This window comes from Hemitrygon akajei, chromosome 7 (assembly GCF_048418815.1).
Source record: "Hemitrygon akajei chromosome 7, sHemAka1.3, whole genome shotgun sequence".
Lineage (NCBI taxonomy): Eukaryota > Metazoa > Chordata > Chondrichthyes > Myliobatiformes > Dasyatidae > Hemitrygon > Hemitrygon akajei.
Window position 1 is genome coordinate 4,314,805 of NC_133130.1, and position 243,793 is coordinate 4,558,597.

Genomic DNA, 243,793 nt, shown 5'->3' on the forward strand with positions numbered 1-243,793 from the left:
GAATGGGTTGGGGCAGGGTGCGTTGGGGTGAAGGGAACGTGTTTGGGTGAGGGGAATGATTTGGGGCTGAGGTAATGGGTTGGGGGAATGTGTTGGACTGAGGGGAATGGATTGAGCCAGGATGTGCTCCATTGCAGGTGAGGGTAATGAGGGTGAAGGTGATCAGTAGAGGTGAGGGTAATGGTAATGTAGGGGTGATGGAATGGGTTGCGGTGGGGTGATGGGGGCTGTTGGGTGTATTCTGAAGCCAGTGTGAGTGAGGACAGCAGCGAGGTGAGCTCTCTAGTGTAGTAATGTTCTGTATTTTCCTGCAGGCCCCTGATGAGGAGACTCTCACCAGCCTCTCCCAAATGCTGACCGAGGCTGCAGTTGTTCATAAACTGTGGATTGAACAGCCAGAGAACACTGCCACTTGTCTGGCCCTGAAACCCTACCCAAAGGAACAGGTCCAGAAGCTGCTAAAGAAACTAAAGCTGCTGAAATGACCATGGAGGAGAGATCAATATACTCTGTCTCATCATAGCTCCCTCGGTGCCTTGTGAAACTGACTGTACTTCTGATAATAAGCATCACTTCAGGAACTTGGGTTTTCCAAGTAGATGTATATCAAGGGAGAATCATTTTCTTGCAGGCGTTCATAGTAAATATTCTGAAGAACCATAGAATAAATGAAAGACCGCGCACAAAGACAAACAACCAATATAAGAATGTAGAAACGAATAAACCAAATAATGATGAATAAATAATTATTAAACATTGAGAACAAGTCCTTGAAATTGAGTCCATAGATGCTGATGTTTGCTGCCAAGATGGTCTATGGCCGAGTGCGGGAGAGAACCTCCATACTCCACCTTCCTCACTAGTCACCCTCAGAGGAGATCAAGTATCATAATCTCGTTTTGGTTTTTCTAAGAGGTTTCAAACGTATCTGATAAAGACAATGGTAGTCTTGGCTTGCATGGACTTCACCAAGGCTTTTGGCATAGAATCAGAATCAGATTTAATATTCATTGTGAAGTTTGTTGTTTTGCAGCAGCAGAACATTGCACTACATAATGAAACACTAACTTCCAACAGGAAATTGTATGTAATTTTGAACAGCGGCCGTGAGAGTAAGAAGACGTAGCTCACTCAGGTTCGCTGATATGAGGTCACAAGGCATCAACTCATAGCAGTTCAACATTTTGAACAGCAGTCTTTATTGAGGTAGACAGTGTTAGCTCTTCAAGGCTTCAGCCAGGAGAGTGAAAGCAAAAAAGCTGAAGGTAGATTTTTTTTTCAGTTTATTTATTGCTTCCTTCTTTATATTTTCTCGGAACAGTAGGGGTGCCCGGCAGGATAGTGGAATCCTCCTCTTGTGGGATAAGACCATAAGATATAGGAGCAGAATTAGGCCATTTCTGTAGCTTCTCTATGTCCTCAAAACTACCTGCCCCTCTTCCTATTGTATCCTCCACAAACTTGGACACAAAGCCATCAATTACTTCATCCAAATCACTGACGTATAACACCACTAATCACTGATAGCCAACCAGAAAAGGCTCCCTTTATTCCCACTCTTTGCCTCCTGCCAACCAACCACTGATTTATCCATGCTAGTATTGTTCCTGTATAACCATGTGTCCTCAACTTGTTTAGCAGCTTCTTGTATGGCACCTTGTCAAAAGCCTTCTGAAATTACCTTAAGGAAACCATGCTGACTATGGCCTATTTTGTCGTGTGCCTCCAATTACATCAAAACCACATCCTTCACAATTGACTGAATGTTTTCCCAGCCACTGAGCTCAAAGGTCCTAAGCTGGACCAGATGGACTACATCCCAGAATCCTGAGAGAGGTTGCTGTCGAGGTAACAGATGCAATGGTTATGATCTTTCAAAAATCACTTGATTCTAGAATGGTCCTGGAGGACTGGAAATTGCAAATGTCTCTGCACTCTTTTTAAAAAAAGGAGGAAGACAAAAGACAGGAAATGATAGGCCAGTTAGCCTAATGTCAGTGGTTGGGAAAGTGTTGGGAGTCTATTATTAAGGATGAGGTTTTGAGGTACTTGGAGACTTAAGGATATTGCCTGGAATGGGGAGCATGCCTTCTGAGAATAGATTGAGTGAACTCAGCCATTTCTCCTTGGAGCAGCAGAGAATGAGAGGTGACCTGACAGAGGTGTATAAGATGATGAGAGGCATTGATCGCGTGGATAGTCAGAGGTTTTTTCCCAGGGCTGAAATTGCTGACATAAGAGGGCATAGTTTTTGATGGTTTTGTGGCAAAGTTTGTGGATGATACGAAGATAGATGGAGCAATTAGTAGTGGTGTGGAAGGATTGCAATTGCAGCAGGACTTAGACAAATTGGAAGAATGGGCAAAAACAATTAACATTATCATACATTTCCAGTGTGGGGAAGTGTATGATAATGTATTTTGGCAAAATGAACAATAGTACAGACTATTATCAAAATGAGGAGAAAATTCCAACATCAGAGGTGCAGATGGACTTTGCAGTCCTTGTTGAGGACTCTCAGAAGGTTAATTTACATGTTGAGTCTGTGGTAAAGAAGGCAAATGTAATGGTGGCATTTATTTCAAGGGAATAGTAAATAAAAACCAGAAGATAAGGCTGAAACTTCATAAGATACTAGTCAGACTGCACTGGGTATTGTCAACAGTTTGGGTCCCATATTTCAGAAAGGATGTATTGTCATTGGAGAGAGTCTAGAGGAGGTTCACAAAGATGATTCTGGGAATGAAGGAGTTAATTTATGAGGCGCATTTGGCAGCTTTGGGCCTGTACTCAGTGGAATTTAGAATAATGTGGGGGGGATCTCATTGAAACCTACGGAATGTTGAAAGGACTAGATAGGGTGGATGTGGAGATGTTTCCTCTGTTGGGGGTATCCACAACTAGAGGGCACAGGCTCAAAATTGAGGGGCACCCCTTTAGAACAGGGGTAAAGAGGAATTTTTTTTAGCCAGAGATTAGTGAATCTGTGATATGCTGTGCCGGAGACCACGGTGGAGGCCAAGTCCGTGGGTATATTTAAAGTGGAAGTTGATCGTTCCCTGATCAGTCAGAAGGCAAGTGTATGAGGTTGAGTGGGATCCTGGATCAGTCATGACAGAATGGCTGGCTGAATGGCCTAATTCTGCTCCTATGTCTTATTGTCTATAATTTTCTTTCTTCGACCTTTCCTCCCTTCTTGAAGAGCAGAGTGATACTTGCAATTTAATATTCCTCCAGAACCATTCTAGAGTCTCATAAGTCTTGAAAACTGGGAGAAGAAAGAAGATACTTGTAGCTGACCTGCTAATTTACCCAAGTTGTGTTAATGGGAAGATAGTCGGTAACGGCATTCCTGCTGCCTGTGGTTGGTAAGGGTTCCAGTTATAATTCAGCTGGGAAGGAGCCCAGGCCAAGGGTGGGGAACGGATTTGCAGATCTTAGGGCCCAAGAACAGTGCTAGGGTGGGCAAGAGGGACGCATGGACGTGGAGGAAGGCACTGATAAAGAGTCTTGCCTAGACCCTTTTCGAGTCCTCAGCAGCTGCTGACTCGCTTCCTTCTCTGACTTCTGAATATTAACACACATCTGAGTGTTGAGCTTCAACACCTCCGCCTGCACTTTCTCCAGTTTTTGCCTCAGCTCCTCACCCATCGTCTCTTGGTCACTCCGCTCCCTCAGGGAACCCTTTATCTGCTGTCTGAGGATCTTGATCTGCATCAGCAGCTCATTGCACCTTATGTCCACTGGAGCGTCTCTGGTATCTGTGACTTCGGTGACGGCATTGGGAGTGCCTCCTCCTTATTGAGACACTGGATTTCCTTCTCCTGTCACTCCCACTGCTTGATCAGAGGCATCAGCTTCTCTCTCCCTCTCCCTCCCCAGTCCTTCCAGAGGTTAACATGGTAGACTTGGGACCTTTTGCCCCTCTCCAGATGGGAGGCTTTATGCTGAGTCTTTATAATACACTGGTGAGGCCTCACCTTGAGTATTGTGAATAGTTTTGGGGCCCCTCATCTTAGAAAGGATGTGTTGGCATTGGAGAGGGTCCAGAGGAGGTTCACAAGGATGGTTCCAGGAATGAAAGGGTTATCTTATGAGGAATGTTTGATGGCTCTCGGTCAGTACTCACTGGATTTCAGGAGGATAAGGAGGGATCTCATTGAAATCTTTCAACTGTTGAAAGGCCTGGGCAGAGTAGATTTGGAAAGGATGTTTCCCATGGTGGGAGAGTCTAGGACAAAGGGCACAGCCTCAGGATAGAGGGATGCCCTTTCAAAACAGATGTGGAGAAATTTCTTTAGCCGAAGGGTGGTGGCCAAAGCAGCTGTGGAGGCCAAGTTGTTGAGTGTGTTTAAGGCAGAGATTTATAGGTTCTTGATTGGACATGGCATCAAAGGTTATGGAAAGAAAGTCAGCCATGATTGAATGAGCAGACTCGATGGCCAGACAGCCTAATTCTGCTCCTATGTCTTATGGTCTTCATACATCACAAGGCATGAAAACTTTGCAGTGCCATCAGATTCAGCTTTTTGTAAAACGTCAGGCAAATCCCGCCCAGTGACCATATCTCTTGGCAAGAGGCTAACCACTCGCACCTGCAAAAGAAAGACCTGATCATCAAAGCCAAGGATAAGCTCACACATTCAGCAGGGAAAACCAACAGTCTCTTAACCAGGGTCATTGTCCAATAGTACCTGAATAGCTTTTCCATTTACTTCCACAGAAAGTTCATTTTCTCAAATTTCAAAGTGATTGTATTTTTATCACTGTTCCTAAGGGTTCCTTGACCTTAAGCTCTCTTTTCCTCCGGATCATTGCAATCCAGCACAGCCGATCCCCCAGCGGGCTCAACAACAAGCTGTTCTAAAAAGCCATCCTGTAAACCTGCTACAAATTCTCTCTCTTGAAGTCCAGTACTGGCCTGGTTTTCCCAATCCACTTTCACGTTAAAATCCCCAACGATTATCATGACATTGCCCTTCTGACACACCTTTTCTATCTCTTGCTGTAGTTTGTAATCCACATCCTGGCTGCTGTTTGGAGGCCTGTATACAACTGCCATTAGGGTCCTTTTACCCTTACCATTTCTTAACTCAACCCATAGAGACTCTACACCTTCCAATCCTATGTCATCCCTTTCTAATGACTTATTATTTCTTATACACAGGGCCACACCATCCCTCTGCCGACTAACCTATCTTTACGATACACCATATATCCTTGGACATTCTGCTCCCAATGGCAGCCAGCTTTTAGTCAAGTTTCAGAGATGGCCACAACGTTGTACTTGCCAATCTGTAGCTGAAGTTAAGATCGTCCACTTTATTCCTTATGCTGCATTCAAATATAACACTTTCAGTCCAGTATTGTTTGCTTTCTGATTGAACTGCACTACACCTCTATTGCCCTGTAACTCATGCCACTGGCTGTGATTCAACCTCATCTCCTGCCTGTCTTTTCTATCATCTCTGTTGCATACTATCTTTGATTTATTTCTGTTTTCCCCTTCCACAGCCCTATCACTCTGGGTCCCATCCCCCCAACAAATTTGTTTAAACCCTCCTAACAGCTCTATTAAACCTGCCTGCTGGGATATTGGACCCCTTTGGGTTCAGGTGTAACCCATCCATTTTGTACAGGTTGTACCTACCCCAAAAGTATTGTGCTGGAGGATTGGCGTATTGCTCATGTGGTTCCATTGTTTAAAAAGGGTTCTAGAAGTAAGCCTGGCAATTATAGACCTGTTAGTTTGCCATCAGTGGTGGGTAAATTAATGGAAAGTATTCTTAGAGATAATATTTATAATTATCTGGATAGACAGGATCTGATTAGGAGTAGCCAGCATGGATTTGTGCGTGGAAGGTCATGTTTGACAAACCTTATTGAATTTTTTGAAGAAGTTACGAGGAATGTTGACGAGGGTAAGGCAGTGGATGTAGTCTATATGGACTTCAGCAAGGCCTTTGACAAAGTTCCACATGGAAGGTTAGTTAAGAAGGTTCAGTCGTTAGGTATTAATGCTGGAGTAATAAAATGGATTCAACAGTGGCTAGATGGGAGATGCCAGAGAGTAGTGGTGGATAATTGTTTATCGGGATGGAGGCCGGTGACTAACGGGGTGCCTCAGGGATCTGTTTTGGGCCCAATGTTGTTTGTAATATACATAAATGATCTGGATGATGGGGTGGTAAATTGGATTAGTAAGTATGCTGATGATACTAAGGTAGGAGGTGTTGTGGATAATGAAGTGGGTTTTCAAAGCTTGCAGGGAGATTTATGCCGGTTAGAAGAATGGGCTGAACGTTGGCAGATGGAGTTTAATGCTGAGAAGTGTGAGGTTCTACATTTTGGCAGGAATAATCCAAATAGAACATACAGGGTAAATGGTAGGGCATTGAGGAATGCAGTGGAACAGAGAGATCTAGGAATAACAGTGCATAGTTCCCTGAAGGTGGAGTCTCATGTAGATAGGGTGGTGAAGAAGGCTTTTGGAACGCTGGCCTTTATAAATCAGAGCATTAAGTACAGAAGTTGGGATGTAATGTTAAAATTGTACAAGGCATTGGTAAGGCCAAATTTGGAATATTGTGTACAGTTCTGGTCACCGAATTATAGGAAAGATATCAATAAATTAGAGAGAGTGCAGAGACGATTTACTAGGATGTTACCTGGGTTTCAGCACTTAAGTTACAGAGAAAGGTTGAACAAGTTAGGTCTCTATTCATTGGAGCTTAGAAGGTTGAGGGGGGATTTGATCGAGGTATTTAAAATGTTGAGAGGGATAGATAGAGTTGACGTGAATAGCCTGTTTCCATTGACAGTAGGGGAGATTCAAACGAGAGGACATGATTTGAGAGTTAGGGGGCAAAAGTTTAAGGGAAACACGAGGGGGTATTTCTTTACTCAGAGAGTGATAGCTGTGTGGAATGAGCTTCCTGTAGAAGTAGTAGAGGCCAGTTCAGTTGTGTCATTTAAGGTAAAATTGGATAGGTATATGGACAGGAAAGGAGTGGAGGGTTATGGGCTGAGTGCGGGTAGGTGGGACTAGGTGAGATTAAGAGTTCGGCACGGACTAGGAGGGCCGGAATGGCCTGTTTCTGTGCTGTGATTGTTATTATTATATGTTAAAAGAGGCCCCAATGATCCAGGAACCCGAAGCCCTGCCCCCTTCACCAGTCTCTCAGCCAGGCATTAATATGCATGATCATGTTGTTCTTGCACTTGTTAGCACGTGGCACAGACAGCAATCCTGAGATTACTACCCTGGAGGTCCTGCTTTTCAGCTTCCTACCCAATTCCCTGAAATCTCTCTTCCGGACCTCTTCCCTTTTTCTACCTATGTTTCTACCAACGTGTACCAAGACTTCTGCCCCTTCAGAATACTCTGCACCCGACCCGAGGTATCCCATACCCTGGCACCTGGGAGGCAACACTCCATGCGGTATCTCTATCAGGCTGACAGAACCTCCTGTCTGTTCCCCTATGACTACCACGTTCCTCATCTCCCTCTTTCCCTTCTGCACCATGGAACCAGGCTCAGTGCCAGAGAACCGATTGTTGTGGTTGTCCTCTGTCAGGTCATCCCCCTCAACCGCATCCAAAACAAGATAACGATTACCGAGGGAGATGACCACAGGGGTGCTCTCTACTATCTGAGCTCTTTCCTTTCCTTCCCTGACAGTCACCCACTTGTCTAACTCCTGCAGCCTCAGGGTGACTAACTCCCAGTAGCTCCTATCTATCTCCTGCTCATTTTCCCTAATAAGCTGCAGGTCATCAAGCCGCAGCTCCAGATCTCTAACATGGTCTCTCAGGGGTTGCATCTCAGTGCACCTGGTGCAGACCCAACAATGGTTCTGGGGTTGAGAGGGTAAACAGCTTCAAGTTCTTCAGCATCCACATCAACGAGGACCTCATGTGGTCTGTACACACCAGCTGTTTGGTAAAAAAGGCAAAACAGCACCTCTTTCACCTCAGATGGTTGAGGAAGTTTGGTGTAGGCCCCCAAATCCTAAGAACTTTCTATAGGGGCACAATTGAGAGTATCCTGACTGGCTGCATCACTGCCTGGTATGGGAACTGTACCTCCCATAATCACAAGACTCAGCAGAGAGTGATGCAGACAGCCCAGCGCATCTGCAGTTGTGAACTTCCCATGATTCAGGACATTTACAAGGACAGGTGTGTAAAAAGGGCCCGTAGGATCATTGGGGACCCAAGCCATCCTAAAGCCAAGGAAAGAGCATATAAGGTAGCAAAACTAAGTGGAAAGTTGGATGGCTGGGAAATTTTAAAATCCATATAACAATTACAGCACGGAAACAGGCCATCTCGGCCCTTTAAGTCCGTGCCGAACAATTACTCTCACCAAGTCCCACTGACCTGCACTCAGCCCATAACCCTCCATTCCTTTCCTGTCCATATACCTATCTAATTTTACTTTATATAACAACAGTGAACCTGCCTCTACCACTTCTACTGGAAGCTCATTCCACACAGTTATCACTCTCTGAGTAAATGTAGAACATAGAATAGTACAGCACATTACAGGCCCTTTGGCCCATAATGTTGTGCTGACCCTCAAACCCTGCCTCCCATATAACTCCCCATCTTAAATTGCTCTATATACCTGTCTAGTAGTCTCTTACACTTCACTAGTGTATCTGCCTCCACCACTGACCCAGGCAGTGCATTCCACGCACCAACCACTCTCTGAGTGAAAAACCTTCCTCTAATATCCCCTTTGAACTTCCCTCCCCTTACATTAAAGCCATGTCCTCTTGTACTGAGCAGTGGTGCCCTGGGGAAGAGGCGCTGGCTGTCCACTCTGTCTATTCCTCTTAATATCTTGTACACCTCTATCATGTCTCCTCTCATCCTCCTCCTCTCCAAAGAGTAAAGCCCGAGCTCCCTTAATCTTTGATCATAACCCATACTCTCTAAACCAGGCAGCATCCTGGCAAATCTCCTCTGTACCCTTTCCAATGCTTCCACATCTTTCCTATAGTGAGGCGACCAGAACTGGACACAGTACACAGTGTGGCCTAACCAGAGTTTTATAGAGCTGGATCATTATATCGCGACTCTTAAACTCTATCCCTCGACTTATGAAAGCTAACACTCCATAAGCTTTCTTAACTACCCTATCTACCTGTGAGGCAACTTTCAGGGATCTGTGGACATGTACCCCCAGATCCCTCTGCTCCTCCACACTACCAAGTATCCTGCTATTTACTTTGTACTGCTATGAACCCCGTAACTGGGTCACTTACCAGCAAAGATAGAGAGGTCCGTTGAAGCCTGATGATACTATTTTAACAGTATTTATTGGTAAAAATACACAAAAATAATATCAATGCAAATATACAGATAATATACATCGTCAATACTAAATCTAAAAGTGTGGGTATAATAATAATCAATAAGAAATAAGCTCTATCGTTGTCTAGGGGATAAATGTATTGTCCGATGGAATATAAAAGTCACTCAGTTCATGCAGGCTGCAGCCTTGGTTGGAGTCGAGAGAGAGATTTTTAGAAACTTGCCGGCTTTCCTTTTTATGATTTCGATCCGTCGGGAGTCCCGTTGGTGTGGCTGTTCACTTGTGGCCTCTCCTTTAGCTAAAGCCGTTCTTCCGTGGTGAGGCCGCCAACCCAGGCAAGGGAAGGACGCACATGAGACCCCCACCAGCTGTCGCTATTAAACCGCTGTCATGGGATTTCTAGCGTTTCTCCTGGTGCGTCTAAAGGGGTTGTTCCCCAGACCCTCTTTTATCCTTACTCACGGAGTCTCAGATGTCAGTCAGGTTGGGATGATGCAATCCCTCAACCAGCCCACTCTGGTCATCCCCTGAGGGGCTTCAATGAATAGTACAGTACTCAATACACAATTCCGTCTCCAAGAGACAATAGCCATTATCAGGGGTTTTTGTTTCGCTGAGGCCAGGACACATTCCAAACCTTGAGGATTCTGTGTGTCTCTCTCTCTCATTTCCTGGGTCTCAGACCCAAATTAATAGCGATCTTGTGATTCTCAAGAAGGAGGGGGCTACTTTGTACCCTTCGGCCCCTCAGAGTTGTGGCACATTCGTAACACCCCCTTCCTTCAAAGATTTTTACCATCGGTAAAAATGAATTAATACAGAGTCTTACAGGATTTTAGGATCTAACACAATACAAAAGAGTTTTTTTTCACTACAGAGTAATACAGTTATACATTCAATTCAGCATCTAAACAGCGATTACATTGTCACTTCCTTTAATTTCTTAACATCTTGTACCTTAATAAATTCTTGTAGCATCAGACTTCAATTTAATAACCACCTATTTTTATTCCTTTTCTTCAGCAAACAAAACTAAAGAGTTGTGATCTTAGCCTACGTGTATATTACAAAAGTTCCTGCAAATACTAATCTTTATGTTACTTTCAAACTTAACAGTCAATCTTCCATGGGGGTTGTCTTTATTATTCACATGCTTTGTCGAAATCCCTTAAAACCAGATCCTGTTATTTAAAATGGCATCCCGTCAACCCTTGCCCCGTTTCCAGTTAACTCCCACGTGGTTAACTTGTATACTAGTGTGGAACAGGCTTTCGCATGCTCCTTTCATAGGAGTTATTTTATCCACAATGCGTTCCAAACTTAGACCATTTTCCGAATTTCCACACAATTCTTTAATTTTAAGCAAGTTGCTAGTTTTCTCTTCAGGACCCTTCATGCTATTAGTTTTCAGTTTAAACTCTTGGTCCAAACAGCATTTCAAATTCTGCCTCTTCACAGCACACTCTTGAATAACAATAGTGTGTGGGGCACCTTTACATTCCAAATCAACCTGTAATTGATTCGCAGGCACCATGTTACCAAGCCATTGTCTCTGTAGCCTGGTGGCTGCTTCTGACATCAATCCAGACTTTAAATTTTCTTCATTCAATTTAGGAACTACACTTTTCCTTTTTCCTTCAATAATAATATTCACCTCACCACCTTTTATCTCCTCACTAACTTTTAATACACCTTCGAACACAAACAACTGGGAATTCTCACTTCCCACTATTACCAAGGTTAACCCTTTCTTCACTGAACCAAGTCCATCTGACCCACAAGGACTGCATTCCTTTTTAACTGAATCAAATACCTCAGACTTTTTCTGAGTTTCATTACTAGGTTCAGTACCACGAGCGTCCACATCTTGAACACACTCAAACGGGACATCTGCCTCTTCCAGGCTTTCAATACCCGTACCCTTTTCAAATTCTAAATTCCCCTGATCCTCCCAGTTACTCTCTGGGCAACTCCCTTCTGGAGTAAACTCAACCCCGCGGGCTGAAACAACCTCATCTGCCAACCCAGCAGACTTCTTCAAGGTAATGGCATCCTTTTCATCTAGGACTGCCCTCATTTCATTATCGGGAACACCTTTAGAATTTTCAACTTCTTCAAACAGTCCTGTCAAACCAGACAGATCATCCATGTCCAACCCTGGACCTTTTAACAGCCTTATCTGTTTCTCATCTTTAATTCATGCCTCTATAAATTTCCTCCTGGCTAAGGGAAGGTCTACCTCCTCTCCCTTACTCTCTTTCACTTTCCTATTCTCCGTTTTACCACCCTCTAAACCCTCTTGGTACAGGGTCAGTAAAAACGTCTCAGCCAAATCGATACTGGCCGGATTTAAACCGGTCTCGTTCTCAGCTGCCTTTCTCGACATGCTGCGAGTGATCGCGCATGCGGGATAGACCTTGGAATCTAGGGGCGGGACCTCAACACTTACAGGCTGGCTCGTCAGCTCCATGGCCGACCAAACGTCACCACCAGCTAAATCGTTACCCAGAAGGATGTCTACGTCAGTTCTCGGGAATTCTGATCGCACCCCTATTTCAACTGGTCCAGATACCAGCTAACAATTTATAATGATCCTATGTAAGGGCACCGCTTCTGTCCCTTTTCCTATTCCTCTCAAAGCCACCTCTCCAGTCTTGCAGACAAAATCCAGTACCTTACTGCTAATCAATGACAGCTCAGCTCCCGTGTCTCTCCAGATCCGCACTGGAACTGGTGTGTCTCCCTCTCTCACAGACACGGTTCCTTCTGAAATACATTTCTCAGACCCTTCTCGTACTCTGTCTACCTGGGGCTCTCTTGTCGATTTGCTGATCACTACAGCACATCCTATAGGGACTGCTGCTTTCCATTTTCCTGTCTCCTTCCTCGGAGCAAGGCACTTAGATACAATATGACCCACCTTTCCACAATTAAAACAGGTCAAGCCAGGACCTCTCCTGCCATCTTGCCTTTCCTCCTCAATTTTACCGCTAGCTCCTGGCGGGATCTCTGCCTCAGTCAGCGGGCTTTCTCTACCATTCCCACGGTCTCTCTGGTAACTTTTTTTCAAGGAAATCTTTGTCTTGTGGGTTAGGGCATATTCATCTGCGAACCTAGCAAATTCGGAGATGGACTTATTCGGCTTCTCATTCAAATACATCCGGATATCATCCGAAACACAACCTTTAAATTCCTCAATCAGAATTAACTCCCTGAGATGCCAAAAATCTTCTTCCACTATTTCTGCTGCACACCAACAATCCAAGAGCAGACCCTTCTCATAGGCAAACTCGGTATACGTCTGATTCCACCCTTTCTTTAAATTTCTGAACTTTTGTCTATAGGCCTCAGGTACCAATTCGTAGGTCCGAAGAATGGCCTCCTTTACTTTCTCATAATTCTCCGACTCTTCCTCCTCCATGGACAACGCCGCATATGCCCATTGTGCCTTCCCTTTTAACACACTTTGTAACAACGCCACCCATTGCTCTTTGGGCCACTTCTGACTCACTGCCACCTTTTCAAAATGCAAGAAATAACTATCAACATCCGTCTCCTCGAACGGAGGTACTAACCTAAACTCCCGACTAACATTAAACCGCTCCTCTCGGTTGGACCCTTGAGCTCTTCGCTCTTGCCTTAACTTCTCCATGTCCAAGTCATGTTGCCTCTGTTTCTCTTTCTCCTCATACTCCCTTTCCTTCTCGGCTCTCTCCTTCTCTTTTTCAGCTGCTTCCAGCTGTTTTAACTTAATTTCATGCTCCCGCTGCTTCTCAGCTCTATCCTGCTCTTTTTCAGCTCTTTCCTTCTCCCTTTTCACCTCTAACTCCTTTAGATGGAGCTCATGCTCCCTCTTCCTCTGTTCCACATCCAGCCTCAATTTCTCCAACTCTAACTGAGCCGTCCCACTAGCTGGTGCCTTTTCAGGGATATTTTTCAATACCTCAGCAGAAAATACATTCTTCACAATATAATACTGAGTTATGGCCCTCCGCACCTCCCGCTTTTTCATTGACAACTTCACCTCTGCAAGGTTTAGTCGTTTCGCAATATTTATCAAGTCCGACTTTGTGGCTGCCTCTAGCGCCTCCAGAGTCGGGTTTTCTATAAATTCATCCACATCCATCTTTGCTGGTTTCCCGTCTGGTTACCCATGCAACCAGATCCAAGTTTGGACTTAAAAGCCCGATTCACTGGCCCTCCAATTTGGTATCAAATCTCAAGACGAGGCCCCACTTTGTTACGAACCCCGTAACTGGGTCACTTACCAGCAAAGATAGAGAGGTCCGTTGAAGCCTGATGATACTATTTTTAACAGTATTTATTGGTAAAAATACACAAAAATAATATCAATGCAAATATACAGATAATATACGTCGTCAATACTAAATCTAAAAGTGCGGGTATAATAATAATCAATAAGAAATAAGCTCTATCATTGTCTAGGGGATAAATGTATTGTCCGATGGAAATATAAAAGTCACTCAGTTCATGCAGGCTGCAGCCTTGGTTGGAGTCGAGAGAGAGATTTTTAGAAACTTGCTGGCTTTCCTTTTCATGATTTCGATCCGTCGGGAGTCCCGTTGGTGTGGCCGTTCACTTGTGGCCTCTCCTTTAGCTAAAGCCATTCTTCCGTGGTGAGGCCGCCAACCTGGGCAAGGGAAGGACGCACACGAGCCCCCCACCAGCTGTCGCTATTAAACCACTGTCACGGGATTTCTAGCGTTTCTCCTGGTGTGTCTAAAGGGGTTGTTCCCCAGACCCTCTTTTATCCTTACTCACGGGGTCTCAGATGTCAATCAGGTTGGGATGATGCAATCCCTCAACCAGCCCACTCTGGTCGTCCCCTGAGGGCTTCAATGAATAGTACAGTACTCAATACACAATTCCGTCTCCAAGAGACAATAGCCGTTATCAGGGGTTTTTGTTTCACTGAGGCCAGGACACATTCCAAACCTTGAGGATTCTGCGTGTCTCTCTCTCATTTCCTGGGTCCCAGACCCGAATTAATAGCGATCTTACGATTCTCAAAAAGGAGGGGGCAACTTTGTACCCTTCGGCCCCTCAGAGTTGTGGCACATTCGTAACAGTACTTGGCCTTGAAGTTTGTCCTTCCAAAGTGTACCACCTCACACTTCTCCAGGTTGAACTCCATCTGCCACTTCTCAGCCCACTTCTGCTTCCTATCAATGTCTCTCTACAATCTTCGACAATCCTCTACATTATCTACAACACCACCAACCTTTGTGTTGTCTTGCCAACCCATCCTTCTACCCCCACATCCAGGTCATTAATAAAAATCACAAAAAGTAGAGGTCCCAGAACAGATCCTTGCGGGACACCACTAGTCACAACCCTTCAGTCTGAATGTACTCCCTCCACCATGACCCTCTGCCTTCTGCAGACAAGCCAATTCTGAATCCACCTGGCCAAACTTCCCTGGATCCCATGCCTTCTGACTTTCTGAATAAGCCTACCATGTGGAACCTTGTCAAATGCCTTACTAAAATCCATGTAGATCACATCCACTGCACTACCCTCATCTATAGGCCTGGTCACCTCCTCAAAGAACTCTATCAGGCTTGTTAGACACGATCTGCCCTTCACAAAGCCATGCTGACTGTCCCTGATCAGACAATGATTCTCTAAATACCCATAGATCCTGTCTCTAAGAATCTTTTCCAACAGCTTTCCTACCACAGACGTAAGGCACACTGATCTATAATTATCCGGACTATCCCTACTACCTTTTTTGAACAAGAGGACAACATTCGCCTCCCTCCAATTTCTGGTACCATTCCCATGGACAACGAGGACATAAAGATCCTAGCCAGAGGTTCAGCAATCTCTTCCCTTGCCTCATGGAGCAGCCTGGGGAATATTCCATCAGTCCCCAGGGACTTAACCGTCCTAATGTATTTTAGCAACTCCAACACCTCCTCTCCCTTAATATCAACATGCTCCAGAACATCAACCTCAATCATATTGTCCTCATCATCATCAAGTTCCCTCTCAGTGGTGAATACCGAAGAGAAGTATTCATTGAGGACCTCGCTCACTTCCACAGTCTCCAGACATATCTTCCCATCTTTATCTCTAATTCACTCCTGTCATCCTTTTGTTCTTCACATAATTGAAGAATGCCTTGGGGTTTTCCTTTACCCTACTCTCCAAGGCCTTCTCATGCCACCTTCTTGCTCTTCTCAGCCCCTTCTTAAGCTTCTTTCTTGCTACCCTATATTCCTCAATAGACCCATCTGATCCTTGCTTCCTAAACCTCATGTATGCTGCCTTCTTCCACCTGACTAGATTTTCCACCTCACTTGCCACCCATGGTTCCTTCAACCTACCATTCTTTATCTTCCTCACCGGGACAAATTTATCCCTAACATCCTGAAAGAGATCCTTAAACAATGACCAAATGTCCATAGTACATTTCCCTGCAAAAACATCATCCCAATTCACACCCGCAAGTTCTAGCCTAATAGCCTCATAATTTACCCCTCCCCAATTAAAAATTTTCCTGTCCTCTCTGATTCTATCCTTTTCCATGATAATGCTAAAGGCCAGGGAGCAGTGGTCACTGTCCCCCAGATGCTCACCCACTGTGAGATCGGTGACCTGACCCGGATCTAGTATGGCATTTCCCCTCGTTGGCTTGTCAACATACTGTGACAGGAATCCGTCCTGGACACACTTAACAAACTCTGCTCCATCCAAACCCTTGGAACTAATCAGGTGCCAATCAATATTAGGGAAGTTAAAGTCACCCATGATAACAACCCTGTTATTTTTGCACCTTTCCAAAATCTGCCTCCCATTCTGCTCCTCGGTATCTCTGCTGCTACCAGGGGACCTATAGAATACCCCCAATAGAGTAACTGCTCCCTTCCTGTTCCTGATTTCCACCCATACTGACTCAAAAGGGGATCCTGCTACATTACCCACCCTTTCTGCAGCTGTAATAGTATCCCTGACCAGTAATGCCACCCCTCCTCCCCTCCCCCCCCCCCCCCACTCTATCCCTTTTAAAGCACTGAAATCCAAGAATATTGAGAATCCATTCCTGCCCTGGTGCCAGCCAAGTCTCTGTAATGGCCACTACATCATAATCCCATGTATGTATCCAAGCTCTCAGTTCATTACCTTTGTTCCTGATGCTTCTTGCTTTGTACACACACTTTAGCCCTTCTACCTTACTACCTTTACACCCTTTATTCTGCTTCTCTTTCCTCAAAGCCTCTTTATATGTTCGATTTGGCTTTACTCCATGAACTTCTTTCACTGTTCTATCGCTCGGGGTCCCATCCCCCTTGCAAATTAGTTTAAAGCCTCCCGAACTATGCTAGCAAACCTACCTGTGAGGATATTGCTCCCCCTCGAGTTCAGGTGCAACCCAAAAAGAAGTTCCCCTTTGTGTTACCCCTAAACTTTTGCCCCCTAAGTCTCAAATCATGTCCTCTTGTTTGAATCTCCCCTACTCTCAATGGAAAAAGCCTATCCACGGCAACTCTATCTATCCCCCTCATAATTTTAAATACTTCTATCAAGTCCTCCCTCAACCTTCTTGCTCCAAAGAATAAAGACCTAACTTATTCAACCTTTCTCTGTAACTTAGGTGCTGGAATCCAGGTAACATTCTAGTACATCTTCTCTGTACTCTCTCTATTTTATTGATATCTCTTCTGTAATTCTGTGACCAGAACTGTACAGAATACTCCAAATTTGGCCTCACCAATGCCTTGTACAATTTTAACATTACATCCCAACTCCTATACTCAATGCTCTGATTTATAAAGGCCAGCATACCAAAAGCTTTCTTCACCACCTTATCCACATGAGATTCCACCTTCACAGAACTATGCACCATTATTCCTAGATCACTCTGGTCTACTACATTCTTCACTGCTCTACCATTTACCATGTATGTCCTATTTTGATTAGTCCCACCAAAATGTAACACCTGACACTTATCAGCATTAAACTCCATCTGCCATCGTTCAGCCCACTCTTCTAACTGGCCTAAATCTCTCTGCAAGCTTTGAAAACCTACTTCATTATCCACAACGCCACCTATCTTAGTATCATCTGCATACTTACTAATCTAATTTACCACCCCATCATCCAGATCATTAATGTATATGACAAACAACATCGGACCCAGTACAGATCCCTGAGGCACACCACTAGTCACCGGCCTCCAAACTGACAAACCGTTATCCACCACTACTCTCTGGCATCTCCCATCCAGCCACTGTTGAATCCATTTTACTACTTCAATATTAATACCTAACGATTGAACCTTCCTAACTAACTTTCCGTGTGGAACCTTGTCAAAGACCTTACTGAAGTCCATATAGACAACATCCACTGCTTTACCCTCGTCAACTTTCCTCGTAACCTCTTCAAAAAATTCAATACGATTTGTCAAACATGACCTTCCATGCACAAATCCATGTTGACTGTTCCTAATCAGACCCTGTCTATCCAGAGAATTATATATACCATCTCAAAGAATACTTTCCATTAATTTACGCACCACTGACGTCAAACTTACAGGCCTATAATTGCTAGGTTTACTCTTCGAACCCTTTTTAAACAATGGAACAACAGTACGCCAATTCTCCGGCACCATCCCCGTTTCTAATGACCATATAACCATATAACAATTACAGCACAGAAACAGGCCATCTCGGCCCTTCTAGTCCGTGCCGATGCTTACACTCACCTAGTCCCACTGGCTCGTACTCAGCCCAAAACCCTCCATTCCTTTCCTATCCATATACCTATCTAATTTTACTTTAAATGACAATACCGTACCTGCCTCTACCACTTCTACTGGAAGCTCATTCCACTCAGCTACCACTCTCTGAGTAAAGAAATTCCCCCTTGTGTTACCCTTAAACTTTTGCCCCCTATCTCTCAACTCATGTCCTCTTGTTTGAATCTCCCCTACTCTCAATGGAAAAAGCCACGTCAACTCGATCTATCCCCCTCATTATTTTAAATACCCTATCAAGTTCCCCCTCAACCTTCTACGCTCCAAAGAATAAAGACCTAACTTGTTCAACCTTTCCCTGTAACTTAGGTGCTGTCTGACATTTGAAATATTTCTGTCAGAGCCCCTGCTATTTCTACACTAACTTCCCTCAAGGTCCTAAGAAAATCCTGTCAAGATCGGGAGATTTATCCACTTTTATATTCCTCAAAAGCACCAGTACTTCCTCTTCTTTAATCATCATAGTTTCCATAACTACCCTACTTGTTTCCCTTACCTTACACAATTTAATATCCTTCTCCTTAGTGAATACCAAAGAAAAGAAATTGTTGAAATCTCCCCCCATCTCTTTTGGCTCCACACATAGCTGTCCACTCTGATTCTCTGAGGGACCAATTTTATCCCTCACTATCCTTTTGCTATTAATATAACTGTAGAAACCCTTTGGACTTATTTTCACCTTACTTGCCAAAGCAACCTTGTATCTTCTTTTGGCTTTTCTAATTTCTTTCTTAAGATTCCTTTTACATTCTTTATACTCATCGAGCACTTCATTTACTCCATGCTGCCTATATTTATTGTAGATATCTCTCTTTTTCTGAACCAAGTTTCCAAGATCCTTTGAAAACCATGGCTTTCTCAAACTTGTAACCTTTCCTTTCAACCTAACAGGAACACAAAGATTCTGTACCCTCAAAATTTCACCTTTAAATGACCTCCATTTCTCTCACATGGTGGATTGGATAGTGGACTACTTGACAGATAGACCTCAGTATGTGCGGTTGGGAGACTGTAGGTCTGACACGGTGGTCAGCAGCACAGGGGCGCCGCAGGGAACCGTACTCTCTCCGGTCCTGTTCACCCTGTACACATCAGACTTCCAATATAACTCGGAGTCCTGCCATGTGCAGAAGTTCGCTGATGACACGGCCATAGTGGGGTGTGTCAGGAATGGACAGGAGGAGGAGTATAGGAAACTGATACAGGACTTTGTGATATGGTGCAACTCAAACTACCTGCGTCTCAATATCACCAAGACCAAGGAGATGGTGGTGGACTTTAGGAGATCTAGGCCTCCTATGGAGCCAGTGATCATTAATGGAGAATGTGTGGAGCAGGTTAAGACCTACAAGTATCTGGGAGTACAGTTAGACGAGAAGCTAGACTGGACTGCCAACACAGATGCCTTGTGCAGGAAGGCACAGAGTCGACTGTACTTCCTAAGAAGGTTGGCGTCATTCAATGTCTGTAGTGAGATGCTGAAGATGTTCTATAGGTCAGTTGTGGAGAGCGCCCTCTTCTTTGTGGTGGCGTGTTGGGGAGGAAGCATTAAGAAGAGGGACGCCTCACGTCTTAATAAGCTGGTAAGGAAGGCGGGCTCTGTTGTGGGCAAAGTACTGGAGAGTTTAACATCGGTAGCTGAGCGAAGGGCGCTGAGTAGGCTACGGTCAATTATGGATAACTCTGAACATCCTCTACATAGCACCATCCAGAGACAGAGAAGCAGTTTCAGCGACAGGTTACTATCGATGCAATGCTCCTCAGACAGGATGAAGAGGTCAATACTCCCCAATGCCATTAGGCTTTACAATTCTACCGCCAGGACTTAAGAACTTTTTTAAAAGCTATTATTAATGCTTTTTGAGATAGTGATTTAGATGCATATCATATTTTTTACTGAGTTAAGTATTGTATGTAATTAGTTTTGCTACAACAAGTGTATGGGACATTGGAAAAAAGTTGAATTTCCCCATGGGGATGAATAAAGTATCTATCTATCTATCTATCTATCTATCTATCTATCTATCTATCTATCTATCTATTTCATGCTTCCCATAAAACAAATTGTCCCAAATCACTCCTTCTAAATCCTTTCGCATCTCCTCAAAGTTAGCCTTTCTCCAATCAAAAATCTCAACCCTGTGTCCAGTCCTATCCTTCTCCATAATTATATTGAAACTAATGGCATTGTGATCACTGGACCCGAAGTGCTCCCCAACACGTACCTCCGTCACCTGACCTATCTCATTCCCTAACAGGAGATCCAACAGTGCTCGTTCTTTAGTTGGTACCTCTATGTATTATCCAACAAAAGGCAACTAAGAAACATTAGAGGAAAGATACTGGCATGGATAGAGGAATGGCTGACAGGCTGGAGACAGCGAGTGGGAATAAAAGGGCTTCTGGTTGGCTGCCAGTGACTAGTGGTGTTCTCGGGGTCAGTACTGGGACTTCGACTCTTCTCATTGTTGTCAGTGACTTAGGTAATGGAATTGATGGCTCTGTGGCAAAGTTTGTGGATGATACAAAGATAAGTGGAAGGGTAGGTAGTGCTGAGGAAGCAATGCGATTGCAGCAGAGGTTAAACAAATTGGATGGGCAACCCTTTTAAACAGAGGTAAGGAGAAATTTTTTTTGCTAGAGCGTGGTGAATCTGAGCTGCAGTGGAGGCCAAGTCCATGGGTATATTTAAGGCAGAAGTTGATTGTTTCCTGATCAGTCAGGGCATCAAAGGATATGGTGGGAAAGTAGGTGTATGGGGTTGTGTGGATTCTGGGATCAATCATGATGGAATAACCTTATTCTTCTCCTATGTCATATGGTCTTATGGTCTCTCTCTATCTCTCAGTGTCTGTCTCTCTCTCTATCACTCTGTCTCTGTGTCTCACTGCCTGTGTGTCTCTGTCTCACTGTGTCTGTCTGTCTTTCTCTCTCTCTCTCTCTCTCTCTCTCTCTCTATATATATATATATATATATATATAGAGAGAGAGAGAGAGAGAGAGAGAGAGAGATATGCAGTGGCATGCAAAAGTTTGGGCACCCCGGTCAAAATTTCTGTTAATGTGAATAATAAGTGAGTAGAAGATGTACTGATCTCCAAAAGTCATAAAGTTAAAGATGAAACATTCTTCTCAACATTTTAAGCAAGATTACTGTATTATTTTTGTTTTGTACAATTTTAGAGTGAACAAAAGGAAAGGAACACAATGCAAAATTTTGGACACCCCAAGATAACCCCATGCCCTCAGATAACTTTTACCAAGGTCTCAGACCTTAAATACCTTGTTAGGGCTATGGCTTGTTCACAGTCATCATTAGGAAAGGCCAGGTGATGCAAATTTCAAAGCTTTATAAATACCCTGACTCCTCAAACCTTGTTCCAACAATCAGCAGCCATGGGCTCCTCTAAGCAGCTGCCCAGCACTCTGAAAATTAAAATAAATGATGCCCACAAAGCAGGAGAAGGCTATAAGAAGATATAAGAGTATTTTCAGGTAGCTGTTTCCTCAGTTTGTAATGTAATTAAGAAATGGTAGTTAACAGGAACAGTTGAGGTCTGGAAGACCAAGAGAACTTTCTGAGAGAACTGCTCATAGGATTGCTAGAAAGGCAAATCAAAACTCCCGTATGACTGCAAAAGACCTTCAGGAAGGTTTAGCAGACTCTGGAGTGATGGTGCACTGCTCTACTGTACAGCGACACATGCACAAATATGACCTTCATGGAAGAGTCATCGGAAGAAAAGCTTTCCTGCGTCCACACCACAAAATTCAGTGTCAAAAGTTTGCAAAGGAACATTTAAACAAGCCTGATGCATTTTGGAAACAAGTCCTGTGGACTGATGAAGTTAAAATAGGACTTTTTGGCCGCAATGAGCAAAGGTGTTTGGAGAAAAAAGGGTGCAGAATTTCATGAAAAGAACACCTCTCCAACTGTTAAGCATGGGGGTGGATCGATCATGCTTTGGGCTTGTGTTGCAGCCAGTGGCATGGGGAACATTTCACTGGTAGAGGGAAGAATGAATTCAATTAAATACCAACAAATTCTGGGAGCAAACCTCACACCGTCTGTGAAAAAAAAAAGCTGAAGATGAAAAGAAGATGGCTTCTACAACAGGATAATGTTCCTAAACACTCCTCAAATTCCATCATGGACTACCTCAAGAGGTGCAAGCTGAAGGTTTTCCCATGGCCCTCACAGTCCCTGACCTAAACATCATCGAAAATCTGTGGATAGACCTCAAAAGAGCAGTGCATGCAAGACGGCCCAAGAATCTCACAGAACTAGAAGCCTTTTGCAAGGAAGAATGGGCGAAAATCCCCCAAAAAAGAATTGAAAGACTCTTAGCTGGCTACAGAAAGCATTCACAAGCTGTGATGCTTCCCAAAGGGGGTGTTACTAAGTACTGACCTTGCAGGGTGCCCAAACTTTTGCTTCGGGCCATTTTTCTTTATTGTTATTTTGAAACTGTAGGAAATTAAAAAAAATCTTGCTTAAAGTATTAAAGAAATGTATCTTCTTTAACCTTATGCCTTTTGGAAATCAGGTCGTTTTTTATTCGCTTAGCTATTCACAGCAACAGAAATTTTGACCAGGAGTGCCCAAACTTTTGCGTGCCACTGTATCAGTGTTTGTGTACCTAAGTGAGTGTCTCTCTATCTCTCGATGTCTGTCAGTCTATCTGAGTGAGTGTGTATCTGTGTCTCTTTGTCTCTGTGTGTCTCTCCCACCCCCATCCTCGCGCTCTAATTGCGAGCGCATTGTTTACCGTCTCCATGGAAACGCCGTCCCGTCGGCTGTTGCATGGAAACGGAAGGAGGGAACAGCTGATCGGAGGGTTTAGGGCGACGGCAGTTGCTGCTGCGGGACCATGTCGTGTTACCCAGTGCGGGGGCTGCCTCTGCTGCCGGGGAACTCTGTCCGTGACCCCACGGTGAGAAGGGGTTGGACACGGTGGGGATGAGGGTAAAGAGGGAGGGTGGAGGAGCGGGTGAGTGAAACGGGGAGGGAGAGTGTGGGGCTGCGGGTTGAGGGGGAGGCCGGGGCCGATGGGAAGGGGACGGGGGTGTAGAGGGTTGAGGAGGGAAGATTGAGATTAAAGTTGAGGAAGGTTGGGTCTGGGAGAGGGGTAGGGAAGAGGAGGAGGTTGAGAGGATGTTTGAGGGGGAGAATAGGGTTAGAGATTAAAGTTGAGTTGGGATGGGTCTGGGGGGTGGAGGGGAGGGGGCAGGAGCTAAAGCTGAGAGTTGGGGCTGGAAGTCGAGCCCAGCATTGACTGGTGGAGAGACCACCCTTACAGCCCTCCGCACCTGATCACCTTGAGGACAACCTCCTTTGGATACCTGGCCTACCCCCTGTGTCTATTCAACTACAGCACACAGAACACTTGCCCTCCTGTCGCTATTACAATGGATTCGGAATCAGGTTTAATATCTCTGGCTACAGTATGTTGCGAAATTTGTTTTACAGCAGCATGAAGATTCGTTCAGCCAGATTTAGGAACAGCTTCTTTCCAACTGTGATAAGACTGCTGAACAGATCCTGACCCGGATCTGGGCCTGACTTACACTACCTTACTTTCCCTTTTCTATTTTCTAATTATGATTTATAATTTAAATTTTCATTATATTTACTTTGATTTGTACTTCAAGGAGCACCAGGTGCAGAAACAAATATCACTGATGATTGTACGCTCTAGTATCAATTGTTTGGTAAATAAGTACAGTGCAGTACATAATAACAAAAAGCTACATTACAATGAAATAAGTTTTCAAAATGTAAAATTAGTGCAGAAAGAAAGAAAGTAGGGAGGTAGTATCCATTCAGAAATCTGATAGAGGTGGGGAAGGAACTGTGAAGGTGTGTCTTCATGCTACTTGTTCCTTAATGGTAGTAATGAGAAGAGGGCGTGCCCTTAGTGGATGACAGGTTGGGAGCATTTTCCCTGGAGCAAAGAAGGTGAGGGGTAACCTTCTAGAGATTCACAAGGGGCAGGGTTGACTTCCAGCGGACTGGAACACTTCAGCATATAGACATTAAGAAAGATGATGTATTGGAGCTTTTGGAAAGCATCAAATTGGATGAATCACCGGGACCGGATGAGATATACCCCAGGCTACTGTGGGAAGTGAGGGAGGAGATTGCTGAGCCAAGATCTTTGTGTCATCAATAGGGATGGGAAAAGTACTAGAGGACTGGAGGGTTACAAATGTTGTTCCCTTGTTGAAGAAAGAGAGTAGAAATAACCCAGGAAATTATAGACCAGTGAGTCTGACTTCACTAGTGGGCAGTTGTTGGAGAAGATCAGACAGGAGAGGGAAGGGCAAGAAGCAGGTACTAGAGAGTACCCCAGTGGCTGTTCCCCTTAACAATAAGTACTCCAGTTTGAGTACTGTTGGGGGGGACAGCCTACCTGGGAGAAGCAACAGTGGTCGCGCCTCTAGCACAGAGTCTGGCCTTATGACTCAGAAGGGTAGGGAAAGGAAGAGGATGGCAGCAGTGATAGCGGACTCTGTAGTTAGGGGGTCCGATAAGCGATTCTGTGGTCGCAGGAAAAAAATGCAGATGGTAGTTTGCCTCCCAGGTACCAAGGTCTGAGACGTTTCTGATCATGTCCATGATATCTTGAAGTGGGAAGGTGAACAGCCAAAGGTCGTGGTACACCAATGACATAGGCAGGAAAAGGGAGGAGGTCCTGAAAACAGACTACAAGGAGTTAGGAAAGAAGTTGAGAAGCAGGACCTCAAAGGTAGTAATCTCGGGATTACTGTCTGTGCCATGTGACAGTGAGTATAGGAATAGAATGAGGTGGAGGATAAATGCATGGCTGAGGGATTGGAGCATGGGCAGGGATTCAGATTTCAGGATCATTGGGACCTCTACTGGGGCAGGTGTGACCTGTACAAAAAGGATGGGTTGCACTTGAATCCCAGGGGTACCAATATCCTAGGAGGAAGGTTTATTAAGGCTATTGGGAACAGTTTAAACTAGAATTGCTGGGGGGTGGGAACCGAACTGAAATGACAGAGGAAAGGGAGGTTGGCTCACAAATAGAGAAATTTTGGAGACAGTGCGAAATGGAGGTTAGGCAGGTGATAGAGGAGGGATACGCCTGGTTTGAGATGTGCCTATTTTAATGTGAGGAGTATCATGAATAAAGCGAATGAGCTTAGAGCATGGATTAGTGATTGGAGCTATGATGTTGTGGCCATTACAGAGACTTGGATGGTGCAGGGTAGGAACAGCTCCTTCAAGTACCAGGCTTTAGATGTTTCAGAGAGGACAGGGATGGAGGAAAAAGAGGTGGGGGCGAGGCACTGTTGATCAGAGATAGTGTCATGGCTGCAGAAAAGGAGGAAGTCATGGAAGGATTGTCTATGGAGTCTTTGTGGGTGGAAGCTAGAAGCAGGAAGGAGTTAATAACTCTACTGGGTGTTTTTTATAGACCACCCAATAGGAACAGACACATCGAGGAGCAGATAGGGAGACAGGTTTCTGGAAAGGAGTAATAAAAACAGGGTTGTTGTGGTGGGAGATTTTAATTTCCCAAATATCAATTGGCATCTCCCTAGAGTGAGGGGTTTAGATGGGGTGGAGTTTGTTAGGTGTGTTCAGGAAGGTTTTTTGACACAATATGTATTATAGACCAGTGTGTCTTACTTTGGTGGTTGATAAGTCGATGGAGAAGATCCTGAGAGACAGGATTTATGAACATTTGGAGAGGCATAACGTGATTAGGAATAGTCAGCATGGCTTTGTCAAAGGCAGGTCGTGCCTTATGAACCTGACTGAATTTTTTGAGGATATGACTAAGCACATTGATGAAGGTAGAGCCGTAGATGTAGTGTATATGGATTTTAGCAAGCCATTTGATAAGTTACCCCATGTAAGGCTTATTGAGAAAGTAAGGAGGCATGGGATCCAAGGAGCATTGCTTTGTGGATCCAGAACTGGCTTGCCTGCAGAAGGCAAAGGGTGGTTGTAGACGGGTCATATTCTGCATGGAGGCCGGTCACAGTAGTGTGCCTCAGGGATCTGTTATGGGACCCCTACTCTTTGTGATTTTTGTAAATGACCTGGATGAGGAAGTGGAGGGATGGGTTAGTAAATTTGCTGATGACACAAAGGTTGAGGGTGTTGTGGATAGTGTGGAGGGCTGTCAGAGGTTACAATGGGACATTGATAGGATGCAAAACTGGGCTGAGAAGTGGCAGATGGAGTTCAACACAGATAAGTGTGAGGTGGTTCATTTTGGTAGGTCAAATATGATGGCAGATTTAGTATTAATGGTAAGACTCTTGGCAGTGTGGAGCATCAGAGGTGCTACACAGGTTGACTCTGTGGTTAAGAAGGCATATGGTGCATTGATTGGCCTTCATCAATTGTGGGATTGAGTTTAGGAGCCAAGAGGTAATGTTACAGCTATATGGGACCCTGGTCAGACCCCACTTGGAGTATTGTGCTCAGTTCCGGTCACCACACTACAGGAAGGACATGGGTACTATAGAGAAAATGCAGAGGAGATTTACAAAGATGTTGCCTGGATTGGAGGGTGTACTTTATGAGAACAGGTTGCGCAAACTCTGCCTTTTTTCCTTGGAGTGATGGAGGATGAGAGGTGACCTAAGATGATGAGGGCATTGATTATGTGGATAGTCAGAGGCTTCTTCCCAGGGCTGGAATGACCAAATGAGAGGGCACAGTTTTAAGGTGCTTGGAAGTAGTACCAAGGGGATGTCAGGGGTAAGTTTTTCACACAGAGAGTGGTGGGTGACTGGAATACACTGTCAGCCGTGGTGGTGGAAGCAGATACAATAGAGTTTTTTAAGAGTCTCTTAGATAGGGACATGGAGCTTAGAAAAATAGAGAGCTATGCGCTAGGAAAATTCTAGACAATTTTTTGAGTAGATTACATGGTTGGCACAACATTGTGGGCTGAAGGGCCTGTAATGTGCTGTTAATGTCTATGTTCCATGGTCTTTGTTCTATGACTCATATCCAGACTGTGGGCTTCTCAAGTTGAACTGCACATCTTTTGAAATGCCCTTTATTACTTAACACAGAAGAACATTCAGCCCTAGACCTGACCAACAGAGGGCCAAACTGCCGAGAATACATACCCCTCAGATCTCCTTCCTCTCAACTTGAAATGACTGTATGCCCTCTCATTTATGCCCCCTATCCATGCTATCTGTGCCCCTTTTCATCTCAACTTCCTCAGGTCACGTCCCCCCAGCCACCTTTACCTTGGGGAAAATGTCTAGCCAGTTTAACTCTCTCCAAAACTGAATTCTCTGCTCTTCAAGACTGCTTTGAGCACACTGATTGGCACATGTTCAGGGAGGCTGCAACCGATGGCGATTCCACCAACTTAGAGGAGTACACAGCATCAGTGACCAGCTACATCAGCAAGTGCATCAATGACGTCACTGAGTCCAAGACCACACGTGCTAACCAGAAGCCATGGATGACCGCGGAGGTGCGTGCGCTGTTGAGAACCCATGACTCCGCCTTCAGAGCAGGCAACAAGGCAGCCCTAACAACAGCGAGGGCCAAACTGTCCTGGGCCATCAGAGGGGCAAAGCGTGCACACACCCAGCAAATCCACAGCCACTTCCAGGACAGCGGCGACACGCGGCGCATATGGAAGGGCATTCAGGACATCACCAACTACAGGGCAACATCACCTGACTGTGCAGGGAATGCCTCCCTCCCAGATGTACTGAATAACTTCTACGCTCATTTTGAGGCGGATAATGACGTGGCAGCGAGGAAGTTCACCCCTCCTCCAAATGACCATGTGTTGTGTCTTAACGTGGCCGATGTGAGAAGAACCATGTGCAGAGTCAACTCATGGAAGGCTGCTGGACCAGACAATTTTCCTGGTAGAGTGCTCAGAGGATGTGCAGACCAGCTAGCATATGTTCTCACTGACATCTTCAACATCTCCCTGAGCAACACCACCATTCCAATGTGCTTCAAGGCCGCCACCTTTGTCCCCGTGCCGAAGAAATCTTCAGTGTCCTGCCTCAATGACTACTGACCTGTTGCACTCACATCCATCATCATGAAGTGTTTCGAGAGGCTCGTCATGAGGCACATCAAGACCCTGCTGCCCCCCTCACTGGACCCCCTACAGTTCACGTACCATCTCAACCGCTCAACAGATGACGCCATTGCCATCACCCTCCACCTGGCCCTAACTCACCTGGACAAAAAAGACATATACATTCGAATGCTGTTCATAGACTTCAGTTCAGCATTGAACACAATCATCCCTCAGAAACCGATTGGAAAGCTGAGCCTACTGGGCCTGAACACCTCCCTCTGCAACTGGATTCTAGACTTGCTGACTGGGAGACCTCAGTCAGTCTGGATAGGGAGCAGCATCTCCAACACCATCATACTGAGCACAGGGGCCCCCCCAGGGCTGTGTGCTCAGTCCACTGCTGTTCACTCTGCTGACCCACGACTGTGCTGCAACACACAGCTCGAACCATATCATCAAGTTCGCCGATGACACGACCGTGGTGGGTCTCATCAGCAAGAACGACGAGTCAGCTTACAGAGAGGAGGTGCAGCGGCTAACGAACTGGTGCAGAGCCAACAACCTGTCTCTTAATGTGAACAAAAGTGATGGTTGTTGACTTCAGGAGGGCACGGAGCGACCACTCTCCGCTGAACATTGACGGCTCCTCAGTAGAGATTGTTAAGAGCACCAAATTTCTTGGTGTTCATCTGGCAGAGAATCTCACCTGGTCCCTCAACACCAGCTCCATAGCCAAGAAAACCCAGCAGCATCTCTACTTTCTGCGAAGGCTGAGAAAAGTTCATCTCCCAACCCCTCATCCTCATCACATTCTACAGGGGTTGTATTGAAAGCATCCTGAGCAGCTGCATCACTGCCTGGTTCGGAAATTGCACCATCTCGGATTGCAAGACCCTGCAGCGGATAGTGAGGTCAGCTGAGATCATCAGGGTCTCTCTTCCCGCCATTTTGGACATTTACACTACACGCTGTATCTGCACGGCAAACAGCATTATGAAGGACCCCATGCACCCCTCATACAATCTCTTCTCCCTCCTGCCATCTGGGAAAAGGCACCGGAGCATTCGGGCTCTCACGACCAGACTATGTAACAGTTTCTTCCCCCAAGCTATCAGACTCCTCAATACCCAGAGTCTGGACTGACACCAACTTACTGCCCTCTACTGTGCCTATTGTCTTGTTTATTATTTATTGTAATGACTGCACTGTTTTATGCACTTTATGCAGTCCTAGGTAGGTCTGTAGTCTTGTGTAGTTTTTTTTCTGTGTTGTTTTCACGTAGTTCAGTGTAGTTTTTGTACTGTTTCATGTAGCACCATGGTCTTGGAAAAAGGTTGTCTCGTTTTTACTGTGTACTGTACCAGCAGTCATGGTCAAAATGGCAATAAAAAGTGACTTGACTTGACTTGACTTGAATTTCTCCAGGACACACAGCACCCATGGAGAATCTCCTCTGCACACTCTCTGTTTGTAACCACATCCTTCGTGTAGGATGGTGATTAGGACAGTGCAGATTCCCATGGCTGCCATGCACCACTTCCTGCACCTTGGACACGAAACTACAATCTTCACAGCATATTTCAATGAGAACAAAACTGATTCTGACTGTAATTTCTGCCCCTAATTATAAAGCCCACTAACACGAGGTCTCTCTCAATCTGTCCTCCAGTCTCTCAGTCTGTCCCCCATCCTCCCTCACTCCCTCATCCTCCCTCACTCCCCTGTACCCCCCTCACTCCCTCGATCCTCCGTCCCCCCTCACTCTCTCGGTCTGTGCCCCCTCACTCTCCACTTAATCCTTGTGAGGACCACTGTGTTCTTGTCAGCTTTCTCCAACAGCTTTCCTGGGAAGAGTCTGGGAAGTAGCTCTGGGGATATTGTATCCTGTTCAGCCACTGGGATTGGGATTAAGGTCAGGCCGTCTCTCCTCTCCCACCTCCCTCTCTGTGAGAACAACAGCCCAGGTCATAGGGGAATTGCATCTGCAACTGCGAGTATGGAAGAAGAGGACAGCAGTGTGCAGGCGAATGGAGGGATGGGGTGAGGGGATTGGGCTGCTGTCATGCTGTGACTGTCTCACCACCTCTCTCGTCACAGCAGTGGAAATTCCACCGCTCACAGACTTTCACCTACCGCAATGGAATTGCTCTGCCGCTTGTGCCCAAAGTGGGAATCGGCGGGAAGCCCATACCTGTGAATAAGGTGTCCCAGTCGGATGAGGATGAACTGGCAAACAGGAAGCCCACCCTGACCTACGGACAGAGTCGGGCAGCCCCTCTGTCCGACTTCATCCCCGCGCATGTGGCCTTCGACAAGCAGGTGAGCCGGAGCTGCCTCCCCTTTCAGCTCCTCCCCCTGAACCCTTCTCCCTCCCTCCTCTACAGCCCGGCCTCTAGCCCCATACAGTGCCCTTTCTCCCCTCCTCCCCCTCCATGACCCACCTACCCACAGACTGAGCTAAGTGTAGAGGGAGATCCACAGCAGCAAGATGAACAGTTCAGTGAGTTTTACGAAGAACATGTGCAACGAAAGGCAAGAATAATGAATGTCAGGCCAACAGGGGCTGCTAACTAAAACTTCTAACGTAAAGTATAACTCTGTCACTGCAGCTCAGAAGTACTAAATTAATACCAAATAATATGGTTCCTTTGTAGTGTCAAGCTGAATTGTAAGCTTCTTTCCCGGAATGTGGACTGAGGTAGTCACTGCAGTGTTTCTGTGAAGGCTCAACAAGTCTGAAATGAGAGGAAGGGAGTTAAATACAACCACAGTGAGACACTAACTGGCTGGAATATGCAGTCATGAGCATGATTGCTGATCATGTTCAGCTGCTGCCTGCACAGGCACAGAGTCTCTCGCACTCACTCCAACCCCACCAGCACCCTGTCCCTGCTCGCCTCTCCTCCCCACCAGCACCCTGCCCCCTCCCCTTCCCTCTCCTCCCCACCAGCACCCTGTCCCCCTTCCACTCTCCTCCCCACCCTGTCCCCCTTCCCTCCCCACCAGCACTCTGTCCCCATCTACTCCCCACCAGCACCCTGTCCCCCCTCCCCTCCCCACAAGCACCCTGTCCCTGCTCGCCTCCCCTTCTTCCCCGCCAGCACCTTGTCCCCCTCCCCTCCCCTCCCCACCAGCACCCTGTCCCCCTCCCCTCTCCTCCCCACCAGCACCCTGTCCCCCCTTTCTTCTCCCCACCAGCACCCTGTCCCTGCTCGCCTCCCCTTCTTCCCCGCCAGCACCTTGTCCCCCCCTCCCCTCCCCACAAGCACCCTGTCCCCCTCTCCTCCCCACCAGCACCCTGTCCCCCCTCTACTCCCCACCAGCACCCTGTCCCCCCTTTCTTCTCCCCACAAGCACCCTGTCCCTGCTCGCCTCCCCTTCTTCCCCGCCAGCACCTTGTCCCCCCTCCCCTCCCCACAAGCACCCTGTCCCCCTCTCCTCCCCACCAGCACCCTGTCCCCCCTCTCTTCTCCCCACCAGCACCCTGTCCCTGCTCGCCTCCCCTTCTTCCCCGCCAGCACCTTGTCCCCCTCCCCTCCCCACCCCACAAGCACCCTGTCCCCCTTCCCTCCTCACCAGCACTCTGTCCCCCCTCTACTCCCCACCAGCACCCTGTACCCCCTCTCCTCCCCACCAGCACCCTGTCCCCCCTCTCTTCTCCCCACCAGCACCCTGTCCCCTCCCCTCTACTCCCCACCAGCACCCTGTACCCCCTCTCCTCCCCACCAGCACCCTGTCCCCCTTCCCTCCTCACCAGCACCCTGTCCCCCCTCTCCTCTCCCCACCAGCACCCTGTCCCTGCTTGCCTCCCCTCCCCTCCCCACAAGCACCCTGTCCCCCTCCCCTCCCCACCAGCACCCTGTCCCTGCTTGCCTCCCCTCCCCTCCCCACAAGCACCCTGTCCCCCTCCCCTCCCCACCAGCACCCTGTCCCCCCTCTCCTCTCCCCACCAGCACCCTGTCCCTGCTTGCTTCCCCTCCCCTCCCCACAAGCACCCTGTACCCCCTCTCCTCCCCACCAGCACCCTGTCCCCCCCAACTCCCCACAAGCACCCTGTCCCCCTCCCCTCTGCTCCCCACCAGCACACTGTCCCCCTCCCCTCCCCTTCCCTCCCCTCCCCACCAGCACCTTGTCCCCCTCCCCTCCCCACCAGCACCCTGTCCCCCCTTTCTTCTCCCCACCAGCACCCTGTCCCTGCTCGCCTCCCCTTCTTCCCCGCCAGCACCTTGTCCCCCCTCCCCTCCCCTCCCCACAAGCACCCTGTCCCCCTCCCCTCTGCTCCCCACCAGCACCCTGTTCCCCTTCCCTCCCCACCAGCACCCTCTACCCCTCCCCTCTACACCCCACCAGCACTCTGTCCCCCTCCCCTCTTCTCCCCACCAGCACCCTGTCCCCTCCCCTCTACACCCCACCAGCACTCTGTCCCCCTCCCCTCTTCTCCCCACCAGCACCCTGTCCCCTCCCCTCTACACCCCACCAGCACTCTGTCCCCTCCCCTCTTCTCCCCACCAGCACCCTGTCCCCTCCCCTCTCCTCCCCACCAGCACCCTGTCCCCCCTCTACTCCCCACCAGCACCCTGTCCCCTCCCCTCTCCTCCCCACCAGCACCCTGTCCCCCTCTACTCCCCACCAGCACCCTGTCCCCCTCCCCTCTCCTCCCCACCAGCACCCTGTCCCCCCTCTACTCCCCACCAGCACACTGTCCCCTCCCCTCTCCTCCCCACCAGCACCCTGTCCCCCCTCTACTCCCCACCAGCACCCTGTCCCCCTCCCCTCTCCTCCCCACCAGCACCCTGTCCCCCCCCTACTCCCCACCAGCACCCTGTCCCCCCTCTACTCCCCACCAGCACCCTGTACCCCCTCTCCTCCCCACCAGCACCCTGTTCCCCCTCTACTCCCCACCAGCACCCTGTCCCCTCCCCTCTCCTCCCCACCAGCACTCTGTCCCCCTCCCTTCTCCCCACCAGCACCCTGTCCCCCCTCTACTCCCCACCAGCACCCTGTACCCCCTCTCCTCCCCACCAGCACCCTGTCCCCCCCTCTACTCCCCACCAGCACCCTGTCCCCCATCTACTCCCCACCAGCACACTGTACCCCCTCTCCTCCCCACTAGCACCCTGTCCCCCTCCCCTCTCCTCCCCACTAGCACCCTGTTCCCCCTCCACTCCCCACCAGCACCCTGTCCCTGCTCGCCTCCCCTCTCGTCCCCACCAGCACCCTGTTCCCCTTCCCTCCCCACCAGCACCCTCTACCCCTCCCCTCTACTCCCCACCAGCACCCTGTCCCCCCTCTACTCCCCACCAGCACCCTGTCCCCCTCCCCTCTCCTCCCCACCAGCACCCTGTTCCCCTCTACTCCCCACCAGCACCCTGTACCCCCTCTCCTCCCCACCAGCACCCTGTCCCCCTCCCCTCTCCTCCCCACCAGCACTCTGTCCCCCCTCTACTCCCCACCAGCACACTGTCTCCTCCCCTCTCCTCCCCACCAGCACCCTGTCCCCCCTCTACTCCCCACCAGCATCCTGTCCCCCTCCCCTCTCCTCCCCACCAGCACCCTGTACCCCCTCTCCTCCCCACCAGCACCCTGTCCCCCCTCTACTCCCCACCAGCACCCTGTCCCCTCCCCTCTCCTCCCCACCAGCACCCTGTACCCCCTCTACTCCCCACCAGCACCTTGTCCCCCTCCCCACCCGGTCTTCTCCTCCGCACTGACCATGGTGCCTTCCTTGCAGGTGCTGAGCTTCGATGGCTATTTCAAGGAGACGGTGCGGGAGTCAGCAGATGAGCATTTCCGGGTGCGGCGCATCGTTTTGTACTACTACCTGGAGGATGACAGCATCGCCATCTATGAGCCGCGGGTGGATAACTCAGGGCTGCCCCAGGGCAAACTCATCAGCCGGCAGCGGCTGCCCAAAGATGACCAGGGCCACACTTGGCATTGGAAGGACCTCAATGTGGCCATGGACTTGGTGGCCTACGGTCGGCGTTATCGTCTCACTGGATGCGACAAGTTCACCTGTGTGGGTGCCACCTTGTCCGAGGGTCACGGTGTAACTCTGAATGTATTTCCTCCCTTTAATGAGGAGGTTCTCAACCATGATCTCAGGAATGAAAGGGTTAACATATGAGGCATATTTGACGTCTCCTGGCTGGTACTCACTGGAGTTTAGAACAATGAGGGGGATTTCATTGAAACCAATCCAATATTGGAAGGCCTCGACTAAGAGGATGTGGAGTGGATGTTTCCTACTGTGGGGGGAGTCTAGGACCAGAGGACACAGCCTCAGAATAGAGGGACATCCCTTTAGAACAAAGGGGAGCAGGTATTTCTTTAGCTCCTTGACCCTAGGTGAGAGAGGGGGAGAAGGAGAGGGAGATATCAGCCAGGGTTCCTGCTCACCATCACTGAACAGTGACCTTTGTCTATTGAAGGCCTGGGATGGCAACAGGCTTTGGCCTGGGCCCTGGTGTGGAGAGGGATGTGTTTCATTCAGTGCGTGTTTTCTCCACGGTTCCAGCGCTGACCTTTGGGGTGTCTCTGTCTCTCCAGGATTTCATGGTCAGCCATGGCATCGTCCCCAATTGTCCAGAGATTATGCCAACGGACTCCTACACAGAGAATCGTAAACCTCCAGCTCGGCAGTTCATCACCCCATCCGACTTTGACAAGCTAAAGCAATTCCTGACCTACGATCGCAAGGTTAGTATTGAGGCACCAGTCATACATTGGCCCTGTGATTGAGACCCATTGGTGACCGCTCTGTGATTGAAACCACAGTGACCGCTCTGTGATTGAAACCACAGTGACCACTCTGTGATTACAATCAGATAGTGACCATTCTGTAAGTGTGATCCACACAGTGACCCTCTGTAATTGAGACCAGACAGTGACCCTCTGTGAATGAAACCACAGTGACCGCTTTATCATTGAGACCAGACAATGACCCTCTGTGATCGAGACCAGACAGTGACCGCTCTGTCATTGAGACCAGACAGTGATGCTCTGTCATTGAGACCAGACAGTGATGCTCTGTCATTGAGACCACAGTGACCGCTCTGTCATTGAAACCAGACAGTGACCCTCTGTGATCGAGACCAGTCAGTGACCCTCTGTGATCGAGACCAGTCAGTGACCCTCTGTGATCGAGACCAGACAGTGACCGCTCTGTCATCGAGACCAGACAGTGACCCTCTGTGATCGAGACCAGACAGTGACCCTCTGTGATCGAGACCAGACAGTGACCGCTCTGTCATCGAGACCAGACAGTGACCGCGCTGTGATTGACACCAGACAGTGACCCTCTGTGATCGAGACCAGACAGTGACCCTCTGTGAATGAAACCAGACAGTGACCCTCTGTGATCGAGACCAGACAGTGACCCTCTGTGATCGAGACCAGACGGTGACCGCTCTGTGATCGAGACCAGACGGTGACCGCTCTGTGATCGAGACCAGACGGTGTCCCTCTGTGATCGAGACCAGACGGTGTCCCTCTGTGATCGAGACCAGACGGTGACCACTCTGTGATCGAGACCAGACGGTGAACGCTCTGTGATCGAGACCAGACGGTGACCCTCTGTGATCGAGACCAGACGGTGACCCTCTGTGATCGAGACCAGACGGTGACCCTCTGTGATTGAGACCAGACAGCGAACGCTCTGTGATCGAGACCAGACAGTGACCCTCTGTGATCGAGACCAGACAGTGACTCTCTGTGATCGAGACCAGACAGTGACTTCTCTGTGATCGAGACCAGACAGTGACCCTCTGTGATCGAGACCAGACAGTGACCCTCTGTGATCGAGACCAGTCAGTGACCCTCTGTGATCGAGACCAGACAGTGACCGCTCTGTCATTGAGACCAGACAGTGACTTCTCTGTGATCGAGACCAGACAGTGACCCTCTGTGATCGAGACCAGACAGTGACCGCTCTGTCATTGAGACCAGACAGTGATGCTCTGTCATTGAAACCACAGTGACCGCTCTGTCATTGAGACCAGACAGTGACCGCTCTGTCATTGAGACCAGACAGTGACCCTCTGTGATCGAGACCAGTCAGTGACCCTCTGTGATCGAGACCAGACAGTGACCGCTCTGTGGTCGAGACCAGACAGTGACCCTCTGTGATCGAGACCAGACAGTGACCGTTCTGTCATCGAGACCAGACAGTGACCCTCTGTGATTGAGACCAGACAGTGACCGCGCTGTGATTGACACCAGACAGTGACCCTCTGTGATCGAGACCAGTCAGTGACCCTCTGTGATCGAGACCAGACAGTGACCGCTCTGTGGTCGAGACCAGACAGTGACCCTCTGTGATCGAGACCAGACAGTGACCGTTCTGTCATCGAGACCAGACAGTGACCCTCTGTGATTGAGACCAGACAGTGACCACGCTGTGATTGACACCAGACAGTGACCCTCTGTGATCGAGACCAGTCGGTGACCCTCTGTGATCGAGACCAGACGGTGACCGCTCTGTCATCGAGACCAGACGGTGACCCTCTGTGATTGAGACCAGACAGTGACCGCGCTGTGATCGAGACCAGACAGTGACCCTCTGTGATCGAGACCAGACAGTGACCCTCTGTGAATGAAACCAGACAGTGACCCTCTGTGATTGAGACCAGACAGTGACAGCTCTGTCATTGAGACCACACAGTGACCCTCTGTGATCGAGACCAGACAGTGACCCTCTGTGATTGAGACCAGACGGTGACCGCGCTGTGATCGAGACCAGACAGTGACCCTCTGTGAATGAAACCACAGTGACCGCTTTATAATTGAGACCAGACAATGACCCTCTGTGATCGAGACCAGACAGTGACCGCTCTGTCATTGAGACCAGACAGTGACGCTCTGGAATTGAGACCAGACAGTGACTGCTCTGTAATTGAGACCAGACAGTGACCCTCTGTAATTGAGACCAGACAGTGACCCTCTGTGATTACAATCAGGTAGTGACCTTTCTGTGAATGCAGAACAGTGAACACTCTGTAACTGACACCAGAAGCTGACCACTGTGTAATATGACCATTTGCTGACTACTCTGTAATTGAGACCGGACACTGACCATTCTGTAGCTGACACCAGACAGCTACTGCTCTGTAAATGTAGGTGAGACGGTGACCACTCCGCCAATGCAGACCAGACGGTGACCACTCCGCCAATGCAGACCAGATTGTGACTGATCTGTAAATTGTGACCAGACTGTGATGCTCTGTAATTGAGACCACAATCCTGCACAAGGACTCCCAAGACTCTTTGCACCTCCATTTTTGTATTCTCTCCATTTAGAAAACAGTCAACCCTTTCATCTCTTTTACAAAAGTGCATGACCATAAACTTCCTGACACTGTATTCCATTTGCCACTTCTTTACCCACTCGCCTAATCTGTTTAAGTCTTTTTGTAGCCTTTCTACTTCGTCAAAACTACCTACCCCTTCCACCTATCTTGGTATTATCTACGGACTTTGCAACAAAGCCATCAATTCCATCACCAAATTACTGACATATAACATAAAAAGAATCAGTTCCAACACAGACCTCTGTGGAACACCACTGTCACTGGCAGCCAGCTAGAAAAGGCTCCCTTTATTTCCACTTGCTGCCTCCTGCCAGTCAGCCACTGCTTTATCCCTGCTGGAATCTTTCTTGTAATTCCATGGGCTTTTTCCTTGTTAAGCAGCCTCATGTGTGGCACACTGTCAAAGGCCTTCTGAAAATTCAAGTACACAACATCAACTGATTCTCCTTTGTCTATCCTGCGTATTGTATCTTCAAAGAATTCCAACAGATTTGTCAGGCAAGAGGAAGCCATGTTGTCTATGAACTATTTTATCATGTGTCTCTAAGTACCCTGAGACCTCATCCTTAATAATAGACTCCAGCATCTTCCCAACCACTGAGGGCAGACTAACTGCCCTATAGTTTCCATTCCTCTGCCTTTCCTTTCTTTAAAAGTGGAGCTATATTTGCAATTTTCCAGTCTTCCAGAACCATTTCAGAATTTAGTGATTCTTGAAAGATGCCTAGACAATCTCTTCAGCCACCTCTTTCAGAAACCTGGGGTGTACACCATCTGGTCCAGGTCACTTACATACCTCCACACTTTTCAGTTTCCCAAGAACCTTCTCTCTAGTAATGGTAATATAATATGCTTCATGACGTCTGACACCTGGAACTTCTGCTATACTACTAGTGATTTCTACAGTGAAGACTGATGCAAAATACTTATTCAGTTCATCCACCATTTGCTTGTCCCCCATTAACACCTATCCAGCATCATTTTCCAGTGGTCTGATATCCACTGTCACCTCACTTTTATACTTTATGTATCTGAGGAAACTTTTGGTATCCTCTTGGATATTATTGGCTAGCTTACTTTTGTATTCCATCTTTACCTTCTTAATCACTTTTTAGTTGCCTTCTGTTGGTTTTTAAAAGCTTTCCAATCCTCTAACTTCCCACTAGTTTTTGCTCCAGTATATGCCCTCTCTTTGGCTCTCAATGTGGCTTTGATCTCTCATTAGCCACAGTCATGTCCTCTTTCCTTCTGAATACTGCTCCTCTATGGGTTCATGTATCCTGTGCCTTGCGAATTGGTTCCAGAAATTTCAACTATTGTTGCTCTGCATATAGGCAAAAGGCAGGTAATTTTTGACCAGTGAGTTTAACATCTGTAGTTGGGAAAAATTCTTGAAGCTATCATTAAAGAAGAAATAGCGAGACATCTGGAAAGAAATGGATCCATCAGGCAGACACAGCACGGATTCAGCAAAGGCAGGTCCTGTTTGACAAACTTCTTTGAGGATATAATGAGCACAGTGGATAGAGGGGAACAGATGGACCTTATTTACTTGGATTTCCAGAAGGCGTTCGATCAGCTGCCACATTATCGATTTATCCACAAGATAAGGATGCATAGAGTTAGGGGTGTTGTATTAGCATCGATGGAGGATTGGTTAACTAATAGAAAGCAGAGACTTGGGATACATGGGTGTTTCTCTGGTTGGCAATCTGTGGTGAGTGGGGTACTGCAGGGGTCAGTGTTGGTCCTGCAACTGTTCACAATACACATTAACAATCTGGAAGAAGATACTGAGTGTAGTGTATCTAAGTTTGCTGATGACACAAAATTGAGTGGAAAAGCAAATTGTGCAGAGGATACAGGAAGTCTGCAGAGAGCTAGATGGGTTAAGTGAGTGGGCAAGGGTCTGGCAGGTGGAATACAATGTTGGTAAATTTGAAGTTATCCACTTTGGAAGGAAAAATGGAAGATCGGATGATTATTTAAATGGTAAAAGATTGTAGCATGCTGTTGTGCAGAAGGTTTGGTGTGCTTGTGCATGAATCACAAAAGGTTGGTTTGCAGGTGCAGCAGCTTATCAAGAAGGCCAATGAAATGTTGGCCTTCATTGCTCGAGGGATTGAATTTAACAGCAGGGAGGTAATGCTGCAACTGCACAGGGTACTGGTGAGGCTGCACCTGGAGTACTGTGTGCAGTTCTGGTCTTACTTGAGGAAGGATATACTGGTTTTGGAGGCGGTGCAGAGGAGGTTCACCCAGTTGATTCAAGAGGTGACGGGATTAATCTATGAGGAGCGATTAAGTTGCTTGGGACTGTATTCACTGGAATTCTAAAGAATGAGAGCAGATCTTATAAAATTATGAAAGGGATAGATAAGATAGAGATGGGAAAGTTGTTTCCATTGGTAGGTAAGACTAGATTTGGGGGAGTAAATTTAAGACGGAGATGAGGAAAAAATGTTTTTCCAAAAGAGTGGTGTTTTGGAATTCTCTGCCCAATGAAGCAGAGGAGGCCACCTCAGTAAATATATTTAAGACAAGGTGGATAGATTTTTGCATAGTAGGGGTCCTGTTCACCCTGTACACATCAGACTTCCAATATAACTCGGAGTCCTGCCATGTGCAGAAGTTTGCTGATGACACGGCCATAGTGGGGTGTGTCAGGAATGGACAGGAGGAGGAGTATAGGAAACTGATACAGGACTTTGTGATATGGTGCAACTCAAACTACCTGCGTCTCAATATCACCAAGACCAAGGAGATGGTGGTGGACTTTAGGAGATCTGGGCCTCATATGGAGCCAGTGATCATTAATGGAGAATGTGTGGAGCAGGTTAAGACCTACAAGTATCTGGGAGTACAGTTAGACGAGAAGCTAGACTGGACTGCCAACACAGATGCCTTGTGCAGGAAGGCACAGAGTCGACTGTACTTCCTAAGAAGGTTGGCGTCATTCAATGTCTGTAGTGAGATGCTGAAGATGTTCTATAGGTCAGTTGTGGAGAGCGCCCTCTTCTTTGTGGTGGCATGTTGGGGAGGAAGCATTAAGAAGAGGGACGCCTCACGTCTTAATAAGCTGGTAAGGAAGGCGGGCTCTGTTGTGGGCAAAGTACTGGAGAGTTTAACATCGGTAGCTGAGCGAAGGACGCTGAGTAGGCTACGGTCAATTATGGATAACTCTGAACATCCTCTACATAGCACCATCCAGAGACAGAGAAGCAGTTTCAGTGACAGGTTACTATCGATGCAATGCTCCTCAGACAGGATGAAGAGGTCAATACTCCCCAATGCCATTAGGCTTTACAATTCTACCGCCAGGACTTAAGAACTTTTTAAAAGCTATTATTAATGCTTTTTGAGATAGTGATTTAGATGCATATCATATTCTTTACTGAGTTAAGTATTGTATGTAATTAGTTTTGCTTTATTAGTTATGGGACATTGGAAAAAAGTTGAATTTCCCCATGGGGATGAATAAAGTATCTATCTATCTATTAAGGGTTATGGGGAAAGGCAGTTAGGGTTACTCCAGCTCCTATTTCTTATGTCAACTCTGCTAGTGATCTTTTCTGGTCAATTCTGGTCATCTCTTCTCTCATGACTCTGTAATTCCCTTTACTCCACTGCAATACTGATACATCTGGCTTTAGCTTCTCCTCAAATTTCAGGAATCCCAAAATGGTTCTTTGCACAACACCAAATCCAGAATAGTTGATCCTCTAGTGGGCTCAACCATGAACTGCTCTAAAAAGCCATCTTGTAGGCACTCTAGAAATCCCCCCTCCTGGAATCCAGCACCGACCTGATTTTCTGAATCTACCTTCAGATTGAAATCCTCCATAACTAGGGTAATATTGCCCTTTTGGCATGCATTTTCTATCTCTCATTGTAATTTGTAGGCCACATCCTTACTACTGTATAGATAGATAGATAGAATAGTACAGCACATTACAGGCCCTTCGGCCCACAATGTTGTGCCGACCCTCAAACCCTGCCTCCCATATAACCACCCACCTTAAATTCCTCCATATACCTGTCTAGTAGTCTCTTAAACTTCACTAGTGTATCTGCCTCCAGCACTGACTCAGGCAGTGCATTCCATGCATCAACCACTCTACAGGGTCTGTATACAAATCCCATCAGGATTTTTTTACCCTTGCAGTTCCTTTGTTTTATCCACAATGATTCAACACTTGCCGACCCTATGACACCTCTTTCTAATGATTTGATTTCAATTTTTTACCAACACGGCAACGCCACCCCCTCTGCCTTCCTGCCTATCCTTTCAATACAATGTGTATCCTTGGACATTAAGCTCCCAGCTATAATCTTCTTTTGGCCATGATTCATTCCGTGATGCCTACAACATATAACCAACCATATAACAATTACAGCACTGAAACAGGCCATCTCGGCCCTTCTAGTCCATGCCGAACACTTACTCTTACCTAGTCCCACTGACCTGCACTCAGCCCATAACCCTCCATTCCTTTCCTGTCCATATACCTATCTAATTTTTTTGCTTTAAATGACAATACCGAACCTGCCTCTACCACTTCTACTGGAAGCTCATTCCACACAGCTACCACTCTCTGAGAAAAGAAATTCCCCCTCATGTTACCCTTAAACTTTGCCCACTAAGTCTCAACTCATGTCCTCTTGTTTGAATCTCCCCTACTCTCAATGGAAAAAGCCTATCCACGTCAACTCTATCTATCCCTATCCCCCTCATAATTTTAAATACCTTTATCAAGTCCCTCCTCAACCTTCTATGCTCCAGAGAATAAAGACCTAACTTGTTCAATCTTTCCCTGTAACTCAGGTGCTGAAACCCAGGTAACATTCTAGTAAATCTTCTCTGTACTCTCTCTATTTTGTTGACATCTTTCCTATAATTCAGTGACCAGAACTGTACACAATACTCCAAATTCAGCCTTACCAATGCCTTGTACAATTTTAATATTACATCCCAACTCCTATACTCAATGCTCTGACTTATAAAGTCCAACATACCAAAAGCTTTCTTCACCACCCTATCCACATGAGATTCCACCTACAGGGAATTAAGCACCATTATTCCTAGATCACTCTGTTCTACTGCATTCTTCAATGCCCTACCATTTACCATGTATGTCCTATCTGGATTATTCCTACCAAAATGTAGCACCTCACACTTATCAGCATTAAACTCTATCTGCCATCACTCAGCCCATTCTTCTAACTGGCCTAAATCTCTCTGCAAGCTTAGTATCACCTACCTTAGTATCATCTGCATACTTACTAATCCAATTTACCACCCCATCATCCAGATCATTAATGTACTTTGTATATGACAAACAACATTGGACCCAGTACAGATCCCAAAGGCACACCACTGGTCACTGGCCTCCAACCTGACAAACAGTTATCCACCACTACTCTCTGGCATCTCCCATCCAGCCACTGTTGAATCCATCTTACTACTTCAATATTAATACCTTTAGAACCTAACCCTTTGATTGCTCTGTTTGGTTTCTTGGGTGAGACAGATATACGCTTGAGTTTGACTAAATGTCGAATATTATCTTTTGCTTCTCTCCTGGCTAGACGTCTAATTCTTCTTAGATGGAGAGATGTTGCCCCACCCACACATGCTGAATGGCTTAACGATATCATGTCCTATTTACACCTTGAAAAAATTCATTATTCTATTCTTAATTCGGATATAAAGTTTCATAAGTTCCGGGAACCTTTTATTGAGTTCTTTCATAACTTTCCTTTTAATTAAGTTTTTTTTTCAGTCCCTTGCTTTCAGCTTTTTTTTGGTAGTAGGCATTATTATCTTCTGTTTTCAATTGTATTTACAGTTTTGGGGGTTTCAATGTTCTGATTTATATTTTCTATATTTTGTTTTGGTTGGTCTGGAGTTTTTTGTGGGGTTGGGGGTGGACACTAACTTTACATGACTTCAACTTGGGTGCTTTTTCAATTATTTTATTTTGTATTATATTACTATTGTATGTTTATCTTGCACTGTACTAATTTCCTATTTTGTTTTTGGGGTTTTTTTTGTTTGTAGTGTTGTAGAAAAATGCATTAAAAAATCAATAAAAAAATATTAATACCTAACGATTAAACCTTCCTAACTAACCTTCCGTGCTGAACCTTGTCAAAGGCCTTAGTGAAATCCATATAGACAACATCCACTGCTTTACCCTTGTCAACTTTCCTCGTGACTTCTTCAAAAAATTCAATAAGATTTGTCAAACATGCCCTTCCACGCACAGATCCATGTTGATTGTTCCTAATCAGACCCTGTCTATCCAGATAATTATAAATACCATCTCTAAGAATAGTTTCCATTAATTTACCCACCACTGAAGTCAAACTGACAGGTCTATAATTGCTAGGTTTACTCTTAGAACCCTTTTTAAATAATGGAACCACATGAGCAATATGCTAATCCTCCAGCACCATCCCCATTTCAAATGACATTTGAAATATTTCCGTCTTGGCTCCTGCTATTTCTACATTATCCTCCCTCAAGGTCCTAGGGAATATCCTGTCAGGAACCGGAGATTTATCCACTTTTATATTCCTTAAAAGTGTCAGTACTTCCTCCTCTTTAATCGTCATAGTTTCCATAACTTCCCTACTTGTTTCCCTTACCTTACACAATTCAATATCCTTCTCCTTAGTGAATACCGAAGAAAAGAAATTGTTCAAAATCTCCCCCATCTCTTTCGGCTCCACACATAGCTGTCCACTCTGATTCTCTAAGGGACCAATTTTATCCCTCACTATCCTTTTGCTATTAATATAACTATAGAAACCCTTTGGTTTTATTTTCACCTTACTTGCCAAAGCAACCTTGTATCTTCTTTTAGCTTTTCTAATTTCTTTCTTAAGATTCCTTTTACATTCTTTATATTCATCGAGCACTTCATTTACTCCATGCTGCCTATATTTATTGTAGATATCTCTCTTTTTCCGAACCAAGTTTCCAAGATCCTTTGAAAACCATGGCTCTCTCAAACTTTTAACCTTTCCTTTCAACCTAACAGGAACACAAAGATTCTGTATCCTCAAAATTTCATCTTTAAATGACCTCCATTTCTCTATTACATCCTTCCCATAAAACAAATTGTCCCAATCCACTCCTTCTAAATACTTTCACATCTCCTTAAAGTTAGCCTTTCTCCAATCAAAAATCTCAACCCTGGGTCCAGTCCTCTCCTTCTCCATAATTATATTGAAACTAATGGCATTGTGATCACTGGACCCGAAGTGCTCCCCAACACATACCTCCGTCACCTGACCTATCGCATTCCCTAACAGAAGATCCAACACTGCCCCTTCTCTAGTTGGTACCTCTATGTATTGCTGCAAAAAACTATCCTGCACACATTTTACAAACTCCAAACCATCCATCCCTTTTACAGTATGGGCTTCCCAGTCTATGTGTGGAAAATTAAAATCTCCCACAATCACAACCCTGTGCTTACTACAAATATCTGCCATCTCCTTGCAAATTTGCTCCTCCGATTCTCACTCCCCATTAGGTGGTCTATAATATACCCCTATAAGTGTTACTACACCTTTCCCATTCCTCAATTCCACCCAAATAGTCTCCCTAGACGAGCCCTCTAATCTATCCTGCCAGAGCACTGCTGTAATATTTTCTCTGACAAGCAACGCAACACCTCCCCCTCTTGTCCCTCCGATTCTATCACACCTGAAGCAACGAAATCCAGGAATATTTAGTTGCCAATCACTCCTCTCCTGCAACCATGTTTCACTGTTACGTTCCCCAGTAACCGGGTGACTTACCAGCAAAGATAGATAGGTCCGCTGAAGCCTGGTGCTACTATTTTCAAACGTTTTTATTTATAAAGGGGCACAAACGTATGGTTACTACAAAACATTCAGATCATATACATCGTCAAAACTCAATCTAAAGTACAGGTGTAGTAATAATCAATCAAAAATGAGTTCTATCGTTGTCTAGGGGATACTGAGTCCAATTGGATATAAGAGTCACTCAAAGTCTGCAGGCTCCCCCGTTTCGGGAACCGCTGGCGTTTCACGTGTTGGAGAGAGAGAAAAGGAACACTTGCCCGTCGTCCTTGCGAAGCAAATCCCTGCTGTTAGTTAAAGCTGTTTTTCCTTTTGGGTCCAGCCACAGACTCCCGATCCAGAATCTAACGCACGTGGTTTCCTTCAGAATGGCTTCCCGTCCCGACGGGAAGCACTTTCGTATCTTCTTCGTGTGTCTCCTTGGTGCGTCTGAGGCCCCGCCTCGGCAGCCCACCTTTTATCTGGACTGGCAGGGTTGTAGATGTCAATCAGGGTGGGGGTGAGGCAATCTTTCCCCCATCACCCATCTCACATTGCCCTTAGGGTTTGCACGTAGTCCAATTCCTTATTCCACAAAGGTGTCTCCCAAGACAATGGCTATGTCCAAGGCTTTTGTCTTGCTGAGCGGCCAGCCCACATTCCAAACCGTAAGGCTCTCTCTCTCTTGCGATTCTCACAAAGGAGGGGGCTGAGGTCATGACTAATAGCTACAACATCATATTTCCAGTTATCAATCCATGCTCTAAGCTCATCCACCTTTCTTACAATGCTCCTAGCATTAAAATAAATGCATTTAAGAAATTCTCCACCTCTTCCTCTTTGTTTATCTCTAACAGTACAAAGAACTTTACTGTCTTTTTCTTCCTTCTTCCATACATCTGTTCCCTACACTCTGGTTCCCCTCCCCCCTCATATCTAGTTTAAATCCACTGGACCCTCTCTAGCAAACCTACCATCATTTACAATTTTCCAGTCTTCCAGGCTGACAACAGCACATTGTGTTGACGTTTAATGTAAACAACACATTTCACTGTACTTTTTGATTTACATGTGACAAATAAAGCTAATCTTCCTTGTACTCAAGGGATTCCCGAACCCTGCCTCCTTTTATCTGACCAGGGCCTCAGTATCCGTTGGCAGCCAGAGTTTACATATCCTGAGAACTTTGCCCTTCACTCCAATGGGAATGGGAATATTCCATGCTGTGTGCGTCTGTCAGCTGCAGGGATATGGGGGCAGTGCAGGTAATCAGGAGACTAGGAGGCTTACTGGGAGATGGACCAGGAGGCGGACCGAGGGACAGACCAGGAGATACACTGGGAGATGGACTGACAGGCAGACTGGGAGATCAACCAAGAGACACAGCAGATCAGGAGACACTCTGGGTGACGGACTGGGAGGCTGACCAGGAGACAGACTGGGAAACCCACCTAGAATCCGACCAGTCGACACACCGGGTGACAGGTCGGGTGATACACTGGGAGACAGATGAGAAGACACACCGGGTGACAGGCCGGGTGATACACTGGGAGACAGATGAGAAGACACACCGGGTGACAGGCCGGGTGATACACTGGGAGACAGATGAGAAGACACACCGGGTGACAGGCCGGGTGATACACTGGGAGACTGATGAGAAGACACACCGGGTGACAGGCCGGGTGATACACTGGGAGACTGATCGGGAAATCCACAAAGAATCAGATCAATAGGCACACTGGGTGATACACTGGGTGGAGGACCAAGAGACAGACTGGAGACACCATGGAAACTGATCTGGGGGACACACAGGGAGGCAGAGGGGAAGATTCATTAGCAGATGGACCAGGAGATTCACCAGGAGACGGATTGGGAGATAGCACAGCAGACAGATCAGGGGATTCACCAGGTGGGACCAGAAGATACACCAGGAGATAGATTGGGAAGAAGACAAGAACGTAGACCAGGACACTCAACAGGAGATGGACCGGATGATGGATTGATCGACAGACTGAGTGGTGGTTTCAGAGGCAGGATGGTTGGTCAACTGTGATGTGGACAGAAAGGCAGATCTAGATGTAACACACACAAAATGCTGGAGGAACTCATCAGACCACTCAGCATCTATGGACAAAAGTACAGTTAACATTTTGGGCTGAAACATCAACTGTACATTACTCTGCCTGGCCTGCTGTGTTCCATCAGCATTTTGTGTGTGCTGCTTGGATTTCCAGCATCTGCAGATTTTCTCTTGTTTCAGATCATGATGGGAACCCAAAAGTGGACTGGGGGGTAGAGTGGGGATGTTAAGCCGGAGATAGATCAGGAAAGGGAAAGACCACAACAACATTTAATGTCAGCAAGACTAAAGAGCTGATTCTTGATTGCCCATTGTGGGATCAGAGGTGGAGAGGGTCAGTTGCTTTAAATTCCTCAGTGTAATCATTCCAGAGGATCTTCCCAGGGATGACACATAAGCAATTACAAAGAAAGCATGACAGCACCTCCACTTAGAAGTTTGTGAAGATCAACGTGTCATCTAAAACTTTGACAAACTTCTTTTGGATGTGTGGTGAGTACATAGACTGGTTGTATTATGGCCTGGTATGGAAACACCAATCCCCTTGAACAGAAAAATAGTGGATATGGCCCAGAATATCATAGTCAAGCCCTCCTAACCATTGAGCACAGGCTTATGAAAGGCAGTCGTAGGAAGGCAAGATCTATCATCAGGAAACCCAACCACCCAGGACATGCTCTCTTATCACCTCTGCCGTCAGGAAAAAGATACAGGAGCCTCAGGACTCACAGCACCATGTTCAGGAACAGTTATTACCCCTCAGTCATCAGGCTCCTGATTACCCTCACTCACCCCATTCCATCACTAAACTGTTTCCACAAACTATGGGTCCACTTTCAAGGGTTCTTCATCTCATGTTCTCCATATTTATTATTGTTCTTTTTCTATTTTTATATTTGCACACTTTGTTGTCTTCTGCAAATTTGTGTTTGCATTTTGGGTGGACTCTTTCATTGATTCGATTGATAGATAGATAGATAGATACTTTATTCATCCCCATGGGGAAATTCAACTTTTTTCCAATGTCCCATACACTTGTTGTAGCAAAACTAATTACATACAATACTTAACTCAGTAAAAAATATGATATGCATCTAAATCACTATCTCAAAAAGCATTAATAATAGCTTTTAAAAAGTTCTTAAGTCCTGGCGGTAGAATTGTAAAGCCTAATGGCATTGGGGAGTATTGACCTCTTCATCCTGTCTGAGGAGCATTGCATCGATAGTAACCTGTCGCTGAAACTGCTTCTCTGTCTCTGGATGGTGCTATGTAGAGGATGTTCAGAGTTATCCATAATTGACCGTAGCCTACTCAGCGCCCTTCGCTCAGCTACCGATGTTAAACTCTCCAGTACTTTGCCCACAACAGAGCCCGCCTTCCTTACCAGCTTATTAAGACGTGAGGCGTCCCTCTTCTTAATGCTTCCTCCCCAACATGCCACCACAAAGAAGAGGGCGCTCTCCACAACTGACCTATAGAACATCTTCAGCATCTCACTACAGACATTGAATGACGCCAACCTTCTAAGGAAGTACAGTCGACTCTGTGCCTTCCTGCACAAGGCATCTGTGTTGGCTGATTTGTAGTTACAGTGAATGCCTGCAGGAAAATGCATCTCAGGGTTGTATATGGTAACGTACATGTACTTCAGTGAACATTTGCTTCTGTGAACCTCCCATGACAGGTGCTGCGTTATTTTGCTTACTGGGATGACCAAGAGAACACGGCTGGGGAATGCCACCATTACGTCATCCATTACTTCCTTGCTGATGGGACCGTGGAGATTCGGGAGGTTTATGAGAAGAATGATGGCCGAGAACCCTTTCCCATGCTGGTGGGAAGGAAGCGATTGCCCAAGACACTGCAACAGTCCCACGGTGAGGAGCTTTCCAGGCACACATACACCCAACATCGACCGGCCCACAGAATATAACTACTCCCAAGCTAACTATCACTGGGGGAACGGTCCCTACACTCGCTGACCCACATCAAGGGATGGGAACCACACACAGAAATCCTAGTGTGGGACAATCCCACACACACACACACACACACGCACACACCTTTTCTCTGGGAGACATTCCCACACAAAAATTGACCCTCACTGCAGAACAGACCCACAGACACACACCGACCCCTCACTGGGGAACGGACCTACAGACACACACTGACCCTCACTGAGGAATGGTCCCCACACACACACACTGACCCTCACTGGGGGATGGTCCCACACACACACCGACCCCTCACTGGGTACGGACCTACAGACACACACTGACCCTCACTGAGGGATGGTCCCCACACACACACACTGACCCTCACTGGGGGATGGTCCCACACACACACTGACCCTCACTGGGGATGGTCTCCCACAATCTGACCTGTACTGGAGACAGGTCTCTCACACACTGTCTCTCACTAAGGGACAGTCGCATTCTGCATGAGTCCCATGACATGGCCATCCTCCCCACAACCTCTTGTTCCCCATCTCGGGCTATCCTTACCCTTGACGTGGTGATCCTCTCCCCTGAAGGCAGCTTCCCCTCCATTTCGATGGAATTGGCAGAAGAGGAGGTGAAGGAGTGGTTCGGTCCCAGGGATTTTGTGGTCGGTCAGCCTGTCACTATCCTTGGGCGCCAATTCTTCATCTACGACTGTGACGAGTTCACCAGGGAATATTATCAGCAGAACGTGCGTGGAGTTGACCTTCACCCTGTCGATGTGACCAAGCAACCACCTACCTCCGAAGACAAGGTCTCCATGGGGGAGGGGACATGGGGGAAGGGGGCAGGTGAGGAAGTGGGGGGAGTGGAAGAAGCAGATAGGGGAGAGTGTGGCAGAATGAGAGGGGAGAGAAGTACTGGGACAGGTTTGGAGCATGTGGGGGAGGGTTTGGGAAGAGGGTTATGAAGGGAGGGGGTGTGTGGAGAGTGGGGATCAGAGTGAGTGGGCAGTGATGTAGACACATCGGTGACAGGATGGAAGGTGAGGGTGAGTGAGGGAGATGGAGGTGTGTGGAGAGGGGATGAGGGTGGGTGGGGAGTGGTGTTGGCAGGGTAGAAACAGAGGAAGTGGCATGTAAGCTCTGGTTCTCTGTTACCCTCAGTGGATTCCTCCCTACAATGGGTTTGGTTCGCTGGAGGATTCGGTGCAGAACTGCCTATCACTGATCCCCAAGGTGCCTAAGAGAGATCTCATCAAACTGCTGGAGAAGGACAAGATTGTCCTCCGCTACGAAGCCAAAATGGTAACTATGTGGGGTTGAGATAAGGCCATCTGTGGGATTGTGGGACAGCAGTGGTGTATTTCTGTGGGATGGGTGAGGATTTGGAAGTTGAAGGTCTCACGCCGTCTGTGGTGCATGTCAATATTTGGTGGGATAGTCACTGAGAAGTTCACCCCAGTGCTGAAGCTGAATCTGAGGAACGAAGAATGGAGTTGAGACGATGGAGTGGCTGAGTAGTCTGATGGACCAAATGGCCTGATTCTGCTCCTATGTCCAATGGTCTTATGGTCATCTACTCCAGTGAGTTGTCACTGGACTGGATGGTGGTGTGACCCTTGGGCTCGGCTAGTGGCTCATTCTAGGGAAAGACAGCCTTTGGCTCAGCTAAACCTGAGAAATCTCATTTGGGTGGATGCTGCGTGATAGTTCCCATTACAAATCAGTACCATGAAATAACAAACAGTACACAATATGCAATTAAACGATTGAGCTTTATAATTCTTCATTTGACTATAAGGTTGGTAAAGAAACAAAATAAAAGGGCACATTACATTAGCAGTGAAACATAACAGAGAGGCCACAACATTAGCAATGAAACCTTACAGCATGTTACAGTGGTTTGAGAGGTGAGGAACTGCCCTGAGGACAGGTAGACAGCAGATGTGGACACAAACTGCTGGAGGAACCCAGCTGAATGAGCAGGATCTGTGGAGACACTCCATGAAAGATTAACATTGTAATGCAGTGAAGTGGGGTAGAAGCTTATTGTTTTCATGGACCTCAGCAGAGACCGTAGGAGTGGGGAGGTTACACTGGAATTGTCCTGTTCCTGATGGACAACAGTGAGGGGTGGATCCAAAATCAGAATCATGTTTAATATCACCAACATATGTGGCTGCAGTACAATGCAAAGTGCAATAAAAATTATATGCAACTAAGTACATGGTTGTAATTCACTCTCCCTTCAGCCTGATGACAAAAGGGAAGGGGCTGTTTCTTCTTTGATGGTTGCAATGAGAAGAGGGCATGTCCAGGGTAATGGGGCCACCTTTTGAAGATGTCCTCAATGCTGGGGAGGCTGGTGCCCGTGATAGAGCTGGCTGAATTTACAACTTTCATTAGTTCTGCTCATCTCGTTATAGTCATACAAAAGTACAGCACAGAAACAGGCCCTTCAGCCTATCTAGTCCATGCTGAAAACATTTAAGCTGCCTCCTCCCATTGACCAGCACCAGGGCCACAGCCCTCCATACCCCCATCATCCATGTACCGATCCAAACTTTGCTTAAAAGTTGAAATAGAGCTCACATGCACACTTGAGCTGGCAGATCGTTCCACACTCACAATACCCTCTGAGTGAAGTTTCCCCACATATTCCCTTTAGACCATAAAATAGAGGAGCAGAAGTAGGCCATTCAGCCCATCAAGTCTGTACCGACATTCAATCATGACTGGAAGAATTGGATCGGCCCATGATTGAATGGTGAAATATACTCAATGGGCCAAATGGCCTACATCTGCTCCTATATCTTATGGCCTTATGGATCTATTTCTTCCAGTCATCCCCACTTCCCTGCCTTCTCCCCATACCCCTTGATGCCCTGGGTAATCAAGAATCTATCTATCTCTGCTTTAAATGCACCCAGTGACTTGGCCTCCACAGCTGCTCATGACAACAAATTCTACAGATTAACCATCCTCTGACTAAAGTAATTTCTCCGCATCTCTGTTCTAAATGGACGTCCTTCAATCCTGAAGTCGTGCCCTTCTTGTCCTAGACTCCCCTACCATGGGAAATAACTTTGCCGTATCTAATCTTATCAAGCCTTTTAACACTCGGAATGTTTCTATGAGATCCTCCCTCATTCTCCTGAACTCCAGGGAATACAGCCCAAGAGATGCCAGACATTCCTCATATGGTAATCCTTTCATTCCTGGAATGATTCTTATGAATCTTCTCTGAACCCACTCCAATGTCAGTATATCCTTTCTAAAATAAGGAGCCAAAACTGCACACAATACTCCCGTGTGGTCTCATGAGTGCCTTATAGAGCCTCAACATCAAATCCCTGCTCTTATATTCAATACCTCTAGAAATGAATGCCAACATTGCATTCGCCGTCTTCACCACCGACTCAACCTGGAGGTTAACCTTTAGTGTATCTTGCACAAGGACTCCCAAAGCCCTTTGCATCTCTGCATTTTGAATTCTCTCCCCATCTAAATAGTCTGCAATCACGAGGAAATCTGAAGATGCTGGAAATTCAAGCAACAACACACACAAAATGCTGGTGGAACACAGCAGGCCAGGCAGCATCTATAGGAGAAGCACTGTCGACGTTTCGGGCCGAGACTCTTCGTCAGGACTAACCGAGAAGAAAGATAGTAAGAGATTTGAAAGTAGTGGGGGGAGGGAGAAATGCGAAATGATAGGAGAAGACCGGAGGGGGTAGGATGAAGCTAAGAGCTGGAAAGGTGATTGGCGAAAGTGATACAGAGCTGGAGAAGGGAAAGGATCATGGGACGAGAGGCCTCGGGAGAAAGAAAGGGGGGGGGGGGGGGGGGAAGCACCAGAGGGAGATGGAGAATAGGCAAATAACTAAATATGTCATGGATAGACATGGCCTCCTCTACTGTCAAGATGAAGCCACACTCAGGTTGGAGGAACAACACCTTATATACCAGCTGGGTAGCCTCCAACCTGATAGCATGAACATTGACTTCTCTAACTTCCGTTAATGCCCCTCCTCCCCTTCTTACCCCATCCCTGACATATTTAGTTGTTTGCCTGTTCTCTATCTCCCTCTGGTGTTTCCCCCCCACTTTCTTTCTCCCGAGGCCTCCCGTCCCATGATCCTTTCCCTTCTCCAGCTCTGTATCACTTTCGCCAATCACCTTTCTAGCTCTTAGCTTCATCCCACCCCCTCCGGTCTTCTATCATTTCGCATTTCCCCCTCCCCCTACTACTTTCAAATCTCTTACTATCTTTCTTCTCGGTTAGTCCTGACGAAGAGTCTCGGCCCGAAACGTCGACAGTGCTTCTCCTATAGATGCTGCCTGGCCTGCTGTGTTCCACCAGCATTTTGTGTAAATAGTCTGCACATTTATTTCTTCCACCAAAGTGCATGGCCATACACTTTACAACATTGTATTTCATTTGTCACTTCTTTGCCCATTCTCCTAAACTATCTGAGTCTCTGTGCAGGCTCTCTGTATCCTCAACTCTACCCGCTCCTCCACCTATCTTTGAATCATTGGCAAATTTAGCCACAAATCCATTAATACCGTAGTCCAAATCATTGACATACATTGTAAAAAGCAGCGGTCCCAACACCGACCCCTGTGGAACTCCACTGGTAACCGGCAGCCAGCCAGAATAGGATCCCTTTATTCCCACTCTCTGTTTTCTGCTGATCAACCAGTGCTCCACCCACGCTCGTAACTTCCCTGTAATTCCACGGGCTCCATCTTGCTAAATAGCCTCATGTGCGGCACCTTTTCTAAGGCCTTCCAAGTACCCCACGTCGACTGCATCTCCTTTGTCTACCCTGCTTGTAATTTCTTCAAAAAATTGCAGTAGGTTAATCAGATAGGACTTCCCTTTCAGGAAACCATGCTGGCTTTGGCCTACCTTGTCATGTGCCTCCAAGTACTCCATAATCTCATCCCTAACAATCGATTCCAACAACTTCCCAACCACTGATGTCAGGCTAGCAGGTCTATAGTTTCCTTTCTGCTGCCTCCCACCCTTCTTAAATAGCGGAGTAACATTTGCAAATTTCCAGTCATCCGGTACAATGCCAGAATCCTTTGATTCTTGAAAGATCATTGTTAATGCCTCCACAATCTCTTCAGCTACTTCCTTCAGAACCCGAGGGTGCATTCCATCAGGTCCAGGAGATTTATCCACCCTCAGACCATTAAGCTTCTTGAGCACCTTCACATTCATAATTTTCACTGCACCTGCTTCTCTTCCCTGACACTCTTGAATGTCTGGTCTACTACAGATATCTTCCACTGTGAAGAGAGATGCAAAATACACATTCAGTTCCTCTGCCAGCTGTGCATCTCTCATTACAATATCTCCAGTGTCATTTTCTATTGGTCCTATATCTACCCTCAACTCTTTTATCCTTTATATACTTATAAAAGCTTTTAGTATCTTCTTTGATATTAGTCGCCAGCTTTCTTTCATAATTCATCTTTGCCTTCCTAATGATCATCTTAGTTTCCTTCTGCAAGTTTTTAAAAACTTCCCAATCCTCTATCTTCCCAGTAGCTTTGTCTTCCTTGTATACCCTCTCTTTTGCTTTTACTTAGGCTCTGATTTCACTTGTGAGCCACAGTGGTGTCCTTCTTACATTCAAAAATTTCTTATTTGGAATATATCTGTCTTGTATTTCCCTCATTTTTTGCAGAAACTGCAGCCATTTCTGCTCTGCTGTCCTTCCTGCTAGTGTCCCTTTCCAGTGAACCTTGGTCAGTTCCCCTCTCATGCCATTGTAATTCCCTTTATTCCACTGAAATACGACACATTGGATTTATTTTTTCCCTCTCAAATTTCAAAGTGAACTTAATCATATTGTGGTCACTGTTCCCTAAGGGTTCCTTAACCTTTAGCTCTTATCACCCCCGGATCATTGCACAACATCCAGTCCAGCACAGCTGATTCCCTGGCGGGCTCAATGACAAGCTGTTCTAAAAAGCCATCCCTTAGACATTCTATAAATTCTCTCTCTTGAGGTCCAGTACTGGCCTGGTTTTCCCAATCCAGTTTCATGTTAAAATCCCCAACGATTATCATGACATTGCCCTTCTGACACGCCTTTTCTATCTCCTGCTGTAATTTATAATCGGCATCCTGGCTGCTGTTTGGAGGCCTCTATACAACTGTCATTAGGGTCCTTTTATGTTTGCCATTTCAACCTATAGAGAGTCTTCCCCTTAAACCTTTCACCTATCACTCTTATCTCATGACCTCTGTGGTCCCACCCAACCTCAGTGGAAAAGGCCTATTTGCATTCATGCCTTCTATACCCCTCATAATTTTGTATACCTCTATCAAATCTCCTCTCAATCTTCTACATTCGAAGAAATAAAGTCCTAACCTAATTGGTCTTTCATATAATTTGGGTGCTTCAGACCTGGCTACATCCTTGTAAATATTCTCTGCACTTTTTCAACCTTATTCACGTCTTTCCTCTAAGTTGGTGATCAAAACTGCACACCGTACTCCAAATTAGGCATCACCAATATAACTTCAATATGATATCCCATCTCCTGTACTCAATACATTGATTCATGAAAGCCAATGTGCCAAAAACTTTCTTTATGACCCCATCTATCTGTGACACCACTTTCAATGAATTTTCGATATGTTCCCAGATCCTTCTGTTGTACCACATTCCTGGGGGCCGTACCATTCTCTGTATAAGACCTACCCTGATTAGTCCTACCGAAGTGCAAAACCTCACACTTGTCTGCATTAGTTCTGAGTAGGTACATTCCAATGAGACATGGAAAGGATGGTAGGGTGCAAGATCCGTGGTGCACAAAGGCTGTTGTAAATCTAGTTAAGAGGAAAAGAAGAGCTTATGAGAGGTTCAAAAACTAGGTAATGATAGAGATCTAGTAGACTATAAGGCCAGCAGGAAGGAGCTTAAGAATGAAATTAGGAGAGCCAGAAGGGGCCATGAGAAGGCATTGGCGGACAGGATTAAGGAAAACCCCAAGGCATTCTATAAGTATGTGAAGAGCAAGCGGATAAGATGTGAGAGAATAGGACCTATCAAGAGTGATAGTGGAAAACTGTGTATGGAAACGGAGGAAATAGCGGAGGTACTTAATGAATACCTTGCTTCAGTATTCACTAGTGAAAATGACCTTAGCAATTGTGGGGATGACTTACAGTGGACAGAAATGCTTGAGCATATAGACACTAAGGAAGAGGATATGCTGGAGCTTTTGAAAAGCATTAACTAAGTTATGTTGCTGAGTCCGGACGAGATATACCCCAGGCTACCTTGGGAAGTGAGGGAGGTGGCTTAGTTTTACAGACAGATGTGGTCTGGGCTGGTGGGTGGTGTAGTTTTACAGAGAGACGTGGTCTGGGCTGGTGGGTGGTGTAGTTTTACAGAGAGACATGGACTGGAAGTTTTCAGAAGTTTTCTGATGACTCTGCCATAGTTGGATGCATCAGCAAGGGAGGTGAGGCTAAGTACAGGGCTACGGTGGGAAACTTAGTCACATGGTGCGAGCAGAATCATCTGCAGCTTAATGTGAAAAAGACTGAGGAGCTGGTGGTGGACCTGAGGAGGGCTAAGGCACCGGTCAGCCCTGTTTCCATCCAAGGGGTCAGTATGGACATGGTGGAGGATTACAAATACCTGGGGATATGAATGGACAATAAACTGGACTGGTCAAAGAACACTGAGGCTGTCTACAAGAAGGGTCAGAGCCGTCTCTATTTCCTGAGGAGACTGAGGTCCTTTAACATCTGCCGGACGATGCTGAGGATGCTCTATGAGGCTGTGGTGGCCAGTGCTATCATGTTTGCTGTTGTGTGCTGGGGCAGCAGGCTGAGGGTAGCAGACACCAACAGAATCAGCAAACCCATTCGTAAGGCCAGTGATGTTGTGGGGGTGGAACTGGACTCTCTGATGGTGGTGTCTGAAAAGAGGATTCTGTCCAAGTTGCATGCCATCTTGGACAATGACTCCCATCCACTCCATAATGTACTGGTTAGGCACAGGAGTACATTCAGCCAGAGACTCATTCCACCGAGCTGTAACACTGAGCGTCATAGGAAGTCATTCCTACCTGTGGCCATCAAACTTTACAACTCCTCCCTCGGAGTGTCAGACACCCTGAGCCAATAGGCTGGTCCTGGACTTATTTCCACTTGGCATGATTAACTTATTATTTAATTATTTATGGTTTTATATTGCTATATTTCTTTACTATTCTTGGTTGGTGTGGCTGTAACGAAACCCAATTTCCCTCGGGATCAATAAAGTATGTCCGTCTGGACTTGGTGTAGCTTTACAGAGAGACCTGGTCTGGACGTGGTGTAGCTTTACGGAGAGACTTGGACTGGTCTGGACGTGGTGTAGTTTTACAGAGAGACGTGGTCTGGTCTGGACGTGGTGTAGCTTTACGGAGAGATGTGGTCTGGTCTGGACGTGGTGTAGTTTTACAGAGAGACTTGGTCTGGTCTGGACGTGGTGTAGCTTTACGGAGAGACTTGGTCTGGTCTGGACGCGGACTGGTCTGGACGTGGTGTAGTTTTACAGAGAGACGTTGTCTGGTCTAGACGTGGTGTAGCTTTACAGAGAGACCTGGTCTGGACGTGGTGTAGTTTTACAGAGAGATGTGGTCTGGTCTGGATGTGGTGTAGCTTTACAGAGAGACGTGGTCTGGTCTGGACGTGGTGTAGTTTTACAGAGAGACGTGGTCTGGTCTGGACGTGGTGTAGCTTTACAGAGAGACGTGGTCTGGTCTGGACGTGGTGTAGTTTTACAGAGAGACGTTGTCTGGTCTGGACGTGGTGTAGCTTTACAGAGAGACGTGGTCTGGTCTGGACGTGGTGTAGTTTTACAGAGAGACGTGGTCTGGTCTGGACGTGGTGTAGCTTTACAGAGAGGCGTGGTCTGGTCTGGACGTGGTGTAGTTTTACAGAGAGACGTTGTCTGGTCTGGACGTGGTGTAGCTTTACAGAGAGACGTGGTCTGGTCTGGACGTGGTGTAGTTTTACAGAGAGACGTGGTCTGGTCTGGACGTGGTGTAGCTTTACAGAGAGACGTGATCTGGTCTGGACGTGGTGTAGCTTTACAGAGAGACGTGATCTGGTCTGGACGTGGTGTAGTTTTACAGAGAGACGTGGTCTGGTCTGGACGTGGTGTAGTTTTACAGAGAGACGTGGTCTGGTCTGGACGTCGTGTAGTTTTACAGAGAGACTTGGTCTGGTCTGGACGTGGTGTAGCTTTACAGAGAGACGTGGTCTGGTCTGGACGTGGTGTAGTTTTACAGAGAGACGTGGTCTGGTCTGGATGTGGTGTAGTTTTACAGAGAGACGTGGTCTGGTCTGGACGTGGTGTAGTTTTACAGAGAGCGGTGGTCTGGTCTGGATGTGGTGTAGCTTTATGGATTGACTTGGTCTGGTCTGGACGTGGTGTAGTTTTACAGAGAGACGTTGTCTGGTCTAGACGTGGTGTAGTTTTACAGAGAGACGTGGTCTGGTCTGGACGTGGTGTAGCTTTACGGAGAGACGTGGTCTGGTCTGGACGTGGTGTAGTTTTACAGAGAGACATGGTCTGGTGGGTGGTGAAGCTTTATGGAGACGTGGTCTGGTCTGGACGTGGTGTAGTTTTACAGAGAGACGTGGTCTGGTCTGGACGTGGTGTAGTTTTACAGAGAGATGTGGTCTGGTCTGGACGTGGTGTAGTTTTACAGAGAGACGTGGTCTGGTCTGGACGTGGTGTAGTTTTACAGAGAGACGTGGTCTGGTCTGGACGTGGTGTAGTTTTACAGAGAGACGTGGTCTGGTCTGGACGTGGTGTAGTTTTACAGAGAGACGTGGTCTGGTCTGGACGTGGTGTAGTTTTACAGAGAGACGTGGTCTGGTCTGGACGTGGTGTAGTTTTACAGAGAGACATGGTCTGGTGGGTGGTGATGCTTTATGGAGACAAGGTCTGGTCTGGACATGGTGTAGCTTTACAGAGAGACGTGGTCTGGGCTGGTGGGTGGTGTAGCTTTACAGAGAAATGTGGTCTGGGCTGGTGGGTGGTGTAGCTTTACAGAGAGACGTGGTCTGGTCTGGACGTGGTGTAGTTTTACAGAGAGACATGGTCTGGTGGGTGGTGAAGCTTTATGGAGACGTGGTCTGGTCTGGATGTGGTGTAGCTTTACAGAGAGACGTGGTCTGGTCTGGACGTGGTGTAGCTTTACAGAGAAATGTGGTCTGGGCTGATGGGTGGTGTAGCTTTACAGAGAGACGTTGACTGGGCTGGTTTGTGTTCATGAATAAGGGTTGAATTGGAAAATAACCAGAGGCCAAGGTGAGGCAAACTGCAGAGCAGGAATGTGCATTTCCCCCTCTGTGGTGCCAGGACTTCAGTCAAATGAATTGGACGAGTACTTATCAAAATTTTTCTTCAATGTTGAAGTTGAATCTGTGTCCACCAGTTGTGTTGGCAGCTTGTTCCACACTCTCACCATCATCTGAGTGAAGCTTCCTCATGCTTTCCTTTAACCTTTCAACCTTAATCCATAGCCTCTCATCAAACCTCAACAGAAAAAGCCTGATTTTATTTACCCTAACTACACCCATTTATAACCTTGCATACCTGTATTAAATCTCTCCTTATTCTCCTGAGCTCTAAGAAATAAAATCCTAACCTATTCAACCTGTAACAACAACTTTCTGTGCTAGTCTCCTCCAAGATCCAAGGGGACATCTTGTGAGACCCTGGGGATTTATCCAGCCTAATTCACTTCAAGACAGTACACATTTCCTCTTCCATAATCTGGATACAGTTCATCACCTCACTATTCTTTTGCCTCAGTTCTATAGTCCATGTCTGTCTCCCAAGTTGATGCAGATGCAGGAAAGATATTCCGCCACTGGGGAGAAAGGGTATTCAAAACTGCCCAATGCATCATTAGCACCAGCCTACTCACCATCAAGGACATGCATACAGAAAGCAGCTGGAAAAGGGTTAGTAATATCAGGCAGGATCCCACCCACCTTACTCATGGACTGTTGTCCCACTCCCATCATACAGCCATAGAGTCATAGCAAGGTACAGCACAAACAGCCCATCTAGTCCATCAGGGAGGAGGGTACAGTCTTCAGGCCAGAACCACCATACTCAAAAATAGTTCCTAAGGCTGACCAACCCCTCCACCCACTAACTCACCCCTCAACACTCCCAACCACCACTACTTTATCATTTCCTGTCAGTCACCTTACACACAGTGCCTAGCATTACTTGATAGGCATACAATTAATCTATGTTTGTAAGCTATTGTATTCATTTATATTTATTGTGTTTTTTATTATAAAGTTAGACCAGATGCAGAATTAGCCCATTTGGCCCATCAAGTCTGCTTTGCCATTCAACCATGAGTGATACCTTGCCCCCCCCCCCCCCAGCCCCAATCCCTGGCCTTCTTACTGTAACCTTTAATGCTGTGTCCAATCAAGAACCTACCTGCCTTAAATACACCCAACGACCTGGTCTCTAAAGCTGCCTGTGGTAATAAATTCCACAAATTCACCATCCTCTGGCGAAAGAAATTTCTCTACATCTGTTTTATATGGACGTCTTCTTTTATATGGCTGTGCCCTCTTGTCCTAGACTTCCCCCAGTATGGAAAACATCCTTTCCACATCAACTCTGTCTAAGCCTTTCAACATTCGAAAGGTTTCAATGAGATTCTTCCCCCTAAATCCTTCTAAATTCCAGCGAATACAGACTCAGAGCTATCAGACGTTCCTCGTATGATAACCCTTTCATTTTCGGAATCATCCTTGTGAACCTCATCTGAACCCTCTCCAATGCCAGCACATCTTTTCTAAGATGAGGGGCCCAGAACTGTTCACAATACTCAAGGTGAGGCCTCAGCAGTGCCTTATAAAGCCTCAGCATCACATCCTTTCTCTTGTATTCAAGACCTCTTGAAATGAATGCTGACATGGCATTTGCCTTCCTCACCACCGACTCAACCTGCAAGTTAACCTTCAGGGTGTTCTGCACAAGGACTCCCAAGTCCCTTTACATCTCAGATTCCTGGATTTTCTGCCTGTTTCGAAAATAGTCCGCACATTTCTTTCTACTTCCAAAGTTTATGACCATGCATTTTCCAATATGGTATTTCAATATTACTGGATTAGGTATTGTGTAATGAACTGGAGGTGATTAGAGAGATTGAGGTGAAGGAACCCTTAGGAGGCAGTGATCACAACATGATTGAGTTCACTGTAAAATTTGAGAAAGAGAAGCCGAAATCCGTTGTGTTGGTATTTCAGTGGAGTAAAGGAAATTACAGTGGCATGAGACAGGAACTGGCCAAGGTTGACTGGAAAGGGACACCAGCAGGAAGGATAGCAGAGCAGCAGTGGCTGGAGTTTATGCAAGAAGTGAGGAAGGTGCAAGACAGATATATTCCAAAAAAGAAGAAATTTTCAAATGGAAAAAGGATGCAACCGTGGCTGACAAGAGAAGTCAAAGCCAAAGTAAAAGCAAAGGAGAGGCCATACAATTACGGGAAAGTTACATACGTGGATAGAGTGTTGGCTGATTGGCAGGAAACGAGAGAGTGGGAATAAAGGGATCCCATTCTGTTTGGCTGCCAGTTATCAGTGGTGTTCCACAAGGTCAGTGTTGGGGCCACTTCTTTTTACGTTGTATATCAGCAATCTGGATTATGGAATAGATGGCTTTGTGGCTAAGTTTGCTGATGATACAAAGATAGGTGGAGGGGCCGGTAGTGCTGAGGAAACAGAGTTTGCAGAGAGACTTGGATAGATTGGGGGAATGGGCAAAGAAGTGGCAAATGAATTACAATGTTGGAAGGCATATGGTCATACACTTCGGTAGAAGAAATAAACGGGCAGACTATTATTTAAATGGGGAGAGAATTCAAAGTTCTGAGATGCAACAGGACTTGGGAGTCCTCATGCAAGATACCCTTAAGGTTAACCTCCAGGTTGAGTCAGTGGTGAAGAAGGCGAATGTAATGTTGGTATTCATTTCTAGAGGAATAGAGTATAGGAGCAGGGATGTGATGTTGAGGCTTTATAAAGGCACTGGTAAGACCTCACTTGGAGTACTGTGTTCAGTTTTGGGTTCCTTATTTAAGGAAGGATGTGCTGACATTGGAGAGGGTTCAGAGCAGATTCACTAGAATGATTCCGGGAATGAGAGGGTTAACATATGAAGAACGTTTGACCGCTCTTGGACTGTACTCCTTGGAGTTTAGAAGAATGAGGGGGGACCTCATAGAAACATTTTGAATGTTGAAAGGCACGGACAGAGTGGATGTGGCACAGTTGTTTCCCATGGTGGGGGAGTCTAGTACGAGAGGGCATGACCTAAGGATTGAAGAGCACCCATTCAGAACAGAGATGCGAAGAAATTTTTTTAGCCAGAGGGTGATGAATCTGTGGAATTTGTTGCCACAGGTGGCAATGGAGGCCAAGTCATTGGGTGTATTTAAGGCAGAGATTGATAGGTATCTGAGTAGCCAGGGCATCAAAGGTTATGGTGAGAAGACAGGGGAGTGGGACTAAATGGGAGAATGGATCAGTTCATGATAAAATGGCGGAGCAGACTCGATGGGCCGAATGGCCAACTTCTGCTCCTTTGTCTTATGGTCTTATTTGCCACTTTCTTGCTCATTCTCCTAATCTGTCCAAGTCCTTCTGCATCCTACCTGTTTCCTCAACACTACCTGCCCCTCCACCAATCTTCATATCATCTACAAACTTGGCAACAAAGCCATCTATTCCATCATCTATATCATTTATATACAGCATAAAAAGTAGTCCCTACACCGACCCCTGCAGAACACCACTAGTCACTGGCACCCAACCAGAAAAGGATCCTTTTATTCTCAATCACTGCCTCCTACCAATCAGCCAATGCTCTAACTATGTTAGTATCTTTCTTATAATACCATGGGCTCTTAACTTGGTAAGCAGCCTTATGTGTTGCACCTTGTCAAAAGCCTACTGAAAGTCCAAATTTACAACATCTGTGCATGGAGACCAGGTTGTTGGGTGTATTTAAGGCAGAGATTGAAAGGTTCTTGATTGGACGTGGCATCAAAGGTTATGGGGAGAAGGCCAGGACCTGGGGTTGAGGAGGAGATTTTAAAAAATTTATCAGCTATGATTGAATGGTGGAGCAGACTCAATGGGCCAGATGGCCTAATTCTGGTCCTATGTCTTATGGTCGAACGTTACAACTGGCCCTTGTCCAATGCAGAATCTCAACCTGAGGACTAGACCTATGTTACTCCATAACTATCTTGAAACTATTGAAATTATGATTACTAGATGCAAAGCATTCCCCTACACACACTTCTGTCAGCTGTCCTCTCTCATTCTCAAAGCAGAGATCTAGTATTACACTTTCTGTAGTTGGGACTTCTAATTCAGAAAACCTTCCTGAACACAAACTCTGTCCTTTTACAGTATGGGAGTCCCAGTCAACACGTAAATGTTAATGTGCGATTTATTAAATTTGCCTCTGTACTAAATCCAAAACAGCCTTTACCTGGTTAAGAAAGGTAAATACAATGTTAGCATATATTTTGAGAGGGATAGAATATAAAAGCAAAGATGTAACGCTGAGGCATTGGTCAGACTGCACGGGGTATTATGAGCAGTTTTGGGCCCCTTATCTAAGGAAGGAAGTGCTGACATTCAGGAGGATCCAGGGGAGGTTCACAAGAATGATTCCAGAAATGAAAGGCTTGTATGCAGAGTATTTGATGGCTCTGGGTCTGTAATCACTGGAGTTTAGAAGAATGAGGAGGGATCTCATTGAAACCTATTGAATATCAAAAGGCCCAGATAGAGTGGATATGGTGAGAATGTTTCCTATAATGAGGAAGTCTTGGTCCAGAGGGCATCTGATTTACATGGACATCCTTTAGAACAGAGATGAGTGTTTGTTTAGCCAGAGGATGGTGAATCTGTGGAATTCCTTGCCACAGGTGGCTGTAGAGGCAAAGTCATTAGGTATATCTAAAGTGGAGGTTGATGGGTTCTTGATTAGTCAGGGCATCACAGGTTAAGAGGGAGAAGGCAAGAGAATGGGGCTGAGATGATAATAAATCAGCCATGATGAAATGGCAGTGCAGACTCGATGGGCTGAATGGCTTAATTCTGCTCCTATGTCTTGTAGTCTATAAATGACTCCCACCAGCATCTCCATTCCCTTTAATCTCCCCTCACATGCCCGTGGCATCTTGAGCCCCAGTCATTTCTCACATCTGCACTTGTTTCAGCTTGCTTGATCATGCCACGGCATCAATGTCTTCTTTCTGAGTCAGAAATCCCCAGAGCACAACTTTGATCCACCTACAACTCTCTGTAATGCTTCATATCATACCCTCTCACCTCTGTCTTAGAATGGTGATTGTATATAAAACCAGAGGCACTATGGACATTGCTTTTCAGTAGTTGCAGTCTTTAAACCTCGCTGGATCTGGCTGTCAATTTTTACAGGAATCTGGGTAACTATCTGAAGAATTTTAGATGAGAGTGGGAAGACACCCAGCTGAATGGGTTGGTGCGGAGTTAATGGGCCAAATGGCCTCTTCCCATTCTGCTGTGGGGCCTGAATGAGGGTGGAGGTTACCTGAAGATTAGAAGCAAAAGATGGGAGCTTGGTGATGAGTACTCTACTTCCCCCCCCCCCCCCCCCAGGAGTCGAGGTACCCAGAGGACAATGCCCGAAGGTTCATCCTCAGCTTCCATGTGGCCACAGACACCATCAGCATCTTCGAACCACCACTCCGCAACTCTGGCAGAACCGGTGGAAAGATCCTGTCGAAGATCAGGATTCCCAAACCAGGGAGCAATGTGGAAAAGCCTGAATTCTACACAGCCAGAGACCTGGCCATCTGTTCAGTTGTGGAAGGTACAATTGAGAGGCATGTGGAAGAATGGCTGGAGGGTGTGGGGAGGATGATGGTAGCTGGGTGACTGTCAGGAGAGGAAAAGGGAATACACAGCAGTACAAAGTACCCCTTGTTTCCCTCAACAGCTATACAGCTGTGGGAATGACTGACCGAAGGAAGCCACACAACTAGGTGTCTGTGACTCAGCAGGGAAGAGGGGAGGAGTGCAATAGTGATCAGGGATTCCACATATAGAGAAGACACAAGCTTCTGTAGATGTGAAAGATTCTGTAAATGTGTATGTTGCCTCCCAGGTGAAAGGAATATCTCAGATTGGGTCTAGAGGGGGCGATTCAGCAGACAAAGTCGTGGTGCACACCGGTGCCAACAACATTGGTAGGAAAAGGGATGAGGTCCTGGAAAAGAGAATATAGGGAGCAAGGTAGAAAGCTGACAAGCAGGACCTCCTGAGTGGTAATCTCTGGATTGCGGCCTGTGCCACGTGCAGTGAGGGTAAGAGAATAGAATGAATGGGCTTACCAGGGATCGTAAATCAGACATGATAGAATGGATGCGTCAAACTCTGCCTCTGTTTCTCACGGTCCTCAGGGCCAAGGTAACACACGGAAGAGAGAAAAGTGTGAACAGTGACAGAGTTTGCAAAATGGTAGGTGGAGAGGTGACAGAGGGGTGTAAATGGTGGGATCTGATAGGAGAATAATAGGAGGTGGGTAGATATCAAGAGGGAGTGGAGTGTTCCCCTCAGACTAAAGGTAGAGTTGGTATGGGAGGAAACTGGGAGGGGGGAGAAGTAAAAAGAGGGGAGAGGGTAAAGGATGGGGATGGGAGATTAGGAGGTCTGTTACCTAGTCTGAGAATTCAGTATTGATGAAGTGCAGACACCAGAGTCCATGCCAGGACTGATCAGTGTTAAAGTAAATGGAACTCGAAGCTATGTGGGGCAGGGTGGACCAGGGTTGAACACCTGCATGCTGGCGTGAGTAAAGGTGTGGTCGAAGAGAGTGGAGATCAGGAAATGGCAGCATCAGTCACTGTTCGGGAGGGATCTCAGACGGTCACTGTACAGTCTCAGGAGGGATATCAGTCAGTCACTGTACGGTCCCAGGATGGGGGTTATCAGATAGATAGATAGATAGATACTTTATTCATCCCCATGGGGAAATTCAACTTTTTTTTTCCAATGTCCCATACACTTGTTGTAGCACAACTAATTACATACAATACTTAGCTCAGTAAAAAAATATGATATGCATCTAAATCACTATTTCAAAAAGCATTAATAATAGCTTTTAAAAAGTTCTTAAGTCCTGGCGGTAGAATTGTAAAGCCTAATGGCATTGGGGAGTATTGACCTCTTCATCCTGTCTGAGGAGCATTACATCGATAGTAACCTGTCGCTGAAACTGCTTCTCTGTCTCTGGATGGTGCTATGTAGAGGATGTTCAGAGTTATCCATAATTGACCGTAGCCTACTCAGCGTCCTTCGCTCAGCTACCGATGTTAAACTCTCCAGTACTTTGCCCACGACAGAGCCCGCCTTCCTTACCAGCTTATTAAGACGTGAGGCGTCCCTCTTCTTAATGCTTCCTCCCCAACACGCCACCACAAAGAGGGCGCTCTCCACAACTGACCTATAGAACATCTTCAGCATCTCACTACAGACATTGAATGACGCCAACCTTCTAAGGAAGTACAGTCGACTCTGTGCCTTCCTGCACAAGGCATCTGTGTTGGCAGTCCAGTCTAGCTTCTCGTCTAACTGTACTCCCAGATACTTGTAGGTCTTAACCTGCTCCACACATTCTCCATTAATGATCACTGGCTCCATATGAGGCCTAGATCTCCTAAAGTCCACCACCATCTCCTTGGTCTTGGTGATATTGAGACGCAGGTAGTTTGTGTTGCACCATATCACAAAGTCCTGTATCAGTTTCCTATACTCCTCCTCCTGTCCATTCCTGACACACCCCACTATGGCCGTGTCATCAGCGAACTTCTGCACATGGCAGGGCTCCGAGTTATATTGGAAGTCTGATGTGTACAGGATGAACAGGACCGGAGAGAGTACGGTTCCCTGCGGCGCTCCTGTGCTGCTGACCACCGTGTCAGACCTACAGTCTCCCAACCGCACATACTGAGGTCTATCTGTCAAGTAGTCCACTATCCAATCCACCATGTGAGAGTCTACTCCCATCTCCGTTAGTTTGTGCCTTAAGATCTTGGGCTGGATGGTGTTAAAGGCACTAGAGAAGTCAGATGGTCATTGTACGGTCTCGGGAGGGTGTTTACTGGACAGTGACTGTATGGTCCTTTGAGGGAAGGTGGTGGGGTTAACTGTTCTGTCTTGGGAGGGGTGTTATCAGAATGCCACTGTATTGTCCTAGGATCCATTCCTCATCTCCAGCTGAAGTACTTTTTATTTCAGTCATTGGCTACCGCTTTATCATCACGGATGCCGATGAGTTTGTCTACAAATATTTGGAAGAACATGCTGCTGAGTTTCCAAGCGAGACGCTCGAGTCATTTCGCCAGAAGGCACGGGAGAGGGTTGGCCGAGCAGCAATGGAGCAAAAAGCTGGGTTAGTTCTCTCATTGCCCCCTTTCCCTGCAGACGAGGGTCAGTCCTCTTGGAACTCCCTGGCGAGTCCACACGACGCACAGCCTGCCCATCTATACTCGAGCTGGTGAACAGGCAGAGCTGGCTTTCTGCTTTCTCCACGGCCTGTCTGTCTCACAGACACAGAGCAGAGTGTGACACGGTTTCAGACAGCTCATCGGGCTTGAGGCACACTCACGTTTACAACTCTCTTTCTTTCAGCTCTGCAATGACCAACGACTCAGAGTCAACGCCAGCCATTCCAGTTGTTGATGAATGCTCACCAGTACCTCTGGAATGCAAGCAGCTACCCGAGACCGCAACACTGGGAAATGGGTTCCAGAGAGATGTCTGTGATCCTCAGCAGAGAGATATCCATGTGCCCAGCTACCAGGGAGAAATTGGTGCACCTTTAGACACAGGAATCATTGGTGTTCCTCAGCCAATTAATGTCAGTGCAAGCAAGTATCAGGACAAGATTCAAAGACCACTGTGTAGCCCTCAGCAGGGAGATCCCAATCTTTCCCAGAACCAGAACAGTACCCACACACCTCTGAACCAGACCATCACCTGCTCTCCAAAACTCCAGGGCTGTACCCCAACCTCTCAGTATCAGGAGGAGATCTGTGCCCTACAGAAGGGAGATATCCATACTACAGAAAACCATAACGTTAGCCGCCATCCCCAAGTCCAGGGCTGTAGCCCAACCCCTCAGCATCAGCGTGGCGACTGCAGCCCATACACCAGCCCAGCAGGGACCTGCTGACACCCAAACTAACAGTTGTTGAAGAGTGTTGTGAGATGAGAAAATATTGCAGTGTATTATGGAATAAAGTGATGTAATGAACACCTCCCAAGGCTCTCTTCCTCTCCGTAAAGCTCAGTAATCTGCCGGGTGGAGAAACAAGCCCACCCCCCCCCCCCTCCCCGCAAACCTCCTCTAGTAACAACAGGGCCTGTGGTGGGAACTAGAAGTGTACTGAAACAGGCCTTTTGGCCCATCTTTGGCGGATGAACTGAATAAGTATTTTGCATCAGTCTTCACTGTGGAAGATGCTAGTAGTATGGCAGAAGTTCCAGGTGTTAGGCGTCATGATGTGTATGAAGTTACTAAAGAGGTGGCTGAAGAGATTGTGGAGGCATTAGTAATGATCTTTCAAGAATCACTAGATCCTGAATGGTTCTGGAAGACTGGAAAATTGCAAATGTCACTCCTCTCCTCAAGGGAGAGAGGCAGAAGAAAGGAAACAATTGGTTAGTTAGTCTTCCCTCAATGGTTGGTAAGATATTAGAGTTGATTATTAAGTCCTTAAGACATTTGGCCCATTGAGTCTGCTCTGCTATTCAATCATGGCTGATACTTTTTTCCCCTCCTCAGTCCCACTCCCTGGCCTTCTCTCTGTAATCTTTGATGCCGCATACAATCAAGAACATATCAATCTTTGCCTTAAATACACCCAATGATCTGGCCTCCACAGCTGCCTGTGGCAATAAATTCCACAAATTCATCATACTCTGGCTCAAGAAAATTCTCCACATCACTGCTTTAAATGGGCGCCCCTCTATCCTGAGGCTGTGCCCGCTTATCCTAGACTCCCCCACCACGGGAAACATCGTTTCCAACATTTACTTGGTCTAGGCCTTTAAACATTCAAAAGGTTTCAATGAGATTATCCCTTATTCTTCTAAATTCCAGCAAGTACAGACCCAGAGCCATCAACCTTCCTCATATGATAACCCTTTCATTTCTGGAATCATCCTTGTGAACCTCCTCTGGACCCTCTCCAATGCCAGCACATCTTTTCTAAGATGAGGGGCACAAAACTGCACACAATACTCGAGGTGTGACCTCGTCAGTGCCTTATAAAGCCTCAGCATCGCATCTCTGCTCTGTATTCTAGACCTCTTGAAATGAATGCTAACATTGCATTTGCCTTCCTCAGCATGGAAGTTAACTTTCACGGTGTTGTGCACCAGGACTCCCAAGTCCCTCTGCATCTCAGATTTTTGGATTTTCTCCCCATTTAGAAAATAGTTCACACATTTATTTCTACTACAAAAGTGCCTGACTGTGCATTTTCCAATGTTATATTTCTCATTTGCCACTTTCTTGCCCATTCTTCCAATCTAAGTCCTTCTGCAGCCTACCCATTTCCTCAACAATACCTGCCCCTCCATCAATCTCCGTATCATCAGCAATTAGCAACAAAGGCATCTATTCCATTATTTAAATCACTGATACACAGCATAAAAAGTGTCCCTGCAGAACACCACTAGTCACTGGCAGCCAACCAGAAAAGGATCCTTTTATTCCCACTCGCTGCCTCCTACCAACCAGCCAATGCTCTAACCATGTCAGTAACTTTCCTGTCCTACCATGGGCTCTTAACTTGGTAAGCAGCCTCATGTGTGGCACCTTGTCAAAGGCCTTCTGAAAGGCCAAATATACAACATCCACTGCATTCCCTTTATCTATCCTACTTGTATTCTCAAAGGTCACTAAGGTCAGTCTAATTGGTCTATAGTTTCCATTCTGCTGCCTTCCTTTCTTAAATAGTGGAGTGAGTTCCTCCAGCATTTTGTGTGTGTTGCTCGAATTTCCAGCATCCACAAATTTTCTTGTTTGTGGCTCCCTCCTAAGGGTTCTTTTACTTTAAGCTCCCTAATCCATTCCAGTTCATTACAGAACACCCAATCCAATATAGTTGATCCCCAAGTTAGCTCAACAACAAACTGATTTAAAAAGCCATCTTCTAGGCATTCAACAAACTCTCTTGAGATACGAAACAAACTTGATTTTCCCGATCAACCTGCACGTTGAAATCTCCCATCACTATCATAAAAGTGTCCTCATTAAGGATGAAGTCTCAGGGTACTTGGAGGCACATGATAAAATAGGCCGTAGTCAGCATGGTTTCCTCAAGGGAAAATCTTGCCTAATAAATCTGTTGGAATTCTTTGAAGATATAACAAACAGGATAGACAAAGGAGAATCAGTTGATGTTGTGTACTTGGAATTTCAGAAGGCATTTGATAAAGTGCCATACGAGGCTGCTTTACAATCTATGAGCCCAAGGTATTACAGGAAAGATTCTAGCATGATTGACTGGCAGGATGCAAAGAATGGGAATAAAGGGAGCATTTTCTGGTTGTCTGCCAGTGACTAGTGTTCCACAGTGATCTGTGTTGGGACTTACACCTTTTACATTATACAGTGCCTATAAAAAGTATTACCCCACCCCCTCAGAGGTTTTCATGTTTTACTGTTTTACAACAATATGTTCTTGTAAAAGACACTTGGATAGGTACATGGAGCTTAGAAAAATAGAGGACTAACCCTAGGTAATCTCTAAAGTAAGTACATGTTCGGCACAGCATTGTGGGCCGAAGGACCTGTATTGAGCTGTAGGTTTTCTATGTTTTCTAACACTGAAGCACAGTGGATTTAATTTGGCATTTTTGATACTGATCAACGGAAAAAGACACTTTCATGTCAAAGTGAAAACCAGATCTCTACAAAGTCATCTAAATTAATTACAAATATAAAACACAAAATAATGGATTGCTTAAGTATTCACCACCCCCTTCTTAATATGACACACCAAATCAGCACTGATGCAGACAGTTGGTTTTAGAAGTCACATAATTAGTTAAATGGAGATCACTGTGTGCAGTCAAGGTGTTTCAATTGATTGTAGTAAAAATACACCTGTATCTGGAAGGTCCAACTGCTGGTGAGTCAGTATCCTGGCAAAAACTACACCATGAAGGCAAAAGAGCTGAAAGGTAATGTTACAGCTGTATAGGACCCTGGTCAGACCCCACTTGGAGTACTGTGCTCAGTTCTGGTCGCCTCACTATAGGAAGGATGTGGAAACCATAGAAAGGGTGCAGAAGAGATTTACAAGGATTTTGCCTGGATTGGGGAGCTTGCCTTATGAGAAGAGGTTGAGTGAACTCGGCCTTTTCTCCTTGGAGCGGCGGAAGGTGAGAGGTGACCTGATAGAGGTGTATAAGATGATGAGAGGATTTGATCGTGTGGATAGTCAGAGGGTTTTCCCCCAGGGCTGGAATGGCGAGCACAAGAGGGCACAGTTTTAAGTTGCTTGGAAGTAGGTACAGAGGAGATGTCAGGGGTAAACATGAGGAAATCTGCAGATGCTGGAAATTCAAACAACAACACACACAAAATGCGAAGGGTCTCGGCCCGAAACGTCGACAGTGCTTCTCCCTATAGATGCTGCCTGGCCTGCTGTGTTCCACCAGCATTTTGTGTGAGATGTCAGGGGTAAGTTGTTTTTATTTACGCAGAGTGGTGAGTGCGTGGAATGGGCTGTCAGCGACGGTGGTGGAGGCGGATATGATAGGGTCTTTTAAGAGACTCCTGGACAGGTATATGGAGCTCAGAAAAATAGATGGCTATGGATAACCCTAGGTAATTTTTAAGGTAAGGACATGTTGGCACAGCATTGTGAGCTGAAAGGCCTGTATGGTGCTTGCTGTAGGTTTTCTAAGTATCTATCCGCACCCGCTCCCGTACTGTCAGAACTGAGAGGCATATGTCACTATCCACACCCCCTCCCGCAGTAATAACTGACCAACTCACATCAATATACGCACCCTCCTGTACAGTCAGAACAGACTGACTTCACTATCCACACACCCACCTGTACAGTCAAAACCAAGAGACTCACGTCACTATCCACATCCATGCCATACAGTCAGAACTGAGGGACTCACGTCACTATCCACACCCCCTCTCGTACAGTCAGAAAGGAAACTCACCTCACCATCCACATCCCCTCCCATACAGTCAGAATCAAGATTCATTTCACTAACCACACCCCTCCAGTACAGTCAGAACTGAGAGACTCACGACACTATCCACACCCCCTCCAGTACAGTCAGAACTGAGAGACTCGCCTCACTATCCACACACCCTCCAGTACAGTCAGAACTGAGAGACTCACAACACTATCCACACACCCTCCAGTACAGTCAGAACTGAGAGACTCACAACACTATCCACACACCCTCCAGTACAGTCAGAACTGAAAGACTCACGACACTATCAACACACCCCCTGTACAGTCTGAACTCACATTACTATCAATACCAACTCCCGTACAGACAGAACTGAGATTCATGTCACAATCCACAGCCCTTCCCATACAGACAAAACTGAGAGACTCACATTACCATCTACACCCACTCCTGCAGTCAGAACAAACTCACCTCATTATCCACACACCCTCCCTCCCGTACAGTCAACACCGACAGTCGTTATCCACAACCCTTCCTTTACAGTAATAAATGAGACTCATGTCACTACCCACATCCCCTCCTGTACAGTCTGAACTAAGTCTCATGTCACTACCCATGACCGCTGTAGTCACAACTCACAGATTCATATCACTATCCACACCCACTCCCGTACAGTCAGAAATGAGAGACTCACCGCACTATCAACATACCCCTCTCTTACAGCTAGAACAGAGAGACTCACTTCACCAACACTTAATGTCATGTTGCTCTTTTACTAAGTTGTATCACAGTTCAGCTGGTCCCAATTCCCACAGTCACCTCTCAGCGATGCTCCTGCAGGTGGGGCTTTTGAAACAGAGGGTTCCCCACTGGAGCCAGGTGCACAACAGCCCGACCCTCCCTCCAGTATCTCCTTTTGTGTAATCTCAGGTTTGGTGACCATTCGACCCAAGACTCTGAGACAAGCCCCTCACGTCACCATCGGTACTACAGGCAGACTCTGCACTCCTCAGCAGGGGCAAGTGCAGACGTCCAGAGATGCACACACGCTTGCATTGACAGGCACAATCACAGACACAATCGTGCATGTATGCACATGCATGCACTAATGCATGCCTGCTCACACATTTGTGCACAGCCTCTGGAGCCCCAAGGTGGGAGAGAGTTCAGACAGGGCTCTTTATGCTGCCTGTGGTACGTGGTGAGGGAGGCGCCAGATGGGATGGGGAGGTGAGACACTGTAGGCTAGGGACTGCTTCGGGTTTGGATGGTGGGGAGCACAGTGCTGTCGGATCAGCCACTTGGTGAGTCCACACATTGATCCGGCGAGTCAGGAGCAGCGGAGTTTGCGAGTTCGAGGGGAAACTCCGTTTTCAGATTTGATCAAGCCGTTCTCGTGGTAACCTGTGGGGAATAGAGAGGCAGTGCAGAGGCAAAGGAGAAGAAGAGAGAGAAAGAGGGGAGGGAGGGAGGGAGGGAGAGAAAGAGGAGGGAGGGAGAGAGAGAAAGAGGAGGGAGGGAGAGAGAGAGAAAGAGGGGTGGGGAGAGAGAGAAAGGGAGGGGGAGAGAGAAAGAGGGAAGGGAGGGAGAAAGAGGGGAGGGAGGGAGAAAGAGGGGAGGGAGGGAGGGAGAGAAAGAGGGGAGGGAGGGAGAGAGAGAAAGAGGGGAGGGGGAGAGAGAGAAAGAGGGGTGAGGGAGAAAGAGAAAGAGGAGAGGGAGGGAGAAAGAGGAGTGGGGGAGAGAGAGAAAGAGGGGTGAGGGAGAAAGAGAAAGAGGAGAGGGAGGGAGAAAGAGGAGTGGGGGAGAGAGAGAAAGAGGAGTGGGGGAGAGAGAGAAAGGGAGGGGAGAGAGAGAGAAAGAGGAGGGAGGGAGAGAGAGAAAGGAGGGAGGGAGAGAGAGAAAGAGGAGGGAGGGAGAGAGAAAGAGGAGGGAGGGAGAGAGAAAGAGGGGAGGGGGAGAGAGAGAAAGAGGAGGGAGGGAGAGAGAAAGAGGGGAGGGGAGAGAAAGAGGAGGGGGAGAGAGAGAAAGAGGGGAGGGAGGGAGAAAGAGGGGAAGGAGAGAGAGAAACGGATGGTGAGGGTGCAGGAGAGGGCGAGGAGGAGGGGTGGGACAGGGGGAGGGAGAGGGAAAGGGGACAGTAGAGCTGTTACTGAGGTGGCAGCCAAGATCCTGACAACCCCCTGCAGATGCCTTCAGCCCAACACCCTTCTGAGCCCAAACCTATCCATCACAAACAGGCCCCCTCATCCAAGTCTACCTCCCACCCATGTGGCATCACAGCCCCCTCCCACGCCCGGTAGCCCACCACTCCTCACTGACCTGCATCCCTGCGCTGGCCCCTGGGCCGGGGCCCGGGTACTGCGCCCCTCCTGCGTGCTGCCTGCTCCAGTTGGGACTCCCGGCAGCGACGCAGCTGAAAGTTGATGAAACGCCACATCATCCACCCCTGGGGGAGGCAGGCAGCCAGAAGAATGGTGAGTCTGGGGAGAAGGGCAAATACACATCACCGGTTAACACCAAACAGCCCCTCACTGCCCCTCCCCCCAGAACAGTGAGCAAGGGTGGGTGTGGGGAGGCCTACGGTCAACGCCAGATACACCAACAGCCCCCCAGCAGGGCAGCTGGTTGCAATGACATTTGAACAACAGCTGCATTAATATTGACTGTAAGACATGAGAAGTAGAGCATTCGCTCCATCAAGTCTCTCCACCATTCCATCATGGCTGATTTATTATCCTTCTCAGCCCCATTCCCCTGCCTTCTCCCCACAACCCTTGATAAATTGACTAAACAAGAACCCATCAACCTGCGCTTTAAATAGACCCAAAGACTTGTCCTCCACAGCCACCTATAGCAATCAATTCCACCCCTCTTGCTAAAGAAATTCCTCCTCATCTCCATTCGGAATAGACACCCCTCTATTCTGAGGCTGTGCCCGCTGGTTCTTGACTTCCCCCACCACAGGAAACATCCTCTCCACGTCTGTTGAGGCCTTTCAACATTTAATAGGTTTCAGTGAGATCCCCTTCACTGTTATGAACTCTAGTGAGTACGCGCCCAGAACCTTCAAACGCTCCTCACATGTTAACCCTTTCAATCCTGACATTATTCTCATGAACTTCCTCTGGACTCTCTTCAATGCCAGCAAATCTTTTTCTAGATAAGAGGCCCAAAACCTCAAACAATACTCCACATGCAGTCTGGCCATAAAACCTGAGATGGAATTAACACAGCTGGCCACACTGGCTGGAATGAATGGCTTCTGTTCCCGTGCAATGTCTGGGAGAAGTGGAAGTGGGTTGGTTATGAGTGACGACCTTCTGAGGTTCTGCTACAAAACCAAGAGGAGGATTCAAAGCAGGGCAAAGGGACTGGATACTCAGTGCCTATAAAAAGTATTCACCTCCCCCCTTGAAAGTTTTTATATTGTTTGACAACATTGAATCACAGTGGATTTAATTTGGCTTTATTTGACACTGATCAACAGAAGGACTCTTCCGTGTCAAAGTGCAAACAGATCTCTACAAAATGATCTAAATTAATCACAAATATAAAACACAAAATAATTGATTGCCCAAGTATTCACTGACTTCACGACAGTATTTAGTCAATGCACCTTTGGCAGCAATTACAGCCTTGAGTCTGTGTGGACAGGAACACAACTAGTCACCGACCTCCATGCAGAGTACGAACCATCTACAACCATCCTTTGCCTTCTGTGGTCACACCAATTCTGGATCCCTTGGATCCCATGCCTCATTATTTTCTGAATGAGCCTTGCATGGGGAACTTATCAAACGCCTTTCTGAAATCAATATACACTATATCCACAGCTCTACCTTCATCAATGTTTTTTTTACATCCTCAAAGAATTCAATCAGGCTCATAAGGCATGACCTGCCCTTGACAAAGCCATGCTGACTATCCCTAATCAGATTATGCATCTCCAAATGCTCATAAATCTCATCTCCCAGGACCTTCTCCAACAATCTGGTCTATAATTTGGTCTACGATTTCTTGGGGTATCTCTACTCCCTTTCTTGAACATGGGAACAACATTTGCAACCTTGCAATCCTCCAGTACTTCTCCCGTCCCTATCGATGATACAAAAATCATCAAAGGCTCAGCAATCTCCTCCCTCGATTCTCACAGTAGCCTGGGGTATATCTCATCCAGTCCCAGCAACTTAGCTAACTTAATACCTTTCAATAGCTCCAGCACATTCTCTTTCTTAACGTCTGTTTGCTCAAATGTTTCAGTCTGCTGTGAGTCATCCCCACAGTTGCCAAGGTCCTTTTCCCTGGTGAATACTGAAGCAGAGTATTCATTAAGTACCTCTGCTACCTCATCCAGCTCCACGGGCGTATTTCCATTATCATACCCAATTGGTCCTACTTTCACATGGCTCATCTTCTTGCTCTTCACGTACTTGTAGAATGCTTTGGGGTTTTCCTTAATCCTGCTCGTCAAGGGCGTCTCATGGCCCCTTCTAGCTCTCCTAATTTCCTTCTTAAGCTCTTTCCTGGCACTGTTGTAATTTTCTAGAGCTCTAACAATACCTAGTTTCTTGAACGTCTCATAAGCTTTTCTTTTCTTCTTAACTAGATTTTCTACATCCTTTGTACACCGTGGTTCTCATACTCTACACCATCCTTTCCCTGCCTCAATGGAACCTACTTATGCAGAAATGCTGTGCATTTATAACCATATCACAATTACAGCATGGAAACAGGCCATCTCAGCCCTTCCAGTCCATGCCGAACGTTTACTCTCACCTAGTCCCACTGACCCGCACTCAGCCCATAACCTTTCATTCCTTTCCTGTCCATATACCTATCCAATTTTACTTTAAATGACAATACCGAACCTGCCTCTACCACTTCTACTGGAAGCTCATTCCACACAGCTACCACTCTCTGAGTAAAGAAATTCCCCCTTGTGTTACCCTTAAACTTTTGCCCCCTAACTCTCATCTCATGTTCTCTTGTTTGAATCTCCCCTACTCTCAATGGAAAAAGCCTATCCACGTCAACTCTATCTATCCCCCTCATAATTTTAAATACCTCTATCAAGTCCCCCCTCAATCTTCTATGCTCCAAAGAATAAAGACCTAACTTGTTCAATCTTTCCCTGTAACTTAGGTGCTGAAACCCAGGTAACATTCTAGTAAATCTTCTCTGTACTCTCTCTATTTTGTTGACATCTTTCCTATAATACGGTGACCAGAACTGTACACAATTCTCAGGAATGTTTTCCCTGAGAACATCTGCTCCCAAGTTTCTGCCTAATAGCATCATATTTCCCCCTACTTCAATTAAATGTTTTCCCAAATTGTCTGCTCCTGTCCCTCTCCAGCACTATGGTGAAGGAGACAGATTGTGATTACTATCTCCAAAATGCTCTCCCACTGAGAGATCTGACACCTGACCAGGTTCATTTCCCAATACCAGTTCAAGTACAGTCTCTCCTCTTATTGGCTTATCTACGTATTGTACCAGGAAACCTTCCTGAACACACCTAACAAACTACACCCTCTAAGGAGATGCCAGTCAATATTAGGAAAGTCAAAATCACCCAGCATGACAACCCTATTATTACTGCACTGTCCAGAAATGCCTCCCTATCTGCTCCTTGATGTCTCTGTTCCAATTGGGGGGGGGGGGGGGGGGTCTATAAAAACATCCAGTAGAGTTATTGACCCCTTCTTCTTTCTGACTTCCGCCCACAATGATTCAGTAGACAATCCCTCCATTACGTCCTCCTTTCTGCAGCTGTAACACTATCCCTGATCAGCAGTGCCACTCCCCACCTCTTTTGCCTCCCTCCCTGTCCCTTTTGAAACATCTAAAGCCCGGAACACTCAGCAGCCATTCCTGACCCTGAGACATCCAAGTCTCTGTAATGGCCGCAATGTCATAGTTCCACATATCGATCCATGGTCTAGTTCATCCACCTTGTTTTGATACTCCTTGCATTAAAATAGACACATCTCAAACCATCTGGCTGAGTGCATCTTTGCTCTAACATCTGCCTATACTTCCTCTCAAACCCCTACAAGCTGTCTCTACTTGTGCACCAACTGCTCCATCCTCTGCCTCTTCACTTCGGTCCCCACCCCTTGCAAATCTAGTTTAAACCCTCCCCGACAGCTTTAGCAAACTTCCCTCCCAGGATATTGGTTCTCCTCCAGTTCAGGTGCAACCCACTTGTACAGGACACCCTTTCCCCAGAAAAGGTTCCAATGATCCAAGAACTTGAAACCCCTGCCCCATACACCATCTCCCTCAGCCACTCATTCATCTGCACTATCTTCTTGTTCTGACCTTTCCTAGATTGTTGCACTGGGAGTAATCCAGAGATTACCTCCTTGGAGGTCCTGCTCTCCAGCCTCCTTCCTAACTTACTGTGTAGGACCTCTACTCCTCTCCTGCCTCTGTAATTGCTACCAATATGTACCACAACCTTGGGCTGCTCTCCATCTCCTTCGAAAATATTCTGCAACCACTCAGAGACATCCTGGACCCCAGCACCTGGGAGGCTGCTATCTCTTTTGCTGCCGCAGAATTTCCAATCTGTTCCCCTAACCGTCGAGTACCCTGTGACTACTGCTCCACCTGACTTCACCCTACCTTCTGAGGCTCAGAGCCAACCACAGTGTTCTTGCTCTGGTTGCTGCTGCCTTGCCCAGATAAGTGATCCCCCTCATCAGTACCCAGAGGGGTATGTATACCTGTTGCTGTGGGAAATGACCACAGGGAGACCCTGCACTGACTTCCTTCTCCCTTTTCCTCTCTCGGTGTTCACCATTCTATTCCTGGAATTCTGCACTCACAGTGTAACCACCTGCTCAACAGTTGTATCTATGAATTGATCTGCCTCCTGTAGGATTCCCACATCCTACAGGAGGAGAATTGCACTGCCATATCTGCCATCCTGCCTGCACTGTACAATGGGCAACCTAAACCAAGTCAGCAATAACGAGAGGAAAAACTAACCCTTCTAACCTGTTTCTTTGGCCTCAGCCTCTTGACTCAAAGCCTGACGTTCACCACTGGCCTACTCCCAACCAAGGCCACCAGGCTTGTCTCTTCTGTATTTTTATTTACTTCGAAGTAAATAGGAGTATCTGCTATTAGCACCGATTGGGCCTCCGGAATGTCTGAATGCCTGCAAAGCTCGCCTTTTATACAAGCTTCACCAACCTGCCAGTAACCTCATATCAATGCCTTGTTGAAAATGAATTTCAAACTTGTATATCGTAACATAAATGTACTTTGATAATAAATTTACTTTCAACTTTGAATGGCTGCCAGATGTTCTGGGGGTTAGATGTTTCAAAAGAGGTGGGAAGTGGCATTACTAATCAGCTACAGAAAGGGAGGTGTCATCCACTTAGTCAGTGTGGAAGGAATTTAGAAATAGGAATGGAGCTATTTGTTTATAGACCCCCCCCCCCCCCCACCCACTAAGACACAACGTGCAGATCCAGAGGCAGATTTTGGGAAAGTGCATAAGTAACAGGCATGCTGACTTTCAACAGTCAGGGCTTTGAGTACAGCGGTTGGGATGTTATGTTGCAATTGTGAAAAATAACAGTGAGGCTGCATTTGCAATATTGTGTTTAGTTTTGCCACCCTGATACAGGAAAGATAGTGTGAAATTTGAAAGAGTGTAGAAGAGATTTAGAACAGGAACAATGCCCCTCAGCCTATGATGATGAGCCCAGCTAATAAAAATGACACCTAATTACATTCAGGCAGAAGGGATTCGTGTATCTGTGACCCTCCATTTTCATGTACCTATCTAACAGCCGCTTGAATGCCGTTTACATTGATTTAAACCATCAATCATAGAAGAAGAATTAGGCCACTTGGCCCATCGAGTGTTTTCTGCCATCCCATCATGGCTGATTTATTATCCCTCTCAACCCCATTCTCCTGCCTTCTCCCCATAGCCTTTGATGCCCTGCTTAATCAAGGACCTATCAACCTTTGCTTTAAATATTCCCAATGAGTTGGCTTCCACAGGCATCTGTGTCAATAAATTCCACGCTCACCTTGTGTCGAAAGAATTTCATCCTCAGCTGGCACTCCATAAACAGTTATGGAGAGAAGGTGACCAGTTAGGGCAGTGAGTGCATAAAATCATCAGCAGTATAGACAGGGTGAATGCACAGTCTTATTTCCACATTTAAGATAAGAGAGGATAGATTTACACTATTACAGGTTGCCAGGTACGATGTTGTGGCCATCAATGAATCTTGGCTGAAGGATGGTTGTAGTTGGGAGCTGAATGTCCAAAGTTACACATTGTATCGGAGGGATAGGAAGGCAGGCAGAGGGGTTTGTGTGGCCCTACTGGTAAAGAATGGCATCAAATCACTAGAAAGATGTGCATTGGATCGGAAGATGGTGAATCCTTGGGGGATGAGTTAAGAAACTACAAAAGTGAAAGGACGTTGATGGGAGTTATATACAGGCCTCCCAACAGTGGCTGGGAGATGGACCACAGGTTACAACAGGAAATAGAAAAGGCAAGTCAAAAGGGCAATGCTATCGTAGTCATGGGAGATTTCAAAGTGCAAGTTAATTCGGAAAATCAGGTTGGTAATGGATCTCAAGAGAGTGAGTTTGTTGCATGTCTAAGAGATGGCATTTTAGAGCAGTTTGTCATCGAGTCTACTAGGGGATCAGCCATACTGGATTGGGTGTAATGTAGTGAACCAGAGGTGATGAGGGAGCTTAAGATAAAAGAACCCTTGGGAAACAGTGATCACAATATGATTTGAGTTCCAACTTTTAATTTGATAGGGAGAAAGTAAAGTCTGATGTAGCAGTATTTCAGTGGAATGAGGGAAGTTACAGTGGTATGAGAGAGGAGTTGGCCAAAGTAAATTGGAAGGAGCTGCTAGCGGGGATGTCAGCAGAGCAGCAATGGCGTGTGTTTCTGGGAAAAATGAGGAAGGTGCAGGGCACACGTATTCCAAAAAAAAAAGAAATACTCAAATGGTAAAATAGTACAACCATGGCTGACAAGGGAAGTCAAAGCTATTGTAAAAGCAAAAGAAAGGGCATACAACAACCAAAAATTAGTGTGAAGATAGAGGACTGGGAAGTTTTTAAAAACCTACAGAGAGCAAACCAAAAGAATCATTAGAAGGGAAAAGATGAAATATCAAAGCAAGCTAGCAAATATAGTCCATGATATCCTGAAGTGGGAAGGTGAACAGCCAAAGGTCGTGGTACATATTGGTACCAACAACATGGGTAAGAAAAGGGAGAAGGTCCTGAAAATGGACTACAGGGAGTTAGGAAGGAAGTTGAGAAGCAGGACCTCAAAGGTAGTAATCTCAGGATTACTGCCTGTGCCACGTGACAGTGAGTATAGGAATAGAATGAGGTGGAGGATAAATGCATGGCTGAGGGGACAGGGATTCAGACTTCTGGATCATTGGGATGTCTTTTGGGGCAGGTGTGACCTGCACAAAAATTACAGTTGCTGCTGAATCTGAGAGAGACCAATATCCTGGCAGGAAGGTTTGCTAAGGCTATCAGGGAGAGTTTAAACTAGAATTGCTGGCAGGGTGGGAACCAAACTGAAGAGACTGAGGAAGGGGCAGTTCGCTCACAAATAGGGAAAGCTTGGAGACAGTCTAAGAGGGAGGATAGGCAGGTGATAGAGAAGGGGAGCACTCAGACTGATAGCTTGAGATGTGTCTATTTTAATGCAAGAAGCATCATGAACAAAGTGGATGAGCTTAGGGTGTGGATCAGTACTTGGAGCTATGATGTTGTGGCCATTACAGAGACTTGGATGGCTCAGGGGCAAGAATGATTACTTCAAGTGCCAGGCTTTAGATGTTTCAGAAAGGACAGGGAGGGAGACAAAAGAGGTGGGGGCGTGGCACTGTTGATCAGAGATCAGTGTCATGGCTGCAGAAAAGGAGGAAGTCATGGAGGGATTGTCTATGGAATCTCTGTGGGCGGAAATTAGGAACAGGAAGTGGTCAATAACTCTACTGGGTGTTTTTTATAGACTACCCAATAGTAACAGGGACATCGAGGAGCGGATAGGGAGACAGATTCTGGAAAGGTGTAATAATAACAGGGTTGTGGTGGTGGAAAATTTTAATTTCCCAAATACTGATTGTCATCTCCCTGGAGCAAGGGATTCAGATGGGGTGGAGCTTTAAGATGTGATCAGAAAGGTTTCCTGATACAATATGTAGATAGGTCTATAAGAACAGAGGCTGTACTTGATCTCATATTGGGAAATGAACCTGGCCAGGTGTCAGGTCTCTCAGTGGAAGAGCATTTTGGAGATCGTGATCACAATTCTATCTCCATTACCATAGCATTGGAGAGGGATGGAACAGACAAGTTAGGAAAGTGTTTAATTGGAGTAAGGGGAAATATGAAGCTATTGGGCAGGAACTTGGAAGCATAAATTGGGAACAGATGTTCTCAGGGAAATGTACGGAAGAAATGTGGCAAATGTTCAGGGGATATTTGTGTGGACTTCTGCATGGGTACGTTCCAACGAGACAGGGAAAGGATGGTAGGGTCCAGGGAGCACGGTGTAAAAAAGGTTGTTGAAAATCTAGTCAAGAAGAAAGGAAAAGCTTACGAAAGGTTCAAAAAACTAGATAATGATAGAGATCTAGAAAACTATAAGGCTAGCAGGAAGGAGCTTAAGAATGAAATTAGGAGAACCAGAAGGGGTCATGAGAAGGCCTTGGGAAGCAGGATTAAGTACAACCCCAAGGCATTCTACAAGTATGTGAAGAGCAAGAGGATAAGACGTCAGAGAATACGACCAATCAAGTGTGACAGTGGAAAAGCGTGTATGGAACTGGAGGAGATAGTGGAGGTACTTAATGAATACTTTGCTTCAGTATTCACACGAAAAAGGATATTGGCGATTGTAGGGATGACTTACAGCGGACTGAAAAGCTTGAGCATGTAGATATTAAGAAAGAGGATGTGCTGGAGCTTCTGGAAAGCATCAATTTCGATAAGTCACCAGGACTGGACAGGATGTACCCCAAGCTACTGTGGGAAGCAAGCGAGGAGATTGCTGAGCCCCTGCAATGATCAATGAGGACAGGAGAGGTTCCAGAAGATTGGATGTGTGGATGTTGTTCCCTTATTCAATAAAGGGAGTACAGATACTCCAGGAAATTATAGACCAGTGAGTCTTACTTCAGTGGTTGGTAAATTGATGGAGAAGATGCTGAGAGGCAGGATTTATGAACATTTGGAGAGGCATAATATGATTAGGAATAGTCTGCATGGCTTTGTCAAGGGCAATGCCTTATGAGCCTGATTGAATTTTTTGAAGATATGACTAGACACGTTGGTGAAGGTAGAGCAGTATATATGGATTTCAGTAAACCAGTAAGGCATTTGATAAGGAACCCAATGCAAGGCTTATTGAGAAATTAAGGAGGCATGGGACCCAAGGGGACATTGCTTTGTGGATCCATAATTGGCTTGTCCACAGAAGGCAAAGAGTGGTTGTAGATGGGTCATATTCTGCATGGAGGTTGGTGACCAGTGGTGTGCCTCAGGGATCTATTCTGGGACCCTTACTCTTCGTGATTTTTCTAAATGATCTGGCTGAGAATGTGGAGGGATGGGTTTGTAAATTTGCTGATGACACAAAGGTTGGGGGTGTGGTGGATAGTGTGGAAGGCTGTCAGAGGTTACAGTGGGACATCGAAAGGATGCAAAACTGGGCTGAGATGGGAAAAATGGAGTTCAACACAGATAAGTGTGAGGTGGTTCATTTTGGTAGATCAAATATGATGGCAGAATATAGTATTAATGGCAAGACTCTTGGCAGTGTGGAGGATCAGAGGGATCTTGGAGTCCAAGTCCATAGGACGGATACTCAAAGGTGCTATGTAAGTTGACTCTGTGGTTAAGAAGGCATACAGTGTATTGACCTTCATCAACCGTGGGACTGAGTTTAAGAACCGAGAGCTATTGTTACAGCTATATAGGACCCTGGTCAGACCCCACTTGGAGTACTGTGCTCAGTTCTGGTTGCCTCACTATAGGAAGGATGTGGAAACCATAGAAAGGGTGCAGAGGAGATTTACAAGGATGTTGCCTGGATTGGGAAGCATGACTTACGAGAATAGGTTGAGTGAACATGGCCTTTTCTCCTTGAAGTGAAGGAGGATAAGAGGTGACCTGATAGAGGTGTACAAGACGATGAGAGGCATTGATCATGTGGATAGTCAGAGGCTTTTCCCAGGGCTGAAATGGCTAACACAAGAGGGCACAGTTTTAAGGTGCTTGGAAGCAGGTACAGAGGATATGTCAGGGGTAGGTGTTTTTTTTTAAAAACGCAGAGAGTGATTAGTGCGTGGAATGGGCTGTCGGCAATAGTGGTGGAGGCGGATATAATAGAGTCTTTTACGGGACTCCTGGATAGGTACATGGAGCTTAGAAAAAATAGTGGGCTATGGGTAACCCTAGGCAATTTCTAAAGTGAGTATGTGTTTGGCACAGCATTGTGGGCCGAAGGGTCTGTATTGTGCTGTAGGTTTTCTGTTTCTAAATAATATCAAAGTGGATAGTAAAAGTTTTTTCAAGTATGTAAAAAATAAAAGAGAGATGAGAGTGGATATAGGACTGCTAGAAAATGAGGCGGGAGAAATAATATGGGGGACAAGGAGGATGATGATGAACTAAATGAGTATTTTACATCAGTCTTCACTGTGGAAGACACTAGCAGTGTGCCTGATATTGTCATGTGTGAAGGAAGAGAAGTGGGTGCAGTTACTATTACAAGGGAGAAGGTGCTTAAAAAGCTGAAAGACCTAAAGGTACATAAGTCACCCGGACCAGATGAACTGCACCCTAGGGTTCTGAAAGAGGTAGTAACGTTAGAGATTGTGGATGCAATAGTAAAGATCTTTCAAAAATCATTAAACTCTGGCACGATGCCAGAGGACTGGAAAGTTGCAAATGTCACTCCATTCTTTAAGAAAGGAGGAAGGAAATTATAAACTAGTAAGCTTGACCTCAGTGGTTGGGAAGAAGTCAATTGTTAAGGATGAGGTGATGGATTACTTGGAGACACAGGACAAGATAGTACAAAGTCAGCATGGTTTCCTCAAGGGAAAATCCTGCCTGACAAACTTGTTGGAATTGAGGAGATTACCAGTAGGATAGACAAAGGAGATGCAGTGGATGTTGTGTATTTGGACTTTCAGGCGGCCTTTGACAAGGTGCCACACATGAGGCTGCTTATCAAGTTAAGAGCCCATGGTATTACAGGAAAGTTACTCACATGGTTAGAGCACTGGCTGATTGGTAGGAGACAGCCAGTGGGAATAAAGTGATCCTTTTGTGGGTGGGTTTCAGTGGCTAGTGGTGTTCCACGGGGGTCGGTGTTGGAACCACTTCTTTTTATGCTACATATGATTTAGATGATGAAATAAATGTCTTTGTTGCCACGAGAGCTAATGTTGCAGCTAAATAGGACTCTGGTCAGTCCCCACTTGGAGTACGGTGCTCAGTTCTGGTCGCCTCACTACAGGAAGGATGTGGAAACCATAGAAAGGGTGCAGAGGAGATTTACAAGGATGTTGCCTGGATTGGGGAGCATGCCTTATGAGAATAGGTTGAGTGAACTTGGCCTTTTCTCCTTGGAGTGACGGAGGATGAGAGGTCACCTGATAGAGGTGTTCAAGATAATGAGAGGCATTGATCGTGTGGATAGTCAGAGGCTTTTTCCCAGGGCTGAAATGGCTAGCACGAGAGGGCATAGTTTTAAGGTACTTGGAAGTAGGTACAGAGGAGATGTCAGGGGTTAAGTGTTTTGTTTTTTTACGCAGAGAGTGGTGAGTGCGTGGAATGGACTGCCAGCAGCGGTGGTGGAGGTGGAAACGATAGGGTCTTTTAAGAGACTCCTGGATGTCTACATGGAGCTTAGAAAAATAGAGGGCTATGGATAAAGCCTAGGTAGTTCTAAGGTAGGGACATGTTTGGCACAGCTTTGTGGGCCGAAGGGCCTGTATAGGGAGTTAAGGGAGCTAGGGCTTTCTCTTTGGAGAGGAAGAGGATGAGAGGAGACATGATAGAGGTGTACAAGATATTAAGAGAAATAGACAGAGTGGACAGCCAGCGCCTCTTTCCCAGGGCACCACTGCTCAGTACAAGTGGACATGGCTTTAAGGTAAGGGGAGGGAAGTTCAAGGGGGATATTAGAGGAAGGTTTTTCACTCAGAGAGTAGTTGGTGCGTGGAATGCACTGCCTGAGTCAGTGGTGGAGGCAGATACACTAGTGAAGTTTAAAAGACCACTAGACAGGTATATGGAGGAATTTAAGGTGGGGGGTTATATGGGAGGCAGGGTTTGAGGGTCGGCACAACATTGTGGGCCAAAGGGCCTGTAATGTGCTGTACTATTCTATTTTCTATAGTGCTGTAGGTTTTCTAGGTTTCTAAGTTTGCAGATGATATGAAGATTGGTGGAGGGGCAGGTAGTGTTGAGGAAAAGGTAAGATGCAGAAAGAAACACAAAGTAACTGCAGATGCTGTGGTCAAATCAACACGTACAGCACACTGGAGGAACTCAGCAGGTTGGGCAGCATCCGTGGAATGAGCAGTCAACGTTTCCTGCCGAGACGCTTCGTCAGGACTCCTGGTGTCAGCACGTCAGGAGTCCTGACGAAGGGTCTCGGCCCAATACGTTGACTGCTTATTTCCACGGATGCTGCCCGACCTGCTGAGTTCCTCCAGCGTGTTGTACGTGTTGATAAGATGCAGAAGGACTTAGACAGATGAGGAGAATGGACAAGAACATGGAAAATGAAGTACAATGTTGGAAAATGAAGTACAATGTTGGAAAATGCATGGCCATGCACTTTGGTAGTAGAAATAAATGTGCGGACTATATTCTAAATGGGGAGAAAATTCAAAAATCTGAGATGCAAAGGGACTTGAGATTCCTTGTGCAGAACACCCTAAAGGTTAACTTACCATTTCAGTCGGTGGTGAGGAAGACAAATGCAATGTTTACATTCATTTCAAGAGGTCTAAAATACAAGGGCAGGGATGTGATGCTGAGGCTTTATAAGGCACTGGTATGTGTGCAGTTTTGGGCCCCTCATCTTGGAAAAGATGTGCTGGCATTGGAGAGAGTCCAGAGGAGGTTCACAAGGATGATCCAGGAATGAAAGGGTTACCATACGAGGAACGTTTGATGGCTCTGGGACTGTACTCGTTCGAATTTAGAAGGATGAGGGGGATCTCATTGAAACCTTTTGAATGTTGAAAGGCGTAGACTGAGTAGATGTGGAAAGGATGTTTCCCATAGTAGGAGAGTCTAGGACAAGAGGGCACGGCCTCAGGATAGAGGGGCGACCATTCAAAACAGAGATGTGGAGAAATTTCTTTAGCCAGAGGGTGGGAAATCTGTGGCCACACGCAGTGGTGGAAAGTAGGTCATTGGGTGTATTTAAGGCAGAGATTGATGGGACATGGTATCCAAGGTTACGGAGAGAAGGCCAGGAAATGAGGTTGAGGATGAGAATAAAAAAGGATCAGCCATGATTGAATGGTGGAGCAGTCTCAATGGGCCAAATAGCCTGATTCTGGTCCTACATCTTATGGTCTTATTTAATAGAAACACGAATAGCAACATGTCATGCAGAGGGCAAATGGAATGAGCTGCCTGATGGGAGTGTTTGAGGCAGGTCTAATTTTAGATTTACCTTCACTCAGCCTGCCAGTGAAGTTTCTGGAAGCCACTTTGCCCAAGTACTTTTCTTCACGTGCCTCCCCACACTTCCCACACTCAGAGGAAGGCTGGCTGCTACTTACCGGATTGGAAGGGAGTTAAAGATTCCTTTTTCCACGTTGAAGGTTTGATGTTGGACCCGGGAGAGACCAAAGCCAACAACCAGCACGGCCAGAGTGAGGGTGACAAGGCGGGTCAGGACAAACACCACTGCCCACACGTTAAACCTGGTCAAAGGCAGCGAGCTCAGTCAACAAGGCAGCCACAGCAACCCAATGAACCTCCTTATGGTAACCCTGGGCAGATCACTGCTGGTGGCCCTGTCCTTGTCAGTGGGGGTGAGGTCAGTGTGGGGGGGTTAGTGTGGGAGGGGGCTCACTGCTGCTGGACCTGTCCTGTCAGTGGGGGTGGGGTCAATGTGGGAGGGGGCTCACTGCTGCTGGACCTGTCCTGTCAGTGGGGGTGGGGTCAATGTGGGAGGGGGCTCACTGCTGATGGACCTGTCCTGTCAGTGGGGGTGGGGTCAGTGTGGGAGGGGGATCACTGCTGCTGGACCTGTCCTGTCAGTGTGGGTGGGGTCAGTGTGGGGGGGTTAGTGTGGGAGGGGGCTCACTGCTGCTGGACCTGTCCTGTCAGTGGGGGTGGGGTCAGTGTGGGGGGGGGTTAGTGTGGGAGGGGGCTCACTGCTGGTGGACCTGTCCTGTCAGTGGGGGTGTGGGTGGAGTCAGTGTGGGAAGGGGCTCACTGTGGGGGTCAGTGCAGTGGGGGAGGGTCCCAGCACATCAGCAACTGATTCTGCTCACCAGTCTGTGATTGAGAAGGGGCAAAGTCTAACATTCACCCACTTACCCTAAACTTCCCCCATCGATGACCCCCCACTCCCCCATCAATGACACCAATGCCCCTAACAATCCCACCCCCACCCGCTGCCTCTGCCCCTGTGCACTCACAGCCTCTGGTTGTCCTCATTGGTGAAGTACAATAGCCGGGCCAGATGAAACACCAATTCTGCCACACTCTGTAACACCAGTAACACGAGCCCCAACCGCGTCAGGCTGCACACACAAAATATCAGTCAGTACACGTCTCCGTATCTACAACCCTCACCCCTGCTGCTACTGTTCACGGTTCTCCCCACATCAATATCCCTCCTCGGCCCAACAACCTAATGCTCCCCCTCAGAAAATTTCCCCTCTCACATCAACATCGCCCCTCAGAGTCAGAGTACAGCGAGACACAGGCCCTTTGGCCCAACTAGTCTATGCTGCCCAGTGTCAATTTCCTACATTGTGACCCCATCTGTCCAAGACCCACCTCTCCATGGACCTATTGAATCACTTCTCAAATGATGCTATTGTACCTGCCCCAACCATTTCCTTTGGCAGCTCGCTCCATATACAGTGGTGCTAGGAAGTTTGTGAACCCTGTAGAATTTTTTCTATTTCTGCATAAATATGACCTAAAATGTGATCAGATCTTCACACAAGTCCTGAAACTAGATAAAGAGAACCCAATTAAATAAATAACACAACACATTTATTTATTGAAAAAAATGATCTAATATTACATTTATTTGCTGGAAAAAGTATGTGAACCTTTACTTTCAGTAACTAGCGTGACCCTCTTGTACAGAGATAACTTCAACCAGACTTTTCTGGTAACTGTTGATCAGTCCTGCCCATTAGCTTGGAGGAATTTTAGGCCGTTCCTCCTTACAAAACTGCTTCAAGTCTGGGAATTGGTGGACTTCCTTGCATGAGCTGCTTGCTTCAGGTCCTTCCACAACATTTCTAAAGGATTAAGGTCAGGACTTTGACTCAGCCACTCCAAACCACAAATCTTCTTCTTTTTAAACCATGCTTTTGTTGATTTACAAATCATTGTCTTGTTGCATTAACCAACTTCCATTTATCTTCAGGTGACGGACTGCTATCCTGACATTCTCCAGTAAAATGTCTTAATACAGTTTTGCATTTATTGTTCCCTCAATAATTATAAAGGGTCCAGGCCCTGAGGCAGCAAATCAGCCCCAAACCATGATGCTCCTTCCACCGTGCTTCACAGTTGAGATGAGGTTTTGGTGTTGGTGTGCAGAGTCCTTTTTCCTCCAAATATAGCAATGTGCATTTCTGCCAAAAAGTTCAACTTTTGTCCTACCTGTCCACACAGCATTGTCCCCCAGAAGCATTGTAGAACATCCAGGTGATCTTTCGCAAACTTGAAACATGCAGCAATGTTTTTTTTTGGAGAGCAGTGGTTTCCTCTGTGGTGTCCTTCCATGAACACCATTTTTGTTCAGTATTTTCTTATCAGCAAGTTCTAGAGATTTCTGCAGGTCTTTTGGTGCTATCCTTGTGTTCTTTTTCACCTCTTTCAGCATTGCATGTTGTGTTCTTGGTGTGATCACTGCAGGATGCCCACTGCTAGGGTGAGTAGCAACAGTACTTAATTTCCTCCATTTGTGGACTATTTCTCTTACTGTGGACTGATGAACACTCAGGTATTTAGAAATGCTTAGTAACCTTTTCCAGCTTCATGCATCTCTACAATCCTCCTTCTAAGGCCCTCTACAAGTTGTTTTGATCAAGGCATGGTGCACATAAACAGATTTTGCTTGAGAAGACTTTGTATCTTTTTTTGTAGGGGCAGAGCACCACTACAACCCACACCTCCAATCTTATCTCATTGATTGGAATGCCTGACTCCAAATAGCTTTTGTAGAAGGCGATACACTAGAGTTCACATACCTATGTCCTGACGAAGGGTCTCGGCCCGAAACGTCGACAGTGCTTCTTCCTATAGATGCTGCCTGGCCTGCTGCATTCCACCAGCATTTTGTGTGTGTGACACTAGAGATCACATACCTTTTCCAACAAATACATGCTATATTGGATCATTTTTCGCAATAACTAAATTAAATATGTTTTTGTGTTACTTATTTAATTGGGTTCTCTTTATCTAGTCTTAGGATTTACAAGATGATGATGACATTTTATGCTGAAATAGAGAAAATTCTACAGGGTTCACAAACATTCTAGCACCACTGTAGTCAAACCCCTCTGTGTGGAAAATGTTGCCCCCTCAGGTCCCTTTGAAACCCTCACCAGAAACCTAAGCCCCTACCCTAGGGAAAAGACTGTTACTATCCACCTCATCTATGCCTCACAGACCTCTAAACATTTCTATAAGATGACACGTCATTCTCCTACATTCCAAGGAATAAGATCTAGCATGGCCAATCTCTCCCTGTAACTCAGGCTCTCTGGTCCTGGCAACATCTTTGTAAATGTGCTCTGCACTCTTTTCAATTTACCCACGTCATTTTACAAGAGGGTGACCAAACATAACATCCCAGTTCCTGTACTCTGTACCCGGACTAATGTAGGCCAGTGTCAAACACATTTTTCACCAGCCTGTCAACCTGCAATGCTACTTTGTATTAGCACTCCTAAATCTCCCCGTCCCTCTGTTCTAATACTCTCCCTAGTGCCCTACCATCCTACACCATTTTGACTTTCCAAAATACATCACCTCACTTTGCTGTGTTGAAATCCACCTCATGAAAGTAACCTCAACCTTTCCATATTCACTTCCCAACCCTGTACAAATCCCTGGTTTGAAATCGGTGCTGAGATTGCCCAGAACTTGGAAATGGCTGTTCTACCTGTCCAGGGTTCAGCAGACAGACCAGTGGAGTTACCCCTGCTGCACACTTACTTGAGTAGGTAGGCCCCTGTGATGTGCAGGAGGTACAAGGTGATGTAGAGTAACTGACGTGGAATCTCCTCCTGTCAGACACAAAACGCAGCACGTCACCCACCAACCAAACAAGCCTGAGCAGCCTCTCCACACACACGGTCAGCAAACATCAGCACCTCAGTCCCGCTGCCCATTCCCACAGCAGAACGGTTTATCCTCGCTCCCTTTGAGAAGGAGGTGCTGATCCTGTGGCGAGGGGCTCCCATGGGGCTGCTGGAGAGTTCCTAATATCCCCTCTGGCCAGTGGAGGTGGTGGGTTTGGGACGAGCTGCCAGCGTATCCTGCAGCCATAGTGAGATGGACCAAAGGATATCGATGACAGGGTTTGCTTTGTCCTCGATGGTCAACAATGGTCAGTGCTGTACCTATCCAGGCAAATTCCATCACACTCTTGGCTTGTGCCTTGTTGATGGGGTGTCAGGGGGTGAATCACTGAACACAGGAAGCCAGCCTTGGATCTGTCTCCTGTCTTGCAGCCATGCTACTGATTGTGAACAACAAACACGAAACTCTGCAGCATTTCAGGTCAGGCAGCATCGATGGAGGAAATAAACAGTTACCCCTTTCACATCCAGGCCTGGCCTGCTGAGTTCCTCCAGCATCTTTGTCTGGATTTCCGGCATATAACCATATAACCATATAATAATCACAGCACGGAAACAGGCCATCTTGGCCCTTCTAGTCCGTGCCGAACACTTACTCTCACGTAGTCCCACTGACCCGCACTCAGCCCATAACCCTCCATTCCTTTCCTGTCCATATACATATCCAATTATACTTTAAATGACAATACCGAACCTGCCTCTACCACTTCTACTGGAAGCTCATTCCACACAGCTATCACTCTCTGAGTAAAGAGATTCCCCTTCGTGTTACCCCTAAACTTTTGCCCCTTAACTCTCAACTCATATCTTCTTGTTTGAATCTCCCCTACTCTCAATGGAAAAAGCCTATCCACATCAACTCTATCTATCCCCCTCATAATTTTAAATACCTCTATCAAGTCCCCCCTCAACCTTCTATGCTCCAGAGAATAAAGACCTAACTTGTCAATCTTTCCCTGTAACTTAGGTGCCGAAACCCAGGTAACATTCTAGTAAATCTTCTCTGTACTCTCTCTATTTTGTTGACATCTTGTCTATAATTCGGTGAGCAGAACTGTACACAATACTCCAAATTCGGCCTTACCAATGCCTTGTGCAATTTTAACATTACATCCCAACTCCTATACTCAATGAACTGATTTATAAAGGTCAGCATACCAAAAGCTTTCTTCACCACATGAGATTCCACCTTCAGGGAACTATGCACCATTATTCCTAGATCACTCTGTTCTACTGCATTCTTCAATGCCCTACCATTTACCACTTATGTCCTATTTGGATTATTCCTACCAAAATGTAGCACCTCACACTTATCAGCATTAAACTCCATTTGCCATCATTCAGCCCACTCTTCTAACTGGCCTAAATCTCTCTGCAAGCTTCGAAAACCTACTTCATTATCCACAATGCCACCTACCTTAGTATCATCTGCATACTTACTAATCCAATTTACCACGCCATCATCCAGATCATTAATGTATATGACAAACAACACTGGACCCAGTACAGATCCCTGAGGCACACCACTAGTCACCAGCCTCCAACCTGACAAACAGTTATCCACCACTACTCTCTGGCATCTCCCATCCAGCCACTGTTGAATCCATTTTACTACTTCAATATTAATACCTAACGATTGAACCTTCCTAACAAAGATGAGCAGGAATTTCTTTAGCCAGAGAGTGGTGAATCTGTGGAATTGCCAAAGTTGGCCATGGAGGCCAAGTCACTGTATATTTAAGGCTCAGGTTGATAGGTTCGTGATTGGTCAAGGTATGAAGGGATATGGGGAGAAGGCAGGAGACTGGGTTTGACAGGGAAAATGGATCAGCCATGAAGAAGTGGGAGAGCAGACCTGATGGGCCAAATGGCCGAATTCTGCTCCAATATCTAATGAAATTATGGTATTGATGATAAAGTGGTGGCTCTGGTCAGTGGTAACTAGCAGGAAGTCGATGATAGGGAACTGAGCTATGATGCCACAGACTCTCTGTTGTAGGAGATGGACATTACCTGTTAATACTGGGGCAAACACGTTACTTATCGCGATCAGGCCAAGCTGCATGCAGGGACAATATAGGAGAGGAACAGGCCCTTCGGCCCACAGTGTCTGTGCTGACCACTTTGCCAATCTGCACCTCCACCTTCCATGGGCCATGTCCTTGAATTCCCTGCTCCTTTTCAACATAATGTCTTTTTATCTGCTATCATAATTATATGTGCTGTGTGCAGCTGTTGGTACTGTGCTTTGCATCTTGGCCTCACAAGAACTCTGTTTAAATTGGCTGTATTCATGTGTATGGCTGAATGACAATTTAGACCGCAAGACCATAAGACTGAGGAGCAGAATTAGGCACAACCCATTGAGTCTGCTTCACCATTTCATCATAGCTGATTTATTATCCCTCTCAACCCCATTCTCCTGCCTTTTCTGTGGCAATGAATACCACAGATTCACCACCCTCTAGCTAAAGAAATTACTCATCTCCATTCTAAATAAATGCCCCTCTATTCTGAGGCAGTGCACTCTGGTCCCAGACTCAGACACTATTGGAAACATCCTCTCCACATGAGTCTATCTAGCCCTTTCAATATTTAATGGGTTTCAACGAAATCCTCCCCTCATTCTTCTAAATTCCTATGTGTACAGGTCACAAGCCCCATGCAAGGCTTATTGAGAAAGTAAGGAGGCATAGGATCCAAGGGGACATTGCTTTGTAGATCCAGAACTGGCTTGCCCACAGAAGGGAAAGAGTGGTTGTAGACGGGTCATATTCTGCATGGAGGTCACTGACCAGTGGTGTGCCTCAGGGATCTGTTCTGGGATCCCTTCTTTTCATGATTTTTATAAATGACCTGGATGAGGAAGTGGAGGGATGGGTTAGTAGGTTTGCTGAGGACACAAAGGTTGGAGGTGTTGTGGATAGTCTGGAGGGCAGTCAGAGGTTACAGCGGGATTGATAGGATGCAAAACTGGGCTGAGAAGTGGCAGATGGAGTTCAACCCAGATAAGTGTGAAGAGGCAACACGAGTGAATCTGCAGATGCTGGAAATAAATAAAAACACAAAATGCTGGCAGAACTCAGCAGGCCAGACAGCATCTATGGGAGGAGGTAGTGACGACGTTTCCGCCCGAAACGTTGTCACCACCTCCTCCCATAGATGCTGTCCGGCCTGCTGAGTTCTGCCAGCATTTTATGTTTTTAAGTGTGAAGAGGTTCATTTTGGTACGTCAAATATGATGGCAGAATATAGTATTAATGGTAAGGCTCTTGGCAGTGCGGAGGATCAGAGGGATCATGGGGGTCTGAGTCCATAGGACACTCAAAGCAGCTGCACAGGTTGACACTGTGGTTAAGAAGGCATACAGTGTATTGGCCTTCATCAATCGTGGAACTGAATTTAGGAGCCGAGAGGTAATGTTACAGCTATATAGCACCCTGGTCAGACCCCACTTGGAGTACTGTACTCAGTTCTGGGGTTTAGTGGGATCCAGGATCAGCCATGATGGATTGTTGGTGCACACTCAATGGGCTGAATGGCCTAATTCTGCTCCTATGTGTTATGATCTTATCTATAGAACAGCAACTGTAAACATCAGGAACTATTAACTGTAAACAAACTGCAAAAATGCAGATAGAAATAAATAGCAATAAATAACAAGCATGAAATAGCAATATAACAGAGTCCTTAAGTGAGTCCTTAAATGTGTAGCTATCTCCTTCTGTTCAAGAGGCTGATGGTTGAGGGGTAGTAACTGTTCTTGAACCTGGTGGTGCGAGTCCTGAGTCCTGATGGTAGCCGTGAGAAAAGAGCATGACCTGGGTGGTGAGGATCTTTGATGATGGATGCTGCTTTTCTATGACAACATTTCATGTAGATGTGCTCAACGATTGGGAGGGTTTTACCCTGATGTACTAGGCCAAATCCACTACCTTCTGTAGGATTTTTTGCTCAAAGGCATTGGTGTTCCTGTACCACACCGTAATGCAGCCAGTTGGCACATTTTCCACCACATCTATAGAAGTTTGCCAAGGTTTTTGATGACATGGTGAATCTTCCAGGAAACTGAGGAAGTAGAGGTGCTGTCTTGCTTTCTTTGCAATTATATTTATTTAATGGGTTCAGGACAAATCTTCTGAGATAGACACCCAGGAATTTAAAGTTACTGACCCTCTCCCCCTCTGATCACCTGATGAGGACTTGCTCATGGACCTCTGTTTTCCCTCTCCTGAAGTCTACTATCAATTATTGGTCTTATGGACAATGAATGATAGATTGCTATTACACCACTCAATCTCCCTCCTGTATGCTGATTCATCACTGCCCGTGATACAGCCCACAACCGTGGTGTCAGCAAACTGTACTTCGCCACACGGTCACAGGTGTAAAGCGAGTAGAGCAGGGGGCTAAGCACACAGAATTGCCGTTCCAACATTGGCTGATCTGCTTAAGCCTCACTTCTTTTCGTTGGCCCTTCCAAAGTTACAACGAACAAGAATTGAACTTGAACTCACCTTGCGCACTCTCTGGAAGTAAAGCTCTGGGAGCATGTGGATCCAGTATGAGATCTGGTACAGATAAAAGAACTTCATCTGGAAGCTATCAAGACAGAGAATTTAGTCAATGTTTGTTCGACTACAACACCCTACCCTTCCTGCACCGCCAACACTCCTTCCTCACACAGCCCTCGTCAACACCTCGCTATGGGACACAGCCTCACACTGGACACTCTGGAGCACTGACACTGGGTACTCCAGCTTCCTGAAATAGGTCCAGGGTTCCACCATCCCCAGGGAAGATGGTGGCTCACCCACACACAGAGTGCCTCACAGACTGCCACACCCAACACACACTACAAAATGCCCCCACACTACCCCACCCAATGTCTTCTTCGGTTGTCCATCGGAATCCGATGACGACGTCCACTCCTTTAACGATGCGATCTTTGATGACTATACAAACCTGGACCCACAACTTCTGTTGCAGGTGGGACATGTATATGTGGTAGTGGTGGCAACCATGGCTGCATTTCTCCTGGCTCTCTTCTGCTATCTTCTGGTTGTCCTTTCCATCTCCAGAATATGAACCCCATCCCTACACAGCTGTCGTCAAGTGTTACGGTCAGCAGCAACATCCTCCAGGTCCTCAGGTCTGATCTTGCACTTCCTCAAAGCATTCTTCATCTGATCCTTATAGCGCTTCTCCGGCCCTCCAGCTGAGCGTCGACCATGATGTAGCTGGCCGTATAACACTCTGCAGGGTAGCTGACGTGGGGGCATCCTTATCACATGCCCCAGCCACTGTAGCTGATGCTGGGTGATCATGGCCTCAATACTTCTGCAGTTGGTCTTTACAAGTATTTCAGTGTGAGGCACCCGCTCACGCCAAGTAATTCCCAGGATGCGCTGAAGGCAGCTTATGTGGAAGTGCTCCAAGGACTTGATGTGACGGCTGTAGGTTACCCAAGCTTCACAGCCATAAAGGAGGGTGGTGACACAAACGGCTTGGTATACAATGGCCTTTGTGGAGGGACAAAGGCTCCTGCTCTGAAAGACTCTACGCTGAAGTCTCCCAAAGGCAGCTGATGCCTGTTTAATGCGGCTCTGGATGCCGTTGTCAATGGCGCTATCCTCAGGGAGAATGCTCCCCAGATATTTGAAAGATGGCACTACTGACAGCTTTTCATCACCAACAGTGAAGGCAGGTAGGGTGGGTGGGACACTGGTACTCCATTGGTAAACCACTTCTGTCTTGGTGGTATTGTCGGTCAGCTCCATCCTGCTGTACGCTCTCACCGCCACAGCAAGGACAGTCTGAAGATCCTCCGGAGTATGGGCCACAAGAGCACAGTCGTCTGCATACTGCAGCTCCAGGACCCATTCTCTATGGAGTTTGGTGGTTGCGTGGAGCCTCCTGATGTCAAAGAGGTTGTCATCTAATCTGACGTCCACTGCCACACCACCGCTATCCTCAATCTCATTGTGGAGAAGCTTGGTAACACACAGGAGGAAGATGTTAAAGAGAACTGGAGCTAGCACACACCCCTACCTCACCCCTGTGTGTACCAAGAAGGGCTCAGATTCTTGTCCTCCTGTGGTCACCCAGCCAATGTACATACACAGACACACACACAGTGCCCATAGTTAGACCATAACAAACAGGAGCAGAGTTAAACTAATTGACTCATCGATACTGCTCCTCCATTCTATCATGGCTGATTTATCATCCCTCTCAACCATTTCCTGCCTTCTCCTGTAAATTTTGACACCCTGACTAACCTCGGAACTATCATAACATAGATCATGACTTGGTCTCCACAGCCATCTTTGGCAATGAATTCCACAGCTACACCACCCTCTGGCCACAGAAAATCCTCCCCATCTCTGTTCTGAATGGACATCCCTCTAATCTGAGGCTGTGTCGTCTGATCTGTAACTCTCCCACTGTAGGAAACATCCTCTCCACATCACTAACGAGACCTTTCAATATTCCACATAATCCAGCGACATGACCCCACCCACATTTCTCCCCATCAACACCCAGGGTGTTGGGTGGGGGTGCAGACTTACGAGAGGTGGGTGTGTGGATAATCCTCCCACAGACTGGACGGGGAACTGATGTAACCCTCCTGCAAAGAGACAAAGTCACAACAGTTGTGGGATATGAGCTGGGCGGGGGGGGGAGACAAAGACACAGGCAGGCAGTCAGGAAAGGGGGAGAGAGGGCAGACAGCTGGGAGATGGGGCAGGCGGCTGGGAGAGGGGGACAGGGGGCAGGCGGCTAGGAGAGGGGGACAGGGGGCAGGCGGCTGGGAGAGCGGGAGAGGGGGCAGGCGGCTGGGAGAGCGGGAGAGGGGGCAGACGGCTGGGAGAGCGGGAGAGGGGGCAGACGGCTGGGAGAGTGGGAGAGGAGGCAGACGGCTGGGAGAGCGGGAGAGGAGGCAGACGGCTGGGAGAGGGGGCAGACGGCTGGGAGAGGGGGAGAGGGAGCAGATGGCTGGAAGAGGGGTAGACGGCTGGGTGTGGGGGGATGGATGGAGAGTGGGAGAGGGGGCAGACGGAAGGGAGAGGGGTAGACGGCTGGGTGTGGGGCAGACGGCTGGGTGAGCAGTGTCAAGACAAGGGGCAGGAGATGAGAGGTGGGGGGCAGTTCTGCAGGGATGGAGCCAGGTGACTGAGATGGGGGAGGTGCAGGAGTAATTGTAGGGAGTTTGAGGGGCCCCAGTGGGGATAGGCAGAAACGGGGAGTTGGGGGGGTGAGGGGGAAGGCCACTCAAGGATAAGCTCAGGGAATGGGGGAAGAGGGCATTTCAGGAGGAGAGACTGGGAGGGGAAGAGTGGTGTGGCTGTAGGTGAAGGGGCATCTAGGGGCAGGGCTAGGCTCCAGGGTCAAGGGAGGAAAGTCCCGGGATCTCCAGGGATGAGCGAGGTAGGAGGCTCACTCACGCTGACGATGATGTAGAGGCCCCAGACACTTGAGCCAAGGTGGAGAACTACCAAGTGGCCAGACTCATTCACCTTGCTGTGTTTGACCTTCGAGAGGTGCAGCCTCTTGTTCAGTTTCTGAAACAAAAATATCAAGCTATTAACCCGTCATGGTTCTGAACTTTGCCCCCTGTGCTCTCCTGGCTTACTTCCATCCCCAACTGTCCACCTTCTCCCAGCTCCCCCTTTGTCCCTGAGCCACACATAATCTTAAACCCCTCTCCACCACTCGTGGGACGATCGCTTTTAAATCCCCCTTTTCCCAAGTGTTCCAGTAATCTATCGATTGCAGCCGTGAACTGGACACCAGAACCCCCGGAGATACTGGGTGTGCTCTCTCCTCACCAACCACCCGCCCCTCCCTCCCACGGGCAGATCCCAGGCCTTGGCCACAGAGGCTTGGAGATAGCCAACTCCACGACAGTACAAGCTGCCCCACCTCTGACAACACCTTCAAGAGGTGATGCCTCAAAAAGGCAGCGGTCATTATCGAGTATCTCAGCACAAGAGGACACGTCCTTGTCTCACTGCTGGAGCAGAGGTACAGAAACCTGAAGACACTGTCACAGTGTCTTAACCTCTACAATCACAATTCTGAATGATCCATGAACACTACCTCACTTTTTTTGCATTATTTATGCAGTTTATAGATTTTTATACCTTTGCCCTGAACCACTGCCACTAAATCACAAAGAACAGATCATGTCGGTGGTAATAAGCACAATCACCATCTCCAACTGGACTCCCTCCCAGAATTCATCCTATCAACCTCTCCACAATCGTGCTGAAAGGCTCTCTCCTTTGGAAGCTCATAGAAAATAAAATCATTTTGTTCCTACACTACACCTGCACCTACACAGAAATCTCTACAGATTGCCCCTCACACTCACTCCCCACCCTTTCAATTTCCCAGCCCTTGCTCCAACTGGCAAAGCCAACGCATCCCCATTACCCCTGAGGAAAGGAGGTGAGTCCCTCCTCTGTCTTTCTGGCAAAGCCAACGCATCCCCATTACCCCTGAGGAAAGGAGGTGAGTCCCTCCTCTGTCTTTCTGGCAAAGCCAACGCATCCCCATTACCCCTGAGGAAAGGAGGTGAGTCCCTCCTCTGTCTTTCTGGCAAAGCCAATGCATCCCCATTACCCCTGAGGAAAGGAGGTGAGCCTCTTCTCTGTCTTTCTGGGGAAGATGCATCCATGGAGTTGGTGGGGAAGGATTTCCAGGGTTTAGATCCAGAGATGGAGTATTTTTTTTCTACAGAACGATAGCTTCTTAATTAGTCAGGTTATCAAAGGTTACAGGGATAATGAGGTTGAGAAGGATAATAAATCAGCCATGATGGAATGACAGAGAAGACTCAATGGGCCGTGGCCACATCCTGCTCCTATCTCGGATGTATTTCCAGGTCAGGGTGGTGAGAGTCCAGGAGGGGAAGCAGTCCCTCAGTCACAGTGGAAGTCATCTTTTGGGAGTGCTGTTAGATTAGCCTGGTACAGTTTTTTGACAGTACACACTGCAAACACTGAGTGTCAGTGGTTGAGGGAGGCAGTGTTGTTCGGGAGTAGATGGAAAGCTGATCAAGCGGGCAATCTTCATAAGAGTATTTCTTGCCACGTGGATAGTGTCCCCTCACATTCCTGACTTGTGTCCTGTAGGTGCTGGAAAGGTTTCAGGGTGTCAGGAGCTGAGCCCTGACTCGTGTCCTGGAAACATAGGGAAGGTGTGGGGTATCAGGTGTTGAGACCCTGACTCATGTCCTGTAGATGTTGGAAAAGTTTCTAGTATCAGGAGTTGAGACCCTGACTGGTGTCCTGTAGGTGTTGGAAAGATTTTGGGTATCAGGAGGTGAGACCCTGACTCGTGTCCTGTATCAGAGAGTCTATGCGGCTGGTGCGTCTGAATTTCTGTTCAATGGTCACTCCCAGGACATTGATGGTTGGAACTCCACAACAGCAATGCTACTGATTATCAAGGGTGGATAAGACAGTCGCTCTGTGGTACTCATCACTAACCAATCCGTGCCTGAATGTGGCCCGAATCTTGCTGAATGCAGGTGCGGTGCCGCTTCATTTCCTGAAGTGTTACAAATAGAATTGATGACTGAGCATTCACCAGCAAACATGCCCACTTCTGACCTGACGGAAGGAAGGTCACTGATGAAGGAACTGAAGATGGTTGGGCCCAGGACTCTGCCCTGAGGAACTCCTGCACTGATGTCCTGGGGCTGGAATGGTGGACCTCCAACAACCACAACCATCTTCCTTTTGAAATAGTGGAGGACTAGAGGTCTAGAGCAAATGAGGAGATGAAAGAAATTAGTATTAGTATAAAATTGTTATTGAAGATAGGAGCAGTAAATCCCCAGGACCTGATGACCTGGGTTGTTGGGCTTCGATAGAGTTGGCTGCAGAGGCGATAGCAGTCATCTTCAAGAATTCCATCAATTCTAACAGGATTCCCACAGAGAGACAGTAGCAGACAATGTAACATTATTTAAAGGAGGAATATTAGTTAGCACAGCACCAGTGTGAGGGGATACATTAGAATTCTACTGAGGAAATGTCAGAAGACTCCAAGAATGAGGACTGGGAAGAGACAAAATGGAATCACTGAAGGGGAACAGTGTTTGAGGAACCTGTTGGTGTCAAAAAGCAGAGAGGCAGATGTTGGAAACAATGCTGGAGAAACTCAGCTGGTCAGGTCAAGCAGGGAGATGGATCATCAGTGCTTCAGGCTGAGACTGGAAGGGTGGGGGGGGGGGGGGGCAAAAGCCAGAGCAGAACGGTGGGAGGAGGAACACAAGCGAGTGGGTAATGGGGAAACTGGGAAGGAGAGGAAGGGGACGAAAGGAAATGAAGAAAGAAGCTGGGAGGTGATAGTGGATGTGGTAACAGGAGAGGACAGTGGAGCTTGGGGAAAGGGAAGGTGGAAGGACACCAGGAACTGGAATCAGTTTGTATTGTCATATGTAGTGAGATACAGTGAAAAGCTTGCCTTACAGGCTGTTCATACAGATCATTACACAGTGCATCAAAGAAGAACAGAATAAAGGGAACAGTAACAGAACAAGTACAGGTAGAAAAGAACATTATTAGTAATTCTTTGAAGCAGAATTTAGATTTAATAGAACAATTATAAAGGAAGGAAATAGTGGATCTGCAAGAATCAGCTTGCAACAAGCTGCACGCACAAAATGCTGGTGGAACGCAGCAGGCCAGGCAGCATCTATAGGGAGAAGCGCAGTCAACGTTTTGGGCCGAGACCTTTCGTCAGGACTAACTGAAAGGAAAGATAGTCAGAGATTTTAAAGTAGGAGGGGGAGGGGAAAATGCGAAATGATAGCAGAAGACCAGAGGGGCTGAGGTGAAGCTGAGAGCCAGACAGATGATTGGCAAAAGGGATACAGAACTAGAGAAGGGAAAGGATCATGGGATGGGAGGCCTAGGGAGAAAGAAAGGGGGAGGGGAGCACCAGAGGAAGATGGAGAACAGACAGAGTGATGGGCAGAGAGAGAAAGAAAAAAAGGGGGGGGGGGGAAACCAAATATATCAGGGATGGGGTAAGGGGAGGAGGGGCATTAACAGAAGTTAGAGAAGTCAATGTTCATGTCATCAGGTTGGAGGCTACCCAGCCGGTATATAAGGTGTTGTTCCTCCAACCTGAGTGTGGCTTCATCTTGACAGTAGAGGAGGCCATGGATAGACATATAAGAATGGGAATGGGACACTGTCAAGGTGAAGCCACACTCAGGTTGGAGGAATAACACCTTATATACCAGCTGGGTAGCCTCCAACCTGATGGCATGAACATTGACTTCTCTAACTTCCGTTAATGCCCCTCCTCCCCTTCTTACCCCATCCCTGATATATTTGTTTTCCCCCCCTCCCCCTTTTATTTCTTTCTCACTCTGCCTGTTCTCCATTTCCCTCTGGTGCTCCCCTCCCCCTTTCTTTCTCCCTAGGCTTCTCATCCCATGATCCTTTCCCTTCTCTGGCTCTGTATCCCTTTTGCCAATCACCTGTCTGGCTCTCAGCTTCACCCCACCCCCTCCGGTCTTCTCCTATCATTTCGCATTTTCCCCTCCCCCTCCTACTTTCAAATCTCTTACTATCTTTCCTTTCAGTTAGTCCTGACGAAGGGTCTCGGCCTGAAACGTCAACAGCGCTTCTCCCTATAGATGCTGCCTGGCCTGCTGCGTTCCACCAGCATTTTGTGTGTGTTGCTTGAATTTCCAGCATCTGCAGATTTTTTCGTGTTTGCAATAAGCTGCCATGATGTTGGCAGGTCGTGAAGGTGGTGGGAAGGGGCAGCAGGGCCATATTGATAAGGGAAAACAGAGGGCAGAGGTCACCGGAAGATCAGGAATTCAACCTTGATGCCAGCAAACTGGAATGTGAGGACTTAGTCCTCCAATCTGTGCCTGGCCTCATCAGGGCCACAGACGGTCACTATATCCAGGGTTTCAGACAACCTTTCACTGGAAATTAAACATTTCAGGTTATATCCTATGCAGGTGGGAGTAAACGGGTGATGTACTTGCTCAGGTAGATGCTGCCGAAATACCTAACGGGTTGAATGATAGGATGAATGTTACAGATAACGTGAAAATGGTTTCAAGAAAACAACACATGATACATGGATCACGAAATACGGACAGACATATGGAATGGACAAGAACACAGGATACAGGTGTCCCCCGCTTCTCAAACATTTGCTTTACGACACCTTGCTGTTACAAAAGACCTACATTAGTTACCCGTTTTCGCTAACAGAAGGTGTTTTCACTGTTATGAAAAAAGGCAGTGCGCACCGAGCAGCCAAGCTCCTCCCCTGGAACTGCATTCTAGCCGGCATTGCTTAAACACGCGCCTGTGAGCATCTGTGCTTTATGTCGATTTATTTTGTGCATCCGTTAGCAAGATGAGTTCTAAGGTATTGGAAAAGCCTAAAAGAGCGCTTAAGGGTGTTACACTTAGCGTATAACTAGACATAATTAAGCGTTTCGATCGTGGTGAACAAAGTAAGGAGTTTGGAAGTTGACGAAGCTAATGTTGAAGCAATTTTGGCATCCCATGACCAAGAACTGAGAGATGAAGAGCTAATGAAGAGGAAACCGAACGCAGTAGCGAACGGCCAGAAAATAAAGTCGTCCAGGAACTGAACAGGAAGCAATTGTGTGAGATTTTCGCTGTGATTGACAACGCTGCAACGATTGCAGAAAAGTATGACTTTAATTTTGAAAGGGTACGTAGGTTTAGGGCATATTTGCAGGATGGTTTGAGTGCTTACAAAGAAGTGTATGATAGAAAAATGCATGAGGCTAAGCAGTCAAGCATAATGTCGTTTTTCAAGCCTTCCACATCAGCCACAGCAGACGACGAAACTCGACCTTTGACATTGAGGCAGGCAGACATAGAAGAAGGTGTCCTGCCTGCCCTGATGGAAACAGACAACGATGAGATGACACCCCAGTCTCCTCTACCTCCCACCATCCCAACCTCTGACGACTCAGCCTAACACACCATCTTCAGTGTGTTCAATCTCTTCTCGATTCCGGTAAGTGCAACTACACTGGACGTACATTATTTCTACTTTATATAGGCTGTGTATTTTTATATGTTATTTGGTATGATTTGTCAGCTTCATAGCTTAAAGGTTACTAAAGAGTGTTTCTGCCGAGAGCGCTTGCGTGAGATTTTCGCTATGGACAGTGCTTCAATAATTGCAGAAAAGTATTCCTATTATATATAGGCAGTGTATTTATCAGATCATTCCTGCTTTTACTATATGTTACCGTTATTTTAGGTTTTATTTGTTATTTGTCATGATTTGGTAGGTTTCTTTTGGGTCTGCGAACGCTCACAAACTTTTCCCATATAAATAAATGGTAATTGCTTCTTCACTTTACAACATATATGTCAAACTCAAGGCCCGCGGGCCAAATCCGGCCCGCGGTGGAATTATCTTTGGCCCGCGAGATAATATCTAATTACTATTAAAGCTGGCCCCAGTAATCGAAGCGCCTATGGTGTATGATATGGCTAATGCTGAGTTTATTCAGGTACCAGGTTTTCAGGGTTTTTAGTGTTTATTCGGCAGTCTTGCTCGGCAGTCCTCTTCATAAGAAACGGAATTTGTAAAGTGAAACACTTTGTAGTTATAGCAGAGACTGAGACACATGAGAGCAGGCTGAAAAAACGGAGGCAACGAAAGCTGCGTTCGCACGCGTCCGACTGATCCGGCCCGCATGAAGCTGCATTTTGCTCAATCCGGCCCGTGACCTAAAATGAGTTTGACACCCCTGCTTTACGACATTACGGCTTACGAACCATTTCATAGGAACGCTCTACCTTCGAATAGCAGGGGAAGCCTGTACATGGATCAAGAAATACAGTCACACTGATGGAATGGACAAGAACACGGGATACACAGATCAGGAAACATGACAGTTATATGGAAAGAACAAGAACACGGGATACACGGATCATGAAATATGACAGACTGATGGAATGGACAAGAACATGGCAGATAAAGATATAATACTGAAGTGCGGTGAGGAATTGAGTTCATGGATTTGAGGAAGTGCCTACAACTGCAGAGAGATAGCTTTGGGGATAATACAAAAATTGGTGGCATTGTAGATAGTGAGGAAGATTGTGTGAGATAGCGTGGGATGTAGATTAGCTGGAAAGCTCGGTGTAGCGGTGGAAGATCGAGTTTAAACCCCAGGTAATCGTTTGACGTAATGCACTTTGCAAAGTCAAATTCTGGGAGATATATAAAGTTAATGGCATGCGCTCAGGAGCACTAACACACAGACAGTGTGTCTGTAGCTTCCCGAGGCGGGCCAGACATCCTGCCAGCATAGTGAGGTATGCTTGCCTTCAGAGTCCAGGCATTGAGTCTAAGAGTTGAGTTGTCACAGAACATGGGCTGGATTACAATTGGCATATCGCATACATTTTGGTGACCACACTGCAGGAGAAAATGTACATGCCGGTGATAATAAATCTAATTCTGATTTCAAATGTAGAGATTCACCACAATGTTGCTTGGCATGGATGGGTGTGGCAGGTATTTGACAGGAAACACAGAAAGAGATACAAGCCTATTGAGGGCAAATGGGATCAGTGTTGCCTGGTATCACAGTCAGCATGGTGAAAATAAACCAAGGGGCCTGGCTGATCCAATCGGACAGGTTCAGTGATGGAGAACAATGCTAGAAAATGCGAGATTAAACAGTGTGGCAGAAAGAAAAAAAGTTAATTGTTGGGTAAATGGAGGAAAACTACAAAAAGGTGGGAGATACAGGGATGTGGGGATGATAATATGGAAAACACAGCTAACACAGCTGGTGGGTTGTCAGTCTTCAGCGCCACAGAACATTTAAAAACAAGGTCTGTTTGATGCAACTGCAGCATGCTGGTATGACCGATCCACATCAAAACCAAGGACAAAAGTGCCGTCCTTATCCCAGCATATATAGGAGGTTACTGACCTAACGTGGTGCTTGGGATAGTACAGACAGTGCAACCATCTGGGGGGCTGACATGGGCTGAAGGACCACACAGATCTATTCCTAGTCATCTTTCTCAAGAACAACATCACATCCCACAAGATCTCACGCCATAATGAGCAGTACGTCCAACAATGTCAATACTGTCTAGAGAGAATCACAGTATCCCATACAGACCGGTCTCACTTTCTCTTCCTCGGAGCAGAGCTCGTTGCTTTCCCTTTACCACAGTCAAAACACTTCCCACGGAACACTCACAGTTCCAACTATCTCAGCAAAAGAGGCATTACGGTAGCATGGCGGCTAACGTGACACCATTACAACTCAGAGTTCAATCCCGCCATCCTCTCTACAGAGTTTATCTGCCCACTCCATTAACTGTGTCAGTTCTCTCCAGGTACTCTGGTCTCGCTCACGGACAGGTGAGTAGGTTAACGGGTCATTGCAAATTGTGCCATGTTTGGCGGAGACACACGGTTTGTCGGGGCAGAACTACCTGTCCCGTTATTAGACAGGGAAATCAGTGTAGTGTCACTGGGCAGCAGTGCCTGTCCCGTTATTAGACAGGGAAATCAGTGCAGTGTCACTGGGCAGCAGTGCCTGTCCCGTTATTAGACAGGGAAATCAGTGTAGTGTCACTGGGCAGCAGTGCCTGTCCCATTATTAGACTGGGGTTAAATCAGAGTAGTGTCACTGGGCAGCAGTGCCTGTCCCGTTATTAGACTGGGGTTAAATCAGTGTAGTGTCACTGGGCAGCAGTGCCTGTCCCGTTATTAGACTGGGGTTAAATCAGTGTAGTGTCACTGGGCAGCAGTGCCTGTCCCGTTATTAGACAGGGAAATCAGTGTAGTGTCACTGGGCAGCAGTGCCTGTCCCGTTATTAGACTGGGGTTAAATCAGTGTAGTGTCACGGGCAGCAGTGCCTGTCCCGTTATTAGACTGGGGTTAAATCAGTGTAGTGTCACTGGGCAGCAGTGCCTGTCCCGTTATTAGACAGGGAAATCAGTGTAGTGTCACTGGGCAGCAGTGCCTGTCCCGTTATTAGACTGGGGTTAAATCAGTGTAGTGTCACGGGCAGCAGTGCCTGTCCCGTTATTAGACTGGGGTTAAATCAGTGTAGTGTCACTGGGCAGCAGTGCCTGTCCCGTTATTAGACAGGGAAATCAGTGTAGTGTCACTGGGCAGCAGTGCCTGTCCCGTTATTAGACTGGGGTTAAATCACTGTAGTTTCACTGGGCAGCAGTGCCTGTCCCGTTATTAGACAGGGAAATCAGTGTAGTGTCACTGGGCAGCAGTGCCTGTCCCGTTATTAGACAGGGAAATCAGTGTAGTGTCACTGGGCAGCAGTTCCTGTCCCGTTATTAGACTGGGGTTAAATCAGTGTAGTGTCACTGGGCAGCAGTGCCTGTCCCGTTATTAGACAGGGAAATCAGTGTAGTGTCACTGGGCAGCAGTGCCTGTCCCGTTATTAGACTGGGGTTAAATCAGTGTAGTGTCACTGGGCAGCAGTGCCTGTCCCGTTATTAGACAGGGAAATCAGTGTAGTGTCACTGGGCAGCAGTGCCTGTCCCGTTATTAGACTGGGGTTAAATCACTGTAGTTTCACTGGGCAGCAGTGCCTGTCCCGTTATTAGACTGGGGTTAAATCAGTGTAGTATCACTGGGCAGCAGTGCCTGTCCCGTTATTAGACAGGGAAATCAGTGTAGTGTCACTGGGCAGCAGTTCCTGTCCCGTTATTAGACTGGGGTTAAATCAGTGTAGTGTCACTGGGCAGCAGTGCCTGTCCCGTTATTAGACAGGGGTTAAATCAGTGTGGGGTCACTGGGCAGCAGTGCCTGTCCAGTTATTAGACTGGGGTTAAATCAGTGTAGTGTCACTGGGCAGCAGTGCCTGTCCCGTTATTAGACTGGGGTTAAATCAGTGTAGTGTCACTGGGCAGCAGTGCCTGTCCCGTTATTAGACTGGGGTTAAATCAGTGTAGTGTCACTGGGCAGCAGTGCCTGTCCCGTTATTAGACTGGGGTTAAATCAGTGTGGGGTCACTGGGCAGCAGTGCCTGTCCCGTTATTAGACTGGGGTTAAATCAGTGTAGTTTCACTGGGCAGCAGTGCCTGTCCCGTTATTAGACTGGGGTTAAATCAGTGTAGTGTCACTGGGCAGCAGTGCCTGTCCCGTTATTAGACTGGGGTTAAATCAGTGTAGTTTCACTGGGCAGCAGTGCCTGTCCCGTTATTAGACTGGGGTTAAATCAGTGTGGGGTCACTGGGCAGCAGTGCCTGTCCCGTTATTAGACTGGGGTTAAATCAGTGTAGTTTCACTGGGCAGCAGTGCCTGTCCCGTTATTAGACTGGGGTTAAATCAGTGTGGGGTCACTGGGCAGCAGTGCCTGTCCCGTTATTAGACTGGGGTTAAATCAGTGTGGGGTCACTGGGCAGCAGTGCCTGTCCCGTTATTAGACAGGGAGATCAGTGTAGTGTCACTGGGCAGCAGTGCCTGTCCCGTTATTAGACTGGGGTTAAATCAGTGTAGTGTCACTGTGCAGCAGTGCCTATCCCGTTATTAGACTGGGGTTAAATCAGCGTTGTGTCACTGGGCAGCAGTGCCAGTCCCGTTATTAGACTGGGGTTAAATCAGTGTAGTGTCACTGGGCAGCAGTGCCTGTCCCGTTATTAGACTGGGGTTAAATCAGTGTAGTGTCACTGGGCAGCAGTGCCTGTCCCGTTATTAGACAGGGAAATCAGTGTAGTGTCACTGGGCAGCAGTGCCTGTCCCGTTATTAGACTGGGGTTAAATCAGTGTAGTGTCACTGGGCAGCAGTGCCTGTCCCGTTATTAGACAGGGAAATCAGTGTAGTGTCACTGGGCAGCAGTGCCTGTCCCGTTATTAGACTGGGGTTAAATCAGTGTAGTGTCACTGGGCAGCAGTGCCTGTCCCGTTATTAGACAGGGAAATCAGTGTAGTGTCACTGGGCAGCAGTGCCTGTCCCGTTATTAGACTGGGGTTAAATCAGTGTAGTGTCACTGGGCAGCAGTGCCTGTCCCGTTATTAGACTGGGGTTAAATCAGTGTAGTGTCACTGGGCAGCAGTGCCTGTCCCGTTATTAGACTGGGGGTAAATCAGTGTAGTATCACTGGGCAGCAGTGCCTGTCCCGTTATTAGACTGGGGTTAAATCAGTGTGGGGTCACTGGGCAGCAGTGCCTGTCCCGTTATTAGACTGGGGTTAAATCAGTGTGGGGTCACTGGGCAGCAGTGCCTGTCCCGTTATTAGACTGGGGTTAAATCAGTGTAGTGTCACTGGGCAGCAGTGCCTGTCCCGTTATTAGACAGGGAAATCAGTGTAGTATCACTGGGCAGCAGTACCTGTCCAGTTATTAGACAGGGAAATCAGAGTAGTGTCAGTGGGCAGCAGTGCCTGTCCCGTTATTAGACTGGGGTTAAATCAGCGTTGTGTCACTGGGCAGCAGTGCCTGTCCCGTTATTAGACAGAGAGATCAGTGTAGTGTCAGTGGGCAGCAGTACCTGTCCAGTTATTAGACTGGGGTTAAATCAGTGTAGTGTCACTGGGCAGCAGTGCCTGTCCCGTTATTAGACTGGGGTTAAATCAGTGTGGGGTCACTGGGCAGCAGTGCCTGTCCCGTTATTAGACTGGGGTTAAATCAGTGTAGTGTCACTGGGCAGCAGCGCCTGTCCCGTTATTAGACTGGGGTTAAATCAGTGTAGTGTCACTGGGCAGCAGTGCCTGTCCCGTTATTAGACAGGGAAATCAGTGTAGTGTCACTGGGCAGCAGTGCCTGTCCCGTTATTAGACAGGGAAATCAGTGTAGTGTCAGTGGCAGCAGTTCCTGTCCCGTTATTAGACAGGGAAATCAGTGTAGTGTCACTGGGCAGCAGTGCCTGTCCCGTTATTAGACTGGAGTTAAATCAGTGTAGTGTCAGTGGTCAGTGGGCAGCAGTGCCTGTCCCGTTATTAGACTAGGGTTAAATCAGTGTAGTGTCACTGGGCAGCAGTGCCTGTCCCGTTATTAGACTGGAGTTAAATCAGTGTAGTGTCACTGGGCAGCAGTGCCTGTCCCGTTATTAGACAGGGGTTAAATCAGTGTAGTATCACTGGGCAGCAGTGCCTGTCCCATTATTAGACTGGGGTTAAATCAGTGTGGGGTCACTGGGCAGCAGTGCCTGTCCCGTTATTAGACTGGGGTTAAATCAGTGTAGTGTCACTGGGCAGCAGTGCCTGTCCCGTTATTAGACTGGGGTTAAATCAGTGTAGTGTCACTGGGCAGCAGTGCCTGTCCCGTTATTAGACTAGGGTTAAATCAGTGTAGTCTCAATGGGCAGCAGTGCCTGTCCCGTTATTAGACAGGGAAATCAGTGTAGTGTCACTGGGTAGCAGTGCCTGTCCCGTTATTAGACAGGGAAATCAGTGTAGTGTCACTGGGCAGCAGTGCCTGTCCCGTTATTAGACAGGGAAATCAGTGTAGTGTCACTGGGCAGCAGTGCCTGTCCCGTTATTAGACAGGGAAATCAGTGTAGTGTCACTGGGCAGCAGTGCCTGTCCCGTTATTAGACAGTGGTTAAATCAGTGTAGTGTCACTGGGCAGCAGCGCCTGTCCCGTTATTAGACATGGAAATCAGTGTAGTGTCACTGGGCAGCAGTGCCTGTCCCGTTATTAGACTGGGGTTAAATCAGCGTTGTGTCACTGGGCAGCAGTGCCTGTCCCGTTATTAGACAGAGAGATCAGTGTAGTGTCAGTGGGCAGCAGTACCTGTCCAGTTATTAGACTGGGGTTAAATCAGTGTAGTGTCACTGGGCAGCAGTGCCTGTCCCGTTATTAGACTGGGGTTAAATCAGTGTGGGGTCACTGGGCAGCAGTGCCTGTCCCGTTATTAGACTGGGGTTAAATCAGTGTAGTGTCACTGGGCAGCAGCGCCTGTCCCGTTATTAGACTGGGGTTAAATCAGTGTAGTGTCACTGGGCAGCAGTGCCTGTCCCGTTATTAGACAGGGAAATCAGTGTAGTGTCACTGGGCAGCAGTGCCTGTCCCGTTATTAGACAGGGAAATCAGTGTAGTGTCAGTGGCAGCAGTTCCTGTCCCGTTATTAGACAGGGAAATCAGTGTAGTGTCACTGGGCAGCAGTGCCTGTCCCGTTATTAGACTGGAGTTAAATCAGTGTAGTGTCAGTGGTCAGTGGGCAGCAGTGCCTGTCCCGTTATTAGACTAGGGTTAAATCAGTGTAGTGTCACTGGGCAGCAGTGCCTGTCCCGTTATTAGACTGGAGTTAAATCAGTGTAGTGTCACTGGGCAGCAGTGCCTGTCCCGTTATTAGACAGGGGTTAAATCAGTGTAGTATCACTGGGCAGCAGTGCCTGTCCCATTATTAGACTGGGGTTAAATCAGTGTGGGGTCACTGGGCAGCAGTGCCTGTCCCGTTATTAGACTGGGGTTAAATCAGTGTAGTGTCACTGGGCAGCAGTGCCTGTCCCGTTATTAGACTGGGGTTAAATCAGTGTAGTGTCACTGGGCAGCAGTGCCTGTCCCGTTATTAGACTAGGGTTAAATCAGTGTAGTCTCAATGGGCATCAGTGCCTGTCCCGTTATTAGACAGGGGTTAAATCAGTGTAGTATCACTGGGCAGCAGTGCCTGTCCCATTATTAGACTGGGGTTAAATCAGTGTAGTGTCACTGGGCAGCAGCGCCTGTCCCGTTATTAGACTGGGGTTAAATCAGTGTAGTGTCACTGGGCAGCAGTGCCTGTCCCGTTATTAGACTGGGGTTAAATCAGTGTAGTATCACTGGGCAGCAGTGCCTGTCCCGTTATTAGACTGGGGTTAAATCAGTGTAGTGTCACTGGGCAGCAGCGCCTGTCCCGTTATTAGACTGGGGTTAAATCAGTGTAGTGTCACTGGGCAGCAGTGCCTGTCCCGTTATTAGACTGGGGTTAAATCAGTGTAGTATCACTGGGCAGCAGTGCCTGTCCCATTATTAGACTGGGGGTAAATCAGTGTAGTGTCACTGGGCAGCAGTGCCTGTCCCGTTATTAGACTGGGGTTAAATCAGTGTAGTGTCACTGGGCAGCAGTGCCTGTCCCGTTATTAGACTGGGGTTAAATCAGTGTAGTGTCACTGGGCAGCAGTGCCTGTCCCGTTATTAGACAGGGAAATCAGTGTAGTGGCAGTGGGCAGCAGTGCCTGTCCCGTTATTAGACTGGGGTTAAATCAGTGTAGTGTCACTGGGCAGCAGTGCCTGTCCCGTTATTAGACTGGGGTTAAATCAGTGTAGTGTCACTGGGCAGCAGTGCCTGTCCCGTTATTAGACTGGGGTTAAATCAGTGTGGGGTCACTGGGCAGCAGTGCCTGTCCCGTTATTAGACTGGGGTTAAATCAGTGTAGTGTCACTGGGCAGCAGTGCCTGTCCCGTTATTAGACTGGGGTTAAATCAGTGTAGTTTCACTGAGCAGCAGTGCCTGTCCCGTTATTAGACTGGGGTTAAATCAGTGTAGTGTCACTGGGCAGCAGTGCCTGTCCCGTTATTAGACTGGGGTTAAATCAGTGTAGTGTCACTGGGCAGCAGTGCCTGTCCCGTTATTAGACTGGGGTTAAATCAGTGTAGTGTCACTGGGCAGCAGTGCCTGTCCCGTTATTAGACTGGGGTTAAATCAGTGTAGTGTCACTGGGCAGCAGTGCCTGTCCCGTTATTAGACAGGGAAATCAGTGTAGTGGCAGTGGGCAGCAGTGCCTGTCCCGTTATTAGACTGGGGTTAAATCAGTGTAGTGTCACTGGGCAGCAGTGCCTGTCCCGTTATTAGACTGGGGTTAAATCAGTGTAGTGTCACTGGGCAGCAGTGCCTGTCCCGTTATTAGACAGGGAAATCAGTGTAGTGGCAGTGGGCAGCAGTGCCTGTCCCGTTATTAGACTGGGGTTAAATCAGTGTAGTGTCACTGGGCAGCAGTGCCTGTCCCGTTATTAGACTGGGGTTAAATCAGTGTAGTGTCACTGGGCAGCAGTGCCTGTCCCGTTATTAGACTGGGGTTAAATCAGTGTGGTGTCACTGGCCAGCAGTGCCTGTCCCGTTATTAGACTGGGGATAAATCAGTGTAGTGTCACTGGGCAGCAGTGCCTGTCCCGTTATTAGACTGGGGTTAAATCAGTGTAGTGTCACTGGGCAGCAGTGCCTGTCCCGTTATTAGACTGGGGTTAAATCAGTGTAGTGTCACTGGGCAGCAGTGCCTGTCCCGTTATTAGACTGGGGTTAAATCAGTGTGGGGTCACTGGGCAGCAGTGCCTGTCCCGTTATTAGACTGGGGTTAAATCAGTGTAGTGTCACTGGGCAGCAGTGCCTGTCCCGTTATTAGACTGGGGTTAAATCAGTGTAGTTTCACTGAGCAGCAGTGCCTGTCCCGTTATTAGACTGGGGTTAAATCAGTGTGGGGTCACTGGGCAGCAGTGCCTGTCCCGTTATTAGACTGGGGTTAAATCAGTGTAGTTTCACTGGGCAGCAGTGCCTGTCCCGTTATTAGACTGGGGTTAAATCAGTGTGGGGTCACTGGGCAGCAGTGCCTGTCCCGTTATTAGACTGGGGTTAAATCAGTGTGGGGTCACTGGGCAGCAGTGCCTGTCCCGTTATTAGACAGGGAGATCAGTGTAGTGTCACTGGGCAGCAGTGCCTGTCCCGTTATTAGACTGGGGTTAAATCAGTGTAGTGTCACTGTGCAGCAGTGCCTATCCCGTTATTAGACTGGGGTTAAATCAGCGTTGTGTCACTGGGCAGCAGTGCCAGTCCCGTTATTAGACTGGGGTTAAATCAGTGTAGTGTCACTGGGCAGCAGTGCCTGTCCCGTTATTAGACTGGGGTTAAATCAGTGTAGTGTCACTGGGCAGCAGTGCCTGTCCCGTTATTAGACAGGGAAATCAGTGTAGTGTCACTGGGCAGCAGTGCCTGTCCCGTTATTAGACTGGGGTTAAATCAGTGTAGTGTCACTGGGCAGCAGTGCCTGTCCCGTTATTAGACAGGGAAATCAGTGTAGTGTCACTGGGCAGCAGTGCCTGTCCCGTTATTAGACTGGGGTTAAATCAGTGTAGTGTCACTGGGCAGCAGTGCCTGTCCCGTTATTAGACAGGGAAATCAGTGTAGTGTCACTGGGCAGCAGTGCCTGTCCCGTTATTAGACTGGGGTTAAATCAGTGTAGTGTCACTGGGCAGCAGTGCCTGTCCCGTTATTAGACTGGGGTTAAATCAGTGTAGTGTCACTGGGCAGCAGTGCCTGTCCCGTTATTAGACTGGGGGTAAATCAGTGTAGTATCACTGGGCAGCAGTGCCTGTCCCGTTATTAGACTGGGGTTAAATCAGTGTGGGGTCACTGGGCAGCAGTGCCTGTCCCGTTATTAGACTGGGGTTAAATCAGTGTGGGGTCACTGGGCAGCAGTGCCTGTCCCGTTATTAGACTGGGGTTAAATCAGTGTAGTGTCACTGGGCAGCAGTGCCTGTCCCGTTATTAGACAGGGAAATCAGTGTAGTATCACTGGGCAGCAGTACCTGTCCAGTTATTAGACAGGGAAATCAGAGTAGTGTCAGTGGGCAGCAGTGCCTGTCCCGTTATTAGACTGGGGTTAAATCAGCGTTGTGTCACTGGGCAGCAGTGCCTGTCCCGTTATTAGACAGGGAGATCAGTGTAGTGTCAGTGGGCAGCAGTACCTGTCCAGTTATTAGACTGGGGTTAAATCAGTGTAGTGTCACTGGGCAGCAGTGCCTGTCCTGTTATTAGACTGGGGTTAAATCAGTGTGGGGTCACTGGGCAGCAGTGCCTGTCCCGTTATTAGACTGGGGTTAAATCAGTGTAGTGTCACTGGGCAGCAGCGCCTGTCCCGTTATTAGACTGGGGTTAAATCAGTGTAGTGTCACTGGGCAGCAGTGCCTGTCCCGTTATTAGACAGGGAAATCAGTGTAGTGTCACTGGGCAGCAGTGCCTGTCCCGTTATTAGACAGGGAAATCAGTGTAGTGTCAGTGGCAGCAGTTCCTGTCCCGTTATTAGACAGGGAAATCAGTGTAGTGTCACTGGGCAGCAGTGCCTGTCCCGTTATTAGACTGGAGTTAAATCAGTGTAGTGTCAGTGGGCAGCAGTGCCTGTCCCGTTATTAGACTAGGGTTAAATCAGTGTAGTGTCACTGGGCAGCAGTGCCTGTCCCGTTATTAGACTGGAGTTAAATCAGTGTAGTGTCACTGGGCAGCAGTGCCTGTCCCGTTATTAGACAGGGGTTAAATCAGTGTAGTGTCCCTGGGCAGCAGTGCCTGTCCCATTATTAGACTGGGGTTAAATCAGTGTGGGGTCACTGGGCAGCAGTGCCTGTCCCGTTATTAGACTGGGGTTAAATCAGTGTAGTGTCACTGGGCAGCAGTGCCTGTCCCGTTATTAGACTGGGGTTAAATCAGTGTAGTGTCACTGGGCAGCAGTGCCTGTCCCGTTATTAGACTAGGGTTAAATCAGTGTAGTCTCAATGGGCAGCAGTGCCTGTCCCGTTATTAGACAGGGGTTAAATCAGTGTAGTGTCACTGGGCAGCAGTGCCTGTCCCATTATTAGACTGGGGTTAAATCAGTGTAGTGTCACTGGGCAGCAGCGCCTGTCCCGTTATTAGACTGGGGTTAAATCAGTGTAGTGTCACTGGGCAGCAGTGCCTGTCCCGTTATTAGACTGGGGTTAAATCAGTGTAGTATCACTGGGCAGCAGTGCCTGTCCCGTTATTAGACTGGGGTTAAATCAGTGTAGTATCACTGGGCAGCAGTGCCTGTCCCGTTATTAGACTGGGGGTAAATCAGTGTAGTGTCACTGGGCAGCAGTGCCTGTCCCGTTATTAGACTGGGGTTAAATCAGTGTAGTGTCACTGGGCAGCAGTGCCTGTCCCGTTATTAGACTGGGGTTAAATCAGTGTAGTATCACTGGGCAGCAGTGCCTGTCCCGTTATTAGACTGGGGTTAAATCAGTGTAGTGTCACTGGGCAGCAGTGCCTGTCCCGTTATTAGACTAGGGTTAAATCAGTGTAGTCTCAATGGGCAGCAGTGCCTGTCCCGTTATTAGACAGGGGTTAAATCAGTGTAGTGTCACTGGGCAGCAGTGCCTGTCCCATTATTAGACTGGGGTTAAATCAGTGTAGTGTCACTGGGCAGCAGCGCCTGTCCCGTTATTAGACTGGGGTTAAATCAGTGTAGTGTCACTGGGCAGCAGTGCCTGTCCCGTTATTAGACTGGGGTTAAATCAGTGTAGTGTCACTGGGCAGCAGTGCCTGTCCCGTTATTAGACTGGGAAATCAGTGTAGTGGCAGTGGGCAGCAGTGCCTGTCCCGTTATTAGACTGGGGTTAAATCAGTGTAGTGTCACTGGGCAGCAGTGCCTGTCCCGTTATTAGACTGGGGTTAAATCAGTGTAGTGTCACTGGGCAGCAGTGCCTGTCCCGTTATTAGACAGGGAAATCAGTGTAGGCTTACTGGGCAGCAGTGCCTGTCCCGTTATTATACTGGGGGTAAATCAGTGTAGTGTCACTGGGCAGCAGTGCCTGTCCCGTTATTATACTGGGGGTAAATCAGTGTAGTGTCACTGGGCAGCAGTGCCTGTCCAGTTATTACACTGGGGTTAAATCAGTGTAGTGTCACTGGGCAGCAGTGCCTGTCCCGTTATTAGACTGGGGTTAAATCAGTGTAGTGTCACTGGGCAGCAGTGCCTGTCCCGTTATTAGACAGGGAAATCAGTGTAGTGTCACTGGGCAGCAGTGCCTGTCCCGTTATTAGACAGGGAAATCAGTGTAGTGTCACTGGGCAGCAGTGCCTGTCCCGTTATTAGACTGGGGTTAAATCAGTGTAGTGTCACGGGCAGCAGTGCCTGTCCCGTTATTAGACTGGGGTTAAATCAGTGTAGTGTCACTGGGCAGCAGTGCCTGTCCCGTTATTAGACAGGGAAATCAGTGTAGTGTCACTGGGCAGCAGTGCCTGTCCCGTTATTAGACTGGGGTTAAATCAGTGTAGTGTCACGGGCAGCAGTGCCTGTCCCGTTATTAGACTGGGGTTAAATCAGTGTAGTGTCACTGGGCAGCAGTGCCTGTCCCGTTATTAGACAGGGAAATCAGTGTAGTGTCACTGGGCAGCAGTGCCTGTCCCGTTATTAGACTGGGGTTAAATCACTGTAGTTTCACTGGGCAGCAGTGCCTGTCCCGTTATTAGACTGGGGTTAAATCAGTGTAGTATCACTGGGCAGCAGTGCCTGTCCCGTTATTAGACAGGGAAATCAGTGTAGTGTCACTGGGCAGCAGTTCCTGTCCCGTTATTAGACTGGGGTTAAATCAGTGTAGTGTCACTGGGCAGCAGTGCCTGTCCCGTTATTAGACAGGGAAATCAGTGTAGTGTCACTGGGCAGCAGTGCCTGTCCCGTTATTAGACTGGGGTTAAATCAGTGTAGTGTCACTGGGCAGCAGTGCCTGTCCCGTTATTAGACAGGGAAATCAGTGTAGTGTCACTGGGCAGCAGTACCTGTCCCGTTATTAGACTGGGGTTAAATCACTGTAGTTTCACTGGGCAGCAGTGCCTGTCCCGTTATTAGACTGGGGTTAAATCAGTGTAGTATCACTGGGCAGCAGTGCCTGTCCCGTTATTAGACAGGGAAATCAGTGTAGTGTCACTGGGCAGCAGTTCCTGTCCCGTTATTAGACTGGGGTTAAATCAGTGTAGTGTCACTGGGCAGCAGTGCCTGTCCCGTTATTAGACAGGGGTTAAATCAGTGTGGGGTCACTGGGCAGCAGTGCCTGTCCAGTTATTAGACTGGGGTTAAATCAGTGTAGTGTCACTGGGCAGCAGTGCCTGTCCCGTTATTAGACTGGGGTTAAATCAGTGTAGTGTCACTGGGCAGCAGTGCCTGTCCCGTTATTAGACTGGGGTTAAATCAGTGTAGTGTCACTGGGCAGCAGTGCCTGTCCCGTTATTAGACTGGGGTTAAATCAGTGTGGGGTCACTGGGCAGCAGTGCCTGTCCCGTTATTAGACTGGGGTTAAATCAGTGTAGTTTCACTGGGCAGCAGTGCCTGTCCCGTTATTAGACTGGGGTTAAATCAGTGTAGTGTCACTGGGCAGCAGTGCCTGTCCCGTTATTAGACTGGGGTTAAATCAGTGTAGTTTCACTGGGCAGCAGTGCCTGTCCCGTTATTAGACTGGGGTTAAATCAGTGTGGGGTCACTGGGCAGCAGTGCCTGTCCCGTTATTAGACTGGGGTTAAATCAGTGTAGTTTCACTGGGCAGCAGTGCCTGTCCCGTTATTAGACTGGGGTTAAATCAGTGTGGGGTCACTGGGCAGCAGTGCCTGTCCCGTTATTAGACTGGGGTTAAATCAGTGTGGGGTCACTGGGCAGCAGTGCCTGTCCCGTTATTAGACAGGGAGATCAGTGTAGTGTCACTGGGCAGCAGTGCCTGTCCCGTTATTAGACTGGGGTTAAATCAGTGTAGTGTCACTGTGCAGCAGTGCCTATCCCGTTATTAGACTGGGGTTAAATCAGCGTTGTGTCACTGGGCAGCAGTGCCAGTCCCGTTATTAGACTGGGGTTAAATCAGTGTAGTGTCACTGGGCAGCAGTGCCTGTCCCGTTATTAGACTGGGGTTAAATCAGTGTAGTGTCACTGGGCAGCAGTGCCTGTCCCGTTATTAGACAGGGAAATCAGTGTAGTGTCACTGGGCAGCAGTGCCTGTCCCGTTATTAGACTGGGGTTAAATCAGTGTAGTGTCACTGGGCAGCAGTGCCTGTCCCGTTATTAGACAGGGAAATCAGTGTAGTGTCACTGGGCAGCAGTGCCTGTCCCGTTATTAGACTGGGGTTAAATCAGTGTAGTGTCACTGGGCAGCAGTGCCTGTCCCGTTATTAGACTGGGGTTAAATCAGTGTAGTGTCACTGGGCAGCAGTGCCTGTCCCGTTATTAGACTGGGGGTAAATCAGTGTAGTATCACTGGGCAGCAGTGCCTGTCCCGTTATTAGACTGGGGTTAAATCAGTGTGGGGTCACTGGGCAGCAGTGCCTGTCCCGTTATTAGACTGGGGTTAAATCAGTGTGGGGTCACTGGGCAGCAGTGCCTGTCCCGTTATTAGACAGGGAAATCAGTGTAGTATCACTGGGCAGCAGTACCTGTCCAGTTATTAGACAGGGAAATCAGAGTAGTGTCAGTGGGCAGCAGTGCCTGTCCCGTTATTAGACTGGGGTTAAATCAGCGTTGTGTCACTGGGCAGCAGTGCCTGTCCCGTTATTAGACAGAGAGATCAGTGTAGTGTCAGTGGGCAGCAGTACCTGTCCAGTTATTAGACTGGGGTTAAATCAGTGTAGTGTCACTGGGCAGCAGTGCCTGTCCCGTTATTAGACTGGGGTTAAATCAGTGTGGGGTCACTGGGCAGCAGTGCCTGTCCCGTTATTAGACTGGGGTTAAATCAGTGTAGTGTCACTGGGCAGCAGCGCCTGTCCCGTTATTAGACTGGGGTTAAATCAGTGTAGTGTCACTGGGCAGCAGTGCCTGTCCCGTTATTAGACAGGGAAATCAGTGTAGTGTCACTGGGCAGCAGTGCCTGTCCCGTTATTAGACAGGGAAATCAGTGTAGTGTCAGTGGCAGCAGTTCCTGTCCCGTTATTAGACAGGGAAATCAGTGTAGTGTCACTGGGCAGCAGTGCCTGTCCCGTTATTAGACTGGAGTTAAATCAGTGTAGTGTCAGTGGTCAGTGGGCAGCAGTGCCTGTCCCGTTATTAGACTAGGGTTAAATCAGTGTAGTGTCACTGGGCAGCAGTGCCTGTCCCGTTATTAGACTGGAGTTAAATCAGTGTAGTGTCACTGGGCAGCAGTGCCTGTCCCGTTATTAGACAGGGGTTAAATCAGTGTAGTGTCACTGGGCAGCAGTGCCTGTCCCATTATTAGACTGGGGTTAAATCAGTGTGGGGTCACTGGGCAGCAGTGCCTGTCCCGTTATTAGACTGGGGTTAAATCAGTGTAGTGTCACTGGGCAGCAGTGCCTGTCCCGTTATTAGACTGGGGTTAAATCAGTGTAGTGTCACTGGGCAGCAGTGCCTGTCCCGTTATTAGACTAGGGTTAAATCAGTGTAGTCTCAATGGGCAGCCGTGCCTGTCCCGTTATTAGACAGGGGTTAAATCAGTGTAGTATCACTGGGCAGCAGTGCCTGTCCCATTATTAGACTGGGGTTAAATCAGTGTAGTGTCACTGGGCAGCAGCGCCTGTCCCGTTATTAGACTGGGGTTAAATCAGTGTAGTGTCACTGGGCAGCAGTGCCTGTCCCGTTATTAGACTGGGGTTAAATCAGTGTAGTATCACTGGGCAGCAGTGCCTGTCCCGTTATTAGACTGGGGTTAAATCAGTGTAGTATCACTGGGCAGCAGTGCCTGTCCCGTTATTAGACTGGGGGTAAATCAGTGTAGTGTCACTGGGCAGCAGTGCCTGTCCCGTTATTAGACTGGGAAATCAGTGTAGTGGCAGTGGGCAGCAGTGCCTGTCCCGTTATTAGACTGGGGTTAAATCAGTGTAGTGTCACTGGGCAGCAGTGCCTGTCCCGTTATTAGACTGGGGTTAAATCAGTGTAGTGTCACTGGGCAGCAGTGCCTGTCCCGTTATTAGACTGGGGTTAAATCAGTGTGGGGTCACTGGGCAGCAGTGCCTGTCCCGTTATTAGACTGGGGTTAAATCAGTGTAGTGTCACTGGGCAGCAGTGCCTGTCCCGTTATTAGACTGGGGTTAAATCAGTGTAGTTTCACTGGGCAGCAGTGCCTGTCCCGTTATTAGACTGGGGTTAAATCAGTGTGGGGTCACTGGGCAGCAGTGCCTGTCCCGTTATTAGACTGGGGTTAAATCAGTGTAGTTTCACTGGGCAGCAGTGCCTGTCCCGTTATTAGACTGGGGTTAAATCAGTGTGGGGTCACTGGGCAGCAGTGCCTGTCCCGTTATTAGACTGGGGTTAAATCAGTGTGGGGTCACTGGGCAGCAGTGCCTGTCCCGTTATTAGACAGGGAGATCAGTGTAGTGTCACTGGGCAGCAGTGCCTGTCCCGTTATTAGACTGGGGTTAAATCAGTGTAGTGTCACTGTGCAGCAGTGCCTATCCCGTTATTAGACTGGGGTTAAATCAGCGTTGTGTCACTGGGCAGCAGTGCCAGTCCCGTTATTAGACTGGGGTTAAATCAGTGTAGTGTCACTGGGCAGCAGTGCCTGTCCCGTTATTAGACTGGGGTTAAATCAGTGTAGTGTCACTGGGCAGCAGTGCCTGTCCCGTTATTAGACAGGGAAATCAGTGTAGTGTCACTGGGCAGCAGTGCCTGTCCCGTTATTAGACTGGGGTTAAATCAGTGTAGTGTCACTGGGCAGCAGTGCCTGTCCCGTTATTAGACAGGGAAATCAGTGTAGTGTCACTGGGCAGCAGTGCCTGTCCCGTTATTAGACTGGGGTTAAATCAGTGTAGTGTCACTGGGCAGCAGTGCCTGTCCCGTTATTAGACAGGGAAATCAGTGTAGTGTCACTGGGCAGCAGTGCCTGTCCCGTTATTAGACTGGGGTTAAATCAGTGTAGTGTCACTGGGCAGCAGTGCCTGTCCCGTTATTAGACTGGGGTTAAATCAGTGTAGTGTCACTGGGCAGCAGTGCCTGTCCCGTTATTAGACTGGGGGTAAATCAGTGTAGTATCACTGGGCAGCAGTGCCTGTCCCGTTATTAGACTGGGGTTAAATCAGTGTGGGGTCACTGGGCAGCAGTGCCTGTCCCGTTATTAGACTGGGGTTAAATCAGTGTGGGGTCACTGGGCAGCAGTGCCTGTCCCGTTATTAGACTGGGGTTAAATCAGTGTAGTGTCACTGGGCAGCAGTGCCTGTCCCGTTATTAGACAGGGAAATCAGTGTAGTATCACTGGGCAGCAGTACCTGTCCAGTTATTAGACAGGGAAATCAGAGTAGTGTCAGTGGGCAGCAGTGCCTGTCCCGTTATTAGACAGGGAAATCAGTGTAGTGTCACTGGGCAGCAGTGCCTGTCCCGTTATTAGACTGGGGTTAAATCAGTGTAGTGTCACTGGGCAGCAGTGCCTGTCCCGTTATTAGACAGGGAAATCAGTGTAGTGTCACTGGGCAGCAGTACCTGTCCCGTTATTAGACTGGGGTTAAATCACTGTAGTTTCACTGGGCAGCAGTGCCTGTCCCGTTATTAGACTGGGGTTAAATCAGTGTAGTATCACTGGGCAGCAGTGCCTGTCCCGTTATTAGACAGGGAAATCAGTGTAGTGTCACTGGGCAGCAGTTCCTGTCCCGTTATTAGACTGGGGTTAAATCAGTGTAGTGTCACTGGGCAGCAGTGCCTGTCCCGTTATTAGACAGGGGTTAAATCAGTGTGGGGTCACTGGGCAGCAGTGCCTGTCCAGTTATTAGACTGGGGTTAAATCAGTGTAGTGTCACTGGGCAGCAGTGCCTGTCCCGTTATTAGACTGGGGTTAAATCAGTGTAGTGTCACTGGGCAGCAGTGCCTGTCCCGTTATTAGACTGGGGTTAAATCAGTGTAGTGTCACTGGGCAGCAGTGCCTGTCCCGTTATTAGACTGGGGTTAAATCAGTGTGGGGTCACTGGGCAGCAGTGCCTGTCCCGTTATTAGACTGGGGTTAAATCAGTGTAGTTTCACTGGGCAGCAGTGCCTGTCCCGTTATTAGACTGGGGTTAAATCAGTGTAGTGTCACTGGGCAGCAGTGCCTGTCCCGTTATTAGACTGGGGTTAAATCAGTGTAGTTTCACTGGGCAGCAGTGCCTGTCCCGTTATTAGACTGGGGTTAAATCAGTGTGGGGTCACTGGGCAGCAGTGCCTGTCCCGTTATTAGACTGGGGTTAAATCAGTGTAGTTTCACTGGGCAGCAGTGCCTGTCCCGTTATTAGACTGGGGTTAAATCAGTGTGGGGTCACTGGGCAGCAGTGCCTGTCCCGTTATTAGACTGGGGTTAAATCAGTGTGGGGTCACTGGGCAGCAGTGCCTGTCCCGTTATTAGACAGGGAGATCAGTGTAGTGTCACTGGGCAGCAGTGCCTGTCCCGTTATTAGACTGGGGTTAAATCAGTGTAGTGTCACTGTGCAGCAGTGCCTATCCCGTTATTAGACTGGGGTTAAATCAGCGTTGTGTCACTGGGCAGCAGTGCCAGTCCCGTTATTAGACTGGGGTTAAATCAGTGTAGTGTCACTGGGCAGCAGTGCCTGTCCCGTTATTAGACTGGGGTTAAATCAGTGTAGTGTCACTGGGCAGCAGTGCCTGTCCCGTTATTAGACAGGGAAATCAGTGTAGTGTCACTGGGCAGCAGTGCCTGTCCCGTTATTAGACTGGGGTTAAATCAGTGTAGTGTCACTGGGCAGCAGTGCCTGTCCCGTTATTAGACAGGGAAATCAGTGTAGTGTCACTGGGCAGCAGTGCCTGTCCCGTTATTAGACTGGGGTTAAATCAGTGTAGTGTCACTGGGCAGCAGTGCCTGTCCCGTTATTAGACTGGGGTTAAATCAGTGTAGTGTCACTGGGCAGCAGTGCCTGTCCCGTTATTAGACTGGGGGTAAATCAGTGTAGTATCACTGGGCAGCAGTGCCTGTCCCGTTATTAGACTGGGGTTAAATCAGTGTGGGGTCACTGGGCAGCAGTGCCTGTCCCGTTATTAGACTGGGGTTAAATCAGTGTGGGGTCACTGGGCAGCAGTGCCTGTCCCGTTATTAGACAGGGAAATCAGTGTAGTATCACTGGGCAGCAGTACCTGTCCAGTTATTAGACAGGGAAATCAGAGTAGTGTCAGTGGGCAGCAGTGCCTGTCCCGTTATTAGACTGGGGTTAAATCAGCGTTGTGTCACTGGGCAGCAGTGCCTGTCCCGTTATTAGACAGAGAGATCAGTGTAGTGTCAGTGGGCAGCAGTACCTGTCCAGTTATTAGACTGGGGTTAAATCAGTGTAGTGTCACTGGGCAGCAGTGCCTGTCCCGTTATTAGACTGGGGTTAAATCAGTGTGGGGTCACTGGGCAGCAGTGCCTGTCCCGTTATTAGACTGGGGTTAAATCAGTGTAGTGTCACTGGGCAGCAGCGCCTGTCCCGTTATTAGACTGGGGTTAAATCAGTGTAGTGTCACTGGGCAGCAGTGCCTGTCCCGTTATTAGACAGGGAAATCAGTGTAGTGTCACTGGGCAGCAGTGCCTGTCCCGTTATTAGACAGGGAAATCAGTGTAGTGTCAGTGGCAGCAGTTCCTGTCCCGTTATTAGACAGGGAAATCAGTGTAGTGTCACTGGGCAGCAGTGCCTGTCCCGTTATTAGACTGGAGTTAAATCAGTGTAGTGTCAGTGGTCAGTGGGCAGCAGTGCCTGTCCCGTTATTAGACTAGGGTTAAATCAGTGTAGTGTCACTGGGCAGCAGTGCCTGTCCCGTTATTAGACTGGAGTTAAATCAGTGTAGTGTCACTGGGCAGCAGTGCCTGTCCCGTTATTAGACAGGGGTTAAATCAGTGTAGTGTCACTGGGCAGCAGTGCCTGTCCCATTATTAGACTGGGGTTAAATCAGTGTGGGGTCACTGGGCAGCAGTGCCTGTCCCGTTATTAGACTGGGGTTAAATCAGTGTAGTGTCACTGGGCAGCAGTGCCTGTCCCGTTATTAGACTGGGGTTAAATCAGTGTAGTGTCACTGGGCAGCAGTGCCTGTCCCGTTATTAGACTAGGGTTAAATCAGTGTAGTCTCAATGGGCAGCCGTGCCTGTCCCGTTATTAGACAGGGGTTAAATCAGTGTAGTATCACTGGGCAGCAGTGCCTGTCCCATTATTAGACTGGGGTTAAATCAGTGTAGTGTCACTGGGCAGCAGCGCCTGTCCCGTTATTAGACTGGGGTTAAATCAGTGTAGTGTCACTGGGCAGCAGTGCCTGTCCCGTTATTAGACTGGGGTTAAATCAGTGTAGTATCACTGGGCAGCAGTGCCTGTCCCGTTATTAGACTGGGGTTAAATCAGTGTAGTATCACTGGGCAGCAGTGCCTGTCCCGTTATTAGACTGGGGGTAAATCAGTGTAGTGTCACTGGGCAGCAGTGCCTGTCCCGTTATTAGACTGGGAAATCAGTGTAGTGGCAGTGGGCAGCAGTGCCTGTCCCGTTATTAGACTGGGGTTAAATCAGTGTAGTGTCACTGGGCAGCAGTGCCTGTCCCGTTATTAGACTGGGGTTAAATCAGTGTAGTGTCACTGGGCAGCAGTGCCTGTCCCGTTATTAGACTGGGGTTAAATCAGTGTGGGGTCACTGGGCAGCAGTGCCTGTCCCGTTATTAGACTGGGGTTAAATCAGTGTAGTGTCACTGGGCAGCAGTGCCTGTCCCGTTATTAGACTGGGGTTAAATCAGTGTAGTTTCACTGGGCAGCAGTGCCTGTCCCGTTATTAGACTGGGGTTAAATCAGTGTGGGGTCACTGGGCAGCAGTGCCTGTCCCGTTATTAGACTGGGGTTAAATCAGTGTAGTTTCACTGGGCAGCAGTGCCTGTCCCGTTATTAGACTGGGGTTAAATCAGTGTGGGGTCACTGGGCAGCAGTGCCTGTCCCGTTATTAGACTGGGGTTAAATCAGTGTGGGGTCACTGGGCAGCAGTGCCTGTCCCGTTATTAGACAGGGAGATCAGTGTAGTGTCACTGGGCAGCAGTGCCTGTCCCGTTATTAGACTGGGGTTAAATCAGTGTAGTGTCACTGTGCAGCAGTGCCTATCCCGTTATTAGACTGGGGTTAAATCAGCGTTGTGTCACTGGGCAGCAGTGCCAGTCCCGTTATTAGACTGGGGTTAAATCAGTGTAGTGTCACTGGGCAGCAGTGCCTGTCCCGTTATTAGACTGGGGTTAAATCAGTGTAGTGTCACTGGGCAGCAGTGCCTGTCCCGTTATTAGACAGGGAAATCAGTGTAGTGTCACTGGGCAGCAGTGCCTGTCCCGTTATTAGACTGGGGTTAAATCAGTGTAGTGTCACTGGGCAGCAGTGCCTGTCCCGTTATTAGACAGGGAAATCAGTGTAGTGTCACTGGGCAGCAGTGCCTGTCCCGTTATTAGACTGGGGTTAAATCAGTGTAGTGTCACTGGGCAGCAGTGCCTGTCCCGTTATTAGACAGGGAAATCAGTGTAGTGTCACTGGGCAGCAGTGCCTGTCCCGTTATTAGACTGGGGTTAAATCAGTGTAGTGTCACTGGGCAGCAGTGCCTGTCCCGTTATTAGACTGGGGTTAAATCAGTGTAGTGTCACTGGGCAGCAGTGCCTGTCCCGTTATTAGACTGGGGGTAAATCAGTGTAGTATCACTGGGCAGCAGTGCCTGTCCCGTTATTAGACTGGGGTTAAATCAGTGTGGGGTCACTGGGCAGCAGTGCCTGTCCCGTTATTAGACTGGGGTTAAATCAGTGTGGGGTCACTGGGCAGCAGTGCCTGTCCCGTTATTAGACTGGGGTTAAATCAGTGTAGTGTCACTGGGCAGCAGTGCCTGTCCCGTTATTAGACAGGGAAATCAGTGTAGTATCACTGGGCAGCAGTACCTGTCCAGTTATTAGACAGGGAAATCAGAGTAGTGTCAGTGGGCAGCAGTGCCTGTCCCGTTATTAGACTGGGGTTAAATCAGCGTTGTGTCACTGGGCAGCAGTGCCTGTCCCGTTATTAGACAGGGAGATCAGTGTAGTGTCAGTGGGCAGCAGTACCTGTCCAGTTATTAGACTGGGGTTAAATCAGTGTAGTGTCACTGGGCAGCAGTGCCTGTCCCGTTATTAGACTGGGGTTAAATCAGTGTGGGGTCACTGGGCAGCAGTGCCTGTCCCGTTATTAGACTGGGGTTAAATCAGTGTAGTGTCACTGGGCAGCAGCGCCTGTCCCGTTATTAGACTGGGGTTAAATCAGTGTAGTGTCACTGGGCAGCAGTGCCTGTCCCGTTATTAGACAGGGAAATCAGTGGAGTGTCAGTGGCAGCAGTTCCTGTCCCGTTATTAGACAGGGAAATCAGTGTAGTGTCACTGGGCAGCAGTGCCTGTCCCGTTATTAGACTGGAGTTAAATCAGTGTAGTGTCAGTGGGCAGCAGTGCCTGTCCCGTTATTAGACTAGGGTTAAATCAGTGTAGTGTCACTGGGCAGCAGTGCCTGTCCCGTTATTAGACTGGAGTTAAATCAGTGTAGTGTCACTGGGCAGCAGTGCCTGTCCCGTTATTAGACAGGGGTTAAATCAGTGTAGTGTCACTGGGCAGCAGTGCCTGTCCCATTATTAGACTGGGGTTAAATCAGTGTGGGGTCACTGGGCAGCAGTGCCTGTCCCGTTATTAGACTGGGGTTAAATCAGTGTAGTGTCACTGGGCAGCAGTGCCTGTCCCGTTATTAGACTGGGGTTAAATCAGTGTAGTGTCACTGGGCAGCAGTGCCTGTCCCGTTATTAGACTAGGGTTAAATCAGTGTAGTCTCAATGGGCAGCAGTGCCTGTCCCGTTATTAGACAGGGGTTAAATCAGTGTAGTGTCACTGGGCAGCAGTGCCTGTCCCATTATTAGACTGGGGTTAAATCAGTGTAGTGTCACTGGGCAGCAGTGCCTGTCCCGTTATTAGACTGGGGTTAAATCAGTGTAGTATCACTGGGCAGCAGTGCCTGTCCCGTTATTAGACTGGGGTTAAATCAGTGTAGTGTCACTGGACAGCAGTGCCTGTCCCGTTATTAGACAGGGGTTAAATCAGTGTAGTGTCACTGGGCAGCAGCGCCTGTCCCGTTATTAGACTGGGGTTAAATCAGTGTAGTGTCACTGGGCAGCAGTGCCTGTCCCGTTATTAGACTGGGGTTAAATCAGTGTAGTATCACTGGGCAGCAGTGCCTGTCCCGTTATTAGACTGGGGTTAAATCAGTGTAGTATCACTGGGCAGCAGTGCCTGTCCCGTTATTAGACTGGGGGTAAATCAGTGTAGTGTCACTGGGCAGCAGTGCCTGTCCCGTTATTAGACTGGGGTTAAATCAGTGTAGTGTCACTGGGCAGCAGTGCCTGTCCCGTTATTAGACTGGGGGTAAATCAGTGTAGTGTCACTGGGCAGCAGTGCCTGTCCCGTTATTAGACTGGGGTTAAATCAGTGTAGTGTCACTGGGCAGCAGTGCCTGTCCCGTTATTAGACTGGGGTTAAATCAGTGTAGTGTCACTGGGCAGCAGTGCCTGTCCCGTTATTAGACAGGGAAATCAGTGTAGGCTTACTGGGCAGCAGTGCCTGTCCCGTTATTATACTGGGGGTAAATCAGTGTAGTGTCACTAGGCAGCAGTGCTTGTCCCGTTATTATACTGGGGGTAAATCAGTGTAGTGTCACTGGGCAGCAGTGCCTGTCCAGTTATTACACTGGGGTTAAATCAGTGTAGTGTCACTGGGCAGCAGTGCCTGTCCCGTTATTAGACTGGGGTTAAATCAGTGTAGTGTCACTGGGCAGCAGTGCCTGTCCCGTTATTAGACTGGGGGTAAATAAGTGTAGTGTCAGTGGGCAGCAGCGCCTGTCCCGTTATTAGACTGGGGTTAAATCAGTGTAGTGTCACTGGGCAGCAGCGCCTGTCCCGTTATTAGACTGGGGTTAAATCAGTGTTGTGTCAGTGGGCAGCAGTACCTGTCCCGTTATTAGACAGGGAAATCAGTGTAGGGTTACTGGGCAGCAGTGCCTGTCCCATTATTAGACAGGGAAATCAGTGTAGTGTCACTGGGCAGCAGTGCCTGTCCCGTTATTAGACAGGGAAATCAGTGTAGTGTCACTGGGCAGCAGTGCCTGTCCCGTTATTAGACTGGGGTTAAATCAGTGTAGTGTCACTGGGCAGCAGTGCCTGTCCCATTATTAGACAGGGAAATCAGTGTAGTGTCACTGGGCAGCAGTGCCTGTCCCGTTATTAGACTGGGGTTAAATCAGTGTAGTGTCACTGGGCAGCAGTGCCTGTCCCGTTATTAGACAGGGAAATCAGTGTAGTGTCACTGGGCAGCAGTGCCTGTCCCGTTATTAGACTGGGGTTAAATCAGTGTAGTGTCACTGGGCAGCAGTGCCTGTCCCGTTATTAGACAGGGAAATCAGTGTAGTGTCACTGGGCAGCAGTGCCTGTCCCGTTATTAGACTGGGGTTAAATCAGTGTAGTGTCACTGGGCAGCAGTGCCTGTCCCGTTATTAGACTGGGGTTAAATCAGTGTAGTGTCACTGGGCAGCAGTGCCTGTCCCGTTATTAGACAGGGAAATCAGTGTAGTGTCACTGGGCAGCAGTTCCTGTCCCGTTATTAGACAGGGAAATCAGTGTAGTGTCACTGGGCAGCAGTTCCTGTCCCGTTATTATACTGGGGTTAAATCAGTGTAGTGTCACGGGGCAGCAGTGCCTGTCCCGTTATTAGACTGGGGGTAAATCAGTGTAGTGTCACTGGGCAGCAGCGCCTGTCCCGTTATTAGACTGGGGTTAAATCAGTGTAGTGTCACTGGGCAGCAGCGCCTGTCCCGTTATTAGACTGGGGTTAAATCAGTGTAGTGTCACTGGGCAGCAGTGCCTGTCCCGTTATTAGACTGGGGTTAAATCAGTGTAGTGTCACTGGGCAGCAGTGCCTGTCCCGTTATTAGACTGGGGTTAAATCAGTGTAGTGTCACTGGGCAGCAGTGCCTGTCCCGTTATTAGACTGGGGTTAAATCAGTGTAGTGTCACTGGGCAGCAGTGCCTGTCCCGTTATTAGACTGGGGTTAAATCAGTGTAGTGTCACTGGGCAGCAGTGCCTGTACCGTTATTAGACTGGGGTTAAATCAGTGTAGTGTCACTGGGCAGCAGTGCCTGTCCCGTTATTAGACTGGGGTTAAATCAGTGTAGTGTCACTGGGCAGCAGTGCCTGTCCCGTTATTAGACTGGGGTTAAATCAGTGTAGTGTCACTGGGCAGCAGTGCCTGTCCCGTTATTAGACTGGGGTTAAATCAGTGTAGTGTCACTGGGCAGCAGTGCCTGTCCCGTTATTAGACTGGGGTTAAATCAGTGTAGTGTCACTGGGCAGCAGTGCCTGTCCCGTTATTAGACTGGGAGTAAATCAGTGTGGGGTCACTGGGCAGCAGTTCCTGTCCCGTTATTAGGCTGGGGTTAAATCAGAGTAGTGTCACTGGGCAGCAGTTCCTGTACCGTTATTAGACTGGGGTTAAATCAGTGTGGGGTCACTGGGCAGCAGTGCCTGTCCCGTTATTAGACTGGGGTTAAATCATTGTAGTGTCACTGGGCAGCAGTTCCTGTCCCGTTATTAGACAGGGAAATCAGTGTAGTGTCACTGGGCAGCAGTGCCTGTCCCGTTATTAGACAGGGAAATCAGTGTAGTGTCACTGGGCAGCAGTGCCTCTCCCGTTATTAGACTGGGGTTAAATCAGTGTAGTGTCACTGGGCAGCAGTGCCTGTCCCGTTATTAGACAGGGGTTAAATCAGTGTGGGGTCACTGGGCAGCAGTTCCTGTCCCGTTATTAGACTGGGGTTAAATCAGTGTAGTGTCACTGGGCAGCAGTGCCTGTCCCGTTATTAGACAGGGAAATCAGTGTAGTGTCACTTGGCAGCAGTGCCTGTCCCATTATTAGACAGCGAAATCAGTGTAGTGTCACTGGGTAGCAGTGCCTGTCCCGTTATTACACTGGGAAATCAGTGTAGTGTCACTGGGCAGCAGTGCCTGTCCCGTTATTAGACTGGGGTTAAATCAGTGTAGTGTCACTGGGCAGCAGTGCCTGTCCCGTTATTAGACTGGGGTTAAATCAGTGTAGTGTCACTGGGCAGCAGTGCCTGTCCCGTTATTAGACTGGGGTTAAATCAGAGTAGTGTCACTGGGCAGCAGTGCCTGTCCCGTTATTAGACTGGGGTTAAATCAGTGTAGTTTCACTGGGCAGCAGTGCCTGTCCCGTTATTAGACTGGGGTTAAATCAGTGTAGTGTCACTGGGCAGCAGTGCCTGTCCCGTTATTAGACTGGGGTTAAATCAGTGTAGTGTCACTGGGAAGCAGTGCCTGTCCCGTTATTAGACTAGGGTTAAATCAGTGTAGTGTCACTGGGCAGCAGTGCCTGTCCCGTTATTAGACTGGGGTTAAATCAGTGTAGTGTCACTGGGCAGCAGTGCCTGTCCCGTTATTAGACAGGGAAATCAGTGTAGTGTCACTGGGGAGCAGTGCCTGTCCCGTTATTAGACAGGGAAATCAGTGTAGTGTCACTGGGCAGCAGTGCCTGTCCCGTTATTAGACAGGGAAATCAGTGTAGTGTCACTGGCCAGCAGTGCCTGTCCCGTTATTAGACTGGGGTTCAATCAGTGTAGTGTCAATGGGCAGCAGTGCCTGTCCTGTTATTAGACTGGGGTTCAATCAGTGTAGTGTCACTGGGCAGCAGTGCCTGTCCCGTTATTAGACTGGGGTTAAATCAGAGTAGTGTCACTGGGCAGCAGTGCCTGTCCCGTTATTAGACTGGGGTTAAATCAGTGTAGTGTCACTGGGCAGGAGTGCCTGTCCCGTTATTAGACAGGGAAATCAGTGTAGTGTCACTGGGCAGCAGTTCCTGTCCCGTTATTAGACAGGGAAATCAGTGTAGTGTCACTGGGCAGCAGTGCCTGTCCCGTTATTAGACAGGGAAATCAGTGTAGTGTCACTGGGCAGCAGTGCCTGTCCCGTTATTAGACAGGGAAATCAGTGTAGTGTCACCGGGCAACAGTGCCTGTCCCGTTATTAGACTGGGGTTAAATCAGTGTAGTGTCACTGGGCAGCAGTGCCTGTCCCGTTATTAGACAGGGAAATCAGTGTAGTGTCACTGGGCAGCAGTTCCTGTCCCGTTATTAGACAGAGGTTAAATCAGTGTAGTGTCACTGGGCAGCAGCGCCTGTCCCGTTATTAGACTGGGGGTAAATCAGTGTGGGGTCACTGGGCAGCAGTGCCTGTCCCGTTATTAGACAGGGAAATCAGTATAGTGTCACTGGGCAGCAGTGCCTGTCCCGTTATTATTCTGGGGTTAAATCAGTGTAGTGTCACTCGGCAGCAGTTCCTGTCCCGTTATTAGACTGGGGTTAAATCAGTGTAGTATCACTGGGCAGCAGTGCCTGTCCCGTTATTAGACTGGGGTTAAATCAGTGTAGTGTCACTGGGCAGCAGTGCCTGTCCCGTTATTAGACAGGGAAATCAGTGTAGTATCACTGGGCAGCAGTGCCTGTCCCGTTATTAGACTGGGGTTAAATCAGTGTAGTATCACTGGGCAGCAGTGCCTGTCCCGTTATTAGACTGGGGTTAAATCAGTGTAGTGTCACTGGGCAGCAGTGCCTGTCCCGTTATTAGACTGGGGTTAAATCAGTGTAGTGTCACTCGGCAGCAGTTCCTGTCCCGTTATTAGACTGGGGTTAAATCAGTGTAGTATCACTGGGCAGCAGTTCCTGTCCCGTTATTAGACTGGGGTTAAATCAGTGTAGTATCACTGGGCAGCAGTGCCTGTCCCGTTATTAGACTGGGGTTAAATCAGTGTAGTGTCAGTGGGCAGCAGTGCCTGTCCCGTTATTAGACAGGGAAATCAGTGTAGTGTCACTGGGCAGCAGTGCCTGTCCCGTTATTAGACAGGGAGATCAGTGTAGTGTCACTGGGCAGCAGTGCCTGTCCCATTATTAGACAGGGAAATCAGTGTAGTGTCACTGGGTAGCAGTGCCTGTCCCGTTATTAGACTGGGGTTAAATCAGGGTAGTGTCACTGGGCAGCAGTGCCTGTCCCGTTATTAGACTGGGGTTAAATCAGTGTAGTGTCACTGGGCAGCAGTGCCTGTCCCGTTATTAGACTGGGGTTAAATCAGTGTAGTGTCACTGGGCAGCAGTGCCTGTCCCGTTATTAGACAGGGAAATCAGTGTAGTGTCACTGGGGAGCAGTGCCTGTCCCGTTATTAGACAGGGAAATCAGTGTAGTGTCACTGGGCAGCAGTGCCTGTCCCGTTATTAGACAGGGAAATCAGTGTAGTGTCACTGGCCAGCAGTGCCTGTCCCGTTATTAGACTGGGGTTCAATCAGTGTAGTATCACTGGGCAGCAGTGCCTGTCCCGTTATTAGACAGGGGTTAAATCAGTGTAGTGTCACTGGGCAGCAGTTCCTGTACCGTTATTAGACTGGGGTTAAATCAGTGTGGGGTCACTGGGCAGCAGTGCCTGTCCCGTTATTAGACTGGGGTTAAATCATTGTAGTGTCACTGGGCAGCAGTTCCTGTACCGTTATTAGACTGGGGTTAAATCAGTGTGGGGTCACTGGGCAGCAGTGCCTGTCCCGTTATTAGACAGGGAAATCAGTGTAGTGACACTGGGCAGCAGTGCCTGTCCCGTTATTAGACAGGGAAATCAGTGTAGTGTCACTGGGCAGCAGTGCCTCTCCCGTTATTAGACTGGGGTTAAATCAGTGTGGGGTCACTGGGCAGCAGTTCCTGTCCCGTTATTAGACTGGGGTTAAATCAGTGTAGTGTCACTGGGCAGCAGTGCCTGTCCCGTTATTAGACAGGGAAATCAGTGTAGTGTCACTGGGCAGCAGTGCCTGTCCCATTATTAGAAAGCGAAATCAGTGTAGTGTCACTGGGTAGCAGTGCCTGTCCCGTTATTACACTGGGAAATCAGTGTAGTGTCACTGGGCAGCAGTGCCTGTCCCGTTATTAGACTGGGGTTAAATCAGTGTAGTGTCACTGGGCAGCAGTGCCTGTGCCGTTATTAGACTGGGGTTAAATCAGTGTAGTGTCACTGGGCAGCAGTGCCTGTCCCGTTATTAGACTGGGGTTAAATCAGAGTAGTGTCACTGGGCAGCAGTCCCTGTCCCGTTATTAGACTGGGGTTAAATCAGTGTAGTTTCACTGGGCAGCAGTGCCTGTCCCGTTATTAGACTGGGGTTAAATCAGTGTAGTGTCACTGGGCAGCAGTGCCTGTCCCGTTATTAGACTGGGGTTAAATCAGTGTAGTGTCACTGGGCAGCAGTGCCTGTCCCGTTATTAGACTGGGGTTAAATCAGTGTAGTGTCACTGGGCAGCAGTGCCTGTCCCGTTATTAGACTGGGGTTAAATCAGTGTAGTGTCACTGGGCAGCAGTGCCTGTCCCGTTATTAGACAGGGAAATCAGTGTAGTGTCACTGGGGAGCAGTGCCTGTCCCGTTATTAGACAGGGAAATCAGTGTAGTGTCACTGGGCAGCAGTGCCTGTCCCGTTATTAGACAGGGAAATCAGTGTAGTGTCACTGGCCAGCAGTGCCTGTCCCGTTATTAGACTGGGGTTCAATCAGTGTAGTGTCAATGGGCAGCAGTGCCTGTCCTGTTATTAGACTGGGGTTCAATCAGTGTAGTGTCACTGGGCAGCAGTGCCTGTCCCGTTATTAGACTGGGGTTAAATCAGTGTCGTGTCACTGGGCAGCAGTTCCTGTCCCGTTATTAGACAGGGAAATCAGTGTAGTGTCACTGGGTAGCAGTGCCTGTCCCGTTATTAGACAGGGAAATCAGTGTAGTGTCACTGGGCAGCAGTGCCTGTCCCGTTATTAGACAGGGAAATCAGTGTAGTGTCACTGGGCAGCAGTGCCTGTCCCGTTATTAGACAGGGAAATCAGTGTAGTGTCACTGGGCAGCAGTGCCTGTCCCGTTATTAGACAGGGAAATCAGTGTAGTGTCACTGGGCAGCAGTGCCTGTCCCGTTATTAGACAGGGAAATCAGTGTAGTGTCACTGGGCAGCAGTGCCTGTCCCGTTATTAGACAGGGAAATCAGTGTAGTGTCACTGGGCAGCAGTTCCTGTCCCGTTATTAGACAGTGGTTAAATCAGTGTAGTGTCACTGGGCAGCAGCGCCTGTCCCGTTATTAGACTGGGGGTAAATCAGTGTGGGGTCACTGGGCAGCAGTGCCTGTCCCGTTATTAGACAGGGAAATCAGTATAGTGTCACTGGGCAGCAGTGCCTGTCCCGTTATTAGACTGGGGTTAAATCAGTGTAGTGTTACTCGGCAGCAGTTCCTGTCCCGTTATTAGACTGGGGTTAAATCAGTGTAGTATCACTGGGCAGCAGTGCCTGTCCCGTTATTAGACTGGGGTTAAATCAGTGTAGTGTCACTGGGCAGCAGTGCCTGTCCCGTTATTAGACAGGGAGATCAGTGTAATGTCACTGGGCAGCAGTGCCTGTCCCATTATTAGACAGGGAAATCAGTGTAGTGTCACTGGGTAGCAGTGCCTGTCCCGTTATTACACTGGGAAATCAGTGTAGTGTCACTGGGCAGCAGTGCCTGTCCCGTTATTAGACTGGGGTTAAATCAGTGTAGTGTCACTGGGCAGCAGTGCCTGTCCCGTTATTAGACTGGGGTTAAATCAGTGTAGTGTCACTGGGCAGCAGTGCCTGTCCCGTTATTAGACTGGGGTTAAATCAGAGTAGTGTCACTGGGCAGCAGTGCCTGTCCCGTTATTAGACTGGGGTTAAATCAGTGTAGTGTCACTGGGCAGCAGTGCCTGTCCCGTTATTAGACTGGGGTTAAATCAGTGTAGTGTCACTGGGCAGCAGTGCCTGTCCCGTTATTAGACTGGGGTTAAATCAGTGTAGTGTCACTGGGCAGCAGTGCCTCTCCCGTTATTAGACTGGGGTTAAATCAGTGTAGTGTCACTGGGCAGCAGTGCCTGTCCCGTTATTAGACAGGGGTTAAATCAGTGTGGGGTCACTGGGCAGCAGTTCCTGTCCCGTTATTAGACTGGGGTTAAATCAGTGTAGTGTCACTGGGCAGCAGTGCCTGTCCCGTTATTAGACAGGGAAATCAGTGTAGTGTCACTGGGCAGCAGTGCCTGTCCCATTATTAGACAGCGAAATCAGTGTAGTGTCACTGGGTAGCAGTGCCTGTCCCGTTATTACACTGGGAAATCAGTGTAGTGTCACTGGGCAGCAGTGCCTGTCCCGTTATTAGACTGGGGTTAAATCAGAGTAGTGTCACTTGGCAGAAGTGCCTGTCCCGTTATTAGACTGGGGTTAAATCAGTGTAGTGTCACTGGGCAGCAGTGCCTGTCCCGTTATTAGACTGGGGTTAAATCAGAGTAGTGACACTGGGCAGCAGTGCCTGTCCCGTTATTAGACTGGGGTTAAATCAGTGTAGTTTCACTGGGCAGCAGTGCCTGTCCCGTTATTAGACTGGGGTTAAATCAGTGTAGTGTCACTGGGCAGCAGTGCCTGTCCCGTTATTAGACTGGGGTTAAATCAGTGTAGTGTCACTGGGCAGCAGTGCCTGTCCCGTTATTAGACTGGGGTTAAATCAGTGTAGTGTCACTGGGCAGCAGTGCCTGTCCCGTTATTAGACTGGGGTTAAATCAGTGTAGTGTCACTGGGCAGCAGTGCCTGTCCCGTTATTAGACAGGGAAATCAGTGTAGTGTCACTGGGGAGCAGTGCCTGTCCCGTTATTAGACAGGGAAATCAGTGTAGTGTCACTGGGCAGCAGTGCCTGTCCCGTTATTAGACAGGGAAATCAGTGTAGTGTCACTGGCCAGCAGTGCCTGTCCCGTTATTAGACTGGGGTTCAATCAGTGTAGTGTCAATGGGCAGCAGTGCCTGTCCTGTTATTAGACTGGGGTTCAATCAGTGTAGTGTCACTGGGCAGCAGTGCCTGTCCCGTTATTAGACTGGGGTTAAATCAGAGTAGTGTCACTGGGCAGCAGTGCCTGTCCCGTTATTAGACTGGGGATAAATCAGTGTAGTGTCACTGGGCAGGAGTGCCTGTCCCGTTATTAGACAGGGAAATCAGTGTAGTGTCACTGGGCAGCAGTTCCTGTCCCGTTATTAGACAGGGAAATCAGTGCAGTGTCACTGGGTAGCAGTGCCTGTCCCGTTATTAGACAGGGAAATCAGTGTAGTGTCACTGGGCAGCAGTGCCTGTCCCGTTATTAGACAGGGAAATCAGTGTAGTGTCACTGGGCAGCAGTGCCTGTCCCGTTATTAGACAGGGAAATCAGTGTAGTGTCACTGGGCAGCAGTGCCTGTCCCGTTATTAGACAGGGAAATTAGTGTAGTGTCACTGGGCAGCAGTGCCTGTCCCGTTATTAGACAGGGAAATCAGTGTAGTGTCACTGGGCAGCAGTGCCTGTCCCGTTATTAGACAGGGAAATCAGTGTAGTGTCACTGGGCAGCAGTTCCTGTCCCGTTATTAGACAGTGGTTAAATCAGTGTAGTGTCACTGGGCAGCAGCGCCTGTCCCGTTATTAGACTGGGGGTAAATCAGTGTAGTATCACTGGGCAACAGTGCCTGTCCCGTTATTAGACTGGGGTTAAATCAGTGTAGTGTCACTGGGCAGCAGTGCCTGTCCCGTTATTAGACAGGGAAATCAGTGTAGTGTCACTGGGCAGCAGTTCCTGTCCCGTTATTAGACAGTGGTTAAATCAGTGTAGTGTCACTGGGCAGCAGCGCCTGTCCCGTTATTAGACTGGGGGTAAATCAGTGTGGGGTCACTGGGCAGCAGTGCCTGTCCCGTTATTAGACAGGGAAATCAGTATAGTGTCACTGGGCAGCAGTGCCTGTCCCGTTATTAGACTGGGGTTAAATCAGTGTAGTGTCACTCGGCAGCAGTTCCTGTCCCGTTATTAGACTGGGGTTAAATCAGTGTAGTATCACTGGGCAGCAGTGCCTGTCCCGTTATTAGACTGGGGTTAAATCAGTGTAGTGTCACTGGGCAGCAGTGCCTGTCCCGTTATTAGACAGGGAGATCAGTGTAGTGTCACTGGGCAGCAGTGCCTGTCCCGTTATTAGACTGGGGTTAAATCAGTGTTGTGTCACTGGGCAGCAGTGCCTGTCCCGTTATTAGACTGGGGTTAAATCAGTGTAGTGTCACTGGGCAGCAGTGCCTGTCCCGTTATTAGACTGGGGTTAAATCAGAGTAGTGTCACTGGGCAGCAGTGCCTGTCCCGTTATTAGACTGGGGTTAAATCAGTGTAGTGTCACAGGGCAGCAGTGCCTGTCCCGTTATTAGACTGGGGTTAAATCAGTGTAGTGTCACTGGGCAGCAGTGCCTGTCCCGTTATTAGACTGGGGTTAAATCAGTGTAGTGTCACTGGGCAGCAGTGCCTGTCCCGTTATTAGACTGGGGTTAAATCAGTGTAGTGTCACTGGGCAGCAGTGCCTGTCCCGTTATTAGACAGGGAAATCAGTGTAGTGTCACTGGGGAGCAGTGCCTGTCCCGTTATTAGACAGGGAAATCAGTGTAGTGTCACTGGGCAGCAGTGCCTGTCCCGTTATTAGACAGGGAAATCAGTGTAGTGTCACTGGCCAGCAGTGCCTGTCCCGTTATTAGACTGGGGTTCAATCAGTGTAGTGTCACTGGGCAGCAGTGCCTGTCCCGTTATTAGACTGGGGTTAAATCAGAGTAGTGTCACTGGGCAGCAGTGCCTGTCCCGTTATTAGACTGGGGTTCAATCAGTGTAGTGTCACTGGGCAGCAGTGCCTGTCCCGTTATTAGACTGGGGTTAAATCAGAGTAGTGTCACTGGGCAGCAGTGCCTGTCCCGTTATTAGACTGGGGTTAAATCAGTGTAGTGTCACTGGGCAGCAGTGCCTGTCCCGTTATTAGACTGGGGTTAAATCAGTGTAGTGTCACTGGGCAGCAGTGCCTGTCCCGTTATTAGACAGGGAAATCAGTGTAGTGTCACTGGCCAGCAGTGCCTGTCCCGTTATTAGACTGGGGTTCAATCAGTGTAGTGTCACTGGGCAGCAGTGCCTGTCCCGTTATTAGACTGGGGTTAAATCAGAGTAGTGTCACTGGGCAGCAGTGCCTGTCCCGTTATTAGACTGGGGTTAAATCAGTGTAGTGTCACTGGGCAACAGTGCCTGTCCCGTTATTAGACTGGGGTTAAATCAGTGTAGTGTCACTGGGCAGCAGTGCCTGTCCCGTTATTAGACAGGGAAATCAGTGTAGTGTCACTGGGGAGCAGTGCCTGTCCCGTTATTAGACAGGGAAATCAGTGTAGTGTCACTGGGCAGCAGTGCCTGTCCCGTTATTAGACAGGGAAATCAGTGTAGTGTCACTGGGAAGCAGTGCCTGTCCCGTTATTAGACAGGGAAATTAGTGTAGTGTCACTGGGCAGCAGTGCCTGTCCCGTTATTAGACAGGGAAATCAGTGTAGTGTCACTGGGCAGCAGTGCCTGTCCCGTTATTAGACAGGGAAATCAGTGTAGTGTCACTGGGCAGCAGTTCCTGTCCCGTTATTAGACAGTGGTTAAATCAGTGTAGTGTCACTGGGCAGCAGCGCCTGTCCCGTTATTAGACTGGGGGTAAATCAGTGTAGTATCACTGGGCAGCAGTGCCTGTCCCGTTATTAGACTGGGGTTAAATCAGTGTAGTGTCACTGGGCAGCAGTGCCTGTCCCGTTATTAGACAGGGAGATCAGTGTAGTGTCACTGGGCAGCAGTGCCTGTCCCGTTATTAGACTGGGGTTAAATCAGTGTAGTGTCACTGGGCAGCAGTGCCTGTCCCGTTATTAGACTGGGGTTAAATCAGTGTAGTGTCACTGGGCAGCAGTGCCTGTCCCGTTATTAGACTGGGGTTAAATCAGAGTAGTGTCACTGGGCAGCAGTGCCTGTCCCGTTATTAGACTGGGGTTAAATCAGTGTAGTGTCACTGGGCAGCAGTGCCTGTCCCGTTATTGGACTGGGGTTAAATCAGTGTAGTGTCACAGGGCAGCAGTGCCTGTCCCGTTATTAGACTGGGGTTAAATCAGTGTAGTGTCACTGGGCAGCAGTGCCTGTCCCGTTATTAGACTGGGGTTAAATCAGTGTAGTGTCACTGGGCAGCAGTGCCTGTCCCGTTATTAGACTGGGGTTAAATCAGTGTAGTGTCACTGGGCAGCAGTGCCTGTCCCGTTATTAGACAGGGAAATCAGTGTAGTGTCACTGGGGAGCAGTGCCTGTCCCGTTATTAGACAGGGAAATCAGTGTAGTGTCACTGGGCAGCAGTGCCTGTCCCGTTATTAGACAGGGAAATCAGTGTAGTGTCACTGGCCAGCAGTGCCTGTCCCGTTATTAGACTGGGGTTCAATCAGTGTAGTGTCACTGGGCAGCAGTGCCTGTCCCGTTATTAGACAGGGAAATCAGTGTAGTGTCACTGGGCAGCAGTGCCTGTCCCGTTATTGGACTGGGGTTAAATCAGTGTAGTGTCACAGGGCAGCAGTGCCTGTCCCGTTATTAGACTGGGGTTAAATCAGTGTAGTGTCACTGGGCAGCAGTGCCTGTCCCGTTATTAGACTGGGGTTAAATCAGTGTAGTGTCACTGGGCAGCAGTGCCTGTCCCGTTATTAGACTGGGGTTAAATCAGTGTAGTGTCACTGGGCAGCAGTGCCTGTCCCGTTATTAGACAGGGAAATCAGTGTAGTGTCACTGGGGAGCAGTGCCTGTCCCGTTATTAGACAGGGAAATCAGTGTAGTGTCACTGGGCAGCAGTGCCTGTCCCGTTATTAGACAGGGAAATCAGTGTAGTGTCACTGGCCAGCAGTGCCTGTCCCGTTATTAGACTGGGGTTCAATCAGTGTAGTGTCACTGGGCAGCAGTGCCTGTCCCGTTATTAGACTGGGGTTAAATCAGAGTAGTGTCACTGGGCAGCAGTGCCTGTCCCGTTATTAGACTGGGGTTAAATCAGTGTAGTGTCACTGGGCAGCAGTGCCTGTCCCGTTATTAGACAGGGAAATCAGTGTAGTGTCACTGGGCAGCAGTGCCTGTCCCGTTATTAGACAGGGAAATCAGTGTAGTGTCACTGGGTAGCAGTGCCTGTCCCGTTATTAGACAGGGAAATCAGTGTAGTGTCACTGGGCAGCAGTGCCTGTCCCGTTATTAGACAGGGAAATCAGTGTAGTGTCACTGGGCAGCAGTGCCTGTCCCGTTATTAGACAGGGAAATCAGTGTAGTGTCACTGGGCAGCAGTGCCTGTCCCGTTATTAGACAGTGGTTAAATCAGTGTAGTGTCACTGGGCAGCAGCGCCTGTCCCGTTATTAGACATGGAAATCAGTGTAGTGTCACTGGGCAGCAGTGCCTGTCCCGTTATTAGACAGGGAAATCAGTGTAGTGTCACTGGGCAGCAGTGCCTGTCCCGTTATTAGACAGGGGTTAAATCAGTGTAGTGTCACTGGGCAGCAGTTCCTGTACCGTTATTAGACTGGGGTTAAATCAGTGTGGGGTCACTGGGCAGCAGTGCCTGTCCCGTTATTAGACTGGGGTTAAATCATTGTAGTGTCACTGGGCAGCAGTTCCTGTACCGTTATTAGACTGGGGTTAAATCAGTGTGGGGTCACTGGGCAGCAGTGCCTGTCCCGTTATTAGACAGGGAAATCAGTGTAGTGACACTGGGCAGCAGTGCCTGTCCCGTTATTAGACAGGGAAATCAGTGTAGTGTCACTGGGCAGCAGTGCCTCTCCCGTTATTAGACTGGGGTTAAATCAGTGTAGTGTCACTGGGCAGCAGTGCCTGTCCCGTTATTAGACAGGGGTTAAATCAGTGTGGGGTCACTGGGCAGCAGTTCCTGTCCCGTTATTAGACTGGGGTTAAATCAGTGTAGTGTCACTGGGCAGCAGTGCCTGTCCCGTTATTAGACAGGGAAATCAGTGTAGTGTCACTGGGCAGCAGTGCCTGTCCCATTATTAGACAGCGAAATCAGTGTAGTGTCACTGGGTAGCAGTGCCTGTCCCGTTATTACACTGGGAAATCAGTGTAGTGTCACTGGGCAGCAGTGCCTGTCCCGTTATTAGACTGGGGTTAAATCAGTGTAGTGTCACTGGGCAGCAGTGCCTGTCCCGTTATTAGACTGGGGTTAAATCAGTGTAGTGTCACTGGGCAGCAGTGCCTGTCCCGTTATTAGACTGGGGTTAAATCAGAGTAGTGTCACTGGGCAGCAGTCCCTGTCCCGTTATTGGACTGGGGTTAAATCAGTGTAGTTTCACTGGGCAGCAGTGCCTGTCCCGTTATTAGACTGGGGTTAAATCAGTGTAGTGTCACTGGGCAGCAGTGCCTGTCCCGTTATTAGACAGGGAAATCAGTGTAGTGTCACTGGCCAGCAGTGCCTGTCCCGTTATTAGACTGGGGTTCAATCAGTGTAGTGTCACTGGGCAGCAGTGCCTGTCCCGTTATTAGACTGGGGTTAAATCAGAGTAGTGTCACTGGGCAGCAGTGCCTGTCCCGTTATTAGACTGGGGTTAAATCAGTATAGTGTCACTGGGCAGCAGTGCCTGTCCCGTTATTAGACAGGGAAATCAGTGTAGTGTCACTGGGCAGCAGTGCCTGTCCCGTTATTAGACAGGGAAATCAGTGTAGTGTCACTGGGTAGCAGTGCCTGTCCCGTTATTAGACAGGGAAATCAGTGTAGTGTCACTGGGCAGCAGTGCCTGTCCCGTTATTAGACAGGGAAATCAGTGTAGTGTCACTGGGCAGCAGTGCCTGTCCCGTTATTAGACAGGGAAATCAGTGTAGTGTCACTGGGCAGCAGTGCCTGTCCCGTTATTAGACAGTGGTTAAATCAGTGTAGTGTCACTGGGCAGCAGCGCCTGTCCCGTTATTAGACAGGGAAATCAGTGTAGTGTCACTGGGCAGCAGTGCCTGTCCCGTTATTAGACAGGGAAATCAGTGTAGTGTCACTGGGCAGCAGTGCCTGTCCCGTTATTAGACAGGGGTTAAATCAGTGTAGTGTCACTGGGCAGCAGTTCCTGTACCGTTATTAGACTGGGGTTAAATCAGTGTGGGGTCACTGGGCAGCAGTGCCTGTCCCGTTATTAGACTGGGGTTAAATCATTGTAGTGTCACTGGGCAGCAGTTCCTGTACCGTTATTAGACTGGGGTTAAATCAGTGTGGGGTCACTGGGCAGCAGTGCCTGTCCCGTTATTAGACAGGGAAATCAGTGTAGTGACACTGGGCAGCAGTGCCTGTCCCGTTATTAGACAGGGAAATCAGTGTAGTGTCACTGGGCAGCAGTGCCTCTCCCGTTATTAGACTGGGGTTAAATCAGTGTAGTGTCACTGGGCAGCAGTGCCTGTCCCGTTATTAGACAGGGGTTAAATCAGTGTGGGGTCACTGGGCAGCAGTTCCTGTCCCGTTATTAGACTGGGGTTAAATCAGTGTAGTGTCACTGGGCAGCAGTGCCTGTCCCGTTATTAGACAGGGAAATCAGTGTAGTGTCACTGGGCAGCAGTGCCTGTCCCATTATTAGACAGCGAAATCAGTGTAGTGTCACTGGGTAGCAGTGCCTGTCCCGTTATTACACTGGGAAATCAGTGTAGTGTCACTGGGCAGCAGTGCCTGTCCCGTTATTAGACTGGGGTTAAATCAGTGTAGTGTCACTGGGCAGCAGTGCATGTCCCGTTATTAGACTGGGGTTAAATCAGTGTAGTGTCACTGGGCAGCAGTGCCTGTCCCGTTATTAGACTGGGGTTAAATCAGAGTAGTGTCACTGGGCAGCAGTCCCTGTCCCGTTATTAGACTGGGGTTAAATCAGTGTAGTTTCACTGGGCAGCAGTGCCTGTCCCGTTATTAGACTGGGGTTAAATCAGTGTAGTGTCACTGGGCAGCAGTGCCTGTCCCGTTATTAGACTGGGGTTAAATCAGTGTAGTGTCACTGGGCAGCAGTGCCTGTCCCGTTATTAGACTGGGGTTAAATCAGTGTAGTGTCACTGGGCAGCAGTGCCTGTCCCGTTATTAGACTGGGGTTAAATCAGTGTAGTGTCACTGGGCAGCAGTGCCTGTCCCGTTATTAGACTGGGGTTAAATCAGAGTAGTGTCACTGGGCAGCAGTCCCTGTCCCGTTATTAGACTGGGGTTAAATCAGTGTAGTTTCACTGGGCAGCAGTGCCTGTCCCGTTATTAGACTGGGGTTAAATCAGTGTAGTGTCACTGGGCAGCAGTGCCTGTCCCGTTATTAGACTGGGGTTAAATCAGTGTAGTGTCACTGGGCAGCAGTGCCTCTCCCGTTATTAGACTGGGGTTAAATCAGTGTAGTGTCACTGGGCAGCAGTGCCTGTCCCGTTATTAGACAGGGAAATCAGTGTAGTGTCACTGGGCAGCAGCGCCTGTCCCGTTATTAGACTGGGGGTAAATCAGTGTGGGGTCACTGGGCAGCAGTGCCTGTCCCGTTATTAGACAGGGAAATCAGTATAGTGTCACTGGGCAGCAGTGCCTGTCCCGTTATTAGACTGGGGTTAAATCAGTGTAGTGTCACTCGGCAGCAGTTCCTGTCCCGTTATTAGACTGGGGTTAAATCAGTGTAGTATCACTGGGCAGCAGTGCCTGTCCCGTTATTAGACTGGGGTTAAATCAGTGTAGTGTCACTGGGCAGCAGTGCCTGTCCCGTTATTAGACAGGGAGATCAGTGTAGTGTCACTGGGCAGCAGTGCCTGTCCCGTTATTAGACTGGGGATAAATCAGTGTAGTGTCACTGGGCAGCAGTGCCTGTCCCGTTATTAGACTGGGGTTAAATCAGTGTAGTGTCACTGGGCAGCAGTGCCTGTCCCGTTATTAGACTGGGGTTAAATCAGTGTAGTGTCACTGGGCAGCAGTGCCTGTCCCGTTATTAGACTGGGGTTAAATCAGAGTAGTGTCACTGGGCAGCAGTGCCTGTCCCGTTATTAGACTGGGGTTAAATCAGTGTAGTGTCACTGGGCAGCAGTGCCTGTCCCGTTATTAGACTGGGGTTAAATCAGTGTAGTGTCACAGGGCAGCAGTGCCTGTCCCGTTATTAGACTGGGGTTAAATCAGTGTAGTGTCACTGGGCAGCAGTGCCTGTCCCGTTATTAGACTGGGGTTAAATCAGTGTAGTGTCACTGGGCAGCAGTGCCTGTCCCGTTATTAGACTGGGGTTAAATCAGTGTAGTGTCACTGGGCAGCAGTGCCTGTCCCGTTATTAGACAGGGAAATCAGTGTAGTGTCACTGGGGAGCAGTGCCTGTCCCGTTATTAGACAGGGAAATCAGTGTAGTGTCACTGGGCAGCAGTGCCTGTCCCGTTATTAGACAGGGAAATCAGTGTAGTGTCACTGGCCAGCAGTGCCTGTCCCGTTATTAGACTGGGGTTCAATCAGTGTAGTGTCACTGGGCAGCAGTGCCTGTCCCGTTATTAGACTGGGGTTAAATCAGAGTAGTGTCACTGGGCAGCAGTGCCTGTCCCGTTATTAGACTGGGGTTAAATCAGTGTAGTGTCACTGGGCAACAGTGCCTGTCCCGTTATTAGACTGGGGTTAAATCAGTGTAGTGTCACTGGGCAGCAGTGCCTGTCCCGTTATTAGACAGGGAAATCAGTGTAGTGTCACTGGCCAGCAGTGCCTGTCCCGTTATTAGACTGGGGTTCAATCAGTGTAGTGTCAATGGGCAGCAGTGCCTGTCCTGTTATTAGACTGGGGTTCAATCAGTGTAGTGTCACTGGGCAGCAGTGCCTGTCCCGTTATTAGACTGGGGTTAAATCAGTGTAGTGTCACTGGGCAGCAGTTCCTGTCCCGTTATTAGACAGGGTAATCAGTGTAGTGTCACTGGGTAGCAGTGCCTGTCCCATTATTAGACAGGGAAATCAGTGTAGTGTCACTGGGCAGCAGTGCCTGTCCCGTTATTAGACAGGGAAATCAGTGTAGTGTCACTGGGCAGCAGTGCCTGTCCCGTTATTAGACAGGGAAATCAGTGTAGTGTCACTGGGCAGCAGTGCCTGTCCCGTTATTAGACAGGGAAATCAGTGTAGTGTCACTGGGCAGCAGTGCCTGTCCCGTTATTAGACAGGGAAATCAGTGTAGTGTCACTGGGCAGCAGTGCCTGTCCCGTTATTAGACAGGGAAATCAGTGTAGTGTCACTGGGCAGCAGTTCCTGTCGCGTTATTAGACAGTGGTTAAATCAGTGTAGTGTCACTGGGCAGCAGCGCCTGTCCCGTTATTAGACTGGGGGTAAATCAGTGTAGTATCACTGGGCAACAGTGCCTGTCCCGTTATTAGACTGGGGTTAAATCAGTGTAGTGTCACTGGGCAGCAGTTCCTGTCCCGTTATTAGACAGTGGTTAAATCAGTGTAGTGTCACTGGGCAGCAGTGCCTGTCCCGTTATTAGACAGGGAAATCAGTGTAGTGTCACTGGGCAGCAGTTCCTGTCCCGTTATTAGACAGTGGTTAAATCAGTGTAGTGTCACTGGGCAGCAGCGCCTGTCCCGTTATTAGACTGGGGGTAAATCAGTGTGGGGTCACTGGGCAGCAGTGCCTGTCCCGTTATTAGACAGGGAAATCAGTATAGTGTCACTGGGCAGCAGTGCCTGTCCCGTTATTAGACTGGGGTTAAATCAGTGTAGTGTCACTCGGCAGCAGTTCCTGTCCCGTTATTAGACTGGGGTTAAATCAGTGTAGTATCACTGGGCAGCAGTGCCTGTCCCGTTATTAGACTGGGGTTAAATCAGTGTAGTGTCACTGGGCAGCAGTGCCTGTCCCGTTATTAGACAGGGAGATCAGTGTAGTGTCACTGGGCAGCAGTGCCTGTCCCATTATTAGACAGGGAAATCAGTGTAGTGTCACTGGGTAGCAGTGCCTGTCCCGTTATTACACTGGGAAATCAGTGTAGTGTCACTGGGCAGCAGTGCCTGTCCCGTTATTAGACTGGGGTTAAATCAGTGTAGTGTCACTGGGCAGCAGTGCCTGTCCCGTTATTAGACTGGGGTTAAATCAGTGTAGTGTCACTGGGCAGCAGTGCCTGTCCCATTATTAGACAGGGAAATCAGTGTAGTGTCACTGGGTAGCAGTGCCTGTCCCGTTATTACACTGGGAAATCAGTGTAGTGTCACTGGGCAGCAGTGCCTGTCCCGTTATTAGACTGGGGTTAAATCAGTGTAGTGTCACTGGGCAGCAGTGCCTGTCCCGTTATTAGACTGGGGTTAAATCAGTGTAGTGTCACTGGGCAGCAGTGCCTGTCCCGTTATTAGACTGGGGTTAAATCAGAGTAGTGTCACTGGGCAGCAGTGCCTGTCCCGTTATTAGACTGGGGTTAAATCAGTGTAGTGTCACTGGGCAGCAGTGCCTGTCCCGTTATTAGACTGGGGTTAAATCAGTGTAGTGTCACTGGGCAGCAGTGCCTGTCCCGTTATTAGACTGGGGTTAAATCAGTGTAGTGTCACTGGGCAGCAGTGCCTGTCCCGTTATTAGACTGGGGTTAAATCAGTGTAGTGTCACTGGGCAGCAGTGCCCGTCCCGTTATTAGACTGGGGTTAAATCAGTGTAGTGTCACTGGGCAGCAGTGCCTGTCCCGTTATTAGACAGGGAAATCAGTGTAGTGTCACTGGGGAGCAGTGCCTGTCCCGTTATTAGACAGGGAAATCAGTGTAGTGTCACTGGGCAGCAGTGCCTGTCCCGTTATTAGACAGGGAAATCAGTGTAGTGTCACTGGCCAGCAGTGCCTGTCCCGTTATTAGACTGGGGTTCAATCAGTGTAGTGTCACTGGGCAGCAGTGCCTGTCCCGTTATTAGACTGGGGATAAATCAGTGTGGGGTCACTGGGCAGCAGTGCCTGTCCCGTTATTAGACTGGGGTTAAATCAGTGTAGTGTCACTGGGCAGCAGTGCCTGTCCCGTTATTAGACTGGGGTTAAATCAGTGTAGTGTCACTGGGCAGCAGTGCCTGTCCCGTTATTAGACAGGGAAATCAGTGTAGTGTCAGTGGGCAGCAGTGCCTGTCCCGTTATTAGACTGGGGTTAAATCAGTGTAGTATCACTGGGCAGCAGTGCCTGTCCCGTTATTAGACTGGGGTTAAATCAGTGTAGTGTCACTGGGCAGCAGTGCCTGTCCCGTTATTAGACAGGGAAATCAGTGTAGTATCACTGGGCAGCAGTGCCTGTCCCGTTATTAGACTGGGGTTAAATCAGTGTAGTATCACTGGGCAGCAGTGCCTGTCCCGTTATTAGACTGGGGTTAAATCAGTGTAGTATCACTGGGCAGCAGTGCCTGTCCCATTATTAGACTGGGGTTAAATCAGTGTAGTGTCACTGGGCAGCAGCGCCTGTCCCGTTATTAGACTGGGGTTAAATCAGTGTAGTGTCACTGGGCAGCAGTGCCTGTCCCGTTATTAGACTGGGGTTAAATCAGTGTGGTGTCACTGGGCAGCAGTGCCTGTCCCGTTATTAGACTCGGGTTAAATCAGTGTAGTGTCACTGGGCAGCAGTGCCTGTCCCGTTATTAGACTGGGAAATCAGTGTAGTGTCACTGGGCAGCAGTGCCTGTCCCATTATTAGACTGGGGATAAATCAGTGTAGTGTCACTGGGCAGCAGTGCCTGTCCCGTTATTAGACTGGGGGTAAATCAGTGTAGTGTCACTGGGCAGCAGTGCCTGTCCCGGTAATAGACTGGGAAATCAGTGTAGTGTCACTGGGCAGCAGTGCCTGTCCCGTTATTAGACTGGGGTTAAATCAGTGTAGTGTCACTGGGCAGCAGTGCCTGTCCCATTATTAGACTGGGGTTAAATCAGTGTAGTGTCACTGGGCAGCAGTGCCTGTCCCGTTATTAGACTGGGGTTAAATCAGTGTAGTGTCACTGGGCAGCAGTGCCTGTCCCGTTATTAGACTGGGGTTAAATCAGTGTAGTGTCACTGGGCAGCAGTGCCTGTCCCGTTATTAGACTGGGGTTAAATCAGTGTAGTGTCACTGGGCAGCAGTGCCTGTCCCGTTATTAGACTGGGGTTAAATCAGTGTAGTGTCACTGGGCAGCAGTGCCTGTCCCGTTATTAGACTGGGGTTAAATCAGTGTAGTGTCACTGGGCAGCAGTGCCTGTCCCGTTATTAGACTGGGAAATCAGTGTAGTGTCACTGGGCAGCAGTGCCTGTCCCGTTATTAGACTGGGAAATCAGTGTAGTGTCACTGGGCAGCAGTGCCTGTCCCATTATTAGACTGGGGATAAATCAGTGTGAGGTCACTGGGCAGCAGTGCCTGTCCCGTTATTAGACTGGGGTTAAATCAGTGTGGGGTCACTGGGCAGCAGTTCCTGTCCCGTTATTAGACAGGGAAATCAGTGTAGTGTCACTGGGCAGCAGTGCCTGTCCCGTTATTAGACTGGGGTTAAATCAGTGTGGGGTCACTGGGCAGCAGTGCCTGTCCCGTTATTAGACTGGGGTTAAATCAGTGTAGTGTCACTGGGCAGCAGTGCCTGTCCCGTTATTAGACTGGGGTTAAATCAGAGTAGTGTCACTGGGCAGCAGTGCCTGTCCCGTTATTAGACAGGGAAATCAGTGTAGTGTCACTGGGCAGCAGTGCCTGTCCCGTTATTAGACTGGGGTTAAATCAGTGTAGTGTCACTGGGCAGCAGTGCCTGTCCCATTATTAGACTGGGGATAAATCAGTGTGGGGTCACTGGGCAGCAGTGCCTGTCCCATTATTAGACTGGGGATAAATCAGTGTAGTGTCACTGGGCAGCAGTGCCTGTCCCATTATTAGACTGGGGATAAATCAGTGTAGTGTCACTGGGCAGCAGTGCCTGTCCCATTATTAGACTGGGGATAAATCAGTGTAGTGTCACTGGGCAGCAGTGCCTGTCCCATTATTAGACTGGGGATAAATCAGTGTGGGGTCACTGGGCAGCAGTGCCTGTCCCGTTATTAGACTGGGGTTAAATCAGTGTGGGGTCACTGGGCAGCAGTGCCTGTCCCGTTATTAGACTGGGGTTAAATCAGTGTAGTGTCACTGGGCAGCAGTGCCTGTCCCATTATTAGACTGGGGTTAAATCAGTGTAGTGTCACTGGGCAGCAGTGCCTGTCCCGTTATTAGACAGGGAAATCAGTGTAGTGTCACTGGGCAGCAGTGCCTGTCCCGTTATTAGACTGGGGATAAATCAGTGTGGGGTCACTGGGCAGCAGTGCCTGTCCCGTTATTAGACTGGGGTTAAATCAGTGTAGTGTCACTGGGCAGCAGTGCCTGTCCCGTTATTAGACTGGGGTTAAATCAGTGTAGTGTCACTGGGCAGCAGTGCCTGTCCCGTTATTAGACAGGGAAATCAGTGTAGTGTCAGTGGGCAGCAGTGCCTGTCCCGTTATTAGACTGGGGTTAAATCAGTGTAGTGTCACTGGGCAGCAGTTCCTGTACCGTTATTAGACTGGGGTTAAATCAGTGTAGTGTCACTGGGCAGCAGTGCCTGTCCCGTTATTAGACTGGGGTTAAATCAGTGTAGTGTCACTGGGCAGCAGTGCCTGTCCCATTATTAGACTGGGGATAAATCAGTGTAGTGTCACTGGGCAGCAGTGCCTGTCCCGTTATTAGACTGGGGGTAAATCAGTGTAGTGTTACTGGGCAGCAGTGCCTGTCCCGGTAATAGACTGGGAAATCAGTGTAGTGTCACTGGGCAGCAGTGCCTGTCCCGTTATTAGACTGGGGTTAAATCAGTGTAGTGTCACTGGGCAGCAGTGCCTGTCCCGTTATTAGACTGGGGTTAAATCAGTGTAGTGTCACTGGGCAGCAGTGCCAGTCCCGTTATTAGACTGAGGTTAAATCAGTGTAGTGTCACTGGGCAGCAGTGCCTGTCCCGTTATTAGACTGGGGTTAAATCAGTGTAGTGTCACGGGGCAGCAGTGCCTGTCCCGTTATTAGACTGGGAAATCAGTGTAGTGTCACTGGGCAGCAGTGCCTGTCCCGTTATTAGACTGGGAAATCAGTGTAGTGTCACTGGGCAGCAGTGCCTGTCCCGTTATTAGACAGGGAAATCAGTGTAGTGTCACTGGGCAGCAGTGCCTGTCCCATTATTAGACTGGGGATAAATCAGTGTGGGGTCACTAGGCAGCAGTGCCTGTCCCGTTATTAGACTGGGAAATCAGTGTGGGGTCACTGGGCAGCAGTGCCTGTCCCGTTATTAGACTGGGAAATCAGTGTAGTGTCACTGGGCAGCAGTGCCTGTCCCGTTATTAGACTGGGAAATCAGTGTAGTGTCACTGGGCAGCAGTGCCTGTCCCGTTATTAGACTGGGGTTAAATCAGTGTGGGGTCACTGGGCAGCAGTTCCTGTCCCGTTATTAGACAGGGAAATCAGTGTAGTGTCACTGGGCAGCAGTGCCTGTCCCGTTATTAGACTGGGGTTAAATCAGTGTGGGGTCACTGGGCAGCAGTTCCTGTCCCGTTATTAGACAGGGAAATCAGTGTAGTGTCACTGGGCAGCAGTGCCTGTCCCATTATTAGACTGGGGATAAATCAGTGTGGGGTCACTGGGCAGCAGTGCCTGTCCCCTTATTAGACTGGGGTTAAATCAGTGTGGGGTCACTGGGCAGCAGTTCCTGTCCCGTTATTAGACAGGGAAATCAGTGTAGTGTCACTGGGCAGCAGTGCCTGTCCCGTTATTAGACTGGGGGTAAATCAGTGTAGTGTCACTGGGCAGCAGTGCCTGTCCCGTTATTAGACTGGGGTTAAATCAGTGTAGTGTCACTGGGCAGCAGTGCCTGTCCCGTTATTAGACTGGGGTTAAATCAGTGTAGTGTCACTGGGCAGCAGTGCCTGTCCCGTTATTAGACTGGGGTTAAATCAGTGTAGTGTCACTGGGCAGCAGTGCCTGTCCCAGTATTAGACTGGGAAATCAGTGTAGTGTCACTGGGCAGCAGTGCCTGTCCCGGTATTAGACTGGGAAATCAGTGTAGTGTCACTGGGCAGCAGTGCCTGTCCCGTTATTAGACAGGGAAATCAGTGTAGTGTCACTGGGCAGCAGTGCCTGTCCCGTTATTAGACTGGGGTTAAATCAGTGTAGTGTCACTGGGCAGCAGTGCCTGTCCCGTTATTAGACTGGGGTTAAATCAGTGTGGGGTCACTGGGCAGCAGTGCCTGTCCCGTTATTAGACTGGGGTTAAATCAGTGTAGTGTCACTGGGCAGCAGTGCCTGTCCCGTTATTAGACTGGGGTTAAATCAGAGTAGTGTCACTGGGCAGCAGTGCCTGTCCCGTTATTAGACAGGGAAATCAGTGTAGTGTCACTGGGCAGCAGTGCCTGTCCCGTTATTAGACTGGGGTTAAATCAGTGTAGTGTCACTGGGCAGCAGTGCCTGTCCCATTATTAGACTGGGGATAAATCAGTGTGGGGTCACTGGGCAGCAGTGCCTGTCCCATTATTAGACTGGGGATAAATCAGTGTAGTGTCACTGGGCAGCAGTGCCTGTCCCATTATTAGACTGGGGATAAATCAGTGTAGTGTCACTGGGCAGCAGTGCCTGTCCCATTATTAGACTGGGGATAAATCAGTGTAGTGTCACTGGGCAGCAGTGCCTGTCCCATTATTAGACTGGGGATAAATCAGTGTGGGGTCACTGGGCAGCAGTGCCTGTCCCGTTATTAGACTGGGGTTAAATCAGTGTGGGGTCACTGGGCAGCAGTGCCTGTCCCGTTATTAGACTGGGGTTAAATCAGTGTAGTGTCACTGGGCAGCAGTGCCTGTCCCATTATTAGACTGGGGTTAAATCAGTGTAGTGTCACTGGGCAGCAGTGCCTGTCCCGTTATTAGACAGGGAAATCAGTGTAGTGTCACTGGGCAGCAGTGCCTGTCCCGTTATTAGACTGGGGATAAATCAGTGTGGGGTCACTGGGCAGCAGTGCCTGTCCCGTTATTAGACTGGGGTTAAATCAGTGTAGTGTCACTGGGCAGCAGTGCCTGTCCCGTTATTAGACTGGGGTTAAATCAGTGTAGTGTCACTGGGCAGCAGTGCCTGTCCCGTTATTAGACAGGGAAATCAGTGTAGTGTCAGTGGGCAGCAGTGCCTGTCCCGTTATTAGACTGGGGTTAAATCAGTGTAGTGTCACTGGGCAGCAGTTCCTGTACCGTTATTAGACTGGGGTTAAATCAGTGTAGTGTCACTGGGCAGCAGTGCCTGTCCCGTTATTAGACTGGGGTTAAATCAGTGTAGTGTCACTGGGCAGCAGTGCCTGTCCCATTATTAGACTGGGGATAAATCAGTGTAGTGTCACTGGGCAGCAGTGCCTGTCCCGTTATTAGACTGGGGGTAAATCAGTGTAGTGTTACTGGGCAGCAGTGCCTGTCCCGGTAATAGACTGGGAAATCAGTGTAGTGTCACTGGGCAGCAGTGCCTGTCCCGTTATTAGACTGGGGTTAAATCAGTGTAGTGTCACTGGGCAGCAGTGCCTGTCCCGTTATTAGACTGGGGTTAAATCAGTGTAGTGTCACTGGGCAGCAGTGCCAGTCCCGTTATTAGACTGAGGTTAAATCAGTGTAGTGTCACTGGGCAGCAGTGCCTGTCCCGTTATTAGACTGGGGTTAAATCAGTGTAGTGTCACGGGGCAGCAGTGCCTGTCCCGTTATTAGACTGGGAAATCAGTGTAGTGTCACTGGGCAGCAGTGCCTGTCCCGTTATTAGACTGGGAAATCAGTGTAGTGTCACTGGGCAGCAGTGCCTGTCCCGTTATTAGACAGGGAAATCAGTGTAGTGTCACTGGGCAGCAGTGCCTGTCCCATTATTAGACTGGGGATAAATCAGTGTGGGGTCACTAGGCAGCAGTGCCTGTCCCGTTATTAGACTGGGAAATCAGTGTGGGGTCACTGGGCAGCAGTGCCTGTCCCGTTATTAGACTGGGAAATCAGTGTAGTGTCACTGGGCAGCAGTGCCTGTCCCGTTATTAGACTGGGAAATCAGTGTAGTGTCACTGGGCAGCAGTGCCTGTCCCGTTATTAGACTGGGGTTAAATCAGTGTGGGGTCACTGGGCAGCAGTTCCTGTCCCGTTATTAGACAGGGAAATCAGTGTAGTGTCACTGGGCAGCAGTGCCTGTCCCGTTATTAGACTGGGGTTAAATCAGTGTGGGGTCACTGGGCAGCAGTTCCTGTCCCGTTATTAGACAGGGAAATCAGTGTAGTGTCACTGGGCAGCAGTGCCTGTCCCATTATTAGACTGGGGATAAATCAGTGTGGGGTCACTGGGCAGCAGTGCCTGTCCCCTTATTAGACTGGGGTTAAATCAGTGTGGGGTCACTGGGCAGCAGTTCCTGTCCCGTTATTAGACAGGGAAATCAGTGTAGTGTCACTGGGCAGCAGTGCCTGTCCCGTTATTAGACTGGGGGTAAATCAGTGTAGTGTCACTGGGCAGCAGTGCCTGTCCCGTTATTAGACTGGGGTTAAATCAGTGTAGTGTCACTGGGCAGCAGTGCCTGTCCCGTTATTAGACTGGGGTTAAATCAGTGTAGTGTCACTGGGCAGCAGTGCCTGTCCCGTTATTAGACTGGGGTTAAATCAGTGTAGTGTCACTGGGCAGCAGTGCCTGTCCCAGTATTAGACTGGGAAATCAGTGTAGTGTCACTGGGCAGCAGTGCCTGTCCCGGTATTAGACTGGGAAATCAGTGTAGTGTCACTGGGCAGCAGTGCCTGTCCCGTTATTAGACAGGGAAATCAGTGTAGTGTCACTGGGCAGCAGTGCCTGTCCCGTTATTAGACTGGGGTTAAATCAGTGTAGTGTCACTGGGCAGCAGTGCCTGTCCCGTTATTAGACTGGGGTTAAATCAGTGTAGTGTCACTGGGCAGCAGTGCCTGTCCCAGTATTAGACTGGGAAATCAGTGTAGTGTCACTGGGCAGCAGTGCCTGTCCCGGTATTAGACTGGGAAATCAGTGTAGTGTCACTGGGCAGCAGTGACTGTCCCGTTATTAGACTGGGGTTAAATCAGTGTAGTGTCACTGGGCAGCAGTGCCTGTCCCGTTATTAGACTGGGGTTAAATCAGTGTAGTGTCACTGGGCAGCAGTGCCTGTCCCGTTATTAGACTGGGGTTAAATCAGTGTAGTGTCACTGGGCAGCAGTGCCTGTCCCATTATTAGACTGGGGTTAAATCAGTGTGGGGTCACTGGGCAGCAGTGCCTGTCCCGTTATTAGACTGGGGTTAAATCAGAGTAGTGTCACTGGGCAGCAGTTCCTGTCCCGTTATTAGACTGGGGTTAAATCAGTGTAGTGTCACTGGGCAGCAGTGCCTGTCCCGTTATTAGACAGGGAAATCAGTGTAGTGTCACTGGGCAGCAGTGCCTGTCCCGTTATTAGACAGGGAAATCAGTGCAGTGTCACTGGGCAGCAGTGCCTGTCCCGTTATTAGACAGGGAAATCAGTGTAGTGTCACTGGGCAGCAGTGCCTGTCCCATTATTAGACTGGGGTTAAATCAGAGTAGTGTCACTGGGCAGCAGTGCCTGTCCCGTTATTAGACTGGGGTTAAATCAGTGTAGTGTCACTGGGCAGCAGTGCCTGTCCCGTTATTAGACTGGGGTTAAATCAGTGTAGTGTCACTGGGCAGCAGTGCCTGTCCCGTTATTAGACAGGGAAATCAGTGTAGTGTCACTGGGCAGCAGTGCCTGTCCCGTTATTAGACTGGGGTTAAATCAGTGTAGTGTCACTGGGCAGCAGTGCCTGTCCCGTTATTAGACTGGGGTTAAATCAGTGTAGTGTCACTGGGCAGCAGTGCCTGTCCCGTTATTAGACTGGGGTTAAATCAGTGTAGTGTCACTGGGCAGCAGTGCCTGTCCCGTTATTAGACAGGGAAATCAGTGTAGTGTCACTGGGCAGCAGTGCCTGTCCCGTTATTAGACTGGGGTTAAATCAGTGTAGTGTCACTGGGCAGCAGTGCCTGTCCCGTTATTAGACTGGGGTTAAATCAGTGTGGGGTCACTGGGCAGCAGTTCCTGTCCCGTTATTAGACTGGGGTTAAATCAGTGTAGTGTCACTGGGCAGCAGTGCCTGTCCCGTTATTAGACTGGGGTTAAATCAGTGTAGTGTCACTGGGCAGCAGTGCCTGTCCCAGTATTAGACTGGGAAATCAGTGTAGTGTCACTGGGCAGCAGTGCCTGTCCCGGTATTAGACTGGGAAATCAGTGTAGTGTCACTGGGCAGCAGTGCCTGTCCCGTTATTAGACAGGGAAATCAGTGTAGTGTCACTGGGCAGCAGTGCCTGTCCCGTTATTAGACTGGGGTTAAATCAGTGTAGTGTCACTGGGCAGCAGTGCCTGTCCCGTTATTAGACTGGGGTTAAATCAGTGTAGTGTCACTGGGCAGCAGTGCCTGTCCGAGTATTAGACTGGGAAATCAGTGTAGTGTCACTGGGCAGCAGTGCCTGTCCCGGTATTAGACTGGGAAATCAGTGTAGTGTCACTGGGCAGCAGTGACTGTCCCGTTATTAGACTGGGGTTAAATCAGTGTAGTGTCACTGGGCAGCAGTGCCTGTCCCGTTATTAGACTGGGGTTAAATCAGTGTAGTGTCACTGGGCAGCAGTGCCTGTCCCGTTATTAGACTGGGGTTAAATCAGTGTAGTGTCACTGGGCAGCAGTGCCTGTCCCATTATTAGACTGGGGTTAAATCAGTGTGGGGTCACTGGGCAGCAGTGCCTGTCCCGTTATTAGACTGGGGTTAAATCAGAGTAGTGTCACTGGGCAGCAGTTCCTGTCCCGTTATTAGACTGGGGTTAAATTAGTGTAGTGTCACTGGGCAGCAGTGCCTGTCCCGTTATTAGACAGGGAAATCAGTGTAGTGTCACTGGGCAGCAGTGCCTGTCCCGTTATTAGACAGGGAAATCAGTGTAGTGTCACTGGGCAGCAGTGCCTGTCCCGTTATTAGATAGGGAAATCAGTGTAGTGTCACTTGGCAGCAGTGCCTGTCCTGTTATTAGACTGGGGTTAAATCAGTGTAGTGTCACTGGGCAGCAGTGCCTGTCCCGTTATTAGACAGGGAAATCAGTGTAGTGTCACTGGGCAGCAGTGCCTGTCCCGTTATTAGACAGGGAAATCAGTGTAGTGTCACTGGGCAGCAGTGCCTGTCCCGTTATTAGACAGGGAAATCAGTGTAGTGTCACTGGGCAGCAGTGCCTGTCCCGTTATTAGACTGGGGATAAATCAGTGTAGTGTCACTGGGCAGCAGTGCCTGTCCCGTTATTAGACTGGGGTTAAATCAGTGTAGTGTCACTGGGCAGCACTGCCTGTCCCGTTATTAGACTGGGGTTAAATCAGTGTAGTGTCACTGGGCAGCAGTGCCTGTCCCGTTATTAGACTGGGGTTAAATCAGTGTAGTGTCACTGGGCAGCAGTGCCTGTCCCGTTATTAGACTGGGGTTAAATCAGTGTAGTGTCACTGGGCAGCAGTGCCTGTCCCGTTATTAGACAGGGAAATCAGTGTAGTGTCACTGGGCAGCAGTGCCTGTCCCGTTATTAGACAGGGAAATCAGTGTAGTGTCACTGGGCAGCAGTGTCTGTCCCGTTATTAGACAGGGAAATCAGTGTAGTGTCACTGGGCAGCAGTGCCTGTCCCGTTATTAGACAGGGAAATCAGTGTAGTGTCACTGGGCAGCAGTGCCTGTCCCGTTATTAGACTGGGGTTAAATCAGTGTAGTGTCACTGGGCAGCAGTTCCTGTCTCGTTATTAGACTGGGGTTAAATCAGTGTAGTGTCACTGGGCAGCAGTGCCTGTCCCGTTATTAGACTGGGGTTAAATCAGTGTAGTGTCACTGGGCAGCAGTGCCTGTCCCAGTATTAGACTGGGAAATCAGTGTAGTGTCACTGGGCAGCAGTGCCTGTCCCGGTATTAGACTGGGAAATCAGTGTAGTGTCACTGGGCAGCAGTGCCTGTCCCGTTATTAGACAGGGAAATCAGTGTAGTGTCACTGGGCAGCAGTGCCTGTCCCGTTATTAGACTGGGGTTAAATCAGTGTAGTGTCACTGGGCAGCAGTGCCTGTCCCGTTATTAGACTGGGGTTAAATCAGTGTAGTGTCACTGGGCAGCAGTGCCTGTCCCGGTATTAGACTGGGAAATCAGTGTAGTGTCACTGGGCAGCAGTGACTGTCCCGTTATTAGACTGGGGTTAAATCAGTGTAGTGTCACTGGGCAGCAGTGCCTGTCCCGTTATTAGACTGGGGTTAAATCAGTGTAGTGTCACTGGGCAGCAGTGCCTGTCCCGTTATTAGACAGGGAAATCAGTGTAGTGTCACTGGGCAGCAGTGCCTGTCCCGTTATTAGACTGGGGTTAAATCAGTGTAGTGTCACTGGGCAGCAGTGCCTGTCCCGTTATTAGACTGGGGTTAAATCAGTGTAGTGTCACTGGGCAGCAGTGCCTGTCCCGGTATTAGACTGGGAAATCAGTGTAGTGTCACTGGGCAGCAGTGACTGTCCCGTTATTAGACTGGGGTTAAATCAGTGTAGTGTCACTGGGCAGCAGTGCCTGTCCCGTTATTAGACTGGGGTTAAATCAGTGTAGTGTCACTGGGCAGCAGTGCCTGTCCCGTTATTAGACTGGGGTTAAATCAGTGTAGTGTCACTGGGCAGCAGTTCCTGTCTCGTTATTAGACTGGGGTTAAATCAGTGTAGTGTCACTAGGCAGCAGTGCCTGTCCCGTTATTAGACTGGGGTTAAATCAGTGTAGTGTCACTGGGCAGCAGTGCCTGTCCCAGTATTAGACTGGGAAATCAGTGTAGTGTCACTGGGCAGCAGTGCCTGTCCCGGTATTAGACTGGGAAATCAGTGTAGTGTCACTGGGCAGCAGTGCCTGTCCCGTTATTAGACAGGGAAATCAGTGTAGTGTCACTGGGCAGCAGTGCCTGTCCCGTTATTAGACTGGGGTTAAATCAGTGTAGTGTCACTGGGCAGCAGTGCCTGTCCCGTTATTAGACTGGGGTTAAATCAGTGTAGTGTCACTGGGCAGCAGTGCCTGTCCCAGTATTAGACTGGGAAATCAGTGTATTGTCACTGGGCAGCAGTGCCTGTCCCGGTATTAGACTGGGAAATCAGTGTAGTGTCACTGGGCAGCAGTGACTGTCCCGTTATTAGACTGGGGTTAAATCAGTGTAGTGTCACTGGGCAGCAGTGCCTGTCCCGTTATTAGACTGGGGTTAAATCAGTGTAGTGTCACTGGGCAGCAGTGCCTGTCCCGTTATTAGACTGGGGTTAAATCAGTGTAGTGTCACTGGGCAGCAGTGCCTGTCCCATTATTAGACTGGGGTTAAATCAGTGTGGGGTCACTGGGCAGCAGTGCCTGTCCCGTTATTAGACTGGGGTTAAATCAGAGTAGTGTCACTGGGCAGCAGTTCCTGTCCCGTTATTAGATTGGGGTTAAATCAGTGTAGTGTCACTGGGCAGCAGTGCCTGTCCCGTTATTAGACAGGGAAATCAGTGTAGTGTCACTGGGCAGCAGTGCCTGTCCCGTTATTAGACAGGGAAATCAGTGTAGTGTCACTGGGCAGCAGTGCCTGTCCCGTTATTAGACTGGGGTTAAATCAGTGTAGTGTCACTGGGCAGCAGTGCCTGTCCCGTTATTAGACAGGGAAATCAGTGTAGTGTCACTGGGCAGCAGTGCCTGTCCCGTTATTAGACAGGGAAATCAGTGTAGTGTCACTGGGCAGCAGTGCCTGTCCCGTTATTAGACTGGGGTTAAATCAGTGTAGTGTCACTGGGCAGCAGTTCCTGTACCGTTATTAGACTGGGGTTAAATCAGTGTAGTGTCACTGGGCAGCAGTGCCTGTCCCGTTATTAGACTGGGGTTAAATCAGTGTAGTGTCACTGGGCAGCAGTGCCTGTCCCATTATTAGACTGGGGATAAATCAGTGTAGTGTCACTGGGCAGCAGTGCCTGTCCCGTTATTAGACTGGGGGTAAATCAGTGTAGTGTTACTGGGCAGCAGTGCCTGTCCCGGTAATAGACTGGGAAATCAGTGTAGTGTCACTGGGCAGCAGTGCCTGTCCCGTTATTAGACTGGGGTTAAATCAGTGTAGTGTCACTGGGCAGCAGTGCCTGTCCCGTTATTAGACTGGGGTTAAATCAGTGTAGTGTCACTGGGCAGCAGTGCCAGTCCCGTTATTAGACTGAGGTTAAATCAGTGTAGTGTCACTGGGCAGCAGTGCCTGTCCCGTTATTAGACTGGGGTTAAATCAGTGTAGTGTCACGGGGCAGCAGTGCCTGTCCCGTTATTAGACTGGGAAATCAGTGTAGTGTCACTGGGCAGCAGTGCCTGTCCCGTTATTAGACTGGGAAATCAGTGTAGTGTCACTGGGCAGCAGTGCCTGTCCCGTTATTAGACAGGGAAATCAGTGTAGTGTCACTGGGCAGCAGTGCCTGTCCCATTATTAGACTGGGGATAAATCAGTGTGGGGTCACTAGGCAGCAGTGCCTGTCCCGTTATTAGACTGGGAAATCAGTGTGGGGTCACTGGGCAGCAGTGCCTGTCCCGTTATTAGACTGGGAAATCAGTGTAGTGTCACTGGGCAGCAGTGCCTGTCCCGTTATTAGACTGGGAAATCAGTGTAGTTTCACTGGGCAGCAGTGCCTGTCCCGTTATTAGACTGGGGTTAAATCAGTGTGGGGTCACTGGGCAGCAGTTCCTGTCCCGTTATTAGACAGGGAAATCAGTGTAGTGTCACTGGGCAGCAGTGCCTGTCCCGTTATTAGACTGGGGTTAAATCAGTGTGGGGTCACTGGGCAGCAGTTCCTGTCCCGTTATTAGACAGGGAAATCAGTGTAGTGTCACTGGGCAGCAGTGCCTGTCCCATTATTAGACTGGGGATAAATCAGTGTGGGGTCACTGGGCAGCAGTGCCTGTCCCGTTATTAGACTGGGGTTAAATCAGTGTGGGGTCACTGGGCAGCAGTTCCTGTCCCGTTATTAGACAGGGAAATCAGTGTAGTGTCACTGGGCAGCAGTGCCTGTCCCGTTATTAGACTGGGGGTAAATCAGTGTAGTGTCACTGGGCAGCAGTGCCTGTCCCGTTATTAGACTGGGGTTAAATCAGTGTAGTGTCACTGGGCAGCAGTGCCTGTCCCGTTATTAGACTGGGGTTAAATCAGTGTAGTGTCACTGGGCAGCAGTGCCTGTCCCGTTATTAGACTGGGGTTAAATCAGTGTAGTGTCACTGGGCAGCAGTGCCTGTCCCGTTATTAGACAGGGAAATCAGTGTAGTGTCACTGGGCAGCAGTGCCTGTCCCGTTATTAGACTGGGGTTAAATCAGTGTTGTGTCACTGGGCAGCAGTGCCTGTCCCGTTATTAGACTGGGGTTAAATCAGTGTAGTGTCACTGGGCAGCAGTGCCTGTCCCGTTATTAGACTGGGGTTAAATCAGTGTGGGGTCACTGGGCAGCAGTTCCTGTCCCGTTATTAGACTGGGGTTAAATCAGTGTAGTGTCACTGGGCAGCAGTGCCTGTCCCGTTATTAGACTGGGGTTAAATCAGTGTAGTGTCACTGGGCAGCAGTGCCTGTCCCAGTATTAGACTGGGAAATCAGTGTAGTGTCACTGGGCAGCAGTGCCTGTCCCGGTATTAGACTGGGAAATCAGTGTAGTGTCACTGGGCAGCAGTGCCTGTCCCGTTATTAGACAGGGAAATCAGTGTAGTGTCACTGGGCAGCAGTGCCTGTCCCGTTATTAGACTGGGGTTAAATCAGTGTAGTGTCACTGGGCAGCAGTGCCTGTCCCGTTATTAGACTGGGGTTAAATCAGTGTAGTGTCACTGGGCAGCAGTGCCTGTCCCAGTATTAGACTGGGAAATCAGTGTAGTGTCACTGGGCAGCAGTGCCTGTCCCGGTATTAGACTGGGAAATCAGTGTAGTGTCACTGGGCAGCAGTGACTGTCCCGTTATTAGACTGGGGTTAAATCAGTGTAGTGTCACTGGGCAGCAGTGCCTGTCCCGTTATTAGACTGGGGTTAAATCAGTGTAGTGTCACTGGGCAGCAGTGCCTGTCCCGTTATTAGACTGGGGTTAAATCAGTGTAGTGTCACTGGGCAGCAGTGCCTGTCCCATTATTAGACTGGGGTTAAATCAGTGTGGGGTCACTGGGCAGCAGTGCCTGTCCCGTTATTAGACTGGGGTTAAATCAGAGTAGTGTCACTGGGCAGCAGTTCCTGTCCCGTTATTAGACTGGGGTTAAATCAGTGTAGTGTCACTGGGCAGCAGTGCCTGTCCCGTTATTAGACAGGGAAATCAGTGTAGTGTCACTGGGCAGCAGTGCCTGTCCCGTTATTAGACAGGGAAATCAGTGTAGTGTCACTGGGCAGCAGTGCCTGTCCCGTTATTAGATAGGGAAATCAGTGTAGTGTCACTGGGCAGCAGTGCCTGTCCCGTTATTAGACTGGGGTTAAATCAGTGTAGTGTCACTGGGCAGCAGTGCCTGTCCCGTTATTAGACAGGGAAATCAGTGTAGTGTCACTGGGCAGCAGTGCCTGTCCCGTTATTAGACAGGGAAATCAGTGTAGTGTCACTGGGCAGCAGTGCCTGTCCCGTTATTAGACAGGGAAATCAGTGTAGTGTCACTGGGCAGCAGTGCCTGTCCCGTTATTAGACTGGGGATAAATCAGTGTAGTGTCACTGGGCAGCAGTGCCTGTCCCGTTATTAGACAGGGAAATCAGTGTAGTGTCACTGGGCAGCAGTGCCTGTCCCGTTATTAGACTGGGGTTAAATCAGTGTAGTGTCACTGGGCAGCAGTGCCTGTCCCGTTATTAGACAGGGAAATCAGTGTAGTGTCACTGGGCAGCAGTGCCTGTCCCGTTATTAGACTGGGGTTAAATCAGTGTAGTGTCACTGGGCAGCAGTGCCTGTCCCGTTATTAGACTGGGGTTAAATCAGTGTGGGGTCACTGGGCAGCAGTTCCTGTCCCGTTATTAGACTGGGGTTAAATCAGTGTAGTGTCACTGGGCAGCAGTGCCTGTCCCGTTATTAGACTGGGGTTAAATCAGTGTAGTGTCACTGGGCAGCAGTGCCTGTCCCAGTATTAGACTGGGAAATCAGTGTAGTGTCACTGGGCAGCAGTGCCTGTCCCGGTATTAGACTGGGAAATCAGTGTAGTGTCACTGGGCAGCAGTGCCTGTCCCGTTATTAGACAGGGAAATCAGTGTAGTGTCACTGGGCAGCAGTGCCTGTCCCGTTATTAGACTGGGGTTAAATCAGTGTAGTGTCACTGGGCAGCAGTGCCTGTCTCGTTATTAGACTGGGGTTAAATCAGTGTAGTGTCACTGGGCAGCAGTGCCTGTCCCAGTATTAGACTGGGAAATCAGTGTAGTGTCACTGGGCAGCAGTGCCTGTCCTGGTATTAGACTGGGAAATCAGTGTAGTGTCACTGGGCAGCAGTGACTGTCCCGTTATTAGACTGGGGTTAAATCAGTGTAGTGTCACTGGGCAGCAGTGCCTGTCCCGTTATTAGACTGGGGTTAAATCAGTGTAGTGTCACTGGGCAGCAGTGCCTGTCCCGTTATTAGACTGGGGTTAAATCAGTGTAGTGTCACTGGGCAGCAGTGCCTGTCCCATTATTAGACTGGGGTTAAATCAGTGTGGGGTCACTGGGCAGCAGTGCCTGTCCCGTTATTAGACTGGGGTTAAATCAGAGTAGTGTCACTGGGCAGCAGTTCCTGTCCCGTTATTAGACTGGGGTTAAATTAGTGTAGTGTCACTGGGCAGCAGTGCCTGTCCCGTTATTAGACAGGGAAATCAGTGTAGTGTCACTGGGCAGCAGTGCCTGTCCCGTTATTAGACAGGGAAATCAGTGTAGTGTCACTGGGCAGCAGTGCCTGTCCCGTTATTAGATAGGGAAATCAGTGTAGTGTCACTTGGCAGCAGTGCCTGTCCTGTTATTAGACTGGGGTTAAATCAGTGTAGTGTCACTGGGCAGCAGTGCCTGTCCCGTTATTAGACAGGGAAATCAGTGTAGTGTCACTGGGCAGCAGTGCCTGTCCCGTTATTAGACAGGGAAATCAGTGTAGTGTCACTGGGCAGCAGTGCCTGTCCCGTTATTAGACAGGGAAATCAGTGTAGTGTCACTGGGCAGCAGTGCCTGTCCCGTTATTAGACTGGGGATAAATCAGTGTAGTGTCACTGGGCAGCAGTGCCTGTCCCGTTATTAGACAGGGAAATCAGTGTAGTGTCACTGGGCAGCAGTGCCTGTCCCGTTATTAGACTGGGGTTAAATCAGTGTAGTGTCACTGGGCAGCACTGCCTGTCCCGTTATTAGACTGGGGTTAAATCAGTGTAGTGTCACTGGGCAGCAGTGCCTGTCCCGTTATTAGACTGGGGTTAAATCAGTGTAGTGTCACTGGGCAGCAGTGCCTGTCCCGTTATTAGACTGGGGTTAAATCAGTGTAGTGTCACTGGGCAGCAGTGCCTGTCCCGTTATTAGACAGGGAAATCAGTGTAGTGTCACTGGGCAGCAGTGCCTGTCCCGTTATTAGACAGGGAAATCAGTGTAGTGTCACTGGGCAGCAGTGTCTGTCCCGTTATTAGACAGGGAAATCAGTGTAGTGTCACTGGGCAGCAGTGCCTGTCCCGTTATTAGACAGGGAAATCAGTGTAGTGTCACTGGGCAGCAGTGCCTGTCCCGTTATTAGACTGGGGTTAAATCAGTGTAGTGTCACTGGGCAGCAGTTCCTGTCTCGTTATTAGACTGGGGTTAAATCAGTGTAGTGTCACTGGGCAGCAGTGCCTGTCCCGTTATTAGACTGGGGTTAAATCAGTGTAGTGTCACTGGGCAGCAGTGCCTGTCCCAGTATTAGACTGGGAAATCAGTGTAGTGTCACTGGGCAGCAGTGCCTGTCCCGGTATTAGACTGGGAAATCAGTGTAGTGTCACTGGGCAGCAGTGCCTGTCCCGTTATTAGACAGGGAAATCAGTGTAGTGTCACTGGGCAGCAGTGCCTGTCCCGTTATTAGACTGGGGTTAAATCAGTGTAGTGTCACTGGGCAGCAGTGCCTGTCCCGTTATTAGACTGGGGTTAAATCAGTGTAGTGTCACTGGGCAGCAGTGCCTGTCCCAGTATTAGACTGGGAAATCAGTGTATTGTCACTGGGCAGCAGTGCCTGTCCCGGTATTAGACTGGGAAATCAGTGTAGTGTCACTGGGCAGCAGTGCCTGTCCCAGTATTAGACTGGGAAATCAGTGTATTGTCACTGGGCAGCAGTGCCTGTCCCGGTATTAGACTGGGAAATCAGTGTAGTGTCACTGGGCAGCAGTGACTGTCCCGTTATTAGACTGGGGTTAAATCAGTGTAGTGTCACTGGGCAGCAGTGCCTGTCCCGTTATTAGACTGGGGTTAAATCAGTGTAGTGTCACTGGGCAGCAGTGCCTGTCCCGTTATTAGACAGGGAAATCAGTGTAGTGTCACTGGGCAGCAGTGCCTGTCCCGTTATTAGACTGGGGTTAAATCAGTGTAGTGTCACTGGGCAGCAGTTCCTGTCTCGTTATTAGACTGGGGTTAAATCAGTGTAGTGTCACTGGGCAGCAGTGCCTGTCCCGTTATTAGACTGGGGTTAAATCAGTGTAGTGTCACTGGGCAGCAGTGCCTGTCCCAGTATTAGACTGGGAAATCAGTGTAGTGTCACTGGGCAGCAGTGCCTGTCCCGGTATTAGACTGGGAAATCAGTGTAGTGTCACTGGGCAGCAGTGCCTGTCCCGTTATTAGACAGGGAAATCAGTGTAGTGTCACTGGGCAGCAGTGCCTGTCCCGTTATTAGACTGGGGTTAAATCAGTGTAGTGTCACTGGGCAGCAGTGCCTGTCCCGTTATTAGACTGGGGTTAAATCAGTGTAGTGTCACTGGGCAGCAGTGCCTGTCCCAGTATTAGACTGGGAAATCAGTGTATTGTCACTGGGCAGCAGTGCCTGTCCCGGTATTAGACTGGGAAATCAGTGTAGTGTCACTGGGCAGCAGTGACTGTCCCGTTATTAGACTGGGGTTAAATCAGTGTAGTGTCACTGGGCAGCAGTGCCTGTCCCGTTATTAGACTGGGGTTAAATCAGTGTAGTGTCACTGGGCAGCAGTGCCTGTCCCGTTATTAGACAGGGAAATCAGTGTAGTGTCACTGGGCAGCAGTGCCTGTCCCGTTATTAGACTGGGGTTAAATCAGTGTAGTGTCACTGGGCAGCAGTTCCTGTCTCGTTATTAGACTGGGGTTAAATCAGTGTAGTGTCACTGGGCAGCAGTGCCTGTCCCGTTATTAGACTGGGGTTAAATCAGTGTAGTGTCACTGGGCAGCAGTGCCTGTCCCAGTATTAGACTGGGAAATCAGTGTAGTGTCACTGGGCAGCAGTGCCTGTCCCGGTATTAGACTGGGAAATCAGTGTAGTGTCACTGGGCAGCAGTGCCTGTCCCGTTATTAGACTGGGGTTAAATCAGTGTAGTGTCACTCGGCAGCAGTTCCTGTCTCGTTATTAGACTGGGGTTAAATCAGTGTAGTGTCACTGGGCAGCAGTGCCTGTCCCGTTATTAGACTGGGGTTAAATCAGTGTAGTGTCACTGGGCAGCAGTGCCTGTCCCAGTATTAGACTGGGAAATCAGTGTAGTGTCACTGGGCAGCAGTGCCTGTCCCGGTATTAGACTGGGAAATCAGTGTAGTGTCACTGGGCAGCAGTGCCTGTCCCGTTATTAGACAGGGAAATCAGTGTAGTGTCACTGGGCAGCAGTGCCTGTCCCGTTATTAGACTGGGGTTAAATCAGTGTAGTGTCACTGGGCAGCAGTGCCTGTCCCGTTATTAGACTGGGGTTAAATCAGTGTAGTGTCACTGGGCAGCAGTGCCTGTCCCAGTATTAGACTGGGAAATCAGTGTATTGTCACTGGGCAGCAGTGCCTGTCCCGGTATTAGACTGGGAAATCAGTGTAGTGTCACTGGGCAGCAGTGACTGTCCCGTTATTAGACTGGGGTTAAATCAGTGTAGTGTCACTGGGCAGCAGTGCCTGTCCCGTTATTAGACTGGGGTTAAATCAGTGTAGTGTCACTGGGCAGCAGTGCCTGTCCCGTTATTAGACAGGGAAATCAGTGTAGTGTCACTGGGCAGCAGTGCCTGTCCCGTTATTAGACTGGGGTTAAATCAGTGTAGTGTCACTGGGCAGCAGTTCCTGTCTCGTTATTAGACTGGGGTTAAATCAGTGTAGTGTCACTGGGCAGCAGTGCCTGTCCCGTTATTAGACTGGGGTTAAATCAGTGTAGTGTCACTGGGCAGCAGTGCCTGTCCCAGTATTAGACTGGGAAATCAGTGTAGTGTCACTGGGCAGCAGTGCCTGTCCCGGTATTAGACTGGGAAATCAGTGTAGTGTCACTGGGCAGCAGTGCCTGTCCCGTTATTAGACAGGGAAATCAGTGTAGTGTCACTGGGCAGCAGTGCCTGTCCCGTTATTAGACTGGGGTTAAATCAGTGTAGTGTCACTGGGCAGCAGTGCCTGTCCCGTTATTAGACTGGGGTTAAATCAGTGTAGTGTCACTGGGCAGCAGTGCCTGTCCCAGTATTAGACTGGGAAATCAGTGTATTGTCACTGGGCAGCAGTGCCTGTCCCGGTATTAGACTGGGAAATCAGTGTAGTGTCACTGGGCAGCAGTGACTGTCCCGTTATTAGACTGGGGTTAAATCAGTGTAGTGTCACTGGGCAGCAGTGCCTGTCCCGTTATTAGACTGGGGTTAAATCAGTGTAGTGTCACTGGGCAGCAGTGCCTGTCCCGTTATTAGACTGGGGTTAAATCAGTGTAGTGTCACTGGGCAGCAGTGCCTGTCCCATTATTAGACTGGGGTTAAATCAGTGTGGGGTCACTGGGCAGCAGTGCCTGTCCCGTTATTAGACTGGGGTTAAATCAGAGTAGTGTCACTGGGCAGCAGTTCCTGTCCCGTTATTAGATTGGGGTTAAATCAGTGTAGTGTCACTGGGCAGCAGTGCCTGTCCCGTTATTAGACAGGGAAATCAGTGTAGTGTCACTGGGCAGCAGTGCCTGTCCCAGTATTAGACTGGGAAATCAGTGTAGTGTCACTGGGCAGCAGTGCCTGTCCCGGTATTAGACTGGGAAATCAGTGTAGTGTCACTGGGCAGCAGTGCCTGTCCCGTTATTAGACAGGGAAATCAGTGTAGTGTCACTGGGCAGCAGTGCCTGTCCCGTTATTAGACTGGGGTTAAATCAGTGTAGTGTCACTGGGCAGCAGTGCCTGTCCCGTTATTAGACTGGGGTTAAATCAGTGTAGTGTCACTGGGCAGCAGTGCCTGTCCCAGTATTAGACTGGGAAATCAGTGTATTGTCACTGGGCAGCAGTGCCTGTCCCGGTATTAGACTGGGAAATCAGTGTAGTGTCACTGGGCAGCAGTGACTGTCCCGTTATTAGACTGGGGTTAAATCAGTGTAGTGTCACTGGGCAGCAGTGCCTGTCCCGTTATTAGACTGGGGTTAAATCAGTGTAGTGTCACTGGGCAGCAGTGCCTGTCCCGTTATTAGACTGGGGTTAAATCAGTGTAGTGTCACTGGGCAGCAGTGCCTGTCCCATTATTAGACTGGGGTTAAATCAGTGTGGGGTCACTGGGCAGCAGTGCCTGTCCCGTTATTAGACTGGGGTTAAATCAGAGTAGTGACACTGGGCAGCAGTTCCTGTCCCGTTATTAGATTGGGGTTAAATCAGTGTAGTGTCACTGGGCAGCAGTGCCTGTCCCGTTATTAGACAGGGAAATCAGTGTAGTGTCACTGGGCAGCAGTGCCTGTCCCGTTATTAGACAGGGAAATCAGTGTAGTGTCACTGGGCAGCAGTGCCTGTCCCGTTATTAGACTGGGGTTAAATCAGTGTAGTGTCACTGGGCAGCAGTGCCTGTCCCGTTATTAGACAGGGAAATCAGTGTAGTGTCAGTGGGCAGCAGTGCCTGTCCCGTTATTAGACTGGGGTTAAATCAGTGTAGTGTCACTGGGCAGCAGTGCCTGTCCCATTATTAGACTGGGGATAAATCAGTGTAGTGTCACTGGGCAGCAGTGCCTGTCCCGTTATTAGACTGGGGGTAAATCAGTGTAGTGTTACTGGGCAGCAGTGCCTGTCCCGGTAATAGACTGGGAAATCAGTGTAGTGTCACTGGGCAGCAGTGCCTGTCCCGTTATTAGACTGGGGTTAAATCAGTGTAGTGTCACTGGGCAGCAGTGCCTGTCCCGTTATTAGACTGGGGTTAAATCAGTGTAGTGTCACTGGGCAGCAGTGCCAGTCCCGTTATTAGACTGAGGTTAAATCAGTGTAGTGTCACTGGGCAGCAGTGCCTGTCCCGTTATTAGACTGGGGTTAAATCAGTGTAGTGTCACGGGGCAGCAGTGCCTGTCCCGTTATTAGACTGGGAAATCAGTGTAGTGTCACTGGGCAGCAGTGCCTGTCCCGTTATTAGACTGGGAAATCAGTGTAGTGTCACTGGGCAGCAGTGCCTGTCCCGTTATTAGACAGGGAAATCAGTGTAGTGTCACTGGGCAGCAGTGCCTGTCCCATTATTAGACTGGGGATAAATCAGTGTGGGGTCACTAGGCAGCAGTGCCTGTCCCGTTATTAGACTGGGAAATCAGTGTGGGGTCACTGGGCAGCAGTGCCTGTCCCGTTATTAGACTGGGAAATCAGTGTAGTGTCACTGGGCAGCAGTGCCTGTCCCGTTATTAGACTGGGAAATCAGTGTAGTTTCACTGGGCAGCAGTGCCTGTCCCGTTATTAGACTGGGGTTAAATCAGTGTGGGGTCACTGGGCAGCAGTTCCTGTCCCGTTATTAGACAGGGAAATCAGTGTAGTGTCACTGGGCAGCAGTGCCTGTCCCGTTATTAGACTGGGGTTAAATCAGTGTGGGGTCACTGGGCAGCAGTTCCTGTCCCGTTATTAGACAGGGAAATCAGTGTAGTGTCACTGGGCAGCAGTGCCTGTCCCATTATTAGACTGGGGATAAATCAGTGTGGGGTCACTGGGCAGCAGTGCCTGTCCCGTTATTAGACTGGGGTTAAATCAGTGTGGGGTCACTGGGCAGCAGTTCCTGTCCGGTTATTAGACAGGGAAATCAGTGTAGTGTCACTGGGCAGCAGTGCCTGTCCCGTTATTAGACTGGGGGTAAATCAGTGTAGTGTCACTGGGCAGCAGTGCCTGTCCCGTTATTAGACTGGGGTTAAATCAGTGTAGTGTCACTGGGCAGCAGTGCCTGTCCCGTTATTAGACTGGGGTTAAATCAGTGTAGTGTCACTGGGCAGCAGTGCCTGTCCCGTTATTAGACTGGGGTTAAATCAGTGTAGTGTCACTGGGCAGCAGTGCCTGTCCCGTTATTAGACAGGGAAATCAGTGTAGTGTCACTGGGCAGCAGTGCCTGTCCCGTTATTAGACTGGGGTTAAATCAGTGTTGTGTCACTGGGCAGCAGTGCCTGTCCCGTTATTAGACTGGGGTTAAATCAGTGTAGTGTCACTGGGCAGCAGTGCCTGTCCCGTTATTAGACTGGGGTTAAATCAGTGTGGGGTCACTGGGCAGCAGTTCCTGTCCCGTTATTAGACTGGGGTTAAATCAGTGTAGTGTCACTGGGCAGCAGTGCCTGTCCCGTTATTAGACTGGGGTTAAATCAGTGTAGTGTCACTGGGCAGCAGTGCCTGTCCCAGTATTAGACTGGGAAATCAGTGTAGTGTCACTGGGCAGCAGTGCCTGTCCCGGTATTAGACTGGGAAATCAGTGTAGTGTCACTGGGCAGCAGTGCCTGTCCCGTTATTAGACAGGGAAATCAGTGTAGTGTCACTGGGCAGCAGTGCCTGTCCCGTTATTAGACTGGGGTTAAATCAGTGTAGTGTCACTGGGCAGCAGTGCCTGTCCCGTTATTAGACTGGGGTTAAATCAGTGTAGTGTCACTGGGCAGCAGTGCCTGTCCCAGTATTAGACTGGGAAATCAGTGTAGTGTCACTGGGCAGCAGTGCCTGTCCCGGTATTAGACTGGGAAATCAGTGTAGTGTCACTGGGCAGCAGTGACTGTCCCGTTATTAGACTGGGGTTAAATCAGTGTAGTGTCACTGGGCAGCAGTGCCTGTCCCGTTATTAGACTGGGGTTAAATCAGTGTAGTGTCACTGGGCAGCAGTGCCTGTCCCGTTATTAGACTGGGGTTAAATCAGTGTAGTGTCACTGGGCAGCAGTGCCTGTCCCATTATTAGACTGGGGTTAAATCAGTGTGGGGTCACTGGGCAGCAGTGCCTGTCCCGTTATTAGACTGGGGTTAAATCAGAGTAGTGTCACTGGGCAGCAGTTCCTGTCCCGTTATTAGACTGGGGTTAAATCAGTGTAGTGTCACTGGGCAGCAGTGCCTGTCCCGTTATTAGACAGGGAAATCAGTGTAGTGTCACTGGGCAGCAGTGCCTGTCCCGTTATTAGACAGGGAAATCAGTGTAGTGTCACTGGGCAGCAGTGCCTGTCCCGTTATTAGATAGGGAAATCAGTGTAGTGTCACTGGGCAGCAGTGCCTGTCCCGTTATTAGACTGGGGTTAAATCAGTGTAGTGTCACTGGGCAGCAGTGCCTGTCCCGTTATTAGACAGGGAAATCAGTGTAGTGTCACTGGGCAGCAGTGCCTGTCCCGTTATTAGACAGGGAAATCAGTGTAGTGTCACTGGGCAGCAGTGCCTGTCCCGTTATTAGACAGGGAAATCAGTGTAGTGTCACTGGGCAGCAGTGCCTGTCCCGTTATTAGACTGGGGATAAATCAGTGTAGTGTCACTGGGCAGCAGTGCCTGTCCCGTTATTAGACAGGGAAATCAGTGTAGTGTCACTGGGCAGCAGTGCCTGTCCCGTTATTAGACTAGGGTTAAATCAGTGTAGTGTCACTGGGCAGCAGTGCCTGTCCCGTTATTAGACTGGGGTTAAATCAGTGTAGTGTCACTGGGCAGCAGTGCCTGTCCCGTTATTAGACAGGGAAATCAGTGTAGTGTCACTGGGCAGCAGTGCCTGTCCCGTTATTAGACTGGGGTTAAATCAGTGTAGTGTCACTGGGCAGCAGTGCCTGTCCCGTTATTAGACTGGGGTTAAATCAGTGTGGGGTCACTGGGCAGCAGTTCCTGTCCCGTTATTAGACTGGGGTTAAATCAGTGTAGTGTCACTGGGCAGCAGTGCCTGTCCCGTTATTAGACTGGGGTTAAATCAGTGTAGTGTCACTGGGCAGCAGTGCCTGTCCCAGTATTAGACTGGGAAATCAGTGTAGTGTCACTGGGCAGCAGTGCCTGTCCCGGTATTAGACTGGGAAATCAGTGTAGTGTCACTGGGCAGCAGTGCCTGTCCCGTTATTAGACAGGGAAATCAGTGTAGTGTCACTGGGCAGCAGTTCCTGTCTCGTTATTAGACTGGGGTTAAATCAGTGTAGTGTCACTGGGCAGCAGTGCCTGTCCCGTTATTAGACTGGGGTTAAATCAGTGTAGTGTCACTGGGCAGCAGTGCCTGTCCCAGTATTAGACTGGGAAATCAGTGTAGTGTCACTGGGCAGCAGTGCCTGTCCCGGTATTAGACTGGGAAATCAGTGTAGTGTCACTGGGCAGCAGTGCCTGTCCCGTTATTAGACAGGGAAATCAGTGTAGTGTCACTGGGCAGCAGTGCCTGTCCCGTTATTAGACTGGGGTTAAATCAGTGTAGTGTCACTGGGCAGCAGTGCCTGTCCCGTTATTAGACTGGGGTTAAATCAGTGTAGTGTCACTGGGCAGCAGTGCCTGTCCCAGTATTAGACTGGGAAATCAGTGTATTGTCACTGGGCAGCAGTGCCTGTCCCGGTATTAGACTGGGAAATCAGTGTAGTGTCACTGGGCAGCAGTGCCTGTCCCAGTATTAGACTGGGAAATCAGTGTATTGTCACTGGGCAGCAGTGCCTGTCCCGGTATTAGACTGGGAAATCAGTGTAGTGTCACTGGGCAGCAGTGACTGTCCCGTTATTAGACTGGGGTTAAATCAGTGTAGTGTCACTGGGCAGCAGTGCCTGTCCCGTTATTAGACTGGGGTTAAATCAGTGTAGTGTCACTGGGCAGCAGTGCCTGTCCCGTTATTAGACAGGGAAATCAGTGTAGTGTCACTGGGCAGCAGTGCCTGTCCCGTTATTAGACTGGGGTTAAATCAGTGTAGTGTCACTGGGCAGCAGTTCCTGTCTCGTTATTAGACTGGGGTTAAATCAGTGTAGTGTCACTGGGCAGCAGTGCCTGTCCCGTTATTAGACTGGGGTTAAATCAGTGTAGTGTCACTGGGCAGCAGTGCCTGTCCCAGTATTAGACTGGGAAATCAGTGTAGTGTCACTGGGCAGCAGTGCCTGTCCCGGTATTAGACTGGGAAATCAGTGTAGTGTCACTGGGCAGCAGTGCCTGTCCCGTTATTAGACAGGGAAATCAGTGTAGTGTCACTGGGCAGCAGTGCCTGTCCCGTTATTAGACTGGGGTTAAATCAGTGTAGTGTCACTGGGCAGCAGTGCCTGTCCCGTTATTAGACTGGGGTTAAATCAGTGTAGTGTCACTGGGCAGCAGTGCCTGTCCCAGTATTAGACTGGGAAATCAGTGTATTGTCACTGGGCAGCAGTGCCTGTCCCGGTATTAGACTGGGAAATCAGTGTAGTGTCACTGGGCAGCAGTGACTGTCCCGTTATTAGACTGGGGTTAAATCAGTGTAGTGTCACTGGGCAGCAGTGCCTGTCCCGTTATTAGACTGGGGTTAAATCAGTGTAGTGTCACTGGGCAGCAGTGCCTGTCCCGTTATTAGACAGGGAAATCAGTGTAGTGTCACTGGGCAGCAGTGCCTGTCCCGTTATTAGACTGGGGTTAAATCAGTGTAGTGTCACTGGGCAGCAGTTCCTGTCTCGTTATTAGACTGGGGTTAAATCAGTGTAGTGTCACTGGGCAGCAGTGCCTGTCCCGTTATTAGACTGGGGTTAAATCAGTGTAGTGTCACTGGGCAGCAGTGCCTGTCCCAGTATTAGACTGGGAAATCAGTGTAGTGTCACTGGGCAGCAGTGCCTGTCCCGGTATTAGACTGGGAAATCAGTGTAGTGTCACTGGGCAGCAGTGCCTGTCCCGTTATTAGACTGGGGTTAAATCAGTGTAGTGTCACTCGGCAGCAGTTCCTGTCTCGTTATTAGACTGGGGTTAAATCAGTGTAGTGTCACTGGGCAGCAGTGCCTGTCCCGTTATTAGACTGGGGTTAAATCAGTGTAGTGTCACTGGGCAGCAGTGCCTGTCCCAGTATTAGACTGGGAAATCAGTGTAGTGTCACTGGGCAGCAGTGCCTGTCCCGGTATTAGACTGGGAAATCAGTGTAGTGTCACTGGGCAGCAGTGCCTGTCCCGTTATTAGACAGGGAAATCAGTGTAGTGTCACTGGGCAGCAGTGCCTGTCCCGTTATTAGACTGGGGTTAAATCAGTGTAGTGTCACTGGGCAGCAGTGCCTGTCCCGTTATTAGACTGGGGTTAAATCAGTGTAGTGTCACTGGGCAGCAGTGCCTGTCCCAGTATTAGACTGGGAAATCAGTGTATTGTCACTGGGCAGCAGTGCCTGTCCCGGTATTAGACTGGGAAATCAGTGTAGTGTCACTGGGCAGCAGTGACTGTCCCGTTATTAGACTGGGGTTAAATCAGTGTAGTGTCACTGGGCAGCAGTGCCTGTCCCGTTATTAGACTGGGGTTAAATCAGTGTAGTGTCACTGGGCAGCAGTGCCTGTCCCGTTATTAGACAGGGAAATCAGTGTAGTGTCACTGGGCAGCAGTGCCTGTCCCGTTATTAGACTGGGGTTAAATCAGTGTAGTGTCACTGGGCAGCAGTTCCTGTCTCGTTATTAGACTGGGGTTAAATCAGTGTAGTGTCACTGGGCAGCAGTGCCTGTCCCGTTATTAGACTGGGGTTAAATCAGTGTAGTGTCACTGGGCAGCAGTGCCTGTCCCAGTATTAGACTGGGAAATCAGTGTAGTGTCACTGGGCAGCAGTGCCTGTCCCGGTATTAGACTGGGAAATCAGTGTAGTGTCACTGGGCAGCAGTGCCTGTCCCGTTATTAGACAGGGAAATCAGTGTAGTGTCACTGGGCAGCAGTGCCTGTCCCGTTATTAGACTGGGGTTAAATCAGTGTAGTGTCACTGGGCAGCAGTGCCTGTCCCGTTATTAGACTGGGGTTAAATCAGTGTAGTGTCACTGGGCAGCAGTGCCTGTCCCAGTATTAGACTGGGAAATCAGTGTATTGTCACTGGGCAGCAGTGCCTGTCCCGGTATTAGACTGGGAAATCAGTGTAGTGTCACTGGGCAGCAGTGACTGTCCCGTTATTAGACTGGGGTTAAATCAGTGTAGTGTCACTGGGCAGCAGTGCCTGTCCCGTTATTAGACTGGGGTTAAATCAGTGTAGTGTCACTGGGCAGCAGTGCCTGTCCCGTTATTAGACTGGGGTTAAATCAGTGTAGTGTCACTGGGCAGCAGTGCCTGTCCCATTATTAGACTGGGGTTAAATCAGTGTGGGGTCACTGGGCAGCAGTGCCTGTCCCGTTATTAGACTGGGGTTAAATCAGAGTAGTGTCACTGGGCAGCAGTTCCTGTCCCGTTATTAGATTGGGGTTAAATCAGTGTAGTGTCACTGGGCAGCAGTGCCTGTCCCGTTATTAGACAGGGAAATCAGTGTAGTGTCACTGGGCAGCAGTGCCTGTCCCAGTATTAGACTGGGAAATCAGTGTAGTGTCACTGGGCAGCAGTGCCTGTCCCGGTATTAGACTGGGAAATCAGTGTAGTGTCACTGGGCAGCAGTGCCTGTCCCGTTATTAGACAGGGAAATCAGTGTAGTGTCACTGGGCAGCAGTGCCTGTCCCGTTATTAGACTGGGGTTAAATCAGTGTAGTGTCACTGGGCAGCAGTGCCTGTCCCGTTATTAGACTGGGGTTAAATCAGTGTAGTGTCACTGGGCAGCAGTGCCTGTCCCAGTATTAGACTGGGAAATCAGTGTATTGTCACTGGGCAGCAGTGCCTGTCCCGGTATTAGACTGGGAAATCAGTGTAGTGTCACTGGGCAGCAGTGACTGTCCCGTTATTAGACTGGGGTTAAATCAGTGTAGTGTCACTGGGCAGCAGTGCCTGTCCCGTTATTAGACTGGGGTTAAATCAGTGTAGTGTCACTGGGCAGCAGTGCCTGTCCCGTTATTAGACTGGGGTTAAATCAGTGTAGTGTCACTGGGCAGCAGTGCCTGTCCCATTATTAGACTGGGGTTAAATCAGTGTGGGGTCACTGGGCAGCAGTGCCTGTCCCGTTATTAGACTGGGGTTAAATCAGAGTAGTGACACTGGGCAGCAGTTCCTGTCCCGTTATTAGATTGGGGTTAAATCAGTGTAGTGTCACTGGGCAGCAGTGCCTGTCCCGTTATTAGACAGGGAAATCAGTGTAGTGTCACTGGGCAGCAGTGCCTGTCCCGTTATTAGACAGGGAAATCAGTGTAGTGTCACTGGGCAGCAGTGCCTGTCCCGTTATTAGACTGGGGTTAAATCAGTGTAGTGTCACTGGGCAGCAGTGCCTGTCCCGTTATTAGACAGGGAAATCAGTGTAGTGTCAGTGGGCAGCAGTGCCTGTCCCGTTATTAGACTGGGGTTAAATCAGTGTAGTGTCACTGGGCAGCAGTGCCTGTCCCGTTATTAGACTGGGGTTAAATCAGTGTAGTGTCACTGGGCAGCAGTGCCTGTCCCATTATTAGACTGGGGATAAATCAGTGTAGTGTCACTGGGCAGCAGATCCTGTACCGTTATTAGACTGGGGTTAAATCAGTGTAGTGTCACTGGGCAGCAGTGCCTGTCCCGTTATTAGACTGGGGTTAAATCAGTGTAGTGTCACTGGGCAGCAGTGCCTGTCCCATTATTAGACTGGGGATAAATCAGTGTAGTGTCACTGGGCAGCAGTGCCTGTCCCGTTATTAGACTGGGGGTAAATCAGTGTAGTGTTACTGGGCAGCAGTGCCTGTCCCGGTAATAGACTGGGAAATCAGTGTAGTGTCACTGGGCAGCAGTGCCTGTCCCGTTATTAGACTGGGGTTAAATCAGTGTAGTGTCACTGGGCAGCAGTGCCTGTCCCGTTATTAGACTGGGGTTAAATCAGTGTAGTGTCACTGGGCAGCAGTGCCAGTCCCGTTATTAGACTGAGGTTAAATCAGTGTAGTGTCACTGGGCAGCAGTGCCTGTCCCGTTATTAGACTGGGGTTAAATCAGTGTAGTGTCACGGGGCAGCAGTGCCTGTCCCGTTATTAGACTGGGAAATCAGTGTAGTGTCACTGGGCAGCAGTGCCTGTCCCGTTATTAGACTGGGAAATCAGTGTAGTGTCACTGGGCAGCAGTGCCTGTCCCGTTATTAGACAGGGAAATCAGTGTAGTGTCACTGGGCAGCAGTGCCTGTCCCATTATTAGACTGGGGATAAATCAGTGTGGGGTCACTAGGCAGCAGTGCCTGTCCCGTTATTAGACTGGGAAATCAGTGTGGGGTCACTGGGCAGCAGTGCCTGTCCCGTTATTAGACTGGGAAATCAGTGTAGTGTCACTGGGCAGCAGTGCCTGTCCCGTTATTAGACTGGGAAATCAGTGTAGTTTCACTGGGCAGCAGTGCCTGTCCCGTTATTAGACTGGGGTTAAATCAGTGTGGGGTCACTGGGCAGCAGTTCCTGTCCCGTTATTAGACAGGGAAATCAGTGTAGTGTCACTGGGCAGCAGTGCCTGTCCCGTTATTAGACTGGGGTTAAATCAGTGTGGGGTCACTGGGCAGCAGTTCCTGTCCCGTTATTAGACAGGGAAATCAGTGTAGTGTCACTGGGCAGCAGTGCCTGTCCCATTATTAGACTGGGGATAAATCAGTGTGGGGTCACTGGGCAGCAGTGCCTGTCCCGTTATTAGACTGGGGTTAAATCAGTGTGGGGTCACTGGGCAGCAGTTCCTGTCCGGTTATTAGACAGGGAAATCAGTGTAGTGTCACTGGGCAGCAGTGCCTGTCCCGTTATTAGACTGGGGGTAAATCAGTGTAGTGTCACTGGGCAGCAGTGCCTGTCCCGTTATTAGACTGGGGTTAAATCAGTGTAGTGTCACTGGGCAGCAGTGCCTGTCCCGTTATTAGACTGGGGTTAAATCAGTGTAGTGTCACTGGGCAGCAGTGCCTGTCCCGTTATTAGACTGGGGTTAAATCAGTGTAGTGTCACTGGGCAGCAGTGCCTGTCCCGTTATTAGACAGGGAAATCAGTGTAGTGTCACTGGGCAGCAGTGCCTGTCCCGTTATTAGACTGGGGTTAAATCAGTGTTGTGTCACTGGGCAGCAGTGCCTGTCCCGTTATTAGACTGGGGTTAAATCAGTGTAGTGTCACTGGGCAGCAGTGCCTGTCCCGTTATTAGACTGGGGTTAAATCAGTGTGGGGTCACTGGGCAGCAGTTCCTGTCCCGTTATTAGACTGGGGTTAAATCAGTGTAGTGTCACTGGGCAGCAGTGCCTGTCCCGTTATTAGACTGGGGTTAAATCAGTGTAGTGTCACTGGGCAGCAGTGCCTGTCCCAGTATTAGACTGGGAAATCAGTGTAGTGTCACTGGGCAGCAGTGCCTGTCCCGGTATTAGACTGGGAAATCAGTGTAGTGTCACTGGGCAGCAGTGCCTGTCCCGTTATTAGACAGGGAAATCAGTGTAGTGTCACTGGGCAGCAGTGCCTGTCCCGTTATTAGACTGGGGTTAAATCAGTGTAGTGTCACTGGGCAGCAGTGCCTGTCCCGTTATTAGACTGGGGTTAAATCAGTGTAGTGTCACTGGGCAGCAGTGCCTGTCCCAGTATTAGACTGGGAAATCAGTGTAGTGTCACTGGGCAGCAGTGCCTGTCCCGGTATTAGACTGGGAAATCAGTGTAGTGTCACTGGGCAGCAGTGACTGTCCCGTTATTAGACTGGGGTTAAATCAGTGTAGTGTCACTGGGCAGCAGTGCCTGTCCCGTTATTAGACTGGGGTTAAATCAGTGTAGTGTCACTGGGCAGCAGTGCCTGTCCCGTTATTAGACTGGGGTTAAATCAGTGTAGTGTCACTGGGCAGCAGTGCCTGTCCCATTATTAGACTGGGGTTAAATCAGTGTGGGGTCACTGGGCAGCAGTGCCTGTCCCGTTATTAGACTGGGGTTAAATCAGAGTAGTGTCACTGGGCAGCAGTTCCTGTCCCGTTATTAGACTGGGGTTAAATCAGTGTAGTGTCACTGGGCAGCAGTGCCTGTCCCGTTATTAGACAGGGAAATCAGTGTAGTGTCACTGGGCAGCAGTGCCTGTCCCGTTATTAGACAGGGAAATCAGTGTAGTGTCACTGGGCAGCAGTGCCTGTCCCGTTATTAGATAGGGAAATCAGTGTAGTGTCACTGGGCAGCAGTGCCTGTCCCGTTATTAGACTGGGGTTAAATCAGTGTAGTGTCACTGGGCAGCAGTGCCTGTCCCGTTATTAGACAGGGAAATCAGTGTAGTGTCACTGGGCAGCAGTGCCTGTCCCGTTATTAGACAGGGAAATCAGTGTAGTGTCACTGGGCAGCAGTGCCTGTCCCGTTATTAGACAGGGAAATCAGTGTAGTGTCACTGGGCAGCAGTGCCTGTCCCGTTATTAGACTGGGGATAAATCAGTGTAGTGTCACTGGGCAGCAGTGCCTGTCCCGTTATTAGACAGGGAAATCAGTGTAGTGTCACTGGGCAGCAGTGCCTGTCCCGTTATTAGACTAGGGTTAAATCAGTGTAGTGTCACTGGGCAGCAGTGCCTGTCCCGTTATTAGACTGGGGTTAAATCAGTGTAGTGTCACTGGGCAGCAGTGCCTGTCCCGTTATTAGACAGGGAAATCAGTGTAGTGTCACTGGGCAGCAGTGCCTGTCCCGTTATTAGACTGGGGTTAAATCAGTGTAGTGTCACTGGGCAGCAGTGCCTGTCCCGTTATTAGACTGGGGTTAAATCAGTGTGGGGTCACTGGGCAGCAGTTCCTGTCCCGTTATTAGACTGGGGTTAAATCAGTGTAGTGTCACTGGGCAGCAGTGCCTGTCCCGTTATTAGACTGGGGTTAAATCAGTGTAGTGTCACTGGGCAGCAGTGCCTGTCCCAGTATTAGACTGGGAAATCAGTGTAGTGTCACTGGGCAGCAGTGCCTGTCCCGGTATTAGACTGGGAAATCAGTGTAGTGTCACTGGGCAGCAGTGCCTGTCCCGTTATTAGACAGGGAAATCAGTGTAGTGTCACTGGGCAGCAGTGCCTGTCCCGTTATTAGACTGGGGTTAAATCAGTGTAGTGTCACTGGGCAGCAGTGCCTGTCCCGTTATTAGACTGGGGTTAAATCAGTGTAGTGTCACTGGGCAGCAGTGCCTGTCCCAGTATTAGACTGGGAAATCAGTGTAGTGTCACTGGGCAGCAGTGCCTGTCCTGGTATTAGACTGGGAAATCAGTGTAGTGTCACTGGGCAGCAGTGCCTGTCCCGTTATTAGACTGGGGTTAAATCAGTGTAGTGTCACTGGGCAGCAGTGCCTGTCCCATTATTAGACTGGGGTTAAATCAGTGTGGGGTCACTGGGCAGCAGTGCCTGTCCCGTTATTAGACTGGGGTTAAATCAGAGTAGTGTCACTGGGCAGCAGTTCCTGTCCCGTTATTAGACTGGGGTTAAATTAGTGTAGTGTCACTGGGCAGCAGTGCCTGTCCCGTTATTAGACAGGGAAATCAGTGTAGTGTCACTGGGCAGCAGTGCCTGTCCCGTTATTAGACAGGGAAATCAGTGTAGTGTCACTGGGCAGCAGTGCCTGTCCCGTTATTAGATAGGGAAATCAGTGTAGTGTCACTTGGCAGCAGTGCCTGTCCTGTTATTAGACTGGGGTTAAATCAGTGTAGTGTCACTGGGCAGCAGTGCCTGTCCCGTTATTAGACAGGGAAATCAGTGTAGTGTCACTGGGCAGCAGTGCCTGTCCCGTTATTAGACAGGGAAATCAGTGTAGTGTCACTGGGCAGCAGTGCCTGTCCCGTTATTAGACAGGGAAATCAGTGTAGTGTCACTGGGCAGCAGTGCCTGTCCCGTTATTAGACTGGGGATAAATCAGTGTAGTGTCACTGGGCAGCAGTGCCTGTCCCGTTATTAGACAGGGAAATCAGTGTAGTGTCACTGGGCAGCAGTGCCTGTCCCGTTATTAGACTGGGGTTAAATCAGTGTAGTGTCACTGGGCAGCACTGCCTGTCCCGTTATTAGACTGGGGTTAAATCAGTGTAGTGTCACTGGGCAGCAGTGCCTGTCCCGTTATTAGACTGGGGTTAAATCAGTGTAGTGTCACTGGGCAGCAGTGCCTGTCCCGTTATTAGACTGGGGTTAAATCAGTGTAGTGTCACTGGGCAGCAGTGCCTGTCCCGTTATTAGACAGGGAAATCAGTGTAGTGTCACTGGGCAGCAGTGCCTGTCCCGTTATTAGACAGGGAAATCAGTGTAGTGTCACTGGGCAGCAGTGTCTGTCCCGTTATTAGACAGGGAAATCAGTGTAGTGTCACTGGGCAGCAGTGCCTGTCCCGTTATTAGACAGGGAAATCAGTGTAGTGTCACTGGGCAGCAGTGCCTGTCCCGTTATTAGACTGGGGTTAAATCAGTGTAGTGTCACTGGGCAGCAGTTCCTGTCTCGTTATTAGACTGGGGTTAAATCAGTGTAGTGTCACTGGGCAGCAGTGCCTGTCCCGTTATTAGACTGGGGTTAAATCAGTGTAGTGTCACTGGGCAGCAGTGCCTGTCCCAGTATTAGACTGGGAAATCAGTGTAGTGTCACTGGGCAGCAGTGCCTGTCTTGGTATTAGACTGGGAAATCAGTGTAGTGTCACTGGGCAGCAGTGCCTGTCCCGTTATTAGACAGGGAAATCAGTGTAGTGTCACTGGGCAGCAGTGCCTGTCCCGTTATTAGACTGGGGTTAAATCAGTGTAGTGTCACTGGGCAGCAGTGCCTGTCCCGTTATTAGACTGGGGTTAAATCAGTGTAGTGTCACTGGGCAGCAGTGCCTGTCCCAGTATTAGACTGGGAAATCAGTGTATTGTCACTGGGCAGCAGTGCCTGTCCCGGTATTAGACTGGGAAATCAGTGTAGTGTCACTGGGCAGCAGTGCCTGTCCCAGTATTAGACTGGGAAATCAGTGTATTGTCACTGGGCAGCAGTGCCTGTCCCGGTATTAGACTGGGAAATCAGTGTAGTGTCACTGGGCAGCAGTGACTGTCCCGTTATTAGACTGGGGTTAAATCAGTGTAGTGTCACTGGGCAGCAGTGCCTGTCCCGTTATTAGACTGGGGTTAAATCAGTGTAGTGTCACTGGGCAGCAGTGCCTGTCCCGTTATTAGACAGGGAAATCAGTGTAGTGTCACTGGGCAGCAGTGCCTGTCCCGTTATTAGACTGGGGTTAAATCAGTGTAGTGTCACTGGGCAGCAGTTCCTGTCTCGTTATTAGACTGGGGTTAAATCAGTGTAGTGTCACTGGGCAGCAGTGCCTGTCCCGTTATTAGACTGGGGTTAAATCAGTGTAGTGTCACTGGGCAGCAGTGCCTGTCCCAGTATTAGACTGGGAAATCAGTGTAGTGTCACTGGGCAGCAGTGCCTGTCCCGGTATTAGACTGGGAAATCAGTGTAGTGTCACTGGGCAGCAGTGCCTGTCCCGTTATTAGACAGGGAAATCAGTGTAGTGTCACTGGGCAGCAGTGCCTGTCCCGTTATTAGACTGGGGTTAAATCAGTGTAGTGTCACTGGGCAGCAGTGCCTGTCCCGTTATTAGACTGGGGTTAAATCAGTGTAGTGTCACTGGGCAGCAGTGCCTGTCCCAGTATTAGACTGGGAAATCAGTGTATTGTCACTGGGCAGCAGTGCCTGTCCTGGTATTAGACTGGGAAATCAGTGTAGTGTCACTGGGCAGCAGTGACTGTCCCGTTATTAGACTGGGGTTAAATCAGTGTTGTGTCACTGGGCAGCAGTGCCTGTCCCGTTATTAGACTGGGGTTAAATCAGTGTAGTGTCACTGGGCAGCAGTGCCTGTCCCGTTATTAGACAGGGAAATCAGTGTAGTGTCACTGGGCAGCAGTGCCTGTCCCGTTATTAGACTGGGGTTAAATCAGTGTAGTGTCACTGGGCAGCAGTTCCTGTCTCGTTATTAGACTGGGGTTAAATCAGTGTAGTGTCACTGGGCAGCAGTGCCTGTCCCGTTATTAGACTGGGGTTAAATCAGTGTAGTGTCACTGGGCAGCAGTGCCTGTCCCAGTATTAGACTGGGAAATCAGTGTAGTGTCACTGGGCAGCAGTGCCTGTCCCGGTATTAGACTGGGAAATCAGTGTAGTGTCACTGGGCAGCAGTGCCTGTCCCGTTATTAGACTGGGGTTAAATCAGTGTAGTGTCACTGGGCAGCAGTTCCTGTCTCGTTATTAGACTGGGGTTAAATCAGTGTAGTGTCACTGGGCAGCAGTGCCTGTCCCGTTATTAGACTGGGGTTAAATCAGTGTAGTGTCACTGGGCAGCAGTGCCTGTCCCAGTATTAGACTGGGAAATCAGTGTAGTGTCACTGGGCAGCAGTGCCTGTCCCGGTATTAGACTGGGAAATCAGTGTAGTGTCACTGGGCAGCAGTGCCTGTCCCGTTATTAGACAGGGAAATCAGTGTAGTGTCACTGGGCAGCAGTGCCTGTCCCGTTATTAGACTGGGGTTAAATCAGTGCAGTGTCACTGGGCAGCAGTGCCTGTCCCGTTATTAGACTGGGGTTAAATCAGTGTAGTGTCACTGGGCAGCAGTGCCTGTCCCAGTATTAGACTGGGAAATCAGTGTATTGTCACTGGGCAGCAGTGCCTGTCCCGGTATTAGACTGGGAAATCAGTGTAGTGTCACTGGGCAGCAGTGACTGTCCCGTTATTAGACTGGGGTTAAATCAGTGTAGTGTCACTGGGCAGCAGTGCCTGTCCCGTTATTAGACTGGGGTTAAATCAGTGTAGTGTCACTGGGCAGCAGTGCCTGTCCCGTTATTAGACAGTGAAATCAGTGTAGTGTCACTGGGTAGCAGTGCCTGTCCCGTTATTAGACTGGGGTTAAATCAGTGTAGTGTCACTGGGCAGCAGTTCCTGTCTCGTTATTAGACTGGGGTTAAATCAGTGTAGTGTCACTGGGCAGCAGTGCCTGTCCCGTTATTAGACTGGGGTTAAATCAGTGTAGTGTCACTGGGCAGCAGTGCCTGTCCCAGTATTAGACTGGGAAATCAGTGTAGTGTCACTGGGCAGCAGTGCCTGTCCCGGTATTAGACTGGGAAATCAGTGTAGTGTCACTGGGCAGCAGTGCCTGTCCCGTTATTAGACAGGGAAATCAGTGTAGTGTCACTGGGCAGCAGTGCCTGTCTCGGTATTAGACTGGGAAATCAGTGTAGTGTCACTGGGCAGCAGTGCCTGTCCCGTTATTAGACTGGGGTTAAATCAGTGTAGTGTCACTGGGCAGCAGTGCCTGTCCCGTTATTAGACAGGGAAATCAGTGTAGTGTCACTGGGCAGCAGTGCCTGTCCCGTTATTAGACAGGGAAATCAGTGTAGTGTCACTGGGCAGCAGTGTCTGTCCCGTTATTAGACAGGGAAATCAGTGTAGTGTCACTGGGCAGCAGTGCCTGTCCCGTTATTAGACAGGGAAATCAGTGTAGTGTCACTGGGCAGCAGTGCCTGTCCCGTTATTAGACTGGGGTTAAATCAGTGTAGTGTCACTGGGCAGCAGTTCCTGTCTCGTTATTAGACTGGGGTTAAATCAGTGTAGTGTCACTGGGCAGCAGTGCCTGTCCCGTTATTAGACTGGGGTTAAATCAGTGTAGTGTCACTGGGCAGCAGTGCCTGTCCCAGTATTAGACTGGGAAATCAGTGTAGTGTCACTGGGCAGCAGTGCCTGTCCCGGTATTAGACTGGGAAATCAGTGTAGTGTCACTGGGCAGCAGTGCCTGTCCCGTTATTAGACAGGGAAATCAGTGTAGTGTCACTGGGCAGCAGTGCCTGTCCCGTTATTAGACTGGGGTTAAATCAGTGTAGTGTCACTGGGCAGCAGTGCCTGTCCCGTTATTAGACTGGGGTTAAATCAGTGTAGTGTCACTGGGCAGCAGTGCCTGTCCCAGTATTAGACTGGGAAATCAGTGTATTGTCACTGGGCAGCAGTGCCTGTCCCGGTATTAGACTGGGAAATCAGTGTAGTGTCACTGGGCAGCAGTGCCTGTCCCAGTATTAGACTGGGAAATCAGTGTATTGTCACTGGGCAGCAGTGCCTGTCCCGGTATTAGACTGGGAAATCAGTGTAGTGTCACTGGGCAGCAGTGACTGTCCCGTTATTAGACTGGGGTTAAATCAGTGTAGTGTCACTGGGCAGCAGTGCCTGTCCCGTTATTAGACTGGGGTTAAATCAGTGTAGTGTCACTGGGCAGCAGTGCCTGTCCCGTTATTAGACAGGGAAATCAGTGTAGTGTCACTGGGCAGCAGTGCCTGTCCCGTTATTAGACTGGGGTTAAATCAGTGTAGTGTCACTGGGCAGCAGTTCCTGTCTCGTTATTAGACTGGGGTTAAATCAGTGTAGTGTCACTGGGCAGCAGTGCCTGTCCCGTTATTAGACTGGGGTTAAATCAGTGTAGTGTCACTGGGCAGCAGTGCCTGTCCCAGTATTAGACTGGGAAATCAGTGTAGTGTCACTGGGCAGCAGTGCCTGTCCCGGTATTAGACTGGGAAATCAGTGTAGTGTCACTGGGCAGCAGTGCCTGTCCCGTTATTAGACAGGGAAATCAGTGTAGTGTCACTGGGCAGCAGTGCCTGTCACGTTATTAGACTGGGGTTAAATCAGTGTAGTGTCACTGGGCAGCAGTGCCTGTCCCGTTATTAGACTGGGGTTAAATCAGTGTAGTGTCACTGGGCAGCAGTGCCTGTCCCAGTATTAGACTGGGAAATCAGTGTATTGTCACTGGGCAGCAGTGCCTGTCCTGGTATTAGACTGGGAAATCAGTGTAGTGTCACTGGGCAGCAGTGACTGTCCCGTTATTAGACTGGGGTTAAATCAGTGTAGTGTCACTGGGCAGCAGTGCCTGTCCCGTTATTAGACTGGGGTTAAATCAGTGTAGTGTCACTGGGCAGCAGTGCCTGTCCCGTTATTAGACAGGGAAATCAGTGTAGTGTCACTGGGCAGCAGTGCCTGTCCCGTTATTAGACTGGGGTTAAATCAGTGTAGTGTCACTGGGCAGCAGTTCCTGTCTCGTTATTAGACTGGGGTTAAATCAGTGTAGTGTCACTGGGCAGCAGTGCCTGTCCCGTTATTAGACTGGGGTTAAATCAGTGTAGTGTCACTGGGCAGCAGTGCCTGTCCCAGTATTAGACTGGGAAATCAGTGTAGTGTCACTGGGCAGCAGTGCCTGTCCCGGTATTAGACTGGGAAATCAGTGTAGTGTCACTGGGCAGCAGTGCCTGTCCCGTTATTAGACTGGGGTTAAATCAGTGTAGTGTCACTGGGCAGCAGTTCCTGTCTCGTTATTAGACTGGGGTTAAATCAGTGTAGTGTCACTGGGCAGCAGTGCCTGTCCCGTTATTAGACTGGGGTTAAATCAGTGTAGTGTCACTGGGCAGCAGTGCCTGTCCCAGTATTAGACTGGGAAATCAGTGTAGTGTCACTGGGCAGCAGTGCCTGTCCCGGTATTAGACTGGGAAATCAGTGTAGTGTCACTGGGCAGCAGTGCCTGTCCCGTTATTAGACAGGGAAATCAGTGTAGTGTCACTGGGCAGCAGTGCCTGTCCCGTTATTAGACTGGGGTTAAATCAGTGTAGTGTCACTGGGCAGCAGTGCCTGTCCCGTTATTAGACTGGGGTTAAATCAGTGTAGTGTCACTGGGCAGCAGTGCCTGTCCCAGTATTAGACTGGGAAATCAGTGTATTGTCACTGGGCAGCAGTGCCTGTCCCGGTATTAGACTGGGAAATCAGTGTAGTGTCACTGGGCAGCAGTGACTGTCCCGTTATTAGACTGGGGTTAAATCAGTGTAGTGTCACTGGGCAGCAGTGCCTGTCCCGTTATTAGACTGGGGTTAAATCAGTGTAGTGTCACTGGGCAGCAGTGCCTGTCCCGTTATTAGACAGTGAAATCAGTGTAGTGTCACTGGGCAGCAGTGCCTGTCCCGTTATTAGACTGGGGTTAAAACAGTGTAGTGTCACTGGGCAGCAGTTCCTGTCTCGTTATTAGACTAGGGTTAAATCAGTGTAGTGTCACTGGGCAGCAGTGCCTGTCCCGTTATTAGACTGGGGTTAAATCAGTGTAGTGTCACTGGGCAGCAGTGCCTGTCCCAGTATTAGACTGGGAAATCAGTGTAGTGTCACTGGGCAGCAGTGCCTGTCCCGGTATTAGACTGGGAAATCAGTGTAGTGTCACTGGGCAGCAGTGCCTGTCCCGTTATTAGACAGGGAAATCAGTGTAGTTTCACTGGGCAGCAGTGCCTGTCCCGTTATTAGACTGGGGTTAAATCAGTGTAGTGTCACTGGGCAGCAGTGCCTGTCCCGTTATTAGACTGGGGTTAAATCAGTGTAGTGTCACTGGGCAGCAGTGCCTGTCCCAGTATTAGACTGGGAAATCAGTGTATTGTCACTGGGCAGCAGTGCCTGTCCCGGTATTAGACTGGGAAATCAGTGTAGTGTCACTGGGCAGCAGTGACTGTCCCGTTATTAGACTGGGGTTAAATCAGTGTAGTGTCACTGGGCAGCAGTGCCTGTCCCGTTATTAGACTGGGGTTAAATCAGTGTAGTGTCACTGGGCAGCAGTGCCTGTCCCGTTATTAGACTGGGGTTAAATCAGTGTAGTGTCACTGGGCAGCAGTGCCTGTCCCATTATTAGACTGGGGTTAAATCAGTGTGGGGTCACTGGGCAGCAGTGCCTGTCCCGTTATTAGACTGGGGTTAAATCAGAGTAGTGTCACTGGGCAGCAGTTCCTGTCCCGTTATTAGATTGGGGTTAAATCAGTGTAGTGTCACTGGGCAGCAGTGCCTGTCCCGTTATTAGACAGGGAAATCAGTGTAGTGTCACTGGGCAGCAGTGCCTGTCCCGTTATTAGACAGGGAAATCAGTGTAGTGTCACTGGGCAGCAGTGCCTGTCCCGTTATTAGACGGGGAAATCAGTGTAGTGTCACTGGGCAGCAGTGCCTGTCCCGTTATTAGACTGGGGTTAAATCAGTGTAGTGTCACTGGGCAGCAGTGCCTGTCCCGTTATTAGACAGGGAAATCAGTGTAGTGTCACTGGGCAGCAGTGCCTGTCCCGTTATTAGACAGGGAAATCAGTGTAGTGTCACTGGGCAGCAGTGCCTGTCCCGTTATTAGACTGCGGATAAATCAGTGTAGTGTCACTGGGCAGCAGTGCCTGTCCCGTTATTAGACAGGGAAATCAGTGTAGTGTCACTGGGCAGCAGTTCCTGTACCGTTATTAGACTGGGGTTAAATCAGTGTAGTGTCACTGGGCAGCAGTGCCTGTCCCGTTATTAGACTGGGGTTAAATCAGTGTAGTGTCACTGGGCAGCAGTGCCTGTCCCGTTATTAGACTGGGGTTAAATCAGTGTAGTGTCACTGGGCAGCAGTGCCTGTCCCGTTATTAGACTGGGGTTAAATCAGTGTAGTGTCACTGGGCAGCAGTGCCTGTCCCGTTATTAGACTGGGGTTAAATCAGTGTAGTGTCACTGGGCAGCAGTGCCTGTCCCGTTATTAGACAGGGAAATCAGTGTAGTGTCACTGGGCAGCAGTGCCTGTCCCGTTATTAGACAGGGAAATCAGTGTAGTGTCACTGGGCAGCAGTGTCTGTCCCGTTATTAGACAGGGAAATCAGTGTAGTGTCACTGGGCAGCAGTGCCTGTCCCGTTATTAGACAGGGAAATCAGTGTGGGGTCACTGGGCAGCAGTTCCTGTCCCGTTATTAGACAGGGAAATCAGTGTAGTGTCACTGGGCAGCAGTGCCTGTCCCGTTATTAGACTGGGGGTAAATCAGTGTAGTGTCACTGGGCAGCAGTGCCTGTCCCGTTATTAGACTGGGGTTAAATCAGTGTAGTGTCACTGGGCAGCAGTGCCTGTCCCGTTATTAGACTGGGGTTAAATCAGTGTAGTGTCACTGGGCAGCAGTGCCTGTCCCGTTATTAGACTGGGGTTAAATCAGTGTAGTGTCACTGGGCAGCAGTGCCTGTCCCGTTATTAGACAGGGAAATCAGTGTAGTGTCACTGGGCAGCAGTGCCTGTCCCGTTATTAGACTGGGGTTAAATCAGTGTTGTGTCACTGGGCAGCAGTGCCTGTCCCGTTATTAGACTGGGGTTAAATCAGTGTAGTGTCACTGGGCAGCAGTGCCTGTCCCGTTATTAGACAGGGAAATCAGTGTAGTGTCAGTGGGCAGCAGTGCCTGTCCCGTTATTAGACTGGGGGTAAATCAGTGTGGGGTCACTGGGCAGCAGTTCCTGTCCCGTTATTAGACTGGGGTTAAATCAGTGTAGTGTCACTGGGCAGCAGTGCCTGTCCCGTTATTAGACTGGGGTTAAATCAGTGTGGGGTCACTGGGCAGCAGTTCCTGTCCCGTTATTAGACTGGGGTTAAATCAGTGTAGTGTCACTGGGCAGCAGTGCCTGTCCCGTTATTAGACTGGGGTTAAATCAGTGTAGTGTCACTGGGCAGCAGTGCCTGTCCCAGTATTAGACTGGGAAATCAGTGTAGTGTCACTGGGCAGCAGTGCCTGTCTCGGTATTAGACTGGGAAATCAGTGTAGTGTCACTGGGCAGCAGTGCCTGTCCCGTTATTAGACAGGGAAATCAGTGTAGTGTCACTGGGCAGCAGTGCCTGTCCCGTTATTAGACTGGGGTTAAATCAGTGTAGTGTCACTGGGCAGCAGTGCCTGTCCCGTTATTAGACTGGGGTTAAATCAGTGTAGTGTCACTGGGCAGCAGTGCCTGTCCCAGTATTAGACTGGGAAATCAGTGTAGTGTCACTGGGCAGCAGTGCCTGTCCCGGTATTAGACTGGGAAATCAGTGTAGTGTCACTGGGCAGCAGTGCCTGTCCCGTTATTAGACTGGGGTTAAATCAGTGTAGTGTCACTGGGCAGCAGTGCCTGTCCCGTTATTAGACTGGGGTTAAATCAGTGTAGTGTCACTGGGCAGCAGTGCCTGTCCCGTTATTAGACTGGGGTTAAATCAGTGTAGTGTCACTGGGCAGCAGTGCCTGTCCCATTATTAGACTGGGGTTAAATCAGTGTGGGGTCACTGGGCAGCAGTGCCTGTCCCGTTATTAGACTGGGGTTAAATCAGAGTAGTGTCACTGGGCAGCAGTTCCTGTCCCGTTATTAGACTGGGGTTAAATCAGTGTAGTGTCACTGGGCAGCAGTGCCTGTCCCGTTATTAGACAGGGAAATCAGTGTAGTGTCACTGGGCAGCAGTGCCTGTCCCGTTATTAGACAGGGAAATCAGTGTAGTGTCACTGGGCAGCAGTGCCTGTCCCGTTATTAGATAGGGAAATCAGTGTAGTGTCACTGGGCAGCAGTGCCTGTCCCGTTATTAGACTGGGGTTAAATCAGTGTAGTGTCACTGGGCAGCAGTGCCTGTCCCGTTATTAGACAGGGAAATCAGTGTAGTGTCACTGGGCAGCAGTGCCTGTCCCGTTATTAGACAGGGAAATCAGTGTAGTGTCACTGGGCAGCAGTGCCTGTCCCGTTATTAGACAGGGAAATCAGTGTAGTGTCACTGGGCAGCAGTGCCTGTCCCGTTATTAGACTGGGGATAAATCAGTGTAGTGTCACTGGGCAGCAGTGCCTGTCCCGTTATTAGACAGGGAAATCAGTGTAGTGTCACTGGGCAGCAGTGCCTGTCCCGTTATTAGACTGGGGTTAAATCAGTGTAGTGTCACTGGGCAGCAGTGCCTGTCCCGTTATTAGACTGGGGTTAAATCAGTGTAGTGTCACTGGGCAGCAGTGCCTGTCCCGTTATTAGACAGGGAAATCAGTGTAGTGTCACTGGGCAGCAGTGCCTGTCCCGTTATTAGACTGGGGTTAAATCAGTGTAGTGTCACTGGGCAGCAGTGCCTGTCCCGTTATTAGACTGGGGTTAAATCAGTGTGGGGTCACTGGGCAGCAGTTCCTGTCCCGTTATTAGACTGGGGTTAAATCAGTGTAGTGTCACTGGGCAGCAGTGCCTGTCCCGTTATTAGACTGGGGTTAAATCAGTGTAGTGTCACTGGGCAGCAGTGCCTGTCCCAGTATTAGACTGGGAAATCAGTGTAGTGTCACTGGGCAGCAGTGCCTGTCCCGGTATTAGACTGGGAAATCAGCGTAGTGTCACTGGGCAGCAGTGCCTGTCCCGTTATTAGACAGGGAAATCAGTGTAGTGTCACTGGGCAGCAGTGCCTGTCCCGTTATTAGACTGGGGTTAAATCAGTGTAGTGTCACTGGGCAGCAGTGCCTGTCCCGTTATTAGACTGGGGTTAAATCAGTGTAGTGTCACTGGGCAGCAGTGCCTGTCCCAGTATTAGACTGGGAAATCAGTGTAGTGTCACTGGGCAGCAGTGCCTGTCCCGGTATTAGACTGGGAAATCAGTGTAGTGTCACTGGGCAGCAGTGACTGTCCCGTTATTAGACTGGGGTTAAATCAGTGTAGTGTCACTGGGCAGCAGTGCCTGTCCCGTTATTAGACTGGGGTTAAATCAGTGTAGTGTCACTGGGCAGCAGTGCCTGTCCCGTTATTAGACTGGGGTTAAATCAGTGTAGTGTCACTGGGCAGCAGTGCCTGTCCCATTATTAGACTGGGGTTAAATCAGTGTGGGGTCACTGGGCAGCAGTGCCTGTCCCGTTATTAGACTGGGGTTAAATCAGAGTAGTGTCACTGGGCAGCAGTTCCTGTCCCGTTATTAGACTGGGGTTAAATTAGTGTAGTGTCACTGGGCAGCAGTGCCTGTCCCGTTATTAGACAGGGAAATCAGTGTAGTGTCACTGGGCAGCAGTGCCTGTCCCGTTATTAGACAGGGAAATCAGTGTAGTGTCACTGGGCAGCAGTGCCTGTCCCGTTATTAGATAGGGAAATCAGTGTAGTGTCACTTGGCAGCAGTGCCTGTCCCGTTATTAGACTGGGGTTAAATCAGTGTAGTGTCACTGGGCAGCAGTGCCTGTCCCGTTATTAGACAGGGAAATCAGTGTAGTGTCACTGGGCAGCAGTGCCTGTCCCGTTATTAGACAGGGAAATCAGTGTAGTGTCACTGGGCAGCAGTGCCTGTCCCGTTATTAGACAGGGAAATCAGTGTAGTGTCACTGGGCAGCAGTGCCTGTCCCGTTATTAGACTGGGGATAAATCAGTGTAGTGTCACTGGGCAGCAGTGCCTGTCCCGTTATTAGACAGGGAAATCAGTGTAGTGTCACTGGGCAGCAGTGCCTGTCCCGTTATTAGACTGGGGTTAAATCAGTGTAGTGTCACTGGGCAGCAGTGCCTGTCCCGTTATTAGACTGGGGTTAAATCAGTGTAGTGTCACTGGGCAGCAGTGCCTGTCCCGTTATTAGACAGGGAAATCAGTGTAGTGTCACTGGGCAGCACTGCCTGTCCCGTTATTAGACTGGGGTTAAATCAGTGTAGTGTCACTGGGCAGCAGTGCCTGTCCCGTTATTAGACTGGGGTTAAATCAGTGTAGTGTCACTGGGCAGCAGTGCCTGTCCCGTTATTAGACTGGGGTTAAATCAGTGTAGTGTCACTGGGCAGCAGTGCCTGTCCCGTTATTAGACAGGGAAATCAGTGTAGTGTCACTGGGCAGCAGTGCCTGTCCCGTTATTAGACAGGGAAATCAGTGTAGTGTCACTGGGCAGCAGTGTCTGTCCCGTTATTAGACAGGGAAATCAGTGTAGTGTCACTGGGCAGCAGTGCCTGTCCCGTTATTAGACAGGGAAATCAGTGTAGTGTCACTGGGCAGCAGTGCCTGTCCCGTTATTAGACTGGGGTTAAATCAGTGTAGTGTCACTGGGCAGCAGTTCCTGTCTCGTTATTAGACTGGGGTTAAATCAGTGTAGTGTCACTGGGCAGCAGTGCCTGTCCCGTTATTAGACTGGGGTTAAATCAGTGTAGTGTCACTGGGCAGCAGTGCCTGTCCCAGTATTAGACTGGGAAATCAGTGTAGTGTCACTGGGCAGCAGTGCCTGTCCCGGTATTAGACTGGGAAATCAGTGTAGTGTCACTGGGCAGCAGTGCCTGTCCCGTTATTAGACAGGGAAATCAGTGTAGTGTCACTGGGCAGCAGTGCCTGTCCCGTTATTAGACTGGGGTTAAATCAGTGTAGTGTCACTGGGCAGCAGTGCCTGTCCCGTTATTAGACTGGGGTTAAATCAGTGTAGTGTCACTGGGCAGCAGTGCCTGTCCCAGTATTAGACTGGGAAATCAGTGTATTGTCACTGGGCAGCAGTGCCTGTCCCGGTATTAGACTGGGAAATCAGTGTAGTGTCACTGGGCAGCAGTGACTGTCCCGTTATTAGACTGGGGTTAAATCAGTGTAGTGTCACTGGGCAGCAGTGCCTGTCCCGTTATTAGACTGGGGTTAAATCAGTGTAGTGTCACTGGGCAGCAGTGCCTGTCCCGTTATTAGACTGGGGTTAAATCAGTGTAGTGTCACTGGGCAGCAGTGCCTGTCCCATTATTAGACTGGGGTTAAATCAGTGTGGGGTCACTGGGCAGCAGTGCCTGTCCCGTTATTAGACTGGGGTTAAATCAGAGTAGTGTCACTGGGCAGCAGTTCCTGTCCCGTTATTAGATTGGGGTTAAATCAGTGTAGTGTCACTGGGCAGCAGTGCCTGTCCCGTTATTAGACAGGGAAATCAGTGTAGTGTCACTGGGCAGCAGTGCCTGTCCCGTTATTAGACAGGGAAATCAGTGTAGTGTCACTGGGCAGCAGTGCCTGTCCCGTTATTAGACAGGGAAATCAGTGTAGTGTCACTGGGCAGCAGTGCCTGTCCCGTTATTAGACTGGGGTTAAATCAGTGTAGTGTCACTGGGCAGCAGTGCCTGTCCCGTTATTAGACAGGGAAATCAGTGTAGTGTCACTGGGCAGCAGTGCCTGTCCCGTTATTAGACTGCGGATAAATCAGTGTAGTGTCACTGGGCAGCAGTGCCTGTCCCGTTATTAGACAGGGAAATCAGTGTAGTGTCACTGGGCAGCAGTGCCTGTCCCGTTATTAGACTGGGGTTAAATCAGTGTAGTGTCACTGGGCAGCAGTGCCTGTCCCGTTATTAGACTGGGGTTAAATCAGTGTAGTGTCACTGGGCAGCAGTGCCTGTCCCGTTATTAGACTGGGGTTAAATCAGTGTAGTGTCACTGGGCAGCAGTGCCTGTCCCGTTATTAGACAGGGAAATCAGTGTAGTGTCACTGGGCAGCAGTGCCTGTCCCGTTATTAGACAGGGAAATCAGTGTAGTGTCACTGGGCAGCAGTGTCTGTCCCGTTATTAGACAGGGAAATCAGTGTAGTGTCACTGGGCAGCAGTGCCTGTCCCGTTATTAGACAGGGAAATCAGTGTGGGGTCACTGGGCAGCAGTTCCTGTCCCGTTATTAGACAGGGAAATCAGTGTAGTGTCACTGGGCAGCAGTGCCTGTCCCGTTATTAGACTGGGGGTAAATCAGTGTAGTGTCACTGGGCAGCAGTGCCTGTCCCGTTATTAGACTGGGGTTAAATCAGTGTAGTGTCACTGGGCAGCAGTGCCTGTCCCGTTATTAGACTGGGGTTAAATCAGTGTAGTGTCACTGGGCAGCAGTGCCTGTCCCGTTATTAGACTGGGGTTAAATCAGTGTAGTGTCACTGGGCAGCAGTGCCTGTCCCGTTATTAGACAGGGAAATCAGTGTAGTGTCACTGGGCAGCAGTGCCTGTCCCGTTATTAGACTGGGGTTAAATCAGTGTTGTGTCACTGGGCAGCAGTGCCTGTCCCGTTATTAGACTGGGGTTAAATCAGTGTAGTGTCACTGGGCAGCAGTGCCTGTCCCGTTATTAGACAGGGAAATCAGTGTAGTGTCAGTGGGCAGCAGTGCCTGTCCCGTTATTAGACTGGGGGTAAATCAGTGTGGGGTCACTGGGCAGCAGTTCCTGTCCCGTTATTAGACTGGGGTTAAATCAGTGTAGTGTCACTGGGCAGCAGTGCCTGTCCCGTTATTAGACTGGGGTTAAATCAGTGTGGGGTCACTGGGCAGCAGTTCCTGTCCCGTTATTAGACTGGGGTTAAATCAGTGTAGTGTCACTGGGCAGCAGTGCCTGTCCCGTTATTAGACTGGGGTTAAATCAGTGTAGTGTCACTGGGCAGCAGTGCCTGTCCCAGTATTAGACTGGGAAATCAGTGTAGTGTCACTGGGCAGCAGTGCCTGTCTCGGTATTAGACTGGGAAATCAGTGTAGTGTCACTGGGCAGCAGTGCCTGTCCCGTTATTAGACAGGGAAATCAGTGTAGTGTCACTGGGCAGCAGTGCCTGTCCCGTTATTAGACTGGGGTTAAATCAGTGTAGTGTCACTGGGCAGCAGTGCCTGTCCCGTTATTAGACTGGGGTTAAATCAGTGTAGTGTCACTGGGCAGCAGTGCCTGTCCCAGTATTAGACTGGGAAATCAGTGTAGTGTCACTGGGCAGCAGTGCCTGTCCCGGTATTAGACTGGGAAATCAGTGTAGTGTCACTGGGCAGCAGTGACTGTCCCGTTATTAGACTGGGGTTAAATCAGTGTAGTGTCACTGGGCAGCAGTGCCTGTCCCGTTATTAGACTGGGGTTAAATCAGTGTAGTGTCACTGGGCAGCAGTGCCTGTCCCGTTATTAGACTGGGGTTAAATCAGTGTAGTGTCACTGGGCAGCAGTGCCTGTCCCATTATTAGACTGGGGTTAAATCAGTGTGGGGTCACTGGGCAGCAGTGCCTGTCCCGTTATTAGACTGGGGTTAAATCAGAGTAGTGTCACTGGGCAGCAGTTCCTGTCCCGTTATTAGACTGGGGTTAAATCAGTGTAGTGTCACTGGGCAGCAGTGCCTGTCCCGTTATTAGACAGGGAAATCAGTGTAGTGTCACTGGGCAGCAGTGCCTGTCCCGTTATTAGACAGGGAAATCAGTGTAGTGTCACTGGGCAGCAGTGCCTGTCCCGTTATTAGATAGGGAAATCAGTGTAGTGTCACTGGGCAGCAGTGCCTGTCCCGTTATTAGACTGGGGTTAAATCAGTGTAGTGTCACTGGGCAGCAGTGCCTGTCCCGTTATTAGACAGGGAAATCAGTGTAGTGTCACTGGGCAGCAGTGCCTGTCCCGTTATTAGACAGGGAAATCAGTGTAGTGTCACTGGGCAGCAGTGCCTGTCCCGTTATTAGACAGGGAAATCAGTGTAGTGTCACTGGGCAGCAGTGCCTGTCCCGTTATTAGACTGGGGATAAATCAGTGTAGTGTCACTGGGCAGCAGTGCCTGTCCCGTTATTAGACAGGGAAATCAGTGTAGTGTCACTGGGCAGCAGTGCCTGTCCCGTTATTAGACTGGGGTTAAATCAGTGTAGTGTCACTGGGCAGCAGTGCCTGTCCCGTTATTAGACTGGGGTTAAATCAGTGTAGTGTCACTGGGCAGCAGTGCCTGTCCCGTTATTAGACAGGGAAATCAGTGTAGTGTCACTGGGCAGCAGTGCCTGTCCCGTTATTAGACTGGGGTTAAATCAGTGTAGTGTCACTGGGCAGCAGTGCCTGTCCCGTTATTAGACTGGGGTTAAATCAGTGTGGGGTCACTGGGCAGCAGTTCCTGTCCCGTTATTAGACTGGGGTTAAATCAGTGTAGTGTCACTGGGCAGCAGTGCCTGTCCCGTTATTAGACTGGGGTTAAATCAGTGTAGTGTCACTGGGCAGCAGTGCCTGTCCCAGTATTAGACTGGGAAATCAGTGTAGTGTCACTGGGCAGCAGTGCCTGTCCCGGTATTAGACTGGGAAATCAGTGTAGTGTCACTGGGCAGCAGTGCCTGTCCCGTTATTAGACAGGGAAATCAGTGTAGTGTCACTGGGCAGCAGTGCCTGTCCCGTTATTAGACTGGGGTTAAATCAGTGTAGTGTCACTGGGCAGCAGTGCCTGTCCCGTTATTAGACTGGGGTTAAATCAGTGTAGTGTCACTGGGCAGCAGTGCCTGTCCCAGTATTAGACTGGGAAATCAGTGTAGTGTCACTGGGCAGCAGTGCCTGTCCCGGTATTAGACTGGGAAATCAGTGTAGTGTCACTGGGCAGCAGTGACTGTCCCGTTATTAGACTGGGGTTAAATCAGTGTAGTGTCACTGGGCAGCAGTGCCTGTCCCGTTATTAGACTGGGGTTAAATTAGTGTAGTGTCACTGGGCAGCAGTGCCTGTCCCGTTATTAGACTGGGGTTAAATCAGTGTAGTGTCACTGGGCAGCAGTGACTGTCCCGTTATTAGACTGGGGTTAAATCAGTGTAGTGTCACTGGGCAGCAGTGCCTGTCCCGTTATTAGACTGGGGTTAAATCAGAGTAGTGTCACTGGGCAGCAGTGCCTGTCCCGTTATTAGACTGGGGTTAAATTAGTGTAGTGTCACTGGGCAGCAGTGCCTGTCCCGTTATTAGACAGGGAAATCAGTGTAGTGTCACTGGGCAGCAGTGCCTGTCCCGTTATTAGACAGGGAAATCAGTGTAGTGTCACTGGGCAGCAGTGCCTGTCCCGTTATTAGATAGGGAAATCAGTGTAGTGTCACTTGGCAGCAGTGCCTGTCCCGTTATTAGACTGGGGTTAAATCAGTGTAGTGTCACTGGGCAGCAGTGCCTGTCCCGTTATTAGACAGGGAAATCAGTGTAGTGTCACTGGGCAGCAGTGCCTGTCCCGTTATTAGACAGGGAAATCAGTGTAGTGTCACTGGGCAGCAGTGCCTGTCCCGTTATTAGACAGGGAAATCAGTGTAGTGTCACTGGGCAGCAGTGCCTGTCCCGTTATTAGACTGGGGATAAATCAGTGTAGTGTCACTGGGCAGCAGTGCCTGTCCCGTTATTAGACAGGGAAATCAGTGTAGTGTCACTGGGCAGCAGTGCCTGTCCCGTTATTAGACTGGGGTTAAATCAGTGTAGTGTCACTGGGCAGCACTGCCTGTCCCGTTATTAGACTGGGGTTAAATCAGTGTAGTGTCACTGGGCAGCAGTGCCTGTCCCGTTATTAGACTGGGGTTAAATCAGTGTAGTGTCACTGGGCAGCAGTGCCTGTCCCGTTATTAGACTGGGGTTAAATCAGTGTAGTGTCACTGGGCAGCAGTGCCTGTCCCGTTATTAGACAGGGAAATCAGTGTAGTGTCACTGGGCAGCAGTGCCTGTCCCGTTATTAGACAGGGAAATCAGTGTAGTGTCACTGGGCAGCAGTGTCTGTCCCGTTATTAGACAGGGAAATCAGTGTAGTGTCACTGGGCAGCAGTGCCTGTCCCGTTATTAGACAGGGAAATCAGTGTAGTGTCACTGGGCAGCAGTGCCTGTCCCGTTATTAGACTGGGGTTAAATCAGTGTAGTGTCACTGGGCAGCAGTTCCTGTCTCGTTATTAGACTGGGGTTAAATCAGTGTAGTGTCACTGGGCAGCAGTGCCTGTCCCGTTATTAGACTGGGGTTAAATCAGTGTAGTGTCACTGGGCAGCAGTGCCTGTCCCAGTATTAGACTGGGAAATCAGTGTAGTGTCACTGGGCAGCAGTGCCTGTCCCGGTATTAGACTGGGAAATCAGTGTAGTGTCACTGGGCAGCAGTGCCTGTCCCGTTATTAGACAGGGAAATCAGTGTAGTGTCACTGGGCAGCAGTGCCTGTCCCGTTATTAGACTGGGGTTAAATCAGTGTAGTGTCACTGGGCAGCAGTGCCTGTCCCGTTATTAGACTGGGGTTAAATCAGTGTAGTGTCACTGGGCAGCAGTGCCTGTCCCAGTATTAGACTGGGAAATCAGTGTATTGTCACTGGGCAGCAGTGCCTGTCCCGGTATTAGACTGGGAAATCAGTGTAGTGTCACTGGGCAGCAGTGACTGTCCCGTTATTAGACTGGGGTTAAATCAGTGTAGTGTCACTGGGCAGCAGTGCCTGTCCCGTTATTAGACTGGGGTTAAATCAGTGTAGTGTCACTGGGCAGCAGTGCCTGTCCCGTTATTAGACTGGGGTTAAATCAGTGTAGTGTCACTGGGCAGCAGTGCCTGTCCCATTATTAGACTGGGGTTAAATCAGTGTGGGGTCACTGGGCAGCAGTGCCTGTCCCGTTATTAGACTGGGGTTAAATCAGAGTAGTGTCACTGGGCAGCAGTTCCTGTCCCGTTATTAGATTGGGGTTAAATCAGTGTAGTGTCACTGGGCAGCAGTGCCTGTCCCGTTATTAGACAGGGAAATCAGTGTAGTGTCACTGGGCAGCAGTGCCTGTCCCGTTATTAGACAGGGAAATCAGTGTAGTGTCACTGGGCAGCAGTGCCTGTCCCGTTATTAGACAGGGAAATCAGTGTAGTGTCACTGGGCAGCAGTGCCTGTCCCGTTATTAGACTGGGGTTAAATCAGTGTAGTGTCACTGGGCAGCAGTGCCTGTCCCGTTATTAGACAGGGAAATCAGTGTAGTGTCACTGGGCAGCAGTGCCTGTCCCGTTATTAGACTGGGGTTAAATCAGTGTAGTGTCACTGGGCAGCAGTGCCTGTCCCGTTATTAGACAGGGAAATCAGTGTAGTGTCACTGGGCAGCAGTGCCTGTCCCGTTATTAGACTGCGGATAAATCAGTGTAGTGTCACTGGGCAGCAGTGCCTGTCCCGTTATTAGACAGGGAAATCAGTGTAGTGTCACTGGGCAGCAGTGCCTGTCCCGTTATTAGACTGGGGTTAAATCAGTGTAGTGTCACTGGGCAGCAGTGCCTGTCCCGTTATTAGACTGGGGTTAAATCAGTGTAGTGTCACTGGGCAGCAGTGCCTGTCCCGTTATTAGACTGGGGTTAAATCAGTGTAGTGTCACTGGGCAGCAGTGCCTGTCCCGTTATTAGACTGGGGTTAAATCAGTGTAGTGTCACTGGGCAGCAGTGCCTGTCCCGTTATTAGACTGGGGTTAAATCAGTGTAGTGTCACTGGGCAGCAGTGCCTGTCCCGTTATTAGACAGGGAAATCAGTGTAGTGTCACTGGGCAGCAGTGCCTGTCCCGTTATTAGACAGGGAAATCAGTGTAGTGTCACTGGGCAGCAGTGTCTGTCCCGTTATTAGACAGGGAAATCAGTGTAGTGTCACTGGGCAGCAGTGCCTGTCCCGTTATTAGACAGGGAAATAAGTGTAGTGTCACTGGGCAGCAGTGCCTGTCCCGTTATTAGACTGGGGTTAAATCAGTGTAGTGTCACTGGGCAGCAGTTCCTGTCCCGTTATTAGACTGGGGTTAAATCAGTGTAGTGTCACTGGGCAGCAGTGCCTGTCCCGTTATTAGACAGGGAAATCAGTGTAGTGTCACTGGGCAGCAGTTCCTGTCCCGTTATTAGACTGGGGTTAAATCAGTGTAGTGTCACTGGGCAGCAGTTCCTGTCCCGTTATTAGACTGGGGTTAAATCAGTGTAGTGTCACTGGGCAGCAGTTCCTGTCCCGTTATTAGACTGGGGTTAAATCAGTGTAGTGTCACTGGGCAGCAGTTCCTGTCCCGTTATTAGACTGGGGTTAAATCAGTGTAGTGTCACTGGGCAGCAGTTCCTGTCCCGTTATTAGACTGGGGTTAAATCAGTGTAGTGTCACTGGGCAGCAGTGCCTGTCCCGTTATTAGACTGGGGTTAAATCAGAGTAGTGTCACTGGGCAGCAGTTCCTGTCCCGTTATTAGACTGGGGTTAAATCAGTGTAGTGTCACTGGGCAGCAGTGCCTGTCCCGTTATTAGACAGGGAAATCAGTGTAGTGTCACTGGGCAGCAGTGCCTGTCCCGTTATTAGACAGGGAAATCAGTGTAGTGTCACTGGGCAGCAGTGCCTGTCCCGTTATTAGACAGGGAAATCAGTGTAGTGTCACTGGGCAGCAGTGCCTGTCCCGTTATTAGACAGGGAAATCAGTGTAGTGTCACTGGGCAGCAGTGCCTGTCCCGTTATTAGACAGGGAAATCAGTGTAGTGTCACTGGGCAGCAGTGCCTGTCCCGTTATTAGACAGGGAAATCAGTGTAGTGTCACTGGGCAGCAGTGCCTGTCCCGTTATTAGACAGGGAAATCAGTGTAGTGTCACTGGGCAGCAGTTCCTGTCCCGTTATTAGACTAGGGTTAAATCAGTGTAGTGGCACTGGGCAGCAGTGCCTGTCCCGTTATTAGACTGGGGTTAAATCAGTGTAGTGTCACTGGGCAGCAGTGCCTGTCCCGTTATTAGACTGGGGTTAAATCAGTGTAGTGTCACTGGGCAGCAGTGCCTGTCCCGTTATTAGACTGGGGTTAAATCTGGGGTTACTGGCAGAACAGTCCGTTGTGCTGGCAGCGCCTGTCACACTCTGCATCTCAAAATAAAAATAAATAGGATAAGACAAAGGTACTTACATCGAGCACATACTCCTGGACAACAGCGTGTAAGATTATGGTAATGAAGATATAGAATGAGATGGTAACACAGTCACTGGTTCCGTAGACATAATAAACAACATCCCCATCTGTCAGAGGGAGAGGTAAGAACCATTAGCTGAGCAGTTGGAGAAACTCTCATCACCCTGGAACGTCGACACACCACAGCCCAACCCCACACCTCCCAACAATAGCGGTGCTGGCTAGAAGGTCCGGATGTCCTACTCCTGCACCTACTGTCTGTTGTCTATAACAGAACACAAGGCATAAGCTCTTCCTAGTTGGAAAGGCTGCTGGTGATACCGTCTGGAATATTGCCTACAGTCCCGGATTCCTTGCTGAAGGGCAGATTATGGAAGTAATTCAGAGATGATTTGTTGAATGAATACCCCATGAGGAAAGCTGAACAGACTAGGACCGAATCCACTGCTGTTTCGGAAAGTGGGAGGGGAGCGGAAGGAGATCAAAACATCAGTGGTGAGAATGTTTCCTTCAGGAGATGCCCCCAGGCTCAAAATGAAATGGTTCATTTAGATAGCATAATTTTAAGACGATTTGAGGAAAGTATAGATGGATGTCAGAGGTGGGGTTTTCACATAGAGACGGGGTGTTACACACCGGCAGTGTGGTGGTCAAAGCAGGTTTATTTGGATATTTAAGGTAAGACACATGGATGATGGAAAAATGGAGGGCCACATGGGAGGAAAGTGTTAGATTGATCTTCAAGTACCTGAAATGGGCAGCACAACAGAGTGGGCTAATGGGCCTGTACTGTAATGTTCTTTAATGTCTAGTACTGTGGGGGTGTACATTCTGAGAGGGGGAAGGTTCAGAGGAGATGTATGGGGCACGTGTTTGTCTTTACAGAGTGGTGGGTACCTGAAATGTGCTGCTGGGGGTGACCGTGGAGGCAGTCACAATGACGGCATGAGGGAGACTCTTGGATGGTCAGGGAGAAAGGGAATGTGGACCTCTGCTGACACAAGGGATTACTTTAGCTAGGTAAGTTTCATAAGGTGTATTTTGGTTTATTATGTACGAGGCACAATAAGAGCATTTGAATGCCATTTCCCTATACAGTTATTTCTTCACTTCAGTGATTTGAAGTAAAACAAGGGAGAACAATACTATAAAGAGTTATACAGAGAAAGTGCAGGCAGATAAAAAGCACTAATTGAAGGAATGCAGAGAAAATTGAAGGACTGAAGGTGCTGTATTTAAATGCGCGTAAGGTGGACGAACTTGTGGTGCAATGAGAAATTGGTTGGTATACTATTGTGTGCATCATGGAGTTCTGGCTGAAAGAAAGCCATAGCTGGGAGCTTATTATCAAAGGATAGACTTTGTATCGAAAGGACAGGCAGGAAGGCATCGGCAGTGGTGTGGCTCTGTTGGTAAGAGATGGAATTACATCTTTAGAAAGTGGTGACAGGGTCAGAGAATGTTGAATCTTTGTGGGCGGAATTAAGAAATTGCAAGGGTAAAAAAAAACATTATGGGAATCATATACAGGCCTCCAAATAGTAGCCAAGATGTGGGGTTGAGATTGCAAAGGGAAAGGGTATGTAATAAGGGTAATGACACAATTGTAATGGGGGGACAACAATACGCTGGGGATTGGGAAAATCAGGTTGGTGTTGAATTGCAAAAGAGGGAATTTGTTTAATGCCTACGAGATGGATTTTTAGAGCTTGTGTTTGAGCCTACTCGGGGAAATTAGATTGAGTGTTGTGTAATAACCTAGATTTTATCAGGAAGATCAAAGTAAAGGAACTCTTTGGAGACAGTGATCATATGATTGAATTCATACTGCAGTTTGAGAGGGAGAAGCATAAGTCACATGTATCAGTATCCAATGGAATAAAGGGAATTACCGAGGCATGAGAGAGGAGCTTGTCCAGGTGGATTGGAGGAGGATACTGACAGGGATGACAGCAGAGCACAGATGGCTGAGGTTTCTGGCAATAGTGAAGGATAGATAGAGTTCTATAAAAAGTATTCACCCCTCCTCAGAAGTTTTCATATTTTATTGTTTTACAACACTGAATCGCAGTGGATTTAATTTGCCTTTTATGACACTGATCAACAGAAAAACATAGTCTCATTTCAAAGTGAAAACAGATCTCTACAAAGTAATCTAAATTAATTACAAATATAAAAAACAAAATAATCGATTGCATAAGTATTCGCCCCCATTAATATGACATACCAAATCATCACTGGTGTAGCTAGTTGGTTTTAGAAGTCACAATAATTAGTTAAATATAGATCACCAATATGCAGTCAAGGTGCTTCAATTGATTGCAGTAAAAATACAGATGTATCGGAAAGGTCCACCTTCTGCTGAGTCAGTATCCTGGCAAAAACTAGTAGTAGTAGTAGTAGTAGTATTAGTAGGCCTCCGTTAGTCTCGATAGAACATGGATTTGCACCTTGAAAAGTTTCCAGGGTGCAAGGCTGGGCAAGGTTTTTTTTGTGGAAGACCAGCAGTTGCCCAAACTGCAAGTCTCCCCTCTCCACGCCACCAATGTTGTCCAAGGGAAGGGCAATAGGACCCATACAGCTTGGCACCGGTGTCGTCACAGAGCAATGTGTGGTTAACTGCCTTGCTCAAAGACACACACGCAGCCTCAGCCAAGGCTCGAACTAGCGACCTTCAGATCACTAGACAAACGCCTTAACCACTTGGCCACACGCCAACACAGGCAAAAACTACACCATGAAGACAAAAGAGCATTCCAATCAACTCCGCAAAAAGGTTATTGAAAAGCAAGCACAAGTTAGGAGATGGATACAAGAACATTGGCACGTCACTGAATATCCCTTGGAGTACAGTTAAGTCAATCATCAAGAAATGGCAAGAATATGGCACAGCTGTAAATCTACCTAGAGCAGGCCGTCCTTAAAAACTGAGTGACTGTGCAAGAAGGGAACTAGTGAGGGAGGCCACCGAGAGACCGAAGACAACTCTGAAGGAGTTACAAGCTTCAGCGGCTGAGATAGGAGAGACTGTGCATACAACAACTGCTGCCCAGGTGCTTCAGCAGTCACAGCTTGATGGGAGAGTGGCAAAGAGAAAGCCATTGTTGAAAGAAAATCACATGAAATCTCAGCTAGTTTGCCAGAAGGCATGTGGGAGACTCTGACGTCAGCTGGAGGAAGGTTCTATGGTCTGATGAAATCTCAATTGAACTTTCTGGCCATCAGACTAAATGCAATGTCTGGTGTAAACCAAACACTGCACGTCATCAAAAGTATACCATCTCTACCATATACCATCTCAATCCAAATGAGAATTTGTGTCTGGACTTGAAAAGGACTGTTCCCTCACAACCCCATGCAATCTAACAGAGCTTAAGCACTTTTGTAAAGAAGAATGGGAAAAATTTCAGTGTCCAGATGTACAAAGCTGATAGAGACCTGTCCACACACACTCAAGGCTGTAATTGCTGCCAAAGGTACATCTACTAAATACTGACTTGAAGGGGATGACTACTGATGCAATCAATTACTTTGTGTTTTATATTTGTAATTAATTTAGATCACTTCGTAGAGATCTGTTTTCACATGAAAGAGTCTTTTTCTGTTGATCAGTGTCAAAAAAGCCAAATAAATCAGCTGTGATTCAATGTTGTAAAACAATAAATCATGAAAACTTCCAAAGGGCAGTGAATACCTTTTAGGCACTGCATGTCCCACAGAAGTTGCTCTCAAATAGCAGGGGAAGGCAAGGACAGCAAGGAAGGGGCATGTAAAGGTAGTAAAAGTGGGAAGTTGGATGATTGGGAAATTTTTAAATCCAACAGAAGGCAACTAAAAGAGTTATACAAGAAGGGAAAGGCGGGACAAAGAAATGACAAATGAACTTAATAAGTACTTTGTTTCAGTCTTTACTGTGGAAGACACTAGCTGTATATCAGAGGTCAGTGAGTGTCAGAGAGCAGAAGTGAGTGCCATTGGTATTACAAAGGAAAAAGTGCTAGGCACACCCAAAGGTCTTAAGGTGGATAAGTCATCTGGACCAGATGGGCTACATCCCAGGGTCCTGAGAGAGGTTGCTGAAGAGATAACAGATGCATTGGTCATGATCTTTCAAGAATCACTTGATTCTGGCATGGTCCTGGAGGACTGGAAAATTGCAAGTGTCACTCCACTCTTTAAGAAGGGAGGAAGACAAAAGAGAGGAAGCCAGTTAGCCTAACCTCAGTGGTTGGGAAAGTGTTGGAGTCTATTATTAAGGATGAGGTTTCAGGGTACGTGGAGACTAATGATAAAATAAGTCAAAGTCAGCATGCTTTCTGTAAAGGGAAATCTTGCTTGACAAATCTGTTAGGATTCTTCAAGGAAGCAACTTAATTGGATTTTCAGAAGGCGTTTGAGAAGATGCCACACACGAGGCTGCATAACAAGATAAAATCCTATGGCATTACAGGAAAGATACCGGCATGGATAGAGGAATGGCTGACAGGCAGGAGGCAACGAGTGGGAATAAAAGGGGCCTTTTCTGGCTGGTTGCTGGTAACTAGTGGTGTTCCTCGGGGTCAGCACCGGGACTGTGCTTTTCACATTGTTTGTCAGTGATTTAGATAATGGAATTGATGACTTGGTGGCAAAGTTTTCAGATGATTCAAAGACAGGTGGAGGGGTAGGTCGTGCTGAGGAAGCAATATAGCAGAACTTAGACAAATTGGAAGAATGAGCAGAAAAGTGGCAGATGAGATAGTGTGGGAAATATCTTGGGAAAAGGTACAATAGTGCAGACTATTATCTAAATGAGAGAAGGTTCAAACATCAGAGGTGCAGAGGGACTTTGGAATCCTCGTGCAAGACTCCCAGAAGGTTAATTTACAGATAATGCTGAGCCTTTAGAAGACACTAGTCAGGTCATATTTAGAGTATTGTCAGCAGTTTTGGGCCCCATATCTCAGAAGTGTCACTGGAGAGAGTCCAGAGGAGGTTCATGAGGGTGATTCTGGGAATGAAGGGGTTAAGATTAGAGGAGCTTTTGGCAGATATGGGCCTGTACTCATTGGAATTTAGAAAAATGCGGGGGGGCGTCTCATTGAAACCTACCGAATATTGAATGGACTAAATAGGGTGGATATGGAAAGGATGTTTCCTATGGTGGGGTTATCCAGAACTAGAGGGCACAGCCTCAAAATAGAGGGGTGACCTTTTAGAACAGAAGTAAGGAGGAATTTGTTTAGCCATAGAGTGGTGAATCTGTGGAATGCTCTGCCACGGAATGCGGTGGAAGCAAAGTCCAGTGGTATAGTTAAAGCAGAAGTTGATAGATTCCTGATTGGTCGGGGCATCAAGGGATATGGTGAGAGGGCAGGTGTAGGGGTTGATTGGGATCCAGGATCAGCCATGATGAAATGGTGGAACAAACTTGACGGGATGAACGGCCTAATTCTGCTCCTGTGTCTTATGGTCTTTATTCCCTGGACCATAGGACAATGCGGGAAGATTTGATAAAGGTATACAAAATTGAGGGGAAAAGATAGGGTAAACACAAACAGGCGTTTTCCACTAAGGGTGAGTGAGACTAGAATGAGAGGTCATTCGATACCTGAAACTAAAAGGGATGCAGACTCAGTTGATGCTTTTAGACACCAGCTCAAAACCTTTTTATTTAAGCTTGCTTTTGACGAATATCGTTTTGTCTTTTATTTTTCCGTTTGCACTTTTACCCCATTGTAAAGCACTTTGCATTACATCAACTGTGTAAAAAGTCTCTGTAAATAAGTTATTCTTATCATATTCCATCTGGATAACCTTTGACCTGATGGTATGAAGATCAATGTCTCCAACTTCCGGTAATTTCTCCATCTTCTCTACTTTTCCATTCCCCAATCTGATTCCCTTTGGCTCCTTCTCTTCTGCTCCTTCTGGTTTGGTTCCACTCCTCCTTCCCTTTCTCCCATGGTCTAGCCTCCTCTCCAGTCAGATTCCTTTTTCCTCAGCCATTTGACCTTTTCTACCTATCACCACCCAGCTTCTCACTTCACCCCCCCCCCCCCCCACATAATTCCCCTACTTTCTTATTCTGGCTTCCGCCCCTTCATTTTTGGTCCTGAAGGGTCTCAGCCCAAAATGTCAACTGCTTATTCCTCTCCACAGACACTGCCAGACCTGCTGATTTCCTCCAGCATCTTGTTTCTTGGGCAAGCAGGTTCCTCCTGATCATATATTACCGTATGACATGTATACAGTACAAGCATTTAATCCCAGGGAAGGAGCAGTTTAAATATTGCATGGTCCCCAACGGCCAGATACCAATACCACCTTAATGTCTAGTCCCAGCCAGCCCAGGCCTGGTCCACCATTGAATCTGGGAAGCTCAGTTACCTGCTGTACTTGTGCTGACATTGTATTGTGGGGAGATGAACATGAAGGCAGTCTTTGCAGTAACCTAGGGAACAAAAGACAGTCTAAAATCAGTAAATGAGGGAACGAAAGACAGTCCAAAATCAGTGACCGAGGGAACGAAAGACAGTGTAAAATCAGTGAGCGAGGGAACAGTGTAAAACCAGTGAGCGAGGGAACAGTGTAAAACAGTGATCGAGGGAACGAAGGACAGTGTAAAATCAGTGATCGAGGGAACGAAGGACAGTGTAAAATCAGTGAGCGAGGGAACGAAGGACAGTGTAAAATCAGTGATCGAGGGAACGAAGGACAGTGTAAAATCAGTGAGCGAGGGAACAGTGTAAAACCAGTGAGCGAGGGAACAGTGTAAAACCAGTGAGCGAGGGAACAGTCGACGTTTCGGGCAAGGCCCTCCGTCAGGACTAACTCAAAGAAGAGATATTAAGAGATTTTAAAGTGGGAGGGGGAGGGGTGATCCAAAATGATAGGAGAAGACAGGAGGGGGAGGGATGAAGCTAAGAGATGGAAAGGTGATTGGCAGAAGGGATACAGAGCCGGATTATTATCTGAACGGTATAGAGTTGGGTAAGGGAGTAATACAAAGAGATCTCGGAGTCCTTGCTCATCAGTCACTGAAGGTGAATGAGCAAGTGCAGCAGGCAGTGAAGAAGGCTAATGGAATGTTGGCCTTTATTACAAAGGGAATTGAATACAAGAGCAAGGAAATCCTCTTGCATTTGTACAGAGCCCTGGTGAGACCACACCTGGAGTATTATGTACAGTTTTGGTCTCCAGGGTTAAGGAAGGACATCCTGGCTGTAGAGGAAGTGCAGCGTAGATTCACGAGGTTAATTCCTGGGATGTCTGGACTGTCTTACGCAGAGAGGTTAGAGAGACTGGGCTTGTACACGCTGGAATTAAGGAGATTGAGAGGGGATCTGATTGAAACATATAAGATTATTAAGGGATTGGACAAGATAGAGGCAGGAAATATGTTCCAGATGCTGGGAGAGTCCAGTACCAGAGGGCATGGTTTGAGAATAAGGGGTAGGTCATTTAGGACAGAGTTAAGGAAAAACTTCTTCTCCCAGAGAGTTGTGGGGGTCTGGAATGCACTGCCTCGGAAGGTAGTGGAGGCCAATTCTCTGGATGCTTTCAAGAAGGAGCTAGATAGGTATCTTATGGATAGGGGAATCAAGGGATATGGGGACAAGGCAGGAACCGGGTATTGATAGGAATTGATCAGCCATGATCTCAAAATGGCGGTGCAGGCTCGAAGGGCCGAATGGTCTACTTCTGCACCTATTGTCTATTATCACGTGGACAGTCAACACCTGATCAAGAATAGTCAGTGTGGTTTTGTGTGTAGGTCATGCTTGGCAGATCTTTTGGAATTTTTAAAGAGGTAACTAAGGGGATGAATGACGGTAGGGCAGCAAACGTTGTCCAGATGGACTTGAGCTCCCACATGACAGACTTATCTGGAATTTTGAATGCCCTGTAGATGGACTTTACTAAGATCTTTGACAAAGTCCCGCATGATATAGGTTGCATGGGATTCAGGGAGCTGGCAAAGTTGATTCCAAATTGCCTCGTTGATAGGAAGCACAGGGTGATGGGTGAAGGTTGATTCTCCATAAAATCATAAGACTTAGGAGCACAATTAGGCCATTTGGCCCATCGAGTCTGCTCCGTCATTCAATCATAGTTGATCCTTTTTTTGTTCCTCCTCCTCAACCCCATTTCCCAGCCTTTTCCCTGTAACCTTTGATGCCATGTCCATTCAAGAAGCTATCAATCTCTGCCTAAAATACATCCAATGACCTGGCCTCCACAGCTTTACATGGCAACAGATTCCACAAATTCACTACTCTCTGGCTAAAGAAATTTCTCCACATCTCTGTTTTGAATGGACACCCCTCTATCCTGATGTTGTGCCCTCTTGTCCTGGAGTAACACCTTTCTACATCTACTCTGTCTAGGCCTTTCAACATTTGAAAGGTTTCAATGAGATCCCCCTCATCCTTCTGAATTCCAGCGAGTACAGACCCAGAGCCTTCAAACATTCCTTGTATGATGACCCTCTCATTCCTGGAATCATCCTTGTGAACCTCCAATGTCAGCACATCTCTGCTAAGATAAGGAGCCCAAAACTGTTCACAGTACTCAAGGTGAGGCCTCACCAATGTCTTATAAAGCCTCAGCATCACATCCTTGCTCTTATATTCTAGTCCTCTTGAAATGAATGCTAACATTGCATTTGCCTTCCCCACCACTGACTTAACCTGTGTGTTAACCTTTAGGGTGTTCTGTACATGGACTTCCAGGTCCCTTTGCATCTCAAATTTTTGGATTTTCTCCCCATTTAGAAAATAGTCCATGCATTTCTACTACCAAAGTGCATGACCATGCATTTTCCAACATTATATTTCATTTGCCACTTTCTTGCGCATTCTCCTAACCTAAGCCGTTCTGCATCCTACCCGTCTCAACACTACCGCTCCCTCCACCAATCTTTGTATCACCTGCAAACTTGGCAACAAAACCATCTTTTCCATCATCTAAATCATTGATTTGCAGCATAAAAGAAGTGGTCCCAAAACCGACCCCTCAGAGCACCACTAATCACTGGCAGCCAGTCAGACAAGGATCCTTTTATTCCTACACGCTGCCTTCTTCCAATCAGCCAATGCTCTAACCATATTAGTAAAATTCCTGTAATACCATGGGCTCTTAACTTGGTAAGCAGCCTCATGTGTGACACCTTGTCAAAGGCCTTCTGAAAGTCCAAACATATAACATCCACTGTATTCCCTTTATCTATCCTACTTGTAATCTCAAATTTAAACAGGTTCATCAGGCAGGATTTTCCCTGAAGGAAACCATGCTGACTTTGTACTACATTGTCCTGTGTCACCAAGGACTACATCATCTCATCCTTAACAATTGACTCCAACACCTTCCCAACCACTGAGGTCAAGCCGCTATCTCTTTCAGAACCCTAGGGTGCAGTTCATCTGGTCCGGGTGAATTGTGTACCTTTAAGTCTTTCAGCTTTTTGAGCACCTTCTCACTTGTAACAATAACTGCACCCACTTCTCTTCCTTCACACACTACAACATCAAGCATACTGCTCGTGTCTTCCACAGCGAACACTGATGCAAAATACTCATTTAGTTCATCAGCCATCTCCTTGTCCCCCTTTAGAGTGAACACGCTTGACAAGATGAACTAGTTTACTACATTAAGGAGTATCTTTGACAGCCTTAAACAGACTACTATGATCTTGATCAGTTAGGGAGCTGTGCTCAGGAATAGTAAAGTGGTGCTGCACTTTGGACAGTCAAACCAGGGTAGAAGCGCCTGATTCCATGCTGGATGTTGTCAGATTTTCAATCCCGTCTCTGACAGTTCTGGGTATGCGGGGTGAGGTGGAGGCAGTTACAATTACAACATTGAAAAGCACCTGGACAAGGAAAGGAAACGCCCGACTGAAAGCGGCCCATACCCGCCAACTTTTCTGAAGTTGTACTAGCTCAGGAGGTATCGTATTCAACACGGGTGAATTGGCCCAGAATGTATGACGAGGACACTCTCTCGGACAATCCACTCCCCAAGTTTAACTCCCTCCTCCCAAACCTTCATTGCACAATCCCTCTCAAACCTTTACCACATCTCACCTACTCCACCACACACCCAAATCCCTCTCCACCTCCTAACTCCCTCTTCCACCCCACATCCTACAACATCTCCCCTCCCCACAACCTCCACCTGGGAGACGTGGCGTTCTCTCTCCCCCCACCCCCAACACGCTGACAGGCCGCGGCACCTTGGACCCGGGGCGGGGTCCAGTTTGGATGTTGGGCGGGGAAACGAAGCGAACTGGGGACGGGGGGAGTACCGGGAGCGCGGGCGCTGCCCCGTCCCGGGGTGAGGCGGGGGCGCGCAGGACCCAGACCACGGCCGAACTTTTTCTAAGTTGGTGAAGTTGAGGCGGTTCGGGTCCCGGACAAGAATAGCTCTTCCCCCGCGCCCCGGATCCCGTCCGCAGCACCGGGTCGGCTCGCTGCCGCCTCACCTCGAACATGAGACCGATGAGCACCAAGACAACGAGGACGGCGGCGATGTCCGCCCGGTTCTGAATCACGAATTCGTGGCTGAACACCGAGTGCGCTCGGCCGCGCCGTCGGAAGGCAGCCATGGCCGAGCGCGCCCCCGCCTACCGCGCTCCCGTCGCTGCAGCTTAAAGCGGTAAAGCCGCAAGACAGCGCTGGGGCCCATCGGTATCGGAGGCGAGCGGATTCTCAGATCAGATCAGGACGGGAGCTGTGCGCCCTATGTCCGTGTCGAAAGTTTTGTAATCAATCTAAATCCTATCTCCCGCAGCAATGATCTATTCCCTGTTCATGTGACTTCACCATCTTAGGAAAAGAATATAATAAGTAAGGATGTATTGCTTAGGCTTCATAATCAATTGGTCAGGTCGCACCTGGACCATCGTGAGCAGTTTTGGACCTTTTAGCTGAGAAAAGATATGCTGGCATTGGAGAGGTCACAGAGGTTCAGGGAAATAATTCCGGGAAGGAAAGGGTTAACATGAGGAACTTTTTTGGCTCTAGGGATTTACTCACTGGAATTTAGAAGAATGGAGATCTAATTGAAACCTATCGAATGTCAACAGAGTGCAGACGGAGAGGATGTTTCCCATAGTGAGAGTCTAGGTCCGGAGGGCACAGCCTCAGAATAGAGGGACATCCATTTATAACAGAGATAAGGAGGGATTTCTTTAGCTAGAGGCTGATGAATCTGGGAATTCATTGCCACAGGCAGCTGTGAATCACGTCATTGAGTACATTTAAAGTGGAGATTGATAGATTCTTGGTTGGTCAGGGCATGAAGAGATATTGGGGAGATTGGGGATACTTGTGAGGGAAATGGATCATCCAGGGTCCTGATTAGTAAGGGTGTGGAAGGCTGTGGGGTGAAGGCAGGAGAATCCGTTTGAGAGGGATAGTAAGTCAGCCATGGTGGAATGTTGGAACAGACTCGATGAGCCAAATGGCCTAATTGTGTTTCTATGTTCTATCCAACAGCATTGCAGTGCCTGCCTACACCAGCCCAGGCACCCACCACTCACTTCAAACTCTCCCTTGCATTTTAAATCTCTGCCATTTGATATTTGACATTTCTACCCTGGCTATGCCTCTCATAATTTTATAGATGTGCCTAGGTCTTTCCTAGCCTCAGACACTTCGAGAGAAATAATCCCAAATGTGTTCATGTTTATGGCTAATGCAGAAATCACCACAGTGACACAGCCTCCACACCCCTCCTGTAATGGGATTCCAGTAGAAAGAAGTTTGTGTGGATTTAGCGTGTCAACAAAAATTTGAGAAACCTGCACAGTGACCAAGAACGGAGAAGTCTGCAGAGGGTCCATCACAACAAAGCTCACCCCATCTACAAGGAGCGTTGCTGTGAGAAAGGCACCTGGTTCATCGTGGACCCCACCATCCAGTCCATGCTCTCCTCTTGCTGGGCACAAGAGCCAGTTGCTCCCTGAGTGTTGCTTCTGCCTCACCTCAAAGAGGAGGTCCAGTACTGCACCCTCCTGAGTAAGCTCCTCCAGATACTGACTCAGGAAGCCATCCTGAAATCTGAATTCAGGGCTGCCATGGTAGTGTGAGTGACCTGGGTTCAATTCTGCTGCTGTCTGCAAGGGACATGGACCCTTGTGTTTTGTTACTCTGAAACATAAAACTACTCAAAAGAAAAGGTGGGAGCCCAGAGATAACATGTTTAATTTCATTTTTACTTTAAGCAAAGCGTGCTTTTGGCACTGTGGTCTGAAGGCATATGCCATTCATGAACTTCGTACATGTAACTCATAGCTAATTATGTAAACAATAAAGAATGCTTAATCAAACAATGTTTTTGAGGATGTGACTAAACACATTGATGAAGGTAGAGCAGTAGATGTAGTGTATATGGCTTTCATCAAGACATTTGATAAGGTACCCCATGCAAGGTTTATTGAGAAAGTGAAAAGGCATGGGATCCAAGGGGACATTGTTTTGTGGATCCAGAACTGGCTTGCCCACAGAAGGCGAAGAGTGGTTGCAGACGGGTCATATTCTGCATGGAGGTTGGTCATCAGTGGAGTGCTTCAGGGATCTGTTCTGGGACCACTACTCTGTGATTTTTATAAATGACCTGGATAAGAAAAGTGGAGGGATAGGTTAGTAAATTTGCTGATGACACAAAGGTTGGGGGTGTTGTGGATAATGTAGAGGGCTGTCAGAGGTTACAGCAGGACATCAATAGGATGCAAAACTGGGCTGAGAAGTGACAGATGGAGTTCAACCCAGTTAAGTGTGAAGTGGGTAGGTCAAATATGATGACAGAATATAGTATTAATGGTAAGACTCTTGGCAGTGTGGAGGATCAGAGGGATTTGGGGGTTTGAGTCCATAGGACACTCAAAGCTGCTGCACAGGTTAACTCTGTGGTTAAGAAAGCATACAGTGCATTGGTCTTCATCAATTATGGGATTAAGTTTAAGAGCCGAGAGGTAATGTTGCAGCTATATAGGACCCTGGCCAGACCCCACTTGGAGTACTGTGCTCAGTTCTGATCGCCTCACTACAGAAAGGATGTGGAAATCATAGAAAGGGTCCAGAGGAGATTTACAAGGATGTTGCCTGGATTGGGGAGCATGCCTTATGAGAATAAGTTGAGTGAACTCAGACTTTTCTCCTTGGAGTGACAGAGGATGAGAAGTGACCTGATAGAGATGTACAAGATGATGAGAGGCATTGATTGCATGGATTTTTCCCAGGGCTGAAAGGGTTAGCACGAGAGGGTGCAGTTTTAAGGTGCTCAGAAGTAAGTAGTCAGGGTAAGTTTTTTTACACAGGGAGTGGTGAGTGCATGAAATGGTCTGCCGGCAGCGGTGGTGGAGGCAGATACGATAGGATCTTTTAAGAGTTTCCTGGATAGTTACATGGAGCTTCGAAAAATAGAGGGCTATGGGTAAGTCGTAGGTAACTTCTAAGGTAAGGACATGATCGGCAGTTTGGTAGGCCGAAGGATCTATATGGTGCTGTAGGTTTTCTATGTTTCTAATATATTTACAATATTACTCTAATGTGACTGAGATATTAAATAAATTGCTATGTCTATAATACAGCTAAAATAAATATCAAATGAGTAAGTTCACCCTTACCATGCCATCCCACGCCTGCACTTTGGAAAGTCCACTCTCATCATAGAAGCAGAGACTATAGAGTGCAGCACCAGTGGTGGGAGCCTGAATGAGTACATCACTGTTGTCACTGACTTCATCTAGACCTGTGGTGGATGAGTGTGTGCCTTTGAGAACATACCAGACATACCCAAACCAAAAGCCGTGGATGAACCAGGAGATTCGCAATCTGCTGAGGGCTACATCTGTGGCCAGGTACGACTTACGGAAGGCTATTTTAAGAATGTAAAAATCAATTCTGGTTGAAGTCAGAGATGGAATTGGATGCACATCAGCTCTGGCAGGGTTTGTAGGCCATTACTTTCTGCAATGCAAAACCCAACATGAGTGGCAGTGATTCTTCACTCGCAGATGAGCTCAACACCTTTTATGCTCACTTTGAAAGGGAGAATAAAACTACACCTTTGCCAATCCCTAGAGCTTCCAGTGACTCTGTGATCTCTGTCTCTAAGGCCAACATCAGCACAGCTTTCAAGAGGGTGATTCCTCACAGGGCATCAGGCCCTGATGCTGTACCTGGTAGGGCTCTGAAAACCTGTGCCAACCAACTGACAGAAGTATTGAAGGTCGGACGTTCCCACCTGTTTCAAACATACCAGTGTTCAAGAGCAGCACTTGAGTGTCTCAGTGACCATCACCCAGTAGCACTCATATCTACTGTGATGAAGTGGTTTGAGAGTTTGTTCTTGGCTAGAATTAACTCCTGCATAAACAAGAACTGCAATTTGCCTGCTGCCACAACAATTCAACAGTGGATGTGATCTCATTGGCTCTCATGCAGCCTTGGACCATCTGGACAATAGCAACACCTACATCAGGCTGCTTTTTATTCATTACAACACAATCAAACCCTCTGTTCTGATCAACAAGCTCCAAAACTTGGGCCTCTATACCTCCCTCTCCAACTGGCTCCTTGACTTCCTCACCGGGAGATCAGTCTGCAGATCAGAAATAACATCTCCTCCTCACTGACAATCAACACTTATCCCATTGCTTTACCTTCTCCACATCCATGACTGTGTGGCTGGGCACAGATCAAACACCATTTATAAACTTCCCAAAGATACAACTATTGTTGGCAGAATTTCAGATGAGTAAGATAGATCAGCAGTTTGAGTGGTGTTGCAACAAAAACCTTGGACTCAACATCAGTAAAACCAAAGAACTGATTGTAGGCTTCAGAAAGAGGAAGCCAAAGGAACACACACCAGCACCAGTCCTCATCGAGGGATCAGCAGTGGAAAGGTGAACAGTTTTAGGTTCCTGGGTGTCACCATCTCTGAGTTCCTATTCTAGGCAATTACAAAAGTACGATGGCAACAGCATTTCATCAGGAGTATGAGACTCCAGCAAATTTCTACAGATGTACTGTGAAGAGCATTCTAACTGGTGTGAAGGGGCCACTATACAGAATCGGAAAAACCAAAACCAACTAGTTTCACCAGCATCGAGGACACCTTCAAAAGGTAGCATCCATCATTAAGAACCCCTATCACCCTGGATATGCCCTCTCCTCATTGCTTCCATCAAGGAGGTACAGGAGCCCAAAGACACCCGCTCAATGTTTCAGGTCATAGTTTTATTCCCATTGTATAGAATCTAAATTGAGAGAACCGAGTTTGAAGGTGAGAAGAGTGAGATTAAGGGGACATGAGTTTTTCACATAGATGGTGCTGGGATATGGAATGAGCTGCCAGAAGTTGTTAGAGAGATAAGTATATCATTTAAAACACGTTTCCTTGAATAGAAAATCCTACCAAAAGTAGCCTTTATGGTCCAGTCTATCATGGGTGAAGCCCTCCCCACCATCTACATATCTACATGGAGTGCTGTCGTAGGAAAGCAGCATCTGTCATCAGGGACCCCCACCACCCGGGCAATGCTTTCTTCTCACTGCTACCATCAGAAGAAGGTACGGGAGCCTCAGGACCCACACCACCAGGTTCAGGAACAATTATTACCCCTCAGGCTCTTGAACCAGAGGGATCACTAAACTGTTTCGACAAACTATGGACTGACTTTCAAAAACTCTTCATCTCATTCTCAATAGCTGTTGCTTATTTAATAATTCTTGTTTTCCTTTCATATCTGCATAGTTGTTTGTTTTTTGCACATCTGTTGTTTGTCCATCCTGTTGGGTGCTGTCTCTCCACCATTGTTCCTGTACATGAAAAGATCAAGGTAACCTGCCTGAACGACTGGCATCTTGTTGCACTCACCTCAATAATAAGCAAATGCTTTGAGAGCTGGTCAAGGATTAGATCTGCACCATGCTACCATCCACACTGGAACCCTACAATTCGCCTATTGACACAACTGATCAACAAATGACACAATAACCACAGCTCTACACACCATCTTTACACATCTGAAGAAGGATGCTTACGTGAGAATGCTGTCCTTGGACTACAGTTCACCATTCAACACCATAATTCCCTCCAGGCTTGACAAGAAGCTCAGAGACCTCGGCCTTCACCCTGCCTTGTGTAGTTGGATCCTGTCAGATTGCCAGCAGGTGGTAAGAGTGGGCTCCCTCACCTCTGCACCTCAACACAGGAGGCCCCCACCCAGGGTTGTGTCCTAAGCGCCCTCCTTTACTGTCTGTTAGGGACCTGAAACTGCTACCACAACTGTATTTCATTGTCCTGTTGTACTATAATTGCACATTCAGACAGAGACGAAATGTAATGATATTTACACCATCACGAATGTGAGTAATAAAGTCAATTCCATTCAGTGACATATATACTTTGAAAATAAATTTACTTGGAACTTCTGACAGATTCATGGACAGAAACGAATTTAGAGGGATAAGGACCCAAGACAGGCAAAGGGAACAAGTTCACACAAGCACCTTATTTGGCCCAGACAAGATGAGCTGAAGAACCTCTTTCCTAACTTGTTCTTCTCTTGTGCTCGATACCGCTGTCTCACTTCCATTCTTACCCTTCGCAAACTAGATCATCTCCCCCCACATTCTTCACCCATTGCTACCACTCCCCGGCCGCAAACGCCCTTTAAAGGACAAAGAGCAAACGGGACCCAATCATATGATCCGTCATGAGTTTGGATCATGTGATCCGCTGACTCAGACACATGCCGGAAGAAGTGTTTAAATCTCGGAGACGGGCGAGAGACGGCGGTTAAAGACGGCGGTGAAAGACGAGAGACGGAGGTGAGAGAAGAGAAATGAAGGGAGGGGGAGGTTAGGTTAGGGTTGTAGGTAGAGGGAAAAGGGACAGGACAAGGACTGTGGAGGGGGTCATGCAAGGCGGACTCTGGTGGTGAGAATGGGATGAGGGAATTGCAATGAGAAGAGAGGCGAGAGGAACAGCATACGGGCTGAGAGATGGAGGATGGGGTGTGAGTGCAACAATGAGCGTGAGTGGTTGAATGAGGTAGTGAGAGGGGAGGGAGTTGGGGAGGGAGAGGAGCAGGGTGTGGGGGGAGAGAGGAGTGGGGAGAGAGGGTTTGAGTGAGGGGAGAGGGGTTGAGGGAGTAGGGAGTGAGGGGACAGAGGGGTGGGGAGAGGGGTTTTGTGAGGGAAGGGAGAGGAGCAAGGAGTGAGGGGAGAGGGGAGGGGGTTGAGTGATGGGAGGGAGGTTGGGTGGGGTCAGGAGGGAGAGGGGTTGTGAGGGGAGAGGAGAGGAGAGGGGTTGAGTGAGGGGAGGGAGGGGGTTGATTGAGGGGAGAGGGGTGGGGGAGGGGTTGATTGAGGGGAGGGAGAGGGGTTGAGTGAGGGGAGGGATGGGGAGAGGAGCAGGGTGTGAGGGGATGGAGAGGACGGTTGAGTGAGGGAGGGAGAGGGGTAGGGAGTGAGGGGAGGGGGTTGAGTGAGGGGATGGAGGGGTGGGGAGGGGGTTGAGTGAGGGGAGAGTGGTTGTGTGAGGGCAGGGAGGAGCAGGGAGTGAGGGGTGGGGGTTGAGTGATGGGAGGGAGGTTGGGTGGGGTTGGGAGGGAGAGGAGCAGGGAGTGAGGGGTTGAGTGGGGGATTGAGTGAGGGGTGGGGGAGGGATTGAGGGAGGGGAGAGGGGTTGAGTGAGGGGCAGGGAATGAGGGGAGGGAGTGTAGCAGTGAGTGAGGGGAGGGAGGAGGTTTGAGGGGAGAGCTGGAGAGGGGTTGGGGAGAGGAGTGGGGAGGGAGAGGGGTTGGGGAGGGGAGAGGAGGGGGGTTGAGAGAGGGGGAGTGAGGGGAGAGGAGGAGAGGGAGTTGGGGGAAGGGAGGGTGGAGTGATGGGAGGGGATGGGTGGAGTGAGTGGGGAGGGGAGGAGTGGAGTGAGAGGGGCATGGAGGGGGAATGAGGGTAGAGGAGGGGAAGAGGGGAGGGGGAGAGGGATGGGTGAATGAGGGGAGAGGAGTGAGGGGAGGGGTTTGGAGGGAGGGGGAGTGAGGGGAGGAGAGGGAGTTGGGCGGACGGAGGGGAGAGGATTGGGTGGGGGGAGGGAGTGGGAGTGAGCAGAAGGGAGGAGGGGAGTGGAGGAGAGGGAGTTGGGGACGGAGGGGAGAGGAGAAAAAGGCTGGGGTGTTGGCTGTCTATGGGAGGAGGGGAGGGTGGGTGTAGGATTGAGGGGTGGGGTAGGTGAGTGTGGGGATGGGGAGGAGGACAGATGTGTAATGCTGAAGCTTTCTTTGAAATTAAGGAAAAGGACTTGGGGGTTTGGGCCGAGACTTTGGGTACATTTAAGGCCGTGTTTGTTAGATTGTTGATTGGTCAGGCCTGAAGGGATATTGGGAGAAGGCAGGAGATTTGGGTTGAGAGGAAAATGGATCAGCCATAATGATAATGGTGGAGCAGACTCGATGGGCCAAATGGCCGAATTCTGCTCCTATGTCTGATGGTCTTATCTAAGAAGACATGAGCTGGGTGCAGAGGAGGTTCAGAAAAATAATTCAAGGAATGAAAGAGTTAACATGAGGAGTGTTTGATGACTCTGGGCCTGTACTTGCTGGAGTTTAGAAGAATGAAGGGGGATCTGATTGGAACTTATTAAATACTGATGGACCCAGATAGAGTGGATATGAAGATGTTTCTTCTAATCTAAGACCAGAGGGCACAACCTCAGAACAGAGGGATGTTCATTTGGAACGGATTAGGAGGAATTTCTTTTAGCCAGAGGCTTGTAAATCTGTGGAATTTGTTGCCACTGACAACTGTGTGGGCTGGATCACTGGGAATATTTCAAGTGGATGTTGATGGGTTCTCAACCAGTTGGGGCTTCAATGGTTATGGGGAGAAGACAAGAATGTGTTTGAGTGGGAATGAAATCAGACTTGATGGAGTAATCTTGATGGGAAGAATGGCCTATTACTGCTCCTGTGTCTGATGGTCTATGGTTGGGTCAGTAGGGGTAAGGAAGTATGTGGGGGTGTGGGGAGGGTTGGGGTCTGTTGAGGTATTGTGGGTGGTGTTGGGGTTCATGTGGTCTAGCCAGGGTTTAGTGGGGGTAAGGGAGGAGGGGTGTGTTGTGGAGTGTGGGGATAAATGGACCCTCTCTGCCCCTCATTGGTGGGGGTGACCCTCTCTGGGAAGTGTGGGGTGCAGGCTGGGGCGTGACCCTCTGGGGTAGTGAGAGGGGGATGGAAATGGAGGGTGGGGATGTCCTTCAGGAAATGTGGAGTGGCAGACGGGGATGACGCCAGTGGGCGGAGGGTGTGGTTAGGAGTGGTAGGCAGATGCCCTTCCTGACAGCTGTTTTCCCACCCTCAGGATGCTGTTCCAGCTGCTGTTGCTTTGCGTTGCCATGGTGATGGCCAGACCCTCGCTGAATCCTGATCCCCTCTCGCCAGACTTTGTCACTCTCATCAATAAGCTCAACACCACCTGGCAGGTGAGTATCCCCTTCCCCCTCGCTCGGTGTGGTCTCTGGGTGGGAGGGGGGGTGTGACCATGGGAGGCAAAGGATTGAGAGTGGGCGCTTTAACCCCCACTGAAACCAGTCTCCCATTGAACAGTTCCCTCCTAAGGTAAAATGGACTCTTAATCTACCTCGTTATTGAGCCAAATGTCCTAACTGTTCCTAAAGTTCAAAGTACATATATTACCAAAGTGTGTATGCAGTGTACAACTGGGGTTTGTCTTCCCATAGACAGAGAAAACAATGGAACCAGTTCAAAGAAAAGCATCAGACTCTCCACGTGCAAAGCAAAACAATGTGCAAGCGAGTGAAAGACACAGAAGATGAAACACAAAATCGAAAGAGTCCAGGCATACTCAGCTCAGTTCTAGTTAAATCTTTTCTTTTCAAATCTTTTTATTATTATTATCCAAAATACAAGAATACATCAAAGTAAGTAACACAATGTCTCAAAAGAGAAAGAAAACAATATTAGGATTGAAAAATACGGTGACACAAAAAAAAGAAAAGAAAAAAAAACCTACTAAAGCAAGAAAAAAGTGAGGGGGGGAAAAAATCATAGGTGTTCAACCCCGAAGCCATGCGTCATACAAAAAGATAAACATTAAACCGCCAGCAAAAGAAATACCAAAATTTACAATTAGATCGTGGAGGAAATCTATCAATTAACTCAAATGGTAGTAATGAGCAAATGAACCCCATCTTTTCTCAAAATCAAACATAGGTTCGAATTCTAATTTTCTCCAAACTAAGACATAACAACACTTGAGAGAACCATTGTGACAGTGGGAGCCGACTTATCCTTCCACTTCAACAAAATGGCCCTCCTAGCTATCAATGTAACAAACGCAATGACATGTCGGTCAGACAAAGAAATATCACAAATATTTTGAGGTATTATTCCAAAAAGCACAGTTAATTTGTTAGGTTGTAAATTAATTTTAAGTGCTTTAGAGATTGTAGAGAAAACTGACTTCCAAAACTTTTCCAATATGGAACAAGACCAAAATGTGTGTCAGTGTAGCTGTCTCAGTTTTACATCTATCACAATAACTATCAACATTAGGAAAGATTTTAGACAATCTCTCCATCAAATAATAACGATGTACAATTTTAAATTGAATCAATGAATGGCTAGCACAAATCGAGGAAGAGTTAACCAACTTCAAGGAAAATTACTTAAATATTTTTGTAAGAAATGTCTAACTTGAAGGTATTGTAAGAAGTGTGAATATGAAAGAGTATTTATCAACTAATTGTTCAAAAGACATCAGTCTATCTTTATATAGATCCAAAAAAAATTAATACCTTTATTTTTCCAAAATAAGAATATTGGAATACTCAAAGAAGGCTTAAAAATAGTTTCAATAAATTAAACTACAAAGTTTAAATAGATTAAAAAAGTTATGGAACTGGAGCCAAATTTGTAAAGAATACTTAATCACAGGGTATAAATTTAAATTAGCAACTTTAGCTAATTGTATAGGTAGAGCAGCTGCCAATAACAAGGTTGTTAAATAAAACTGTTTCACAGCTACCAATTCCAAATCTATCCAAATTGGCCGCTCATTCTTCTAGTTAATGAATGATTCAGCATTAGATTTGTCTGCAAGCCTGCCTGATCAAAATTGCCCAAAAGAGCAACAACAAGCAACCAAAAGCCTCTGTCTTATGATTATGGCCTTGCTCCTTATTGCCTACACTTTATTCTGCATTCTCTGATTCTTTTCCCTCTGATCTGATTTGTATGAACAGTTTGCAAGACCATCTCTTAATCATATATGTGACAATTGCAAAACAATTCAGATTGTGAGCTCGAGTCCATTGAATGGTAAATTGGTTTCCAGATTTGGTACTTTCTGCCTGCTGGTAGGGGAGAATGTGCAGGGTGAGTGGGGATTTCGATGCTGGCTGTGAGAAGTGTAGATGAGTTCGTGGAGGGGAGACTGGTTTCCCTGATGCGCTGAGCTGCGTCCACAACTCTCTGCAGTTTCTCGTGAAGGACGGAGTGGTTCCGTATCCAGATAGGAGGCTTTCTATGGGTCATCGATAGAAATTGGTAAGGGATGACGGAGACATGCTGAACTTCTTTGGCCTCCTGAGGAAGTAGAGGTATGGGTGGCTGTGACATCAACATGATTGAACCAGAACAGGCTCTGAGGTTCACACCAAGGAATGTGGATCTCTGAACCCCCTCAACCTCAATGCTGTTGATTTACACAGGAGAATGTGTACTGTGCCCCACCCTGTCCCCGTCTCCCCGCCTCCGAGCTCCCTGTCTCCCTGTACTCCGACCGGCCCTGACTAATTGGCGGAATACTGGCTTCACCACCATGTCTGAAAGTCACTTCCAAGGAACCATATGTGCCTAACCTTCATGGCCTTGATGAAGGGTCTCAGCCCGAAACTTTGACTGTTAACTCTTTTTCAATAGATGCTGCCTGGCCTGTTGAGTTCCTCCAGGATTTTGTGTGTATTGCTTTGGATTTTGTGCATCTGCAGATTTTCTTGTGTTTGTGATACTCCTTGGTCTCAGTTCTACACCTGTCAGGGCTCTACCGTTCACTGTGAAAATCTAACACTGATTTATTTTTAATGCATCATCTCACACCTGTGCAAATTAAACTTCATTTGCTACTCCTCAGACCAGAACCCAGCTAATCAGGATCCCTCCTTTCATCACAGTGAAAGAATATAGTGTATTTTGTTGTTTCACTGAACTCCAATAATTGATCATACACTTGTAATTGATCAAGCATTTCACCATTCCAACTTGAATTTTTCCAATTTTGTTAATGGTTGCTTTCTCCCGTTGACGGTTGATGTAACCAAGCGGTGGTTTCCTGGGTTTTGCAGGAAACCGTTCCGGTACTGTTTCCTCTGGAACAGAACCTTCTCTAAGTCTCTGATGGCTGTGGGGGAGGAGGCCTCGAATGCTGTGCTGAAAACCCAGTAAAGTTCACAGAATTGGTGCTCATTTCATTAACAAGCTCTCAACCAGTTTGTACAGTTGTGTCCAGTCCCAGCCATTGCCCAGCTTTGTAAAGTTCTCAGCTTTTCCTTTGGCTGGGTCTTGGAGGAGTGAAGGGGCCAGGGAGGAAGCTGCATCACTGCATGGTACAGAGACCGTTTTGCAGTGGATCAGAAGGCAGACAAAACTGCCCAACACAACACCAGCACCAGTTCAAGGACATATATACAGGAAGGTGCCGCAACATGGCCAGAAACATCATGAAGGATCTCTCTGGCCCTGCTCAGACTGTTTGACCCACTCCTAACGGGGCAAGCTGCGTAATAGTCACACCAGGACCACCGGACTTAAAAACGGTTGCTTTCCCCAAGCAGCAAGACTGACCCCCCCGCTTATGTGAGAATGCTGCCCTTGCACCACAGTTCACATTCAACACCATAATTCCTGCCAGGCTCGACAGGAAGCTCAGAGACCTCGGCTTTCATCCTGCCTTGTGTAGCTGGATCCTGGACTTGCTGTCAGATCACTGGCGGGTGGCAAGAGTGGGCTCCCTCACCTCTGTCCCTCTGATCCTCAACACGGGTGCCCTTCAGAGCTCTGTCCTAAGCCCCCTCCTTTACTCTCTGTATACCCATGACTGCGTTGCCACCCACAGCTCCAATTTGCTAATTAAATTTGCTGACAACACTACAGTGATTGGCCTTATCTCAAATAATAATGAGGTGGCCTACAGAGAAGAAGTCATCACCCTGACACAGAGGTGTCAAGAAAACAACCTCTCCCTCAATGTCACAAAAACAAAGGAGCTGGTTGTGGATTACAGGAGGAATGGAGACAGGCTAACACCTATTGACATCAATGGATCTGTGGTTGAGAGAGTAAACAGCTACATCACCGAGGATCTCACGTGGTCTGTACACACCAGCTGTGTGATGAAAAAGGCACAACAGCGTCTGTCTCACCTCATACAGTTGAAGAAGTTCGGCATGAGTCCCCAAATCTGAAGGACTTTCTACAGGTTCACAATTGAGAGCATCCTGATTGGCTGCATCACTGCCTGGCATGGGAACTGTACGTCCCTCAATCGCAGGACTCTGCGGAGAGTGGTGTGGACAGTAAAGCGCATCAGTAGATGTGAACTTCCCATGATTCAGGACATTTACAGTGGCAGGTGTGTAAAAAGGGCCAGTAGGATCATTGGAGACCCGAGTCACCCCAAATACAAACTGTTCCAACTGCTACCATCCGGGAAACGATACTGCAGCATAAAAGTCAGGACCAACAGGCTCCCGAACACTTCTTTCACCAGGCCATCAGACTGATGAATTCATGCTGATACAATTGTGTTGTTCTGCTATATTGACTGTCCTGTTCTGCATGCTATTTATTACAAATGAGTAATAACAGATGATTTTTAAGTGTTAAAAAAATTTTTACTCCATGTGAAGGATGTAAGAAATAAAATCAATTCATTACTTTCTGTCAGTCATCTTGCGTGCAAACGTTCCTGTGCCTAGTGTCACTTAATGGACATATAATTAATCTATGCATATAAGCTATCTGATGTGTTTGTTATTGTTGTTTTTGTGCTGTTTTGGATCTGGAGTAAGAATGATTTGTAAGCTGGAAATGACGAGGGAAGGGGGTCACTGTGCAGATGGGGGTCTGAGGTGTGGGTTGCTGAAGGTGAGTCCCTGTGGAGGAGAGGATATTGACATGTAGGTGGGGAGAGGGAGGGAAGTGGAGATGTTAGATTGGGGGTGGGGAGAAATGTTGGATATGGGCTGGGGGTAACTGCTTGTTCTTGTATCCAGGCTGGTCAGAACTTCCAGAACGTTCCGTTCAGCCTGGTGAAGCGATTGTGTGGGACCTTCCTAAATGGACCTCGACTGCCCCTGAGGTAAAGGAGGGAGGGGGATATGTAGCAGACTGGGGAATGGTGTGAGGGGGGGGATGATGTGGGGGGAGCCAGGGCCGGTTTGGGGAATGAGGAAGGGTTTGGGGATGACAGGACTAGTTTGAGGATCAGTGGGGGGGGGGGGCTGGTTTGGGGGACAATGAAGTGAGGCCAGGGCCAATTTGGGGCATGAGGAAGGTTTTGGGGAACAGCAGAGGCCAGTGCAGGGGATGAAGTGAGGAGGGGGCTGGTTTAGGGAATAAGGAGGGTTTGGGGGATGGCGTGGGTGGGTGCTGTTTTGGGGAATGAGGGATGGTGGGGCTGGGGGCTTGTTTGGGAGTTGAGGAAGGTTTGGGGAATGGCTGGGGCTGGTTTGAGGGACGACAGATGGTGTGGGATGGCAGGGGCAGGTTTGGGATATGGGTAGGGGAGATTAGATGTTGGGGGTGGGGACAAAATGTTGGCGAGACATGAGGGTGGGGTGGGGAGGCTTTAGAATTAAACTGGGTAAGAGGTTTTGATGCTGGAAGTCTATAGACTCGATCTGGTTGTGTGGGGTGCTTGTTGAAGATTTGGGGTGATGGGTTGAGGGGGAGGTGGGTGCAGGAGATTAGACCCTCATCAGTCCTTTCCCACTCATCAGGTCTGAGAACATCGCCGTTACAAAACTCCCAAGGAACTTCGATTCCCGAGAACAGTGGCCAGACTGCCCAACAATTAAGGAGATTCGGGACCAGGGTTCCTGTGGATCATGTTGGGTGAGGACCATTGGGTGGAGCGGATCTCAATCTGGTTGAATACACTGGCATATGTCGTGAAATTTGTTGTGGTGTGCAGCATTGCAATATAATATATAATAATTTTAAATTACGATTAAGAAATATAAGTAAGAAATTGAGTAGTGCAAAAAAGAGATGGTGTTCATGTTCATTATTGTCCATTTGGAAATCTGCTTGTACTGTTCCTGAAATGTTGAGAGTGTGTCTTCAAGTTCCTGTATCTCCTCCTGAATGTTAGCAAAGAGAAGGGCATGTCCTGAGGCATCACCTTTTGAAGATGTCCTTGATGTTGGCGAGGTTGGTGGTGCCCATATGGAGCTGACTGAGTTTACAATTTTTTTCAGCTCTTTCCGATCCTTTACCAACCCCTCTCTGCCCTGCCCCTTTGAGTACTTGGCCTGATGTCTCAAACAAAAGCAACATAACAAATAGGATTAGGAGTAGGCCATCTGGCCCATCAAGCCTGCTCCGCCATGGCTGATCTGGCATGGACTCATCTCCACCTACCTCCCTTTTTCCCCATAACCATTAATTCCCCTATTCTGCAAAAATCTATCCAACCTTGTCTTAAATATATTTGCTGAAGCAGCCTCCACTGCTTCATTGAGCAGAGAATTCCACAGATTCACCGCTCTCTGGGAATAGCAGTTCCTCCTCATCTCTGTCCTAAATCTATTCCCCTGAATCTTGAAGCTATGACCCCTAGTTCTAGACTCGCCAATCAGTGGAAACAACTTTCCTGCCTCTATCTTACCTATCCCTTTCATAATAGATCTCCTCCTCCTTCTGAATTCCAGCAATTACAGTCCCAAACGACTCAATCTCTCCTCGTAGATTAACCCCTTCATCCCTGGGATCAACCTGGTGAACTTCCTCTGCACCGCCTTCAAAGCCAGTATATCCTTCCTCAAGTAAGGAGACCAGAACCGCACGCAGTGCTCCAGGTGCGGCCTCACCAGTACCCAATGCAGTTGCAGCATAACCTTCCTGCTCTTAAATTCAATCCCTCTAATAATGAAGGCCAACATTCCATTTGCCTTCTTGATAGCCTGCTGCACCTGCAAACCAACCTTTTGCAATTCATGCACGTGCACTCCCAAATCCCTCTGCACAACAGCAGGCTACAATCTTTCACCATTTAAATAATAAACTGATCTTCCATTTTTCCTTCCAAAGTGGATGACCTTGCATTTACCAACATTGTACTCCATCTGCCAGACCCTTGCCCACTCTCTTAACCTATCTATATCTCTGCAGACTCTCCGTATCTTCACAATTTGCTTTTCCACTCAATTTGGTGTCATCAGCAAACTTAGATACACTACACTTGGTCTCCTCTTCCAGTCATTAATATATATTGTGAACAGTTGTGGACCCAGCACTGACCCCTGTGGCACACCGCTCACCACTGATTGACAACCATGTATCCCAACTGTCTACTTTTGATTAGTTAACCAATCCTCTATCCATGCTAATACACCACTCCTAACTCTATGCATCCTTGTGGATAAGTCTTTAATGCAGCACCTTATCAAACACCTTCTGGAAATCCAAGTAAATAACGTCCATCTGTTCCCCCCCCAACCCCTGTGCTCATTATATCCTCAAAGAACTCCAGTAAGTTTGTCAAACAGGACCTGCCTTTGTGAATCCAAGCTACATCTGCCTGATGGATCCATTTCTTTCCAGATGCCTCTATTTCTTCTTTAATGATAACTTCAAGCATTTTCCCAACTACAGATGTTAAACTAACTGACCTATTGTTACCTGCCTTTTGCCTACATTTTTTATTTGAACAGTGGCATGACATTCACCCTCTTCCAATCCACCGGGACCTGTCTAGAGAATTTTGGTAAATTATCACCAAAGCCTCTACTATAGCTTCAGCCATTTCTTTCAGTACCCTGGGATGCATTCCATCAGGACCAGGAGGCTTATCTATCTTCAGGCCCACAAGTTTGCTCAGCACCATTTCTTTAGTGATAGCTCTTGTTTTGAGGTCCTCACCTCCTATCACATCCATTGTACCTTTCTTCAGCATGTTAGATGTGTCCTCCACTATGAACACTGACACAAAATAGTCATTCAAAGCCTCGTCCATTTCCTCATTACCCAAATTTCTTCTCATCCAACAAGGGGCCTACATTCACTTCAGCCACCCTTTTCTACTTTATATAATTATAAAATCTTTTACTGTCCATTTTTATATTTTGTGCTAGTTTACTTTCATAATCTAGCTTCCCTCTCTTTATTGCTCATTTAGTGGTACTCTGCTTTTTAAAATTTTCCCAGTCTTCCAGTTTCCCACTACTCTTGGTGACTTTGTACTCATCAGCTTTCTTTTATTTCCTCAGATAGCCAAGGCTGGCTCTCCCAACCCTTGCTGTTCTTGCTTCTAACTGAAATATATTTTTGAGCACTGTGAAAAATCTCTTTGAAAGTCTTCCACTGTTCCTCAACCGTCTCACTATATAGCTGGTGTTCCCAGCATGCACCAGCCAAATCCTGCGTCCATCCTTGTTTAGACATAATACACTGGTTTTCAATCAAACTATTGCACCCTCTATTTGTATGAGAAACTCGATCATACTGTGATCACTCTTTCCAAGAGGATCCCTAACTACAAGATTTTACCTGTCTCGTTGCACAGGATCAAATCTAAGATGACACGTTCCCTTGTAGGTTTGTAACATACTGTTCAAGAAAACCATCACGGATGCATTCTATGAAGTCCTCCTCAAGACTGCCTCGACCAAATGATTCAGCCAGTCTATGTGCAAGTTAAATCCCCCATGACAACTGCTGTTCCATTCTTACATGCCTCAGATATTTCTGTTTATTTCCTCTGCCACTGTAATGTTATTATTCGGTGGCCAATAGACAACTACCAGTGGATTTAAAAAAAGAAAAAAAAAAATCCCTTTACTATTCCTAATCTCTACCCAGATGGATTCAACATTCAGAACTTTAGATCTTGTATCGTCTTTCACTATCGCTCTGACCTCATCTTTAAGAGTGCTACCCCACCTCCCTTACCTTCCTGCATGTCCTTCCATATTACCTGATATCTTTGGATATTTAATTCCTGATCCACTCCACCCCACAACCATGTCTCTGTAATGGCCACTAAATCATATAATCATATAACAATCACAGCACGGAAACAGGCCATCTCGGCCCTCCTACCCCTTTGTACTGATTTGTGCCTCAAGTTCACTGACCTTATTTCAGATATTACGGGCATTCAGATAAAGTGCCCTTACACTCATTGTGCTTTTTAAAATCTTGTAATTTTTTACTCTTCTTCACTCTACTCTTACTTTTCTCTTTTTGATCTTTTGATTTTTTCATCTTTATCCAGTTTTCTTTGTACTTTCTCCATTCTTCCCCAATCTGTTGAACCCACCCCCCCCACCCCACTATTTAGTTTATCCACAGCCCTAGTAATACGATTCGCTAGGATCCAAGTCCCATCACGGTTCAGGTGGAGCCCGTCCCATTCAAACCCACTTCTCCCACACCAATCCTTGAGCCACGTATTTAACTCTCTAATCTTCTTGACTCTATGCAAATTTGCTCATGGCTTGGGTAGTAACCCAGAGGTTACTACCTTTATGGCTCTGCTTTTTAATTTAGTCCCTCAAATTCGCTCAGCAGAACTCTTTCCTTGTTCTACCTATGTCATTAGTACCCACATGGACCATGACAACCAGATCTTTCCCATCCCATAGCAAATTCCTCTGCAGGTCGGATAAGATATCCCAAACCTGGGCGACAGTCTTATCCTGAAAATCCACTGGGGGAAACGTATGATGGAGCCAAAGGCCTGATTTGACCACAGTAAAACCTCCACTTTGGAAAAACTCAGCAGCCCGGGCAGTATGCGTGGAGTGAACCTCCCTTGGTTACACAGTGCCTCGGACCTACAACTGTTTCCTGTCTTGCTGAACATTTTCTGGTTTTGTTTTTGGGTCCGTGACCTCAGGAAGCCAAGGCCTGGTCACCTAAAGACTTCCAGCAGAATGTCAATCACATAGCTTCCGGGTGGGATCCTGGACTAGGACTGTCACCCTAGTAATCACAGGTAGACCTTCAGAAACCACGTTGCATAAGGAACCAAGAATAAAAGGAGCATGAGAGAAGATTTCAGTTAACTAAATCTGAGTTGGAAGATATCTTGGTCAAAGAGGAGGATCAGACCACAGCACCAGGGATGGGGCGGTGAATTGGGACGGACTGTGGGGAAGGAGAAATTGGGACAAAGGGAGGTGGAGGCTGGCTGTTGATGAGATGTTTGTTCTTCCCCAGGCCTTTGGCGCCGTGGAGGCCATGTCAGATAGGATTTGTATCCACTCCATGGGTCAGGTTAATGCGGAGCTCTCTGCTGAAGATCTGCTAACCTGCTGTAGCCAGGAGTGCGGAGATGGGTGAGTGCTCTTTGTGTGATGACAGGCGAGGGAGGCTGTTACAAACCAAGTGATGGGAGGAAGATGTAGGATACAGCATCTGACCCACGTGACTTGTGGATTATGAAAGTTGGCGATGAACAGGAGGGCAGAGGGTAATGAAAAATTGTCGGCAGCTGAGGTTGGGGAGAAAGCCAAGGTGTTCACCTGGAGGTGATGTGATCATTGGGAAAGAGGGGGCAAACGTGACCAACTCTGCAGCAAACCCTGCTGGGGAGGTGTGAGGGTGTCTGGGACAGCTGGTACCTTGTCGTGGTCGGGAAGTGCAAGTGGTGCATGTGAGCTTGATTATGCGAGATTTGGATGGTAGGGATATGGAGGGCTTTGGTCTCAGTGCAGGTCGATAGGAGTAGGCAATTTAAATGGTTCAGTATGGACTAGAAGGGCCAAAGGGCCTGTTTCTGTGCTGTACCTCTCTATGACTCAGATACTAAATTAAATATATAGTGCAAAAATATAAAGTAGTGAAGCAGTGTTCGTAGGTTCAATGTCCATTCAGAAATTGGAGGGCAGAGGAGATGAAAGCTGTTCCTGGATCATTAAGCGTGTGCCTTCAGGATCCTGTACCTTCTGAGCTCAGTCCTCGCTGATTTGATTTGATGTGGATGTATGTTTCAGTGCAGGTTTCAATGTAAATGACAAATAAAGCTAATCTTCATCTTGTACGTTGACTGTACAATTCCAAACAATTAAACCCACCCCCTACTATTGACTTTCCACAGCCCTGGTTATGTGATTCATCAGCACGCTTGTCCCAGTGAAGTTCTATTGGAACATCTCCCTCCTTCGTCAACACTATCGTCAGTGCCCTACAAATTCAAACCTACTTCTCCAACACCAATCTCTAACCCTCGTATTTAGCAGTGTGATCTTATTAACCCTGTGGTGATTTGCTCAAAGTTTATAGAAGAGTACAGCCCAGGAACAGTGTTGTGCCAAACCAATTAAATAAGTCATCAAGTGGACAACTAGACTAATTCTCTCTCCCTAACAATGTCTATATCTTTCCATTTCCCTCATATTCACGTGCTGATCTAAACATCTCTTAAAAATCCCTCCTGTACCTACCTCTACCACCATCCAGGCACGCACCACTCTGTGTAATAATAAAAAAAACAATTAAACCCCTCTTCTGAAATTAAACATCTCTCTTGAAATTCATTCCTTTCACCTTAAACACCCTCTGGTGTTAGACATTTCAACCCTGGGAAAAGATACTTTCCATCTATGCCTCTTGTAATGTTAATCTGAGTCAGGTTTATTATCACTGGCTTATGTTGTGAAATTTGTTTTACCAAAAGAAATATTTTTTAAAATTTGAATTAAGTAGTGCAAAAACAGGGAAAAAAGAAAAACAAGTAGTGAGGTAGTGTTCATGAGTTCATTGTCTACTCAGAAATGTGATGGCAGAGGAAAAGAAGTGTTCTTGAATCATTGAGTGTGTGTGCCTTCTGGCTTCTGCACCTCCTTGATGATAGTAATTGGAAGAGAGCATAACTTGAGTGATGGGGGTCCTTAATAATTGATGCTGCCTTTTTGAGACATCACCTTCTGAAGATGTCCTGGATGCTGGGGAGGCTAGTGCCCATAATGGAGCTGGCCACTGAGTGGTGGGTGCGTGGAAATGGATACAATAGGGTCTTTTCAGAGCCTCTTCGATAGGTACACGGAGCTTAGAAAAAGAGGGCTATGTGCTAGGGAAATTCTGGGTATTTCCTAGAGTAGGTTACATGGTTAGCACAACATTGTGGACTGAAACGTGCAGTAAATTTCTATGTTCTATGGCTGATCAACTTTCTGCAGCTTTTTCTGTGCCTCCTGCCTCCCCCAGTACTAGACAGTGATGCACCCAGGTGGGATGCTCTCCACAGTACATTTGGTGAAATTTGAGACTGTCTTTGGTGATATACCAAGTGCCCTCAAACTCGTAATGAAATACAGCCACTGCCTTTGTAACTGCATCAATATGTTGGGCCCAAGATAGATCTTCAGAGATTTTGACACCAAGGGACTTCAAACTACTCAGCCTTTCCACTATTGATCCCTCGATGAGGATTGGTGTGTGTTTCCTCAACTCTCCCTTCCTGAAGTCCACTATCAATTTCTTGGACTTACTAACATTGAGTGTAAGATTGTTATTGTGAGACCATTTACCCAGCTGATCTATCTGACTCGTATGCCGCCTCATCACCATTTGTATTTCTTCCAACAATGGTGGTGGTGTCAGCAAGCTGAGCCCAGCTGAACAGTCGTGGAGTTAGAGAGCAGTAAACTAAGCACGGATCCTTGAGGTTCTGCAGTGTTGATTGTCTACGAGGAGATGTTGTTTCCATTTGCATTGAATTGTGGTCTCCCAGTGAGGAAGTCGAGGATTCAATTGCAGAGGCCCAGGTTTTGGAGCTTGTTGATTTGAACTTTGGAGAAGAATGTGAGTAGTGAGTTATAGTGAATAGACACCTGACATGGGTATTACTATAATCCTGTTGATCCAAGGCCAAGTGGAGAGCTGGTGAGATTGACTGTTTGTTGCAATCAACAAATTCCAGTGGTCCAGGAGTTGATTCTACCCATGACCAACCTCTCAAGGCATTTCATCACAGTAGATGTGAGTGCTATTGGGTGATGGTCATTGAGGCAGAACTGGATAAAACTCAAGTTCAGCTGCATCTGGAGTATTGCATAAAGCTCCAACATAACTTCCTGACTTCTGAACTCTGTGCCTCGACTGATTAAAAACAAGAATACCAGATGTCATCTTAACCACCCCATCAACTTGTGTAGTTACTTTTAGGGAGCCATGAATTTGAATTCCAAGATTCCTCTGCTCATCAATACAGTTATGGGAGAAGGCATTGAGAGAGAGTGGGAGTGAGAGGGACAATAAATCAGCCATGAAGGAATGACATAGACTTGATGGGCTGAATGGCCTATTTCTGCTCCTTTGTCTCATGGTGCCTTTAATGTTATCTCCCCCTGTCCCCAACTGCAGATGTAATGGGGGCTACCCATCAGAAGCCTGGAAATACTGGACACAGAAGGGACTGGTGACTGGGGGGCTCTACAATTCCCACACAGGTCAGTGCGGGAGGGAATGGAACGTGGGGTGGAGGGATGATAAAGGAGGAACTGGTTACTGGGTGGGGGTGTGATAGCAAGAGGGAGAGAGTATATGGAGTGGGAGGGGTTTACTGCTTCAGAAATGTGAAGACGTTGTTGATATTGTCACCCTTTCTCCCCTTCCAGGCTGCCGACCATACACAATCCCTCCATGTGAGCACCATGTGAATGGGTCACGACCACCATGTACAGGGGAGATCCCCACACCGCAATGCACCCAGAACTGTGAGGCCGGCTACACCCCCAGCTATTTTCAAGACAAACACTACGGTGAGTGCTGGGGAGGTGTGTGGGGAGAGGGTAGGGCTGCAGACCAGACACGTTTCCACTTCAGTGACACACACATCTGATGGGCTAAGTGGCCACCCTCTTACAACCATGATATAGAAGCAGAATTAGGTTATTCAGCCCATTAGGTCTGCTCTGCCATTCCATCATGGCTCTCAACTCCACGTTCTTGCCTTCTCCATGTAACCTTTGACATCTAGCTAATCAAGAACCCATCAATCTCCTCCCACTTTAACTATAAGAACGGAACACAAGAAATGGGAGTTGGAATAGGCCATCTGGCCCATCAAGCCTGCTCCACCATTCAATAAGATCACCTTCACCTACCTGCCTTTACCCCATAATCCTTAATTCCCCTACTTTGCAAAAATCTATCCAACCTTATCTTAAGTATATTTACTAAGGAAGCTTTTGGGCAGAGAATTCCACAGATGCACCACTCTCTGGGAGAAGTATTTTCTCCTCATCTCTCCAAATCTTGAGGCTATGTCCCCTAGCTCTAGTCTCACCTACAAGTAGAAACTACCTTCCTGCCTCTATCTTACCTATTCCTTTCATAAATTTGTATGTTTCTATAAGATCTCCTCTCATTCGTCTGAATTCCAGCGAGTACAGTCCCAGGCGACTCAATCTCTCCGCATAGTCTAACCCCCTCATCTCTGGAATCAACCTAGTGCACCTCCTGTGCACCCGCTTCCTCAAGTATATCCTTCCTCAATTAAGGAGACCAGAACTGCACATGGTACTCCAGGTGTGACCCTGTATGGTTGAAGCATAACCTCCCTGCTCTTAACTTCAATCCTTATAGAAATGAAGGCCAACGTTCCATTTGCCTTCTTGATAGCCTGCTGTACCTGCAAACCAACTTTTTGTAATTCATGCACAAGCACTCTCAAGTCCCTCTGCACAGCAGCACACTGCAATTATTTACTTTTAAATAATAATCTGATCTTCCATTTTTCCCTTCCAAAGACGATGACCTTGCATTTACCAACATTGTACTCTATCTGCCAGACCCTTGCCCACTTACTTAACCTATCTATATCTCCCTGCAGACTCCCTGTATCCTCTGCGTAATTTGTTTTTCCACTCAATTTAGTATCATCAGCAAACTTGGATACACTACACTTGGTCTTCTCTTCCAGATCGTTAATATATATTGTGAACAGTTGCTGGCCCTGCACACCTCCATAGTTGTCTGTGGCACTGAATTCCACAGTTCCACCATCCTCATCTCTGTTCTAAATGGACATCCTTCTTCTGAGGCTGTGTCCTCTGGTCCTCGACTCTACCACCATAGGAAACGCCCTCTCCATATCCACTCTATCATAGCCTTTCAATATTTAATAGGTTTCAATGTGATCCCCCTCATTCTTCTAAACTCCAGTGAGTATAGTCACTCCTTCTCTCACTACCAATTTCTGATTGGTCGCTATTCAAACGCCTCTAATTCCCTTACTGATACATCTGACTTTATCTTCTCCCTCTCAATCTGCAGGATGAATTCTATCATATTATGATCACTGGCCCCAAAGAATCCTTTACCTTAAGCTCCCTAATCAAATCTAGATCATTACACAATACCTAATCCAAAATTGCCTTTCGCTTTGTGGAATGCCTAAGAGATTTTTGTTTTTAAGAGCAGCTTCTGGTTGAGACCACAATTTCCTCCTGAGATCCAGCACCAACCTGATTTCCCCAATCTACCTGCATATTGAAAGTCCCCATGACTATTGTAGCATTTCCCTTTTTACATGCCTTCTCTATCTCCTGTGCCCACATCCTGGTTACTGTTCTGAGACCTGCATATATTCCCAATAGTCCTTTTTATCCTTGCAATTTCTTAACTCTACCCATAATTCCACATCTTCCTATCCTATGTTACTTTTTTCTATGGATTCAAGACCATAAGACAAAGGAGCAGAATTAGGCCATTCAGCCATTCCCCATGGCTGATCCCAGATCCCACTCAATCCCATATATCTGCCTTCTCACCGTATCCTTTGATGCCCTGACTGATCGGAAAACTATCAACTTCCACCTTAAACATACCCATGGACTTGGCCTCCACCGCAGTCTGTGGCAGAGCATTCCACAGATTCACTACTGTCTGGCTAAACAAATTCCTCCTTCTGTTCTAAAAGGTTGCCCCTCTATTTTGAGACTATGCCCTCTAGTTCTGGATACCCCCACCATAAGAAACATCCTCTCCACGTCCACTCTATCAAGTTCTTTCAACATTCGGTTGGTTTCAATGAGATACCTGCTCCCCACCCCACCCTGCACCCTTCTTCTAAATTCCAGTGAGTACAAGCCCAAAGCTGCCGGAACCTCCTTAAATGTTAACCCTTTCATTCCTGGAATAATCCTCATGAACCTCCTCTGGACTCTTTCCAATGACAACACATGCTTTCTGAGATAAGGGGCCCAAAACTGTTGAATACTCTGTGTGGCCTGACTGGTGTCTTCTAAAGCTTCAGCATTATCTGTAAATTAACCTTCTGGGAGTCTTGCACAAGGATTCCCAAATCCCTCTTTACCTCTGATGTTTGAACCTTCTCCAGATTTAGAAAATAGTCTGCACTATTGTTCCTTTTACCAAAATACATTATCATACATTTCCCAACGCTGTATTCCACTTTTTGCCTATTCTTCCAATTTGTTTAAGTCCTGCTGCTGCAATCACATTGCTTCCTCAGCACTACCTACCCCTCCACTTCTCCTTATCTGCAAACTTTGCCACAAAGCCATTAATTCCATTATCTAAATCACTGATAATGTGAAAAGTAGTGGTCCCAATACTGACCCCTGAGGAACACCACTACTTACCAGCAGACAACCAGAAAAGTCCCCTTTTTATTTCCAATCACTGCCTCCTGCCTGTCAGCCATTCTGCTATCCATGCCAGTATCTTTCCTGTAACACCATCAGATTTTATATTGTTTGGCAGCCTCATGTGGCACCTTATCAAGAGCCTTCTGAAAATCCAAGTAAATGACACCCACTGCAAGGGAAAATCTGCAGATGCTGGAAATCCAAGCAACACACAAAATGCTGGAGGAACTCAGCAGACCAGACAGCATCTATGAGGATAAAGTACAGCTGACGTTTCGTGCTGAAGTGTCAACCATACCTTTTTTCCATAGATCCTGCTTGGCCTGCTGAGTTCCTCCAGCATTTTGTATGTATGACATCCACTGCCTCTCATTTGTTCACCCTGTTTGTTGATTTCTCTAAGAATTCTTAACAGATCTGTTGGGCATAATTTCCCTTTACAGAAACCATGCTGTCTTTGACTTATTTTACCATTGGTCTCCAAGTACCCCGAAACATCATGAATGATAGATTCCAACCCTTTCCCAACCACTGAGGTTAGACTATCTGGCCTATAATTTCCTCTCTTTTGCTTTCCTCCCTTCTTAGAGTGGAGTGACATTTTCAATTTTCCAGTGCTCTGGGACTATGCCAGAATCAAGCGATTCTTGAAAGATAATGACCAATGTATCCGTTATCTCTTGAGCAACCTCTCTCAGGACTCTGGGATGTAGTTCATCTGGTCCAGGTGACTTATCCACCTTAAGATTTGAGTTTGCCTAGCACTTTTTCCTTTGTAATAGCAATGGCACTCACTCCTGCTCCCTGACACTCGTGGACCTCTGGCACACTGCTAGTGTCTTCCACAGTGAGAACTGATGCAAAGTATCCATTAAGTTCATCTGCCATTTCTTTGTCACCCATTACTACCTCACCTGTATAATTTCCCAGTGGTCCAATATCAACTCTCACCTTTCACTCTTTATATAATTGAAAATATTTTGGTATCCTACTTTATATCATTGGTTAGTCTGCCCTTGTATTTCATCTTTTCCCTTTTAGCTTTTGTTAGTTACCTTTTTGTAGAATTTTAAAAGCTTCCCAATCATCCAGCTTCCCATTCACTCTTGCTACTTTATATGCCTTTTTCTTGGCTTTCATGCAATTCTTAACTTCCTTTGTCAGCCACAGTTGGCAGTTTCTTAACTCCGCACACAAAGGTTTGACATTCTCTGACCTTATGTCATCACTTTCGAAAGATGTAATTCCATCTCTTACCAACAGAGCCACACCACTGCCGATGCCTTCCTGCCTGTCCTTTTGATACAAAGTCTATCCTTTGATAATAAGCTCCCAGCTATGGCTTTCTTTCAGCCACGACTCACTGATGCACACTACATTATAACATCTGTGATGGTGCCATAAGTTTATTCACCTTATTCTGAATGCTACGCAGATTTAAATGCAGCATCTTCAGTCCTGCGTTATTCACCCTTTTGAATTTCGCCTCTGTGGTACAATTTAATTCTTTGCTCTATCTGCATTTATACCCAATCATTGGTTTGTCCATCCTTACATTCATGTTACACCCATCATCTCCTTGTAAACTTGCTGGCTCACCCTCAGCTCTATCATCCTGGTTCCCAGACCCCTGCTATATTAGTTTTGATTTCGATTTTTTTCTTTAACCAATAGGGCCACCCAACTCCCTCTGTCCACCTTCCTGTCCTTTTGGTACAATGTGTATTCTTGGATGTTAATCTCGCAACAGTGATCTCTTTCTGCCAATCTCTAACTGGTACAAGATCATCTACCGTGTTCTGTGTCCTGCGTGCATTCAAATATAACACCTCTATTCATCACCCTTTTTGATTTTGGCCCTCTGTTACATTGCAACTCAAAGCAGTTTTGCCCTATCCTCTGCCTTTTTTCTCACAGCCTCAGTACACACTACCTATCACTCCAGTTCCCTTCCCCCTGCCAAATTAGTTCAAGCCCTCATCAGCAGCTCCAGCAAACATGCCCGCGGGGATATTGGTCCCCCTCGGGTTCAGGTGTCACCCAGATCACACCTTCCCTAGAAGCAATTCTAATGATGCAGAAATCTAAAACCCTCTGCTCAGCACCACCTCCTGAGTGACTCATTCATCTGTACCTCAGGGCCTGTTCTTGCCCTGACTAGCACGTAGTACTGGGAGCAATGCAGAGGAACGGTGTCCTTTTCTTTAGCATTTTTCCTAGCTCCCTGTATGCACTGTGCAGAGACCTCTTCTCCCTTTCTACCTATGTCATTAGGTCACCATGACCTCTGGTTGCTTACCCTCCCACTTCTGAGCAGCTAAGCCCTTTGCACCTCAGAGGAATATGCCCTCATGGCCACGGAATCTGCTGTCTGTCACCCAACTACCAAGTTTCCCATCATGACTGCTCCACTATCACCCCCACTGTTGGTGCCCCTCCTTGTGATGACAGTGAGTGATGGTTCTTCCCGCAGGCATGAACTCCTACAGTGTCAGCTCGAGCGCTGAGGAGATTATGAAGGAGATCTACAAGAATGGGCCAGTGGAGGCAGCACTGCTGGTCTACACAGACTTCCTGCAATACCGATCTGGTATGTCTGGCCGGGGGGCAACGGGAACAGTACAGGTCTATCCAGACTTCCTGCAGTACCGATCTGGTGTGTCTGGCCGGGGGCAAAGGGAGCACTGCTGGTCTACACAGACTTCTTGCAGTACCGATCTGGTGTGTCTGGCCGGGGGTGGAGTATGGCTGGGGGCAAAGGGAGCACTGCTGGTCTACACAGACTTCCTGCAGTACCGATCTGATACATTCAGGAGGAGGGTGGGGGAGCATCGGGGGAAACACTGTCCTTGCAACCCCCGTCACAGGTGTGGGGAACAAGGGTAATGTACTTTCCTCTTAGTCCCACCCCAGCATTATATAACGTTGAACCAGGCCCTTTGGTCCATGCTGAACAAGATGTCCCTTTGGTAGTGTTTGTCCCAAAACCTCCTGAGCCTTTCCAATCTTATGTCCTTGTCCAACTGAGTCCACCTCTGCCTCAGTAAAAAGGGCATTGGGGGAGGAATGCTCTGGGGGCTGGACAGTCCCTCCCCCACTGCCGGTGGGTTCAGATGCTCTGCTGTTAGTTCCATAAGACCAGACACAGACCATTCAGCCCATCGCGTCTACTCTGCTATCCTAGCGTGGCTGATTTATTATCCCTCTCCTGCCTGCTCCTCATAACCTTTGACACCCTGATTAAACAGAAGCTATCGACCTCTGCTTTGACTCCTGACTGTCCTCTGCATAGGTGTTTACCAGCACAAGGTTGGGATGGAGATCGGAGGTCACGCCATCAAGATTCTGGGCTGGGGTGAGGAGGACGGGACGCCCTACTGGCTGGTGGCCAACTCCTGGAACACGGACTGGGGGGATAATGGTGAGTTGCTGGGGGTGATATTGTAGAGGATGGTGGGGACGATGGGTGATATTGTAGAGGATGGTAGTGACGTGGGATAGGGCGTGGGGGTGATATTGTAGAGGACAGTGGGGAAGACAGGTGGTGACTTGGGACAGGGTGTGAGGGTGATATTGTAGAGGACGGGGTGGGGACAATGGGCGGTGACCTGGGACAGGGTGTGGGGGTGATATGGAGTGTGCGGAGCTGGGTGTGTTGTTCTGGGGGTGTTTGTGGTTCTGTGGGGAGGGTAAGGCTGTGTATCCTCTGTCCATTTTCACCCGTCTCATTATTTTGCCTGCCAGGGTATGTAAAGATTCTGAGGGGCAGCAATGAGTGTGGCATCGAGGACGAAGTTGTGGCTGGGATCCCTCGCACAAGTAGCCTCCACCACCAGTGAGCCCATCTGGTCCTCAACATGGATACTGTCCCATCAGATCGTTAATCAGAGAACAGTACTCCACAATGCCGAGCTAATTACACTTTGGCCTATCATCAGTCACGAGTCAGTGACTGACACCCAGCTGCTAACCTCTCTGCTTGATTACAGAAGCCGTCAGCACACTAATACCAATGATCTGAAATCAGTACTGACAGCAACACACAAAACGCTCAGGAATTCTGCAGGTCAGGCAGCATCTGTGGAAATGAATAAACAGTTAACGTTTCAGGCTGAGACCCTTCATCAGGACTGGAAAGGAAGGGTCTCAGCCCAAAACATTAATTGTTTATCTATCTCCATAGTTACTGCCTGACTTGCTGAGTTCTTCCAGCATTTTGAGTGTGTTGTTTTGAATTTCTAGCATCTGCAGAATCTCTTGTTTCTTATTGTACCTAAATACATTTTTTAAGTCATGCCTTTTTGCTTTATTATTTTGAAAGCTGAGTAATTTTTGGTAGGGAAGTGACTGCCCAAGGTACATTGGGATATTGGATTCATTGATCAGAGAGGTGCACACCACTGATATGGTGACTGTTTATGGTCCATTCCTATCTCCACTTGGAAAGCTGAGTCACTTTGTCCGTTGTACTGGTGGGCAGTAAGCTCTGTCTGATTTATCTGGGCTCACTGCTTCACTTAGAATCAGAATACTTTGTTATCGCCAAGTATGAGGACACACACAGGGAATTTGATGCCGGTGTCCCTGAGCTCTCTCTGTACAGAATTAAAAGCAAACAAAAACAATAGTGCAAATAATCATAAACTATATACAATGAGGTCCACCTCATTGAATGTACAGGTGGACGATTTATAATAAACTAAAATTCAAGTGTTCATAAGACTGATGGCATACGGAAAGAAACTGTTCTTATACCTATTTGTCCTGGCATACAGTGATCTAAAGTGTCTACCAGAAGGAAGGAGTTGGAACAGGTGATGTCCAGGGTGTGAGGGGTCTACAATAATACTGCTTGCTCGCTTCCTGACTGTAGATGCATATAAATCCTGGATCGAGGGCAGCTTCACACCAGTAATCCTTTCCGCAGCCCTGACGGTTCTTTGGAGTCTATTCTTGTCTTGTTTGGTAACTGATCCAAACCAGACAGTGATGGACGAACAGAGAACAGACTGGATTATTCCTGAATAGAATTGAATCAGCAGCTCCTGAGGCAGGTTGTACTTCCTGAGTTGACGTAGGAAATACAACCTCTGCAGAGCCTTTTTGGTAAGAGTCTCCACGTTGGGTGTCCACTTCAGGTCCTGGGAGATTGTGACACCCAGAAATCTGAAGGTCTCCACAGCAGACACAATACATATTCAATGAGACATCTTCCCTGAGAAGGAGAGTCATGGAGAGGTACAGCACAGAAACAAGCCCTACAGCCCATCTAATCAATGTCAAAACCATTTAAACTGACTAATCCCATTGACCTGCACCGGGATCATCACCCTCCATTCCATCTTAAACATTAACATTGAGCTTGCATTCATCACTTGCACTAGCAGCTCATTACAGACTCTCATGACTGGAGAAGGTTCCCCTTAAACTTCTCACCTTTCACCTTTAACCTGTGACCTCAGTGGAAAAAGCCTGCTTGCATTTACCCTATCTATACCCTTCATAATTTTGTATGCCTCTATCAAATCTCCTCTCATCATCTACACTCCAAGGAATAAAGTCCTATCCTATTCAATCTTTCATTATAATTCAGGTTTCCAGAGCC

At 48.2% G+C, this 243,793-nt stretch overlaps 4 protein-coding genes across 7 annotated transcripts in view; 3 read left to right on the forward strand and 1 right to left on the reverse strand.

Moving 5' to 3' along the window:
* Nucleotides 1-766, forward strand: part of ptrhd1 (peptidyl-tRNA hydrolase domain containing 1) — a 3,741-nt gene extending 2,975 nt beyond the window's left edge. The window contains exon 2 of the mRNA XM_073050094.1: nt 315-766. Within this exon, the coding sequence (XP_072906195.1) occupies nt 315-485 (171 nt within the window). The 3' untranslated portion in view covers nt 486-766. The remainder of the gene's footprint in view (nt 1-314) is intronic.
* Nucleotides 767-22,924: 22,158 nt separating this feature from the next.
* On the forward strand, nt 22,925-68,685 carry efhc1 (EF-hand domain (C-terminal) containing 1). Its single transcript, XM_073050324.1, has 10 exons — nt 22,925-23,035; nt 30,248-30,469; nt 33,882-34,169; nt 34,700-34,849; nt 49,044-49,236; nt 49,893-50,113; nt 50,466-50,606; nt 65,023-65,236; nt 67,663-67,816; nt 68,056-68,685. Exons 1-10 carry the CDS (start codon nt 22,973-22,975, stop codon nt 68,597-68,599), a joined length of 2,190 nt encoding a protein of 729 aa, XP_072906425.1. The 5' UTR covers nt 22,925-22,972; the 3' UTR covers nt 68,600-68,685.
* A 4,665-nt stretch (nt 68,686-73,350) lies between these two features.
* On the reverse strand, nt 73,351-218,970 carry tram2 (translocation associated membrane protein 2). Of its 4 annotated transcripts, none has more exons than XM_073050326.1 (11): nt 218,835-218,940; nt 208,699-208,762; nt 202,327-202,436; nt 99,665-99,781; nt 98,789-98,847; nt 96,734-96,818; nt 92,071-92,141; nt 89,304-89,408; nt 88,437-88,580; nt 74,917-75,077; nt 73,351-74,001 (listed from the first exon to the last, which is right to left on the reverse strand). In XM_073050326.1, exons 2-11 carry the CDS (start codon nt 208,739-208,741, stop codon nt 73,928-73,930), a joined length of 969 nt encoding a protein of 322 aa, XP_072906427.1. In that variant the 5' UTR covers nt 208,742-208,762; nt 218,835-218,940; the 3' UTR covers nt 73,351-73,927. The 4 variants fall into 4 exon arrangements, with proteins under 4 accessions (XP_072906427.1, XP_072906426.1, XP_072906428.1 ...); XM_073050325.1 differs by lacking the exon at nt 218,835-218,940 and adding an exon at nt 212,795-212,944; XM_073050327.1 differs by lacking the exon at nt 218,835-218,940 and adding an exon at nt 212,225-212,356.
* A 39-nt stretch (nt 218,971-219,009) lies between these two features.
* Nucleotides 219,010-242,482, forward strand: LOC140730182 (cathepsin B-like). Its single transcript, XM_073050329.1, has 10 exons — nt 219,010-219,155; nt 221,688-221,808; nt 226,621-226,706; nt 227,347-227,461; nt 231,791-231,909; nt 234,938-235,023; nt 235,192-235,335; nt 240,662-240,778; nt 241,481-241,609; nt 241,933-242,482. Exons 2-10 carry the CDS (start codon nt 221,689-221,691, stop codon nt 242,025-242,027), a joined length of 1,011 nt encoding a protein of 336 aa, XP_072906430.1. The 5' UTR covers nt 219,010-219,155; nt 221,688; the 3' UTR covers nt 242,028-242,482.
* The last annotated feature ends 1,311 nt before the right edge of the window (nt 242,483-243,793 follow it).

Bases quoted from the DNA above. Each gene is read 5' to 3' on its own strand.
- efhc1 (XM_073050324.1), top strand. From the start codon at position 22,973: ATGTCGTGTTACCCAGTGCGGGGGCTGCCTCTGCTGCCGGGGAACTCT. The intron at 50,114-50,465 runs GTCTCCATGGGG...TGTTACCCTCAG, and splicing joins CACCTACCTCCGAAGACAAG to TGGATTCCTCCCTACAATGG. The intron at 67,817-68,055 runs GTTAGTTCTCTC...TCTTTCTTTCAG, and splicing joins GCAATGGAGCAAAAAGCTGG to CTCTGCAATGACCAACGACT.
- tram2 (XM_073050325.1), bottom strand. From the start codon at position 212,917: ATGGCTGCCTTCCGACGGCGCGGCCGAGCGCACTCGGTGTTCAGCCAC. The intron at 99,782-202,326 runs GTAAGTACCTTT...TTTTTGTTTCAG, and splicing joins TCCAGGAGTATGTGCTCGAT to AAACTGAACAAGAGGCTGCA. The intron at 98,848-99,664 runs GTGAGTGAGCCT...GTCTCTTTGCAG, and splicing joins GCCTCTACATCATCGTCAGC to GAGGGTTACATCAGTTCCCC.
- LOC140730182 (XM_073050329.1), top strand. From the start codon at position 221,689: ATGCTGTTCCAGCTGCTGTTGCTTTGCGTTGCCATGGTGATGGCCAGA. The intron at 226,707-227,346 runs GTAAAGGAGGGA...CCCACTCATCAG, and splicing joins GGACCTCGACTGCCCCTGAG to GTCTGAGAACATCGCCGTTA. The intron at 241,610-241,932 runs GTGAGTTGCTGG...TTTGCCTGCCAG, and splicing joins CACGGACTGGGGGGATAATG to GGTATGTAAAGATTCTGAGG.